The sequence below is a fragment of the Vulpes lagopus genome, chromosome 10, assembly GCF_018345385.1.
Source record: "Vulpes lagopus strain Blue_001 chromosome 10, ASM1834538v1, whole genome shotgun sequence".
Classification (NCBI taxonomy): Eukaryota; Metazoa; Chordata; class Mammalia; order Carnivora; family Canidae; genus Vulpes; species Vulpes lagopus.
In genome coordinates this window covers 97,444,653-97,719,107 of record NC_054833.1, presented here as the reverse complement: position 1 = coordinate 97,719,107, position 274,455 = coordinate 97,444,653, and the positions used below count along the sequence as shown (strand labels likewise).

Sequence of the window (274,455 nt, the reverse complement as noted above, 5' to 3'; positions counted from 1 at the left end):
CATTTGGTTGCCATGTCTCTTATTTTTAGCTGTTTTTAGATCCCTTGTTCTCCATTTTCCACCTCTAGGTGTTATCGAATTTGTATTTCTTCTCCACTGAATCCCTAGTGCCACCTGCCACCCACCCTGAACCCCTCCCGATTGGACCCAGATGCAGCCTGTAAGCAGAGAAAGTTCAGGCAAAGAGCAAGTCTCAATAACAGTCTTTCCCTTCCTTCCATGCCATGACATAGAGACCAGACATACCATCATGGACCCCGCCTCATCCTTCAGCCCAGTGGGATGTGGGTACCATAACTCACTCACCCACAGACAGCTTCGGCATCTGCTGGCAGGTCCAAACATACACAAGGCCTTGTTAGAATCCAGATGGCAAGCAAATGGCATTACTGAGGGAGAGGACGACAGAAATGACGTAGTTGACCCCTTGATTTTACAGGTAAGGATTATACCTGAAACATGGGTCAGGTGTCTTTCAGGAATTGGGTATGTGGGTTCCTATCAGAGTGGTCATGCCTATAGAATTGGTGCTTATAATCTTGTCAGAGGGCTTATGCTCTTGTGAGACCTGCTCCACACCTCCCCCCAAAAAATTGTAAAAATTAATTCATTGTTATAAAATGTACCAGAGGCAACATTTGATTCTAATACCTAAATCTGTCAGCTCCCCATAGCTTCCCAGCCCACCCAGAGCTCATCAGCAGATGCATGGCTGAGTGGCAAAGCCACTTCCTTCCTCATGGCCCAGCCAGAAATTTCAAGCCCCATTTGAGATGTAGCAGTTGGAAATCTCTGGCAGGTGCAGATGACACCATTGCAAGTGCCAGGGCTCTGTGTGGGCTCTTCCTGGGAGGAAGACCCTTCCATCCTATTGGGCAGGAACTCTGACTGCACTTCTGCATCTAGAGGACACTATAACCCTTCATTAGAGACAGAGACTGTAGCAACAAAAAGTAAAACTTGCCAACACCAATTGCAATTGGGGAGGATATAATCTTGGGGAATGTGTACCACCCCTGCCTTCCAGCACACAAACATTCACATTCCCCCTTGGATTCGTAATAACATAGTTAATTAGCCCTATTTAAAAGATGCCTGAATCCATAGACTAAAGATCCACATCCATACAAAACTATTGCCAAAGCTTTCGTTTCCTATGAGAAGTACAAGCCTGGACTCACTGGTGCCACCCTTTAGTCCAACTTGCTATAAATTCTACTTGAACAATGGGAGAGCTATTTGCAGACTCTCTGGAGGAACATATCCCAGCCATAAATATTAATGATAATGAACCTGGAAAGGCTAGCTTAATAAAATAGCTGAAAATGCATTTACACATCATTAGCATTACAAGCTCCCAAATCTTCATCACTGAAGAGCTGGACCATCCTGGTAGAGAATGGTGGGAGCCTGTCCAAAGCTCCAGCAGGTACTGCTTCAAAGTCCCTTTTACTGGGTACGTTCTGGCTTTTGAGCTCGATTGCCTATCATCTTCAAAAGCAAAAATTACCATGGACTAAGTAAGACTTGGATTCCCCACCCTCTTCCTTAGTCTTTAACAAATTATAATTAACCAACTAATATGTCTTTGACACAGGGCAAAAGATTCTTTTCTGACCTTAGAAAAAAATGTACTACCCTTAAATAGGAAATTATAGCATGTTTAGGTGAAATAGACATAGATATTTATTCAAGCAACCAATATGTGGTCTTATATTCCATTTCTTTAAAAAAAAATTAAAAAAAAAAAGTAGATCATGTTTGGGGCCATCACAGAACTTTCAGAGTGGTGCTAACATCTCTCACCAGGAGCCTTACAAATGATAAAATAGTATCTGAAATCCTGGGAATCATGGGGCTAAGAGAACTCCCATAATAGGAAATAATCTCTAGTAATGGAAACTCAGGAATCCACATGGCAGTTTGGAATATTCTTAGTATCTTGAATATTTATGCTTAGTAACACTTTTCTGTTTGAAAATTTGGCGTAGAAGCTTGAGTTAGCCATGTACTCAGACATTCCTTGAACACAGAGAAAAGAAGACTGAACGTCTTCCTTCCTCCTGGGTTCTTTGGGAAACCTCCACGTCTTGATTGCCTTCAACAGACATGACTTCAGGACTCGCTCTCTGAACCCCACCAACCTTAAACATTCCTGTGGCATGCAGAAATGATTTTCAGATTTTCATACTTTCGTCAATTTCACAACATGAGGTGCAATACAGCACAGTTGGAAGATCATGAGACCTAGAGTCTGACTCTACTACTTATTGGTTAGCAGGGTCCACACTTCTCTGGACCTCAGTTTACTGGCCCACAAATGGGCCCACTTGCAGTGGCCTAGCACTCCAAACTCTACAATACATCATAGATGCCAATTATTATTAATAATAATAGCAATCTCAGCAAAATAAACCAAATTTGCCATAATTGAGCCATTTAATACATCTCACTATGGCCTCTTCTATTATTTAACCACATGCATAAATAGATGTAGAGTTATAATGCTGTTCAGTACATAATTTTGTCTAATTCTTTTGTCATTTAATAAGGATTTCCACATTCCTACCTAGAGGTTTTTCTTAATACCTATATGCAGTTCTGTCAAGTTCACACCTGCCAGAGAACGCCAAAGAGAGATGCTTCCTTGGTACGTAGATTTGGAAGAGAGTTAGAGAAAAGTCCTCCTGTGCCTAGGCTGATGCACAGGTAATGCCCCTACTTCCACGGGGGAGTAGCAGAAAGAGCCAGTTCTCAGGAGGAAGGAATGCAGCTGCCATGCTTTGTAACACAGCAAGAGCAGAGCGTTCATCTCACACGTTCCCTGCAAATGTTCCAGGTCCTCAATTACATTTTCACCTTTGAGCTTATGAAGCACCCCCGAAGCCTGCTAGTAAGTTTTCCTCTTTTGTGTACACTAGAGTGGGTTTCATCTATTTCCTGAAACCAGAAAGTCCTTATCTTGCCATGAACCTATATTTGGGCCACCCCTAACTGCTTTAATCAGACCCAGTCCAGGAGCCCAGTGGCTCCCTGGGAAGTGTATATTAATCAGAGGCCCTGAACAGATGGATTGTGGTCACCCACTCCCTTGCTTCCCTCGTCAGTGCCTCTTTCTAGCTTTGGCTAGGCAAGAGGAGAAACCAATGATGAACTTTTCAGGAGTCAGAGCTGTGGGGGGAAAGATGTACTGACACATCCCTCTCACTGAGGTGCAGCAGCTCTACTTCATTTCCTCCTTGTGAGTGGCCTCTGCCTCTGACATTGGCTGGAAAGAGAACTGGCCACCTGGACTTTGGGCAGGTGCATTCTCAAAGCAGCACTAGAGGTGGCTCCAGGCATCTGGAGTGGAGGAGAGCCATATGAGAGACAACAGGGGTACAGAAGTACAGCACAGACCCACCTGACAACCAACTCTCCCCTCGTGCCAGAATTCAGTGTGGAGTCGAGGAAAGGACCCTGCTTTGTAGCCAGACAAGTCTGTCTTTGACTCCTGCCCCTGCCATCAACAATAATAATATTAATAATAATAATGTATTATATTATGATTTTTGGAAGAAGAGGAAGAAAAAGGAGAATGAAAGGGAGGAGGAGGGGAAGAAAAGACAGAAGCGAAAGGACAAGAACAGCAGCGGCTAACTTTTGCTGGTCACTTACTCTGTAACAGGCACATTGGATTTGCACAACAGTCTCATTTTACAGACAAGAACAGCAAGGCTGAGAGAGGTCTCACAACTTGCCTGAGGTTAATCAAGCTTTTAAGTGTCAGAGGATGCATTGCAACCCCAAAGCTTGACTCAGGCACACACTCTTAACCACTCCCTTCCATCGCTGACTCACCAGACTACTGACAAGGAAATTAAAATCGCTGAGCCTTGGAATCCTTACTTGTATAGTACAGACTATAAAGAAAAAAAATATAAGGCACCTGACACTTAGCAAATGTACAACAAAGGGTCATGGCAATTATCACCATCACCCTCATCAGTACTACATCATCATCACCCTCATCAATACTACATCATCATCACCCTCATCAGTACTACCTGGAGAAGCAGTAAGTGCTGGGAGATGACCACTATAGCTGTTATGTTATCATTATAAATATGATCAATGTCACAATGTGGATATTTGACAATATTCCATGGAGGTCATCAGATAGAAATCAGTCATCCATCTGGGTCTACAGGATGTCAGACCACCATCTCCTGCATTGAATGTCATCATATCTGGAATGGCTCAGAGGAGTAATCTCCCCATCAATAGTACATTTACTGTTATGTGTGTTCACCAAGTCTATGCTTTATCACCCCCCCAATCTGTCTACACTTGTAACCAGTTTGAACCATTCCTTCCTTCCCCCTCCCCATGCTGCCTATACATATAATCAGCTTTTCTATTTAGCCTGGATTGATAAGTCAATTTAATTCATAAGACTGATTTTCTGGTCCATACTCACTGGCTACATTAACTCAACAATCCACTCAAGAGAAGCTGTGCATTTGGAAGCCTATAGGGCTTAAGAACACAAACTCTGTCTTATTCTTACACTCCACTCGCTCAACCTCAGTGCCTAGCAGAAAATCTGACCCAGGGTCTATGGGGTGAATAGTCAATATCTCTATCCCTACCCAGCCCTATCTTAGAAACACTATTCCCTAGATCATGGGGTTGATTCAAAGGGGTTCACCAAATCAATGAGCACCTTTAAAGTAGACATAATTAGCTATATCCCCCAAGAATAGTCAAGATGGGATTCTGACCAATTATAATCTTTAGAACTTCTCAGCTCAGATCGCAAAATGAATTAAGGCAGGTCATTGACTCTCAAGGGCCTCCTTCTGCATCTGCTCCTGCACAACCTCCTGCTTCCTGAATAGCCCCAAGGAGCTATCTGGAGACTCCCATCAATGCCAGGGGAGTGGATGTCCTGGCTCCTCAGAATATGTTCCAGCGCTTACAGCTGCACCCTCTGTAGGGCAGGGATGGGAGGCTTGTATGGGCAAGTCCCACACCTCTGGGGAATGGGCTGGCGCCAGCATCATCATATTACAATGGCCCAAATGGTGCTGTCAGCCAGATCCTTTATCCAACATGACCTTTAAGTTGTTCACAAACTCTGAACCTTTCAGTGGGTATTTGATCATATCTCAGGGAAGTGGGGGGAAAGTGAATGTGAATGTCTCCAAGGGGGAGAAAAAAAAAAGCACAACACTATCCGTGATGTCAGGAGCTCAGGAAAGAGGATATTATCTGAACATGTTTACCTGCTCTTGCCCAGCCCAGCAGTTTCCGGGAGATGCAAGCAGGGATTAATAACCATTTATGAAATCTCAAATTAATAAAAAAAAAACAGGCTCCATTTGAGAATTTAAAGGAAAGAAGGTGTGCTTCTTAATCAGGGAAACCTTAACCAGGCAGTGCCCATTCTGCAAGCATTTAACCAGGAATTACTTTATGCTAGGCACACTCTGTGCCCAGGAGCAGATGTGGGTGATGTCATCCCTTGCTCCCCCAAAGCTCCTGGCATATCATGGAGATATGTGCAGAATCCATTTTCAGTGCAGTGAGATAATAGGAATCAGTGTAGCCTGTGTGAGGGACGGTGATCATACAGCAGATAAGGGGCTGATAAAGGCGTCGTGTTTCTGGACGGCTGCATTCAGGCAGACATACCTGGGCTGGATGTCAGAGGCAGACTAGGAGTTTGCAATGTTAAGAAGAGGGCAGGAATGATCTGGGCAGAAGGAACTGCAGAGTGAGGTTTATTCTAGGCCAGTGGTTTTTGAACCTTGCTTTAGGAATGGCAACCTTCATTCCCATACAACCTTGATCAGAGGTGAGCAAAGCTGTTCCCTCTCCATAAAGCATGTTGGGTTCCTCTTCCATTCTGTTCTCTTCTCCTGTCCTCCACCACCCCCACACATCCACACAATGCTCCTTAGGGGGCTCAGTGCAGCCCAGACCTGCTGAATACAGATCTCCATTTAGGAAGACTCTCAGCAGACTTCTGTTCTCATTAAAGTTTGAGAAGTGCCTGCTCCAAGGCGCAGAAATCTGTTTTCACCAACAAGTGCCCCGGGGAAAGGGGTTATGACTGGGCAGGCTTAGCTATACTCCCGCTCTAATTTTTCTCTTCTTGATGTCTTCCTCCATTGCTAAACCCAAGCCACTCAAAGCTACCGCTAAGAACAACTAGGGAAAGAAGTAAAAGGGTGTCACCGCATTCCCAACTAAAAGAAAGAGACAGAAGGTGCTCTGTAAAATCCAACCAAAGCTGATTCCCCATCTAGGTTTCCCACTCCAAGCACTTGGGGATCCCTGGATACCTTGGGCTTCCAATAAGTCAGTCCAACTAGTTTGCACATGGCAGCTCCATAACCTTCACCTCCACCTGCTCCAACCACTTTCCCTTGGCACTGCCATGTCCACAGAATGATGGTGCTTCTACCGGAACTATGTGTCTTGAACATGACAGATACCTCCGGGAACTACCACACTGGTGGGCACTACCCCCTCACATGCTACCACCATCCCCTCCCATGCCAGGCACAGCTGCAGCACCCACGAGCTCTACTCAGAATAACAGAAGGAAATGCCTCCCTCCCCTTTCTGGAGTCCTTCTGCTTGGACTCCAAGTGAAGTCACCCTTTCATTTTTTACGACAAGGACCTTACCTGGGTATAGATCCCATTCAATAATCAGATGGTTCTTCCACACAGAGAAGTGAGTCCCCCCCCCCCCCCGCCGGCATATTTTATTATCCCCATTTTCCTGAAAAAAAAAAAAAAACCGAGGCTCACATGAAGGCAGTATCTTGCCCAGAGTGAAACTACTCAACTCAAAGCCCCAGGAGGTCAGAACCCAAGGGTTACTCATCACCACAAGCCCCATGCATGATTCAGAGTTAGCATTTAGTCTATACACGGCATAGAAAGCCTGGACGAAGAATACATGGATTGTGTGTGCTACAATCCACGCTGCCAGTTTGGAGAGGCAAAGGGGCCTGCTCTCTAAATAAGGGCAGATTTATCACTGGACCCTCCACCTCCCAGATGCATGGAACATCTAAAGTCTCTATCAGACCTCTTCCTTCCCAGCACTTGCCAGAATATAAATTCCCGATTTGGGGATGCAGTTATTACTTCTGTTGCTATCAGTAAGGAAAACAGGCTGTTCTACTCTCAAGATAAGGATAATGGACTCCAACACAGCCAGAAATTCTGTCTCATGTGTTTGTGTATGTGTGTACACATGCGTGTTAAGATCCTGAGGAATACACACCAAGCATTAACAACAGTGATTTCTCAGTGAGCGGGATTATGCTTTATTTTTTCTCCCTTTTGCCTTTCTTTATCTTCTGTTTCTTTTACTCTTTTCTGCAACTTCAATTTTTACTAAAGTATGATATGCATTTAAAACCACACATATTGGGGTGCTTGGGCAGCTCGGTCGGTGAAGCATCTGCCTTCGGCTCAGGTCATGATCCTGGGTCCTGGGATGGAGCCCTGCGTCAGGCTCCCTGCTTCTCCCTCTCTGCCTGCTGCTCTGCCTACTTGTGCTCTCTCTCTGTGTGTCATATAAATAAATAAATCAAATCTTTTTTAAAAAGCACACATAAGTATCTAGTTCACAATGAATTTTCACTAACTGAACACATCTGTGTAGCCAGCACCCAAATAGAACAAAAAACTAAATGCAACCATTCCCTCAAAGTACCCTTTGGGCTTCCTTCAGGTCTCTAACTGACCCCAAGGAGCACTAAGCACCGGGCTTTTGTCACCAGAGGTTAGTTTTTTCTTTGTGTACTTTGTGTACACAGAATCTGACTCTTTCATGTCCAGCTTCTCCCGACCATCCATGGTGAGATTCATCCTTGCTGCGTAGGAGTGGTAAATCACTCATCCTTATCGCTGCTTGTTGCTTTTTTCAAGCATAGAAAATATTACTTAATTTTTTTTTCCCCTTTGGTAGCAGGAGGGAGTCAGAAGGATGGAGCAAGTTCTCTCCTCCTTGCAGGAAGTAGGTCTGTGAAACCAGGTCTGTATCTCAGGGAGATGGTAAAAAGAAGCAAGGAAAGTCAATGTTTTCAGCCAACAGGTCCATCATCACCACACAGCAGAAAGAACATATGCTTTGAAAGCCTCAGTTCAAATCCTGACCTGGCCGCTAGCCTCTCTAGGAAGCAATGGTTCACTCTTTGAGCCTTGGTTTCATCATCTGTAAAATGGGAAATCTTAATTGTTCCCTGTAGCAGACACTGCTGACTTCCACCCAGATCTCCTTGAAGACTTTATTATCATTTCTGTGTCCTCTTCTGCTGGCCTGTGAGGCAGGGTTTGCTTCCACCCGCCCTGGGGTTACAGAAGCCACTTTGTAGGCACACAGGAGAGAACACTTAGTACCTGGGCATTTGCTCACGCTGACCATTAGGGCCCTTGGGCAGTGAGTGCTGGATGCAGGGGCATGGAAGTCCAGCTCCTGTGCACCCAGGGGAGGTGCACCTCACCCTCCAGAGGCCCCTGCAGCAGACTGCAGGCCCCCCAAATGGTCTTGGCCTGAAATCCCACCTTTGCCGGGCAACCTCCCCTTCCCCTCCCCCCAGCTCCCTCTCTCCCTGCTGGTTCCCCATGAGCTCCTCCTGAATTAATCACATGCACAGGAATCCTCGTAGGGGGCCCAAGTCTAGGAAACCTGCCTTCAGACACCTGAAGGAACATTGTGAGGTATACATGAATAATTGCATATAAACCACCTGCACCTGAGAGGTACTGGCACCTGTTAAATCTCTCCCTCGGGTCAGCCGCCAGCTGGCCTTGCTGTGTGGCCACACACCTTGAATCCTAAAATTCCTGGGTTAGAAGGAACCATAAATGTCCAGGACTCCTAGAGTCCTGAATTACCTCAAATCGCTGCCATCTCTCCCTGAAGAGTATTACAGTGGCCTCTAAATGCAATAACCAGAGACAGCAGAACCGCCCCCATCCAGAAGCCCAGCTTTATTGTGCTACAATCAGCATGGCCATCTTGAATGGAGATAAAGCTGTGCAGAGCGGATATTAAAGCCCCCGGCGGCACTGAGCTTCCCCAGATCGGAGGCCAGATTCCCCACCAACTGCTCCACAGCATCTGCACCCCCTTGACCCCATGCTGGCCGGTAGGGAAGGCGGCTGTGTCCTTGGGCAGTGGTGGGCAGCCCTGTGCGTTAGCAGTCACTCCTCCTGAGAAGCTGGGGGCGGGTGTCTTCCTGTACCATAAACCAAGAAGTGCAAAAGGATATTTAAAAAGAGAGAGAGGGAAAAAAACAAACAAACAAAAAAACATGGCATGCATAGAATTATCCTCTCTTTGGAAAAAAAAAATTCATTGTTTCTGAATAAATCCAGGGCGTTGATCTGTATTCTGAAAATACTTTAGATTCACTCCCCTCAACAGGATGGGATCGTGGGAGCCAGATATTGACAAGGGGTAGGTGTTTTTTGTTTTGTTTTGTTTTAAGGGGTAGGTGTTTAATGTTAACAGTGGCTGTTTATGCCAGACACTACTTTAAATATTTAACAGTCTTTGAAGATGTATGTTCACCTTTGATTTACAGATGAGGAAACAGAGACCCCCCAAAAATAAGCAGCCTGTCCTGACCCCCACAGCTGGCAGTGATAGGGCTGAGGAGTCTCCAAGGCTGGGTTCTCAAGCAGAGCTATTGCCAGGGACTTAGGTACAAAGGATGTTTTAGTTTCCTAGGGCTGTTGTAACAAAGTACCACAAACCGGGTGGCTTAAGACAACAGAAATTATTCTCTTGCAGCTCTGGAGGCTAAAACCCTTCTTTGTCTCCTCCTGGTTGCTGGTGGTGGCTGGCAATCTTTGGGGTTCCTGGGTTTGTAGCTGTGTCACTCCAATCTCTGCTCCTGCCATCATGTGGCTTTTCTTCCCTGCATGTGACTCTGTCTCTGCCTTCTTCTCTTCGTAAAAGGACATCTGTCATACTAGATGAAGGGCACACCCTGCTCCAGTATGCTGCCATCCTAAATAGCTGCAGCTGCAATGACCCTTTGATCAAATAAAGTCATATTCTGAGGTATTAGGGGTTAGTACTTCAATGTATCCTTTTGGGGGACAGAATTCAACTCCCAGCAGAGGACTAGCAGACAGAAACTCCGTTTCTAAACAAGGAGATTCTGACAGAGTAGGGGGAGGCTTAGCCTTCTCCCGCACTCAGGGACCCGGGGATGGACACTTAGTGTCTCTGATCCTGAGGCAACATCTCCATTTGGTCCACCTGCTACTAAGGAGATGGCCCTGGAGGAAAAGACCAGCTCACGGCTGCACTGCAGCAGGAATGAGTAAGAATATGGGGAAGGGAGGGTGGATCTCTAAAATGCGGCGCTCTCGCTCAGGAGAAAGCTCTACAAACATGCTCTGGTTAAGACTCTACTCTTATGAAAAAATTTGCATTAAATCGAGACAAGCCTTCTCAATTGCAAGCACAGAAACAAACTCTGGATGGACTTGAGCTTTTAAAAGGGAATCTATTTTAATGATAGGGTCTAACTCACACGATACCTGGGAAGGCTGGTGGACCCAGCGGAAATAACAGGAATAAGGGAGTCTGAGAGGAAGACAGGACTGCATTCAGAATCAGAGCCAGCCCAGTGAGGACACTGGTGCCACTGCCAGGCTGCCCACAGGCCTGGGACATCATTGCTGAGGCCACCACAGCTACCAGCAAAGATCTTCCACTGTCCCTGTTTTTTGAGGGCTGCTAGTTCCAGATTTAAGTCATTGGTTGAGCTAACACACACATTGAAGGCTTGGCTGCAAAGGACTCTGGGAAAGCATGTTTCTAGTTGTTTGGGGTTTTTTTCTTAGCTTTAAAAGAGAGAGATGGCCTCTGCCTCCTATAATAAGCCATATACCAAGGAATCCCACATATATGAGAAGGAGGTTCAAATGGTGAGCAAACAGTGGGAAGTAACTCTTAGGTAAGATAAAAAACTGCTTCTTGAGGAGCAAAGGTAGGATGGGGATGGCAGAGCCAAAGCTAGAAATGGAGCTCATGGCTCACAGACTTGAGATATTGGTGTCAGAAGCTTCTGAGAGGCCACAGACATAGAAAGTAGCATAGAGATTGCCAGGGGCTGCAGATGAGAGGTGGGAGTGGCTGCTCATGGGCACAGGGTTTCTTTTTAAGGTGAGGAAAATATTTTGGAATTAGTGATGATCATCATACCACCAAAGCGTATACTTTTAATAGGTGTATTTTATGTTATGTGAATTATATCTCAATTTAAAAAAGAAGTCTCAGAGAGAGATCCAGGCCACTCAAATTTGCAGGAGGAAGAGGTGTCCTGGTTATAGAAAAATAGTGGGATGGGCATTGGGGCATGTGTATATGGAAAGAGGTGCATTCTCTCAATTTTTCCCATGACGGTAACACAATGTGATAGACGTCGATCTGGGGAAATGGAGCGGAGTGGGCCAAATATGTCAGTGGTCCCAAACATCCCATTTTCCTCTTGGAAAATACTCCACCTCTCTGCTCATGATGGATCACCATGAAGACACACATTCCCGCTATTTCTGCTCAGGATAACACAAATATAAAGCCCAGTGGTGGTGATGGTTTTCCACTTGAGATGGAAACTTTTTTTCTAACGAACTCATTTGGGGGCAGTAGGGGGTGAGTAATATAGAATTAGAATATGGATTATATCCTAAATGCCCTAGACCATAAATGCCATGTTCCACCCCCACTGAATCCTCTCCCCAATTATGCAGGGGTGGTGGTGGTGGTTATTACCTCCCTCTTCCAAGTGCAAAAAAAAAAAAAAAAGAGCCACAGACAAACTAGATGATTGGTATCTAGGTTTAAAGCCCTGCTTCCTTCACCAGCACGGCTTTCTTGAGTATATTTAAGCAGGAATATAACCTTCTGTGAGGGTAATTGAGGTTGCAGGCAGGCAAGGCACCCAGGAAAGGCAGCAGAGGAGTAGCTACTGGAGACAACAAATGACTTTTAAGAACAGGGGTGTTTAATTTTCAATGTTTAATGTTGTGGGCTGTGCCTCCTCAAACCCTTAGCCAAGTCCACTGTACAAAGGCCCTGGGTGAGCAAGGACTTTTTTTTTTTTTTTTTTTTGGCAAGGACCAGTTGATTGGTTGATAAAAGAAGTTTTCCATTTGGATCCATGCTGGCAGAAATAAAGCAACAGAGATAAGATTTAGAGATCGGGACTTTCTAACAGAAGGCAGAAATCTGATCGAAATTTGAACCTGAGGTTGTAAAAATGCCTTGGAATTAACAGGCATTGCAGCTAATTATAACTAGATCTTAGGGGACAGGAAACCCCCTTTGCTATTAAGATTTCACACTTATTAACCCTCAGACTCTGAGCACTTTCAAATTAGGATAAAAATTTGAACTGATCTTTGTAGTGCTGCTGTCTAACGCATGGTAGGGACTCAATAAAAGTTTGCTGAATAAATATGCTCAGGGATAAGGCCCCACATGAATAGGTCATTGCATAAGTCAGGAACCATATTTGCCTACAAGCAAAAGAAGTTGATTTCAGTGTTTAATTGGGTAAGAAGTCTGAAGGTGAGCAGATGCAGTCTAAAGTCACAGTGCCACACACATGGTTCTACTGTTCTGTTCTTGCATCTTTATCATACACCCTCATGGACGCAAGATGGCTGCTGTGCCTCCGGACATCACGCCCTCATCTAGAGAAAGAAGAAGGGAATGACAAGTGGTTTTCCTCTGAGCCAGGCTTTAGTTGAGAAGGAACTAAAGTTCCTTTTCCAGGAACTTCTGTCTGCATTTCACTTGCCAGAACTGCCTACAAGAAGTGCTTGGAATTCAACTAGAAGAGAAGAGAGTTAAATAAATAGATGATTAGAGCCAGATACTGTTTCAGCGGGGAATGGGGGGAGGTGTCTCCCTTCTCATTCTTTTCAACCAAACTGGGAATCTACTTGAAATTTGAGCATTGTTCACATCACTCAGAGAGTGATAATTGCTATGAAAGAGAATGGCAGAGGCCTGCACACAAGGAAACTGTGGCCTGGACAGATGAAGTTGCCCAAAGGTGCACAGCTGTGGCTCAAAACCAACTCCAGGGGTCTTCGAAGCTCAGTGTCTTTCTGTCCCCTTCCTGGGCCGGGCTCATGGGATTCTCAGGGCCTGGAAGGAAGACATAAGCAGGCCCTCATTCCCTTGTTGGCTTGTCCTCCAGGCTCTGTCCTATGAGATGGTGCGTGCGCTTTCTCAGGGGCCAGGCCAAGCCAGGCCTTGCTGGCATCGTGCACCGTCTGGCGGAGAAGTCTTACATCAAACAAATCAAAGCCTCTCAGCTCTGCAGCCCGCTCGTGCCTCGCAGCCAGGGATGGAGGGATGCTGCTGGGGCCACTGGGACTCTGAGTCATCAGCAGGGGCTGGCAGCACTGAATCCCACCGCAGATTCAGTGGGGGAGCCCGTGCTCTCAGAGAGCAGGGTCTGGACCGGGTGGGAGCCCGAGTTAGGGAGGACTCTCGTGGCCTCCCCCTCACCCCCTGCCATGGTGGCTCGGTCACGGACCTGGTCCCTCTGCCAGCCTTTCCCCAAGTCACAATACTGCTGTATGAGAGCGTAAGGCGCTCAGAGGGTGGGGGGACTGCCTCTCTCGTGACTCATTCCAGACCCAGCGTCAGCAGGAGAGGGGGTGGAGGGTGAACGCAAGAGCAGCCTTTCCAACCCTGTCTGTGCTGCGTGTGACCAGCCACAAGAAATACAGAGGCCATCACAGCCTGGAACACCCACCCATGGATGTGCACACAAAATGGAAACAAATCTGCACCAAGCATCCTTACCTTGGCTACAAGCAATACCCTGTGCTATGTTTTATTCTGTCCTGTTTTCTTTCTTTTTTCCCCCCCTTTTTTCCAAATGTTGGTTCTGACCCACAGAAATGATGTCAAGGATCCATGCGAGGGAAACCTGCAGTTAGAATTTCGGTGGCTTAGTACACGAGCTTCGCAAGACAATTGAACTGGGTTTGAACTTGCTGGCATGTGAATCTAGCCAAGTGACTTAGCCTCTGGCATCCGGCCACTTTTCTTAACCACTAACACCAGGATCCAAGTTCCCGGCCTGCCTTCTGGACCACAGCATGGCCTCCTGATGGGTCTCCCTAAAATGCACCCTGAAACCCCCTCCTCACACATTCCATGTGTAGCCTGCGGCACATTTATAAGGGTGGGCATGCCAGCCCTTGCTCAATGCCTTCATGCTTTCCCTTTGATCTCCCAGTAAAGACAAACCTTCTACCTTGGCTGACAAGCCAACAAAGCCTGAGTGGTTTGGCTCCTGCCCATCTGTCCCATCTCCCACCTCTCCTACCCCTCCCCACCTTAACCCCACCCCTACCCTACCCTCCCTCCCCCTCCTCACATCCCCTTCCTACCCATTCTCTGTCTCCGGCTCACACTGATTCCTCCTGAGGCCCTTGTCAATGTCCTCACTATGCTGCCTCTTGCCACAGGACCTTTGCATGTGCTCCCCTCCCCCGCCCTTTCCCTCGTTCACTCCTACCTATTTGTCCTTCAGATCTCAACTCAAAATCACTTCCTCTGAGAAGCCTTCCTGGACTTCCTAAGCTAAGTCAAACCCCCCAGATAACCCTTCTGGATTCCACTCCCCACCCCCATAGAAGTTATCAGGGTTGCAGTTTTACACTATTTAGAGAGTCATTGGGTTAAACCATTAGACCCCACACCAGGACTTCTCAGTCCCACTGGTCATTGGAATCAACTAGAGCCATTTCAAACAGCACAGAAGCCTGACTCCCCCAACTCTCTCATCACATCAACTCCCACCCCATTCCAACTAAGTTGCTCTGGGGCATGACTGACTCAACATCAGCACTTTCTGCCAGGAAGGAGAACCGCTGGGCTTGACTTTCAGCTGCATGATGGGAGGCATGAGGTCAGCTCTCTACCCCACTGTATGCCCCAGTGCCTAGCTCTGCTTCTGTGTTTGTGGAAGGCAAGAAGGGAGAGGAGAAAAGAGAGGGGAAGGAAGGCTGGAAGGATGAAGGAAGAGAAGAAAGGGGAGAGACTTCTTAAGGAGCCTCAGACCTGGCTCGTCTCAGGACCAGCTCCTGGGAGGTTCTAAGGGTCTGCCAAGGAACTGAGCAGGGTGACACCCTGAAGACTTGTGCTCTTGTCCCAGCTCACTGGCCCTGCAACCTCCCCGAAAGCAGAGAGGGTGTCCCCTACAGGTGGTATGACAGTGCAGGTCAGGCATGAGGGGTGGGTGGGTAGGTGGGTGCAGAGCTTGGAGCAGCTGGAGGAGAGGAGGGATTTTGCCTCCACCCCCCTCTGACCTCATGTGATGGGCACAGCAGCACTGACCCTGTGTCAGATCCTTCCCCAAGCCTGTGGGGCTGGCAGGGCAGCAGAACTGCCGGCTAGGGACAGAGCCAGCCCCTCCACTAGGGGTGCTAGGGCTAGAGCAGGACAGTCCTCATCCTCCTGAGGCTTGCGGTGTGGTGGGGAAGGAACATGCCCAAACTATGGGAACCAATGAATTAACGTATTAGAGCTGTGCAAATGCTGCCGAGGGAAGAGTAAGGAGCATGGGCTGTGGCGCCCCTGGGACCTAGGCCTGAAGCACACCTTCCAGCTATGGGATCCCCCTTCCCAGTCTCAGATTCCTAACTGTAAGATGGAGATAGTACATCCGCATCAAGCTATTTGTGGGGCCGAAATGGGATAACATATCTAAAGCGCTTAGCACTCTCCTGGCCTGGAGTGAGTGCCCCATTACAGTGAGGCGTCATCTCTATTCCCAAGGGAGATGTGGAAAGGCCTAGAAACAGGGCGGGGTGGGTACTGAGGAGGCATGGTCAGCTCTGTGGTTTGGGAGCATGGTTCCTGGGCTGGTTCCTCCTCTGCTACATCTTTTAAAAAGTCCATTACCTTCTGCATCTCTTGAAACTTTGTTCATTGTGGGCGGGGGGTGGGGGGGTCTCATCACAACCCGTGGTTAAACTCTGTCTGTAGGCTGGTGACTCTCACGTTTATAGCACCACCCCTGGCCTCCACCTTCAGGGCTGGGCTCATTCATCCTACTGACTACTTGATATTTCCACTCGACTGTCTAGTGAGCATCTCAATACAGACTCAGCCAAGAGAACCCCCTGGTCGGCCCCCACCCCAAGGCTACTGCCTTCCCATCTCAGGAGAGGACCCTCCTTGATTCCTTGCTTTCTTCACAGCCCACAGCCCCTCCATCAACGAGCCCTATCAGTTCTGCCTCAGAAAGAGCCCCTAGTCTGCTCACTTCTCCTCACCCCACTGGCACCACCCCAGCATCCCTCATGGCTCGCTTCCTGTGGTCAGCAGGGTGGCCCCAGAGATGCCCACGTCCCAATCCCTGGAGCCTATGGATGTGCTACCTGACATGGCCAAAGGGACTCTGCAGATATGATGCAGTTAGGGATCCTGGGATGGGGAGATAGAGACCTGGGTTGTCTGGGTGGGTCCCACGTCATCAGGAGAGTCCTCACAAGAGAGAGGCACAAGGGTCAGAGTCAGAGAAGGAAATGTCAGGGGAGGGATTTGAAGATGCTACAGTGCCAGCTTTTAAGATGCCAAAGGGGCCCTGAGCCAACAAATGCAGGTGGCTTCCAGAAACCGGGAAAGAAAGGCAAGGGACAGGGTCTCCTTAAAAGTCTCCAGAGGAACCAGCCCTGCCTTCACCCTCATTTCACTGAGTAAGACACATATGGGACCTCTGACCTCCAAACAGTGGGATAATAAATTTGTGGTGTTTGTTACAGCAGCAAGAGGACCCTAATGCACCTCCTCACTGTTAACCCCTGGCTGACAGGGATCCCAGGATCCCTCTGCTCCCCTTAGTCCACCCTCTAGGTGGCAGCCAGCCGGGGCTTCCACCGGCACATATCAGATCATACCATCTGTATGTCCTACCCCCAATGGCGTCCGTTGTACTGAGAATAGAATTTCACCTCTTTATCGTAGGCCAAGAAGCCCTTCAATTCGTGGCCCCTGCCGGTCTCTCTGGCCACCTCCTCCTTCCTGGGGCCCTCACATCTCCAGGCTTTACTTCACTCCGACACCTTTCTGTTCCTTGCGTAATTCAAATTCATTGCCACCTCAAGGCATTTGCTCTGCCGTTTCTTCTCCAAGCAAACTTTTGTCATTTTGTCATTAAGGGCTTGTCCCATAGGTCTTCTCTGATGACACCCTCATATTGAAGATATTCTCACCTTAGCAAATCTCAGTCATATTCCATTTTATTTTCCTCCCAGCATTTATTGGTAACTCAAATTATCTTGTTCATTCAATTTTTTTTTTTTTTGCCTACAACTGTGTTGTTGTAGGAGGCGACTTGTTTTTTTTGTCTCCCCTCTACATCCCCCAAAATGTCATCTCTGTGGGAGTTACTAATCGTCTAATTGTTTCTCACTGCTCTGGCACTGTAAGGATGGCTGGGGTAGAGCAGTACTCAACATCTGTCTGTTCTAGTGTCTGAATGAATGAATGAATGGACGAGGAAATGAACGAATGAACGGCGCAGGGGTTGGCAGAGTCGGTGCTCAATAAAGGTTTATTTAATATTATCCTTATGATGATCACCAGCAAGAAAGCTTGTTGCTAATAAGGGAGCCCCGCACACATGTGTGGCATCCTCATTAACTTCATTAGCCCCCTCTAGGGGGATAGCTAGCTGTGATAGCTTTGAGGTTCAGCAACCCCCAAGAGTCAGGTTGGAAGCCCCAGGGGCTTGTGATGGGGTGCACAAAGTCTAGGCTGGCAGAGACCCAGTCTGGTGGCCAGATGTGAGGGCAGAAACTTCCTTGGGGGAGATACTAGTGTTTTCACAAGTGTTAAGTCAGAGAGGCAACAAATGTCCACTCTCAGCATGTGGGGACAACGCGTGTGCACACACACACACACACACACACAGAGCAGCCCCACCAGGGCCCTGCCAGGCAGACCCAGCAAATGAGGAACCTCTGGGGGTGGATTTGCAGACACCTCCCCCGGGGGGCCGTCTGGAGCGACCCTCCTATCATTAATACCCCATGCAGCTGAGCACATGCTTTTTATTGGGAGGGGCATAAATAAACAGCAACAGGAGCCTTGAAAGAAATGACCCCCAGAGGAAACCTGATCCTCAGGCAATTAGAGCCCTTCTGTTCTGATAATTGCCAGCTGAAACAGTGAGGCTGGTGCCAATCCTCAAAAGGCGCCGGCGCAGGCCACCCCAGGCCCAGCGCGCCCCGCCCGCGCTCGCGGGGAGGTGAGCGGCGATGGGGTCCCCGCCTGGGTCCGCTGGGCGGGCAGCGGGCGCAGGCGGCTCCGGGCTCGAAGGGCACCTGTGCCACCTGCAGCGAGTCGGGATGAGTACGCCTTGGCAGGGGCTCTCACCTGGAGGGGGGCACATTTCACCCCCCCAGGAAAGTTTGCAAAGTCTGGAGACCTCTTTGGTAGTTCCAACCCGGGTTTAGGAGAGGCCGACGACGCTAACCACCCCGCGATGCGCAGGCCGGCCCCGCCGCACACTGCTGCCCGGCGGACTCCGGGCTGGGGCAGAGGTTCTGATACGCCCCGGCCCTCTGCGGGCGCCAAACGCTCTGTCAAACACACACCTCAATCACCGAACTCTAAAAACATCATTATGAGGTTTAATTACCGTCCTCATGTTGCAGATAGGAAAACTGAAACTTAAAGTGGCTTTTACAAACTTCAAGCAACTTGATCAAGATTTCCTTGCTGGTCAGCACAGACCCAGACTCCAAAGCTGAATTGGTACCACAAAGCCTGAGCTTTCGCCTCCAAGCTGGACCATCATCACCGCCAAACAACCCCCACCCTGCGCCAGTCACTCTCACATAAGCATCCTCCGGGCCCCACAGAAAGTGTGACGCGGGGAGCAAAGCAGGACCTTTGGCTTCCTATACACCTGCTCTGCCATTTCACCTACTATGCAACCTTGGCCCTGTTAGTTAATCTTTCTTGGCCTCAGTTTCCTCGTCTGTAAAACGGGCTGATGATGTGGCTCAACAGAGGGTTTTTACAATATTGTATGGAAACATCTTTAAACAGTGCCTAGTTCAGCTAGGACCTCAACAAAACAGTAGCTATGATTACGGCTGCCACTATTAGCTTTGGAATTCAGAGCCACAGACGTGCCGTTTTTCATTAGAGAAGGGGGAGTGGTGAGGGGTGAGCAGAGTAAGCCGAGGGTGGAGGGTAGGAAGGAAGAAGATTAGGGGGTAGAGGGAGCCGTTGCTATGACTCCCAGGACTCTTATCCCTAACTCTCCTTTGTACTCCTTCCTTTGGGGGAAAGTGTTGTATTTTGTTTACTGGTGAAGGTATGATTGATTCTGACTCACCAGATACCCAAACCTATAAAAATAGTTCTAAAAATATAAATAGGATTAACCAGGTCTAGAGAGGCAGGCTGAAGTGAAGGTGGGGGAGCTTCTATGCAGCTTGCAGGGCCAACCAGCTCTGACCCCCACCCACCCCAGCCTTCTCTCCAGTGGAGGGCAAGAGAACTAACACTTCTTCACAACCTGCTCTGTGCAAGTGCTTTGGCACAGCTCCTCCAATTTTTCCAGAAGTCCCTGTGAAGTTGTCAGAAGCACAGCACACCCATTTCACAACTGGGGAGACTGAGGGCTGGGGAGGTTTATTAATTTGCCGATAGTTGCACAGTTGGGAAATGGAAATGTGAGCCCTGACTCTAATGTTGGTGACTTTAGTCACTTCACTTTAAGCCCAGTGTGCTTGTAAGAGATGCCAAGTAGACTGATGGGCCCCCTAGAAGCTTCTCACTGGCGCTTCTCTCTGTCCCACTGGTATGTTGGCCACAATGAGCATATTTCCCAAGACCCAGATCAGCCTCCTGGCCTGCAAAGATTAGTGTACTCAGAGAGGACTGAAAATCAGGACCTTCTAGAACAGCACCAATAAAACCTTCTGCAGTGATACTAATGTTCCATATCTACACCATCCAATATGGTAGCCACAGGTGATGGTACATTTGAAATGTGGCTAGGACAACCATGGAACTGAGTTATCCATTTTATTTGATTTTACATAATTGAATTTTCACATTTAAATAGTCACAGTGACAGTGGCTTCCATACTGGACTGTGCAGAGAAAATGTAGGACTCTTAGACTCTGGGCTTTTTTGCTAACCATGTGCTTTTCAGAGTTCCTTTCTATAGAAGTTTCAGGTTTAAGATCCATAGCCCTCGACTTCCATGGGTGCAGAGGTAAGAAAGCCTCTTGGATGAGCTGAGTTCATAGAGGATTGCCCCATTGTTTCCAGTCAGTCATAGGTCATTCAGTCAATTCGCATACACAGGCTGAGACCCTACTGTGTTCCAGGTCTGAACTGGCCCTATCCTCAAGGAGCCCAAGGTGAACAGGAGGAATTATAGAACAATAATAACTGTGATAGAATGATAGTGGTGATGATGACATGACAAAGGTGATGGTGGTGTTGATGATGGTGAGGATGACAAAGGTGATGATGGTGGTGATGATGGTGATGGTGATGACAATGGTATGATGGTGGTGGTGATTATGGTAATGATGGTGATGATCATGATCATGGTGGTAGTGATGATAATGGTTATGACAGTGATGATGACGGTGATGGTGGTGATGTTGATGTTGATGGTTATGATGGTGGTGATTATGGTGATGGTAATGGTGATGATGACGGTGGTGATCATGGTGATCGTGATTATGACTGTGATGGTGCTGGTGATGGCAATGATGGTGATGATGATGACAAAGGTGATAATGATGGTGATGATGCCAAAAGCAATATAGATAAGGGGAGAATATGGACTTGTAGTCATTCTCTGGATTCAAACCAACGTTCTACCATTTATGAGACCATGGGCAAGTGATTTCTCTCCTTCTACTTTCAGCTCTCTTTTGATAAATAAAGTCAATAAAAGCATGTCTCCCTAAAGTGGCTGAGAGCATTAAATAAAATACTTAATATGCATAGCATCACCTGACAATATATGAAGGACAGAATAAATGTTAACAATTATTATTCACTACCATTTATTCGGGGTCCACCATTTTCCAAGTTAGTATCTTACACAATCGCAGTCTTCTGCTCTCATCCCCATTTGACAGATAAGAAAACTGAGACCCAGATCTAAGTTTAGAGGATTTGCCCAGATTCTTAGAGCAAGTGGCAGTGCTGTGATTTGAGCCCCAGTTTACATGAAATTTTTAAGTTGCTTAATTGCCCACCCAGTATGCTACAAATTAGAGATAATAGCAGGTCTCAACATGGCATGAGGAAAGAGGAATAATTTTGGTGCTTAGCATGTACCAGCTGCACAACTTGGACAAGTCATTTCTCATATCCTCAGGTGCTTCTCCTGTGAAACAGGGCAATATCAGTCCCTGGATCTTGTACAGATTATATGGAATCACATGGGTAAGAAAGACAGTCCATGTAACAAGCGTGGCATGGAACTGGCACACATGTAACACTCAATATCAGCTCACATTATCAATTAGCATTAAATCATTTAACACAAGGCTGGCATATAACACTGCATGGAGGCTCCCCCTGGGAACTTTTCTTCATGCCCCCGGCCTCTTTAATGACAAACAGCACTAACCTCCAAACTCCTTCATCTGAGTGGGACCAACGAAAGTGTTACTTCCCCATATGACTTCTGACTGCCTGGCATGGCCATGATGAGGAGGAAAGCAGCTCCTGGAAGCTATGCCCTGTCTGGTCATACCATGCCTCTGCCGCAGAGCCTCTCTGAGTTTGGGGGTGACCCACCACCCTTGATTATCACCCCAGGGAATCCAAGTGCAGAGGCTCCATGAGAAACCCTGAAATTACTGACAATCATCTGGGGTCAGAACTGCCAGGGAAGGGAGAGGGTATTTATAAACCTAGTGCCGTCTGAGCCCTTGGGAACCTGAGAGGGGAGCAGCTTCCCCGCCCCACGGGAAACCAAAGAGGAAAAACACCAACACGCTCTGAGCTTGGGCTCCAGTCAAAAGCCGCAGAGGGCACATCCAAGTCCCCTTCTAAATTTAGAACATTCAGCCAAACCAGTTCTCCGGCTCACCCAGCATCTCTCCCTTTGGTTGGACCAGGACGTTCTTCTGAGAGCCAGGGACACAGATGGGAGCCCAGATCCCAATCCACGTTGTCTCCATTTTAGTTCCCATCACGCTGAGCACCAGGACCTCTGGGGCCTTTCTCACACCTGAGACAGCACTGGAGCAGGAAGGGATTTGAAGGCAGAGACCAGAGTTCAGATGTTGGCACTCACTGGTGACTGTAGGCAGCCTAAAATCTTCCAAGCCTCTGAGGCCTCCTCATCTCCATCACTGCCTCCCTTGTGTGAGCAGATCCTTGGGCAAGCGAGTTCACCTGGGCTAGCCTTCATGTCACCATCTCTACCAGGGGCACAATGGAACTCCCTGGGGATCTCCCAGTCCCTGAGCATCAGATTCTCTACATTTCACAGGGAGAAACCATCCCTCTGAAGAATTCTGCAAGGATTAAGTCCATGGGAAGAAGAGAGTACTTAAAATGGGGTGACTCAATCCATGCGGCTGAGCCAAGATGGAAAAGTAGCACCTGAAAGTCCCTTTGACTGAGTTCAAGGACACATTTATTCAAATATGTGTGTTTCAGGCTCTATTTTTAGTCTGGGCATAAAAACAGGGGTAATGGTGATTGTAACCAAAAGGTATTTCCCTATCCTGGACCCTGTCTACCACTGAGTAGCATCTAGTCTATTTTTAAATGCCTCCTGCCATTGTAGTACCACTATCTCCATTAATAATCATCATCATCATAATAGCTAACAGCTATTGAGTTCTTACTGTGTATAGACATGGGTTGAGAGCTTTACATAAATTATATAATTTAATTCAATTGTTAACAGCATAAATATATATCAGAACCAAGATTCCTTTGACACAACAATAAAAAATACAAAACAGCAATACTAGTAGCAGAGCTCTCATTCTCTCATGCAATTCTCTCATCAGCCCTACGATTTGCTACTCACCTCCCTGGCTGGGCCCGCAGCGGGCACTGTGATGAATTCAAGAACTTGTCCTGCTGGGATACTCCATGGAGTCGGCCTTATACCCTTTCTGGCCAGCTCTAGCTTCATGTCTCTATGGGAGGGTCCCTGCTGGGCCCCCAATCCCACTGCCCTGCAGTATGCCCTCTAGTGCGATGTCATTCTATGCCTTCAACAGCCACCCCAACTGGGAAAGTACCTGTCCCCATTCATCTACATCCTGTTTCCCTGGTTACAAAATACTGCAGCCGTGGACTCTCAATGCCTCACCAAGTTGTGACGTGTAGCAACTCTAATTCTGTGCTCAGGTTTTATTGTAGCTGCCTTACCTTTGGGAGTTCAGCAGGTATATGCATTCCTTACACACTGACCTCTTCTCAGACCAAGTATCTTGGGTCTAGATTCAGTTTTCCCTCAAAATGGCTCTTTCTCAGAAGCCTCAAGCAAATAACCCCATCAGGCCACCCCTTCATCTTCTAGACTTGCCCAGACATTTGACTATCAAATAAAACAGTTGTGTTAAACACAACAGTTTGTCCTGCCAGACTGGGACTTCCACTTAGAAGATAGAGCTACTAGCTGACCACACAGAAGCTCAGATCTTTTGGTTACCTTCTGAGTACCTGGTTGGTTTTATAATGACTCATCCACAGTTTCTCTCTGCTATTGTCAGAAACTGTGCATTGTTGAGGCAACTGGATAGCATTAGGAATGCTTCTATGCTCACGATGATTGTTTGGTAAGTGCTTGATGATTTAGACTGCACTTCCTTCGTGCACTCATGGATCCATCAGGAAGGTAAAGGGTTCATAAGAGGTAAGATGTATGCTTTCACCTCTTTGGTTGCATATTCCAATCCCCATGGTGGAAGGAAGGTGAAGTTCCAAAGCAAGATGTGCTTGGGTTCTGCACATGTTTGGAATGAAGAAATGTCCCCTGGTGTGGGCCAATCATCAAAACCTGTGAAAAGAGCCCGACCTCTGAGACCAGTCAACACAGCAGTACCAAGATGGCAACTGGCTGATGCAATGTTATTTCAGAAAACAACTCAGGCCACTTGGCTCCCAGCCTGTGAATCAGCAGCCCTGGCTACTGCTTGTTACTCACCACGAAATTGCACGTGTCTTAAAATTTGGTGACATCTGGAGTTTCAGTCTTAATCAGGCTGCTTTTGGCATTTCCTTTCCTGGCATCAAGCTGTTTCTGGGTATTTTTCAAACTTGTATATAGGGAATTCCATAGTAAAACCCCTAAACTGAATCCCACTAAAGCCACAGCTTAAAATTCCATTACTTGCACATTTGTTTCATGGTTCGATGCCCAGGTCTTGTTGCAGCTGCCAAAGACTGACCAGAGACTGTAAAGGTATGGTGCCAAGCTATACCTCGGCAGAGCAATCTCCTTCCACCCTCCTGCCTTCAGACCCAAATCTGAAGAATTCTGCAAGGATTAAGTCCATGGGAAGGAGAGAGTACTTAACATGGGGTGACTCAATCCATGGACCAGGTGTGAACTTTGCAAATCACTTCTCTGGGTTTTTCTCACTTCATCTAAACAAATGGGGGAAATGGTATGAGAAGTAAAGCATATAGAAATTTAATTAAATGATTAACTATATGTTTCTAAAATATATAAGGATATTTTTAAAAAGCATAACCATAGTGTCATCATCCCACCAAAATATTACCGATAATTCCATGACAGACATATCACACACACACACACACAGACATGTACACACATGCACACTGCTTTTTGTTCAAGTAAGGATCTGAAGTAGTCCATATATAGTGATTAGTAGATGATTTCCTCCTCTCACTGATATATTTTTCTTTGAAATTCATTTTGTAAAGGAACCAAATGCTACAACCCTTTGTTGTATGGTTTTCCACATTCTAGAGTTGACTACTGGCACTGACGGAGTTTTGCTCACCACATTTCTTTCTCCTGTATTTCTTGAACATTGAAAGTTCAGTTTACAGTCAGGTGATGGTACATTCTGTCATGAGGAAGGAAATAATGTCTAGTTGTCTCCCTTTTGATGAAGTTACCAGGAATGCTGATCATTATCCAAATCTAGTAACTCCCTGGGCAGCCCCAGTGGCTCAGCAGTTTAGCGCCACTTTCAGTCCAGGGCTTGATCCTGGAGACCCGGGATCGAGTCCTGCGTCGGACTCCCTGCATGGAGCCTGCTTCTCCCTCTGCCTGTGTCTCTGCCTCTCTCTCTCTCTCTCTCTTTCTCTCTCTCGCTCTCTGCATGTCTCATGAATAAATAAATAAAATCTTTAAAAAAAATATTTAAATCTAGTAACTCCTTAAGGCTTGCACTCAATCCCTAGTGAGAACATAAAAGGGGCCTGAAACCAACAAAGTATGAGGACCACCATTATGAGTAAAGTTCCACAGAGTTAAAATGAGACCATCCCATGCTCTAAACTCCACATGATATTTACTAGCTGGGACTTAGTTGTAGACTTGGAAAACTTACTTGAACACTTTGAGCCTCAATTCCTTGTCTGTATACAGAGGAGCATGATATTACTCAACCAACTAGGCTGGGTGATAAATGAAAACCAGTGTATGGCATCCGTGCATGGAAGGTAATCATGATCTCCTCCTCCTCCCCACTTGACAACAATCTAATCTAGAAGCGGATAGGGAAAAGCATTCCGGGTGAGGCCCAAGGGAAAGGATGCATGGTAGACAGGAGAGAGAGACGAAGAACTGCCCTCTCTCACCTCCTTCCACAACCCCCCACCTCCCACCATGCTGTGACCTCTGGAACTAGTGTGGGCTTTGACTCAACTAGAGCAAACTTCAATATATGATTCTGCATCTCCCGGCTGTGTGACCTCTGAGAGCCTCAAGTTGCTTGGGATAATAACACATAACTCTTGGGTTCATTGTGAGGACTAATAATATAGCATAGACAGTATGCTGACTATGGCACCTGACACACTACAGATAGTCAACAATGGTAGTGGTTGTTTGCATACTATGAATAATAACTGTATGAGGAATAATAATTGTTGCTGCTGCTGGTGGTGGTGTGGATATTACTGAGGATTTGGGGAAGCCTAACATGTCTCAGTTTCCCTACTGAGAAACACAAAAGGTAAAAAATGGATGTCAGGATTGATTAATGGTATATGACTCCCCAGGTTGAATTTCCTGATAAAACATGACTAGAAGCCACCACAAGAAACCCTTCTACCTGCCACCCCAAGTAAACCTACTCCTTTTCCCCTCAAAGAATGGCAGTGCTCTGCCCAAGGGGGCACACTTAACTCTGGAACATGCATATTTTGTCTCTGGGATCCAGTCTTTCCTTGGATAACAAGGCCCAGTAGATGTTGGGCTCTTGCTGATCTGGAGAGCACCCTCCTCGCCCATGGAGACATTTGAACAAGGGGTAGAAGACAGCGGGCACTGTTGCCACAGCACCTGGGAGCCACTGGAGGGATTTCCTATATTACAGGCAGAAGTAGGAATATGGAAAGGAGGACAGAGGGCTTCCCCTACAGTAAAACAAATCTAAAACTGCCTTCTGTGGCTAAAATCCCCCAAAGTGACACCATCAAATGCTGGCAAGCATGTGGAGCAACAGGAACTCTCATTCATAGCTGTGGGAATACAAAATGATACCACCACCTTGGGAGACCATTTGACAGTTTTTATGACAGCAAACATAGTCCTACTATACTATTCAGCAACTGAACTCCTACCTTTACTCAAGTGAGATGAAAACTTATATCTACACAAAAACCTGTGCATGAATGTTTATAGTAGCTTTATTCATAATTGCTAAAATTTGGAGGCAACCCAGATGTCCTTCAGTAGGTGAACAGATAAACAAACTGTGGTACATCCAGACTAGGGAATATTATTCAGCCATAAAAAGATATTAGTTACCCAGTCAAAAGAAAACATAAAGGAAACAAATGCATGTTGAGTGAAACAAGGCTATTTGAAAAGGCTACAGACTATAGGATTCCAACTTCATAATGCTCTTGAAAAGGCACAGGTATTGCTGTGTAAAAAATTATCACAAACTCTGTGACACAAATTTATCATGTTACTATTTCCATGGGTCAGGAGTTTGGGCCCAGCATAGCTGTGCTCTTGGCTCAAGGTCTCACAAGGCTGAAATCAAGGTGTCCAATGGGGCTTGAGTCCTCTTCCATTCTCACTTAGGCTGTTGGCAAAACTCAATGTCTTGTGCTGGTAAGACCAACATCCCTGTTTTCCTGCCAAGAGACATTGACTAGTGGCTGTTCTCAGCTCCTAGAGACCTTCTGCCGCTTATTGACATGGGACTCCCTCCATTTGATCCTTCTAGGCTAACAGGAAAAAATGTGCTTCAGGTCTGAATCTCTCACTTTTCATCTCTGACCTCTAGTCCCATAAAGGTTCGCCTGATTGTGGCAGGCCCACCCACATTGAAGGGCAGGGCATGATAATCAGGGAGTGGGAACTTTGAGGTCATCTCAAACCTCGGCCTACCACCCCCACAAATCATTAAGCAGCCTTCTTAAACTAAACAGTCTTGGTCTCCATCTGCCCAAAATACCAAGAACAACCGAAAATGAGAATATTATTTATTTTTACATACCCAGGATCAAAGCAGAAATGCCTTTATTTCAAAAAGAGAAAGAACTGCAAAAAGAAAATTTTTAAGATAAAACAGCCATTTTTTCTTCCTCCTATAAGTAAGAAATCCACCAGGAGGAGTTAGTTTTATTTACTCAAATTTAATTGAGCACCTACTGTTTGCAGAAGATAAAGTAATAAAAATAAGGTATATTTTCCTGCCCTCAAGGAGGAAATCGAACTGAGAATCTCATTCATTTATGTCTGTTATTTTATTCATTTATTCATTCAGTGAACATCCTCTAGGCTTCTTCTCTGTGTGAGGCACAAAGGCACCAGAAATTCAAAATTGGTGTTTGCCCTCAAGTAAACTCACAGTGTAAAAGCAACATTTTGAGTCGTAGCAGCATTTAATATTATTTCCCAATGCTTTAACAACAGTATCAATTCAGACAGTTTGAGTACAGTACACAGACATCAGAATGTGTATAGTGTGGTACAAGAGAAAGGACAGAAGCCTTGAAATCTAAACCCAAACGATCAAGGTAATGTGACCAGTGAGGGAACAAGTGGACATGATGTGCCTCTGGATATGATGCACTGGGAAAGATATGACATCGCTTCTGTGATTTCTCTTGCCAAAAAATGCATAACTTGAATTTAATTAACAGGGAAAGATGAGACAAACCCAAATCTAGGGGCACTCTACAAAATATAACAAGCCTATTATGCTCTCTTCAAATTGTCAAGGTCAAGGAAAATCTCAGAAAGGAGGAATGGTTCCAGATTAAAAGGAGACCAAGGGAAATATGTGGATTCTGGACCAGAATAAAGGACATTCATGGGACAATAGGTAAAATTTAAATCATTGGTTCATAATATTGTTATTAATATTAATATCCTGATTTTTATCGTTTTGTCATGCTTATATAAGATGTTATCCTTTGCGGGATCTAGGTGAAGAGTGGGTGAGATATTGGAGGGTATCATTTTTGTAGCCTTTTTGTAAGTCTGGAATTATTTCAGAATAAAAAGACAAACATATAAGTAAGTTAGAATTGCTATTCACTTGCTTACCACCATGTGTCCCTGGGCAAGTCACTTTGCCTTGCTGAGCCCCAGTTTTCTCTCCTATTATATAAAGGCATTCAAAGAGATTGGACATGAAAGTACTTTATAAATAAGGAACTAACCTAACCTAAGCGCACATTAGTCAACAGCAGGTCTGCATGCTATTTCTGAATCTTTAACAAAACACAACAAAACAAAAATCTAGAAGTATCTGAAGCCAAGAGGAGCTGTGTCATCACCTGGTGTCACATGATGACGGAGGTAGAATTTGAATCTAGTTCTATTTGATTCCAAATGGCATGCTCTTCCTGCTGCCCTGAGGCTGTTTTAGGATGAACAATGCACAATGTATGGCTCTGGGAGGAGGAGGATGGGGAGAGAGACTCTGCCATCAAACAGGAAATGTGGCCAAGGGTATACATCATCTTAAAGACACAACCGCAGGATTTCTTAAAGAAAAAAATAATCATCAAGCACAGATCTATTCCTCCAGGAAATGGCCCACAATGTCTGAATTTTTTCCTCTTTATCAGTAACTGCTTGTTATTATCCAAGTGGCTATGAGAGCAGCTCACATGCCTCTATTTGGAAGTGTGAACAAGTGTGTCTAAACAGGTGGCATCTTGAGACACCGAGTGTGCCATGAGGCTGGGACCCATCAGGTCCCCTGCCACCTCGAGACAGCTCATTTGCCATCTGTCTTGGCAAAGCCTAGGGCTCTGTGTTCAACAATAGGTAGAAAATCTCAAGGACCAGCCTTCCCCACCCTCACCCAGCTGGCATGTCCCCAAGTGCTCAAGTAGCGCTTGTGTGTGTGATCCTCCGCACAGGGGGGCTGAACCTGTGGACCCTGACAATCCTACAGCCACACATCATTTCTAAGGCCCTTAATCCAGGAGGTTATTAAGTTACAACCCCAAGTCACCATCTGGCTGGGGTATTTCCCAAGTGAGTGGGGTCTCCTGGCACTTCTCAAATTACACAGCTTGGATGTCAGTCTCTGATGAGTCCTAAGGAACATCTCTGCCTCCCAGTTGGCCCTATACCCCCCTCCCCTATTCTTAACCAGGTTTCCATTGCTTTTATGAGAAAGGGGAAAAGGTGAAGATCGGTCAGGGAATCAACATTTAGGGGACACACCTGCTCCCCTTTTCCAGGCACCTTCTGCCTTTAGCTCACATAAGCCTCAGGATACCTGTGATAGGAATTACTGTGTCCACTGTACAGATTAGAAAATCAAGACTAGTCATTAATTGAAACCAAATGAGACATCTCAATCTCAAGGTTGTCTGACTTCAAATCATGCTCTCTCCACAGGTGAAGACTCTCTAACATTATTCCCTTTGATCTCTGCAATTGCTTCTCAGCAAAATCTCCCCACGTTTTCTTACAAATTGACAGTCCTGGAGGAATTGTTGATTCATGCACACACTGGTGCTTCTCACCCACCTGGTGCCCGGGGTGGTCTCCTCCCCATCCTTGGGCAAGATAGCAGTTGTCCCATGAAAGTGCACAGAGTTCCCCACCCTGCCTCCCTCCTGAACCTCCCACAGTGACTGGTATCCCTGTTGCCCATTCTGTCACTGGGTGTTGGCTCTAGGCCAACCACTCCGGCTTGGTGCCCTGCAATCAGGCCTGTCCTCTCCTGGATGCTGACTTCTCCACTTGGCTCAGTGTCCCAAGGGCTCTCATTCTCACCCCAGCTTAGGAAGGCTCGCAGTCCATCTCTGGTCCAGTGCCACCCCATCTGCATTTCCAGGAAGGAATCTGCAGTATGAGAAGTACAGACCTCCCTGGAAACCTCAGAATCCAAGAGTTTCCGATGGGGTCACTCAATGGAAGCCTTGCGGGAAGGTGCACCAGATCTCACACGAGCTAGCATTTAACCCTCACCACCCTGAGAGAGGCAGCGTGAGCCACACACACAGACAAGGACATGGGGGCCAGTAAGGAGGAGGACGTGTCAGGTGTCACAGCCAGGGAGTTTCTCCATGGCTACCAGCAGAGACAAGTTCTCATCTGAGACACCAGAGGGACTTGACCCATCCTGTCAACTTTCTCCTGGGCCCAGGCCTGCGTATGCTCGCACCAGAACACATCTGCACTGAGTTCCCTGACTAGTGCCCCCCAGCCTCTTGGCATGGCAGTTGACAAAAAATGTATTAATATGGCTACTACTGACTCAGCAGCAATGCTGTGCCAGTAGTGGTCCCGGAAATATGTGTGTGTGTGTGTGCGAGGGGGTGTGTATGTGGGTATCTATTCAGCTGATGTCATGTTTCAAACAATCTAACACATAAATAATCTCATACATATATGTAAAGCTCATTTCATCACACAGAGTGACTATGTACCAACAACTTTTCAGAACGTTTTATATTTAGATAAAATCTCATTTATGTATGTACATAATTTCATTTATATTTTTCATATATTTGTATGGCTTTTACATATATAAAATATCACACATATATATAAGTCACATTAAATCATTTGTAAATCATTAAATCATCTGTCAATAACTGTCCTAAAAATTATATATATTTCATTTATATAAATCATATATATAAAATCTTGCCTATATATAAGAATCTCATTTAATCATTAATTAGTGACTATATATTAGCAAGTGTTTTAAATACTACATTTATATGATTTTTTTAAATTTTTATTTATTTATTTATTTATTTATGATAGTCATAGAGAGAGAGAGAGAGGCAGAGACACAGGCGGAGGGAGAAGCAGGCTCCATGCACCCGGAGCCCGACGTGGGACTCGATCCCGGGTCTCCAGGATCGCGCCCCGGGCCAAAGACAGGCGCCAAACCGCTGCGCCACCCAGGGATCCCCATTTATATGATTTTTATATATAAATCTCATTATGCAAATCTCATGTAATCATTAAAAAGGATATGTGCCATATCCTTTAAATATTATATATACAACCTAATTTTATTTATTAATGTCATTTATATATTTAAATAAATCTCATATAGAATACAGTCAAATATATATGTGTGAATGTGTGTATAAATGTCATTTAATCCTTTAAAAAAAACCCTATGAGACAGGCACAACTGTAATCCTCAAAGGCTGAGCAAGGTCAAACACCTGTGCACATGACACCAGGTCTCAGCAGAGCTCCTGGGATCCCCACTCAGACCTGTTCTCCCAAAGCCCAGAGCTCTACCTGCCTCAGTCAGGGGCATACCAGCTCTCAGCTGTTCATGCCCCCCGATCTCATGCTTGCCCTTGACTCTGATATCTTTCTCTGACTCCACAACCAACCACCAACAAATCTTGGTCTGCCTTAAAAAGCAGCTCAGGACATCACTCCTTCACTCCTTCACCACCTCAACTGCTCCGCCCCTGATTCAAGCCTTCCTTAAGGGCAGATGGACAATTGCAAGTCTCCAACTGGCCTCCTTGCCCTCACCTTACTTTTGCCTGTTGTCATAGAGCAAATCTGTTAATGCAAAAGTCAGTCCAGGTCACTTCTTTCCAGATCTCTGGCAGCTCCCATCTCACTTACTGGGAAAGTTGGAGTCACTATCACAACTCGTAAGGTCCTATGGCATATGCTTCCCATACAAAGGCTCACCAACATGTTGAGATCACCACTTACAAGAGCCTGAATAGTTTACAGGTATAATGCATCTAACATTTACTAGGAAGGGTCTGTAAGAGTTTCTTTGAAATTCTATCCACCGTGACATGCATATGCTGGGAAATTAAATGAGGAGGACTCCCCTTTTATCTGAAATCAATGGGGCTTCAGTCAGAGATTTACATGCACCCCCTAAAACTTAGGGGACACGGTGGATTGGCATCTGACTCAGGCCTGAAAAATTCTGTAGACAAGAGACCTATGTTGACCAGCTACTCCACCAGTGAGGCAGTCACCGATGTTCAGGAATTCTTGTGTACCCCCCTATACCTGCTTGGGTAGAAGAGCCACTTGTGGTCAAGGAAGGGCAAAGAGCTGGCTTGGGGACTGTCTTGCTCTAAGGGGGCCAAGATATTTCATCTGGAGGAATTGACAATGGAACCAGACTCCTAGGGGCTGAAGAGGGACCAATGGTATGATTTGGCATTTATAAGAAACTGGCCACCATCAACTGAAGGAGGCTGTCAAGAAACCCATAGGAGTCCCCTGTGAGAGACAGTCAGCTGTAAATATCTGTGAGGCCCAGAGAATGAGAACCCCCCATCAGCACCATTTGGTCCTTGTATGATCTTTCCTGCTTTCCCCCAATACAACCAGAAAAGGCAGTGAGGCTCAGCAAGAATAAGTGGAGCCTTCACCTTGAAGGAAGTCAAAAACATTGATTCTTAACTGGAACATGGCCATTTTTTAAATTCAAGTATAGTTTATGTATATTTTATTAGTTTCAGGTGTATAACATAATGATTCCACAGTTATGTACATTACGCAATGCTCACCATAAGCCTAGTCACCATCTGTCACTGCAGTTATCACAATGCCATTTGACTACATTCCCTGTGCTATACTTTTCAGCCCCATGATTTATTTTTTAAATTTTTTTTTTGAGAGAGAGCACATGAGAGTCAGGGAGGGGCCAAGGGAGGGGCCAAGGGAGATGGAGATAGAGAATCCTAAGCAGGCTCCACACCCAGCTTCGAGCCTGATGTGGGGCTTGATCTCATGACCCTGAAATCACGACCTGAGCCAAAAATCAAGAGTTGGAGGCTTAATCAACTGAGCCACCCGGGTGCCCCGATTTATTTTATATTTGTAAGTTTTTACCGCTTAATCTCTTTCCCCTATTTTGCCCATCTCCCCATCCTCATAATTACTGAATTGAGACTATGTGAGTGACTTTCAGAAACTATTACTTACCAGAAAGTTCCTCCAGCCTACTTGTGTTTTCGTCTAGGATTAGAACTACCCATCAACCAAACTTAAAGGGACAGTGAGAAAATAAAGATCCTTTTGGGATTACTGTTCCTGCTTATTCGCTACACTGGTGAATCATTAAATTGCCCCTATTGATGTCTGACCAGATGTGAGTCCCAGCCCAGTCTCTGTTCTTTATTTCCTCTCACTGTTGGTGAAGCGGCTCTTGAGCAGAATGTCACATCAAAGTTAGCCTGTGAGAGACAGCCAAAGGAACAAGGTTTGTCTCATAGATGTCATGCTTGGAACATCCAACAGGCCTCGTCCAGGTTACTGAAGGGCCAGAGGCAGACGTAAAGGTCTTTCCAGCTGTGACCTTGACCACTTAGGCTGGAGTCCGGACCTTTCAGAAAGGGCAAAGAGGCACACAGAACAAGGGTGATGATGCTGACACCAGAAACAAAGAGAAAGAAAAAGGGTGGGAAGGCCAGCAGAGGGAAGGTCCTGGGCTCCACGGGATCCAGGATGGAGAGGTGACCCGGGGGAAAATGAACAATCACCAGTGCACCAGGTCCTTGACCCTGAGGGTCTTGACAATCGGGCTGGAAGGCATTCTGTCCGGGACTGCGCTGTGGACAGCTTGAGAATCACGGCAGGATCACCCACCTTTCCCACATTCCTAGATCCCAAGCCCCTTTGTGACAGAGACTGTCTGAGGAATCTCTGCCATCTAGTCTCTGTGCAGGACCTGACACAGGAGTCTCAATACTGCTGCTGGATGGACGGACAGTTAGACGTTGACCTTGTGCAAATTCCTTTCACAGGGCCGTTGCCATGAACCGCCCCCCCCCCCAAAAAACCTCTTTCTACCCCATGATGTCACCAGAGCCAGGCTTTGGAGGCCAGCTGCCACCCCTCCCCCCAGCATACCCCTCCTAAGAGCCAGGTTGAGATGACTGAAACAACAAGACTGTGTGTGTGGGGAAGGATTTTACACCATTTTGCAGTGAAAAACATTGGGGTTAGTCAGCTGGGGTTGCGCAAGATCAAGGTCTGAGGGGGTTCATGTTTGGTGAGGAGGCAACCTTGTGTAAGTAACCTTCCACACATACCAGGGAAGGGATGAATGCTCATATCCACCCCCCTGAAAAATCATCTGTGGGTCCCCCCCGCCCCATTCTACGGTCCTCTGATGTCAAACTGTTGCTGCCCAGTGGCTACCAGCCTGAACCACTGAAGCCTCAAGCCAGGAACCCTGATATGGCTACAAGCATCAGTGTTTCAACCCCCTGGGGGCCCAGAAACTTCTCTGTTCAGAAACCACAGGTTTGCGAGTTTCGTGGACACAAGCAAATGCAGACGAAGTTTCAACCTTTTTATTCAAAGCAGCTTCTCACAATGTATAAATACTGCATATTAGCACACATGAAAAATACAACTTCTAAGGCACCCAGAAATGTGTTCATACACGTTACAGGACCATTCACAAAGAGAGTGTACAATTTGCTCTAGACAGTCAGCATTTGATAAGTCAGAAGATTATTATCCCTCAGTACTGCACCCAGTCTCGGGAAATATTTACAACGCGGTGAGAAAGGGTCAGCTGTACCTGCTTTATAATTCTATGAAGTACTCATACTTACAAATATTCAGAACTAGTTAAAGACTCTCCCATGATAACCTGGCAAAATAAAACAAGTAGCCTAATTTGCAAAGGTCTCCTTGGATTTTGGTGTGTGTGTGCAACACCCACGATCAAATCCAAACACTCCTAGGGTGGGCTGGATAAATTTTTGGTAGCCTGCTTCATTATCAGAAGTTTGGTAATAAGCCTTACCACTAGAATACCACTTCTTCAGCATCAATCAATTCTCAACCAGTTAATGGATTGGTGACTTCATCATGAATGAAAAATGGAGCATCCCTTGGTGTGAGAATTGCCGGAAATTCTTCTCATGCCAAACAGGAATTGGAATGGGTCAATGAAAAACAAAAGCAGGTGGAAATTTAGCAACTGCAGGATGCTGCTCAGTGTAGACACATTTAAAAAAAAAAATCACACTGGGGTCCCTACTCAGATGGAACAGTCTACACTGGTCAGATCACCTGGAAGAATGCCAGACCTCCATCTTTTATGATATGGATAAAGGCTGGGACTGCACAGCAGAAACACCCACCTGAGATAGCGAGTTTCAATCTGAGAAACTCATCTTCAGAGCCTTCTCAAGGTGAAAACAAATCCCTCTGCACAGCCAGCCAGGTTGGTGGAAGTGAGCAGCTTTTCTGTGCCATAAAGCATGCACACCTCTGTCTGGATGTGCCCAGTCTATGAAACACGTGCTTTGTTGGAATAATGGAATTCTTTGGTCCTTGGTTTTATGAAAGGCAATATTTTCACAATCCTGTCAACGTGGACATCAGCAAATGACTTCCAGCTGGGACTAATGGCACAGGGACAAATTTAGTACCAGATGGATCACTCTACACCCCCAGACTTCCTGAAGTCCCCTAAATGAGCCAGCTCCAGCATCAGGTCAGGTGCTGGGCCAGTGAGGCATGGTCAATCCAGATAGACACCTGAGCTGAGGCTTCGGGTCAGATGTCAGTTCTTTGGACTGCCTCACAAACTGCAAACATTGGAGGCAAATCTCCACCCTGTTGGTAGAACACTTACTAGAGATGCACTCGATAACTTGACGTTGGCCAGATGATAGCCCTCATCTCCAGGCATCTTTATAGCCTTAGTAAGGAGAATCAGTTGGCAGCTAGGGAAGTGTGGCCAACTGGAAAGAATCACAATTTTTTAAAATTTAAGTCCAAATTCTAGGTAGTTTTATTAAATCCCAGACACAGTGGATGCACCACCAATGAGCTCCATGACTTATACTCCACTAAAACAGCCCTGGGTGAACGGACTCAGCTAATGTGATGTTCTTCATCTAGTTTGCCTTTGCCCTGCTAAACTCAGGTTTAAGTATGGCTTAACACATATAGTTCATTGATAAGACACTCAGGACACATGGGAATGCTGATTACGTAACTGAAATTGACTTCAGATTGTCTACACAGTAAGACTCACATGTAAACTTTGTTAACACCTCTCAAGGAGTGCTGACCTCAGCCAGGCTGGATGGTTCCAGGTCATCCAAAAGGGACCTGGGGTCAACCACCAAGGTCAGGAACAGGAAATGCCATTTATACAGAACAAATGATGGACCAGCAGCCCTCCCTGTGACCATGTCTAAACCATGTGAATAGTACAAAGGTGGCTCCGGAAAAACTGTCCTTGGTCCATTCGTATGGCCAAAGACAATCACCAAGCTGCCTCTCTGGCCCCTGCCGCCATCAGCTCAACCAAACTCTTCAGATTAGCCATGATTTACAGACTGCATTGAGTCTATCAATATGGCTTACATTGCTTGGAAGAAACAACAACCCGTATTACCCTTTTTTTCTTTTTTTTTCTTTTTTTTTTTTTTTTTTGCAACAAGCTTAAGGCTCTGTTCACAGACTCCATCAACTGCCACACAGTGAGACTTTATGGGGAGGTCCTAAACTACATATGTAGTTGCAAAGGTTGGAAAATTTACTGATCCTAATGGTAAGGCTTATCCACAAATTCAATACATTTTCAAATTATACTTCAAACTCAATTACTCTGAGAAAAAGAAAATTAACCTGCTCTCCAACAATATAAGAGCAGTAGATTCTAATGAAAAAATAAAATAAAACCATTGGCACCAAACCAGTATGCTATTTTTTGAAAGAACAAGTGATGTTAATGGAAAAGATTGCCTAAAACGCATATCCTAACTTACCACAGAAATATAAAAGTTTATATTCTGAAAATATATACTGTATTAAAGTCTGTAAGCATTTCAACCAAAATTTGCAGAAATAACTGAGCAACACTTATCTACAACAAAAATATACATGCAAGACAACCCCCAAATGGTTTCCCTTAAATATCTACAAAGGCAAAGTGTAGATTTTTAAAGATTATACAAAACCATTTACAGAGAATAAAATAAAATACTTAAGAAATCTCATTTAGAGTCTTAAATACTGTGTATATTAGTGAGAGTGTCTAAACTAATATGTACAACAGATCTAAGTGTCTGAATACAGAAACACAGAAGAGAAGCAATTCTGCATTTTAAATATTCACTTAGGAAGATTTGAAGATGTTTCTGTTTCTCTTAAAAAAATTTCCACAGAAACTAGATTGGAAAATTGCATGAATGTGACTCAGTTTCAAATTAAAAAAAGTTTACAAAATCTTTTAAACCAACAATTAATGGGAAATGCAGTTCAGTGTTCAGTCAAGGCTTTTTTTTTTTTTGTGGATATTTGGAGCTACAGTTGTATTGATCAGTCCATTTTGATCATTATTTTTCATCCTCAATACTAAACTTCATACGGAAGAAACATATTGTTATGCTTCAGAGAGAACATTTCCTAGTTTAATCTATACTGAACAAGTCTAACATTTTAAATCAATTCTCTACCACCTTCTTTCTCAGTTACCCAATTCCATTCTTAGAGGGTAAGCTTGATGGTTTCTGCCTACAGAAATTATTATTTAAAAGCAGGAAGGGACACATGGGTACATCAGCGTTAATGTGTGGTTTCCGAATGGTGAGGAGCTCTGACCACCTTGGCAAAGTCTGCACAAAGCCCTCTTGGAACAGGACTGCTAACTCCAGTGGCTCCACTTAAAAGATGCTGTGTGCTAATCGTCTGGGGCTGGAGCGGAGGAGGAAGGGGAATTCTAAAGCATGGGTCACAGCATGGCAAAGGGTGGGTAACCTACAAGTTTCCTTGACTGAAGTAGTACCCTCACTTCCCACCCACAGTGGTTCTTCCAATCCCAAGGTTAAGTCTGGGTGTGGACTGTCAGGATCGGGCAGTTGCTCAAAGACCTGCTTAGGCTCTGGGACAGACATAGGGTGGGCTTGAGGGAAAGCAGGGTAAAGAGAGCGGAGAAAGGATCCAACGGGTAGAGAGAAGGTGTTATGACCAAAGATAAAAGTGAAAACCTGAGCCCCCTGTCTTAAGAAAGCTTGGAGGATAAACCCTGATACATCCATAGTTCTGGCATGTTCCATCTCAGGTCACTTTGCTAGAAGTTCCCTGGACTTCATCACCATATTGTCAAAACAACTATCCAGAAAGTGGAGAACTCAGCAGTGCAGTCTACCCTGCAGCAAGCAGATTTAACTGACTTCGTCCCATTTGTGGAACATCCTCCTTGAGTGGACTGGATAGAAACAACCAAAACACGACCATCTTTTAAAACACTTCCTGTTATACCCAGAACCTACAAATTAACAGCAGGAATTCCACCCTAGTAATGGTTTCACGTTCTTACCCTATCATCAGAGATCCTTCCAACATTTAGAAGTTTGGACCTGTGATCCAAAGCTAAAACATTTTAGGCCCTTTCAGCAGAGAACAGAGAGATAGACATTGAACTTCCAAACATCCTTTGCCCTCCCCAATGGCTTCTATAGATAAGTAGATGGGAAACCTGTCTGCCCCAGAAAGTACACAGAAGGCACGGGGCTCTATCTTTAGAGGACTTAGCAGTGGTGAAGAGATTATCTGCTACCACACACAAGAATACGGTCTGTCCAGGGCTCCGGGAAAGCCTATATCTACTTTCTCAAAGGAAGAGACAAAACTCAAGTGGAAATGGGACTGCAGGCATCTGGGCAAAAGCCGAGTGTTTCCCTACAGTAATCCCCAACGACCTAGAGCTTCAGTTCCCGCAGGATCCCACATGGACTGAGCAGAGGACCCTGGACTTGAATTCTATCTTTCTCTGGCTGGATTCAACCAAGGTGGCTGTCCCCTGCCAGCTCCAGGGCCAAGATGACATAGACTCAAGAAGAAGGGAGAAGGTGAGATCCCTCCTAAGATCATGGGAAAACTCGTAAGGAGGGAGCCAAGGCCATCTTAGGGATGGTGTCCAGATGAACTTCACAGGAAGATATCTCTGGCCACAGTGTAGACACTCAACCTGTTCTTAAGACACAAGGGAGACAGAAAACTATAGCAACAGGCCTCCATGTTCTCAGCCTGCCTCTCCTCCCTGCACCGTGCACAGAGCTCACTGCTCCACTCACTATCTCCAGCAAGGGCCAAGGCAGGCTGCTGACCACAGACAAAAAGAAAAGATGAGGGAGGCAAGGGGACTCTGAGAATACTCAGGGGGCGTGATGGACATGGAAACTCCCCCACTCTGAGAATCTGACTGACCCACAGAGCAGTCAAGTCTTGTGTAGAACACGTCATTTCTCTGCTCCAAACTTGAGATCTACCTCTCTCACCAACCCAAACCCAAACCCAAACCAACCCCTGCCCCTTCTCTGCAGCTAGCTGATCCACGGACTTTGGGATGATGGTCGAAATTCAGATGTTGGGGTCCCCATCCTGGGACAGGAGACCTCATCCCTGGTTATTTCTCCCTGATGTAAGTAAACAACTAGAAAAAAGATAGATCATTTGGGCTTCTAGACACAAAATGATTCAGACCTACCGACAGCTCAACAGAGCGGGAGCTCTTCCCCCACTTCCCCTGGAAGGCCAAAACCAGTTAGTTAATGCTGTCCACACGGAAGAAATGGGACTCTGAAATCCAAGTTCAGTCATTTGCCCTAGAGAAAAAAGGCTCACTGTAGACAACATGCAATGGCTAGGCAGGGCCTATTAGCTCTTCCTGACATCACAAATTAGGGGCTGGGTATGTCTCAGTATCATTCAGGCTAGAAGCCCTTTTATCTCCTTCAAGGCAGCAGAGTGAAGAGAAAACACTCCCATAATTTCTCCTAAGAACAGGTATTCAATTATTAGAGCTGAAAACTGTTTTACCGAAGAGGATCTGGTGCAGAGCTATTCCTTTTATCCATGGGGATCCTTCCATTTACATCTCTCTGACTTTTATTTCTGCGTGGTTCATTGCTAGAATGCACCAAACGGCATGAACCTTGTATGGGATTTGGTCCAGGGCAGTATGAAAATAATATCTGCGACAACGACAGATATCATAATATATAAACAAAAATAAATAAATTAAATAAGTTTGATTAAAGAAAAAATTTCCTAGTAGTTCATGTTTTTGTAAAACTAGCTTTACATATAATACACATAAATTATCAGAATTTCCACTTACATTGTTTTAAAAATATATATTTAACAAAACATTCCTAAACGTACAATATCTGGGTTTGCAAATCACTCAATTGGGTTTTAAGACCAAGCCCTAAAAGTCACACAGATTTGCATCAGAGAGAAGACTGAGGCTGGCTCTACACAACCATTTTGCTCATCGGTCTGGAAATTGCCTAAGATTGACCGTCCCCTGTCACCAGATCCGCACCTAACCAAAGAGAGCCATACAGCCAAGTCTCCAAAGCAGAGGCACTGTGTAGACACAGCCTGAGTCAGAAGGATGGGGAGAATTAGTCTTCCCCTTCCTGGACCGGGATGGTGCATTTCAGCAAGTGGGGAGAAAATGATGGTACCTGGCAGAGGCCTGGGAAGATATAGCCCTCAATAGCTCTCTGGCCAGTGGAGGGGCAGGGGTGAGGGGTAGCGGGGAGACCGAGTATGCTGCGTTTCCCATCTGTTATACAAAATCAAACCAATGCAGAGCAACCAAAGGACAGGAGGAAATGGACACAAGAGAGACACCTTGACAAAACTCCTTAGCCGGCGCACACCGTGCTCTGATGTGTGAAGCACAGGGCAAAGCTGGAAGTCAGGTGCCCTCAAACTCTGGAGCAGGTGGGCTGGGGCTCTTCAGACTTCGTAAATTTTGTCCTGCAGGTAGCTGAACAGGGAATCCAGGCCCTTGGAGGAGCTCCAGAGCTGCTTGAGCATGAGGCATTCTTTCTCGTTCACATCTTCAAGCACAGACTTTAGGAAGCTCCGAACAAGGCATTTCGACTCCTCCAACACCTGAAGGGAAACGCATAAGCTTCATTAGCTGGCACCAGGGTATCTGCTCCAGAGGAACATACTCGGCCTATGAGGCATCAGTTAACCTTCTAATGTCCAAAGCCAGAGAAGACTGCCTCCTTCGGCCAGAACTTCCCAGGCCTGTGTCCCTAGCAGCGCCAGGAATGGGTTCCAGGCGTGCCAAGGTGTTGCGCCCTTTGTACGGGTGTCACGAAAAAGTTTGGGCAACTGCTTTCACCTCCCATGCTTCACCGTGATTAGCTGCACAACAGTGACAATGATGCCTAACTGAAGGATAGTTGGCATTACAGAGTAAGATAAGGAACTGACGGCTGTCCAAATAGCCACAGGACTCACCCCGCCAGCAGTACCTCTAGCTTAGGCTTAGTAGCAAGAGCAGCAGCAAGAATACGAGCGATTGTTGTAGTAATGAGTAATGATAATTGCAATAATGGTAGTGATGTGCAATAACAGTGATGACAATAGTAATAATGCTACAGTATCATCATAGCAATAACAGTGGAATGTTAGTAATGGCCTAGTGAGGATGGTGGCGGCGGTCATGATACTGTAGTACTACGGCAGTAACACGGCACCAATGGCAGTAAAAATCATCACAGTAATGAGTAATAGCGATCGTACTAATCGCAGTAATAACAGCAATGCTATTAGAAATATATATGAGAAGTACTTTCCCCGAGTTCTTTCATTTCATTCTCATGTTAACTCCATAAATAGGTAGTATTTTTATCTCCACATTAGGATGAAGGACGTGAGCTCAGTGGAGTAAAGGTGCCTGGGTTGCCTGGCGCATGTGGCCTGCAGACGTCTGGCCAACTGGGGACAGGCCACACGGCTGCCTTGCTCTGGCACAGGCACTGTGGGGCAGTGAGGCACCTGAGCACCCTTCCTTGTGCCTCCCTCTAATCTGCTGATGTCAAAGTTTCACTTCACATTTTCCCCAAGTGCTTTAAAAGAAAAAGCAGGACCAAGGCTCCCTAGCTGAAGCAGGCTGGAATGAGGATGGGATCTTCCTACTTGGCCCGGATTGGAGGCTAAGGGGAGTGAGAACAGCTGGTGGACCAAGGCCACCTCTTGCCTCACAGGAATTCCCCTGAAGAACCCCATCTCCCAGGTTGCAGAGCAGAGTCTTTTCTCAAGCCTCACCCCAAAGCTCTTGAATTCACAACTGCTGACAGGAGAGATTTCCTTGTAGTATTTCTTCAACAGCTCATCCACCTGAGTACCTCCGTTGCCCAAAGACCAGACTCTTCCATGTAGCTTTGAGGCCTCTCTCCTACCTTTCTTCTCAACTTTCATGTCTCTCGAGTAGCCTGTGAACCTGCTTCCACCACCATGAGTCTCTGTCTAAACTCCGCAGGGGTTTTCGGACTCCTGTGTCCTCACTCACACTGCTTCCTCTGCTTAGAATGTCTACATGCTTGTCAGTGCTGCTGATCCTAGAGTCATCAAACATCCCTGTTTGCTCAAGACCAAAGGGATTCCTGAGATGTGGGATTTTCAGTGCTAAAACCAGGAGAGTCCCAAGCAAAGTGGGATGAGTGGGTCACAACAGTTATCAGGAAGATTAAAAGAGAATCACATAAAGGGATTAGCAGAGTGCATGGCTCATAACAGGAGTTCACCAATGATGCAGGACCATCGCCACTCTGTCACCATCACTGGCACTGTCAGGCTTCTGGGGAGGTGAGCTTACACACAGTAGGTCTGCAATCAAGGCTGATGAGGCAAATGGAAAGAGGCATGGCAGCCGGGGGTGGGGGTGGCAAGGGGGAGAGGCATGCGGCCTGGGGTGGGGGGTCAGTGGGGAGAGGCACGGCGGCCTGGGGGTGAGGGTGGAGGGGGCAGGGAGGAGAGGCATGGCGGCTGGGGGTGGGGGCGGGGGTGAGGGTTCAGCGCAGAAGAGAGAAGGAAGGGACACTCAAGGGTCTGACCCCGTGAGTCCGGCACAGCACCTCCTTGACCCCAAAGCAGACAGAGCCGCAGCACCCAGGGCCCTATTCTCCCAAACCACCTTCCTCATTTCCTAGACTGGCCCTGTGGCTCCAGGAGTGGCCTCTGCTCCACTTCTCAACAGGATATTTCCATACCTCACTCAGAGTGATTTTTCTGAGATAAATCGACACTTAATTAAAATCCGGCGGCTCTGCAGAGGTGTTATTTATTTATCTATTTTTCAATGTGTCTTCAGAGTCCAACGGCGATGTTCAAGTGTGCCACACACTCAGTGGGTAGAAGAAATGAAATACAAGGATGGCGTGTACTGGTTTCTCTCATCTCTAGAACAGTTTAACACCCTTTGTCCTTATGTGCCTTTGTTTCTCATATTCTTTGAAAACTACAGATGTTTTGTGCTTCTGTGTGTGTCTGGAACTTTCTTTTAAGGCAATGCGCTCTACCCCCAGAGTATTAGTCTCTTCTGTGAAGTTTCCAGACGGGACATAACGGGGAATATCTAAGCATGCCAACTGTCCGTCTCAGGGTCTATGCTCTGCACACGGAGAGGAGGCATTTATGGTTTTACACACACACCCTCCATGACCTTTGGCAAGTCAGCTAGTCCCTTTCAGCCTCATTACCGTCATCTGTAAAATGGGTCTGTCCCAAGGACGAGCACACAAAGACACAGGAACTCACCACCGCGCTGCAGGAGGCCATCTCCTTGACCCGCAACATGACCTCCTGGCTGAACGTGGTTGGCCAGAAGACCTGGGACACAAGTCCCCTGCTGCACGCCTCCTGGGCAGTGAGCTTCCGCCCACAGAAGAGCATCTCGTTGGCCTGAAAAAAGCAAAGGCAGGGGAAGGCTGAGAGCCCAGGGTGCCTTTCACATCGTTTAGCGGGGCCTGGACTTGACGTGAACCATGGGTCTGGCTCTCTAAGGCACAGTTATCGACTGGCGGTCAGATAAGCTTTGGGAACTACTGCAAACACCTGTTCTGTGTGCATCTCTCTGAGCAGAGCATCCACAGCTTTCCTTCAATTCCCAAAGAAGCTGTGTTCCTACTGTGGGTCCATCTGCCCCCACCCCTCTTTACATGTGGCAGCAGATCCACAGGAGTGGGCATGCGCCTTAGGCTGGGTACAGTTCAGTGCTGAAAGCACAGCCGTGATGACTGGTCCAGGGAGGCACAGATATATGCCCTAGATAATAAAGCTCTCCGTGAGGTTTCTAAGCTAGAAGTGATGGGGAAGATCTTTCTCCCTCCTTGGTTGCATGCTAAAGTCATGGAGCCCATGGCAACCACTGCTGTGTCCCCACTCTTTGGAGAGGGGGGTTCACAAAGAAAGGAGGGATGGAGAATGAGAGTCCTAAGCTAAGATTCCTGGATCCCAGCATCCCCAAAGAAGGCTCTGCTCCCAGGTATGCAAGTTAGGGCAATCAGTGCATTCTTTTCTTCCCGCTTTAAGCCAGTTAAAGTGTCTCCAGCACTGGCAGCCAGAAAGGTTCTAAATAATACCCTAATACTAATGCAGAGAGGCACAGCTCTCCTGGTGGCCTGGGGCTGCGCATACCTCTGCCCAGTTGTGAAGGGCAAAAAGCACCCTCCCTACCTGGCCCTCCCCTCCCTGTCTTCTGTGGTTTCCTCCAAACCCTACTCCCCCAAGAATTTCCTTTTGCTTTGTAGTTCAGAGCTGTCATGCTCCTTCTGGGAGGAGCCTGATGGATAAGGTCCTAGGCACAGATAGCACGGTGCAGTCACCACTAAAACTTACCAAGTGACTCTCCTGCTGATAATTAGGGTATGATGGTTACCACCATGTGACGGGGTACCTACCTCCTTCAGGATAAATCCCCACCTCCTTCACGCAGCAGACAATCCCTGCCCTGACATGCCATCCATCTGCCTGCCCCTATATGCTGAGCCTCTCTTGGATCGATGTTGAAATGCCAGGCTCTCCAGGCTGCTGGATCTATGCATGCGTTTTCCCCTTTGTTCTGGTTGTCACTGATGGGTCATGATGACCCAAAGGACAATCTTTCACGCCAGAGTAGAGAAATTTATCAGGTTGATAATGAGCCTACAGCATGCATTTGGTTGGATGTTTGAAGACAAATCTATGTCATTATACTTATTCAGAAACACCTCTGTCTCCAGAAGGAGAAATGAAAGGAAGGAACACAACGGAAGGAGCCAAAGAGGACACAGTCGGCAAGAACACATCCCCGTCAGCAACATTCTTGGAGTTTCAGAAATGGTTGAAATAAAGAGAGAAAGAAAGAGATAACACTGTACAATGTTCACATTTCTGCAACCACAAAGGACAGGGAGGAACAGGAGTGGCACCGAGTCTGGGCAGAGCGCAGTGGCCGAGATCAAAAGGGAAAGTGTTTGCTTCCTGGGCTCCCTGCCTGCCTCATTTTTCTGCCACTGGACTGTGAGCAGCCTCTAGCAGCTCCAGGACCAAGTTTCTGAATCTGAAAGGCCTCACTGATCCCACCTGATGGCCCTGCTGCACAGACTAGGTGGTGCCAGTGGGCGTGGGGCTGCTAGGGGTCCCTGCTAATCTCGTACTTGCCCTTCCTGTTTTGTGCTACCATCAAAGAGTGACAAGCCCACACGGAAGGGGCAGAACAGGGCTTGCAATCCTTCGAGACTCACTTGGGAGGTGGCCCTGCCCAGGAGCTTTCTTTCTCTAAGCACCCGTGAACCTTATCACAGTCCAGCAGTAATGGCCACTTGCGGGGTTCCCACCCCACTCCCCAGGTAAGAAGGCCACAGTTTACAGGACCAGAGCAGTGGAAAGCACAGGCTGCAGGATCAGACACCCCTGCTCTGCCTTCTGCTTTGCCCTGTGACCCTATGCAAATCTCTTTGCCTCTCTGTTTATTCATTTCTAAAGTGGGTACCAATTACCACCTGTGAGGATCCAATGAGGTAACAAAAGAGCAGGGAAACACCACACCAGTCACGCATTAGCACCCACAGGTGGGATTACCAAGGGTGCAGCCTCCATGTTATTCATCTTTGTACTTCTAAGCAGATAAGGCAATGCCAGGTGTCTACTGGAAGCTCACTTAAGTTTGTGGGCTGCAACAGTGTCGTTTGTGTGACAACAAAACAGTTTCATAATTACACTTCGACTCTCTATAAACTCTATAAAATGTAAGGCAACAGGACCTACCTTTGCAGGTGCTCAGAAGAGTAAATGAGACCATCATGTGGAAAGTGACCAGTAACGTGGCCGGCACACAGGGATGATCAGTGCAAGCTTAGAGAATCTTCCTGGGACAACCCACTCAGTCCTTCGTTATCAGAGTGCCCACGTAGTTTTGGTGTGTAATGCAACACAGTGGACACATTTTTCAGAATGGAAATATCAAAGAGATAGCAGGGAGCATCAAAATGATTGGGCAACCCTGTGCAGAATCTCAGTACCAGCAACACTTTAGGGAGGATCCACTAAGTCCCAGCTGCAGCTGGCCTCCTGAGAGTTTCACCCTAGGCCCTCAGCCAGGGGTGGGGAGAGATTGGATCTCAGGAATCCTAAGGATGGAAGAGGCACTGGACTCAGTCTGCTGGGTGAGGAAAGCAGGTGATAAGTGTGCTGAGCCCACAGGCCTGTGGAGTCACTTGGGAGTTACCTTGTGGAGTTGTGAGATGTGAATGTCAAGGCCAGAGACCAAACAGGAAAAGGAACAAGGTCTGGGTCATTAAAATGCTCTGAGCTTTGCCTAAGAGCTCCAACTCGAACCAGAAGACCCATCAAAGGCTTTGTGAGAGACTAGCAGATAAATTCCTGGAGGGCCAAGGAGAAGTCACGAATGGAGAGGATGGAGGCAAGAGTTTCCAGGAGCATCTGTCACAGCAGTGAGCAAACAACATCAGAGCTGACCACAGACCCACTGGGTTCAACAAAAAGGAGGTCACTGGTGTCCCTTGCAATGGAATATGGCAGAATTTTTCTTCAATATTAGACAGAGGACCTACACATGTGGGTGCGGGGACTTTCTAGAACCGGTCTAGAGGAGGCACCGGATCTGCTTATTGCCCTTCTTAGAGAGACAAGCTATTACAGGAGATGCAAGCTGAGTTCAGACAATACTGTCTTGCAGACATCCCCCCAATTTCAGATTTACTCTTTGGATGTGGGTCCTACTTATGACAAACCAGTTAAGAGCACAGACTCTGAGACCAGATAGTCTGTGTTCACATCCCATGACTACCACTCCCACTGTGTGACTCTGGACAACTCACCCTCTCCGAGCTTCAGTCTCCAATCTGTCACGTGGGGATGACAACTGTTATACCTTAGGGGGCTATAGGAGGATGCACTGAGTCAACGGCTCTCAAGTGCTGGCCTCGCTGCGTGCTTTCCAAGTGTTATTATAACTGGCCCCTGACCACACTCACTTCTGGTAGCTGGCACAGAATCTGACTGCAGCCATTCACTCTAACACCACTCTGACCACTTACTTACTGACATACAACATGGAAAGTTCCTTAACTTCTCCAATCTGGCTTGCCATCTATGCAATGGAAACCATAACATGTGGGTACTCCAGGTGGGAACTGCCTGTGAACACCAAAATCCCTTCCTGCTTTTAGGACACACAGCAAGACTACATTTCCCAGCCTCCCTGTAGGTGGGTGTGGCCACACCTTGGAATCCGGGTCTGTGAAATGTGAGCAGAGGTGAGATGCCTCTTTGCAGACCTGGCCCATAAAAACCTCCAAGCTCTCTCTCTTTGCATCCACTGGTCTGAAGCAAAAGTGGGTCTACCAGATGGAAGACACCTGGGCCCCCGGTCAGTGTGGATGGCTACTACATCTGCATTGGACTGCGGCAAGAACCAGAAAGAAATGCTTGTTGTTTGTACCCTAGGATTGTGCGACTGTTAACAGCATAGTCCATTCTAATACATGGTCTTCTCAGGTTGTTGTGAAGAATAAATGAGCTAGGGTAGGCAAAATGCTTAGATAAGCAAACTGAACTTAGCTTAAAATTCTATGTGCTTTAACTAGTTAAGTGCCTAGGTAAATGAACTAACTGAATTAAGTTAGGTGAAAAAAGTATATGTTTGATAAGTGAACGTCTTCATTGTCCCCTCAGCCCTTGGCTACACCTGCTGCTGGCATCTGGCACCAGTACTCAAAGGCTCTGAGATCAGCCTGACCTCGTCCCAGCAACTCTGGGGAAGCAGAGGAAGCAGAGGCACTCAGCACATTACACAGGGCAGGTGCACTTCTGGATTTCTTATTCACATGAAGGGCCATAGCCTAAATCCAGGACAGAGAAGGGGTCTTGTTGGGACCCAAAGCCACTTATCACAGAGAGAGATCCTGCCCGAGGAACAAGGGAGCTTACCAGTGCGACGCCCAGGATCTGGGGGAAGGTGTACGAGGAGCAGCCAGCGGGCGTGAGGCGGATGGTGGCATAGGGGGTCTGAAACCAGGCCTTCTCGCTGGCCCACACGATGTCGCAGAGGGGCAAGATGGAGGCACCCAGGCCCAGGGCAGGCCCATTGATCGCAACCACGATAGGCTTCTTAAACTGGATAAAGGCCTTCACAAAGTCCCTGGGAGAAAAGAGAAGACCTTCTTTAACAGATGGCCAGGCTGCCGAGACCTACTTGACATCCTTTAACCTACCAAGGCTGAAATAAGCTTCCCTGGTGGGGTAAAGCACCCTCAGGTCGTCAGAGGGAAGTGGGTGCCGGGCAAGGGTCTCACTCTCCTGAACACCAAGCCCCTAAGCTGCAGTCACAGGCATGGCACATTTGGTGGTTGGTGGCACATTTTCAGAAATAAATTCGTGGGCTGACCACATGCCCCACTTTGTCTAGATGGTCCCAGGTCATGCCCACTGTCCCACTACTGCACCCAGCTTACCACTCCCTGGATACTGACAAAGTGTAACTATCCTAAAGAAGACAGCCTGAACATCAAGGTTCAGAACCAGAAGGAGAGCCAACAGGAGGCCGTCACCAGGAGGCATATTTGAATGAGACAAAGAATGTTCAATAGCACTGGCAGAAGGTGGAATGGCCAGCACTGGGAGGTATGAACCCCTTGTCATTGGAGGTATTCCAATTTGGGCTGGATGACCACTTTGGGTGATGCTGTAGAGGGAATTCAAGCTTCAGGGGGCGGGCACAGGTGAGGATGGATGATATGTAACATTTCTTTCACTCCTAGGATTGTCTGATTCTGAATCACCCAGAGATGGCAGACTCATCGAGGGTGGTTCTAGAATGCTGACAAGGATCCATATGTTGGGGTGGCTTTAACCAAAACTGGGGGAGGACACTGACCTTTCCCATAGGTACGAGGCATCTGGGATCATGGCTCTGGGATTAGGAGACATTTTCCCCCCTCCCCTTCCTCACAGAGCAAGTGCCAGCGTACATCTGGACCAATTAAGCAGAGCCAACCCTACTTTCTTTGACCTAGAATGCTTTTCACCTTTCCCATAGCTGCTCTATAAGATTTATAAAATGTTCATAGTCATCTGGACATGGAGGAGAGATCCAAGATGTCTAGTAAAACCTGAATCCTTCATTGTTCTCAGGTGGAAGCTACCAAGAACTCACAAGAATAAAATCCATACTCCTGCCCATGGCCTCAGTCTGCTTCCGCTCACCCCTCCAGGTGCATCTGTTGTCTCCCTCATGCCTGTGCACAGTGCATGAGCTACACAGGCCTTCTGAGGGTTCTTGGAAAACACCGGCATCACAATTTGCAATTATCCTACTTATTTGCTGGCTTACTTATTTTTGGATTTTCCTCCCTCTTCAGCTCCTTACAGAAACCCTCAGGTCTGCCTCGTGTATGGCTTGGTGCCCATCTGTACTAGAGTTCACCCTCAGTAAATAGCTTCCAGATAGATAAAGGAGGCTCTCAGAAAGAGAGTGGAGACTGTGATGTGCAGCAGGGATGCACTCACTGCTTGCCGGACCTGCTTTCCCACCCCTCCTCTTTCTGAATCTGCTGCTGGAGCACATTTCCCCATCTCCCTCACAGATGGCTGTGACCAAGTAATCCAATGCCAGGCAATGGAATGAGTGGAAACCTATGCACAATTCCAGGCCAGGACAAGGAAATCTCCCATCATGTTGCCCACAAATCCTTTCACCTTGATGGGCATGGCCATCTTGGAGGGCATGTGCTGAGCCACAAGATGGAAGGAGTGTGGGCCCTTGAGTCACACTTAGAGGACAGCCACAGGCTGGTCAGTAATATCCGCTTTAGGTTCCCAAATAGAAGTAAATTTTTATCATAACTGAGCCCAAATACATGTATTTGTACGTTACAGCAGCTAGTACTTCACTGATAGAAAAATCCATCTGATTTCTCCCTTCTCAGCTGCTAACACCCCCCTGCAATCCTCACCAAAACATGTGGGCATCAGGGTGAAATGGTGGGATTGAATTCCACTGTGAGAAGCCTGAGTGGAGGGCGTCTCACAACCTATATGTTGTCACCTGAGTATGCACCCTTGCCCTAAGCTTGAGGCAGTCCATCTCCTGACTCTTGTGTGGGGATTTGTGAGTATAAGGTAGAGCTCTCTCAGCCACTGCCAGTCCCATTCCCTGGCCTGACTTCCTAACTTCATGGCCTCAGTCACTGGCCTTAATATATGCTTTTTACCAAATGCAATTTGGAGTCCACACGGTATGTGGGGCTTCTTGGCAGGGTCCTTGGAGCCACAGGGTCTGAGTGATCTGGGGCCAACATTCCACATCTAAACCCCTTCATACAATTCCAGGACCTTGAATCTCAGAAGTTGTAAAGGACTTCAGGAGTTGTCAAGCCAAATCTGCTCAGTGCAGGATTCCCTCCCAAGCCTCATGAGGATCCACCATTCTCCAGCAGCTGCAGAACACACTCAGTAAAGAGGGTCCTTCCCTATCAAGATGACTACCTGCTGTGGACTTCATGAGGGCTTCTCTAACTTTCTCACTCTACCCCAATCTCCACACGGCAGCCCCTCAGGAATTCATCTCGGCCCTCACAACCTTAAGGGAACATACTGTTCCAGAGCCCAGAACCTTCCCTCTGTGGTCTCCAACCTGAGCTCTGTGCAGAGGGATCTCACATCCTGAGGAGGGGTAAGGGGAGCTGGTGTGCCCAGCTCCACTCCTGCACCCTCACGCCATCCTGTTTTGGTCCAGACTGCCTCATGGGCTCATGTCCTGGATATGAAAATGCAATGCACGGACCACTCTCCCCATCCTCTTCCTCTCACTCAAGCAGATCTCTATCACAAAGGCCCAGTGGACACAGAAGCCTGACGGCAAACAGGATATTGCATTACAGATGCTGCCGCTCAGATATCTGATCCTGACTCGGGTGGCGGGACTGTGCGGGCAAGATGACTTGCCATCTTCCTTAGCATCAAAGTCCATCAGTGCTGCTGACTCTGGCTACAAAGCTTCCTCCACTCAGCCTGAGTCCAGTGGCCTCTGCCTGTCTGAGCATTAGGCTGCTCTGATGTGGCCTAAGGAGCAAGAATTTTAGGGTCAAATCTCCACTCTGCCCCTAAACAGTAGTGAGATCTTGGACAACTTACTCTCTGGAATCTCATTTCCCTCCCTGTCAAATGGGAAAGCCAATGGTTTGTTCCCATAGGGCCTCTGGGATTTAAAGGAGACCGTGCCTGGCATGCAGGACCCCTTGGTCAATACTGCTTATATTATTATAGTCAGTGCACCTGCTGGGTAGGGCAGATGCTGCTCTTGCTCCACTCTCAGTGGTCAGTAATCCACCCTCTAGGCCAAAAGGAGATGCTGAAGCAATATTCTACATACAGGGATGTCTGGATTCCACCTGGAGCAATTGGCATTCCTTGTGGGGCTACCTATTCCCTCTAACCAGAGCCACAGGGTGCAGCTCTCCCACTGCCAAAGTTCAGAGCCAAGCCAGCCAGTATGAGACCTGTGAGCACCAGCTACACACAGCGATAGCCATCCTGGGGCCCAAGGAGGGGTGCTCTTGAAACACACTCTCCAGTGAGACCAGACTTAGCTAGCACTCATGGCTGGACATAATAGTATTAGCAATGAAAATAACTCCTTACACCTGTTCTAAGTATGAACTATGTGCTGGGTCAGTCCAAGTTTCTCACGCGGGTTATTTGATTAATCTTCATCCTAGCAACCCATCAGCAGACTATCACATCATCTGTGAGGAGTTCAGGTGAGGGCAGTCTCTCTTTCAGGATAGGGCTGACAGCTTTGTTTGGGTCCTGGACAGAAGCCTGTGCTGAATGAATCATCTGAGCTCTTCTCACATCTGTTAGTTCATTCAACAAACATCTGCAGAGTGAACACGGCGTCCTGGGTCATGTGTGTGTGTAATTTTTCTAGGAAACAATGAGGATGGGGTGGGAGTGGTGCTGGAGGTGCTGTGGCTGCAACATGCCCAGATCCTGGAGGTCAGCCCAGCCAAGAGCATGCATGTCCCCAGAGAATTGCAAGGGCTGTCAGTAGGTTTTAAGTTTCTGTGGCCAAAATATGTTTCAGCCATCCTAGACTTTGAACAAAGTTCCTTCACAAGAGACTTCTCAGACTAAAAATATGTTAATATGCCTGGAAAATCTGCAGGAACAAGGACAGAATTTGCAGCATGGCCCAAAGTAATTTATGGACAGTGCCATTCACTCACGATGCTTCTCTGGAAAGCTGCACAAAATTCTCTGGGAAATGCTTCTCTGCCACCTTGTGTCCCAAACTCCGAAGCATGGCTGCCAGGGGAAGCACTCCAAAGTTTGTGGAGCTGGAACCTCCCCTAGGTGCTTGATGATGATGGGCATGGCACATTTTCTGACCTCATGGGCACTCTTCTCTATGGGGCCATACTGTATGCACTCCCATCTATCCCCTTTAAGCTCCTCACCCACTCTTGTTCCTTCTAACACAGTGGAACTACCAAGGGAACTTTAAAACCAAAGATGTGCTGGCCCCACCCCATGCTCACTGATTTGGAATCTTCTGGAGTTGTCAAGCAGCTGGGTTTTAGAGAAGCTCCCTGTGGATTCACTATGCTATTGGGTCTGAGAACTGCTGGTCTAGGACACATCCCCCATTCTCTCTCCTGGTGTCTCTACAGGCTCATAAATTAGGAACCTCTACTCCCTCTGAACACTGGGAAGAATTCCCTTTGCCACTTCCCTCTCTACTCTGCCTAAGAGAAACTCACTTTTCTGATGAGATAGCAAATGTCTTAAATCCTACTGCCTGCATTTCTCAAGAAGTCAGCTAATGCATTCAGAATCTCCTCAAATTTGGGACTTCCGGAAATCCAGCTAATGCCTCCACTGAAATCCGTAAGCCACATGATGGCTATGGCCAAGGCTTTCCTCAGGCCAGAGAGATGGGCACCCTATCTGATGGTCCCACAAATGAACGAAGCTTACTGGGGACCCTGTTGCTCCCCTTGCCAAGTGATTAGGCAGCTGTTAAAAGGCACAGCTGAGTCCAAGCAGGGAATAAACAGCTGTGGATGTGGCCAGGGCTGTCTATAGCCAGGAAGCTTGGGACGCATGCAACCAGGACGCCTTTTTTAATAACAGCGTTCAGACATTTTGTCTCTTTGGGTAAGAATTCTGCAACAGGAAGCACACATGTGTTTTGGAGCATATTCATTGGATGCTTCACCCTGAAAAGGGGATGTAGAACTCCACCTGTGGCAGCATCCCCATGTGATCTCTTGGAGACTCCGTCGTATCTCCTGGAAGGCTCCCACAGCCGCATGAGAATCAGCCTCCATGTAATGCTGCCAAGTGCAGTGAGCCTGGAAGCCCCAGAAAATCCCTCGTTGTGAGGCCTGAGGCACCAAGACACACAGATAAGTGTTCCTTTCCGAGAGACCAGGTGGCATTACCACACTGTGACTCCTGTTTGAGCCTGGGACAAGGTGCAGCAGCAAGCATGAGCCCTTCCCAGGGTGGAGGCTGAGTGATGGCTCTTGTTGAAAATAACACTCAATTGCTTCTGATAAATCCATAAATAATACGGAAATATCTATCCTTCAGGGTCCCAAAAGAGATACTGATTGTTGGGATCAGATGTCAGCCCCAGGATCCCAACAGAAGTTGGGAACAAAGGCAACAAGAGAGGCAGAAGCACTCCCCCATCCCCCATGGGGTCTGCAAATGCAGAGCTGCCCAGGGTATCCTCCATCCTCTCTCCAGTGCTGAGCCATGTCAGCTTCAGGACACAGGACACCCAGAAAATCAAAGATTTCACCATCAGACAGACAGTGGGAGTAGCATGGATAACACATGGGCATTACCAGATGCTGTGCTTAATATAAAGAAATAAAATCTCTTTTTGATCAAAAGAATAAAGTGGGATCTAACCTAGAGAGCAAAGGCACCTTAATTTTGGCAGAAAAATACAGGATGCTCAATTAAATCCCAATTTCAGATAAAAAACAAATAATATTTTAGTATCAGTATGTCCCAAACATTGCACAAGATATACCTATGATAAAAAAATTCTTTGCCGTTTGAAATTAAAAAATCTAACTGAGCAGCCTATATTTTTATGTGCTACAATTGCCAAGAGGAGGCAGGTCCCAAAGTGTCCAAACATGAGCAGAGCTCACCTGATGGCTTCTGCAATCCGGGTACTCTCCTTTCTCCGGTCACTGGACAACCGGCCAATTAGGTAGGAGTAATCTAGGCCACTGCAGAATACGCTGCCCACTGCACTGAGAAGCAGCAGTTTGCTGTCGTCCGTGGCCGCGTTGCACAGCGCTCGCCGGACCTCCTTCATAATCTGTGGGCAGAGATGGATTTGCGGCGATGTTAAGTGTCTGCCTAAAAGCCAGGGGGCTTTCAGATGTCAAGCCCGCCAGAGGCCTTACCCCTGAGGAAAGAGGAGAGTGCATCTTCTCCTCCTATGCAGGAAGACTCCTGCATACAAGCCACATCCAGACTAAGCAAAGAAACATCAAAACCAGAGCTCCCCTACAGCTTCCCCAAAGCAGGCAGAGTGCTGTGAAGGTGGCAGTGGGGTCACTGGCTACAGACTTGGAAGCCTGGCTTGGAGCCGGCTGATCCCTGGTAAATCTCTACAAATCTTTTTCCAGCATTTGTGTGTTTAGCCCTTCTCAAAGTGTGGGGGAAATTCCTGTGCACATTCCCAAGGGAGGTATGTTAGCCTTATCTAGAAGGCCAGATTTAATCATACTCTTGCTCATCCTTAATTCAACTAAGTCTTTTGCATGGCTCAGAGGTACCACATGAGAAGTGGGCTATGGCATCAGAACTCACAAAATTGTCAAGAAGCCAAGAAGACAACCATCAGACACAGATTCCATATCCAGCAAAACTATCATTCAAAAGCAAGGGTAAAAAAAAGTAGGCATTTTCAGCAAAAGAATGTTTACCACTCTTAGACCCTCACTGAGAGAATTTAAAAAGGATACACTCAGAAAGAAAAACTATACTCGGAAAGAAAAAAAACAGACATGCAAGTGGTAACAGCCAACAAAGAAACATGGTGAATGTGCTGATAAATCAATATAAGAATGACTATAAAATCATCATACTGATTTTGACCAAGGAGGCTGAGGGTTTGCACAAGGGTAGAACTGGAGTCCAGGCGGTAACAGCATGTCAGATGGAGAAAGAATGATGACCACATGCCAAGGTTCTAGGTCTGGGCTTGTTGGAGAGGTGAGGATGACGTGGAGGCTTCATTATGTGTACAGAACTTAAGGATAATTTCTTAAAAGTACATGGATTACAATGAATGGGGAGGGGGCTAAAATAAAGAAAGCTCAATCACTCAATCCAACATAAGTGAGAGAAGGAGGAAAAGTAAGTGAATAGGTGCAGAAAAGACATGGTAAGAGAAAACAAGGCATGCACTTGCCTGGGTGGAGCTGAGAGTCCAACTGGGGAGACAATAAGTGAACAGGCTTTTAAGGGATTGTTAATTTTTCAATAGGCATAATCATAGGGTACAATGGGAAAATATTATGGGAGCCATGTTTTAAAAACTATACTTTTTAAAGAAAAAAAAAACATTTATTAAGTGCTTGGAGGTGCCAGAGATTGCAAGAGGTAATTTCCACATATTTTACTCCAAATGAAAATCCCACATAGTAAGGAATGGTTTTCCCATCTTGTGGGTAATGCAAGGGAGACTCAGAGAACTGGTGTGAAGCCGCCTGAGGTCAGTAGCAAGAGCCAGAACCATGGTAATCCCCCCAAATCCCTTCTCTTTCTACCACTCCAAACTTGTTGGATGACTTAAATAAATGGGTGAATTTTAGTGGAAAAAAAGATAGGGCTGGATGTCAGTTTGAATGGAGAATCTCCCAGCTTGTGCTCTGTAAGGATGGGAGAGGCACTTTCCATTCTAACAGGGTATAAGCCACAGATTCATTTTGAACATCAAAAACGCGAAGAGGCCACTATCTTGTGGGTCCTTTAATCCATCTGCCTCCAGAAATAGACACACTCTGAATGATCCATGAACTCTATTTCTCTGAGAGGCAAATAAAAGAAAACCCCACTGTAAAGACGTGCGCTGCCATTCCACACAGGACTCAGAGTGGCCTCCCTCTCTGAGGTCACAATTACTTGTCAATTAGTAAAGACAAAATCAAACAAAACAGCCACCCCCTTTATAAATTAAATGGAAAGTAAATTTGTGTTTCATTCATGTGAGAAAAGTACAAACTATTTTTTTAAATTTAAAGACTGTTACATCTAGTTATTACAGCTCTCCTTTGCCTTTCTCATATAGATAATCCAATTTGGACTGATGCTTCTGCCTCCTTGAAGGACCCCAAATTGTAAAATATAACTGGTTTGTTTAAAGTAAAACATTCTAAAAACGACTGCTTCTTTGCTTCCGTGGGTCCTCGGCGGCACCCATGCAACTACCTCTTGCTGGCCACTTACTAGGCTGTAAGAGACCAGTGCCCTCAGAGGCCCCTGGGGAATGCCTCTGTAACAAATGCTCCAGGACTGCTACATATTAAGAAGCCCTCAATACTTTCTTGTTAGACACTTGCTACTGCCACTTGCTCCAGATGTCAGCATCTGCTAGAGAAAACACACTCCCCCTGCCACCTTCTGCACTTTCTGCACACTCCCCCTTCTACCTTCTGATCTCCATGGGTTGGAGCCAGATAACCAAATTCACTAGGAGTGGGTTGAAAGGGGGAGTAGACCAGAGTCCCTTTATCTGCTTCCTCTTTCCTTGCTGAAATCAGCCACCCAGGGCCCATCTCACTGGTAAGCACCTTCATGAACGTGTGCCCAGTTATCCCTGACTAAACGCAAACTTTTCCTTCTCCCAAAACCCCAAATGTCCCTGCTATGATACTTGTGACAAGCCCCCTTGTCAAATGTGAGCATCTTTGCCTCACCTTACCTCCTGCTTGATTTAAATCCCTGATAGGCAGCCTCTAAGATGGCCTTCAATGATCCCTTCCATGGTAGTCACATGCTTGTGAGTGCAGACAGACCTCATGACTCACATCTCACCTCAAGGTACAGCAAGAGCGGCAGGATGTCCCGTTCAAGAGAGGACTGGCATACAAAAGGACATGGCTGTCCTCCTTTGCTCTGTCTCCCCCTCAGAGCTCCCAGTCTGGGGAAGCAAGCTACCATGTCCAGAAGAGCACATACAGAACAGCCACATGGCAGGGGACTGATATCTCTGGCCAGTGAGGACCTGCCAGCAGCTGCCTGGGTGAGCATGGAAGTGGATCCTCTTCCACTGAGCCTTCAGTAGAGACTATAGCTGCAGACAACCATGCCTTGACTACAGGCTTTGAGAGACCCTGAGCCAGAAGCATCTAACTGAGCCATACCAGGATTCTTGACCCACAGAAACTGTGAGATAACGTTCATTGTTTTAAGATGCTAAGCTTAGCACAATTTGTTATACAATAATAGATAACTAATACAATTCCTTAAAAGCTAAAATAGTCTTCTACTCATCTGTATAGCCCTTGTAACACCTAGTCCAGAATCTCACACATAAAAATATTTAATGTATGTTTATTGAATTGAAGGAGTTGCACAGTATTTACCTCCTCAAGAAGTTTACAGTGTAATGGAGGGAACCAGACATTTAACAAATTATCACAAAAATACATGTACATTAACAACCATAACAAGTTCCAGAAGGGAGGGGTGCATAATGCTGGGAAAGCTCCTGAGAGGAGAGGCAGATGTAACCTGGGAGGGGGCTGGGGGATGGGCAGTGAGGAGGGTATCCCATGGATGTAGTGATTGAGCTGAGACCTGAATGGAGTACAAGGCCACTAGACAAGGAGGAAGGGAAGGTTGTTTCAGTCAGAAGTACAGGTATACGTAAAGGCCCTGGGGCAGGTGTGAGCATGTAAGAAAGCTAGGCTGGTTGGAGTGCAGGAGAGAAGGGGGAGGGGATCCTTGGGTGGCTCAGCAGTTTAGCTCCTGCCTTTGGCCCAGGGTGTGATCCTGGAGTCCCGGGATCGAGTCCCACATCAGGCTCCTGGCATGGAGCCTGCTTCTCTCCTCCTGTGTCTCTGCGCCTCTCTCTCTCTCTCTCTCTCTCTCTGTCTATCATAAATAAATAAATAAATCTTAAAAAAAAAAAAGGAGAGAAGGGGGATGTGTAGTATGAAGCAGGGAGGTTTACAGCAGTGGGCAGCTCAGAACACAACAGCCTCATTTGCCTCATGAACAGTTTTGATTCTTAAAGCAAATGGGAATCACTGTTGTATCTGAAGTATGTGCGCATGTGTGTGTGTGTGTGTGTGTGCATGTGTGTAGAAGGGGTGACTTGATCAGATTTGCATTCCTGGCAAATTACTCTGCCCACCTTGAGGAGAATGGATTACAGGATAGGAAACATGAAAGAGCATGCTTGTTAGTAGGTTATTACAACAGTCCAGACAGTATATAATGGTCATGATGGAAACAGAGAGAAGAAAGCCTATTAGTGGGCCATTCAAGGATTAAAGTTAATAGGCCTTGGGGTTTGGGTGTGTATGGTGGGTGTGATCAAGAGGGTATGAGGTATGACTCTCCCATGTCTGCTGTGCTCCTGTGGACAGTGGTGGTATAGCCTGGTTAGACTGGGAGCACTGCAATAAACTGGGAGTTGAGAGGGCTTGGGGTCTTTTCCTAATGGGGGAGTAGATGGGCTTTTAATCACCAACATTTTGGGCAATCTATTTTGCTGGTTCTTTCCTAAAGGGGCATTTTCATTATTTTCCTGGTTCTTTGCTATATTCCAGACAGGAGCTATATTACAACACACCCGCTAGCCTCAGAATCTAGTTAACACACCCAGAAATGTATGAATTTCTGCCCATGAGGCCAATCCAGCCAATGTCCCATATACAACTAGAAAAGGAAATCCAATTATGCTATGCAGGGTGGCCTCGTCCCAGGTGCTCCATGAATAAGTAAGGCTGGGTCTGCTGGAGGCCATTAAATCACCTCTGCTTCATCTTAACAATGACGGGAACATTTACAGAATGCTTTCTATGTACCAGGCATTTTGTGAGCCTCTTTGCAGACATCATCTCTAATCCCACAAGCAAGGTATCCTATAACTTCTATAAATGAAGAAGCTCAAAGAGATAAGGTGACTTCCCAAGGCAAGCTAGTAGAGGCCTGGAGAGTGGAATATAGTCTACTAGACGACAAAATCTATATTCCTCTGGTACCACCATCTTTTCACTTCTCTGGAGTCTTTCTTTCAGGGCTACTTTACCCAGTTGGCCAGCTTATCTAGATAGTCAATCTGCTTTGGTTGTTGAGATAGCTAAAAACACCAGATCAGTGTTTTTTTCCATTTTCCTCCCATTCTGTTACCAACAGGCACCAATTAGGAATGGAACCCCTAATTAACCAAGTCTACATCTCAGGAGCTGAGAACCTGTGCACCTGATGACATCAGCTGGAGGCACACATCTTCCGTGGTGAGTAGGCAATGGTTAACACATAAAGCTGCTCCAAAGAGACAAGATGAACTCCATATTCATTCGATTTATTGAAGGAAAATGCTGTGCCTTTTAAAAACATGCTTTTAAAAAGTAGTGAAGTAGGAAAAATCTAAGAATCATTACTTCATGAGGATGTTTCATGACGAGCTTAAACTAACAAGGCTTCCAGGTGTATAAAAATGTGAAGGGCAACCTTTATGGTAAACCAGGGGGCAGAAGATGATCACAAACTGCAAAGGCTTTAGCTACATCTCTTCCCTTATGGTGATCATTCCTGACTGCCACACCCACAGTCCCTTGAGGGAACTACAGTTTATGTAAGTCACAATGATAAGACATGTGATTACAAGTCCCAGGACACAGTACCTCCTGCCCCACCCCACTTGCTGGGCCTCCCGGAGCATACTGGATACACTGGGCCATGTCAGACCACCCTACCAAGCCCAGTCAGGGTGAATGGCCACTCCTTAATTGTGTCACTGTGGTTAACCCACTCCTGTGGTTAAGCCTCTGTGTCTTCATTACTACTATGAAATCAGATATCACAGGACAAGATATCACAGGACAGGGAAGGGGAAGTGTGGACTTTGCTGTCTTCAATGGGCCAGGTGCTGGGCTGACTGTGAGAAACAATATGGCAGGCACAAGTGGCAAGGGTCCTGCACCCTGAAGCTTACAAGACTCTAGGCCTAAATTCTCTAAATCTGTGTTATCTTGTTCATAAGAGGTGGACCATAAGAATTCTACATCAGAAAGGTCCTGGGAGAAGAAATGGGAAAAACAACAAATACAAAGCACAAAGAGCTGCTGGTAGCTGGTGCTGTCATGGTTTTCGCCATTTACCCCCTCCTGTGGCAGGGTGGTCTAGTTGGAGAGGGCTTCTTGGATGAGTCTTTTCCCACATTTGCACCATCGAGAATCTCTTAAAAAATATTAATCGGTTCTTCACTGTTCCCCCTCAGTACCCCAGATCTTAAATGGTGCTATGTAACGGCAGTGAGTATTCACTGTCTCCCCATTCTGTTCACCTAAAATATAAGCATGATTAGCATTAAAAAGGTAAGGTAGAAAAAACATGTAAAACAGACTTCATCAAAATTTTAAACGTCATACATCCAAGGACACTATCAAGAAAGTAGCAAGCCACAGAATGAGAGCATATTTTCTTTCTTTTCTGTGTGTGTGTATTTTTTTATGGGAGTTCAATTTGCCAACATATAGCATAACACCCAGTGCTCATCCCGTCAAGTGCCCTCCTCAGTGCCCGTCACCCAGTCACCCCATCTCCCCCCACCTCCCCTTTCACTACCTCTTGTTCCTTTCCCAGAGTTAGGAGTCTCTCATGCTGTCACCCTCAGACATTTCCCACTCATTTGAGAGCATATTTTCAAATCATATATCTGATATAGAAGTCTTAAAACTCAACAATTAAAAACAATTTTAAGATTAGGCAAAAGATGTGAATAGACAATTCTCCAAAGAAGACAGACAGATAGCCAATAAGCTCACGAAAAGATGCCCAACATCATTAGTCATCAGGAAAATGCACATTAAAATGACGGTGAAATACCACCTCACACCTGCTCCACCAGCTACGATAAGAACAGACAATAACAAGTGTCGACAAGGATGCAGAAAGACTAAAGCCCCTGTACACAGCCAGTGGAAATGGAAAACAGCATGTGAAACACAGTCTGGCAGTTCCTCAGAAAGTGAAATAATTTCAGAGTTACCATACAACCCAGCAGTTCTGCAAGGAGGAATATATCTGAGAGCACTGAAAGCACATTCACATGGAAACTTGTACACAAATATTAGTCCTAACACAGTAGTCAAAAATGGAGCCAATATAAATGCCCATCACTGAACAACTGATGGACAGAATATGGCACATCCACACAAAGGAAACGAAGGGAGCAATGACGTGTGCTACCCAGGGATAAACCTCGAAAACATCATGTTCAGTGGAAGAAGCCAGTCACAGAAGACCACATACTATACACTTCCATTAATATGAAACGTCTGGAATAGGCAAATCTGTAGAGAAAGAAAGTAGATCCATTGTTGCCAGGGACTTGGCAAGGGAGGATGGGGAGGCGATGCTAATGGGCATGGGGTTTCCTTTGGGGGTGATGGAAATGTGCTAGAACTAGATCATGGTGATGGTTCTGTGCCCTTGTGAATATACTAAAAAAAGTACATGTTAAAAGGGTGAAATGTATGGTATGTGAATTATATCTCAATTGAAAAAAAAAAAAAGTAACTGAGCTGAGTGAGTATGATTTCATCCAAAGCAAAGAAATTTGACATGCTTAGACAAGCCCAAGATATGGTGTTTGGATTCCAGGGCTGCCCTCTGACTAATTCTGGGACACTGATCGGTTTTCTGAATCTCTCCATTTACCAAGGTCTTCATCTGTAAAATGGGATAGTATCATTACCTGGTCACAAAGATCAAATAGATAATGTATATAAAGTGATTAGCACACTGTGTCCTACAGTCAAGTCTGCATGTGCATTGCTGGCTTTTGTCATCGGCTCCCCGATGGAACAAAGAGGAAGCTGGTGCCCCACTCTGCATGAGAAGCCCTCTCCAGCCTGACCCTCCCCTCCGGTCCCTGTGTCTCACCTCGGGGGTCAGCGCGTTGTTGTCCGAGGTCTGGCTGGACAGCAGGATGTGTGTGAACCCCTCTTCCTTCCGCACGACAATGTCCCGAAACCTACAGTTGCTTTCATTCTGGCGGACGCTGTACCTGAGCCTCTTGTCAAAGACATAGTCCTTCTCTGCTTCCAGCTTCCTCTTCACGGGGCTGTGCAGGTTTAATCCCCCGTTGGTCAGAGCAGAGCCTTCCAAAATCAGATAACCAAAGTGAGAAACTGACATAGGGACAATCCCACAAGAGGGTGATCACAGGACGTTCAGATTGGATATGGCTGGGACCCTCACACACCTTCTGTTCTTGGGTGAAGGGCCCAGGGACAAACTGCTTCATCTCCAAACCTGAACTAGGACAGAGAGAGTTCTCTGTGCAGGGCCCCAGATGATCCTTGATCCCCCGCCCACACATCTACCCATGAACCTCCGCCTCTGTTCATACGACTTTAGCAGCAAGGAAACCACTACTTTGAAAACTGATGGCCACAAGACGAAACAAACCAAAACACTGCAGCTGTATTCATAATCACCAAAAACTGGAAGCAACCAAAATGTCTTTTAAGAGGCAACTGAATAAACAAACTGGTACATTTGTACAATGGAATATTATTCAGCAATAAAAAGAAATTAGTTATCAAGCCACAAAAGTATGCAAATGAATCTTAGATGCATATTGCTAAGTGAAAGAGGCCTGTGTGAAAGACTATGCACTGCACAATTCCAATTACATGACATTCTAGAAAAGACAAGAGCTTAGAATCAATCAAAAGATCAGTGGTTGCCAGGTATCAGGTGGAATTAGAGGAGGTGGAGTAGGTGAAACACAGGGGATTTCTGAGGGCAGTGAAACTACTCTATGGGATACCACGATGGTGAAGGTGGGACATGAAGCATTGGTCAAAACCCAAAGAACTATGCAGCACAGACAATGAAGCTTAAAGTATGCAATTTAAAATTAAATAAACTTAGGAGACTGGGGGGATCCAAAGATGGCACACAGAATGTGATCAAAGAGTCAAACTGTATGACAAATGCATGCAAAGACCTCACGGAAGGGGGTGGGAGGACCTCACAACCTCAGAAACTCTAGGAATGACTAGAATCTGTAAAACTAAAGACGAAATAGCTCATAGAGAAACAGCGTGCTCCAGTTGGCAAAGCCGATTCCCATGGAGTTGGGTGAGAGTTCAGAATTCTGACACCATTACTCATGGTATCAACCATGGGTGCCACAGCTGAATGGGTAAGTAAACAGACAGGAGGATGACAGGAGCAATGCTTCTCGCCACTGGAGTGGGAGTTTACAGATGAGCATGGGTGGGAGGCTAGAATGATCTGGGTAGCAGTAGATTCAGTGTGGAAGGCATCAGTATGAACTCATGTTTAGCTGAATGCAGATACAGTTACATTCAGACATAATTACAGTTACATATGTGGATGCAGGACAGTATACACACATGTATTTCCTCACTCTGTTAGCTGAGAGGGCCCAGAACCATTGACACCCCAATAGGAGCAAGCACACCGAGGGCCCAGATGTTGGTGTCTGATACCATTCTCAGTTAAAGGAACCAGGATTCCCTGAAGAAATGGCGGATTCCAGGCTTGGGGCAGGAAACACACAGGATAAGCTTGTAGTGGTGGAAAGGAAGGAAGTAGTAAAAAAATTAAAAATAAAAAAATAACCTCCTCAGTGAAGAGACATGTCAAAAGGACAGAGGAGCCAACTGAAAGCACTCTCAATGGCCAAAGGTTGAAAAATTTGGGGAACTGAGAATTGCATTATAACTGAAAGCAAAAATCAATACCTGTGAGTCCATACTGATGTCAGTAAATGATCAAATTAATAAATGAAGGGGGAGAAGAGACAAATCTCCCATGCAGGATTCCAAACAGTTTATGTAGATTCTCTGCCCACAGGGAGGTGAAGCGTAAGTGTCCCCACTTGTTAAATGTGGGCTGTGCCCGGTGACTTCCTTCCCCATGGCACAGCATGTAGAGGGTCGGGGGACAGGGGTGTAACTGGACAGTGGAGAAACCTGGCTGGGGTAGACGGAGAAGCCAAAGCTCCTGCAGCCAGGTGACGGAGACCAGCATCAACAGCGATGAGTCACAGTGATGGTGTGTGCCCCCAACACCATGTGTGGTCTTCCTCCCAAAAACCTACAACCCCAGTGTAGGCATGAGAAAAAGACTGAACAAACCCAAATCAAGGAGCACTCTACAAAATAATTCATCAGTGCACTTCAAAACTATCAAGGTCATCAAAAACCAGGATGATCTGTCACAGCCCAGAGGAGCCTAAGGAGACACGACCACGCATTGCAATGTGAGATCCTGGGTAGGATCCCAGAACAGACATTAAGGCAAAATCTAAGGAAACTTCAATAAAGTAAGGACTTTGTTAATGACAACGTATCATTACTGGTTCATCAACCATAGCAAATGCACCATACTAATATAAGATGTTAATAAGAGGAGGGAGCTGAGTGTGGCATATAGAGAAACTCTCTATATTGTCTTCCCAATATATCTGTTAAGTCTAAAACTATTTTAAAAAGTGAGGTTTATTTTATTTTATTTTAAAGTTGAGTTAATAATAATAATTTTCTGGGACGCCTGGGTGGCTCAGTGGTTGAACAACTGCCTTCAGCACAGGGCGTGATCTCGGGTCCTGGGATCAATTCCCACATCAGGTTCCCTGCCGGGAGCCTGCTTCTCCCTCTGCCTCTGTCTCTGCCTCTCTCTGTGTGTCTCTCATGATAAATAAATAAAATCTTTAAAAAATGATAATAATTTTCTAAAACCCCACAAAACAGTTCTCAGGTAATTCTGACATGCAGGCAGCTTTGAGAGCCTGGACCCATGCTTCTTTCACTTGGGTGTGCATCAGAATCACCTGGAGAACCATTAAAAGTCCACCTGCTGGGCCATACCGCAAACTGCTATCCCTGCTTCAGCAACCAGGCTCTGCAAACCAGGGTCCAGACAAACGAGGGAGGGGACCATCCATCACCAAGTACCCCCCCTGATGCCCAGGTGAGCCCTCTGCTTGAATGAACACTGGTGGGGGTCTGAAGATCTTGTTGAGCATCCTCTACCTGCTGGGTGTGGTGGGTGACTGGCCCATGCAGGATGGAGCTGTGGGGATGTAGGAGGAGGTACAAGGAAACAGAGGGATGTGTTGGAGCCTCTCATTTAGTTTTTGGCAGGGATGCTGGAACCCAATCAAAGCTGGCCCCTTGAAGTACAACCTGCACCCTGCTTAGGAAAATTATTACATGGACAGAGTGAACAGGCCCTGTTGGCTGATCCTCTGAGAGCAGGTTATGAGTACGAAGAAAGGGAACATATTTAAAGGACCTAGGACACAGTAAAGCAATGAATGAATGGTGGCTCTTACTTCCATGATCACTATTGCCTGGCTCAGTACACAAGTATTCCGGCAGTATTTTCTGCATGAACCCTGTCTCTCCAACAATACAGTAGGCATCTTAAGGGCAGGACCACTGTCACACACAACACAGCCCAACATAATACTTGTGTACCAAGGCATTCACAGGAATTATTCCTTGGCCCCTGGAGCCTTGGGTCACCCTGGGGGTGGATTCAGATCCTTACTAAGCATCGTGGGTCTCAGAATCTCAAGAACCAAGTCAAAGGCAGGGAGCAGGAAATGACACCCCCCCCCGGGGCCCCCTGGGAGGTCCCAGCATGCTGGGTCCCAGCCAGGTGAGCGCCCAGCCACAAAGTGGCACAGAAGCTGCAGAGCCTGTGCCTTCAGACAGCGTCCTTGAAGCCTCCTCATCTTGTACTTTCCCATTACTCCAGGCAACTGGGCTTTGTCTAGCCCTATGATGCGGGTAAAATGATTCAATGAACTCCGGAAAGTAAACGCGAGCATTTAATTAAAAGGCTGGTGTAGAGGGAGCTGTTTCTTCAGGGTTAACCTCAAAACCTTCAACTCCTCAGAAGAGCTTCCTAATTGGAGCTGGCCAGGGTTTCTGTAGCATTCCAGGCAGATCCATGCCATGGCCCAGCTGGCAGAGCTAAGCGCATCATAGAAGCCGCCCTCGGAGGACACCGACTCCTGCCCGTGGGAAGTCAGAACCTCAGCGTGGTTCTGCAGGCCCGTGCGCACCAGCGCCTTCCATACCAAAATCCTCCTGCCCCCACCTCAACCAAGTCAAGGCGCTAATTAACAATTATATGAGAGAGGAGGACGTGAGGCTTATCTTTTGTGAGCAGTTCTATATGTTGTCTACAGATCTCTCAACAGCCCTATGAAACTGCCTGTTTTTGTCTACTTTGCAGGTAAAGAAAAGTGAGTAACTTGCTGGAAGCCACAAAGATTTTAAATGGTACAGCCAGAAATGGAGTCAGCTCTCCCTCATTTTATTTATTCATTTGAAATCTAATTATTAAAAAAAAGAAATCTAATTATTTATTACCTTCTATGTATGGGCCAGCCAGATGCTAGATGATGAGATCCAATAAAAATCAGAGAAATAAGGTCCCTGCTTTCACAGAGTTTGCTTCGTGTGGGGGAGATGAAAAGTCAACAAATAAACTATTACCTAAAATCGTGACAGATGAGAAAATAGAGAGTGACATGACAGAGAATAATGAGGGTGGTGATCTCTGTAAATCCAAAGCCTGTGATCTTTCTGCAAAGGCACAGGATAAAGTAGCCCCCAAAGGACCACCTGACCAAATAAATCATATAACTATCTGAGGAAAACAGAGCTGTTTGTTCTCCATCAGGACACTGGGCTCACATCTCTAATGGTGACTTGGTAGATGTATCATCTCTGGGCCAAATAAAAGAGCAGAACCTTCTTGGGGGCCTGAATTCACATCTGAAACTAAGTGGCTAACACGGGCCCAACATTTTAGGAGGTGCAGAGGAGAGCCTCATCCCAGAGCCCCTCAGATGCTGCTGTCACATGGGGCTGCCCACAAGGCCTCTCCCCTCTGTGACATCATGCTTCCTGAGACTGTGGCAGGCTGACCAGGAAAACACCATGGGACACAGTACATGCTAGAAGCATGGAAGTCTAGGGCTTTGCAGCCAGGCAGCATGGAAATTCCAGCCCTACGTTTGCTAACTGGGAGAAACAAGGAAGCCACATGGGCTCTTGAGCATCAGTCTACTTGATTAGAAGATGGGGCCAACAGGACCTGGTTTTCAGGGTTGTTTTGAGTTCAGTTAAAGAGCCAATATGGGATTAGCAAGTGCCCAGCTCATCCTAGGCACTTCACAAATGTTAGGCAGCAGACCCCAAGTCATTCCAAAAAAGAGAAATAAACTGGTGAGTCTTCATAGCCATGCCCTCCTCCTCCCAAGACCCGGGATATGGAGTTCTCGGTAGAGCAGACTGCCTGCCCTGTGAGTCCATAAACCAGGGTGAAACCCAACAAGGGGTCAGCGTGCAGACCCCCACACTCCGTATCATGAGCTGCAAGGCTGGGTGGCTCACTCACCCACTCTGTGCCTCTATCACCAAGTGTGGATTGGGAAAAAAACATTCCTGCTTCACAGGATTGTTGCCAAGTAAAGGAAGTGATGGCTGCTGCATTCCTGGGATGCAGGACAATTTCCTTCCTTCTTTTCCCTTCAAACCTTCCCACATTCCTTCCTTCAGAGTAAGTACAAAGGAGCATTTGACGTTAAGAAGTTTCCATAAAATTACGCTCTGACACAGCCTCTGTGCTCCAAACACGCGGAAGTGGCAGATAAATACCGGGCTCACAAACAAGATAATCATCTCTGTGTGTGAGGTAGAATGTCGACACAAAGCACTACGGGGGACTGGGAGTGCCAGGCAGGAAGTACATCTAAGGGCGGCTAAAACCAGTGTCCCACACAAGATGGGATAGGAGACCTGGGTCCAGTGCTTGACTCCAGGGGATAGCACGAGGCCTCCTCCACGAAGGCAGAACAAAAACAAAGCTACGAGCTGCCCCTGGCCAAGCTGTACTGGGAGCTCCAGGCCAGGTGGAGGCAGACACAAACTATCAGGGAGGAAGCAAGGAGAAAGAAGGCTAAGAAAATCAAAACAAGAATTTCCCTCTTAAAATGAGTCAGACACCTAAATTCTAAAACCTGAAGACCTCTAATGCTTAGAAACCTAGCCAACAAAATCAACATTTGTGACATAAATTACTCCAAAGAAGATAAATGAGTATCATGGAACAATCTGAAAAGGACTGTAAAACAGGAATGTTTCAAATGCTCAAAGTGACAGATGCAAAGAAAAAAAAAAACGCATTCATTGAAAATAAACAGAAATTTTCAAACAAAAGGTAAAGAACAAATGAAAAGAAAAATGGCAAATGGCAAATGGGGGAAAAATATTCACATGTCACGGATAAAAGACTAAGATCTGTAAATTGTAAGAAGTTTTAAAGACTTCTTGGAGACAGAAGGCCCCAAACTCCTCCTTTAACAAAGAGTGGACAGAAGATATGGGCCAGCATCCACAAATCTTACATGAAAATGGCTCTTAAACAAAAGACCTCAACTTTCTTTGATCATGTAAATTAAAACCCAAAATAATGGAGTAAGAATCAAAACTATACTGAGATACCATTTCTCACCCATCCACTTGGCAAAAGTTCAAAATCCTGATACTGTGCTCTGCCAGAGAGGATGTGGGGAGTCAGGCATTCTCTTAATTGTGGGTGGGAGGCAAAATGGCATAACGGCAATGGAAGGGACCTTGGCAACACGTGACAAAACTGTTCATGCGCTTACTCTCAAGCTCACAATCCAATTCTAAAAATATGACATCAACATAAACCTCTAACAGTACAAAAATATATGTGCCTAAGATGACTCCCTGCAGGGCTCTTTGCAATTGCAAAATATTGGAAACTATCTAAATATCCAAGTATGGGTTGGGGAAATAAAGTTTGTTGGGGAAATAAAGTTGGGTGCATCCACACAATGGAATACTATGCAGCTGTTAAAAAGAATGAGCACTGTCTCTGTGAACTAATAGGGAGTGATTTCCAAAATATATCTTCGAATAGAGACAAGGTGCAAAAGTACTTTACTTTTAGTGTAAGAAAAAAGGAGAAAAGGATAAATCTGACTATTTTTTGTAAAAAGAAAACACAGTAGGAATAAACCAGAAGGTAATGAAACTGGTTATGCAAATACAAGGGGACACAAGTGTCTGGCAGGGAAAATACAGGAGAAGGGGTGAGTAAGGGTTGACACCTCCCTGAGTGCATCTTTCTGTTTTAAGTCCTGGAAGTATATTAAAGCATGTCAAGAAAATAAAACCAATGAAGGAAAATAAACTGAATGCAAACAGAAAGTCAGGAATCTAACCCTATTTCAAATGAGTAACAAAAGCATGCTGGGGGAGCATAGAGAACCAATATGAGTAACTTTTGAATGCAATATTATGATTTACACACCCTCGAACAAACCTTGAACTCTCCCTAGTGGGTATGTTTTCATAATGGTTAGGTTGGGACAACTCCAGAATTATTTTATAGGCAGTATAGTATTGAGTAAATAAGTAAATGTGTGATATTGTGGAGAGACAGCATTCTCTGAATGGAAGAAGGGTCAAACAAAGATGGAATGGGGTAGGGAAGGAAGAAATCAGTGGGATTGGAATGAAGAAATTTGGACTGTAAAAGGAAAAAATTGGAATATGGACCACAGATTAAGTTATTGTATCCACGTTAAATTTCTGAAGTTTATAACTGTACTGTGTTGGCTTAAGAGAGTATCCTTTTTCTTACAAAGCACTCATGTTGTATATTAAGGGGTAAAGAGGCATGATATATGCAATCCATACTCAAGTGGCTCAGAAAAAATAATAATCTATATATAATTTGTATAATTACTTACACATAATATGAGTGTGAATGTATGTGAGTTTATACCTAAACATATACACATACATGTACATATAGATGTGGAGAAAGGGCAAACATGGAAGGAAAAATGTTTAAAACACCTGATGAGGGATGTCTGAGTAGCTCAAGTGGTTGAGCATCTGTCTTTAGCTCAGGGTGTGATCCCAGGGTCCTGGGATCGAGTCTCACACTAATCTCCCTGCATGGAGCCTGCTTCTCCCTCTGCCTACGTCTCTGCCTCTCTCTCTGTGCTTCTCGTGAATGAATAATAAATAAAATCTTAAAACAAAAACAACCCACCTGATGAATGTGAAAAGACCTTTATGATGTTTTCTGTAAGTTTTAATAACTTTACAACAAAAAGTCAAATATACTTTAAAAAAAATATCCTGCAAATAAGAATCAAGCTAAAAATCTCATCCATGAAATAACTCTACAAAAAGAATATTTGAAGAAGTAATAGCTTAGTATTTTCTAGAACTCAAAAAAAAAAAAAGGAAGTTCTCAGTTTGAAAAAAACACTGGTTACTAAGCAAGATGAAAAGGCAAATGATAATGAAACTGTAGCTTGTCAAGGATAAATAAAAGATCTTAAAATGTAGCCTGAAGAAAAAAAAACCCTACATATCACAAAACTTTGACAGATTGAAAGCAAGAGTGATACCACTGGCCTGGGAAGAAAAAGGAACTTCTGCCATCAGAATGCTGAGAAAATAGGTGTCAACCAAATCTTTTATACCTAGCTAAAACAGCATTTAAAGGCCTGAGTAAATGGGCATTTTCAGACACCCCAACATCAATAGCATTTATCTCCCAGAGTCTGAAGGAATTACAAAGAGAAACTTCACCATATAAAACAGTTAACTCAGAGGAAGACTTAGGACCGTGAAACAAAGCTGGTCTTAAAAATTTACAGCAAATGAAATTTTTTTCATAAATGTAATCACTGGCTATACAAATAATAAACATAATCTTTGCTGTTTAACATTGGGTGTACAAAATAAAACCAAGCTGTCCAATGAGAATTTAAAGCCAAGTAGTGGGATCCCTGGGTGGCGCAGTGGTTTGGCGCCTGCCTTTGGCCCAGGGCGCGATCCTGGAGACCCGGGATCGAATCCCACGTCAGGCTCCCGGTTCATGGAGCCTGCTTCTCCCTCTGCCTGTGTCTCTGCCTCTCTCTCTCTCTCTCTGTGACTATCATAAATAAATAAAAATTTAAAAAAATAAAAATAAAAAAAATAAAATAAAATAAAGCCAAGTAGTGTCCTCCTTGCTATATTCAATAGGAGGACATGATATGTGTTTGAAAAAACCTAGAGTTGAGTATATATGCTAAAATTTAAGAATACAAATACAATATGTGGCCGGCTTCCACGTCAGCCCAGGGTGAGGGAACCTATAAAATATACAGTTCATTAAAAAAAAAAAAAAAAAAAAAAAGCTTGAAAACGTCAGGGAATGAGGAGGAGAGAAGAATCAGAGAAACAGAATGTAAAATAACAGAAAAAATCCAAATATATTAATTATCACATTACTCTGAAGGAATATTAGATTAATATTAAAAGATAGAGATGATCAGATTGAACAAAAGATGAAAAAATCTGGGTGTGTGAAGGATTCCCTAAGGAGAGCTCCTTTTTTCTTTTTTCAAGATTTAATTTATTTATCTACAAGAGACACACAGAGAGAGACAAAGACATAGGCAGAGGGAGAAGCAAGCTCCCCACAGGGAGCCTGAAGGGGACTTGATCCCTGGATCCTGGATCATGACCTGAGCCAAAGGCAGATGCTCAACCACTGAGCCACCCAGGTGTCCCCCTAAAGAGAGATCCTTAAAGACAGAAAAAGTCATCTCAGCTCAGCTATAGGGAGGAAGAAAATGGGCCAATCAACCAAGAAATGAAGGAGAGATTCCAAAAGTATCAAGAAATGGTACACAGTCATCAATGTGCAGGAAGGAAAGGTGTCTTGGGAAATACACTGCAGTTTGTCAGATATGCAAAGAGAAATAGGTAAATAAGGGAAGCTGCAGGGGTAAAGGGCTAGAAGGAGCCACAGAGGTCTGCACAGACCAGGGGAAGACCACAGGAGACTTCTACCACACAGTATCAGCTCCCAAGAAACATGCCCAGTCCAGGCAGGGATTAGGGTCTGTGCCCATTTTCCCCATCAAGACCATGTCGAACCTTAAGCACAGAAGGACACAGAGAGGAAGGACAGGAAAGTTCAGGCAGATCACCAGAGGATGCTATCCCTAACTAAGGGACACACTATCCAAGCTACTTCCACATGCACATGGTCCTTCTCAGGAACTCAGGCAACTCTTTGATTATAACAGGCAGTGGGGCTAGGAGAGATCTACAATTGCCCAAAACAATCCAAAATGCAGATTTTGGGGTCAGTACAGCATCATCCTCAAAGTCCTTTCTCTCAGTGGCTCACCATATGCAATATCTATATTTAGTTGGGTACTTACTATGTGATTCTTGTAGCTTATCCAATTCTAACAAAAGATACAATTTTATCCCCATTTTACAAAAGAGTAAACAGAAAGCCAAGGTCATCATGCCATCAGAAAGTGCCAGGATGGGGTTTAACCTCCAGCATCTTGATTTCAAACTTGACACTTAATTCAAGCACCAAGGCTCAAATCTAACACTAGTCTTGGGCTCTCCCACTGGTGTTGGCTCTGCTTTTCTTCCTGAGAGTCCAGTCTTCGCTAAACAGTGCAGAGAGGAAAATTCGAACACTAAACTTGGATGGGTATCATGTGATGCCAAGCTCATTCTGCTATGTTATCATCTGTACACCTGCTGGATGCGCCCACTGAACTCTCTGGGGACAAGCCTGAGAGTTACTCACCCCTGCATCAGTAGGACAGAGCACAGTGCCTGGTAAACAGTGACTGCTCTACAAAGTGCTCATCAGGGAAATGAATGAGTGAGAAACAAGTGGAGCAACCCCACTGTACCACAAGCCAACCTCGTAATGAACACTCCTGATGCTGGGGTGCATTCCATATTCATTTCTCCTTGTGTTGGTGGCCTTCCCACACCTTTGTGTTAGTCCCGTGCAAGGAAACATTTGTTTACTGAAATCAGGTTGATCTCACACCTAGATGACTCATATCACACCTGGCCTTCTGCCTCATGGCAGCCGAGCGAGATCTCACCTCTCAGAGACACCCAGGGAGACAATGCAGTGAGAGTGCTGTGAATTTTCCTTCCCTTGCACAGAACATAGTGACACCATTTATGGTCTGAGCCGTCACAACACAGAAGGAAGAGGTTGAGAGACCAGAGCCCGTCTCTGCCCTGGAATGCCCATGTGCTAAATGTCTCATCCCTCTCAATGCAGCTCTGTGGTTACCTGCTTGGGAAGTCTTCCAGAGCAGCTCATCCCTCTTCTTGGGGCTGTGTGTACATCGTTCTTCTTTCACACCCTTTACTCTACCTTCTACCATCCATTCAGCACATAATTAGTGAGTGCCCATGACACGCCTGGCACCTGAGACACACTGATGGGCAGACACAGACAGGGATCCTGCTTTTCAACAGAACATCCTGCCATGATGGAAATGTTCTAGACCTGCACTGCCCAACACAGTAGCCAATAGTTGCATGTGGCTATTGAAATTTTAAGATTTTTGTTTCATTTTAATAAACTGAAATCTCACACACATACATGACTGGTAGCCACCATCTTGGACAGTGCAGGCAATCCTCCTGCAGGATAATTATCTTGCATATCTTGTAAATCCTGATGTACCTTTTCTCAACTGTCTGACTCCCTCCTCACCCTCAGATAGATTCATAAAGACAAGGGCAATGTTGGTCATTCTCAAATCTCCAGGACAGTGCAGCCCAGCATACAGAAATGGCTCAGGCACTGCTGGACCCAACCAATGAGTGAATAAAGCAACAGTACTAGACATATAATAGAGGACCTACAGAAGTTTCCAACTCCTAACCAAAGAAGAGGAAGTGAGAACAAGAGGCCAGAGAACAGGCTAGGGCACCGCTACTGGGCCAACAGAAAGATGCAAGACCAGGCATCGCCCATCCTGCCCATTCTCCCTACTGTTCCAGGAGCTATCAGCGCCTTGGGAAACAGATAGAATTCACAGAGAGAAGTCAGGCCTGGGACCACTGTAAGGGCAGGTCACACCGGAGCACCTTCAGCTACAAACTGTGGCAGAGGGGTGGGTGGTAGGAAGGCTTAAAATAAACAAAAGAGAAGATTCATCAGTTCCACGGTTGAGCAAAACCATCACTTTGTTGACTGCAGGGTTAGGGTTTTCCAGCTGCAGTTCTTAGAAGAGAAAGTGATAGTTCTTGTGCATGAGAGCCATTTCCTGGTCTGTGGTTGACTCACCAAAGATCCCTAAAGCATTGTGGATGGTTCTGAGAGCACGGCAAGGGAGGAATGCGGGGGATGGGGAGGGTGCAAGCTTTACATGTCCAGCACATCGGCAGGGAATCAGAATCAGCAGCTGGGGACAGCAGAATCTTTCAACAAAAGCATGGCTGGACCAGGTCAGGATCTTCGTGGGGGTGGTGGTGGCTGAAGTTGAAAAGATCCCCCTAGTCACTGTACCCACTGGTGTCATGAGAGTTCAAAGTACCCAACTTGCATCTGAACTCAATACGTGTATGGTTATTTCATGGCTGAACCAGCCCGTAACTGACTCCAAGTATAAAATCCCTGAATTCAAGAGCAAAGTCCAAATTGACAAATGTTTTAAAGTCACACTTAGCCATGTTAACCATCATCCAGCATGTTATAATTATGCCTCCTGACATGCCTTGGATTTAAGGAAAGTTGGGGTTCCAGCATTACTTAGAATTGCTGGGAGGGATGGATCGTACACCTCATGCTTATTGTCAGATGACTAAATGTTTTAACCAGGAGAGCAAAGCATGAATCCAACATGTAAAATAACTTCATTAAAATGAACTTTTTCCAACAGATCAAATCACATCTAGATTCTTCCCAGGGCCACACCGACCCTCAAAGCACTATTAGGCCAGAATCCTAGACCACAGAGAGGCTCCCTAGTAACCTCAAAGTACAAAGTGACTTGGCTTAAATCCATTTTCTCATCTTTTCTTGCTGTGGCTCTGCTCCCAAACTCTGCCGGTGGGCCTGATCTGTCTTCCAACCTGAACTCTCCTGCCCCTAAAACATCCTCCTCCCAGGACACCCTGAAGTTCTCTGAAGTCCCCCGAAATTTCCTACCTCTGGGCCATTGCTTCAGCTGTATCCTGGGCCCCAAATGCTATTTCTCTCAACCTTCACACCAGATCCTCAGGGCCACCTGAAAGACTTCTCTTCCAGGCAGCTGCTCCTTCCTCCCCAGGCTCCTGGGCGCAGACAACAGCCCACCACAGGGCCCCCATGGCTATCTGAATGGGCCCTGAGTTCTCAGCAAGCTCAGCTTTGCAGCTGGTCATTTGGGACCTTCTGATCTCTTCACTGGCTTCACTAGCTTCAAGTTCTCTGGAAGACAAGGCCAGTTCCCAGCATGTGGTGGGCACACAGTTTAACTCTTTAACTGAATTGTAGAAAAAAAATAATGATCTCAAGAAGCTAAACCAAAAAAAAAAAAAAAAAAAGAAGAAGAAGAAGGAAAGAAAGAAAGCATTTTCTTTTTTTTTTTAATGTATTATGCTTTTATTTTTGTTTAAGATTTTATTTATTTATTCATGAGAGACACACACACACACAGAGAGAGAGAGAGAGAGAGAGAGAGAGAGAGAGAGAAGGCACAGACACAGGCAGAGAGAGAAGCAGGCTCCATGCAGGGAGCCCGACATGGGACTCGATCCCGGGTCTCCAGGATCAGGCCCCGGACCCAAGGAGGCACTAAGCCACTAAGCCACCGGGCTGCCCCAGGAAAGCATTTTCAAACATGATGTAGCTCTCCTCTGAGCTCCCAGATAACCCTATCCCTCAGGAGGCAAAACTGCAGCAATCAAGAATATGCATATGGAGCCCGACCCACTGGATCTGAATCCTGAGACAGCCGCCTACCAACTGATAGACCATAGGCAAGTTCTCTCACCTCAATATGCCCTAATTTCCTTCTCTGTAAAACGGAGAGAGAAATAGGTCCTACCTCTTGGATTAACTGAGTTACTCCATATATGGTGCTTAGAACAGGACACAGCTCATAACATGGGCTCCATAAATAAATGCTGCCTGTTTTGGTATGGTATGGAAATTGCTGATTTGTCTTTTCCCCATTTATTTGTCTTCTTCCCTAAACCGTGAGCATCTTGTGTTATTCATCATTACATTCCCAAGACAAGATACACAGTGACCCACTTCTAGGTATACACAGGGTCTGGCTTATAGCAATAACTAAATGTTTGAGGAAGAGGCCAGTGTAGTTTACTGATGATGCTCGAAGTGGGTATTATATATTTTCTACAAATTGTAATTAAGATACAGTGTCTACTGTGAAGAACATTCTTCCTTCTCGTCTTTGCCTGACCACACTCCACTCATCCTTCAGGTCTCAGATTAGATGCTGCTTCCACCTAGAAGTCCTGTCTCTAACCTCCTCATTCTGGTGGGCCTCTCCCTCATACAGGACGCTCCCATACCACGGTGCATTGCAACGTCTGGCTACTTCCTTGGGCTTTCCCACAAGATGCTGAGCTGGGACCACACCATCTCTCACACCCTGCTGGAAACCCAGCATCCTACACCCTGTCTGGCACACACAGGTGCTCAGTTGTTTCCCTTTCCCACCAAGGGAATTTGAGGAGTTGCAGGTGGGAAGCCAGGCCACTGAGGGGACATCTTGCTTAAACTCCAGGAACACAGCACAGATTCACTCTCCACCAGTATGGAGAAATGGGAGGAAATCGAGAAAGAGGAAGGTGAAAAAAAAACCCAAAAGATCTCTATAGTAAGAAGAAAAAAACACACCTAGAGTTAAGAAGTCTCCAACCCAGTATCACTGTCACCAAGATGGTGGGGAGAAGGCTCAAAACCCCGATTTCCATCAAGAATGGGAGTGACCCGGTTGGTCACCCTCCTACCCAGAAGTGGAGCCTCCCAAACTCTCCTTCCTGGTTTACACAAAGAGAATGAAAATAAATATCCTATCGTCCAGGAAAAAATAGCAGGGCATCCGCAGTAGGGTTAAAAGCATGCCTTTGAGTAAAGCTAGAGGCCCTATCAGCACCAGGTCTAATAGTGGGAAGAAAAGTCATCTTTTACTGAGCACTCACTATGAGCCAGGCCCCCTCCATCTAAGCCCCTGCGGTAGGTACCATTATTTCCTGAGCACAGAGGTGAGAAAAATCAAGGCTCCCAAGCTGGGAAGACTTGCCTAGGGTCACTGGCTCCATGAGAGGTGAGGTTAGTACTTGACTCACAGACCCTCTGACTCCAAGCCCATCCTCTCCCTTTCCAGTTTCTTCCTTGTCATGCTGCCTCCAGAGTTTGAAGCAGGTTTAATTGAGAGATCTAATCCTTTCTGCAATGGGGATTTCTATTAAGAAGTCCACTGCATGTTCTCTGCAGAAAACAGAGAAATGCAGCCCAAATGAAATGCGCCCTGAGAAATGGATCTGCAGTAGCCCTGATGGGGGGCGGTGCTGGGGGTGGGGCTGGGGCAGTGGAGTGGGGAGCCCAGGCACTTGATGAAGAGCCTGTGAGACAGTGTGAATATTAAGGGGGAGAAGAAGTGCAGCAAGGAGGGCCCTCACGGCAGATGGTGAAAACAACTGTCAGACAGACAAGGGAAAGGGGATCCTTCCATTGCTGCTGCGAAGAACCTGACAAAACATTAGCTCTCCACGTCATGTCTCCAGGAGCAGGGAGTGCAGTGTGAGAACACAGGACAGCCCAGGGTGGGGGGTGACGCTGACATAAATGAATGGGGGGGGGGGCCTGGCACAGGACCCTCCTCTTACTGCAGTGAGGGATTCTTGCTTTCTCTCTTTCATCCGTTCATTCATCCACTCCCTCATTTGGCAGGTGTTTCCTAAGCACCTACTATGTGCCCGGCCATCTGAGACACAGCTGTGAGCAGAATAGAGACCACCCCTGCCCTCACAGAGCTCAGGACCTCAAGGAGTGAGGGACGCGGAGGGAGATCACCCACACAATCAGGTCGTGACCGTTACCCCGAGGTACGTGCTGTTGGTATAGAAATACTGCTCTCCATGTGCAAACAAACTGCAAGATGACTCACATGGGGTATCGCTGTTTGGGAGAGCCACGGAGGAGGAGGAGAGGCTGACCACCCACACAAGGACTGGCAGGAGGGGAACACACATGCAGAACACGAAGAGACAGGTGTGGACAGGGCCCAGGGCCGGCCGGACTGGGCAGGCTTCTCGGGCCTGCAGCATGTGGGCCATGTGAAGGGCTTCCTCAGCCTCTTCCAGAATCTCAAACACTCTCCTACTGCAGGCTCCACCTGTCTGGTTCTCTGGCCAACTCTGACGACATAGAGGATTCCCTGGAGCTTCAGCCTCCCCTGTGGGGTGGTCTACAATCGCTGGACTGCCACATTCTGTGTGATAGGGCTCCAAACACGTACACATGGAGCCTTGGCTCTATGGCCCTGTGCCTGCCGTTGGCATCCCCACCATCCCTGCCTTTCTCCTGGCTCATTCTGGCTCATTCTATCATATTCAACTTGTGCATCACCTCCTCCAAGAAGCCCTCTCTAACTCCCTGACCAAGCTGGCATAGGCATCCCTGCCTGGAGCTGCCTCAATATCATCTGCTTCTATCTCTGTGGTGCAAGGCACTGCAATGACTTGTCTAAACAGTTCCTGCTATAGGGCAGTCACTCCATGAGTACTGGCTGAGTTAACATACATAAGAAAGGATTAATATGCACAATAAAGGAAAGTGCTCTAAAATGCAAGTCGGAAAATACAAAAATCTGGTTAGAACACTGGGAGAGATTTGAAATTAGAGTAGCTAATATTTATCAGACGTCTACTCTATGGCAGGTAATATTCTTAGGACTTTCTATGAAGGAATTCACTTATTCTGTACCCCAATCCCACGAGATGACTATATCTGTAGTTTATGAATGAAGAATTTGGCCCAATGAGGCTGAGCCATTTGCCAGAGGCGACGCAGACAAATGCCTGTGTCCACCCGCCACACTGAGTGTTGGTAGTGAGACTATGTTTGGGCCACTCCCAGGGAAAGAAATACCCCCTGGCAGGAACACAAGAAGATGCTCACCCTTATTTGTGAACTAAAATCACAATGACAGAGCTTAGAAAAGCAGGGCAAACACTGGGAATAGCCAGGGTTGGCAAGAGGGTGTCTTTGGAGGCAGCATAAGTGTTCATTAGAGAGAGAGAGACAGTTTGTCTGGACACTAGAGAACTCTGAGTGGCTAAACGGGGAAGCAGACCCACATGCCTGACACAAATGGATTTTTAAGTTAAAACAAGATGTTCTCACCATTTCCAGTCTTCACTTGGATATCACTGTTCTCGTGAAGCCTTGGATTCTTGTTGTGTGTGTGGTGTGTGTTCCTTTTAATCTGAGGCCCAGAGGGAAATCACTCAGTACTAGTCATTCGGCTTCCCTGGAAGGCCAAGTCAGCATCTTTGGAACCACTAAGGATGGCTCAAAGGCAGGCCCCCTAGGGGTGCTGGCCAGAATCGTGCCCCAGGACATCGAAATATGTGCTGGTTTGAACTTTAATCACTGTGGTGCCTTTTGTCCTTCTTAAAACTGTTCACACACCTCTGAGAGCTTTAGCATCACCGGGCATGGCACCATGCCCCAAGTCCTCCCCTTGGCTCTCTGTGTCATGACCTCCTTGACTGAGACTCAGTTTCCTCATCTAGAGGTAAGGCTAATTATGGCAAACTTTGTTGTGCTGCTATGTTGTGAAGCTGCTAACTCAGAGAAACGCTGAGGGGATTGAATGATATCCAGTGTGCCAGACACAAAGAAGGAGCTCAGCGCCACCACTATCATAGTCATCAGAGAAGACTGGCCTTTTGTCTGAGTATTGGGGTGTGGGGGTAAGCCATGGCCCCGGGGGTCCACCCTGATGGGGAGGAGTGACTTTTCACCAAAGTTGGCAAGCCAGTTTTCATTACTGTTTTGAGACCTCCTGCAGACAATGCACCCCACCCCACTGCCTGTACCCTTCGGAGGGTGGAGGGACAAGCTGGGGGGCAAAGGGGGCACTTCCACTGCTCACCTACTTGCTTGGGTTCACCACTGATGAATGTCATCTTGGAAACAGTTCCTAACACTTGTTTTGAGGTAGTTGAGAGGAAAAGAATATCTGAGCTGACAAGGAAAGCGATTAGGCGATTTCCGAATCTTGACATGAGCTTCTGTGGATGCCAAAAATCAAATCCAGGAGCAGGGATCCAACTATAATGCTGATTTCCCCCTTGGACTCGCCATTGGTCAGGTGACAGTCAGATTTTCCATCACAGTCTGGCACATTCGCTCAGAGGCAGTGGCCAAGTTGGAAGTTCTTCACGTTACCCCATAAGAGCATCTTACGTTCATTCATTAGCACCAGTCACTGACTAGCTACGCTTTGAAAGACAAACGGGACAAACTCCCTAGGCTGCTGTTGTTATTACTGGTTTGGATGATGACCCACTTTTGAAAAACAAAAAAAGGTTGGTCAGAGTCTGTGGGCCTGGGAGTGGGTGTCTGAAGTGTGTCAGGAGGGCAGCTGTGCCGGGGAAAACAGACACCTGCATTAACAAGAGGCCGCCGATGTGATTCACCCCGTGACCATGACGCTCTGGGCCAGCTTCCCCTCGGCCTCTTCTGGAGGCAGGCTGGGCACCTCAAGAAGCAGTGGTGATTCTAAAGGTCATGAACCGGAGTCATGTTCGGGGCACAGAGTGAGTAGTTTCTGGAGGTCACAATTTTGAGGAAGTATCCAGGACTTTTATCACTATATCATTAAGTAGAATGATCTATGATTTTCCTCGCTCTTCCCATCCTTGCCTGGTTTGGAAATCCAGGTAGTATAACCTCATCAAAGGAGTTAAAGTGTCTCCCTTTTTTCTGTTCTCTGCAATCATTTGGATAAGGAGGGATTATCTGTTCTAGAGTATTTGGTAGGCTCACCTGTAAAACCAGTTGGGCCTCATGTGCCTTCTTCCTGCTTTTTTGATGAGCACTTTAGTAATGACAGAGTTAATAATTTATTTAATAATTATGGATCTATTCAGGTTTTCTGGCCATCCTTGAATTCATTTCAGTAAGTTGTATTTTTTTTTTTTTTTAGGGAATTTTTTAGGGAATCCAGGGTTTCAAACTGAATGGCACAGAGTTAGTCATAGTATCTCAGGCTTAGAAGGATTCTATCCTTCCAGTAATAAGCAACAAACCAAGTCCATGAAGTGGCCCCTGCCCCCCTAAATCAGGGCATGTGTTTGTCAGGGATCACGGTTTTAGGAACTTCCTTATACTGCCTGCCAGAGGGGCAGTGGTGAAGAGCCCAGCTCCAGAGTTGAATTGCCTGGATTTCTCTTCTAGTTCTGACTTGGGCACATGTAGCCTTAGTCTCCTCCTCTGTAAAATGGGTAGAACGGCCATAGCTAGCTCTCAGGACCATGTGAGGATCACACAAAGTACTTCATAAAGCCCAAGGCCTCAACATAGGGGAGTTCTCTAAAACTTTGAACTTAACTTCTAATTTCACAAGGTTTTAACTTAAGATTCTCATGAATGCCAACTGAAGGTCCAAAGCAAGATCACTCCTACTTTGTCCAGTACCACCAACTGATATTCACAATCACTGTGTGTCCTTTTCATCTCAACCCTCTTGGTGCTCATTAGTCTAGAGCAGTGGATCTGTGAGTGGGGTCCCTGGATCAGTGGCAGCATCTGGGAACATTCTAGAAATGCAGATTCCTGAGCTCCACTGCACATCTACTGTATCAGACACTCTGGGGTTGGCATGACAGCCTTGTGTTGGGACACACCCTTCAGGGGATTCTGATACTGGCTCCATGTGTGACTGCCCTAAGTTCTTAAGAGCCACGGGGCACTACCCACATTCCTGCTGAGTCCCGAGGTGCTTTTAGAGCATGCTTACTCCCCTACGATCAATGAAGGGCAAAACGATAATCACGCTGGGAGAAGAGTGGGAAGAGATAAACAAACATTACAGAAGTGAAAGCTGAGATCATTTTAAAAGATCAATGGAGAGAAATGGCAAATGTTGCCTGTTTGCATGGGGTGACTCATTCAATGATAGGAACCATTCTGAAAACACTGAATCAAGCAGCGTGTGAGCTGCAGTGCTGCGCAACAGGCAACAGCCGTCGGGATGCAAGGGAAAGGGTTCTCAAAATTCAAAGAAAAGCAAACATCGGGATATAGGCTCAGCATTGACACTGGAACCTCACTGGCTTCAGGACATTCGGAAAATGCTGGGCACCTGAGGGCTGTGCTTTGGCTCAGAGCGGAAAGCAGGCTCGCAGGGAGGGATGCTTCCACAGGTTAGAGGCTTAGAGGCTCGACTGAATCTGTAAAGTACTGATGCTTTGGCCCATTCAGACAGAAGACTGCTAACCAGTTCTCCTGAACCAGGCCACGAGAGAAGCCAGCTAACTCAATAGTTTTTCCATCCAGATGAAACTTACCTATTTTAGAGAAAAAGAGAGGGGAGAGAGAGAGAGAGAGAGAGAGAGAGAGAGAGAGAGAGAGATGCCTGGTGGAAAGTGCATCAATAAGAAGTGATGTCAAAGTTTTAAACCTTTGGAGGACAAATCACATCCCCACTTACAGGCTTAACATCTAAGGTGTAACTTTGGCTCCTACTGGCAAATGGATCCATGAGCCACTGCTGAGAAACTAAATACTTCCTCTGCAACGACTGTATAGTTAAAATTCAGCATTTAAAATGCATAACCCACACCCTGCCCCTGAGATCCGGATTCATTCGATTGGGGTGGAGCCCATTTTTAACAAGCTCCCCAAGGGATACCGAGGCAGATGGTTCTGGACCACAGAGCCATTTGTCATTACCAGAGGAGTCAGAATCGAGAGCAGTACTCAGTCGCTGCACACATTTCACAAACATTGCCGGGGAAAATTCAGGCTGAAACCAAAACACCACCCGCCCGAGCCCCAATTTAGCATTTGTTCCCGCGGCATAGATCAGGGAAGTCAGCAGTAAATGAGTAACGTGTTACATAAGTTGCTTTTCTGTATGCAGAACCTCAATTCACCAACGAGAAGTTAAAATCATATAAAAAGCAACAGCCCACCCCCAAAACAAATGCTGGGAAAGCAAAGCCAGGATCTCCCCAGCCCCTTCTGCCAGGCAAAGACAATCCCTCCTCGGTGCTGCAAGCCCCACTGGCTCACCTGGTGCCCCAAGGACCCGGATCCTCTGGTGGAGGTGGGGGAAAGGTGGAGTTAGGAAGTGAGCAGGAACATGACATTTAGGTTTCCACGGGAGCATGGACACTGGCTTCATTGAGATTTTTCTCCAGTTGAGAACGTATGTGAAGCCATGTTTTACATGACTACACCTCTGACCCCTTGCTGGCAAGTTCTGGAGGACAAAACCCTCTGGAGTCCTATCTAAGAACCCCAAACCACTTTCTGTCTTTGGCAAGGATTCCCAGTCTTTTCGTTTCCCTGGTCACCCTAACACCTAGATAGTAAACTAATTCTAACTAGAAGGTTAAAGGCTGGGCAGCCTGGGTGGCTCAGTGGTTTAGCACCACCTTCAGCCCAGGGCCTGATCCTGGAGACCCGGGATCGAGTCCCACGTCGGGCTCCCTGCATGGAGGCTGCTTCTCCCTCTGCCTGTGTCTCTGCCTCTCTCTCTCTCTCTCTGTGTCTCTCATGAATGAATAAATAAATACAATCTTTAAAAATAATAATAATTCTAGAAGGTTAAAGGCAGACAGTGTTTGGACAATTTATCAGCCCAGTGACCACAGAGGATGTAAAAGTGGGTGTGGCAAAGCTTTACCATATATTTAACATACATGTTACCTCTTCCAATGAGCTGGCCTCAGGAACCTCTCAATACTGACCTGGAGACATCCATTCTCACTTTACTGGAGTGTAGATTATAAGTTTCAGAGGGAGAATCCTTACCTATCTTTTTATTGCTCCAAGCACCTAGCATGGTGACTGCCTTTAAGGCAGTACTTAAAAAAAAAAAAAAAAAGAAAAAAGAAAAGAAAAGAAAAAAGGCATTGATTTGACTTAAATTGACATCTGATGTGAGCCTTAATTGCCACCCCCATTTTGCCACACAGCACAGAGCTTCAAAATGCATTAGAGTCACCTGGGGTGCTTGTTAAAAACTCATCTTCTGGGCTCCACCCCAGACTTAGTAAGTCAGACTCTATGGGACTGTCACTTTTAACAAGGTGCCAGGTAATCTTAAGACACATAAAGTTTGAGAGGGGCAGCTTGCGCCCTACAGGGGAATCTCAAAGACACCAGCACTTTGGAATGTCATTAAGCAGAAGAATCCTTTAAGAAGGCCCAAAACAGAACAAAGTAGAGGCAGATAGCTCCCTCCTATCTATCTAGGTATGTGCCCAAGTAGAGAACATTCAACATTGGAAAAAAATGAGGCCAAGAAGAGACCAGAGATGAGAAAGGTCCAGAGAAGCATATTCTGGAATTAAGCCTAGGAGTTAACTTCTGATCCCAGCAGGTTCATCCTCACCTTTCCCCGCTGGTCACGAGGTACTATGCCCCATGGGCAGGTCATGGACCAGGGGGCATCAACAAGGCCCAAAGATGGAGAGCAATGGCTAGGAGCTCTGTCCCACTTTGGAAAGTCTGGCTTCTTTGCTTCACCCTACAGGCTGGTGGCTGAAGTCAGCAAACCGTCCCCCCTCAGGCTGCTCCTCCTGCCCTTGGGCAGCCACATTTTGAGCAGGGCAGACAACTGCTACCAGCCAGGGTGCAGGAAATCACACCCAGGTTCCTAGCGTATACACCCAAAGAGCCTAAGAAGTTCCCCTCACCAGCCATCCTCCCCAAGATAGGGAATCCCTCTCCCGCGGGCAGCTGTCACAGGAACGTCAACCATGGATGTTTATGCCAGGCCTCATTTACACAAGCCCACTCCTCCACGAGAGACGAATTTTTAAAACAAACAGCTTTTACATATGTTAGCAGGCAGAGTCATGTCAGCATCAGGGATCCCCAGACGGAAACGTGAGTCAATCTGGGGCAGACACTGCTAAATAAATCCTGTTTGGGTGAAATTCCTCTCTCTGGAGAAAGAGGAACCTCAGAGCAGATCGCTTAGATTCCCCGGCAAGATTCCCCAGACGCCCCCATTCTCTGCAGCAGGGCATGCCCTGAGCACTCTGAAATCAGCAACGCTCTCCTGTGCATTTGCCTCTGTCACCCCCGTCCTGGGAGCTGTCTGTCCCACCTGCGTCCCACACCCCTACTCCCACACACACTGTGCTTCCAACCAGGGCATCAGATGTCCCTTTGCAGCTGAGCATGAGCTGTCCATGCTCATCCCAAAGCTTAGGGTTCTGGCAGCTAAAGGGAAAAATGCCACCACCGAGACACACAGGTAAATGTACCCGTATGCACAAAATGGGCACAGATGGCTAACCTGGAAGATCTGGGCCACAAAGCCTTTGTCAAGAAGTAATTTCACTATTAAGGAAATGTCAGGTTTGGGAGCTTTAATTACTTGGGTCATTGCCTCCTCTTTCCTTAACTTTGCTTATGGGGTCTTGGTAAAGGGGAGGAATTCTATAACCTTTGCTGTGTTACTTCCAGGATGGAACAAGAAGTGCAAACCGGGAAAATTAGCATAAGATGTGGTCAGGGCAGCATTCAGGACCTCTACAGACATGGGGCCAGGTCATCCAGGCCAGCAACAGATGAGCCTCAAGAGGCTCCAGCTAAGATTGGGTTTAGAGAATTTCATGTCCAAACTGGGTCTGAAAAGAGGAGCAGATCCCACTTTTCTGGACTACACCATGAGGGGCTCAATGAGATGAAAAGCATGCTCTTCTCTGAGAAGTGCATGGTACCTTAGAGAGGCACTGGCCCTCAGGGGACATGAATCTTGGGTCCTGGCGGGTGAGGACTTTGATCAGCCCTCAGAACCAAGGCTCAAGAGTGGTCATCATGGCCCCGGGTGTGTTCAAGTAGTCAGGAATATTCAGCCCATCACAGGTCTTGGCTGGAGCATCAGTGGTTTGGCCTCCCCACATGCATAAGTTTCTGTACCCAGTGTGGGCCTATGACCAAGGCCACATGGCCCTGGGTGAGAGAGGTGGAAAGAGAATGACTACCCTAGCTAGGAGTCAGGGTTGTTGGGTGAGGGTTGGGGGGGAATGTCATATGTAGTTCCCTAGGCTTCAGGAAGAGCTCCCAGCCACCATGGCAAGAAACAAACACAGAGGAGAAAGACAAGCCACATACCGAGCCCGTTCTCTGCCAGCGCTCCATGGTTAACACCACATTCGGCCAGGTCTTGCTCTCCTACATCATTCAAATCCAAGCCAGGCTGGTGGGACCCATTTCCAAAGTGCCTCTCATCCTTCTCAGAGCCGGCGTCCCCATTCTCCATACCATTCTGAGCCTTTTTCAGCGGCATGATCTGCAAACCACTGGGGGTAGTCCTGTAAGACACCGTCTTGGTGGCCCTGTCACCTCCTGCAGGGGGCTTGCCTGAATATCCTTTTTTTGGCTTGGACAGGGAAGGGTTGATTCGCTTCCGTTTATGGGAAGTCCCTTTGCTCTTTCCAGACTCTGAAGGTCTGTGAGAGAGTTTCTCAACTGATGGGCCTCGGCCGTCACGTAGGAGCTTGGAGGCGCTGGTCTGCTTCCCTGACTTGATTCTTTTGTCCTTGGACACGTGCAACCCGTTGAATTCATCGATAAATTCTTCACAGTGCAACAGATGGTGTTCTGGCTCCCACGTGTCCTCCGTGCTTCCGTAGCCTTTCCATCGGATAAGATACTCCCATTTCCCTTTCTTGTTCTTCCTCTTGTCTACAATCCTTTCGACCTGGGACACAAGATGAGAGAGTCAGAAAAGAGGGGAAAAAAAGGGAGAGAGGAAAGGAATCAGTCCCAGGCAACAACAGCACAAATATCAGCACAAATATCAGCACAAAGCCCTCAGGATAGAAGCACACACCAGGCCATGGGGTAAGCCATTCAACAGGGGAAGCTGACACTTCCAGGAGTGTTCAAGAAGCCTGGTTTATTTTAGGACACCATTGAATGGAACCAAAGGCACTCGGCTGTTTCCCTTGACAACTGTGATGCCATGCCTGGCTGGTGGCATCTGCCTGTCCATCCAAGGCTTACTTTTGCTTGGAATCACAATACGAGCTTTTGCTAAAGATCTTTATTTTTTCCATTGTACCCAAGAAAAATCAGATATTTAAAGACCAATTTGGTATGGCTTTTTCACCCTTACTTATGCCAAGTAACATATACTGAGCATTTACATGGTAGGCACTAGGCTAATGTATCCTTATTTATAATAATAACAAATGCTTAGTCAAACTTATTGGTCAGATACTAAATGCCTGGCATGGATGGTCCCATTTCATTTTCCCCATATGACAACAACCCAGTACAGTAAGTATTCTTTCTATCCCCAGTCTACACTGAGGAAATGAGGCTTCCGGGAGATTAGGTCACTCAACCAAGTTCCACGCTGGTAAGGGCAGGGCTGGGATTTGAACACTTTTATCCCAAACTCGCTTTCTTAATCACTAGGCCAGACAACTCTCTCAATTACAAAAATCTTCCACACTGACCAAAATGACTAGAATAGACAAAGCCCTATATCCCTCCCTGCCCCCACCCACAGTAAGCTCCCCCAGTCTACAATGCAGAGCTAATAGGTGAGACCTGAACCTCTCTATGTCTGGTTCTAAAGACATGTGCTACTATCTATGTGCCTTCAAAGGTATGAAAATCTCTTCTGTCTGCAAGTATTCTCATGGAAGAATGCAGTTAGAAAAAAGCCAGTCCTGATGCTAATAACTGGTCAATCAAAAGAAAGAATATGTGAGGGTTCATTTATTATCTTTTCAACTTTGCCCTAGGTGTGAAATTCTTCAACAAAACTAAAAGACAACCTACAGAATGGGAGAAGATATTTGCAAATGACATATCAAATAAAGGGCTAGTTTCCAAAATCTATAAAGAACTTATTAAACTCAACACCAAAGAAACAAACAATCCAATCATGAAATGGGCAAAAGACATGAAGAGAAATCTCACAGAGGAAGACATGGACATGGCCAACATGCACATGAGAAAATGCTCCGCATCACTTGCCATCAGGGAAATACAAATCAAAACCACAATGAGATACCACCTCACACCAGTGAGAATGGGGAAAATTAACAAGGCAGGAAACAACAAATATTGGAGAGGATGCGGAGAAAAGGGAACCCTCTTACACTGTTGGTGGGAATATGAACTGGTGCAGCCACTCTGGAAAACTGTGTGGAGGTTCCTCAAAGAGTTAAAAATAGACCTGCCCTACGACCCAGCAATTGCACTGTTGGGGATTTACCCCAAAGATTCAGATGCAACGAAACGCCGGGACACCTGCACCCCGATGTTTCTAGCAGCAATGTCCACAATAGCCAAACTGTGGAAGGAGCCTCAGTGTCCATCAAAAGATGAATGGATAAAGAAGATGTGGTCATGTATACAATGGAATATTACTCAGCCATTAGAAACGACAAATACCCACCATTTGCTTCAACGTGGATGGAACTGGAGGGTATTATGCTGAGTGCAGTAAGTCAATCGGAGAAGGACAAACATTATATGTTCTCATTCATTTGGGGAATATAAATAATAGTGAAAGGGAATATAAGGGAAGGGAAAAGAAATGTGTGGGAAATATCAGAAAGGGAGACAGAACAAAAGACTCCTAACTCTGGGAAATGAACTAGGGGTGGTAGAAGGGGAGGAGGGCGGGGGGTGGGGGTGAATGGGTGACGGGCACTGAGGGGGACACTTGATGGGATGAGCACTGGGTGTTATTCTGTATGTTGGTAAACTGAACACCAATAAAAATTAATTTATTAAAAAATATATAATAAATAGATTAATTAATTAAAAAAAACTCCCAATGCTTTACCCCCTAAAAAAGCTAAATGTCAACGGAAAAGTAAAACAGTCTCATTCAAAAGTTCATTACATTTCAATGTCAACATAATGGAATTCTGACCCAATGAAATTAATGAGTGAGGAATATGCCCTTGAAATTCACAAAGAGAAAAACAAGGTAAGAAGGGAGTAGTGAATACAGGTATAGCTGATCATTTTTCAAGATGGGTAGCAAGTGAATGGGAGCCTGTTATATGACTGTTTATGTTTACATGTTTGAATTTTTATGTTCAAAATTTTCCACAAGTAAAAAAAAAAAAAAAAGTTGAAAAGTGAGATTGTGTCCCAATGGTTGATGTATAACAGAAGCTATGCAAAATAATTAAATGATTTTCACTGCTTTGCACTTAATAAATATGCAAATGTCTAGGCCATACTGCTTCTTCAGAGACAATTTAAATGGTTTCCTTAATTGATTTATCTACAATTAAATTGGCCTATTTCTATTAAAATTTCTTTCCTTACAAAATGCTCTCTGAACATCTGTTTTAGATTTATTACATAATTTTTAAATGTATCACACAAACTCTATAACAGTTTTAAAAAGTAAAACCATGCCAAACTAATCCAACTTCCCAATCTTTGGATCAAGAAATGGGGCTAGTTGAGTATTCATTTGTGATAATGCTTCAGAAAGTGAAGAGTGTTTCTGGAAGAGCCTGCAACTTTGCACATTTGGAGATCTTTGAAGGGGAAAACCCTCTGCAGGTTTACAGAGGAAGGAAAGTGAACAAGCACCCTGGCACTGCCTGAGATAGCATTCTCAAGAACACCAACCTAGGAGTATCAGGAGGAAGCCCAAATATATTTTAGGAGCTAAGGGATTTGTGTTGGCATGGAGGTCTCCAGCATCAGAAAGCATATGGAGAAACTTTTTCCCCAGGAGAAACTTCTTCCCCAGGAGAAACTTCTTCCCCAGGATGAAACAGAAAACCATGTTAGACAAACAGCCAATACAATGAATAAGTGAACAGGTGGATGAATAAATGGCTGCATTTGGGGATGGATAGATGGATGGATGGATGGATAGATGGAGAAATGGATGGTTGATGATGGGGAGACACATGGGTGGAGACTGGGATAGGTGGGTGAATGGAAGGATGGATAAATGGACAGATGATTGGATTCATAGGTAAAAGGGAGGGTAAAGAGGTAAGTTCAGAAATGGATAGGTAGATGGATGGATGGATGGATGAATGAATGGCACTCACTCACCAACAAAATGAACTTAGTATAAGTCTATGGAAAAAGACTATCTTGTTTATATCTCCTGGTAAGCCTTTTATTGTGTGTTCTTGAGCAAGTTAAATCTCTGTGGGCCTCATATGACTCATCAACCATGGGGGAACTAACAGCACCTACCTCACAGGGTAGTTGTGTAGAATATACAAATAAGTAGTTTTGCATTCCATAGTAAAGGTCACTTGCATATCCTCCTGTGAATACAAACCTTGGTAGGAACTAAAGACAGAATGTTTCTCCACCCTGAGGAATATAACCCCCTAAGGATAATCAACTCCTCCCTGGGAAGAAGGGAGAGTCAACCTACTTACATAAGTCCTTCCAAGTATGGGAGACAGCCTTACTCAAGAAGCCTGGAGAGTCAGCAAGGGTGCAACATCTACACAGCTACTGAGAGCCACACTATGGGTGGGGGGTTTGGTGTCTTCTACTTACTGGAGGATTGAGTCAGAATCACAAGTGGAAACAGAAAGGCTATGGCCACCATCTCTGGTCCCATGCCCACCGGGTCCCTTAAGCCACCGGGTGGCTCAACAGCCATGTCTACTTAAATTAACCCAATACCAACAACAAATAGTATTTTTTAAATTATTTCATTTATTTATTTAGAGTGCAAAAGCATGAATGGGGGGAGAGGCAGAGGGAGAAGGAGAGAAAGACTCTCAAGCAGACTCCACACTGAGCACAGAGCCCAACTCAGGGCTGGATCTCACCACCCTGAGATCATGACCTGAGCTGAAACCAAGTGTTGGATGCCAAACCAACTGAGCTACCCAGGCGCTCCCAACAACAAATGGTATTAACAGGATCATCCCTAATAGCCTGATGTGTGTGGGGGAAATTGTTGCCTCTGCCAGTTTCTATTCACATGACCTTGAGCAAGCTGTCTAATTTCTCTGGGCCTCAGTCTCCCCATCCGTAAAATGTGTTCACAAAGCCTATTTCTTTCAGGTTCACAAAATGAACTGTGTTTTCTGAAAGACCAAAATGCTCACAAGGAGCTCAGAGGACACCTGGCTCAGAATTCCCCATCATACTTGGAATCTGCAATCTCCTAGGACCTAATTTTCTTCTTTACATCCCTTATAGGTTTTACATCCCACTTTTCCTCCTCAGGAGACTCTAAACAGCACCAGAATCCTAATTTGTGCTGGTGATGATAAAAGCCCTACATTATTTAGTCTGCCATGCCCTAACACTCCACACCTGCTGAAAACACAGACCTGGGCCTCCAGGTTCGGGCAGCACTGCTCCTGTGCACCACTCCCACCTTGCCTGCATAAGACCTGCACTGTCAAAGTTCAGTCCCTCCAATGGAGACAGTCTTCGATTCTCTCCCCTTGTAATTACTGACAAACACAATCATTCAATATTAAAAACTCATGTGCTCATACCCACCCACCAGCTTTCTTTAAAGATAAGCAATCTGAGACCTTGAACTGTTTCTCAGAGTTCAACCAAATCATTAATTAACATTTACTCCCTGTGATCCCAGTCAGTATGAGACACTCTTCTACTGCAGGCAAGGGCAAGGAGCTTCCAGTGCAATTATTACCATTGCCACGATGACAAGCGGACGGCTGCCTCATTAGGAATAGTAATGATGATAATCACCCTTATTGGTACATGCTGTTCCAGGAACTGCGCTGAGCACTCAGGAGGTTTTAGACTTCACCTTCATACCCAAGCTGGCGGTGGGCATGACTCTCACCATTGAACAGGTGAGAAAGCTGAGGCTCAGAGAAGGTAGGTAACATTCTCTGGATCACAGAGTCAGTAGATGGCTAGCCAAGATTGGATACCTGGCTCATCAGACTCCTCAGCAAGAGTCCTCAGCTTCCCAGCCACACCTCACCAGTGAGAAGCCATAAGGCTGGTGGGGGACACAGCCCTTAAATGAGCCAGCATGAAGTAGCATGTGGTGATAAATGATAGTGAAGAGGATGTAAGGCAGGAAATGGTGACAGAGGGAACAGGGCCACTCCAGATCCGAAGGTGGGAAAGCCTCCTCTGAGAAAGGTCAAGTTAAGCTAGCACCAAATGGGGGAGAGAGATCACTCCCCACTATCCTCTTCAGCCTTCCACTACCAGGCCAGTCAAATAACATCACTACCAACTCACGCACATCCAGCATTGACGAAGTGCCAGCCACTGCTGTATGTGATCCCTACAGATGAACTATATAGTATATATATGAACTCATTTAATCTTCAAAATAACCCAGCAAGGCAGGTCATTTTATTCTTTTTTAAACAGAGGATAAAGCTGAGGCACCCAGAGGTTAAAGCCCTTGGCCAAGGCCCCTCCTCCAACAATCAGTGGAGAGCTAAGACTTGGCCCAAAGCATCTTGACTCCAGACCCCATACCACGCACTCTTGTCTAGTGAGCCCAACCTGGTTGAGGCTGACAGCATATCCACAGCTTCAGGCACTTGCCCTCAGCTCTGTCAAGATCACAGAAGACCTAAAGCACCTTTACGTGGCTTAGGAGTAGCCTTCTGGGCTGGACTCTCCTAAGGAGCCATGGGGGCCTCCCTCCCCTTCTGCTCCAATTCTCCATTGGTTCAAATGGAAACAGACTAATTATCACTCATATTTCTATCTCAGCTTTCCACCAAACAAAAACAGTACATGAAATTACAGTAGCTCAGAAACCCAGGGTTACCAAAGGTTTTCCAGACTCTTAAAGGAATGCCTCCCACACCAGGTGGGACTGAATTGACGAACTTTGTGTTATAAAACATGATTGCCCTCCTAATGCCAAGAGCAAGAGCAAGAAAGAATAAAGGAAGAGGTCCATGCCTGCTGTGTGGCTATATACACACCAAACCAGCCATCCCTAGACATCTCCAGATTCTGGACCTCAAGTCCCACACCTGCAAGGACCTCTCTCTCTGCATCCTTTCCACATCCTGGGACAACTTCCTTGGGAGTAGAAAGGCACAGGGAATCCCGTCATTACAACTTGTGGTATGAGGACCTCAGCAAGAATAAAGATAGGACAAGTCCTGGAAGCAACCAGATAGGTCTGTTTCAGGTTCGGAAGACTGATCATTTGAGATAATTTACTCAGAGAAGGCAATATCTCCCACTAAGCCCAGCAAAACTACACTAGAGAAATAGCTGCTGGACCAAGAAATTTGGCTCAGAGCCATGTAATTTAAGCCATCCTCCAGGTGGAAGTCTGATTGGAGAACTCAGTAGCATCCAAGTGATGAGGGACCAAGAGTAATTCCCACACCACTCTCCTGGAAAACACTGAACCACAGTACATGATCTCTTTGATCAAGAACACCTGGACAAAACCTGGCAACAATAACATCATCGCAGACACATTCATAAAAACTTCTAACGATTCAGAATATGATTATCCCTAAAAGTTCTCTAAAATCATAACTAAGAAAAGCACTACTACACGTTTTTACATAGTATTTGTGTCTTGTTTTCAAAGATGACAGAAAATACAACCTCTGTTTTTAGAAGAGATAGAAGGAAATGTAAATGATGAAACGAAACCAATAGGTTGAGCAGGAGACTGAAATGAAAGACTCATTTACATAAGAAAGGATGTAAGGAAACCAAAGGAAAAACACAAGCAAAGAAATAAAATTCCCACTGGAACCAAGACAGGACAAAATCAACACACAGAAAATCAAATCTGTGAGGGAGAAAACATACTTGAAAAGCTTCCCAAGGACACAGGAGTTTTTAAAGAAAACCTTAAGGAACATGAGAAACAGACCTCCAGAAGGGTCAACAGAGATCCAACCAAGGTAAGTCTGATAGGGAGAAAAAAACAAAATGGGACAAGAACACAAACAAGGTGTATCAGAAGAAGTCTCTGTATCTTGAGTCTGTGGGTCAAAGAAAGATCTCAGTGATAGAGAAGGCAGAGGTTGAAAATAAATTAACTTTATTTCTTTACTTCTTACAAAATTTCTTTTAAAAATTTATTTATTTATTTATTTATTTGTGAGGGCGGGGGGGGGGGGGGGAACACAAATAGAAAGGAGGGGCAGAAGGAGAAGCAGACTCTCCGTTGAGCAAGGAGCCCAATGTGGAGCTTTATCCCAGAACCCTGGAACCATGCCTGGAGCAGAAGTCATATGGTTAAACAAATGAACCACCCAGGGACCCCACAAAACTCACTAATTTCAAAAAATTAAACCTTCCATTTTCACACCCCAACACTCCTCTATCCAAAATGGTAGGAAAAAAATAAGGCAGACTTCAGAGAACATTAAAATACCAGAATACGGGCAGCCCGGGTGGCTCAGCGTTTTAGCACCACCTTCAGCCCAGGGCCTGATCCTGGAGACCCGGGACCAAGTTCCACTTTGGGCTCCCTGCATGGAGTCTGCTTCTCTCTCTGCCTGTGTCTCTGCCTCTCTCTCTCTCTCTCTCTCTCTCTCTCTCCCTCCCTCTCTCTCTCTCTGTCTCTCATGAATAAATAAATAAAATCTTAAAAAAAAATAAAAATATAAAAAATAAAATACCAGAATAAAAAATTGAAAAAAATAATTATTGTAAACTTAAGAATTCCAAAACCAATGAAGTGGGCCTTCAGATGAAAAGGAAGGTGGAAGGCATCTCATGTGTTAAAGAACAAAATATATATAACTATCCATTTAAAAAAATGACCCTGAGGATACTGCAGTGCCAGAAAATAAGAAAGTATTTAAAAATTAAATAAATAAGCCCCAAATGGTAGGAGAATGCCAAAAGGAACCAACTGAAAGAGTTCCCAGTCACCAAAACTAGAATAATTTGAATAAGAAAATAAATAATGATAGTACTACATTTATAACCCAAAAAGTAAAATAAATATCCATGAGTTCATCTGATATAAATAAATGAATTACTTATCAGAAGTTGCTTGCAGGCCAAATCTGGCCCAATGCCTGTTTTAAAAAGAAAGATTTATCAAAACATACCCATGCCCATTCATTTATGTATTATCTATGGGAGTTCCAAACCACAAAAGTAGGGAGAACTGTGTAACAGAGACTGCATGGCCCATAAAGTCTAAAATGTTTGCTATCTGGCTTATTACAGAAAAAGTTTGCTGACTCTGGAATAAATAAACAAATGGTGGAGAAAAGACCAATATTCCCTACAGAAGAATTCCAAATAATAAATGCAAAAGACTAAGGCAAACAGAAAACTCACTACTGGAATGCCACAGAAATAATTGCTATAGTCAACATCCAGAGATAAATGCTAAAATTAGTGGGTAAAACTTTAAAGATTAATCAGATATTTGTATAGCACCAAAGTATCCCACCAACAAACATATCAACTACCATGGTAGTTTTAACAGATGCCCATCAATTGATACCCCTCCTTTAGGGGGTGGAACTTAGTTTAGTTCCTCTCCTTTTGAGTGACCGTACTCAATAATTTCTTTCTAATGAATAGAGTATGTGCAGGGAGACAGTAACTACACAATGGAGAGCCCTGGCAAACACCAGTGATCAAGGCTATATCACCCATGATAAATCATGTCGATGCCACATATACTCTGACATAATTCATTTAGAAGGGTACTTCCCTCTGTGGTGTAACTCCTCAAACCCATTACTTCTTGAGAAAATATCAGACAAACTCAGACTGAGAAACAATCTACAGAACTCCTGACCGGTATTTTTGAAAAGTGTCAAGGTCACGTAATGCAAAGAAAATATGGCGATACTGTCTGGGATTAAAGGGGTATTGAGAAAGTAATGACCAGATGCAATGTGGTATCTATCCTGGAAAGGATATTCCTGAAATACTGGTGAAACCCTGATGAAGTCCACAGTTTAGTTCATAATGTAGCACAATGTTAATTTCTTAGTTTTGATAAATGATCATGTTGTAAAATGTAAATAACTGTGAAAACTGCTTAAGAGGTATATAGGAACTCTTCATAATTCTTCTAAACAATCTTTATAATTCTTCTAAAAATCTATAATTATTCCAAATGATCTCTTTTAGATTTTATTTATTTTAAAGAGAGAGAGAGAGAGCACCCACAAGCCTGGGAGAGTGGCAGAAGGAGAGGAAGAAGCAGACTCCCTGCCACGGATCTTAACCCCAGGACCCTGAGATCACAACCTGAGCCAAAAGCAGATGATTAATCAACTGAGCCACCCAGGCATCCCTCCAAATTTTTTTTTTTTTTTTAAGTACAAGCGTAACGTTTAGTACATACAATTATATACTAAAAAAAATAAAGTATCTGAATATTAACAACAATTATAAAACCTAACAATTTTAAGTACTCATATATTTATTTTCTTAGTGACAGAAATTAAAAGAATAAGCAAAGACAGGGCCACCTGGGTGACTCAGTCAGGTGGGCAACGAACTCTTGATTTAAGCTCAGCTCATGATATTGGGTTCATGGGATTGAGCTCTACAAAAGGCTCTGTGAAGCTAGAGGTCAGCTTGGGCTTCTCTCTCTTCCTCTCTCACTGCCCTACCCCACCCCCATGCATGCATGCTCTCTCTCTTCTAAAAAGAATAGATGAAAAAAACAAAAAAAAAGAATCAGCAAAGATGTATCAGGCAGTACCACATTTTGTAAGAGTATCAAAATAAAATTGAGGAGCAAATTGCATTAAATAGAAAAGGACGATTTTCTTCATTGAAAATAGTCACTAATATATAATAGGAATGAATTTTTCTGCAGCAAATAATAGATCAAAATTATTAAAATATTCAACAGAAAATGATAGAAGCAAGTTGGGCTGAAGATTTAAATTCAATACTTTCAGACATGGAGAGATCAAGCAAATGGAAAACAGACATATAAGATATATGAACAATATAAAAATGATGGTCATTCTAGTAAATATCACAGGTATTTGTATAAACAGAAACTTTCAATTTCATAATCTGTAAGGAAAAAAATCTACAAAATTTAAAGAAAACTACTTTTGGTACACTTATAAAAATTACTAAAATATCAGAGAAAAACTAATAAATGCTAAAAAGAAAATACTGTGTGGACTGTGTTCTCTAAATGCAATGCTATAATACTAGATGAAAGAACAATTTAAAAATAAATCTCAACCACTATTACAAATGAAAAAAATAATCCTCAGGACAATCAGATAAAGAGCTAAGAAAATTTATAATAATGATTTTTTGAAAAGTAAAAACTAAGTACACACATATTATCAAAGTAGTAGGATGCAGAAGGAAGGGAGGGAAGGAAGAAGGGAGAGATGGAGAGAGGGAGAGAGGAAGGGAAGGAGAGGGGGAGGGAGGGAGAGAGGGAGGGAGGGAGAGAGGAAGAAAGGAAGAGAAGAAGGGAGGTTGGGAGGAAAGAATTCTAAATCGACCCTGACTAATCAGTAAAAGAAAAATCACCCTTGGGAAGTAAGATGAATGAATAAATATCAAAGTAGAAATTAATAAACTAGAAAACATACAAAAGCTGAACCTACTGACATTCAAAAACTAAATAGAAAGCAAAATGGCAGAGTAGGCAGCTCCAAAAGCCTGTCCCCCGCCCCTAACAGAAACATTGAAAAAAAATTTTTTTTATTCAGAACCAACTCTTTTAGTCTTCTGGAAAATAAAGTTTATAGCAACCACACAAACACTAAATCAAGAAAAAACACAAACATAGTAGGAAAGTTTTGCATTACTTTTGCTTGCCCTTGACCCTCCCACTCCCTAGCTCATCAGTAGCGTTGAATAAGGCAACCCCACATTCCCAGTGTAGGACCATGGTCCTTGATTCTGGAGAAAGCAGAGAAGACCTTATCCTCAAAGAACTGTGTTTGTTCTAACTGGTCTGTGGGCTACCTGAAAGATGGGCACAAGCATTTCCTTTTGTTTTGCTATTCCTGAAACTTACTCAGGTTGGAAAAAATGGCTATGGAGAGTCATTCTTTCAAAACAATGTGAGGCAAATGAACAATCTGCTGCCAAGTAGGGTAAAAGAGTGCTGTTGAGAAAAACAATAGATGCATAGAAAGCCTGGGAGGAAAAGCTAGAGAGTTTCTTCAGAAAATTAAAGCATTAAAAAAATGCCCATGTATACTGGAAATTTAGAAAGCTAAGCACTTGCCCTGGGCAGAATGCATGTTTGGAAAAGACCTGAGACAGCTCTACACTTTCCACTTCTGATGGATCTCTAAGCTTAGATCAAGGACAAGTGACAACTAAGGCAGTTGTAAATGGCCTGGCTAAGCACTGAAGGAATGTCCCAACAGAATTAATGTAGGAGAATCAGTCTTTCTCTCCTTCATTCTTTCTTTCTCTTTCTCTCTTTCTGTTCTTTATTTCTATTTTTATTTCTCCTGGAATACAAGGAAATCTGTCACAACTAGCTTAACACAAGCTAAAGGAACAGAGACTTCAGCGACCACACATGACAAAGAATACAGACTTTACAAAAAGAGCTCAGAGAAGTCTCTAAACAAACAGCAAGAGCCCAAAACAAGAAACAAAAACAACCCTGAGAAGGGGGAGTAGTCTGATTTCCAAAGTTACCACATACATTCTAACTGCCCAGTTTTCAACAAAAAAGCTATGAAACATTAAAATAAACAGTAAAGGGGTGTGCCTGGGTGGCTCAGTCAGTTAAGTGGCTGGCTTTGGCTCAGGTCATTGATCCCAGGGTCCTGGGATTTAGCCCAATGTTCAGCTCCCTGTGCAGCAGGGAGTCTGATTCTCCCTCTCCCTCTGCCCGTCCTCCCCTGCTTGTGTGCTCTCTTGTGTAGCCTCTGCTGTCTCAAATAAAATCTTTAAAAAATATAAAAAAAAATAAAATAAACAGGAAATATGGCCCATCAACAGAAGAAATTAACAGAAACTACCCGAGGAAGGACAGACATTGGACTTGGCAGACTTCAATCAACTGTCTTAAATATGCTCAAGGAGGTAGATGAAACCATGGACAAAGAGGTGAAGCCAAGGTAACAATGTCTCAACAAATAGAAAACATCAACAGAGATTTTAAAAATCATAAAAAAGAACCATAGGGAAATTTGAGAAGTGAAAAGTACAATAACTTAAATGAAAATTTTACCACAGAGTTCAGTAGAAGATTTATAAAGGCAGAAGGAAAAAAACAGCAAACTTGAAGACAGATAAATTGAAATTATCCAGTCTGAGCAGAAAGAAAAAAAATGAAAAAAAAAAAATAAATAAACACAGATCTATAAGACTCCATCAAAGGTAATAGCATAAACACAATGGGTGTTCGAGAGAGGAGGAAAAGAATGGGGCAGAAACAATATGTGAAGAAATAAGAGCCAAAAATTTCCAAATTTTATGAAATATGTAAGTCTATACATTCAAGAAGCTCACCAAATTCCCTTAGGATAATCTCAAAGAGATCTACAAGAGACACATTAGAATCAGCCAACAACAAATTCAAAGAGAGTCTTAAAAGCAGCAAGACAGTAATGACACCTCATGTACAAAAGATCCTCAATAAGATTAAGTCAATTTCTCATCAGGAGTGATGGAGGCCAGAGGCAGAAGAATCACATATTAAAGTGCTGAAAGAAAAAATGTCAATCAAGAATTTTACATCTGGCAAAGCTACCCTTCAAAAATGAAGGAAGAATTATGATATTCCCAGATAAACAAAAACTGAGGTAATAATATCACTAGTAGACTTGTCCTAAAAGATATGATAATTAGAATCCTTTAGAATAAAATTAAAGGATAGCAGATATCAAATTGAAGCAATATGAAGATATACCAAACTCTAGAAAAGATAACCAATAAGCAAATATAAAAGCCAGCATTATTGTATTTTTCATTTGCAACTTTTTGTTTCCTTTATGATATAAGATAAACATATTAAGCAATAATCATATATGTATGTTAATGGGTACATTATATAAGGATATAGTTAGTGACAATAACAAAAAAAGAGGGAATCAGCTGCATATAGGCAGTTTTTCTATGATATTGAAGCTAACTAATACCAAAACTTACGATGTTAATGGTAAAACCCATAGTACACTAAAAAAGTATCCAAATAATCTGCAGTAAATGACAAGGGAATCAAAACATTATATTACAAAAACTGATCCTTGAAACAAGAGAATAGATGAATGACTGATTAATCCCATTGAAGAAGAAATAGAGCAAATACAAATAAAATCAATCAGAAATGAAATGAGAATATAACAGATGTAAATTAAATGCGTGCAATACCATGTACTCTAACATGATGAGAAGTTTGGAATACTGAATAAAATGCATATTATAAAATATACACATTAGCAAAAATGACTCAGAAGAAACTGAAATTGGAAAGAAATACAGATACAGTTACTAAAATTAAATATCTGAACAGAATGATAACTATAGGAAAAAATGAGTAGTTACTAAAGAATTTCCTAAGAAAAAGTCTACCCAAGAATCGTTCAGATATTTAAGATACAGGTAGTTCTAATAGTATAGATATTATTTTAGTGCATAGAGAAAAAAATGGAAAGCTTCCAAATCCACTAAACAAATTTAGCATTGCCTCTGTGAAAAATCTTGAAGAGGGCATGACAATAAAATCTATGTAACAATTCCACTGATCAATCTGATATAAATGTCTTAAATGGAACTAGAAAACAGAAAGAAATAATGTATTTAAAGAGTAAAATATCTTGAAGTTACAGACAGTTAAATTTTGAAAGTACTAATGTAAATTTCACAATAATTGGTAAAAGAAGGTAAACTGACATGCTCTTAGTAGACACATTAACAGTCAATTACCCAAATTTTAAATTCATTCCAGACCATATCCCCCTGCAAAAGACCAATAATATATATGACAAGGAAAAGCTATATTAAATTAACAGTTTGAATTAATGTTAATAGTAAAATATAATAGGCACTCCCACTGAAGTCAAGATAAAAACAAAGATATATACAATGATTTCATTATTAAACTATTTGGGGTAAAAGAACAGCACAAGAAAATATTAAGTAGGAAAAGAAAAGAGTCAAAATTATCATTATTTGTAGACAATATGATTACTTAGCTTCTATGTCTAGAAAATGTGATAGAAAAAATTTGACTTGACCAGAACTTACAAAGTATAGCAAATAATTTAGTATAAAATAAACATGAATAATTCATTATCAACTTTGTTTTAGAATGAAACTACACATTCTCTTCAAATATCCATTAAGTATCTATAAAAACAAGTATATATTATATTGCAAGGAAAATCTCAATACACTAGAAAAACGGAACAGAAATCACACAGTCCATAATTTTTAATTCATTCTAATAAAATCCTGAATCAACAACAAAAAAACAACAGAGAAGAAAAACCTATGGACTAGTCTTCCAGTTTCTGGATTGGTATACTCAACATAGCTAAGGGGAAAAAAATCAGAAAATTTGAAGGTAGATCAATAGAAATTAGCCAATCTGAAACTCAAATTTAAAAAGTAGAGGGGGAAGAAGGTATCTAAGATCTATTGAATGAAACCAAGTACTCTGACATACATATCACTGGAATCCCAAAGGGAGAAGAAAGGGAGAATGGGCAGAAGAACTATTTGAAATATGAATATCCAGAAATGTTAAAATTAATGATAGTACTAAACCACTAATCCTGAGTTCAGAAAACACAGAGAAGGATAAATGCTCCCTCCATTAAAAGAACATGATATAATACAATATACCAAGTCATGATACTGAAACTGCAGAAAACAAAATAGAGAATATCTTGCCATCAAAGAAAAAGGACACATTTCATAGCAAGGAACAAAAATAAGAATTGCATCAGACTTCTTATAAAAAATCATGCATGACAAAACAGAGAAACAGTATCTACAAAGTGATAAAAAGATTGTTAATTAACAACTTGGTATCCAGCAAAAATATCTTTCACAAACGAAAAAGAAAGATTTCTCAGACAAAAACTAATGGACTTCATCACCAGCACACCTACTCTATACAGAATGTCGAAGGAAATACTTAAGATGAAGAAATATGACACCAGACAGAAACTTGGATCTATGCAAATAAAGAACACTGAGAATGGAATAAATGAAGGTAAAAATAAAAATTTTTCATTACCTTAAATTGCTCTAAAGTTAAATGAGTGTCTTAAGTGAAAAGAGCAACAACGTACTGTATGTTTATGGCATATGTAAAAGTAACACATAAGATGACAATAAGACAGAAGAGAAATGGGAGAAAAATGGGAATATATCACAAGATCATCAAACTACATATGAAACAGTGTATGTTATATGTAGGTAAACTGTGTAAAGATATATCACAAAGCTTTAGGGCAATTACTTTAAAAAATAAACTGGAGGTATAAATAATTGTGAAGATTAAAAAGCATCATAAGACATGCTAAGCTTTAAAAAAATTTAACTCACAGGAGTGCAGAAAAAGCAGAAAAAAATGAAACAAAGAACTGATAGGGCAAATAAAAAAAAGCTGGCAAGATGCAAAATTGTAATACAATTACATAAATAAATACATCCATGTAAATGGCATAAACATCAAATTTAAAGGACTCATAAGGTCAAACTTGATGAAAAAGCAAGACTCCACTATATGTTGCTTTAAGTAATCTACTTTCAATATAAAGCCATAGCCAATAATGAAAAGAAAGCTTGACAAAGTAGAGTTCAAACCAAAGACTACTACTAAAGAAAAACAGGAACATAACAATACAAGAGGCAGTTCTCTAAGAATATATAACAGTCCAAAATGTTTATGCACTTAACTAAATTACAAATATATGACGTAAAAACTGCATGACCTGGAGGGAGTATTAGAAAAAATACACAACTATGGTGGAGACGTCAACATTACTCTCAGTAATGAACAGAAGAAGAAAATGTAAAATCAATAAGGATACAAAATACCTTAAAAACACTACGAATCAATTTACCTAATGGACATTTCAAGAATACCTTACACAGAAAAAGCAGCATGTATGTTCCTTGCAAGGGCACATGGAACACTTATCACAGTCGGGGTCATAAAACACACCATGGAAAGTTCAGAATAGACATCATCAAAACTGTGTTCTCTGATTGTAACAACATTAAACTACAAATTAACAAAAATATATCTGGAAATCTCATCCTTAATATTTGGAAATTAAACTACACACTTCTAAATTAACCCGTGGGTCAAAGAAGTCTCCAGGAAAATTTAAAAATTTGTAAACCAAATGATAGTGAAATGAATGCATCATATCAAAGCTTGCAGGAGGCAGGTAAAACAGTGTACAGAGGGAAATTTATAGCACTCTATGCTTATCGAAGAAATGAAGGGAGGTCTAAGCTTCCACCTTAAATAAACAACAAAGAAGAGCAAATTAAACTCAAAGCTAGCAGAAAGAAGAAAATTAAAAAGGAATAGAAATAAATGAAATTAAAAACAGTAAAATTATAGAGAATATCAATGAAATCAAAAGTGGTCCTTTGAAAGCATTACAAAATTAAACTCCTAGCCAGACTTAGCATAAATTAAAAAAAAAAAAAGAAAATACAAATTACCTATAATGGGAATGAAAGAGTGAACGGACACCCACAGAGACCCAAAGATATACATGTATGTCCTATGACCCAATGTTCCCATGGGACTGGGGAGACAGAGATGAATAGGTGGAACATAGAGGATGTTTAGGGTAGTGAAACTGCTCTGTATTATAATGATGGATACATGTCATTATACAACTGTCCATGCCCATAGTACTACAACAAACACCAAGAGCAGCCCTAATGTAAACGAAAGACTTTGAATAACAATGAGCTCATCAATTAAAAAAAAGACAAATGACAGATCAATGAAATATTGACATTTATAACAAAGTGTTGTCTAGACTGTTAAAAAAACCTTTCAAATCAATAAAATGGAATAAAACCCAATAAAAATGGCAAAAAAAAAAACCCAGATAAAAATTCGAAGATTTAAAAATGGTCACAACTCATTAAAAGGCAAGGTCAATCTCATCCTTCATCAGGAAAAGTGAAAACCATAAAATGAGGAAGACAGGCAGAAATAAGGTTGATCGTATACTTTGGCAAGGGTGTGGGGAAAAGGACAGCCACAGTGCCCTTGGTCAAAGTATAAACAGGTATCCTCTTTAAGGAGGGTAATTTAATCAACACCTACAAAAATTTTAAATGCACATTTAACAGACATCTTAAAAATTTGAAATGCCCCCTGCCACACACCTGGTATATAATCACATCACACTAGTTCAGGCCAAGGGATCCTGAGCAGAAGAAATGTGTGTCCTCTCTGAACAGAAACACTTCACTCCCATGGACGCCTGGGTGGCTCAGTGGTTGACTGCCTTTGGCTCAGGGTGTGATCCTGGGGTCCTGGGATCCCTGCAGTGAGCCTGCTTCTCCCTCTCCCTGTGTCTCTGCCTCTCTCTCTGTGTCTCTCATGAATAAATAAATAAAATCTCAAAAAAAAAAAAAAAAAGAAAGAAAGAAACATTTCACTTCCTGCTCTCTCTCTTCCACACTAGTAACCAAGTAAGCTATGAGCTGCTTTTGGTGGCAGCTATGGGACAATTGAGCCTCCAAGATAGACCCGGGCTCCTGAGGGACTGGGTAGAGCTGAATGCCCCACCAACCTTCCCTGCCCCACCGGCCTTCCCTGCTGGTACCCTGCCGGTACAGCAGGGGTGAGAAATAAATCTTTGTTGGACACCTGCACCCCGATGTTTATAGCAGCAATGTCCACAATAGCCAAACTGTGGAAGGAGCCTCGATGTCCATCAAAAGCTGAATGGATAAAGAAGATGTGGTCTATGTATACAATGGAATATTCCTCAGCCATTAGAAATGACAAATACTCATCATTCGCTTCGACATGGATGGACCTGGAGGGTATTATGCTGAGTGAAATAAATCAATCAGAAAAGGACAAACATTATATGGTCTCATTCATTTGGGAATATAAAAATTAGTGGAAGGGAATAAAGGGAAAGGAGAAAAAATGAGTGAAATATCAGTGAGGGTGACAAAACATGAAAGACACCTAACTCTAGGAAATGAACAAGGGGTAGTGGAAGGGGAGGTTGGGGTGACCAGGTGATGGGCAATGAGGGGGGCACTTGGCGGAATGAGCACTGGGTGTTATGCTATGTTGGCAAATTGAACTTCAATAAAAACAATAATAATAATAAAAAATTTAAAAAAAAATCTTTGTTGTATTTAGTCATTGGCAATAAAAACCTGCACAAACCCTTGAAGCAGCAATTTGGATTCTGGGCCTCCAATTCTGGGAAAAGAAAGAGATATAAGCTATAGGTAACCATCTATCAGAGGAGAATGGTTAAAAAAATGAAAATAGAGTCATATGCTTTGACATAATGGTAGGATCCCACTTATGTTAAAATATGCGTATGCAAATGGTAAAGGTCTAGAATAATCCACTGTTAATTGTCTGTAACTACTGCCTAATTATTAACAATGGCTGGCTCTCAGGCAAGGAGGGGGGATGGGGGAAGAGGCACTAAGGAGGTCTTTCATTTTTATTCAATATTCTTATGTATTGTTTAACTTTTCTCAATTACAAGCTTCTTATATAGCATGGGTGACATTCAAATAAATAAAAATATTTTTTTGTAAAAATTTTTTTTATTCATGACAGAGAGAGAGAGAGAGAGAAGGAGAGGCAGAGACAGAGGGAGAAGCAGGCTCCATGCAGGGAACCCGACCTAGGACTCGATCCTGAGGGAGACCCAGGATCATACCCCGGGCTGAAGGCAGCGCCAAACCACTGGGCCATCGGGGCTGCCCAATAAAAATATTTTTTAATTAATGCATTTCCCATACAACTTAAATGACCAGTGAGAAGACATAATGGGAGGCATGAACATATTCCAAAAAAGGCAACCAAAAAGATTAAAATAGTGAAGCTTAACTTGAACAAGAAATATTGAGAAACTAGAAGAAAAGCCACAAAATCTGGCAGAGATATTTTAAAAGACTCAAATGAATGGAGCAGTATGTACAGCATGTTTGGAGAGAAAGTCCCCATATATTAAAGGTGTCAGATTGCAACAAAATGATCGATAAATATAATGCAGTTACAATCAAAATCCCAATGGGTCCCATTTTCAGAACTACACAAAATGATTCTCAAGTACCTCTGGGAGAATTAAACAAAAATAGTGGAGAAGTTTTGAAAAAGAAGGATAATGAGGAGGCACTGACACAATTACATAATAAAACACAATATAAAGCCACAACCATTGTCAGCACAGTATTGGGGCAGAGGGAAGAGAATCAGGTGAGCAACAGAAAAGACCCAGAAATATCCCTTAGTAAATAGAATCTGTTTTTTTTTCTTTTAAAAGTAGCATCAAAAATCAGTGCCAAGTGGAAGAATTCTTGGATAAGTGGCACTGGAACAATTAAATAGGGACAGTGGGGAAAACACATCTTCACTTCACAATAGAGGGATCAGAGTGTGGGGTTTGTTTAAAAATTAATTCCAGGTGGTTTCAAGAGTCGGCAAGTTGAAATGCACACACACACACACACACACACACACACACACACACATACCCCACCACACACAAAACCAAGAAATCTGAAGAGGGGGGAGAAAATAGGTAAATAGCCATCTGACTTTTAGTTGAAAAATAACCTACGTCACTCAGAAAAAAAAATTGTATATAAAAACAAACAAAATCAAATGGCACATAGTAAAATGGAAAAAAGGCAAATGTCAGACAAAGCCTAATTAATCAACGTATAAGGATCTCAGGAATATCATTAAGAGAAGTACATAAATGAGCAGACAGGAAAAAACTATTCACAGAATACAAAAATGGCTACGAAATATGTAAAAAAAAATGTTTTATCTCACATAAAGAACAAAGAAATATAAACAAAAACAAGAATGAGGTTCTGGTGTTTAATCCATCCAATTAAAAATGATTTCTTTGAAAATCAACAATGCATAATGCTGAAAAGGGAAAGGTGAGAGTGGCACTCGATACACCGCTGTGAAGTGGCACAACTTTCAGAAGGGAATTTCATGGTATGTATTAAGAGCCTTTAACAGTCCCCTATGCTTTGACCTAGCAAGGTCTCCTCAAGGACTCCAAAAACTTGGCCAAGCATCATGCATGGTTAGTGCAGCATTACACGGAAATGCACTAAAACTTAACTTTCTAACAAACAAGTTAAAAGAAAGCATGCACACTTTAAGAATTCTCTCTACAAATAGGTCTTAACAATGTGAGAAAGTCTTGAAACATGAAACTAAAAACAATGATTTCTCATAATTACAGGGAATTCTCCAGAGCTCTAGTAGTAGCGCTCAATGAATCCATCCTTCTGCATCCGTGCCCCTCTGCCATGTGACTTTGCCTCTCTTCCTATCAGGGGTGAAGCCCATTTTCCAGCCCTTGAATCTGGACTAGCCTTGTAACTTGCTTTCACCAACACAATGTGGTAGAAGCGACTCCATTCAACTCCAGATGCTAAATAAGCCTTAACACATACTGTGGCTTCTACTTTCACCTCTGTGGCTCACTGCTCTGAGACCACCACGTGAAAAAGCTGGCCTAGCCTCCTGAAGAATGAGAGGCCATGAGGTACCCAGGCACCTGCCAGCCCTGCAATGGCAGAGGGGTGGGTGTTGCCCCCTTGGACCTTCCATTCCAGCTACATGAGTGGGCCCAGATGACACCAACATAGGCACCATCCAGCCCACCCACCGAATCATGAGAAATTATAAACTTATTTTCAGCCCCTAAGTCTACAATTTAGACCGTTTTATTAAAGAGTTAGCTCAATCATGTAGCATATAACACATGTAACCCTTGACAAAAAGAAGAAAATGTTAACAGGAATATAAAATCTTATTTATAGAATTATCTCCAACACAGAGAATACACATATACACACATACCTAGGCAAAAGGGAGGAAGTTAATTACCTCCTTTATACTCTTTTCTTTTACATTTACCAAGGGTCCTGTTATTCATAGAAAAATGTATGTATGTAGCATTATGCTTTAAAAATTAACTTATCTCCCCAACTACATTGTGAATTCCTTATTGGTTAAAGGCTGTCTTTCAACCCTAAGGCTCGTCACACTGTCGGTAGCCAATATATGTTTGATAAATGAAAGAACATGGGCAGCCTTAGGCTTGTTACCTTCCCAGATTCAGGACTGGGCTGCAGTTGCTGGAGGCCTCACCATTCCCTGGATTACCCGTAACATTCACTGGTGCACACCAGCACCATCAGGTCAATGGCCATCCATCCAAGCTGCCCTACAGCAGGCCATCTGCTCAGGCTGTGCTGGCTCAGGCCACAGGGTTTCCTGTGGGGTCCTCTATGGCCCATTCTGATTACCCTGTATCATCCTCTGGCTCAAGGAGAGAGACAGTGACCAGCCCTTCTTCCAGAACTGGAACCCGGGAGCCAGAGTCTGCTCCATGCCTAGCTCCTCGGTACAGGCTCCCCTGAGTCCTACACCTCCCTGATGGGGATTTCCCTATTCCCTCTAAGACCTCTGTTTCCAAAACCACACCTAGCCTTGTCCACTCTTGGATAACAGCCTCACCCTGTGGAACCAACGTGATGGAATCAAACTTTGCATCCAGGTAAGTGTAAGGGCCCCAATGCCCCTTTCCTAGCTGCACAGCACTTTGTACTCAACCTCAAAGCTCACATGGGCTACCCTTTGAGCTGCACAAAGCAGCAGATGTGTGCATGTGGTCAGGGGGGAACAGACAGTGAAGGTGACTGCTAAAAACTCAAATACTCGAGGTGAGCAAAATGTTTGTCCTACCAATCAGTCAGATACATCAGGCAGGGTTCTCTGGATACCAACTAAATCCCTCCTTTCCTTTCTTACCTTCCCTTCACCCACACCAGACATTGCTAATCAATCACAGTCCCCACCAATCACCCACGCTGACCCAAGATGTTCAGTACAGAACGTAGTATACAAAAGCACTTGGTAAATTATTTTTTCAGTACAAAGTCTGACAGCATGGCTACTCTCTCTAGTTCTGTGATTTTAAAAGTCCTGAGTAGGGAGTCAGCCTCAAATAGCTCAGAACCCAAAGTCTCCTCAGGTTGGCTTACCTGAACTCCCACCATTGCAGTGGCATCATTCTGACACCCAGTCCCAACAATGAAGTCATAATCCTTTCCTAATTTTTAAAAGAATCCATGTTTGTACAAAAAAAATATCCTGATCTATAACAGTAGGACCAAGTCCAGCACTCCACAGAAGCAGCCCCATAAAGTTAGGGGAATGCAGTTTATGTGAACCCTGGTATGGGTTAACTTATTGGTACTTTTTTTTTTAATTTTTTATTTATTTATGATAGTCACAGAGAGAGAGAGAGAGGCAGAGACACAGGCGGAGGGAGAAGCAGGCTCCATGCACCGGGAGCCCGACGTGGGATTCGATCCCGGGTCTCCAGGATCACGCCCTGGGCCAAAGGCAGGCACCAAACCGCTGCGCCACCCAGGGATCCCAACTTATTGGTACTTGAAGGGGGTTATTAAATAAGGTATATTGTTTCCTTGCCTTTCAATTAGAAATTGTTTATGTCCCTTGGACCATAAGGGTTTTCTCTACAGTTAGGTGTCAGTATACTGAGGGAGACTACATCACCTAACAGTTACCCAGAAAGCAAGATAGATGGTGCCTCTTCAGGCAGAAGGGCTCAGAGAACTAAGTTCCTCAATGCTGGGGCAAAGACAGTGAGTGCCCTTCCCTCCTCTGTGTCCACTGGGATGGCTGACGAGGCTGTTAGGTCAATGAAAAAAAACAGAATGGGATGGACAAGTAAAAGGAAACTCTCATTCACCTGAGAACTGAGGAAGTCACATCCTTATCAGGGGACCGTCTCACCACTCCTCTGAGGGTGACAACGACATCTCGAGGATGAGGCTCAGAAAGGATTTCCATCCAGGAGAAAACTCAACCTGTCCCTTGACTATAAGGGGCATCACTGTACCCAAGAGGCAATCAATAAATATTAGCTTATAATCAGACTACCTTTTACAAATGAATAAATTGGGGTGCCTAGGTGGCTTAGTCGGTTGGGCGCTTGCCTTTCACCCAGGTCATGATCTTGGAATCCTGGGATCCAGCCCCACATTGGGCTCCTTGCTCAGTGGGAAGCCTGCTTCTCCCTCTCCCTCTGCCATTCTCCCTGCTTATGTTCTCTTAGTCTAACAAATAAATAAATAAGGTCTTAAATTAATAAATATGAATCAAAAAAATAAAAGGAATGTTTTTTTAAAAAACTTATAAATGGAAAGTACTAGAAGCTCATTTTGTAGTCCAAATTGTTCTCAGTTCCAAAGTATGAAGACAGAGCAGGCAGGCATCGGGTAATGATGGAATCTTTATTTATAAAGTAAAATGATGCAATCTTTATTTATTATAAAGCAAAATGAGGCAATTACCTACCTACATTCTTAGTTTTAAATACAAAGATACAGATGCTCTTCTAGCAACACAGCTCCTGTTTGCAAATTGAATAGAAGTATAAGTCGCCAATAAGAGGAAAACAAATAGAAAAGGTACAGCGAGTTCTGCTATAACTTGTTTTGAAAACACAAATTTGCTCCAACGCAATTCATATGAGGGGACAATTTGAGCATGATGTGAATTCTTCATTTGCTTGTACAGATTTTCATCCCCAAGAAACAGTGGAGCGATGCTGGAAACCCACAGCCAGCTGAGTAGAGCCCCCAAGGAGACTCCAAACACAATACACACACCCAGTTCTCCATGTGTCCACAGGTGGGACAACCCTCCTCACCCCTCCGCATGGTTGCTCATGAGCTGCTGGCCTTCTCACACCCACTTCCACAGTCAACACGTGCAAAACTATGCCCCCTTCTATTTTTTTTACTGTGTCACAGATACAGGATTTGAGTTATGTGTCCTAACCCACTTTCCCCATAAGCCCGGTGGGCTTTTCAACCACATGGTTCTGGAGAGCACAGTGATTTTTAGGAACACCTAAATCACATGACAGCACAATTTACTGTACATGGGAGAGTGTGCTTCCATGCTTGATTTAATTTTTAAAGGAAATACACAGCATTATAAATTGGTAGAACTCTTCCAGCAGTCATCTGGCAATATTTACCAAGTTACGTCCATGTCTTTTGACCAAGGAATCCCATATCTTTTGACCATGTAAAATAGAATTCAGGAAGATTACAGACACAATTCAGTAATTTAACAGGAAAAAGGAAATGAGGTGTGTGCATTAAGATGTTCATTGTGACACTGGTGTGTGTGTGTGCATGAGCACATAAAGCCACCAAACACTCGTATTACAAAGGCAATGTAACCAAATAGTAAATGATGATAATATATTGTTTGTTAGGCGAAGAAAGGGGGAAGCATGTAAACTGATTAACAGTATGAAAACAAAGACTGGGAAGACGATGATTTTGCTCACATACGCACATACACACACGCACACAGAGTTGTGTTTTAAATTTTTAGAAAGCTAAGTCACCAAGAAGGGTTTTGAATATGCTAATTTTCAGTTTTGCTAAAAATCAGAAATAGTTCTTCGCCACATATCACATACCCAACGCACTATTTATTTCAAGATGTGAAGGAAGTGATTTGAAATTTTAGTTTCGTGAATACATATTTTTATAACAGTACAAATCTGAATCCTGAACTACAGCTGGTTATCTTCAGTATGTCACTAATTTGCAGGCCTGCTGCTTGCTGTAAATATGGAAACAATAGTCCCTTTGCAACATGCAAACACACAAGGCAAAACATACCAACAGAAAGTAAAGGTTTTGTTGAACGCCTGGTTAGATTGCACAATGCATGCATGTTGACTGTGTTAATGGGAGAAAAACGGTGGGAGGGTTTAATGCAAGCAGGGCTATTACTAGGAAGACAACTTTCTGGACAAAACAGCCAACAGGAAGTGGGGCATTTTCATGTTTGGCAAAGGAGGAATCACCCAATGGAAAAATATGAAGTTCGTATCTAGAACCATTGGGGTCAAATCTCTCTTAATTAGCCCAATGTTTCATCCAGGGAACCTGACATTGACAGTGCGTGTGGGGGCTGGGTGTGGGCAGCCAGGCCTCCATGCACACCCAGGAGGGGGCAAAGATGGAATTACTTTGAATATTTAACAGAAAGTCCTGTTTTTATTAACATTTCATGAGTCAGCCTTCCCATACCAAAAAGCTTTCCTTCCTCTGAACACCTGGGATACATTGTAGAACAGAGCCCTCCAGCTTTGGATCCTAACAGTACGGGATTTAATGTAAGAAACATGCTGTGTGCCCTAGGCTAATTACTTTACCTCTCTTAACTTCCCTTTCCTCCTCAGAAATGCAGGTGTAACAGTATCACTCACATGGTTGTTCGGTGGAACAGATATTTTTAGAAGCAACACACCTGGCCCTAAGAGGGGCTTAATAAATACTCATTCAATCTGAAACTTAGTTTTTTAAGAGACACTCCTACTGTCTCTATTCCCAAACTTTACCCCATGCCTGATGTCCCCGGAAGGAACACAATGCCCTGGGAGATCACACTTGATATGACACTGAGGGACAGAGGCTCCAGAAGGATCCTGAATTATCCATTATCTAACCAACACTGGATTAGGCCAACCAGCTTCACCCATATGTGTGGGAGATGGTGAGACTGAGAGGCAAAAGGGAGAGTGTTAAAAAATGTTCTTCTCACTTGAAAAGAAAAGAGAAAAATCTAACCGCTGCTCATTGTGATTCAACTGAATGCAATTAAGTTTGTGTCTGTTTTAAAGTCATGTCTAAAAAGTCTCTCAAAAATAACCACTTGGTCACCTGGAGTCTGTGCATGAAATTGTTGGTGCAAATTACTGCTGCCTGGTGTCCTTCATTTGCCCTTGGACTTCTCTCTGATTCATTCGTCAGCGTCTCAAAGATGTTGGTTGCTGGCTCCTCTACACATCAGCTAGTCCCTCATGCCTCCCCTGCTGCCTCACCACAGCAGTAAGAAACTGAATACTTGCAGACAGGACCCCACCCTGGGCAGCAGCACAGGGGCAGTGGCACCTCCCTCCATGTGGGAGAAAGTAAGTGGCCAGAAGGAGGCAGAAAAGAGGACTCAATAGGTCTGAGTAGGGTGCTTGGGAAGGAAAATCTTAATGCACATGGTAGAGCAGCCCTGAGCTACAGTGTACAGCTCCAATGAAAAGACAGTGACTAAAAAATAATGCAATTGTCACCAGACGCATCCATTCCCCTTCACCTGATTTTAGGAAGGATGCACAGCTGGCTCATCAATTTGATAGTCACTGGGTGTTGCCAGCTCAATAGTGTCCTGCACAAAAGGGCCCTGACCTCCTTGGTAGCAAAGGTAGACTTTCTGCTATTACCTAACAGAGGGACAAGAGGAGGAGGCCACCCAGATATTGGAAGACAATGACACCCAAGTTCAGATGTGGCTTCATTAATAATAAAGCATTTAGCTGCACACAAGAGCCTCTCCATGGCCCCCAACAGCCTCACCTACTTGAACAAGAATCTCTAAGGCAGTGTGGGTATGGTTTGAAGGACATGGCCTATGATCTACTGAGCTACGTCTTCTCTTCTTTCTCCTCCTGTGCATAATGTCCCATGGGATGTCTGGTACAAGTAAGCACATACTAAGTGCTAGGTGGATGTGTGCAAGGTAGGGTGGACGTATGGATGAACACATGGATGGATAAATAGCTGGACAAAGTTTTGAGACAAGCTGAGAAGGGCTGTGCATACAGTGTACTGTGGAAGAAAGTCTGAAATAATTCAGGTGACTCAATCAGATTTTCATCTGCCATTTGTAGACAACCATTCAGAAGACTAGCAATCATTTTAAAATTAAATCAAATGGCCACTTAGATGCCCAAGAGCAGCAGCCATGGGTTATTGTTCAAGATACTCCATTTGGATATTGAGGCTTAGCCCAGAGCTCAAAATATCCCTCTCAACCTTTGATTAGCTTCAGTCAAGAGTCATCTAGAGATGACCAAGACCTTGACATGGGCTCCACTACCCTGCCTCTATCAAAAGACTCTGTGCAAGTGACCCTGTGGGACTTCTGTGGCTAGATCATAAAGTGCCATCCCTTTCCACCATGCTGTCTTGGGACACTCATTCTTAAGCAGCCATGACATGAGGAAGCCCAAGCAAGTCCACATGGAGAGACCACATGTAGGTACTCCAGCTAACAGAATCCAGGAGCATTAAAATAAAAATGGTTTACAATTAATCGATGGGATGGTTTGTTTCACAGCAGTGTTAACTGCAACACTGGACCTGCCCAAACCCAGACCACTTAGCTTGAGCCTTGATATTGAGCCTCTATCCTGTTAATTCCTAAAGCGTAGGAGTTGCCCTCTCCTCCTATAGCCTTAGATATTTGTTAGGGTCTAACTACCTAACACCAATAAAATTGATAGATCAAGAGGCTGCTGCCCACCTGGTCCATCGGCCACCATTTATACATCTGTTTTATGTCTTGTGCACTAGCTTAGACTTGGCCACAAGTTCTGGTCACTTCAATAAAATCATTTACCCTATCCTTGACACCAGCTCTCTGCTTCCCAGAAGTTCTGGTCCCTAAAATCCCAACAAACCTCGACAGATGCTAACCTGGGGATCCTGAGAAAAAAATACCCTCTATGTTCTTCATACTCAATCCAACTTACTCTTAAGACACACTTGAGGCTGCTCAGTGAATGGTAAGCTAGTCCAAAAATAGGCTACTGTCACATTTGATCAAAAGCTCCACTTTTAGAAATCAAATGAAAGAGGAGCATTTATAAAGCTCCTTCAGTGGACAGGCAGATTCCAAAGAGCAGCAACAACATGGTGTCCCAATCCATCCCACCATGTGGGAGGTAGTCAGAGCCTCAGAGCACACTCAAAGCCCCAAAGGCACGCAGGAGCAGACATAATTCCCAATTAGAAACATCCATAGGCCCTTGAGGGGGTGGTCAAGCTCTTGCATATGAGTGTACACATCTTACTCACCCAAAGGAGCAACCCAGAAACCCAAGAAAACATAATGGAAACTTAATACACAGACATAACGGGGCCCCTGGTCCAAGCCATGAAGCTAACTATGGCTGCCAAGGACCAGAGTAGCCAAGAGAGGAAGAAATGCTGTGTCTGGCTCAGGCCCCGAAAGAGAAGTACCTTGAAAGCACCCACCACATTTTTATATCTCGGCATTGGTGGATGATTCAGGAATCCTTGTGGGTCCCAAGTCATAACCCCCTCACATCCCAACAGTGACCTATGGCTTTGGAAGACCATAAGCACCACCAATACAGCAACTAAGTCAGCCATCCAAGGAAACTAATTATCTTGACAACCAGGGGGTTTTTATCCTTACCTGTCATGTCGAAGACTTGCTAGTTTATCTCCTAAATTTCCCTCCAAGACATTTTTGGTTCTCCACTGGCATCATGCAAGGGCAGGCCACAGCTTCTCAGAGTAGCCTCCAAACAAAAATCCCTATTCCAACTCAGCCGCCTTCCCCACATTCTCCACACTGCCTCCAGAGAGATTATTTTTCATAATAAAAATCTAATCATGTCACTCACCCCGCATTCTGAAAACTTCAGTGGCTTCCCAGTGATCAAAGGAAAAAGTGCAAAATCCTTCATATGTTCTACAAGTCATTGCACAGTTTGGGATCTACATCTACCTACACCTCCACTCCTTCACCCTCTCACCTCCTCCTCACTCCCTATGCTCCAGCTACTTTCCAGGATCATCTATGCCCCTCCCAACCCCCTCCCCCTCAGGGCCTGGTCCTGATGCCCCAGAGTGCTTTTATCTCTTATACCTCTTTCCCTAATTAACTCCTACCCACTCCTTAGATCTAAAGAGAAGTGGATTCTCAGTTAGATATCCCAGGTTCAAAGTCCAGTCCAGCCACTGACTTGTAACTACAAGTTATAATTATCCCTGGGGGCATAAATATCTCTGTGACTCAGTTGCTCCAGGGGATCATCATTGCTACCTCACTTGGTCATTATGAGGATAAAAGAGTTAACATATGTAAATTAGGTGAAAACAACTGCCTCTGGGCCTAGCACATAAAAAGCACTCAGTAACTATTAGCTCCTTATTCTTAGCTCAAATATCCCTTCCAAGGAGAGAAGCCTCCTTAAGATTCCTTCCTAAATGTTCTTTGTTCAAGCACTTACTGCTTCATAATTATACATCCTTTACTGGGACTGATTATAGTATGTCCCACCCACTGATCACAAAGGTGGGGAATCTGTATGTTTTTGCTCATCTAATATGCCAGTACTTAGCATGGCTCCTGATATACAGTAGATACTCAAAATCCTATGAAAGATGGACAGATGGATGGATGGATGGACAGAGATAGAAGAGTAAATGAATGGATGATCAGATAGGTGGATGGACAAATAGATGGATGCACAGATGAGAAGATGGATAGGTAGAAGACAGACGGATGTGTAACTGGATGGATAGAAGGATGATTGGATGGATGGGATGGATGGTGATGGTCCACATAACACAGAGTATGGAGGCTAGCCATTCTTACTACCCAACCTTACACCCAACAGCTTCACCTTCATGAGTTACCCAGAGTCCTGGACTACTTTGTGCATCTTCTGTGATGATCCTGAACATGATCAGTTCTCTTTCCCACCTCAGTATTTTTGGTGGACTCCATCTTACAATCCAGGGGGGACTGGATTTCCTGGTGGCATTATACTAAGATACCCTAATGACAAAACACTGAACACAGCCACTGCTTCAAAAGAAGGTCAATGAAGACAGTGGTAGCCTGAGTTGAGGCGGTCGAGAGCCCCCAGCCCTCTCTGCAAGATTCTACAAGGATGGCATCTAAAGAGGATGTTTGTCCCCTTTGGACATGAAGAGAAAAACCCCATGGCAAATCAGAGATTGACCCAGATCCCTTCTCAGGTCTCCTCCACTATCAGGAGGCAATAAGTATTCATGAGACCTGCTGGGGACATGGAGCCGGTAAGTGGACAGATGAGACCCCTATACCTGGAGGTTAGCAAGGATAAGTAGAGACAGATGGGAAATTGATAATTAAGATAAATTGTTAATTAATTGCAAAAGTGCAAAGAACATGGCATGCAAGTGAATGTGGGTGGGTCAGGGGGAGGGGGATTTCAATCATATACCAGGAATTCCCTGGCATGCAAAACATGACATGGATCTTAGACTAGTTCTCCCATGTAGTTTGTGGAGGCAAAAGAGGGAAGCACTGAGGAGGTCTTTTTCTATTAAGTTTCTCACTGGAAAGGCTAAGCAATGCTATGAGGTACTCTAGAGAGGTGCAAAAGGTGCCCAGCCCTCCCTACACATGCAATGTGCCTCTGCTGTGCAGGTTAGGTGCTTTCCCAAGCACTGTCACCAAATCACCCTGACAAATCCAGAAAAAGCATTATCCCCTCTTTACATATGTAGGACCTGAGGCTCAGATGGGATTAAGTGAATTGGTCACAAGGCTGAGTCAATAATGAAACCCAAGACTGTCCCCCCAAGCCCAAGTTCTTACTACTATACCAATGCAAAGGGAGTGACAGACACATGAGTGTTTTCTTCTGTCTCTGCAAAATTGAGGGACCTAATTCAAGATAAAACATTAATGTACAATAATTGTCAAAATAATCTGCAAATAAAATTCACAACTTGTTTAAAGATGGATGGGAAACTGTCACATAATAGATAAAACAGTGGTAATTTCATGGCTGCCATGACACTAAGCACCTGACATGCACAATTCCATTTACTCCTCATATCATTTCACTGATGAAGAGGTGACGATCATCATACCTGAGTTACAGATACAGAAATGGAGGCTTTGAGAGTTAAAGTCCTTGCTTATGGACCAGAAGTTGAATCCACGCTTACCCACCCCAGTGCCTAAGACGTATATCACCTGACCATCGTGAACAGAGCTGACTTATACTCTGAGGCAAGGCAGATTGCAGTAGAATTGGCCAGGCTCAGGAGCAGAACTGGCCACTAAGAGGCAAAGATGCAGCTGAGAGATCTGGAAGTCTAGTCTGGTCAGTGTAACCTGACACCCAAGGTTTTAGCAGCAGATGGTAGATGGTGGGTTGTGGGATAGAGAACCCAGAACAGTAAGCCAGCAGGTGGCATGGGGAAACCTGGCAAGGTCAGAGGGTCCCAGCAGCCAGGCCTTTGTGGAGACAGAATACTAGTCCCGAAGAAAGATACTGACCTGAGCAAGGCAGGGCCTGGGATCTGGAGACATGGGGAGGGTCCAAAGGAGGCAAGACAAGGAAGGGATCCAGGAGCAGAATGAGGGAGCCAGGTGGAATTGTTCTCGGCAGCAAAACCAAAGTTCTGAGCTTGACAACTTAAATGTTCCTAGAGAACTGGGCAAGAGCTCCTGAGATTCCCAAGGAACTCCTTGGAAGAGAAGAACACTCTAAATTCTTTGGCAAGTAGTGACTGAGCACCTGTTGCATACTCAGCCCTGGCTCAGCCCTGGAGATAGAGCCTTAAATAAGACAGGCACAGTCCTTGCAATGCTGTGAGCTTCAAGTTCAGGGCAATATCTCCCCAGCCAGAGTCTGGGGATCCACTGGTGGGGGAGGGTGACTGTAAAGATGCAGATTCCCAGGCCCTGTCCCAGACCTGCTGTAGGAGGTTAGGAGTGGGAGCCTGTGTGGCCTTGAACAAGTCATCTAACTTCTTAGTGCCTCAGTTCCTCCATCTGTAAACGGGACCAGGAATAGGACTGGCTCATGGGTTGCTGTATGAAATTATTATACTCAGCACATGACAGGTATTCAACACAAGCCAAGATCATCAGGATCATCATTTTAATTTTATGCATCATCATCTAAGAATAGGGTCTATGAGTCTTCATTCTAGCAAGACCACTCACTAGTCACTGCCATACAGTAAATTTCGAGAATCACTGCATTGTTTTTCACTCTGTGGGCAGTTCCTGCTTTTCCAAAACGGGGATCAGCCAGCAGCCCAACACTGAGCCAAACAAGTATCTGTACCCCAAGCTGCCTGGAGGAAAACGAAGTCACCTCGGATCCAAATTCTGTACCTCTACAAGCAGCTGTCTCTCCTAGGAGGCTAGACAGAGTGACAGGAAACAAGGAGGACGTCCCCAACGAACTTCACACTGTGCAGTCATGGAGGACAGGAAGCACCTTGCCCACAGCTTGTGTCTGTCTGTGCAGAGATTATGACAACAGAATCAGACCAAGGGGAAACCGAGGTCTGCCTTGCTTGCTTGCTTGCCGTCTTTCCCACCCCAGGCCTCCTCTGGCATTTTGGCATCTAAAGTCCCATTCATTCAGAAGAGCTTCAAAAGCATCATCAGTATTCCCTGTGCTGGATCATTTCCCCACAGTGTCCCTCCTCCCAGCCCAAAACATTTCGGCAGAAACACGTGGGTCAGGAAGGAGAGCAGGAAGAGGCAATTCAGGCCTCGCAGGGCCCTGGGACTATACCATGTGTGTAGTATGGTTTGGGATGCACACCTCCACTTCCCCTTACCACTTCCCTCCCTGTGGACACCTGATCCATGCTGGATCCCTGAAACCAGTCACCAGAACCCTAAGTGCCAGGAAACCAATGATATAAGGAGACAAAACAAAAAACAAAAAACAAACAGGGACTAGGTTTGCCTATGCAGATTTGATGCTGATTCCTGCCATGTTGATGAAAAGTCATCACTCAGTGCCCAATGACCAGGCAGTGCAAAAACAACCCACACACAGAAATGCCTCCAACAAACCTTGTTGTCATTTTCATTTGATCCCAACAGGAAATACTCCAGCGATGAGTGTGCACTCTTCTAAAGAGCAAGGAACACGGTGCTCTGCTGACAGTCTTTCAATGTCGAGGGCACTTTGCCAGGAACTATCTACTCGTGCCCTCAGCGTGGCTTCTGAAAGAGCTGCTGCAGCCCAGAACGCATGTCTCTAGCATTTCAACCAGGGACCCAGGATGCATTTTCCTCCTGGACCAAAATACAAATGAGGGTCGGCTGCAGCTACACACACATCAGTGAGTGACCATATCGGTGGGCTTAAAATACTTGCAATACTGTTTCTGGTTTAAAATTAAACCCTGAGAACCCAACCACTTCAGAAATTGAGCATGTGTGGTTGCTTAAAGGCTCTCTTTATAGTCACCACTGGGGTAACTTATCTTAAATAAAAGAATAGACTAAAATAACCAGAGAGAACCCACATCATATCATCATAAGGAAGTGGCTACAGAGAGAAGATGATGTGCTCATACTGAAGACACTCTAAACACAGTAAACATGTTTCCGCTGAGACCCCAGAAAAATGTCACCTGCTCCCAGGCACTCAGAGGCATCCTCCTCAGTGTCCCCAGTGCCCAGCCAAAGTAAGGAGTACAATAAATCACGATGAGAACATGCCCACAAGGCCAAGAGCCCTTAAGAAAGCAATCACTGCTGTTCGCTGGCCATCCTCATATGTAGGAACTCAGACTCATCACAGCAATCGTCTGGGTTAACCGCTGCTCTTGCTCCCACATGACAAATGAGCAAACTGAGGCTCAGAAAAATTAAGAGGTCTGCCTAAAGTCATGCCCTGGAGTCTAGATTCAAACCCATAACTGACTCTGAAGGCTGAGCTCTTTCCCAAGGCACAAGTGAGCCTGAGCAGAGAAATGCTGCCCCACAGGGAAATCCTTCCATTGGGACTACTGGGGGAAGTGGCCTGTCTGCCCTCCCACCACTATAGAACCTGAGTCCAGGAGCCTCCCCCTACCCCCTGCTCACTGCACACTTGGGGTCCAGGCACCAGGAAAGGCAAGGGAGAGATCCTGGCTCTGCTCAATTCTGCTATCTGCCAGCTGTGCCAATGTCCCTACAGAGACCCTCTTTGATGCTCAGGTGGTTAGGGAACCCTTCAGGAGCTGAGGGAACTTCTAAAAGAGCTCTATAAACAAATTAAAACAAAAGTGCCTAGTGATAAGAAAGCACTGAGTCCTCATATGATTGACAGCAGCATTCTTTATAGTGCAGAGGTTCTTGGCTGCACACTGGCATCACCTGGGGAGTTTTTCAAACTATCAATAAAATATAAACAAATAAGGAAAGACATGAATGAATAAATGGATGAATGAGTGAAAACCAATGCCCAAACCCCAAATCACTGATGTAACTGGTTTGGGATATAGTCTGGGCTTCGAGATGTGAAAGCTCCCCAAGTGACTCTAATGTTTCGAAGTACATGGAATAACAGAGCATCTTATAATCGATGGTGTCTCAGAGTCAATGAAAGTAAAAGCAGGGCTGGATGCTCAGAGTTTACCAGAGGAACTCAGTCTGATCCCCCAAACACTCCAGCTCCTTTTGCTGCAGAACTCTATCAGGCCAGCAATAGAAAGTGTAGGCAGGCTTCATATCTATTTTATCTGTCATCCTCAGAACATACCTAATACTGGTTTTATTGGGCCCATTTTGCATATAAGGAAACTGAACTTCAAAGAAGTCCAACTACTCACTCAAGGTTATAGAGGAAGTTACTGGTTGATCAGTGACCCTGGTCTACCCCCCAAACCTATGCCCTTTCAAAACAATATACTGGCTAATATATCGTGTTCCTTCTACACATAGGGCTAGGAGACAGAATATAAGGATAGGTAGGCCACAGAACATGAACCCCAAGAGTTTATAATCCACTCCAGAAAGCAGCCTGGCATCCAAGTCATCATCATCCCAGCCACCCTGGGCTTTCCAGAACACTAAGAGCTGAGGAAGTCCACAGAGGAAAATTTATTCTTGGCCAGAAGAGTCAGTTTCCACAAAGAAGAGCACTCTGGACTTGGCCCTTGGAAGGTCAAGGGGGTTTCTACAGGCACAGCAGAGGGAGAGGACAAAGGTACGGAGGGGCCCAGGTGCCATAACCCCATCCTGTTGCAGGGCAAAGGCCTCACCTGTCAAGGTCAATAGGAGTACTGTACACCTACCCTCTACAGCCTCCTGTGTCATGGTACCCATTTCCAGCACCTGCTCAGGCTTACCATTTGGGTACATTTAGGTGCACAGTGCAGGTCTGGGAATTCCTGGAGAGGAGAGAAGCAGTCCCAAGAGCCATCTCAAGCCACCTCCTCTGAGGAGCTGCTCCTCCCGACACAAAGGCTACATTCCTGGTGCCTTGTCCCAATGGTAGGGAGTTTTGCCCAGAAAGGTTGTATTAATTAATCCTTGGCCCAGTATCAAGCCCAGCTTTGGCCTCACAGCCCTCAGGAACTGAGCCCTCAGGAACTGAGCCAAACACTCAATTTACAGTTTGTATCCCGTCTGTGGCTGAATCTGAGGCTGAGAGATGGGATGTCTCTAAGTAAGGACTTAAATATAACTGCTCCTGAACCCCAGACTCACCAAATGCTAACCTCAAATGCTAGAATGCACCCTAGCTGCACTGGACCTCCCTTGGGAAGAACCACCACATTCTAGAAGCTATGATCCCCTTGGGGGACCAGGGGAGACAAACAGCTCTCTTTCCTGGACACCCTGATTTTATCTACACATGTCCTCTTCTTTTCTTGTTGAACCTACATGTTATTATTCCCCTCTGTTCCTCAAGGCAGGGGTCAGCAAACTACAGCCTGAAAATCTGACCCACTTCTTGTTTTTGTAATTAAAGTTTTATTAATAATGCAGTCATACTAATACTTTGCCATCACAAAGGCAGAACCAAGCAGTGGACAAAGAATGAATGGCCTGTAAAGTTAAAAATATTTACTCTCTGGCCTTTTATGTTACAAGTGAAACAAAGAAGACCCTCATCAGAAACAAAGAAGAAAAGGATGAGGGGACCTAAGAGAAATTCCTTATATCTGGTGTTCCTGTCACAGGGCTCTTTTATCCATGCTACTAGGGTTCCTTCCCTCAAAGAGCATACCTGCCTTCAAACTCTGAAGACATCCCCCTTTATTTAGGATGAAGACCCTGATTCATTAGTATGGCTCATAAGATCCCATAAGACCTTCTGTCCACCTCAAACACATGACACACACGACATGAAATGTATGTGTGTCTTGCCTCTAGTAAAGGATGATGTTTTATGAAGCTTTTGTTTCACACACATAGACATACATACACACTTTTGTACTGAGCTCATGATGCAAATTTCTTTTGGTAGGTCATAGTCAAAAAGTGTGAAAGCCACTACACTAAAAAAAAAACAAAAACAAAAACAAAAACCTCTATGAATTAGATCTTAAATAGACCCACTTCTCTGCATCACCAAGTCACAAAACCTCTCACCTTGATCTTTGCTACAGCCTCCCACATGGTCTTCCTTTTTTTAATGTTAGGGAGTATCCTCCTTTTTTAAAAAAAAAGATTCTATTTATTTATTCATGAGAGATACAGAGAGAGAAAGAGAGAGGCAGAGACATAGGCAGAGGGAGAAGCAGGCTCCATGCAGGGAGCCTGATGTGGGACTCGATCCCAGGACTCCAGGATCATGCCCTGAGCCACCCAGGCATCCCCTGCATGGTCTTCCTGCTTCCATTCCAGCCTTGACCAATGCATTTGGCATACCATGGCCAACTCTAAAAATCCCTGTCCTAAAACTCTTTTGGGTGGTCTCTCACTGCCTTAGGAATTAAACCCATGTTTCTTATCACAGCCCATAGCATTAGTCATGGCCTGGAGCCCACCTGCCTGCCCCACCTTGGTACCACACTCCAGCTGTGCTGCCTTCTATCAGTTCCTTGGTCATGTTCAGCTCTTGGCCACTGTAGAGCCTCTGTGAGTGGGTATTATCCCTTTCAATACTAGGGTTGAATCAGACTTAATTGAGTTAGGTAAATACATTAACTTAATATGGTGGGATATTGGGGGCTTGACTATTCCCAATTCCTATACACACACACAGCATCACCAACTCCTATTCACCCTTTTGTTCCTATTTTAATGTCATTTCCTCAGAATATTTTCTCTGACACCTTAAGTCAGGGACATTGTATTTTTAGCACTCTTTTCTACCCCTTACAACACCCAGCACAATTGTTACTGGTGATCTATGATTTGTGGTAATTGCCCCCTCTCAGTCCTGGATGGCAAGCCCCGTGTAACAGGGTCTAAGTGTGTCCTACTCACCACTGTGTCCCCAACATAACCCCAGCCCACAACTGATGTCCAAGAAACACTCATCAAATGACTAAGTCCGTAAGTCTCATCCTGCTCTCTACAAATCTTAGCATGACACAAATGTCAAATTCTCATTTCTGTGTTTAGGAACTCTACTTAGTCACTGTACCCTAAACTACATTTGAAGTTCTAGGAATGGGTATGTTTAACCAACCTGAGAAACCTGAACCTAGGCAGAATTGGAAAATACTTGGCATATTCTTCTGAAAGCTTGCCAGCCCCATGTGAGTGGGATGCTTTTGTGACAAGCACATACCCTGCTATCCGAGAGGAGTGAGGATCAGAGTTCCTTGGCCCAGATAAGTGAAACCCCATTTTTTCAAGTTCTCACTTGCCCCACACATTCTTAATATCATTCCATCCAGAAGCTTCTAATGTGCTGGGACATCAGTCTTTTGGATGACAATTAGTCACTGATTGGCTCTTAAAAAGGCCAACTGTGACATGTTCCGTAGCCTATGTTTAAGCTTCTTCCATTATATGTGTCTGAGTCATACACAAAAAAAAGCAGTGACATCTATTTCAAGTTTGAAAATGATTCACTAATCCAGAATAAAAAAAGGTCAAGTTCAGATGAACTAAGATTGGCCATGAGTTCAAATTGCAGAGGCTGGCTAATAAATTCTTAGAAGTTCAGTATAATACTTTATTTTTATATATACTTGACATTTTCCACGTGAACATTGAGAAATGATTTAATGAGCATTTAGTGACTCTAATCAATATTCATCCATATGTTTGCTCCCAATAATTTTTTTTAAAAAATGGCAATGAAGGAGTTTGTAAAATAAAGAGATTGATTTTAGTACAACAAACAATAATTGTACAATCTTATCTCTAATTTAATTATAACCTGTTACTAAAATAACATTGAATTATGAATGAATTTCTAATTACTCTAGGTAAAAAAGTAAAATTCTATTTAGAGCAAGTTTTAAATAACTAAAAACACAACTCCAAGTACAGAACTTGGCACTCAATACATATTTGTTGAATAAAAGACTAGCTCAGGCATCTAAAAAATGTGAAACTATGTTTAGCTTAAGCAAAATGAAAAAAAAAACAGATTAATAGTGCCTAGGGTTCGGGATCTGGGTTCTGATATCATTCTCTAATGAAAGGAACAAGGACTCCTTGGAGAAATGGCTGACTTTAGGGTTGAGGCAGGGATTATACAAAATGAACCTGGAGCATTTTATAGTGCCACAAATAAGGGGCAAGATGAAGGCATATCAAAAAGACATAGAAGCCAACCTTAAAGAGCATGTGGTAGCCAAAACTAGAACAATTTGAGCAAACAAAGCAAATAATGTAGTGGTGGCTTATAACCCAAATCATAAAATATCCATTACGTCTAGTCAGATAAATTAGTGATTAATTAATTAGATAAATCAGGGAGAAGAGACAAATATCCCATAAGAAAAGAATTCCAAATACTTTATGTAGATATTCACCCTCAAGAAGTGGGTACTTAGTTCCCTACCCTTGAGTGTGGGCTGATCTTCATATGAGAAGAGAACCATCACAGCAGAAAAACCAGACAGACACAATCTCAGCCAAGTAATCAAGGTCAACACTAATACTGGTGAGTCATGTTGACAGCATGATCACCCTTGATATGATGTGATGAGAAGGGCACTTTACCTCTGGGGTCTTCCTGATAAAAACTCATAACACACTATCATCATGAGGAAAACATCAGACAAACTCAAGTTGAGAGACATTCTGCAAAATACCTGCCTGGTATTCCCCAAAAATATCAAGGACATCAGAAACGAGGAGAGTCTGAGAAACTTATAGATCAAAGGAGGCCAAGAAGACATGACAACTAAATGTAATGTGTTATCCTGGATGAGATCCTACGTTCTATAAATGAGCCAGAGATGGCCTCTGTTGATTTACCTCTAGGTTGTTTACTTCTTCATAGCAGGTTGTGAAGCTTGCTCAGGCAACACTAAAAATTTTACACATCGAACTGTTTTAAATATAGCCCAAATGACCAGGTTTTAGCCATTTACGGCCTGCTTGTTTTGCATATTCTACAAACTATGCCCATAATTTGCTAGTGATAGGTAAAATAAATTGTAACTGTAAACACTTCAGGCTCCTGTTGCCCTTTGGAGCTCCCTAACTCAGAGATTTTCTGTTGGGTTGGAAGCAACACCACCGTGACACAGGGCACCCTCGCCTGCTCCTTCTCCCCTGTGAATTCTCTGCCTTCTCTGTGCTGAATAATCACCCCTCCACATACAAAACTGTCAAAGCATCACCCAAATAAATAAAGCCTGTGTATGCTACTGCCACCTCACTGTAATATCTGTTTCCTTGACCAGCTCCCAAATCCTTTGATAAGGAAGGAAGGAAGGAAGGAAGGAAGGAAGGAAGGAAGGAAGGAAGGAGAAGAAAGAAAGAAAGAAAGAAAGAAAGAAAGAAAGAAAGAAAGAAAGAAAGAAAGAAGAAGAAGGAAGAAGAAGAAGAAGAAGAAGAAGAAGAGAAGAAGAAAGAAGTAGTAGTAGAAGTAGTAGAAGTAGTAGTAGTAGAAGAAGAAGTAGTAGAAGTAGTATAAGTAGCAGTAGTTGTTGTTGTTAAGGAAAATCCAATGAAGTCCAAATGAAATGCAGAGTTTAATTAATAGTGATCCACAAATCTACCAATACCATATCCTCAATTGTGACAAATAAGACCAGGAGAGCTATCATCCTTTCTCCAGTGTCCATGCATAAATCTTAAATGTCATTCCAGGAGGTGTGATTTTTTTGTCTCCACACCCGGCCTTGGTGCAGCGGTACAGAGTTTCTGTCCAACTGGAGATGGGCCAACAGGACAGGCCCGGGGAAACTGACATTATTTTGAACACAGCATGGAGAAGATCATGCCTAAGATCATTGCTGACAACAAAAGAGACTTTCATGACAAGCAATTAAGAGATGACCAGTAGTTCCATGAAACTAGTAACACACAAGATAGCAGGAAGTCATAAGTATAAGAGAGTGAAACAGAGAAAGGGACAATCAAGAAGGGACCTTCTGGGATTATACTCATCACTAGAACTCCAGAAACTTGGGCACATGCATTAGGCTATATCCATTCAAAAGCAATCAGAGCTGGTTGTGGAGCAAATTTGAAAGCATTCTCCCACATTGACCTATTAGCAAGGGGCAGAAGCCTTAGTGACTCAAGGAATTTAAGTATAACCTCTGATCAAACACTAACTTATAAACTACAATATCCTCAGGAAGCTTGGTTTGAAGCCACATTCATCCCTGGTGGTCTGGAAGACTGTGTATATGCCCAAGCTGCACCCTTTCAGGAGTGACCACAGAGGGAACATCCCAAATACCAGTCCCCAGCATAGAGAAAAAATCATAAACCCTCTAAATGGTGTAAGTGGTTTCTAAGTGACATACAAATCCATACAAAGAGTGGTTGAAAGGGATAAGCACCACTTTTGGCCAGTAAGTATCTCATGTTGACCTAAGAGGAATCCTTAAGAAACCAGGCTAAAATATAAGATTTTATTTATTTATTCATGAGAGACATAGAGAGAGAGGCAGAGACATAGACAGAGGGAGAAGCAGGCTCCCTATGGGGAGTGCAATGTGCAACTTGATCCCAGGACCCCAGGATCACGACCTGAGCTGAAGGTAGATGCTCAACCACTAAACCAACCAGGTGTCCTCAGGCTAAAATATAAAAAATAAGAGTAAAAAGTTGAGCAGAGACCTCAGAAGCTGCACAATGCAGGGAAAATAGACTTTTCAGCATTGGTTCAGCCTAGCTATTAAACACATAAATCAATGACCAAACATAAACAACAAGCCCTGGTAGGGAGTGGAGAGGAGAATCAGTATCTAGATTTGTTTCAATATATTACCTAAAATGCCCAGTTTTCAACTAAAACTTATGAGATAGGCAAAAAAACCCATGAAGGTGTGATGCTTACGGAGGGTGCGGGGCGCAGGCAACAGAAACTGTCTTTGAGGGAGCCCAGATGTTAGATACACCAGATAAAGACTTCAAAACAGCTGTTATAAATACAAAGAACTAAAGGAAACGATGTTTAAAGAATTAAAGGAAAGTATGATGACTATGACACACCAAATATAAAATATCAATAAAGAGAAATTATGCTTTTAAAGAGAGGACCAAACGAAAATCTTGGAGTTGAAAAGTACAATAACCAAAATGAATATATCATCAGCAAGGTTCATAAACAGATTTGAGTTAGTAGAGGAAAGAATCAGCAAACTTGAAGATAAATCAATAGATATTATTCAATCTGAAGAACAGAAAGAAAAAAGATGGAGAAAAATGAACTTTAAAGAAATGTGGAACACCATTAAGCACTCCAATATATACATAATAGCAATACTAGAAGGAAAGAAGAGAAAGGAAAAGAGAAAATATTAAGAGAAAGAATGGCTGAATCCATCTCAAATTTGATGAGAAATAATAATAACAAGCCCAAGAAGCTCAACAAACCCTAAGTAGAATAAACACAATATTACACTCAGATACATCATAATTAAATATGGAAAGCCAAAAATAAAAAGAAAATCTTTAAACGAGTAGAGAAAAGTGACTCATCACAAATAAGGGAACTACAAGAAGATTAATAACTGACGTCTGATCAGAAACAAAGAAACCAGAGGGCGGTAGAGCAACAATTCAAAGTATCAAAAAAAAAACCTGTCAACCAAGAATCCAATATCTAGCAAAGATACCTTTCAAAAATGAAAGCAGAATAAAGACATCTCAAGATAAAGTATTTTTGTAAAACAACCATTTAAATAACAAAACAAAAATATACAGCCAATACTACAACAAAGGAGATTTAAAATTTTTTGTTATCCAGTTATTACACAGGAAGGTTGAAAAGTTGGGGAAAGGAAAATTTACAGATAGAACAAATAGAAAACAAATATTAGAATGACAGAATTAAGCCTAGACATATCAATAACAATATTATATTTAAATGGCCTAAAAACCCCAATTAAAAGAGATTGCCAAACTGGATTTAAAAAATCAAATGCCAATACGCTGGTGACATGAAACCTACTTTAATTATAGAGACACAAATTGGTCAAATATAAAAGGATGGGAAAAGATATGTCATGCTAACATTCAAAATAAACCTGGACTGGCCATTTTAACGTCAAAGTAGATTACAGAGCAAGGAAAGTTATTTCCTAATGTTGAAAGAATCAATTCATCAAGAGGACATAAACTTAACATTTTGCACCTAATAACAGAACTTCAAAATACAAAAAGCAAAAATGGATAAAAATGGAAGGAGGTCCACAATCATTGTCAAAGGCTTAAATATACCTCTTTCCAAAAAATCAATAAAACAAGTACACAGTTACCCCCGCCCCCTACCCACCTGCCCTTCCACCCCCCCCCCCCCAGTTCGTTTCCCAGAGTTAGGAGTCTCTCATGGGTGACAAGCACTGAGGGGGGCACTTGATGGGATGAGCACTGGGTGTTATTCTATATGTTGGCAAATTGAACACCAATAAAAAATAAATTTATATATTAAAAAAAACAAGTACACAAAAAATCAACACAAATATAAAAGCACAATCCAGAAAAATCTGAACACTACTATCAACCAACTTGATCTAGTTGTTAATCCAACACTATTAGTTAACTCCTAAATAGACTAGAACACTATACCCAATAATAGAAGTATAAACATTCTTTTCAAATGCTTACAGAATATCTACCAATATAGCCCACAGACTGAGCTATAAAACAAGTCTCAATAAAGTTAAGAGAACTGAAGTCATACAAAGTATGTTCTCTGACCAGAGTGGAATTAAATTAGAAATTAATAATAGGAGGATCTCTGGGAAATCTCTAACTATTTTGAAATTAAGGAAAATACTTCTAAACAATTCATAGGTCAGAGTAGAAATCAAAAGGGAATTAGAAGGTATTTTAACACATTTCAATTTTGTGGTATGCCACAAGAACCTATATTTGTAAAGAAGTAAGGCCGCTAATCAGTTAATTCATATTCTACATTTAGAAACTTGAAATAAAAGAGAAACAAATTAAACCCAAAGAAGTAAAAAAAAAAATGAAATAATATCAGAAGAGAAATAACAAAATGGAAAGCAGAAAAGTGAGAGAAAAATCAATAAAACCAAAAACTAATTTGATCAGAAAAATCAATAAAATTGATAAACCTCTACCAAGACTAATCTGGAAGGGCAGAAGATACAGATTAATAATATCAGAAGAGGGGGATATAAAATCACTACAGATTTTACAAATATTGAAAAAATCATCAGGAAATATATTTTGAACTTTATTCCAATAAATCTGACAACTTATATGACATGAACAAATTTCTGGAGGGACACAAAGATAAGGTTCTTGAATTCAAGAGGAAATAGATAACCTGAAAAGCTGAATATGTATTAAATAAAATAAACTTGTAGCTTAAAATCTTTTCACAACAAAACTCCATTTTTACCAAACATTTACTGCTATTACTATTACTGCTAATAATAATAATAATAATAATAATAATAATATCAATTCAACACAAACTCTTCCAGTTAATCAAAGAGAAGGGAATACCCCCCAACTCATTCTATCATGGCAACATTATCCACACAAAGATATTAAAACCACACGAAAATATTACAAGAAAAGAAAACTAACTACAAACCAATATCTATCATGCACAGAAATTCAAAACTTCTATAATTTTAGCAAATAGAATCCAACAATACATAAAAAAGATTACATAATATAATCAAGTGGAATTTTATCCCCAGAACGCAAGACTGGTTTAACACTTAAAAAATGCAAGTAATTAATCTGTTTATTACAGGACAATAAAAAGATGTGAAAAACTTACAGACTTGTCATGAAATAGTTTAAAAGACCTAAATAAATAAATAAGAATATAATGTTCATAGGTCAAAAACTCAATATGCTCTGATGTCAATTCTCCAAAATGGTCTATAGAATCAACACAATTCCAATAAAAATTCCAGTAGGCTTTTTTGTAAAAATGAAGAGCTGATTTTAAAATTCATATGGAAAAGAACCTAAAGCACCAAAACAACTTTGAAAAAGAACAAAGTTGAAGTGCTAACACTATCTAATTTTCAGACTTATTACAAAGGTACAATATTTAAAACAGTGTGATACTGGTGTAAAGATACAGATTAGTGGGATAGAATAGGAGCCCTAAAGTCAACCTAAACACATATATAAGCAATTGATAGTTGACAAAGGAGCAGAAGCAACTAAGCAGAAAAAAATAGCCTTTTCAACAAATGGTGCTAGAACAATTAAATATCCATATGCAAAAAAGAACTTTAATCACATCACACACAGAAATTAATTCAAAATGGATCACAGATCTAAATGTAAAACTTAAAAATGTAAACCTCAAAAAGAAAACATAGGAGATAATCTTTGTGACCTTGAGTTAAACAAAGATTTCTTAGATGTGATGTTAAGAGCACAACCCATAAAAGAAAATGATTAGAAAATTGTACTTCAAAAAAGTTAAGTTTTGCTCTTTGAAAGAAACCACTAAGAGAATGAAAAGACAAACTATGACTGAAAAAAATATTTCAAACATGTATCTGGTTTTTAAAAAAGATTTTATTTATTCATGAGAGACAGAGCGTAAGGCAGAGACACAGGCAGAGAGAGGAGCAGGCTCTATGCAGGGAACCTGATGTGGGACTCAATCCTGGAACTCCAGGATCATGCCCTGAGCTGAAGGCAGATGCTCAACTGCTGAGCCACCCAGGCGTTCCTCAAACATGTATTTGATAAAAGATTTGTACTCAGAATAAAGGATTCATAAAACTCAACAATAAAAAAAGACATTTTTCTTAAGTGAGCAAAATATTTGAGCAGAGCACTTCACCAAAGAAGGTATAAAGATGGCAAATAAGCCATGGAAAGATTCTCGACATCATTAGTCATTAAAGAAATGCAAAATTAAAATCACAATAAGATCCCACTGTATATCTACAAGAATGGTTAATAATACTGGCCATACCAAATGTGGAGAAACTAGAACTTGCCTATACTGGTAGGAATGTAAAATGATATAACCACTTTGGAAAATATTTTGGCAGTTTCTTAAAAATTTAAAACACATCTACTGAATGATTCCTACATTCCACCCCTATGTATTTATTTGACTTTATTTTCAATTTTTTATTAAGTTCTAGTTCGTTAACATTTAGTGTAATATTGGTTTCACGTGTAGAATTTAGTGACTCATCACTTACGTATAACACCCAGTGCTCATGAAAAGTACCCTCCTTAATATCTGTTACTCATTTAGCCCATCCTCCACCAACCTTCTGTCCATAGTTTGTTCACTATTGTTAAGAGTTTCTTATGGTTTGCCCTCCTCTTTTTTTTCCCTTCTCCTATTATCATCTGTTTTGTTTCTTAAATTTCACATATAAGTGAAGTCATGTGGTACTTGTCTTTCTCTGACTGACTTATTTCACTTAGCTCCATCCATGTCATTACAAATGGCAAGATTTCATTCTTTCTTTTTTTTTTTTTTGATTTCATTCTTTCTGATGGCTAATATTCCTGAGTGTGTGTGTGTGTGTGTGTGTGTGACAATTTCTTTATCTATTCATAATCCAAAGGACGTTAGGGCTCTTTCCATAATTTGGCTATTGTTGATAATGCTGCTATAAACATCTGAGTGCATGTATCCTTCTGATTTTGTATTTTTATGTCTTTTGGAAAAATAGTAGTACAACTGCTATGTCATAGAGTAGTTCTATTTTTAACTTTTTGAGGAACCTCCATAGTGTTTTCTGCAGTGGCTGCAGCAGCTTGCATTCCCATCAACAGTGTAAGAGCGTTCCCCTTTCCCTGCATCCTTGCCAAATCTGTTATTTTGTGTTGTTAATTTTAGACATTCTGACAGGTGTGAGGTGATATCGTTTTGTTTTGGGTTTTTTTTTAAGATTTTTATTTATTCATAAGAGACACAGAGAGAGAGAGAGAGAGCAGAGACACAGGCAGAGGAAGAAGCAGGCTTCATGCATGGAGCCTGACGTGAGACTCGATCCTGGGTCTCCAGGATCATGCCCTGGGACGAAGGCAGGTGCTTAACCGCTGGGCCACCCTAGCTGCCCTATCTCGTAGTTTTGATTTGTATTTCCATGATGTTTAGCATCTTTTTATGTATCTGTTGGCCATCTGTATGTCTTCTTTGGAAAAATGTCTACTCTTTTCTTCTGCTCATTTCTTAATTAGATTATTTGTTCTTTGGGTGTTGAGGTTGGTAAGTTCTTTATAGATTTTGGATACTAGCCCTTTATCTTATATGTCATTTGCAAATATCTTCTTCCATTCCAAAGGTTGTCTTTTTGTTAACTGTTTCCTTCACTGTGCAGAGGCTTTTTATCTTGTTCATGTCCCAATAATTAATTTTGCCTTTGTTTTCCTTGCCTCTGGAGACATGTCTATAAAGAAGCTGCTATGGCCAATGTCCAAGAGGTTGTTGCTTGTATTCTCCTCTAAGATTTTGATGGTTTCCTGTCTCACATTTAGATCTTTCATCAAGTTTGAATTTATTTTGGTGTATGGTCTAAGAAAGTGCCAGTTTCATTCTTCTGCATTTTTCTGTCCAGTTTTCCCAACACTTGTTGAAGAGACTGTCTTTCTTCCATTGGATATTCTTTCCTGCTTTGTTGAAGGTTAGTTGTGGGTCCATTTCTCAGTTTTCCATTCTGTTCCATTGATTTAAGTGTCTGTCTTTGTGCAAGTACCATACTGTCTTCAAGCTATATTACAAAGCTGTAGTCATCAAGAATTGTGATGCCTTCAGCTCTGCTTTTTCTTTTTTAAGACTGCTTTGGCTACTCAGGGTCTTTGCTTTGGCTATTCAAGGTCTTTTGTGGTTCCATACAAATTTTAGGATTGTTTATTCTAGCTCTGTCAAAAATGTGGGTGGTATTTTGATAGGGATTGCATTGAATGTGTAGATTGCTTTGGATGTATAGACACTTTAAGAATATTTATTCTTCTAATCAATGAATGTGGAATGTTTTTCTATTTTTTAATGTAATCTTCCATTTTTTCATAAGTGTCCTATAATTTTCAGAGTACAGATCTTTTTACCTCTTTAGTTAGGTTTATTCTTAAAGTATCTTATGGTTTTTGGAGCAATTGTATATTGGATCGATTCCTTGATTTCACCTTCTGCTTTCATTATTGATGTATAGAAATTCAACAGATTTCTGTATATTGATTTTGTATCCTGCAATTCTACTTAATCCATGTATCAGTTCTAGCAATTTTGTGGTGGAGTCTTTCCAATTTTCTATATATAAGTATCAGCTTATCTGCAAATAGTTAAAATTTTACTTCTTCCTTGCCTATTTGGATGCCTTTTGCTTCTTTTTGTTGTCTGATTGCAGAAGCTAGGACTTCCAGTAGTATGTTACATAACAATGGTGAGAGTGGACATCCCTGTCTTGTTCCTGACCATAGAGGAAAAGATCTAAGTTTTCCCCCACTGAGGATGATATTAGCTGTTGAGTGTTTTGTTTATGGCAAAAGTATACAGGGTTATTTTTTTTAAGATTTTATTTATTCATGAGAGACACAGAGAAAGAGGCAGAGACAGAAGCAGGCTCCCTGTGGGGAGCCCAATGTAGAACTTGATCCCAGGACCCCAGGATCACACTCTGAGCTGAAGGCAGATGCTCACCCACTGAGCCACCCAGGTGTCCCAAAAGCATATGTTCGTATAAAGATCTGTGCATGAATGTTCACAGTTTTATTTATAATAGTCAAAATCTGAAATTGAACCCCATACCCAATAATACATGAGTAGATAAATAAATTGCAGTGTATCTATGCAATAGGATATCATTTAGAAACAAAAAATGAGGGGCACCTGGGTGGTTCAGTCAGTTAAGTATCTACCTCAGACCAGGTCATGATCCCAGGGTCCTGGGATCCAGCCGCTAACGGGCTCCCTGCTCAGCAAGGGGTCTGCTTCTCCCTCTCCCACTGGCCCTCCCCTCACTTGTACTCTCTTGTATGCTCGCTCTCCCAGATAAATAAATATAATCTTTTTTTTAAAAAAGGAAATAAAAAATCAACTATTGATACACACAAGAACATGGATAACGCTCAAAATACTTATATTGAGTGAGAGAATCCAGATGAAAGGGAGCACACACTATATGATTCTATTTATATAAAACTATGGAAATGCAAACTAGAAAATAGATTAGTAGTTGACTGGGGTTGGGGGAAGCAGTGCAAGGGGTAGGAGGGACTATAGCGAGGCAAGTGGAAACATCTGGAAGTAATGAATATATTCATTAGATTGAGGTGATGTTTTAATAGGTATGCATATGTCAAAACATTAAATTTTATACTTTAAATATGTGTGATTGATTATATTTCACTTGTATCTCTGTAAACCTGTTAGATAAATACCCTCTAAGAAATATGGAAAGATAAAATAACTCATATACAAAATAAGAACAGAATTATATTAAAATGTAATATTCAAAAACTCAAAATATAAAGTTCTTGAAAATTAAAAACATGAGGACAGAAACATACTAGTTGGAAGATGAATATGAGGAGACACAGAATATAAAACAGTAACACAAACAGAAGGAACACAGGAAAGTTAACACAAAAAACTTAGAGAGTCGGGAAACCCAACATCTGAATAACAGGAGTTCCATGAGGTGAAAACAGAGAAACTAAAAGGGAAGAAACTGATAAAAAAAAAAAATCTGGACAATCCCACGACAAATAATATGAGCTTCCAGATTCACAGGGCCCACCAAGTATCTCATACAATGACCAAAAATGGACTAACCAAAAACACATCCCTACTAAAATTTAGGCCTGGATTTCAAAGTTAAGATTCTAAAATCTGTTAGAAAGGTAAAATAAAGTCTTACATCCAAAGAATCCAGAATCAGAATGGCTGTTGCTTTCTCAAAGAGCAACACTGAACATTAGAAGCAGGAGAGCAGTACCTTCAAAATCGTAAAGAATTTAGGAATTTAGAATTCTATACTTAGCTAAATCAGCAACCAAGTGGAGGAGCCGAAGAAAGTCATTTTTAGAAATGTATAATCTCAAAAAAAAATTACCTTCCTATCAACCTTTCTCTATAAACTACTTGAGATTGGGCTCCACCATCAGGATGTATGTAAGCCAAGAAAAAGACTACTTTAGAGATGCAGCACAGTTGAAAAGGCAGGGACTCCCCACACTGATAGTGAAGGGACTCCAGGGGAGTGCACTAGACCTTAGGGGAAAGCAGTCCAGACTAGAGGACTAGAACAGGTTGTGACTGTTTGTTTTTGTTTTGTTTTTGTTTGTTTTTGTTTTTGTTTTGCCTATGATAGTGTGAGGTTCTGTGTTCAGAGCCACTTTCTCTCCAGAATAAATGGACATAATGTAAGTCACTAGAATCATCACTTCTGTTGATGACCTCCATAATGATGACAGGATATGGATGGGACTAGATAACAAGGAGATAAACCACTATAATCACTGAAGCTGAAGCCATTTTTTTTCACATTTCAATATCTCCAAAATCAGGGTGTATATTAAAACTATGAGAATATCATGGTTTAGTTGGCTGCCTACTGTGTCCTGTCTTAATGGCATATTTTACCATTGACAGCATTTTAGACTCCGTGAAATAGGGTATAGTTCCTACATGAGTAGACACTCAAGTGTGGAGGTCTTTCTAATCAAGATCCTGGTATCAGCTGCAACACAGAGCAAAACACCAATCTGCCCAATCAAGTTTCTTCTCTAAACATTTTAAATATGCACAGAATTCCTTACACAAAGCTCATAACTCATTCTACTCTTTCCTGTGAGATGTTTGAGGAAAACTGCTTTCTTTCCCTATTCACCATTTTGCTCCTTTTGAAGTTTGTATCATGAGTCTGCTTTATCAATCATAAAAATGAATCAGATTTTTAAATAAGTAAGTAAATGCATACATACAAAGTATTTAGAAGAAGTCTAAGAATCCGGGCAATCAGCTGTGATGAAGATGACTTTGAATTGCCAGACAGTAGTGTAAGGACTTCCTTTTGTTCCATTTGTTCTCAAAAAAGTAAACTAATCTCTCTTTAGGTTCTTTGGATTTGTGACAACCCTCCTTAAACAAGAATCAAATTGGGAACACCAAGGAATGGAGAAAATACATACACACGCACTTTTTCATTCTGTTGCCTGCCTTAAGTTGACATAATCTATCCAGCCTATCAGAAGACATGAAAAGGCCATTGACCAAAACAGATCCAAAGACACCCAGAGAAAAGAGTAAAGGTTGTAGCAAGGAGCTGACATATCTCATGTCTTTAGGTGATGTTCTTCCCACAACTACTTCTACCAACCCTCATACCCTGGTATGCCTGAACCAACATATTTTACCAAGAAGAGTGAAGTCAGGAGAAAACTGAGGAAATGGATTTGAAAAATCAGCTGTCAGAAAAAAAACAAAACAAAACAAAAATAACAAAACTCCCAACATTACTCCAGAATCTTGGCTATACCTATTTTAAGACACCCTAAAACCCTCAGGAGGCCATACTGCAGGCTTGATGGGTGAGTGGCCAGGGATTAAACCAGTTTCTGTACCTTCTACAAGCATCTGGAATAGTTTCACAAAGCCACTTCAGCTACATGATGGCCTAGCCTATTCCAATGTTCCAGAAATTTTGAAAATTCTGGACACTTTCCAAGGCTCCCTGGACAGGTTTATGGACACTTCCTAGAAGGCATCCATGGCCTCTCTTGATATCCAGTAGGACATGGAAGTTTCTAAACCCCTGTCCCCCTGGGGATATCGTCACTACACCAAGGTGGAGAAATGCCCGTCTGAGCATGAGGAAGTGGAGTATCTTGGATAGGCTTCTTCCCCAGTGCTATTTTGGTAAACTTAAGCAAAGCAATTGTTGCCACAAAGGAACTGGATGCTCTGAGGATAAGTAATGCAGCACTGAGATTGTCACAGGTTTGAGATGCTCTCCCAGCAGGTCACATAGACAATGATTATTGTCTTCGGCTCCTAACTGCTCTTCTGCCTTCCATCTCCTTCTTCCAATCTTGTCTCTGCTTAGAAGCCAGGCTGAGCTTTCTAAAATATAGATCTTAGTGCCTTATCCCCCTCTTTAAACTCTGTAATAGCTCACCAACAGGATTAAGTACTTTCTTGGTGGGCAAGACATACTTGGTTTCCCAGAATTATTCCAAATGAGAAACTGGTTTTGCTAACTACTTATTGCCAGAAACAGAGGTTAACTAGATAAACTAGTATGTATAAAAACAGTTGTATTCAATGGATCTAATGATACCAAGCTGCCATACTTCATTTTGTTACCCAGGTAGACATTTCACAGTGGTTACCTTCTCATAGACTATATTAAAACGCCACCACCCAAAGTTTGGTATTTCAATAGTGTTATTTTGAGACTTTATTTGGCCAATTTATAAGTCTTATTGAATCTCCTAAAGCTTTCAAGTTACAACCATGGTAGCCAAGCTATGGGGAGTAGAATGTCAGATTCATGACCACCTATGTATCAGTATTACCGGGTTTCTGAGGGGCATTTTACCTGGGCCATGGGGGCAAGGGGCCATGGGTAATGGGGACAAGAGAGTGCTCAGGGTGCACAAGAGTGAAGGCAGAGCTGGAAACCAGACACACTGTGGACCTGGAGCAGCTGAGCAGAGAAGACGTCTGGGTAAAAAGCATGGGACAAAAACTCAGCAAAAGGAAGTGGTTTTAAGAACGGAGATAAGAAGAAGCTCTTCTCATAGGAGGTCAATCTATCCGGCAATTAGCGGCAAGGGGTTTGGACTCATTCGTTCAACAAGGCTTATTGCATTTTCACCTACTATGTCAAAGACATTGTGTTGAGTCTTGGAGAAACAGACATACTCCCTTAGGCTTAAGGATGTATTCCAGGAAAGGGAAGCATTGGATGATTCTCTGCACACGCACATTTCCACAAGAAATGGCCCTCAATTTTGTAAGTTGTCACTACCGCTTCTTCAATGTAACATACAGGAGGTCATGACAGTACATTCCAATTCCCAATAATCATTGGACACCCCAGGCTATAGTGATATTGTTGAAGCCACTCCAGTCAAAGGCTTCCCAGAGATCGCTAAGCACTGAGCTTTATCCTGTCTCCCTCACCCATCCCACAAGCATGCACCTGCCTCAAGTCATCACCAACTGCATTGATCACCCAGCTCAATTCTTTTTTTTTTTTTTTCAATTCTTTTTCTTGGTACTTCATTGGTTCTTCTAGCCACGCCACTTGCTTACCTTTTCTCCACCATCAAGGATAAGAACTCTTCAAAAGAACATGAAATTACAGAAAAAGCCAAGCCCCAGTGAAGTAAATGGACTATGTTGGAACTCAAAAGCAAGGGACATGCTAGAATCCAACAGCCAAGAAGACAAATGGTGCCCAAGCTACTGAACTTGCCAGTAAGCTATGAAGAAAATTTACATTAGTTGTACTTTCCTGTATCATAATGGGTCTGTACATAGATCATAAACATATCTGAGAAAAAATGGTGCTGCAGAAAGCAGTACCAAATGAAATGCATTCCAACATATCTGTACAAATTTTAGCTAGTTTCCCTCCACTTTATGCCTCAGTTTCTTCATCTGTAAAATGGGAAGAGTAATGGCCATCTCATTGTCAGAAATAAATGACATAATTCCTGTAAGCACCTTGTTTTTCGGCTGGTACAATATCGGCCTTCACTGAAGAGGACTGATCCCCATCATCACCATGTCTTATGTTATGAGGCTCCAGTGGCCCAGCTGGGCATGGGAAGGGAATTCTCAGAGGCAGCATGGACACCTCCCCCCACAGAAGACTGCTCCAGATTCCAACTACAGCTCCAGGGGTTTGGTTTAGAAGAGCACCCTGGAAGTTTTGCTCGTAGACATTTTTTTTTCTCATGGGACCTCACAGAAATAATAGCTGGACTCCCTAGAGAGTGCTCTGCAAGCCACAGCACTGCTTTCAGGCCACACCTTCCATTATCACAGTGTCTTCAAAAAAACCTAAGTCAGTCAGGGAGCTTCAATCAGCTCATACTTTTGGATAAGATATCTGTCCCTCTGTCCCTCATCAGTCTCCAACAAAGGTTATAAAGAACAGTAAAAGAGCTGGGACTTTGGAAGCACCCAGGCCCCGGGGCTGCACTTACTAGCTCGGGGGCCTAGAGCAGCTCAACAACCACTCCCAACCTTGGTCAGCTCTGGCCTCTAGACCAAGGGTTACCTGCCCAGCTTGCCCTCAGTAACGAGCCCTTCACAGTGTAGGCCAGTGACCTTGAGACTGTGGAACACCCAGCTGTCACATTGGCCACAGGCCCAGGGCAACATGTAGAAACCCTTTCACAGGCATCTATCTGCTCCTAAATCTAATTACAAACAGTCACACATCCCCACCATCGATACATTTATGATTCACATTGTTTCAGAGCTTTTAATGAACATTTTCTCATCTGTCTGTTCTCATTTCTAATGGCAAAGCATGACACATGCCCACCATGCACAGCATACTAATGTGAATGACCCCTTGGCTGTGTTTAGTTTATAAAATGGTCCAACAAAGCAGCATTCAACAAACAAAGCACTTATCTTTCATTTCCTAATTTTTAATTTACTGGGCACTTGCTGTGTGCCCCAAAAGCAGTGGGCAACAGAAGTACAAAGCTGAATCCCTGCCCTGTGACCTAAGGAGGTAGGAAGACACAGCCAGTAAACATGAGTAAAGGGAAGGAAGGACAGTAGTGTGGGTGAAGCCTGGGCCCTTAAAAAGGAATCAAGTACTAATACATGCTACAACTGTACCTTGACAACACTGTGCCAGGTAGTAGAAGCCAGTCACAAAAGGCCACACAGTGTATGGTATCATCTATAGGAAAGGTCCAGAACAGGCAAGCCTATAGAGACAGAAAGTAGGCTTGCGGTTGCCAGGGGCTGGGGAAGAGTGGTGGTGGGGTGTGGGGGGACTGCCAATGGGTATGGGTTACTTTTTGAGGTGATAAAAACGTTCCAAAATTGACGTGGTCATGGTTGCATACATCTGTGAACACACTAAAAACTACTGATCTGTTACACTTTAAAATGGGTGAATTTTATCTCAATAATGCTGCTTCTAAAATAAAGTTATCTCTGGGCAAATTATTAACTTCTCAAAGCCTCAGTTTCTTCATCTATAAAATGAAGATGAGGATCTTCATTGGAAATGATCATGGCAGGGGTGCCTGGGTGGCTCAGTTAATTGTCCAACTCTTGAATTCTGGCTCAGGTCCTGATCTCAGGGTCATGGTACAGAGCCCTGCATGAGATTTTCTCTCTCGCTCTCCCTCTGCCCCTCCCCCACTCTGCACTCACGCACATGCTCTCTTTCTCTCACCTTCTCTAAAAAAAAAAGAAAGAAAGAAAGAAAGAAATGAAGTAAACTGTGGAAAATCAGAGGGATAACTTTGTAAAAAGTACTCGATGCTTTGCCTACTATTATTATCAGGTGTAAAAGAGGGGGGTCATTCACAATAGGCAGGAGGTGGAGGAACTCAAGTGCCCTTCAAGGGAAGGATGGAAAAACAAAATGGAATATTATTCAGGTCTAAAAAGGAAGGAAATCCTGTCATAGGTTGCAACATGGATGAACCTGGAGGACATTATGCTGAGTGAAGTAGGCCCGTCACACAAAACCAAATACTGTAGGAATCTACTTATCAGAAGTGCTTCAAAGCAGTCAAATCCAGAAAGAAATAAAGTAGAACGTGGCTGCCAGGGGCAGGGGGTCAGGACAATCAGTGTTTAATGAGAACACAACTCAGTTTTGCAAGAAGAACTCTGGAGATGGATGGTGGTAATGGTCATACAACCATGTGAATGTACTTCATGCTGTAGAACTGCACATTGCAAATGGTTAAGATGCCAAATTTTATGTTATGTGTATTTTAGCATAATAAAAAATTACTTAAAATATTAGATATAAGATATTTATAATATAAGAGCTGGAGAAAGGAATGCTGTGGGAAGGAGGGAGAAATGTGGGGGAGGCCTCACAAGACAAAAGGCCTGGAGCTAAAACCACCACTGCAGACAGATGGAGCATCTCAGTGCCAGCAGTCCCAGGACAGACCCAGGCACTGCCTTCCAGAAGTGCTCTGGCTTCCTCCCGCTGCCATCCACTCTGCCATCCAGCACCGGCCCACGGAACATGATGTGCCAACTCAGAGCTTGGGGGTGTGGGATCAAGGCTGAGTCATGGGAGCTCTGCTTTCAGACAGACAGACTCATTCCCTGCCAGTTGAGGGAACTCCCAGACAGAAGCCTCACACCTGGGATCTCCCATCCACGCAAGGCCTTACAGTCCAAATCTCCAGAAATGTTGAGCTGGACCATCCCAGTGGAAGAGCCCAGGTTGTCCGAGAGTGAAGCTGAATCACACTGATGTGCAGGAATATTAGACTTTGGGGTGATCCCACAGTTCCTCTTTTTTTGTTAGGTTTTCCCCCATGTGGCTGTGTAGGGGGTTAGTGCAGGAGGTGGGAGAGGGGGATAAAGAGAAATTACAGAAGACAGGAGAGCTGCTTATAGGTCTCTCAGAAATCATGCAGGGTTAATATCCACAGGATATTTGCCCCTTTAGTATCCCTCATTAACACTGATGAAGCATGTAGAAGAAGCGTCTCCTGGAAGATGCAGCAAAAACCAGGATACCCGAAATCTGCTGCTTATTGCCTACTGCAGCTCCCATCATTTAAAAGCCTAAGATCCTACAGATATATTCTCATTCTTTGTTTCACTTCTAAAGCAACAGAGGTTGGGGGACAGATGGAGGAAGTACAGAAACAATCAGATAGAAGCATAGACATACAAATCTGGGAAATACCTGGAGACCTAATCCAGAGGAACAAGTATGACACCTATCCTTTCAAGTTCTATAATGCATAAACTTCCACCATTAAAAAAAAAAAAGCACCTAATGTCCAAAACCATTATTTTAAATATTGTTTTAGAACTTCTGGCCAATGCAATAAGGCAGGAAACAAAAATATGGAGGTAATCTATGGGAAGGAATCTAAAGAATAATTGTGTAAATCATCTACATCTAAATAAATAAATAAATAAATAAATAGCTCAAGAGAAGTAATTAAAAGAATTTAAAATGACTAAGAATATTCAGAAAGATGTCTGGTTTTAAAATAAAGATCTAATCAACATTCAGAAGCAACTGGTTAAAAAGTACAATAGGAGAATAGTCCTATTTACAGAAGCAACAAAAATATAAAATGCTTACAAATAAATTTAATCAAAAATATGTGCAGGATTAAATGAAGAAATCCACAAAATAACTGTGATACATTTTTTTAATCTTATTTATTTATTTATTTATTTATTTATTTATTTATTTATTTATTTATTTATGATAGTCACACACAGAGAGAGAGAAAGAGAGAGAGAGAGGCAGAGACACAGGCAGAGGGAGAAGCAGGCTCCATGCACCGGGAGCCCGACGTGGGATTCGATCCCGAGTCTCCAGGATCGTGCCCTGGGCCAAAGGTAGGCGCCAAACCGCTGCACCACCCAGGGATCCCATAACTGTGATACATTAAAAAAATAACTTTATTAAATGGAAACACTTCTATTACTATAAACATGTTAATTTTCTCAAAATTTAAAGCAATTTCTCAAAATCTCATCTGGATTTTTACAAATTGACAAATTTATTTTAAGTAAATAAAAAGCAGGAATATCCAAGAAGTTTTTTAAACAAAGAGAAAAATAAATTCAGGACTTGTACTATCATTTATTCAAACATAAAGTAACAGTAAAATAGTAACTGGTATAAACACAAAGATGAAACTGTAGAAAGAGCCCAGAAACAGATCTACATATACATTATATGTTTGTGTGTGTGTGTGTATAATTTTGTATATAATAAAAATGGCATGTTAGACACTGATTCAGTAAAGAAAGTGGGTTTGAATAACTGGTTATATAAAGGGAAAATTGTGCCTACATCATATCAAAAATCAAGGTGAATACAGCTTAATTCAAGAATTCAATGTAAAATAAAGTAACACATATATGTGATTTAGGCTTAGAGTTCTTTCCAAGCTTAAGGAAAGTTTTAAAAGCTTCTATTACATAAATATTTTTAAATTCTATATATCAAAGACTGTCATAATCCAAATTTGAAAAAAAAACATTATGGGGGAAAGACTCATAACATAAATGGTAGAAAAAGATTTTTAATATTGGAATGAATCTTATGATTCAGTAAGAAACAGAAGAACACATCAATGGAAAAGTTCAGGAAAAAGGAGTATAGAAGGAAAAAAAGAAACAAGAAATGACAGGGGAATGTCTGGGTGACTCAGTGGTTGAGCATCTGCCTTTGGCTCAGGTCATGATCCTGGGGTCCTGGGATCTAGTCCCACAACAGGGTGCCCACAGGGAGCCTGTGACTCCCTCTGCCTATGTCTCTGCCTCTCTATGTTTCTCATCAATCAATAAATAAAATCTTAAAAAAAAAAAAAAGAAATGACAGTGAAACAAATAAAAAGATATTTAAATCACCAGTAATAAAATTTTGAAAAATAAAACAATGAATGGGCATTTTTTGCAAAATTGGCAAAAGTTAAAATAATTGACCATTGTTGGCAGATGTTCAGGTAAATATACTGCTGGGGAGTTGTAAATGCTGGACTAATTTACAACATTCCTGAAGGGCAATTTGGCAATGCCCATGAAAAACCTTTTGAAATAGTCACATCTTTTGATCAGTAGTTCCACTTTTAGAAAATAGCCTAAGGAAATAACCAGAACTATGTGCAAAGTTTCAACATCATCATCACATGTTATGGGCACCATGTGCACTTACTTATTAGATACAATTCTATGCTTTCAACTCATTGTGTAATTTAATCCTCAAAAAAATAATACCTAGATCTTGATATGATCTCCATTTTTACAGATGAGGAAACTAATGTACAGAGAAATCAAGAAAATCCTCCAAGGCTCCACCACTAACATGTGATAGAGCCAGAATTCATAGTTCAGTGCGGGGGGAGGGGGGGCGTACTGCCTAGGCCCAGATTCTTAATGCTAAGATGCCAACAGGGAAGCTTCAATACTAACAGCAAAGTTTTAACACTACCTGAAGTCCAACATAAGGGATTGATTAAATATATCCTGGCATATATATATATATTTATATATATAATAGAATTAATGACTGGCTGCCTGAATGGACAGATGGATCAATGGATGGGGTAGATGGATGCGTGGATAGGTAAACAGATGATGGATAAATGGGTGGATAGATGGATGGGTTGGAGGATGGATGGGATGAAGGATGGACGGACAGAGGGATGGATAGAGGGATGGATAGATGGATGGAAATGTGTATGGGTGAATAGATAATGGATGGATGGATGGATGGATGGATGAATGGATGGATGGATGGATTGGAGGGTGGATGGGGGAATGGGTGGGGGGACTGATGGCTCAATTCACAAAACATTCATTCCAGAATCTGTCCTCATATTTCTTTCCATTCATGTGCATTAAACATTAACTTCATGGCAAGCAAATTTTCACATATCATTTAGCCTTTACCAAAACATGTGGGAAAAAATTAAACAGCAAAACCCAAGGCTTCTGCTCCCAGGAAGAAATGGTGAGCACAGACATTATGGGGTAGCCCTCAAACCAGAAGGTGTTCTCTTCCCAAAGTTCTTCAAACCTCTTTGTTTCATTAAATAGAGTTCAAAAGAAGTCACAAAGTATGGGGTGCCTGGGTGGCTCAGTGGTTGAGCATCTGTCTTTGACTTAGGGTGTGATCCCAGGGTCCTGGGATGGAGTCCCACGTCAGGCTCCTCACAGGGAGCCTACTTCTCCCTCTGCCTATGTTTCTGCCTCTCTGTCTCTCATGAATAAATAAATAAAATCTTTAAAAAAAAAAGTCACAAAGTGTGAAAACTTTAAAGTCTAGGTCTCAAAGAACAACAGACAACAAGCTTGATAACTATCTGCATTGATACAGTAGTTAGGTAGAAGGAGACAGCGTGCCAGTATGGACTGGAGTGCAAGGAATACAGAAGATCACCAAGGATGGGGTAAAAATGGAGACAAGATAAGAGGATTCAGAACAAGCCAGGAGAGATGCTCCCTATATCCTGGTATAGGAAATGGATCTCACCTACTTCCTAGGTGAGGAGGGACAGGCATTAACCCCCAAAACCATATGATGTTGGGAGCTCTCTGCTCAGTTATCTTAATCCAAGTAAGATTGTTTTCTGTGATAAACATTATATCATTTTAATAATATAATTATAAATATTATTTTAATTTTTATATTTTAATTTTTATATTTATTTTTTAAAACAATTTAAATCCTTTAAATACGATTAGGGATGAAGACATCTAACAACTAAAGGCAACATCCTGGTGACCAGAAGAAACCAAAAGAAAAATAAAGTACCTGAACACAAAAGTGGTACCTAATAAGTGATAGATACTCTTTGGCTGTGTCGTATGGAAACTTCATACCCACTGACACATTTATTCACTCATTTAATACTTGCAAACCCCTGGGAGTTAGGAAGCATCATTCCTATTTAAAAAATAAAGAAACCAAGGCACAGAAGAGGTAAAGCAACTCATCAAAGCCACATACTTAAAGCAGCAACAGATTCAAACCAAATCAAATCAATGCGATTCTAGATCTAGAGATGCAGAAAAGGCAGGTGTCCCTAGGAACTCACTTTGGGAAGGGGCTAGCACACGTAGCAGATGCTACCCAGTTGCCAAGCTTTTGGTTTCCGATCTTGATTTTCCCCACATCCTCAATCCCAGAGCAACTCTAGAAGCCACAGGAGAGCTCTGGAAAGCTGTTGGGGATTGGAATCTTCCCCTTCACAGACTAAATCCTTTAACACCCACTTCACAGCAAACATCATAAAAATCTCCTTTCTGCAAGAAGCCCAACTCTGTAGTCCTGACCTCAGAAGGCAAGAATGTGATGACCAGAAAGGAAAATGAGGGACGCCTGGGTGGCTCAGCGGTTGAGCACCTGCCTTCAGCCCAGGGCATGATCCTGGAGTCCTGGGATTGAGTCCTGCATCGGGCTCCTGCAGTGAGCCTGCTTCTCTCTCTACCTATTTCTCTCTCTCTCTCTCTCAAATAAATAAATAAATAAATAAATAAATAAAATAGTTTTTAAAAAGAAAGGAAAATGAAAATGACATGTGGGAGCACCCTATATTAATAGGTGCTTATTAGGTGCATATTAGGTGATTCCCATCCATCATTTTATTTATCCTTTCAATAACCTTCCTAGAAAATGTCATTGTTCCCAACTTACAGGTGAAGAAGCTGAGTCCCTGGAAGGTTAAGCTACTTCCCCAAGCAACAGTTGTCACACCAGCTCACTGAGACCCACAGTGAAGGGCCACATAGGGGCCTTACCCAGATGAAGATTTTTACCGCATGTGTCTACACAGCAAAAGGACTTTAGTTTAGTGAGTTCTGGCAGGCTCTCCTCCTGGCTGACAAGGCAGCAAGGCAGTAGTAACCCTGAGGCAGCACACGGACTCATGATCAGAAAGGTGACAATCCTGGGCCACCACCCTCCTACTGTGATTTATACAAGCCCAGTAAAAGGAACCTGAAGCCCTGAGCCACCTGTTTCCTCCCCTTTTCAGGAAAGGTCTGCCAACAGGCACCTGGGGGCCCTTCTGGTGTCAAAAACACGCGAAATCCATGACCTGGGGGTGAGTGACACACATGCACCATTGCTAGCGGCTCTCTCCAGCCAATGAAGTGCTTCTACACTTATTTCCCTCACCTGCACAAGCACTACCAACAGTCAGGTACTGTTAGCATCCTGCCCATTGAACAAAACAATCAAGGTAAGCCATGTCAGCAACCTGTCTAAGGGTCCTGTCAGTAGAATGCAGGGGTGTGGGATTGTTTAAGACTTTTAATTTTTCATTTAGAGAGAGTGTGTGTGTGTATGAGCAAGGGGAGAGGGGCAGCAGAGGGAGAAGCAGAGAATTTCAGGCAGACTCTGCACTAAGCATGGAGCCCAATGCTGGGCCTGATCTCATGACCCTGAGATCATGACCTGAGCTGAAACCAAGAGTCAGACGCTTAACCAACTAAGTCACCCAGGAGCCCCAGGGGTGTGGGATTTTTAATGAACTCTCTGATTCCAAACCTCTTTTCCATGAACTGAGCATCTGGAAAGCCAGATGTCTTCTCCCTTTGCCATCACTGACCCTGAAACCAGGGGTCCAAAGAAACCTTGTTGACAAATACTCAAAAACTCCAACACAGAAGGCAGTCAGCAGAGTGGAATCAAGATCACCTGGAGTGCATAATCCCAGTCCAAACACTTATTAGCTGTGTGGCTTCAGGAAAGCCACCTGACCTCTCTGTGCTTTAAGCTTCTCATCCATGAAAGATAAGTGCACCCACCTATCAGGGCGGGTATGATATGAAGATTAAGTGAGCTAATACCTGCAAAACACTTCAGACGATGACCTCTGTTTCTGTAAGCACCCATCATGTTCACAAACATTACTAGTATGATTGTGGCTACAAAGAAGGTCGGTGCACAAGTTATCAGCCTGTAACAGGAGGTGATTTGCTGCTTTGGGCAGCAAAATGACACACCTGAGACATCACTCCCTGATGCCTGCAGGGAATGTGAAATCGACTCCCCGTGCCCAGGGCTTCCAAATCAAACACCAAGGTGTCCTTCACTTGGAAAGGCTTCTACACTCACCTTCCCTTCATGCTGCCTCTCACGCCCCAGAGGACCGGTGACACTGCTGATTCACCCAGAATAGGTGGCACATTGCCACCCCCTGAGGAAATAGCTCTGTAGCTGGTAGGACGCCACTTCCTGCTGTCCATCAGCAAGCCTGCCACTGGGCCAACTCAGCATGATCCACACCCAATTCCTCAGAATTTGAAGAGTAGAATGGAAAAGGGAAGGGAACAGGACTACTCCTGTTCTCAAGACTTTCCTTTGCCCTTTGGCTCTGGGATGAGGTGCCTCTCCACCAGGTCCCATGCCAGGGTGAAAGTAAGGGCGATTATCCTCCCAACCCCATTAAGATCTGCACATGGTGGGAAGCTGAGCAGAAGCAGGGCTGAGTGTATAATAAACTGACACAAAATTATCCCACCCTGCTGGCCAGGGAAGATGTAACTCCCTAATCCCCAGCGCTGTGAATTCAGAAGTGAATTGTGCCATGGGAAAGAAAAGGGCTTCTTTAAATGTGCTCGAAATGTTCCATTTGGCACTGACCCCAGTAGTCACCTCTTATTTTCTTGTGGCAGCCAGATTTTTAAAGTGCAGATTCTGAGCAATTTTCCTTGTATCCTCTCAAGTGTTCTGGAATCTTCTGCCCATTCTGAATTGGGTGTTGAAGACAAGAAAAGTAACCCCAAGAATGTAAGGCACAGGAAGTCAAGTGCCCAAGCCAGTCCGAGAACAATCCCTGGCTCATACAGTCCAAGTAGGATCTTCATTCAGTCACTGGCCACGGAAAGAACTCTACCGTGTAGGCCAGCAAGGCCCCTTCCCAGGGTGTGAGGAAGCCCATGAGCTCGCAGGAGGGTCTCGGGCAGGACGGCACAGCATAGAGACCACTCACTAGGAGACTGTGCTCTCCTCCCACCCCTATTATTGTTGGCTCAGGGTTATTCAAAAACTGAGCTGGCTTTTAAAAACTGGTAGACTTCACTTAAAATCCATATTTCCAGCTTCTCTTAACAAAAAAAAGATTAAGACAAGGGAAGAACTGACAGCCCTACATCTCTATTCCAACCAGTGGCTGGATTTTAAAAACCGATTACCCCTCTTGGATTTGCCACAATCCCTACTTCTGCTCACTGTGTCCCCAAAGCTCAGGGCCAGTTGCCATTCACCACCAGATGTATACCATCGATTTTCCTATGGCATGGAAATATTTCTTTGTACTTAAAAACAATTTTAAAAAAGTAAAGCAAAAGGTAGACAAAAAGGCCACATGTTTCCAGAAGAATGTGTAAAGGTCCAGCACATACCAGTTTCCTCATCTACATGACCAGCCTGGACCCCATGGCGAAGAGCGCAGCATCTGGTGTCAGAGGTATCTACATTCCAATCCTGGCTTGGCAACTTCTTAGCTGTGAGATTATAGGTACATCCTTAACCTCTCTGAGCCTCAGCCTCCTCATTATTAAAGGAATAGGTCTTACAAAGCTCAGGAAAGGACTTAAAAGGATACTGTATACAAAGCAAAGGCCTGGGCACAGGGCCTGGGCCCAGTAAGTGTTCAATCAATGCTGCAGCCACTCTTATCAATGTCAGAAGGGGCAGTAGTGGTAGCCGTGGCAATGGTCGCTGGTAGGAACAAGATAGGAGCCTGCCCTCCAGAGTACCTTCTGGAATCAAGAATGTGCTTTGTTTCCCTCCCCAACTTGTAAGGCCAGAGAAGTACAGAGCACTCAAAAGAGGCACGGCCAAACCGAAAAGCTGTCCATATGGACTGGACTCCTCTAGAACCACTGAACATGCACCCTAGTTTCTTTGCCTTGCAGCCTCATACCCTCCTGCCACATCTCCTCTCTGTGTCCTGCATGCATGCCTATCTGTCTGGCTTCTGCCCTTCCCTCTAAACGGAGCACCTTTCCCACCTCTATCTCTCTAGCAGGTCCTGACTCGTATCTGAAAATTCTGATCAGACACTGACACCAAGAAGCCTTTCCTGAACTCTTGGGTGGGATTCCTGAATCCTGAATCCTGTTCTACATCCCACTAGAGTAGGAGACTTTCAAAAACAGAGCACATAAGACTAATCATGGAGCCGAGTCCCCCCAGTAGGTGATTCTGGGATGACAGTGGGGTATATAAAGGAAAGAGCACAGGTTTGTATCCTGCTCTGCCATTTAAAACTCAGGTGGGAAATCCTCAGAGCCTGGGTTTGCACAAATGGAAGACTGAGTAAACAAAACACACCACTCAGGATCTTTGTAAAGAATAAATAATATTAGCAAAAGAACAGTGAATTATCATCAGCACCTCCTATCCATCATCAGACCCAACCCCACAGTACCATCCAAAATGACTCCCCCTTCCCCATCCCTAACTTAATTTGGGAGCCCTAAACTTGAACTGTGTCCTGTCTCTCACTCTCCTGACTTCCAGCTCTGTGCTGAGAGCTCTAAGGGATCCTGTGTGGCCACATGCTCCAAATCATCCCATCCTACACAAATCCATCAGATGGAATGTCAAAGAAGGAAGCTAATTGGAAAGAAGCTAATTCCAAAGAAGACATACAGATGGCCAACAGAGACACAAAAAGATGTTCAACATCACTAACCATCAGAGAAATGCAAACCAAAACCATAATGAGATATACACATACACCTGTCAGAATGACTAGAATCAAAAAGACATGGGTGCCTGAGTGGCTCAGTCAGATAAACATCTGACTCTTAATCTCAGCTCAGGTCTTGATCTCAGGGTCGTGAGTTCAAGCCCTGTGCTGGGCTTCACATTGCGCATGGAGCCTACTTAAAAAATAAACAAAGACAAGAGAGTAGGTACAAGAGAAAAAAAAAGACAGGAAATAACAACAATATCCTTGTTGGCAAGGATGTGGAGAAAAAGGATTCCTCTATCCACTGTTGGTGGGAAATGCAAATTGGCAAAACCACTATGGAAAACAGTATGGAGATTCCTTAAAAATGTAAAAATAGAATTATGGTATGATCCAGTAATTCCACTACGGGTATTTACCTAAAGAAAATGAAAACCATAATTCAAAAAGATAAATACACCTCTATGTTCATTGTAGCATTATTTATAATACCATTCATCAGCAAATGAATGGATAAAGATTTGATGTGTATACACACACACACACACACACACACACACACAGTGGGATATTACTCAGCCATAAAAAAAGAATGAAATCTTGCCATTTGCAATAATATGCAACCTAGAGGTCACAATGCTAAGTGTAATAAGTCAGATAGAGAAAAACAAATACCATATGCTCTCACTTGTATGTAGAATCCAAAAAATAAACAGAGGCACCTGGGTGGCTTAGTTGGTTGTTTTTAGCTCAGGTTGTGATTTCAAGGTTGTGGGATCGAGCCCTCCATTGGACTCTGCACTGGGCTTGGAGCTGCTTAAGATTCTCTCTCTTTCCCTCTCCCCCTGCCCTTCCCCACCCTGCCCTCTCACACTCTCTCTCTCTCTTGCTCTCTCTCTCCTTCTCAAAATTAACTAAATAAATTAAATAAATAGAAACAAACAAAAAACCAGACTCTTAAACACAGAGAACAAGCTGGTGGTTGCCAGAGGGGAGTGGAAGGAGAATGGTGGAAATAAAAGGGATTAAGAGTACACTCCTCATTGTTGAATCACTATATGCCTGAAACTAATATAACACTGTATATTAACTAACTGGAATTAAAATAAAAACTTAAATCAAAACAAAAAAACTATTCTTCTCCAGTAAGAGATATTTGGGCCTAAACCACCATATTTATATATATGTAATCATTTTATATATATATATATATATATATATATCCCCAAAGATTAAAATTCTGTTGATCATGGTATAAAAAAAGGAATACACTTATCATGATGAACACTGAGTAATGTATACAATTGTTGAATCATGCTGTGTACCTGAATCTAATATAACACTATATTAAAATCAAATGAAACTGGGATGCCTGGGTGGCTCAGTGGTTAAGCATCTGCGTTCGGCTCAGGCATGATCCCAGGATCTGGGATCGAGTCCCACACCAGGCTCCCTGTGGGGAGCCTGCTTCTACCTCTGCCTGTGTCTCTCCCTTTCTCTCTGTGTGTCTCATGAATAAATAAATAAATCTTTTTAAAAAATGAAACAAATTGTATCTTTCAATAATGTTTGAATATAGCCATAAAGGACAAACATTATATGGTCTCATTCATTTGGGGAATATAAAAAATAGTGAAAGGGAATAAAGGGGAAAGGAGAAAAAATGATTGGGAAATATCAGAACAGGAGACAGAACATGAAAGACTCCTAATTCTGGGAAACGAACCAGGGGTGGTGGAAAGACAGGTGGGCAGGGGGTGGGAGTGACTGGGTGATGGGCACTGAGGTAGGCATTTGACGGGATGAGCACTGGGTGTTATTCTATATGTTGGCAAATTGAACACCAATAAAAAATAAATTTATAAAAAAAGAACATTTAAAATATAAAAATATAGTCAAGATATAAGAGTAAGGCTTAAAATATAAGGTGAATACAAAACTATATGTACAATGTGTTTCTATTTTGTGTCTAAATAAAATATATATAGCAAAATAGAGTCAAAGAAATGACCAAAATGTTAAGATCATGGGTCACTCATGTTTATTACTTATACTTCATTTTCCAAATTTTTTCCAGTAATCACATTTTATTTTACAATTTAAAAAATTAAAACTCTATTGAGTGCCTAGCAGTGTCATATTTAGTGTAAGTAATCAATTAAATAATTGCTTGAAAGTAAATAAATTATTGAAAATATATAAAACAGCTGGCAGTTCGCCTATAGTAGTCTTAGGTTTTTCACAATAATAAATGCAAAACACAGACTTTTAAAATGTCCCTGGAACATTTACAAAAAAATTGAGTTCAAGTACTCATCCACCAGAAATACTTAATAAATATCAAAACCCAGAAACTGACCAGCTATTTTTCTGTCTACAAAACCATAAAAAGCAGAATCAATAGCTAAAAACTATAAAACTGATCCAATCAAGAGTTAAGTCTTGGCTAAGGTAGGTAATCCAAATAAATTATGGGATACATATAAAATAATGATAACAGCTCCAACACAATACCAAATGTATAGGATTCAGCCAAAGCTGAGCTCAGCATAAAAAAAAAAAATAACCTCATATGAAACTTTTAAAATAAAATAAGAAAATAAAAATATGTTAAGTCTTCATTACAAAAAGCTGAAAACAAATCAACAATATGATCCTAATCAAAGCAAGAGAAAGGGATTCATTTTTAAGCACAAAATAATTAAGAAAAATAAAAAGTAAAAAGGGCATACAGGGTCATAAAAACCTAATAATTGGTTCTTTATGAAAAGATTGATAATAAAAAAAAGAAAACCTTGAGCAAACCGAACCAGAGTGAGAGAGAAAGAGCAAGCACACAAAACCTGAAACATATGAGAAAAAGGCTATAAACAGAGAGAGATCTTAAACTATTATATTTCCTCTGCAACCAATAAATTGGAAAACACAGAAGAAATTAATGATTGTATTAAATCAATCCCCAAAAAATCAATTATCAGACCTGACAAAATTAACCAGGAAAGAAATTAGGAAAAGCTGCCAGTGAACAAGCAGAGAAGGGAGGATGTGCCATGCCCAAATGGTTTCATTAATAAGTTCCTCCAAACTTTCAAAGAATAATGTAAAAGCCAATCAATAGATTTTAGATTACAGAAAAATAGGAGAATCTCCCAGGCTATTTTATAGCTGGCATAAACCTAGTTCCAAAACCAACACAGAAAATGCAGGAAAAACAAAAACAAGAAACTTTAGACTTCTATTCTAGTCAAGACTGAGCAACTTTTAGGAAACCTATATTCCTGCCAAGAACAACTAGGAAAACTGCTAAGATACATTACCTGGTCTGAGACATTCAAGAACTGCCAAGGTAGCCAGGATCTGAAGCACCAAAATCTCAGAGAAAGAATTCATGGAGGTGTGCCTGACATTCTGCATGCTGGTCTTCCCCTCAGGTTATTCACCAGCTTTTAAATGGCGTGGGGTTAGATGCTCAAATGGTTGGCAGAAATACAAACAGAAAGTAGTGATGCACATGGAAGCTAAGGAGAGCTTTATACAATCTTTCAGGGCTGGGAAGACTAATACTGGGGCTAGCACCTAGCAAGGGTCCAAAAGCCAGGAGACAAAACAGGCAGAGAGAGGTATACTTGCACTCTGTACATGATTTTGCTTCCAAGAATTTGATGATTCTTATCACAAAAGGGTGAAAGACTAAAGTGCTGAGCAGATAGAGACTATCTGAGCTTAGCTTTCAGGACATTCATGGTTTTGGGGAAGTGATTTTTTTTGAAGTCAGGACTAAGGCAAACATAAACACATAAGGCTCTCAGAAGTAACGAAGCCTTACAAAGTCTGCAAATAAGCCTCGGTGTCTGACCACACTAAGATGATATACCTCTTCTCTGCCTGATGGAACACAAGATAAATCCTCTAAGGAGATAGGTTGGATCTTCTTTGCAAGAAGAAAGCATCATCCATTACATAAATAAATGTCCAGCATTCAATCAAGAATTACTAGGCATACCAAGAAGCAGGACCAAGAGTCAAATTTAACATTAGACCCCTGGGCAATAGAAATACTGGAGTTATCAAATACAGCCTTCAAAATAACTGAGACAAAGATAACCATATGGAGAATCTAACCAAGCAGAATTCATCTAAAATTGAAAAGCAGAATAGCTGAAATCAAGAATTTAATACATGAGTTTAATAGCATAAAAAACACAGATAGAATCAGCAAAGTGAAAGACAGATTAGAAGATAACACCCAGGTAGAAATGAAGAGCAAAAACAGAAAGAAATTTTTTTTAAAAAAAGTAGACCTGGGGAATATGGAGGCAAAGTCTAAATAGGTGTGACAGGAATCCAAGAAGAGGAAAGAGACAGAATAGTGTAGAAGCATTACATGAAAAGATAATTACCAAGAATCTTCTAAAAATAAAGATAACATCAAGTCACAAAGATCCCAAGAAGAATGTATAAAAAGAAAAAGATACCTAGAAACACCATAGTTAAACTTCAGAAAACCAGAGGCACCTGGCTGGTTCAGCAGGTGGAGCACGCAACTCTTGATATTGGTTTTAGCTCCATGCTGGCTACAGAGATTACTTAAAAAAATAAAATCTTATGGATGCCTGGGTGGCTCAGTTGGTTGAGCATCAGACTCTTGATTTCAGCTCAGGTCATGATCTCGGGGTGGTGGGATCAAACATACACCTAGCACAAGTCTGCCTGGGATTCCCCCTGCCCCTCCCCCTGCTCTCTCTAAATAAATAAAAAAAAATCTTTAAAAATAAAGTTAGGGGTACCTGGATGGCTCAGTCAGTTAAGTGTCTACCTTTGACTCAGGTCATGATCCCACAGTCCTGGAATCAAGCCCCATGTGAGGCTCCCTGCTCAGCTGGGAGTCTGCTTCTCCCTCTCCCTCTGCCCCTCCCCCTACTCATGCGCACGTTCTCTCTCTCTCAAATAAATAAGATCTTTAAAAAAAATAACAATAATAAATAGGGGCACCTGGGTGGCTCAGCAGTTGAGCATCTGCCTTTGGCTCAGGTTGTGATCAGGTCGTGATCCTGGGGTCCTGGGATCAAGTCTCATAGCAGGCTCCCCAGGGGAGCCTCCCTGTGCCTATGTCTCTGCCTCTCCCTCTGCATCTCTCATGAATAAATAAAATATTTTAAAATAATAATATGTAGACAGAAATAAGAATAAATTTAAAAAATAAAATCTTAAAAAAACAAACTTCAGAAAACCAAAAACAAATTCTCAAAAACAGTCAGATGAGAAAAAAAATTATCCTTTTTTTTAAAAAAAAAAAAAAGGGCAACAATAAAACCAACAGCTGAGTTCTCAATAAAAACAACAGAGGAGCTGAGAGAAAATAAGTGCCACTTAGAATGTTTTATTCTATGGAAATATCCTTCTAAAGTAAATAAATGCAATTTGAGAGGCACAACAACTGAGGGAATTTGCCACCAATCAGTGATGTGCTAGTAAATATTTAACAACTGGCTTAAAAAAAAAAAAAGCACTGATTTGTAGTTGCCAATTTCTGCAATGTAACTATTGCCTCCACAGCTGAGTTTAAGCTACCAATGTGATATTATTGAATGGGGAGTTAGAAAGAGATGTACCAAATAAGTTCCTCAGGAGTAAACTGTCACTAAACAGAAGGGAAAAAAAGGACTCCTTAGGAAGAAGAAAAATGCTCCCATACTAAAATTTGGAAATGGAAGAAACAGTAGAAATCAACAGAAAAAATAAATAGGTGAGTAAATATAAATGAATATTCATGGCAGAAAATAATAGTAGCATGTGGTATCAAAAACAGATAAATATTTAAAATGAGAGAAGATTAACAAAGTAAGAAGTGGTATAAATTGAGTCAATGTTTTCTAAGACCTCATTTACATTAGTCAGAATCTGAGAGCTGTCAAATCTACCATGATCCATAAAGTGTGGCCTCATGTAGCCAGGAGTAATACTGTGGAGAAGGACAGTCCAGTGTCAGGCCACAAGTCTCCACAGCCTGTCCGTGGCGTGACTCTAGACAAGTCACTTAGCCATTCTAAGTCTTCCTTCCCTTATCTGTACAATGGAGGTGATAACAGCCCTCCATCAAGGAGGATTCCACAGGGGAATCCATGGGGAGACCCAGCATACAGCATTAGCTCAATATACTATAATATATAATAATAATACATTATAAATCATATATAATACATTATAATTAATATAACTAATAATATATAATAATATATATGTTAAGATTTTTCCCTTGGGAGCATGATGGAATTTGGCTCTCTTTCCTCCCATGTATTAAAGCCCAGGGAAGCAATGAGCTACCAGGGGATCCTTGTGCAGGAGAGAAAAGCACAGTCTCAGATGGGAAGGAGGACGGACACTGTTTGTTGGGTGAGAAGCCCATGTGACTTCCCAGAAGTATCCTCAGAACTTATATTCCTGAACTTGTCAATGGCCCACCTACATGACCCACACTTTCAGTGAGTGCAAGGAGCAGAGGCCAGTGAAGGGCTCCAACCCTCACTGGCTTCTGACTTCAGGCATCAGCTGCCCCTTCCCCTCTCTGGAGTCTTAGTTTCCTCACCCACATTCTATTTAATGCATAGAGGTATTTTAAGATGGCAAAACATGTAAAATGCTGTACACTTCCTGGTTGCTCAGCAAGTGTCACCATACTTCCATGTGTCAGCAGGGATGCTGTGAAGCTGTTCACATTTGCAAAATAGAGGAAACTATGAATTCTTACCCCTTACTCTATCAAGGAGCCTGGGCATCTTGGTGTACATCAGGATGCATAGGAAGGGCTTTCTGACCTCTCACCCCAGAGTCCTTGCTTGGAAAAGGAGAAAACAGTAGGGATCCAGAGGCCACATTCAGCACTTCACTGTCTACAGAGACCTGGCAGCTGTGGACAATGACTTAATACCTACAACCAAGAAGCAATACAGCTATCCTCAATGGTTGAGAGGGCCAAAAAAGAATCTGGCTGTACCTATCAAAAACCTAAAAATACTCTTATTTCTAACCTGCTGATCCTGCTTCTGGTAATCTATCCTAAAAGAATCATTTGAGATATAAGAAACACAAAATATTCATTATGAGGTTGTAAAATAAAAAATTACAAACATATAAATACAACCCTCAGCCATTTAGGGAAGAATCTCCTAAATGATTATTGGGTCAACAGGGAAAGAAATGAAATCACAAATTCATCAGAAAATAGTCATAATGACCAGACCATATAGAATACTCCAGAAGAGAGATATGGCCAAAGCTGTTAATCATAAGGGAATTATTACATGGTTTTATTATTGAATATGAAAGTATAATGTGCCAGCAATCCAATGCAAGAAGATAGAGAACAACAAAAGAAAAACCTTAAAAAAAAAAACAGAATCAAGGTATTAATAAGGTTAAAAGCAGGAATGAAGTCATTAAAAATCAGCAGAATTCAAGAGCTCGTTCTCTAAAAACCACAACTAGAAACAAAAACTACAACCAACAGACAAATCTCTACCCACTCTTAACTAGAGAAAATGAGAAAACACAGACACAATGGAAAGTGAAAAGGGATGTTTAGCAAAAAATATGGCAGTGACTCAAAAATAAGGGGAAATTATTTAAAGCTTAATGAATTTGAAAATTCTCAATGGGAGAATTTTCTGAATAAATACAAATGAGCACAATTGATTTAATAAGAATTAAAAACATCAAAATAAGCAAAAGCAATAGATGACTATGAAATGGTTGCTGGAAAAAATGATCTCTGAAGCTTTATAAAATGTTCAAGATGCAGAAAAAAAAAAGGAACAGTTCCTCTCTCATTTTATGACCTTTAGTGACCTTGAAAGAAAAAGCACACATGCACGCGCGCACACACACACACACACTACAGCCTGGTGTTATTTAGAAATACATAAAAAACAATTCTAAATAAAGTATTTTTGAAATCCACCAAAACAATAAAATACAACTCTAAATTAATAACAGAATCATCACATTAATTAGTGAAAAAAATCACATAATCTCAATAACTTTTAAAAGGTATCTGATAAGTCATTCCCTATTTTTAAAAAATAGAAAAGTAGAACCAGAACATTCTTTGTCTTAAACCACCAGCCAACATCAAACTTCAAGTGATAAGATACAGGCATTCCCATTAAAATCCTGGGTAAGGCAGCCATCACAACTAGTAATTCATCCTGGTATGAATAGGTAAAAGTACCCAATACTGGTAAACAAAACAAAATTAGAGCTTTCTTCAACAGAAAGGATAGATAAATTGACCATGATTTGCTTAAGATAAACCTGATAAGAAAAAAAGTACAAAACAGGGTGCCTGGGTGGTTCAGCCAGTTAAGTGTCTGCCTTCGGCTCCGATCATGATCCCAGGGTCCTGACATCAAGTCCTGCATGGGGCTCCCTGGTCAGTGGGGAGCCTGCTACTCCCTGCTTGTGTTCTCTCTCTGTGTGTGTCAAGTAAATAAATAAAATATTTTTGTAAAAAGGACAAAAAATAAGCAGAAGGCCATAATAACTAATAAAAGAGTTAAAACAGGGCATGTTATAAAGTAAATACTCAAGAACCATAATTTACCCTATAAATTATGTAACCTGGGGTAACTGAATGATCTTAACTATTGATTAGGGCTGTGAACCATATGCCAATTGAATACTATGTCATTTTAAAGCAACATGCTGCAAGGAGTACTTTTGTGCCGATGTCAACGAGCACAGCAATCAAACCATTCTTTTTGGCTGGGGATAGTATTCGCTGCATAAAGGTAGCAAAACAGATCATGCTCAGGAGCACATGGTACCTGGAACCAAACACATAGCTACAAAGATGCAGTTGTATTGAAGGAACCACACTGAGAAATAAAAACACACAAACTTACAATAGTAACCAATTCAGGGATTGCACAAACCACTTCAAGTGTAACCACACTTGCAAAAGTTTCCCTAAGACCAGGAAACTATCAGGGGAATTCTAAGATTCCCTGAAATATGTGGAAAAATCTTGAAGTGTATTTTTTTTTCTTTGAGGTCCTGTCCTAAATTCTATGAGAATTGACTCAGACTATTTTGAAATTACTAGAGTTACTGGAATTCCTAGAATTACTGTCTTTGGGTAAATTAACTGCAGAAACACAAAGACTCTGTTCGGAGATCAGGGCTCCAACCTGCAAGGCATACTTCACTTTAAAGAAAAGGTAAAAACCCAGATTTTTAAATTGGGTGTCACTCTGCACTTGACAAGGATGGTTTGCTATAGGACTCCTTTAAAAACATGTTGCCCTCACACGATCACAATATTACCCAACATGGGAATGCATCCATCTACTGCCCACGCAAGGCAAGAACTTAATGTTGACAGAAATCACCCCTAAGAAAGCATCCTGCTATATACCTGAGAACGTACATTGCCTCTGATATGCTTAAAAAAAAAAAAGTGCCAAAACAGTTGTATTCCTTGCAAGCATCATCTTATCTAGACTTTAATTATTGGTGGTGGGTCAAAAATCCTGAAAGCTGAGTAGATCACTAACTACAACACTGGGGAGTTCAGCTAGAATGAACTAGCAGGTATGAAATGAGAGCAGGAAGATTCAGAAGTGACCAGTTATCCAGGCTGTACAAAATTATACAAACTTAGGGTTGGGGGCAGCCCCAGTGGTGCAGAGGTTTAGCGCCGCCTGCAGCCCGGGGTGTGATCCTAGAGACCCTGGATCACGTCCTGTTTCGGGCTCCCTGCATGGAGCCTGCTTCTCCCTGCCTCTCTCTCTCTCTCTCTCTCTCTCTCTCTCTCTGTGTGTGTGTGTGTGTCTATGAATAAATAAATATATGTTGGCAAATTGAACACCAATAAAAAAATAAATTTATAAAAATAAAAAAAGGATAAATAAACAAAATCTTTTAAAAAAAAAAGAAAAGAAAAGAAACTTAGGGTTGGACTCACCCTGATAACAAGTTCTCTTTCAAAAAGTTAAGAATCACGGAGGACAAGTGCTTCTGTGGATTTAATGCACAAAGGTGACAAAGTGAATTAACTAGGCCAGTAAAAGTGACAGGAACCAAACCATATTGACTTCAGACCTGTGGACTGCGCCATGTCAACGTGAGAATGGAGATGCCTGTTAATGAAATGCTACAAACTCACTCCAGCAAAAGGAAAGAAGGAGACTATTAGAAATGCAAATTCTCGGGCCTCACTCCAGACCTATGGAAGCAGACACCCCCAGGGAAGGGCCAGTAATCTGCGTTAACAAGCCCTCCCGGGGTTCTGGCTGGAGGAAGCTCAGGTTGACTCACTGGTGGTGGAGGAGCCATCTGGGTTCCAGTCCTTTGCCTAGAAGCTAAGTAACTTTGGAAAAGATGCTAATAACCCACTGTGAACGTCTGTATTGTCCTCGGCAAACTTGGTTCCAGGTACCTATGGCAAACGGTTATGAGACTGAAACACACAAAGAGCTTAATAAAGAGCCTGACACCTACTGCAGGGATCATCAATGCTGGTGGTCGTGGCTTTGATGGTTTCTTACTATGGTCATCTTCATCACAGCTCTACAGAGAACTCCTCTCAGGCTTCACCCCAGAATCACCCATGGGATTTTTCAACAAGTCTACAGAGAGGCCACGCCCTTTGCCACTGTTGACTCAGGAGGTCTGGGGCGAGGCCAGGACAACAGAAGTTGAGGAAGTTGATAAACGCCCGCAGGTGGTTTAGACATGCACCCCCATTTGAGAACCCTAACTTAGAAAAGCCAACTCAAAACATTTTGCAATTCAAAGGCTATGTCTATTTCTCAGGGATGCTAAGAAAAAGATGGTTCAAATGAACTCCAAAGGTTTCCCCCAGAGCAAATTCTGACCGTGCAGATGGGGACAATCCCAGGAAAGAGAGAAAAAGCAAGTATCTGAGAGAATGTGAAGTGAGCTTGGCTCCAAAGGGACACGAACCAATGGTGGGCGGGGGCGGGCGGGGGAAGGAGCAGAATAGAACTTTGGCCAAATACCATACACATGAGACCCTGGGGGATCTCATGGCTGCTGAGCTGTCAGAATCGAGTCATTTCAGACAGAAAAGCCATGCGAGGAAGGCTGCTCCACCACTGGAAAAAGATGCTATAGTCATACCAGATGCAACTACATTCGATCCTCATTACTCACAGATTCCCCATTTGTGAATTTACCTACTTACTAAAATTTATGTCCAACCCCCAACAGCAGGACCCAGGGGAATTTAGTGGTCATTCCAGGACATGGACAGAGTGGGGGAAATGGGAGTCATCCTACTAGCATGGTCCCAGCTGAAGTGGGACAAGGTGACGCTCTTTTTGTTTCAGCTCAGACTGAAACAAAGGTGTCCTTTGTGGGATCTATTTGTATCACATTTTGCATTTTTGTGCTTTTTGCTGATTGTACTATTTAAAAGAGCCCCCCAAAACAGTGCCAAAGTGCCATCCAGTGTCCCTAAGCATGAGAAGGCTGAGATGGGCCCTATGGAGAAGACATGTGCATTAGATGAGCTTCCTTCAGGTGTGAGTTATAGCACTGCTGGTCGTGAGTTCATGTTCCTAACGAATCAACAGTATGTGTTAAACAGGGGTCTTTGGATAGAAACACACCTAAAACGAGGATATATACTGATGGGCTGACAGAAATGTGACCAGAGGCTGGAACGAACAAAACCCTGTCTTTCTCCTAAGGGGATGATTCAGTGGTGGCTGATTCCACATTCAGGGCGCCTTCATCAGGAACATCATGTCTGGGACTAGCAAGCGCTGGTCCCAGAAACATTGAGAACCAACTGTAGCTACTCAAAGCCTTGTCTGCTTCTACCACATCCAACAGAGAACAGGACCTTCTGATTAGAAAGGGTAAAACGAAGGGTAAGAGTCAAGGGAACGGGATCCCTGGGTGGCGCAGTGGTTTGGCGCCTGCCTTTGGCCCAGGGCGCGATCCTGGAGACCCGGGATCGAATCCCACATCGGGCTCCCGGTGCATGGAGCCTGCTTCTCCCTCTGCCTGTGTCTCTGCCTCTCTCTCTCTCTCTCTCTCTCTCTGTCTCTATCATAAATAAATGAAAATTAAAAAAAAAAAAGAGTCAAGGGAACACACACTACTTTAAAAGCTCCAGACCTCTGAGTTCAGATGATACATAATCTGGAGTTCCAAAATAATGCAGAGTTATGCATTTAACAGGTATTTACCAGGTGGCATGTCATAAGGGATACAGTGGTAAAGATGAGCCCAACCCTCAAAGAGCTTACGCTCCCTGGGAGACCATCAATAAGCCGTTTTCTTAGTGGAAATATATAGTACATCAAAGAGTGCTCGGGGGGATGCCTGGTTGGCTCAGCAGTTGAACATCTGCCTCTGGATTCCCAGGATCGAGTCCCCCATCCGGCTCCCTACATGGAGCCTGCCTATGTCTCTGCCTCTCTGTGTGTGTGTGTGTGTGTGTGTGTGTGTGTGTGTATGTGTCTCATGAATAAATAAATAAATAAAATCTTTAAAAAATGAGTGTTCAGAATGAGGGAAAAGACAAAATAGGGAAGGGGCTATAAGGTGAGAGAGAGGGGTATTGAAAAGAGACTAGGATATCCAAGAAAAGCAGTGGAGAAATGAGGACTATAAAAGAAATGAGAGTTACAAATACTGAAAAGGACCAGTCCAAAAAAAAGACTTTAACATGGTATGATTTAATATGTTTTGAAGAATAATGTGGGGGAGCCTGGGTGGCTCAGTCAGTTGAACATCTGATTTTGGTGGCTCAGGTCATAACCTAAGGTAATGATATCAAGTCCTGCGTCAGGCTCTGTGCTCACCATGGAGTCAGCTTGAGATTCTCTCTCCCTCTCCCCCTGCCCCCTCCATCCCCTCACATGCTTTCTCTCTAAATAAATAAATAAAATCTTATAAAAAAGAAAAGAATAATGTGAAATATAGGCATTTGATAAAAATAAGCATTTAGTAAAGTGGGCAGGTATAAGATGAGTGAATAAAAATTACTTACTGCCCTACATTCCAGCAACAGCTATTATAAAACATGATTTTAAACATTCTTTACATGGCAGCCTCAAAAGCTATATGATACCTAAGAATGGCCTTAAGAAATACACCTGACCTATATAAAGACAACTGCAAAACTGTTCTGAGAGATATAAAAAGAGATTTGGAACAATGGAGCTAGGTGTGTTATTCCAGAGAGGAAGACCAAAGAGAATAATGTATCAAAATCTCCCCAAATTAATTTTTTTAAGACTGGCTCAATTCCCCTCCCTATCCCAGGGAGAGAACAGGAAATAAAATAAAACCTTTTACTGTGAGTAATTAAGAGACAAGCAGTATCAATCCTAAAATATTTATAATGAGCAAAAGGGTGTGTTGCTGGGACAAACACAAATCTACAGAAGAGAAGAGAGAGATTACAAACTCAGTGGTGTACATTTATGTGTTGTAGTAAGACACCAGCTTATATGGCCTTTGATACACACTAGGGGAGGCATCTCCCTCAGTGGAGAAAGACACATGGCAAATAAATGGAGCTGTGTCCACTGGTTAGGAACACAGAATGGGATGAATTGCGCTCCTCATGGAATATGCCTGAATTAATTCCATACTCATTATATGCCAAGAAAAGCTAAATTAATATTGCATATATAAGTTCTTAAAGTTCCCCTGGTTTTTATCTCACTGTAGAGGATGAGCAAAAAGGTAGTGTCAGACGGACAACAGAGAAGAGTACACGAACTCTTGTTATCATGGTTTTCCTTTAGAAATACAAGAATTAAAATTAAAAAAAAAAAGCATACCGTCTACTTTTAGGGTCTGACAGGACATTTTCGTTTAAATGTGCAATAAGGCAGAGTTAATTGTATGTCCAGGAGATTATTGTGATCCTCCTAAGTAAAATAAAGTAGTAAGACCAACATCATACATAGATCTTGACTGTCTAAATGAGGTTTTGAGAAGTGAGGTGACAAGGAGCCTTTTCTTCAGAGAAAAAAAGGCTGGGCAGATGCCAGCTGCTTTCTGGTAGAAAGACACATGGACGTGGGGACAGCAGGTGGTAGGGTGAGGACTCTTAAAAAAATAGAGGCCCTGCCAAGAACTGAGGTGATCTTAGAACCCACTTTGTTATTTCAGGGATGCCCTGGGAACCCACTTAATTCTGGTGACTTCTCCCATGAAACAAAACAAGCAGCTGGAAAGTGTCCCCTCAAAAAGTTAAACATAGACATACCATATGACCCACTAATACTCAAGGGAAATGGAAATCTACCTCCACATAAAAACTTGCACATGGATGGCAGGCAGAAAGGGGAAACCATCCAGATGTTTATCAGTGGGTGAATCCAGACCAACTGTGGTATCCACGTACAGCAACAAAAAGGAATGAAGTACTAATAACTCTGCAAAATGGATAAACCTTGAAAACACTGCTAAGGGAAAAAAGCCAGACACAAGGACCACAGAGCATATGATTCCATTTATAGGAAATATTCAGAATAGGCAAATCCATTGTGGTTGGTATAACCACTGCTTAAGTTTAGTATAGAGAGTGATAACTAACAGGTGCACAGGTTTTTTGGAGGGGTGATGGTTGCACAACTCTGTAAATATGTCAAAAACCACTGAACTATGTGCTTTAAAGGAGTACATTGTACATTATGTATAATCTCCTAATACAACTGTTACTGGCAAAAGACAAAGACATTTAATTCACAGAGGAGGACCCGCAAATGGCCAATAAAACACAGAAGGGGAAAGGATAGTCTCTACTATCAAAAGAGAATAAACTTAAAGTGAAAATCTATTTTTCAACTATAAATTTACCGATGGCTTTTTAATAGGAATAGTGTTGGCCAGTGTTTAATGAAAACAGCCTTCTCCAATTGGTAATGAAAGTTAAAACCAATATAAGTTTTCCAGAAAGAAAAAAAGGATAGTAATAAGTAGCAAAGCTTTAAAAAATAATCCAATCTTAACACAACCCAGCAAGGTAGGTACTACTATTTAACCTCTTTTACATACAGGAAAATTGGTGTTTGCAGAGGTGTAGAAATTGTTCAAGATGACACAACTAGTAACTTATGGAGCTGACTCCATGTATATCACATATCTGACTACAGATTCTGAGCTCCAGAACAGGAGGCAAAACTGCCTCTCCAAACAGAGGTATAAAAACAACACCACAAAACAGAGAGCAACGTTTAAAACCTTAGTGCGGAAAAAAGGAAGAAGTAACAGCCACACAATCTCTGCAGGTGTAAATCACAGTAAAACATTTACTAAGTGCTTAATATACACAAGGCACTTTTTTTTTTTTTACATACACGAGCTCACTTAACACCTCACAGCCACCCTAAGAAGCCTATTATTAAATCTCCTACTTTGCAGATGAGTAAACTAAGGCATAAAGTGGTTTAGAAAATTTTCTAATGGTCACATTGTTACTTAGTGGTAGGGCTGTGTTCTGAATCTACCCATGTGGCCCAAAGAACCTATATATCCCCCGCCCCCGACATACCACACTATCTCTTGTGCCTTCCCAAAAGGCGGAGATATAGAAGACAATTAGCATTAAACTTGATAGAACTTTTACTCAACTATATAACAAATACATAAATGGATCTTTTCTTTTGTTCCTCAACTGCCAAAATATATCAAGAAATACTCCACGTACTTTTTTGCATAGCACTTTTCAAAGAACTCTCTGAGCATATTCTACTTTGGAGAGACAAAATATACTATGCTGCATTTCTCAGGGAAGGAGAACTTCATTTTGTTACTTTTAACAGGTGCTTAACGCGGTGGGGGGAAATCTGCAGTGTGGGGTTTCCACCATGCTCAGATTCCACTATTCAACTGCATTTATAGAAACAAACCATCTAAATGAAAAATCATCAGGTGGTCATTAGATATGAACATCTCATGGAAAATAATTTGGTTTCTAATCACTTCTTTGTTGCCCAAGACATCCCCAAAGACTTTTCAAATAATAAACATGGTAAATGAGGCATGAGCAGTGCAAGTGGCCAATGCTACCCTCATGGACTCTGTAAAGGCTCATATCTAGGCAGTCACAGGATGTTAGAAAGAGATGCTCGCTGGTGCCATCTCGAGCTTTCTTAAAATGTAGGAAAGGAATGACAGTTAAAGTTGTCACCAAATGGTACCATGTTCCCTGTGAAGCATCACTGGTCGGCCGTCTCCTCCCTGCTCTTGTTACTAATCCCACTATCAATGCCTCAAGCATCTCTCACCTGCACTAACTGGTGTCCACACTTCAGGACCACTGCTTGAGAGGCAGAACAGCCTGGGTTCAAACCCTGCCTCCTTCATCTACTAGCTTTATAATTTAGTTTTATGGTCTCTTATCGCCACAGTTTCCATGTCTATAAAAAAAAAAATGTGCTTGAGGATTAAAAGATATGATGCAGACAGAGCACATCAGATGAGCAAATGACATAAAAATATTCAAACAGACTAGCCACTGTTACTAATGTGATTCTATTACTTACAAAGCCTGTACCACCAAAAGCATAGTGCTAGCCACCAGCCCCCTGCTTCAAAACCCTCAATGGCCCCCTAACACCTATGAATAAAGTCCAAACTTCTCAGCATGACATCTGAAAGCATATAGGAAGCAGACACCAAATACCCACTCATCTCCCACAACTCCAAGCCATCTGCTTCAGCCATGCCCAGAGCCAATGGCTCCACATTTCATGAGTAAATGGAAGAAATGGAAGTGTTTCGGGTGATAAAGGTCATGTATATTCACATATATGGTCACATTCTAATCATTTGTAATATATTAAGTCATCATGTGACTGAGATGATGGGCCAAAAAGTTGTAGAACTGGAAAAACATTAGCCCAAGCATAAGCTAAGGGAGGTGATGGTGAAGGCCAGCATTTATTAAACATTCACTAGGTGCAAGTAATTGTACTAAAGTTTAACAAGCATCCTCTCAACTAATTCTTTTACTCTAAAAGGTAGATGCCATTATTAACACTTAGTCTTGGCATGATAAGGAAAAGAACAGTCACTCTTGTGGCCAGCAGCTAATGAGAAAAGTCTTCTGAGTTAGAGAAGAGACCTTGTGCCTGCTGATATAAGGCTGTCATCATGAACATATGAAGGAATCCTTCAGCAGAGACTGGAAGCTTTTGGTCACATAAACACTCTGGCTACCAGTCCTTCTGCAGGAAGTATAAACTTCTGGCTCCCTTCATTGCAGCCTGAAAATTCTGAACAGAAATCACTACTTTTACTGGTAGAATTTCAGCTAAACTCCTAACATGGGACAAATAAACATAGATAAGGACACCAAAAAGAAAATTCAGACATATTTGCATAGATGAAATTAGGAAGACAACTGAGGAATCAGGTTGCACATTTCCTAATCTGACAGTAATGAGAAAATTCTTAAGACTCTAGAAAATTCTTAAGAAAACTTATTATACATTGTGCATTCTCAATGATACCAAAAATACAATATCCATGACAAGGAAAGAAGGGTTGGAAAATAACTAAGTAACTAAGAAGTATTAAATAAAGTGGATGTTTCTGTATTGTTTGTATTATAAAGTACCAGGTTTATGAAAATAACTGAACTATTTTACAAAACAAATGGAGCCAGTTAGCAATGGTCACTGCAAAAAAATTGAATGAACTAAAAGACCAGCTAAAAAATTCTCTGAGAATTAAAGAGGGGAAAAAATGATGAGCAAAATGATTTAAAAAGATACTGAGGGTATATAAAAGAAAACTACATTAATCGATGTAGTATGATTTAAGGAAGAAAGTTATTCCCAATGACATAATTCTGAAGGATTTCACTACAGATCAACAGACTAGGTAATAACCTATAGTAATGAAAACTGCACACTAGATATATACTTCTGAAATTTATTAATTTAAAAAACAAAAGAACAAGTCTTTCAAGAACCAGAAAGAAAGGTTATTAGTTTTTTAATCATTTTAGCATCAGACTTCTCCTCCACATCATGGTTTTCAAAGAAACAAATGTGCAACAAAATCATCACAACTAGCCAAGCTAAACATTGTTCATATGGAAGGACAAAACAAACACATTTTCTATTTTCAGATCTACAAGCACAGAGAAAGTATACTATGCATACACATTTAACTTCTGAGGAAAAAAAAAAAAAAATATATATATATATATATATATATATATATATATATATTTACTGACCAAAAAGTGAATCAAACCAAGCTACAAAATGAGACTGAGATGCCATCAAATAATTCATGATAGACACAAAGAAAAAAAATGCCTAATGATATCTAATTCTTATCAATGATCAATAAAAGCTAACTGTTCCTTAAATAAGATACAGTATTTAAAAATCTGTAAAAACAAGTATAAAGCCCTTGGTTCTTCCAATAAAAATTGGTTAAAAGTTTACATACAAGATAACCATTAAAAATTCTGTTTCATGGGCCACCTGGATGGCTCAGTCAGTTAAGCACCCAACTCTTGATTTCAGCTCAGGTCATGATCTCAGGGTCATGAGATCAAGTCCTATATTGGGCTCCAAGTCCAGCATGGAGCCTGCTTAAGATTCTCTCTCCCCTTCTCCCTCTGCCCCTCCCCTTCTTCATGCTCTCTCTAAATAAAATAAAATAAATAAAATCTTTAAAAAAATTTTTAACTGTTTCATTCTTGACAAAATAATGAGGCAAAATGATTTAAACTACTTTCCCTATTTGTGATTTTGCTCCTTTTGAATTTTGTACCAAGAGCATGTTTTACCTAAACAAAAATGAATACAATTTTCAAATAACTAAATAAATGAATGCATAAAAAATATTTTGAAGGAAGTCTAAGAATCTGGATGTCTCCAACATTTCATCTGAAGTTATTTCCTGAGGAACACTCTTTATTATTTCCTTTAGGGAGAAGCTGATAATAACAAATTATCCTTGTTTTTGTTTGTCTGAAAAATCTTTATTTCACACTGATTCCTGCAGTTTTTTTTCTATTGTGTGGGGAATTCTCAGGTTGCAGGGATTTCTTTCAGCAGATTAAAGATGTCATTCCACTGTCTTCTCACTGGCATAGAGCTTATTGGGATACTTGAATTTATGGAGTTGATATTTTTCATCAATTTAGGGGAATGCCCACCTTTCGATCTCACTCCCTCCTCTTCCTCTTCCTTATGGCATTCTATTTGAATTCATGTTAAATGTCTTCACTGTATCTCTTAATACACTGTATCTCTTAATACGTCTTCACTTGCTCTCTTAATAATTTTTTGTTTCATTTTTGTTATATTCCAAATATCACCTTCCAATCCACTAATTATTTAATCATCTGTGTCTAATTTGTCTTAAAATTCTTCCACTGAGGGGCACCTGGATGGCTTAGTTGGTTAAGCATCTACTTTTGGCTCAGGTCATGATCCTGGGGTCCTGGGATAGAGCCCTGCATCGGGCTCCCTGCTCAGTCAGGAGCCTGCTTCTCCCTCTCTCCCCTGTTTGTCTCTCTCTCCCTCAAATAAAATCTTAAAAAACAATTCTTCCACTGAAGCCTTAATTTGGGGTACTGCATCTTTTAGTCCTAGAAAGCTTCTGTTTTTCAGTTTCCATTTCTTTGTTGAATTTTTCAGTCTTGTCTTTTTGTTCCCTGAACATACTAAGCATAGTTATTTTAGAGTCTTTATCTGACATTTCAACATCTCGAGTCCCTGTAATTCTGCTTGTACTGCCCAGTGTTTCTGCCAATTCTCACTACTGTCGTCTTCTCTCCTCTGTGTATGTTTATCTTTGATTGTGTTCTTGGAATTGTTTTGGAAAAAAATGTTTGTAGAACTAAACTTAGGCCTGGAATGATTTTACTTTCTCTAAATTAGAGATGGAAGACAGGCATCAGCTATGATAAAGATGACTCTGAATTGCCAGATAGTGGTAGAAGGACTTCCTTTCGTTCCATTTGTTTTCAAAAGAACTAAACTAATCTCTCTTAAGGCCCACAAGCTCTTTTTGGATTGGTGACAGACCTCCCTAAACAAGTCAGGTTGGGAACACAACAGCATCTAAGACATAAGAGCACATATTGGAACAAGAGATTTCTTCTTTTTTAAGATTTTATTTATTTATTCACAAGAGACACACAGAGAGAGAGAGAGGCAGAGACATAGGCAGAGGGAGCCTGATGTGGGACTTGATTCCCAGGGCCCCAAGATCATAACCTGAGCCAAAAGCAGACGCTCAACCACTGAGCCACCTAGGTGCCCTGGAACATAAAGATTTCTAAGATCTCTGCACTGTCTGAGGAAAGTGTAACAATGCCAATTAACATTACAATTTAAGTCAAATGTGTATGTTGCAATCTCTAACGTAACTACTTTTTTAAAAGAAAAAATAATAATGGGATAATAAAGTTTTCTTAATAAACACACAAGAAGGAAAATAAAAAGGAATGTAGAATAACCAGGACAAAGAGCAAGCCCAGTAAATGGTAGTTTTTAAACCCAAATATATCCATAATTAATTAAATATAAATGATTTTAAAAAAAATTTTTAATATAAATGATTTAAATATTCCCATCAAACTTTATCTGATTGGGTTTTTTAAATCCTAACTACATTCCATACACAAAGACACATCTAAAACATTTGAATACAGGAAAGCTAAAAGTAAAATGATGGAAAAAGAAATGCCATGCCAACATTATTGAAAGAATATGCTATGTTTCTGCCAATATCAGACAAGGCATTCTTTAAAATAAAAAGCCCTGCTAGAGTTAAGAGGACCAGCTTCCTAAGAATATATATAAATTATAAATCTATATGCACCTAATATTATAAACTCAAATACATAAGTAAAAATTGACAAATCAATATCAAAATATCATACTCTTCTCAATAATTTATAGAATAAGCAGAACAAAAATTCAACTAAATATTTGGCTAAATATTTGAATATACATTTACTAATCCTGACACAAAGGACATACATAGAATGCTGTACCCCAAAACTGCAGAATACGACTGCTTTAACACACATGAAACAGAAAGACTAGCTGCATACTAGGTGAATAAGGCAAGTGTCAACATTAAAACATGACGATATCATTCTAATTGAAAGAATCAACAAAACTAAAAGACAACCTACTGAATGGGAAAAGATATTTGCAAATGACATATCTGATAAAGGATTAGTAGCCAAACCCCAAAACACAAATAGTCTAATTAAAAATGGGCAGAAGAAGAGATATTTCTCCCAAAAAGCCATACAAATTGCCAACAGGCACGTGAAAGATGCTCATCACCACCCATCATCAGGGAAATGCAAATCAAGATAACAGTGAGATATCACCTTATACCTGTTAGAATGGCTAAAATCAAAAACATAAGAAACAAACAAGTGTTGATGGCAAAGTAGAGAAAGAGGAACCCTTATGCACTGTTGGTGGGAATGCAAACTGATGCAGCCACTTTGGAAAACAATATAGAGGGGATCCCTGGGTGGCGCAGCGGTTTGGCGCCTGCCTTTGGCCCAGGGCGCGGTCCTGGAGACTCGGGATCGAATCCCACGTCAGGGTCCCGGTGCATGGAGCCTGCTTCTCCCTCTGCCTATGTCTCTGCCTCTCTCTCTCTCTCTCACTGTGTGCCTATCATAAATATATAAAATAAAAGAAAACAATATAGAGGTTCCTCAAGAAGTTAAAAATAGAACCACCCTGGGCAGCCCGGGTGGAGCAGCGGTTTAGCGCCGCCTGCAGCCCGGGGTGTGATCCTGGAGACCCGGGATCGAGTCCCACGTCATGCTTTCTTCTTGGAAGCCTGCTTCTTCCTCTCCCTGTGTCTCTGCCTCTCTCTCTCTGAATAAATTAATAAATAAATCTTTAAAAAAAATAGAACCACCTTATAATCCAGTAATCACACTACTGGGTATTTACCCAAAGAATACAGAAAGACTAATTCAAAGAGATACATGCACCTTGATGTTTATAGCAGTATTATCTATGATAGCCAAATTATGGAAACAATTTGAGTGTCCATCAACTGATGAATGGATAAATAAGATGTGGTGTATATATCTATATACATATATACACAAACATACATATGTATCTATATACATACATATATATGCATGTATATATGTATATAGATACAATAGAACATTGCTCGCCCATGAAAAAGAATGAAATCTTGCCATTTGCAACAATATGGATGAAACTAAAAAGTGTTATGCTAAGGGAAATAAATCAGAGAAAGACAAATACAATATGATTTCACTCATTGTGGAATTTAAGAAATAAAACAAATGAACATAGTAAAAAGAGAGAGGCAAACCAAGAAACATACTCTTAACTATAGAGAATAAACTGATGGTTACCAGAGAGGTGGTGGGTAGTGGGATGGATGTGATAGGTAATGGGGATTAAGGAGGGTACTTGTTGTGATGAGCGCCAATCAAGTGATGTATGGGAGTGTTAAATCATTGTATTGTATACCTGAAACTTATACTGCATGTTACCTATACTGAAATTAAAATAAAAAACTTAACAAGAAAAAAATAAAAAGTTAAGTGTCAATATCAGAATATGTTCTCTAACAATACAATTAATCTGAAGCTCAATAAAATAAAGATAACTGGAAAATCATCATGTTTGGAAATTAAGAAATATACCTCTAAATCAAAAGGGAAATTACCAAATGTTTTGAACTCACCAATGAAAATATTACAGATTAAATCATGTGGGATATGGCTAAAGTAGTCCTTAAAAATGTTCAATTTTAATTGATTTACTTAGGGGTAAAGGCAGGATAAAATTTGTTAAGAATTTTTTTAACAAAAAAAAATTAACCAAAAAAAGAATTTTTTAACAAAAAAAAAGAAAAAAATAGAAAATGTAGGAGGGAGAAAATAATAAAGAAAAAAGCAAAAATAAGTGAAATAGAAAACATACAATAGAAAAATCCACAAAGCAAGAGTTAGCCAAAATGTTTTTAAAAGTTTAAACCACTGACAAGAATATCAGGAAAAAAAGAAGAAAAGGGATAAATTTAAGCAATCTTAGGAATGAAGAAGGGAAAATCACTATACAGCTTTAAAAAATAAAAAAATAGTAAGAATGAACTTTTTGTACATGGGACTTCTAGAAGTTGGCAGCATTCTATAAGATGAAGAGCTGATGATAACGAGACAGTATTCACTTTATAATACACTAGGGTGCATGTTTACAATTTTGGCTGTTAATAAATAGATATTTAAATAAATGGATAAAATAGACAAAAAAATAAAACAAAAAGAAATCAAAAGAGACCAAGACAAAGCAGAATTCATTCAACAGATACTTGCTGCACGTTCCTATGTATCACTCACTAGACTAGAGGACAAGATTATACAACAGTGAGACAAAGTTCTTTCTCTCATGAACTTTAGAGGAGATAGACATGAACCAATAGTCATGCAAATAAATTCCAAACCACATCAAGTCCTATGAAAAAAATAAAGAGAAGATATTAGAACATAAAAAAGGAAACACAATCTGATCTTAGATATTAAGAAAGAACTCTTATAGAAAGACACATCTGAAATAAGAGTCAAAAAATTAATATAAATTAACATGTGTAGTAGGAGAACATTCCAGGCAAAGATTGAAGAGTATTTTGAACAAGTTCATAAGATGAAACATGATACTCCCCAGGATGCAAGGGTGGTTCAACATTCGTAAAACAATCAACATGATTGATCACATCAATAAGAGAAAAAACAAGAACTATATGATCCTCTCAACAGATGCAGAGAAAACATTTGACAAAATACAGCATCTATTCCTGATTAAAACTCTTCCAAGTGTAGGGATAGAGGGAACATTCCTCAAAATCCTAAAAGCCATTTATGAAAAGCCCACAGCAAATATCATTCTCAATGGGGAAACACTGAGAGCCTTTCCCCTAAGATCAGGAACACGACAGAATGTCCACTCTCATCACTGCTATTCAACATAGTACTAGAAGTCCTCACCTCAGCAATCAGACAACAAAAAGAAATAAAAGGCATTCTAATTGGCAAAGAGGAAGTCAAACTTTCCCTCTTTGCAGATGACATTATACTGTACATAGAAAACCCAAAGGACTCCACCCCAAGATTGCTAGAACTCATACAGCAATTCAGCAATGTGGCAGGATACAAAATCAATGCCCAGAAGTCAGTGGCATTTCTATACACTAACAATGAGACTGAAGAAAGAGAAATTAAGGAGTCATCCCATTTACAATTGCACCCAAAAGCATGAGATACCTAGGAATACACCTAACCAAAGACGTTAAAGGATCTATACCGTAAAAACTACAGAACGCTTCTGAAAGAAACTGAGGAAGACACAGAGATGGAAAAACATCCCATGCTCATGGATTGGAGGAATAAATATTGTGAAAATGTTTATGCTACCCAGGGCAATTTACACGTTCAATGCAATCCCTGTCAAAAAAAAACCAGGGGCTTTCTTCAGAGTTGAAACAAATAATCTTAAGATTTGTATGGAATCCGAAAAGATCCCAAATAGCCAGAGGAATATTTAAAAAGAAAATCAATGCTAGAGGCATCACAATTCCTGATTTCAAGCTGTATTACAAAGCTGTGATCATCAAGACAGTGTGGTACTGGCACAAAGATAGACAGATCAATGGAACAGAATAGAGAACCCAGAAATGGACCCTCAACTCTATGGTCAACTCATCTTCGACAAAGCAGGAAAGAATATCCACTGGGAAAAGGACATTTTCTTCAATAAGTGGTACTGGGAAAATTGGACAGCCACATGCAGAAGAATGAAACTGGACCATTCTCTTACACCATTCAGAAAGATAAACTCGAAATGGTTGAAAGATCTGAATGTGAGACAAAAATCCATCAAAATCCTAGAGAACAACACAGGCAACAATGCTTTTTAAACTTGGCCACAGCAACTTCTTGCTAGACATATCTACGAAGGCAAGGGAAACAAAAGCAAAAATGAAATACTGGGGCTTCAACAGGATAAAAGCTTCTTGGGATGCCCAGGTGGCTCAGAGGTTGAGCATCTGCCTTCGGCTCAGGGTGTGATCCTGGAGTCTGGGGATTGACTCCTGCATCGGGCTCCCTGCATGAAGCCTGTTTCTCCTTCTTCTGCCTATGTCTCTGCCTCTCTCTGTGTCTCTCATGAATAAGTAAATAAAATCTTTTTTTAAAATTATATTTATTCATTCATGAGAGACACACACACACACACACACACACACAGAGGCACAGACACAGGCAAAGGGAGAAGCAGGCTCCATTCCATGCAGGGAGCCCGACACGGGACTGGATCCCGGGTCTCCAGGACCACACCCGGGACTAAAACTGGCGCTAAGCCACTGAGCCACCCGGGCTACCCAATAAAATCTTTTTTAAAAAAAAGATAAAAGGCTTCTACACAGTGAAGGAAACAATCAACAAAGTAAAAGACAACCTACAGAATGGGAGTAGATATTTGCAAATGACATATCAGATAAAGGGCTAGTATCCAAAATCTATAAAGAACTTCTCAAACTCAGGCAGCCCCAGTGGCTCAGCGGTTTAGTGCCGCCTTTGGCTCAGGGCTGGATCCCAGAGACCTGGGATCGAGTCCCAAGTCGGGCTCCCTGCATGGAGCTTGCTTCTCCCTCTGCCTGTGTCTCTGCCCTTCTCTCTTTCTATGTCTCTCATGAATAAATAAATAAAATCTTTAAAAAAAAAAAAAGAACTTATCAAACTCAACACCCAAGAAACAAACAATCCAATCATGAAATCAGAAATTTCTCCAAAGACAACATACACATGGCCAACAAGTACACGAGAAAATGCTCCATATCACTTGCCATCAGGGAAATACAAATCAAAACCACAATGAGATACCACCTCACAGCAGTGAGAATAGGGAAAATTAACAAGACAGGAAACAAATGTTGGAGAGGATGTGGATAAAGGGGATCCCTCTTGCACTGTTAGTGGGAATGCAAACTGGTACAGCCACTCTGGAAAACAGTGTGGAGGTTACTTACGAAGTTATAAATAGAGCTACCCTATGACCCAGCAATTGCACTACTGGGTATTTACCCCAAAGATCCTGAGGTAGTGAAATACCGGGACACCTGCACCCTAATGTTCATAGCAGCAATGTCCACAATAGGCAAACTGTGGAAGGAGCCACAATGTCCTTCAACAGATGAATGGATAAAGAAGATGTGGCTTATATATACAATGGAATATTATTCAGCCATCAGAAAAGAGGAATACCCACCATTTGCTTCAACATGGATGGAACTGGAGGGTATTATGCTGAGTGAAGTTAGTCAGTCAGAGAAGGACAATCATATGGTTTCACTCATGTGTGGAATATAAGAAATAGCCAAAGGGACTATAACGGAGAGAAGGGGAACTGAGTGGGAAAAAAATTAGAGATGGAGACAAACCATGAGAAACTCCTAACTCTGGGAAACAAACAAAAAGTTGTGGAAGGGGAGGTGGGTGGAAGGAGGAGGTAACTGGGTGACGGGCACTGAGAAGGGCACTTGATGGGATGAGCCCTGGGTGTTATACTATACGTTGGCAAACTGAATTTAAATTTAAAAAAAACTTTTAAATATTAAAATTTTTTAAAAGATGAAACAAGATACTACCAGGGTCAATAGGAAGGTGCAAAGGACAAAGAACAAAAAATAAATGTAAAATTAATAAGATACAGGCAGAGGCCTCAATTGGAAGGATAAGAAACACAACAACTGGCTGAATTTATCAGAATAGTAGACAAATAAACAAACAAAAAACATCACCACTAAGTAGAACTTATTCTAAAATACAGAGGGTTAGCATTAAGAAATTTGTTATAAATTATATCAAGTGATCAAAACAGGAATACTTAGCTAATAAACAGAAAGAAAACTTTTCTGAATTAGAAAATTATGACATGTTCAAGGATTCAGAAGACTTTTCCATGCATTCTTCCCATCTGAAAGAGCTACCTGAGAAAATACTCCAACATCATGAAACACAAATCCAAGGAAATCATTATGAAATCTATAAATGTGTAATAAGTGAGGAAATAAATAAATTTATATTTAAATCTAAATAGTTGATCATTACTATTATACTTAAGGAAACGTGAAAGATGCAATGCTAAAAAAAAAGTAGGTACAGTATAATAGCAAAATAGTAACAAATATCTGTACATAAAATTAAAATAATTAAATCAAAAGACAGGAAAGGGGTCGAGTAAAGAGAAAACAAAGAGTGGCTAAGTCCCTTACAACACTCAAGATGTAGACTATAAGTGTTTATTCCTAGACACTACTAGAAAAAGTAGTTTCAAAGATGTTTGTTAAGTATTTAAAGACAACCACTACAAAAGTAAGAAGCATATATATTACTACCAGGACACTAAAAGAAAAAAAGATGGAGCACCCAGGTGGGGTTAAGCAACCAGCTCTTGATTTTGGCTCAAATCATGACCTCAGGGTCCTGAGACCAAGCCCTGGAAGAGCTCTGCCCTCAACATGGGAGTTTGCTTGAGGTCCTCTCCCTCTGCCCCTCCCCTCACTTGTGCTTGTGCTCTCTCTCTCTAAAATAAATAAAAAATAAATCTTAAAAAAAAGAAATGTCACTAAATAATCCCCAGGAAAGGAAAACAAAAAAGCATAATAAACAGAAAATATAAAATATGATGTCATAAGTATTTTCAAACATACCAATATTCACAATAAATACTACCCGTATGTATTGACATGGAAACCTATCCAACACATCTGCAAGGGGACCTTGAGAGTTCAAGCTGCATCTCATGACAAAATCAATAAGGATCTAAGCAATTTACCTGCTATGATTAATCAGCTTTATTTACTACATCTATATCTTAATTATCAATACATACTTATTTGTATAATATAGATAGCAAATTTTGTGCTCTCCAAAAACTACATTTTTCCAATCAATAAAATATTGATCACATATTAAGTCACAAAAAATTCAGTAACACTGCATAAAGAAGTGAAATATACATCTTAACCTCCAACCATAATGCATAAAATCTTGAAGTTAAAAACAACAAAAAAAGAATAAAAAAGATAATATTAATCTGATCATATGGAACTTATAACTCCCCTAAACAACTCTTGGGTAAAAGGGCAAACAGCAACTGAAAATACACTGTATTTAGAAAAAAAATATATCAATTAAAAGACATAATAAGACTTCTGTAGTTAAGACCGGACTATTAGAAAAAATTCATAGCTATAAATGCTTTCATTTCTTATTTTCAAATATCAAATGTGAAAATAAGTTAAATATTCAACTCAAGTATCTAGAAAATTAGGAACAAATGAAGCCTAAGGAAAACAGGCTTAAATATTTTGGAAATAATTTGGTATAACCTAGTAAAGCTGAATATTTGAGTATATCAGGACTTAGGAACTCTGCATCAAAGCATTTGCCATAGGTAACCTCTGGTGTGGATGTACCAGAATACAACTACCAAAAATATTCACAGCAACACTGTTTTAATAGCAAAGCATGAAAATAAAATAAGAAATTCAAATTAAGTCCAAATGTCCATCCATAATAGACTAAATAAGTGATTTCCATTGTTTTGCATATCTTATATTTGTATATTAAATCTTATTATTGTATTTAATACATGTGTTTATATATTTAAATATATATACTCATAAATTCTTACAGAGAAATACTATACTCTAGTAAAAAATGAAATACATTAACATGGATAAATCTGAAAAGCATAATAGCGAGCAAAAAGCAAGATGACAAGAGTTCAAACAATTGAATTCCAATTCTATAAACTTCAAAACCAGGGAAATTCAAGCAACAACAATTTTAGGAACACAAAATTGTTGTAAAACTGTAGAGAAAATAAAGGAAATAATCACAAATTCAGAAGAATAGTTGCCTCTTAGAGAGAATGATAGACATACACTGAGAAAAGAGCACCAAGATGGCTGAAAATAGACTCTATTTTTAAAAGTATGTGTTTAGTACACTCATAATTATTACTATTAATAAATTATACATATGTACCATATATTTTTGTTTGCATATTATAGTTGATAAATAGAAGAAGAAAAGGTAAACAGATGAAGGAATGAATAATGATTAATCAGAAACTAATTAATGTAAAGCAGAAAATAGTGAAATGGGAAAATAAAGCTTAATTAAGGGTTGATTTTATGGAAAAAAATTCAGTGTAAGAGACAAACTGCTGGCAACCTCAAAAACATGAAAAAGTGGAAAAGCATGAATCTATAACCTTAGGAAGAAAAGAGCATCACCAAGTATATGAAAGAGATATTTTGAAAATATAAAACTATTTACACCTCTTCAAATAAAATGGGGAAAATAATGAATGGTATTCCTACTAAATATAAATTATCAAAAATTACTCAAGGAAAAAAATCAAAAGTGAAGTGGAAAATGCTATCAAAAAGTGTCTCCAAAAAATAGTCCAGACACAGAAAATGTCATAACCAACTTGTTTCTTTCAAAAACCATTCAAGAGAAAGCTTAATTGCCATGTTTTATAAACTATTCCTGAAAACAGAGGAAAAAATAAAAGGCCAATCAATTACTTGCATGAAACCAGCATTATTCTGATATTAAAATTTGACTAAATTGGCACACACACAAAAAGAAATCAAGGACCAATCACATTGCTGAACATCAATACTAAAATTCTAAACACACATAGTAGCTGGCCAAATTTCACAAAATACTAAAATTTAAAAATGCTTTGGCATCGAGTGTGTTTCTTTCAAAAGATGGAAAGTTAGCCTTAGTAAATTATAGTTATTAAATTACAGCAAGTTTATGATAAGGAGAAAGATTATATCATCACCTCAGTAAGCATGAAAAAAGTACCTAATAAAGCATAACACTTATTCCTTGTTAAAAAGAAAACAGTAAACGAGGTATAGAAACTTTAATTAACAGCAAACATACTATCTACCTTCTATCGACAGGCACTGCCTTAATTAATGGTGAAATGAAGGGCAGTTCTATTAAATCAGAAGCAAGAAACAAGACACAAATCCTAACTATCGCACCTTTATATAGTGCTTCCAGATAATTCTGGCTAACAAAGTAAAAAAATACATAAAGTGTCCGACTAATAGCAAGAACAGGTAAGAGGAGCACCTGGGTGGCTCAGCAGGATAAGCCTCTGCCTTCATTTAGCTCAGGTCATGATCTTGGGGTCCTGGAATTGAGCCCAGCACCTGGCTCTCTGCTCAGCAGTGAGTCCGCTTCTCTCTCTCTCTCTCTCTCTCTCTGCTCCTCCCATCCCCCCTCCCTGCCACCGCTAGTGACTGCTCTCTCTAACAAATGAATAAAATCTGAAAAAGAAAAAGAACAGGTAAGATAATTTGCAGATGATGTGACCAGAATTCCAGAAAGAACTGAACAAAATATATTAGATCGACAATTCAGAGGTGAATAGTTAAAAACAAATATCCTAAAAAATTACTCTTCTCATATATAAACATTAATAAATTTTATATAAAACCCTATTCACAAAATTATAATTTAAACTACCTAATAATAAACTTGGGATCTGTATCAAGAAAACTGGAACGTTTTGCTTAAAAAAGAGGTTTAGGGAGCCCGGGTGGCTCAGCAGTTTAGTGCTGCCTTCAGCCCAGGGCATGATCCTGGAGACCCAGGATTGAGTCCCACGTCAGGCTCCCTGCATGGAGCTTGCTTCACCCTCTGCCTGTCTTTCTGCCTCTCTCTCTCTCTCTCTCTCTCTCTCTGTCTGTCTCTCATGAATAAATAAATATTTTTTTTAAAAAGAGGTTTAATAAATGAAGAGAAATAGGTTCTTGAATGAGAAGACTCAAACTCACAAAGATGTCAACTCTCTCCCAAATGATCTGTAAATCTAGAGCAATTAAAAGAAGAATCTCATCTGGATTTTATTTGGGAACTTTATCAACTCAAGTCATCAAAAATATTTTGAAGAAAGAATTATGAAAGTGGACTCAAATTACCAAACAAGAAAATACTTTCTAAAAGCACAATAACTAAAACTGTATGAAGAGAATGCCCATAAATCAATTCATTTTACTTACTATCCATAATAATTTCATCAAAGATAAACCTGGCATTTCAAATCAGAGGGGAACAATAAATTGTTTGATAGTGTCGAAACAACAGTGTAGCCATGGCAATGACTGTATCCCTACTTCACACCACAAAGAAAAATAATGTACAGTTATATTAAGTATACAAAAACTATGCCATAAAAGAAACTGAAAAGACTACAGATCAATGGCTATACACCTCAGCACAAGAAAGACCTTCTCCCTACTTCAAGAAAGGAAAGGAAGAAGTAAAGAAGGAGGGAAGTCAGAAGTATAGACAAGAAGGAATCTTAAATACATACATATTTAACCTAGTATGAACGTTTAAGTTACTCTTCTTATAAGAAAAAAATCACAACATGCAAAACAACTAACCAGAATGCAAAAAAAAATATTTTTGTTAATGTATGTTATAGACAATGATTAAATTAATAGTTTTAAAAAATCTTCATCAATAAGAAATTAAAAACACCTCTCAAATTGCATTTTTTCAAACAATTAACACCAGTAATGCTAAGAGCGCAGTAAAATAACATGCCAGTTACTGCTAGAAACATCTTTCCTGGATGGCAAGCATGTCCCTTCTGGAGAGCAACTGGCAGTATTAGCAGAAGTCTTATAAAAGGCCTACTCGCTGAACTTCCCTATCTAGAAATTTATCATAAGGAAGTATCGGCAACATATCCAAAGATTTTTGTCTTAAAATACTGAAAATTTAAAAACAAGCTATGTATAGAATCTAATAGACTACAAGGTGATCACTAACATTGTATAGCATATTGACTTATGCCATAGGATACTACTTAATAAAAGAAATTCTTATATTGTTTAAAAGTGTTCATAATGGTTTGTATAGTATGGCCATAATTTTGTATTGGTTATCATATATGCTGAATATATGATAAGGAACTTGGATATTCCTTATGTAAGTAGAAAAAGATCAAAAGGATATATATATCTATGTTAACAGTAGATTACTAAAAAAAGAATTATGAACTATTTTTTCTTTTCTGCTTTTTCTATTTTTAAAACTTTTTGATGGTATGTATTTGCTTTATTATCTTATTTTTTTAATGGATTAAGAAAACATAAAATTTGGAGAAGGAACTGAGTTAAGATAGCTGAGAAGACATATGAGCACCTACTACTATAGCTGATTTTAAACTTCCAGATCCAAACTTATTATAATCTGAAGACCTGAAAATCTCCTAAGGAAGGCTGCTGAAGTATGAAATGACAATTTTTTTATTTTTTTTATTTTATTTTTTTTAATTTTTATTTGTTTATGATAGTCACAGAGAGAGAGAGGCAGAGACACAGGCGGAGGGAGAAGCAGGCTCCATGCACCGGGAGCCTGATGTGGGATTCGATCCCGGGTCTCCAGGATCGTGCCCTGGGCCAAAGGCAGGCGCCAAACCGCTGCGCCACCCAGGGATCCCAATGACAATTTTTTTAATCCTGAAAAATAAGAATTGCACGCAGAAAAGAAACACAGAGTTTCTTGTTTTACAAACCTCTAACTAAAGAACATCCCATGAATTCTTGATAAAAAGAAAAAATCCCAAAGTGGGTTTTTTCAAGGTCAGTTGATCGGTCTACATTTGAGTATGGCATGAATTACCCACACCAACATGGAACCCCTACAAGTGGAAATATTTTCTCATTCCTTTCATTGTTCTCAACACAACCCTCACCTACCCATGTCTGGGATTCTGTGCAAAGCATGGGTTACCTGACAGTGCTAGGGCGGCAGTACCCCCTACTAACAAAAGGAGAGAATTTGGAAGGGAAAACATGGGCATTTTATAATTTAACAAGAGATAAGTAGTAGTCCCCCAGATGACCCCATTTAAATGTTCATTCTATCATCTGGTAGCTGTGAGTCTCAGTTTCCGAATTGTTAATTGGGATAATAAAACTAGTACCCATCCCTTAAGAAGTACTAATGGGAAGAATTTAGACAGAGTCTGACATATAGTTAACACTCTTTGAATGCTATTATTACTGTTTTTACTATTAAGATTCTTTTATATGAGCATCATAGGAAGGTACACTTCAATGACCTTTTCATGCATCAGCCAGGATCCAAGATTAGTTTTCTTCTAAGGAGGACATACCAATTTTTTTATGGTATTTGCACCAGCTTTCTGGAAACACCATAATACCACAGACATGGCCACACAAGAGTGGGAGGGTCGGGGGTAATAATGCCTCATGGTATCAAAGACTTTCCCATCTCTTCCATGTGTGATAACCAAGGTTAAGAGAACAATCTATGTAACTTTCTATGTAGTACCAAAATACATTTCAATTCAGAGAGAAAATTAGCTCTATCATTTGAAGAGGGTCCATATGTGTTTGCATCCCAAAGGCAGCCACTGAGTAGTTCCCTTCCTCTTCCTATTAACTACAAGACCCTTACCAAAGTCTGTTTCACAGGTTTCCCTATGTACCATATTCTTCAAAGTGAATGTGGTTTTAGGCAGCAACACAGACAAATACAGCCATGTAAACATTAAGACATTCAAATCTTACCCATTCACCTTTTAACCAGTAAAAGTTTACATATAAATTTGGGTTTCCAGGAAAAATTTAGACATCAAGCATTTCCCATAATGTCAAGGCCTTTGGTATCAGCTCATGAGGCAGGTCCTGACCCCATTCTTCATGAACATGAGAATTAAATGAGACTTCAAGGCTGTGTGAAGCCTTGCTGGCCTCCTTTACTAATCATTGCATAAGAAAGCAATTATGACGTCGAGATTTTCAAGGCAACTCTTCAGAAGAATCTGGCAAGATACTGTCTGTCTCATGTATGATACACTCAGATTTTAGTGAAGGCAAATAGCCAGTTTTAGCATTTCAAGCATTTGTCTCCTTCAACAGAGTAAAAGAGGCCCTTGCTTTTGATCCCTTCTCGGAGATGTTGGTGAAAGAGTAAGCAGATGACTTTAAAACCTCCACCCAATCCCAAGACGCAGCAATCCCTTGACTACACGACTGCATTAGCTTTACTGATAATGCAACACCCAACGCCTTCCATGAGTATTGCTTATAAGAAACCAGTGTCCAGGGGTGCTCAGTCAATTGGGCATCTGCCTTTGGCTTAGGTCACGATCTCAGAATCCTAGGATTGAGCCCTTCATCAGGCTCAACAGGGAGTCTGCTTCTCCCTCCCTCTCTCCCTTTACCCCTCCCCTGATGTTCTCTCTCTCTCTCTCTCAAATAAAATTAAAAAAAAAAAAAAGAAAGAAACCAATGTCCACTGATCAACTGATCAATAAAAGACATAGAAAACAGACTTGAGTTATATGCCCTTAGGAAAACTGGAAGACTGACAGTCCTTCAAACTTCATACAAAACAGACTGTCAAGATCCATGTCAACTTTCATGTAAATGAAAGATCTGAATATATTCATTCCTCATTACACAGATTGCTTTTTGCATCCTGCCGGGGGCTGGGTACTAAAGTTGAAACATGATAGAGAGAATCCCTGCCCCACCCCCAACACTTCCAACCTGGTCAGAGACTTAGAAAATAAGATGATAAATTACAACATATTGAAGTGAGTCCTATAATGAGGATTCAACAGGAGACCAAGGACAACCCCTGATGAGCGAGGGAAGGTTTGCCAAGAGCAACGTCTAAATTGAGATATAAAAGATGAGTAGGATTTAAGCAAGCACAAAGGTGGCAGGGTTGGTAACAGAGAGCATCCCAATCATTTGGAAAGGCACAAATAAAGGAGAGCATATGGAACATTCCAGGAAATGAGAGTACATCTTCAGACAGAATACAACTGTAAGCAGAGAACCAGCAGGAGGTAAGACGGGGGTCACATCACAAGGAGCTTATACATCACTTATCGAATGGTATATCATCAGGAGAGAGAAAGGACAAGACTGGTATTTTAGAAAGATCCTCAAGAGTACAGTATGGAGAAAAACTGTACTACCTATACTAAAAAAGGTATTAGCTAAGAGGTTCTGGAGTGACCCAAGTTGTGGGAGTTGGCTCCTACATTCAAGTAGGGAGAGAGAATACGAATGGAAAAGGTCAGATTTGGGAAATACGCAGGATTCTGGTCCAATGGAACCTACATAGTGTCTGGGCAGAACGGGGCGAGGGGCATTTTTCTAGCTGAGGGACTGTTGGATAGAGGTATTACTGAGGCTAGGAACCCAGAGTTGAGGCTCAATTCTGGATATTTTGAGTGTAAAGAGTCCACGTGGAGTAGGATGGAAAGCTCTAGACTTGAGAGGGAAAACCCAGGCAAATGTCAGAGACTTGGAAATCATCCATACAGTCCCTGCAACATGATGAAAGAGCAAAAAAAAAAAAAAAAAAAAAAAAACCTTGGGTCAAAACTGTTAGGAATCTCCAAAGTTTAAGAAAGAGGCAGCAGAAGATGAGGGCACAGAGGTAACTCAGGAGTGGGAGAATCAGTCATGAAAAATGTTTCAAGAATAAGAGATTGGAGACCCAACAGAAATGATGGCATCTGAAATACTTCCAAGCACGCAATCTGTGCTGCATGCCAAATGGAAAAACAAGAGAATCACAAGCACGATCCTAACACATGGCCAGTCTATCAGCACTCAAGACCCAGGCTGCCCCAAGAAGCTGGCAAGTGATAAATGAGGTCTTCCAGTGAGGCACCAAAAACCTAAAATGCAAGCAAGGTGACAGAGGTGTATTCTGGAGGACACAGAGTAGGACTCACCAATCAGTGAATGATAAGAACTGATAGTGTAAAAAAAAAAAAAAAAAAAAAAAGAATTGATGGCGTAGTGGATAACATGCACTGGCCCAGATCCTCTCTTCCGGGTCTATGTCCCTATCCCCTCAGGTTCTAGGTATATCTCTGTCACAGAAGGTTCACAGACATGTCCCCCAAAGGGAACTGCCCTCTGCCACAGGGAACTACCCTGCCCAAAAATACACTCCCTGCCCCTCCCCACCCACCATGGGACAGCCAACCAGCAGTGACTGGATGATGCAGGAATATGAGGGCCCAGTTTAGGACATTTCTAAAGGGCTATCCCAGATCCAGAGCCTTCCATGAGTTGTGACCTCACTGCAGTCAGCTTCTCCATCTAAGGATTAGAATCCTGCCTTCCTCACTTCCTTACATTGCCTGAGAATCTTCTTTAGTAAACCCTCTAGATAGAATTCTCCAATTCTGAGTCTAGTCCCAGGAAGCTCAACCTAAAATGGATGGTGTATATCAAACCAGGCCAAGGCAAGAGCAGAGCCAGGAAGCAGAGCAGCAAGTGGCAGAGGCCAGCTGTGAACCACAGGTTTGCGTGTGCTGATGTGGAAGGGGCTCTATCACATGCCAGATTCAGAGAATGGCCACTCTCAATCCAGTCATCACTCATCATGAAGGGACGATGCCTTGAATGTTTCAATTTGCTTTAAGGGACTTTCGTTACCTAATAAATCCATACAAGATTTGGTGGAAGGCAAAATGGAATCTTGAATGTCACGGACGATCTGAAGGAATCATCTTAGAGTAAAACTCTACAGGAAGTAGTCACGGAAACTCACTCAAGAGAAAGTCAAGGTGGCCTAAGAGCAAGGGTTTCAAACATTTTCAATCATTCATTCAACACATATTTATTGAAAAGCTACCATGTACCCAGTGAAGTGCCAGGAGTTGGGAATGCCACTATGACTAATACAGGCATAGTCCTGCCCTCGTAGAGTTTAGAGCCTTGCCGAAAATGCTGGAGCTCACTATTGAACCCTCTTCCCAATCAAAATGGTTCCAGGAAACGTAACACATAAAATCAGACATATGCAATAATTTCTTAATGTAGGTGGCATTGGTACGTTCAACTTCTGCTACTTCCGTATCACTGAGCTAACTCATGAGAGTAATAATGCCTGTTCTGATTAATAACAAAATTTTTCAGTGAGGTCCAAGGCTGTTAGCTGTCTTCCTTTACAGCCTCCATGATTAATTTTTGCATTTGGTTTACTTGCAAATAGGAGAACAATCTTTGATTTGCTAAGAAAAGCGGTAGTAAGTGGTATCAGGTTTGGTTTGCTTTGTTTTTATGATCTTGTCTTGTAATCTCAGGGTGTTCTGCTTCCTAACGGATTCTGAAGTCTGAAAGAAGAAACAAAGGAAATGTTTGTTTTGTGGCTGACCCTCTAACACATAACAACTACTCACATCCCTTCCCTCAAATTAAAAAGTCAAGGCAGAATGACCTAGAACTCTCAATAAACCCCAACGCTCTTTTTACACAATATAAGGAGGCAAAGCGTTAGATGGTCAGTTTTTATCACACAATGATTACTATACCATGTCTAGAACATTCACCAACTACCACCATTTAAACCTTGAGTGGTATTTAATTGAGTAGGGTGCCCTGTGCTGTAAAGCATATTTGCCTGTATAATTGTGAGGAGATATAAACAGGCCCAAAATTTTTTTAAGAACACTGCAGATTTACAGCATTGCTAAAACAGTGCATTTACCAGAAGCTCAAATATATGTCCAGAGATGGCAGGAAAAGCTATATTCTGAGGTCTATTCACAAAAAGTAGTTGACCTGGCTGTTCCTTTTAATGTACTGAACACTCGAATGTGTTAAAAGTGTGGTATATAACCAACCATATGTGGGTGTTAGGCCTTTAACTATCACATTCTTAACAGTGGTTTAAAAGACATTTGTGGCTGCAGCTCCAGTACCTGGCATGGTCCTAGGCACACAGTTGACATATAATAAATATTTGATAGGTGGATGATTAAACAAAAGACTATTTTTAAATAAAATTCAAATCCAAAATTTGTAGAAGCTCCATGGCTTATTGGCAAGGCCCGCTGAAACACAATTTTTAAAACACTAGACCAGAAGACAAGGAAATGAAAATCAGACAAGAAAATTCCCTGATCAAGAAACTGAGAATAGGGTTGTGGCCCCTTGGTAGGGGAATTCCTGGTATGGTACTGTGTGCCATGCTCAGGAATAGCCCCAGTGTGCCAGAAACCAAGGCCTGGCAGGGTTCCCAAAGCTCTTCACACATGCAAACAACCAAGATAATGACACTCCCTAATAAGTAAGGTTTCTTTAAAGAAGTAACAGTCACAATCAGAAGGAGAGATTTCAAAGAAAAGAGATCTCCCTATATAGTAGAGGCTATCAAGGTTCAAAAAACCTAAAGGACACATCTAGGAGGAGCATGCCGTTCGCAAGTGGCAGAGTGTGGACCGGAAACCTAACTTTATCAATCAGGATTCAGTCAAGAAAGCAGAACCACTAAGATACATTATGAGATACACTGCAAGGAACTGGCTTATGTGGTGGTGGGGGGGTGGGAGTGGGGGGGTGGCTAGGCAAGTCCAAAGTCCACATGGCAGGCCAAGAGGGAGGGCAAGCTGGAACTCTTCCCAACTCTGCTATCCACAGGTAGAATTTTTTTCTTCTTCAGGTAAGCCTCAGTTCTGTTGAATCAGGCCCACCAAGATTCTTTAAAATAATCTCCCGTAAATTCAACTGATTAGGAACTTTAATCACATCTACAAAATAGCCTCACAGCAAGACCTACATGAGTGTTTGACAGACTAACTAGGGACTAAAGCCAGCTAAGCTGACATAAAAAACACTATCGTAAAAAAAAAAAAAAAAAAAAAAAAAACACTATTGTGTCCATTTACCTATAGTACCACAGTGATGTGTCCATCATCTCTCTCCTCTCAGAAGAATGCTGATATGACAAAGCCTTAATGAAGAACTATCCCTCCTTGAAGACCTTAAGTTAGCAAGACCTTTTCCTTGACCAAGATCTTTAGAAAGGTTCTGTATCACTACATTATATATGTCCTACTTTTTTTCTCCAGCTAAAACTACTGAAGTTGTCAGACCCAACTACCAGCAGGGGAGGAATTTATAGGGTTTATGGAAAAATCCCATCTTCTATGAATCCAAGTCCCATAACCCACTGTCTACATGACAATTGTTATCCAAGTCATCCAAAGCAGCAGAGCCATATGCAGAACCAGGGAAATGGAGATGGCTGATCCATTCTCCCACGTCGCCCCTGGATATCACATTCACTCTCTCTACACAATCACACCCAAGATTCTTAAAAGTGTTGCCCAGAGAAGATATCTCTATACCCACATTCCCCCACAGCCCCTTGCTCATCATCACACTGTTATGAGGCCCTCCTTTACCCACCAACACACTCTGTGGAACAGATGCTCCCTAAGGTTACCAATGACTGCCTGGTTATTAAATCCAAAGGACATTGTAGACCATACTTTCTTTCTTGAAATACAGTTTCCCACTACCTTCCATAACAGCAAAGCCTCTTGTTTTTCCTTCTACCTCTCTTGCCATTCCTTGTAAATCTTCTTTCTCTTTTTCCATCCTTTAAATGTCCATTTTCTCCAGTATTCCAACACTGGACCCTCCTCACATTTACACGCTGTCCTCTAGCTTTAACTAATGATTCCCAATCTCCCATGCCAGGTGCTCCTTCTGAGCTTCCGACTCGCATGACTACTGCTATGGGTATCTATACCTCGATATTCCACAAACACGCTGAACTCACTGCCATCTCCACCAACCCACTGCTTTCAATTAATGCTTCTTCCTGCCCTCCCTATCTCCATGACTGGCTCCACTACCCACCTAATAGATCAATACAAAAAACAAACCAAAATCCCTCAACTCCTGCCTTTCTTTCAATTTGAGGGGATGAAGGGTGGCTACAGCTCATTTCCTTACTCTCCTCAGTGGCTACCACTTCTCCTAAGAAGCCTTCTACTCCCCCAGAGCTTGACCTCTTCGTGTTCCCAGAGAACCCCACCTTCCCCCGTATTAACACTTTTTACCCATTGCACTGTAAACTGCGTTATTTTCTTAACTACATCTCCACTAGACCACGGATTTACGGAAAACATGATCTCATCATTCCCTAGTGCCTGGCATATATCTGGTGTTCTAGTAATATACAATGAACAAATCAAAGATGGTGCTATGAATTCAGCCACACCTAAACCTCTCTTCACCACCCAAGAGACACAGAAAGGCCTGTAACTTTGAAACCTAAATGTGTATGTCTCTAATACTTAAGATCTTTGGTAATTACCATGCCTGAACCATTCCTTAGCAATTGGTCAGGCTGCAAGGAGCTATACAAACTCCTTTCAAGGACAGTGTAAGTCCCTCAAGACATGATCTTATGCAACGAAGAATGACTTGACATAAAAGTCTACCTGAAAATAAGCTGATATCTACCCACAGGGGATAATTTAAAATAACTTTCAAAAGATGGGAGAATCATAGTTCCATTCAATATTCACCAGGTGCCTACTATGTTCCAAAGAAATCAATTTGACTCAACCAATATATCCTCTTTGAAGATACCTGTTTCTTCAAACACTGGTACAGAGACGAAGTTATATCACTAACCATCTATTCAGCTACTACGCATTTGACAGGAATTATCTCAGGTATGACTGGTAAATAGGGAAATGATATCAGTGTGACAAGTAGGTTGTGTTGATTCTTACATTATTTTTCCTAGATTGTTAATATTCTGAAGCAATCATAGCAAAGCACCCTCACAAAGAAAGATTTAGTGACGCATGAAGACCTTGGAACAAAGCTGAAAATGCACTCCAGTGCCTTCCTTTAACACGAGTGGTGGCAGACCATGGCTTCAAGAACCACTATGCTTCCCACTATGTTAACCTGCCTGGTGAGGCTGCAAGTTACAGACAAAGACACTCTGAAAACATTTCTCCCAATAAAGATGAATGAAGAGGCCTATGCCCTGAGCCAGACTGAACTTCGATGAAAACAGTACCTATTAGAAACAAATGCCCCCTGCAATCTACAGAGAGGAGGCAGGAGCCCAATCTGAAGGCCATCAAGGACTGAGCAGTTAAGGGCAAACACCAGCCAGATGCTTATTTCTGGTTACAAAATTCTGTAAGTTTTGAACAGTCTGCCTCAGTCCCGCTCTTCCCATAAACCCACAGTTTCCCATATTCTTAGCATGTGATTTTGCAGAATACAAGGGCAGAAATGCCTGTGTTCATTACTGTAGCAGAGTCGATTTTCAACGAAAGTAAATTGCTTTCAACAAAACTAAAATTATCCTATTATTATTGTCATTTATCTTCCTGGGAATGAAATGAAGGCAATATTTTCATGCACACACACACACACAAACATACAATTACACACACATTTACATTAGATATGGATGGACACATGCATGCTTTTCCATCCCCCGCCCCCCCCCCCAAAGAAGACATATGGCACATTTCATCCTTTTATGAAAAGAACTCTGGGATGTATAAATAAACTGTTGACCTGTTGACAAACACACAGAGACTGTCCAAGTCCATCTTGGCTACTACTGACTTTGTCTACAGATATAGAGCATTTTCCTTGAACAATTTCACCAGGGAAGTAGAGAGAGACCTCCTCCACAATTGTCAGCTATCACAAGGGAGGGGGGTGTAAAATACCACCCAACAGCCACATGGAAGGCCACATGGTTAAAACTTAGTTGCATTCAATCCTTCTAATGAATAATAGTCTGGCTCTCTGGAAAGGGACTCGGCCACACTTCCTTCCAGAGGGAACTGACAGCCACCCATACACATGGTGTTACCACCACCGAGAGATCACAAGCTGGGGAGGAAAAGAGAACAGAAGGTAACACTCAATACAAGGATAATAAAGGTCAGCCAAGGTTCTTTTTATACACTTAATTTAGTCTTCTGTTCACTGATTCTGTCAACAAGTATCTGAATGTGCAAGGAGCTAGGGACAGGAGAGAGGCAAAGTAAGAGAACTGGGCTCCTTATTCTCTGATTATGTCTTCCTGATACCCAAACATCTTAATGAATGATCCACTATATTCTTGGGGTTACAAATTCTAATGCTTGCTGGAGCCATATAAGTAAATGTAAGAATGGGTATACGGTAATAGGGAGCCCTGGGACAAGGACAAACTAGAGATCACCTGTACCATCTAAAGGTACTCAAATCCATTTTTCTTCTCTACCATGGAGGCAAAGCAAAATACATAGATAGCCCAGACCCACTCACAGCCACTTTATGACTCTTATGTTTAACAGAATGTAGACCAGAGCATCTGGATAAGAATTTCATTTTGTATCCAGATACCTGGCTCTAAGAGGATCAGCCAATATTTAAGATCACCTTTCCCTAGGTGATGACTGTTAATACACCAGAAGATGACGAAAACAACTCTTCTATAGGGGAGACAAAGCAGAACCACCTGTCAAGATCCAAAACTTTGGAAAGGGAGCTTGATTCTGTATTTCCCCATTATGATTGAAGAGTGCCATTGCATAGAGCTTTTATTTTCTGGCATTTTTTAAAGCAGTACCTATTCCTTTAAAAAAAAAAATGCTGAGGAAAGTTTACTCTTTACAATTTAATTATCTGAAGCACTGGAGAGAATATGAAGAATCTCTATAATCCAAATCATATCTTCACTATAAAGGGTCAAGGATAATGTCAGTAGACACAGAGGTAAAGTATATCAATTACAGATATAATCGTTCTTAGCCCACTCAAGGCACAGTTTATTGGTTGGAGGTGATAAGAAGCCATCTTCTACATACTTGAATATAATATTTAATTAATGTAATACCATAATTGAGAATAAGATGAGTTTTCTTCTTTTTTTTTTCTTTCAAGGTCAATGTACTAGATATTCCAAGATCTGTCCTTAAATCAATACCCTATGATTTTATACAAACAACTTCACAGTTAGAAATATATATGCTGATGTACAGTTCTCAACACTTAGTGGTTTTTAAAGCTAGATTCGTACAACAAATTAAATTCTTCAGTATGTTATATAATGTAGACACAGTCCATAAAAATGTTAACATTGGTTATATTCACATAATGCAATTTAGCCCTTTTACTAATGATGATGCAAATAATCAGCAACGGGAAAAGTAGCTTACACCTCCTACAATTGCCTACTATGACAGAAGTAATTATTCTTATTGTCCTGTTATCAAACTCCAGTAAGAACTCTTGAGGCACTAAGACAGTTCCAAGGCCAGTGTGAAAATTCCCCTAAACAGATTATGATTACCAATGGTAAGGCGGGTAGTTTCAGGTAAACATTAAACAAGAAATGATCCCCAGAAGGTTCATAAGTTCCGAACTTTAAATGGAGAAATACTGACGGCTCCTGATACGGCCTCTTAATGCCTTCACAATGCACCCGGGCAATGTGAGCAGCTCTGGGTTGACTCAGTAATCAATGGGCAGAAAAATCCACACTTCTCAGGAGATGAGCTTTGCCGCTGAACAGTATCTACTCTTGACCAACGTCCTAATAGTGCTAGTTATACTTGGAAAAGCTCAATCAGACTTCCCATTTTACTGAGCTTCAACTTTTGGTTTCAGACATTGCTCTCCCATCTTGAAACAGACCAAAGAGCTTGCGTGGCACACTGGCCATGATCTGCCAAAGTTCTTCACCAGATTTCCGCCCAACTTCACCTTCCTTATTGGCATAAGGATGAGGAAGGCGGTGGGGTTGAGAAGAGGTCAACTTGCCGCATTCTTTCAAGGGGTGCTATGATCACCCGTCGGTCCCACCTGAGCCCGCTGGATAGCAGAGGCCCATGATCAGGCCTCCTCAAGTCCAGCATCATCCGAGAGGCTCCAGTGACACAGGAAGCCAAGGTAACTTGCCTGTTCTCCATTCTTCTTCTCTCACTACAGCCTGCAAATCTACCACCTGAAAAGATTCTCAGCCGCCCAGAGGGCCCACAGGAAAAACCTTATGTAGGTGAATCACCCCTGCAGTCTCTTCCCCGTTCGGTTAACTCCACCCTTTTGGGGTGCTCATGTCCGCGTAGTCAGGGGCCTTGACAAGCAGGGCCGGGGTCACGGACTTATTTGCTGGAGGAGCGCAGGTCCAGGCTGGGCGCTCCTGTCGGCTTCCTGGAGGATCCGCGGGGCCTTCTGGGGTCTTGGCTTCCCGACTCCGACTCCCATCCTAGGGCCAACACCGCCCCGGGGGCGCTCTCCCCGGGGCGCGGGGCTTGCTTCTCCTTGTGCCCACTTGCCAGGAACCCTGGACGCCGGAGCGGCTGTGCCCGGAGCCAGCTAGACCCCAGCTCCTGGAGGCCGCGGCTATTGCTCCCTCCATTGTCTCACGGATGCCAGACTAATGACTTCCTTGACCACTTTGGAGACGCCTTCAAAGTCTCCGGGGCTGGCCACCACCTGGGCGGGGCGGGGTGGGCCCGGAGGCAGGTGGCCACGGAGGGTGATGCCGCGTGTCGGAAGCGGGGCTCCCATGCCAGGTCCTCCAGCAACACGTTACCGCCCACCTCCGACTTGCATGTCCTCCTCCCTCGCACACGGGGCCCTCGGCAGCGCCCCCTCTCGCCCCCGGCGAGCACGGCACCCGCAAGGACCGCCCCCACGCCGGGCCGGGAGGGCTTCCGAGCCGGCGGAGGGGGCAGCAGGTGGGGGGCGGGGGGCGGCGGCCCCGGGGGGCGGTCAGGCGCGTGTCCCGAGCCCCGGCCAGGCGCCCCCCTCGCCGTCTCCCCGCGCCGCGCCGCGCCGGGGCTGGGCTGCGCTCCCACGCCCGCCCCCCTCCCCTCCCCTCCCCTCCCCTGCCCTGCCCTGCCCTCCCCTCCGCTCCCTCCCCTCCCGCGCCCCCGGCCCAGCCCGGGCCGCGCACCCCCGCCCCGCACCCCGCCGGCCGCCGCGCGGCCCCCGCGCTCCCGGCACGTCCGGCGCCGACTTTTACCTGTACTTTCTGCACTCGAGGCGGCTCGTCGGGCGAGAAACACCTCCCCGGGACCGCTACCTCCCCCGCCCGGCTCCGCCCGGCTTCCTCCTTCCCCTCCAAGGCCGCAAAGTAGATGGAGTAAGAGAGTGTGTGTGCGAGAGAAAGAGAAAGAGGGAGCGGGCGCGGGCGCCGCGGGAGGGCGGGCGGCGGGCGGCGGGCGGCGGGCGGGAGGCGGGAGGCGCGCCCGGCCCCCGCCGCCCTCCGGCCGCCGCCGCCGCCGCCGCCGCCGCCGCCGCCGCCGCCGCGGGCTCGGCAACTCCGGCTCGCGCCCGGCCCCGGCCCCGGCCCCGGCCCCGGCCCCGGCCCGGTCCCCGCCGCCGCCGCCGCCGCCGCCGCCGCCGCCCGCCGCCCGCGGGCCGGGCCGGCCGCGCCCCCGCGTCCCCGTACCTCGTAAAGGTCCCCAGAAGCCATGCCAGGCTGCGGAACTTGGCTCGCCGGGTGTGCGCGTCTGCTCGCTCGCGCCCTCCGTGCGGGTGCGCGCGGGGGCCAGTGCGCGTGTGTGCGCGCGTGTGTGAGTGTGTGGTGTGTTGAGTAAACTGTGTTTTTGCAGAATGACAGGCTTGGGGGCTGCCTATGCGCAGAATCAGAGCGGGCGGCGGCGGGGCTGGCGTAACCGGCGGCGGCGGCGGCGGCGGCGGCACGAGCGCGGGCAGCAGCGACGGCCGCGCAGCGCGCCCGGGAGGCACCGACGCGGCCCGAGCGCCGCGGCCCCCGCGACCCGGCGACCCGGCGACCCGGCGGCGGTGGCTGCAGCGGGCAACGGCTCGCCCCGGCGCCGCCTGCAGGAAGCCGCCCCGCGCCCGCCGCCGGCCCGGACGCTGCTGCCACTGGGCGAGTCCCCGCCCCCCGGGAGCCCGGCCCGGCCCCCGGGGAGGGGGGGCGGGGGCGCCCGCCCGGCCGCGCCCCGGGGGACCGGTCCCGGAGTCGCGGAGCGCCCGGGCCCGCCCCGCCGCCGCGGGCCGGCTCCGGAGGCGGCGGCGGGGCCCCGCGGGGGCGGCGGGCCAGGTGCCCTCCGGGCGCACCCGACCGGCCCCGGGCTGCGAAGGGGCGGCCGGGGAGGCAGGTAGAGAGCTGCGGCGTCAGGTCGCAGGGGCCGGGGACCTCGCCTCGTCCGCCCCCTCCCCCCACCCCTGCGCACCCAGGGAGGGAGTGGGCGATGATGTGCTAGGAGACCGGGCCCCTCGGGGCTGCGCAGCCCCTCCCTCTCCCTCCAGTCTGGTTGGTGTAGACGTGGAGGCCCCAGGGAGGAGGAATGACCTGGCCCACACGGAGGCCCCAACAGGGCACCCCATGAACCCCGGGAAGTCTTTAGGGCCAGGCGTGGCCTCCCATCAACAGCGGCCCCCGTGTCCCCGCTCCCCTTCCCCCCCCCCCCCCGTGCCCCCATTGATTCACTCGTCCACTACTCAAACATCTTCCAACACTACACAGTGTCCCAACACAGGCACGACTGGGACTCTGAATCCAAGAGGAGAGACTAGCCACAGGCTCGTGAGCAGGATTCAGCAAAAAGGAGTTCCTACTATGTGCCAAACTCCATAGCTCAAAGAACTGGAGAAGTTGTCTCAAGTACAAACGCTTCCTACCAAGATCCTGGATAAATGGTCACCCTTCCGATTAAAGGTTTCTCTCTGTAAGTGATAGGATTAATTCATAACCTGGGAAGACAGGCTTCTGAACTGGGGAGGAAGCCCTTCCCCATCCCAACCCCCAAATGCCCAATTGGTCACTTTCTCCAGATGAGAAGTGGACATTACTCACATCCTTCATTTCCTATTTGTGAGACTTTGGACAAGTCACTTTACTCATCTCTAAATTGGAGGTGGTGATAAACACCTAAAATGATGTAAGAATTTAATAGAGATCTATGTATATATGAAGTGGCCTATAGCAGTGGAACCCAATAAAGGTTACTTGTGTCTGAATCTAGACCCTGAACTGCCCTTGTGGAGAGAAAGATGGTGGAGGAGAGTGTATGACAAAGAGAACGGGTTTAATCTAGAGGCTGTCAAACTTTTAAAAAGTCACCAAATTTTTTAATTTAAAAAAAAAATGCTTAGAATCTGAACCACAGAGTTTTCATATCTGGCTCATTCTAGGACACATGAGTTTGCATATGCTGTTCCCTCTGCCTAGAATGTCCTTCCACATGGAATCCATCTGGACAACTCTTCCTCTTCCTGCAGGGGCTTGTTTATCTTTGTATCACAAGCATCTATCACTATTCCTGGCAGAGAGTGAGTACACAATGAATGTTTGTCAGGCTATGCCAATACAACAGATTTTATACCAATTTCTAGTTAAAATCTCATATTAAAACAATGGGGGGGGGAGGGTGAATGTGTAGAAATAACAAAGTATATTTGAATTAAAAACCGTAGGAAAAAAAAACTGTAGGAATTGTTATGGCAATCCTCTCCCCTTTTCATAACTATTTTACCAATAGTTATGGTTTTAAATAATATTAATAATAAACAGTTCTCAATCTGTAGGTCACAAATTTTAATGATCCTTAATTTGTACTTGAGAACAAATCCACCATCATAGCATAAGAATGTAATTTGGAAGTAGAAGACAAGAAAGAACCTGGGTTTGGAAATAATCTGCTCAGACAAATTTGAATATATAATCAGTAGTTTTATAAAAACACCAAAAACTTGACTTGTACTGGCCAAATACTCCTGAGGAATGTGAGCACGCTTTGAAAAAAACCTTGTCCAGACAACTGTTACAGAGTTCACAGAAGAGGATATTCACTGTGGATTAGCATGCTCAGGGAATATTTTATGAAGGAGGCATAATCGAAAGCATCTTGAAGACTCATGGGAAAGAGGGACAGTATTTTAATTTGGGAAAGGGGTAAGAGTAGGTGTTAGGTGGTACTACAATGAGAGGGGTGCTAGAAGATTAGAAGATTGATCCATGGAGGTCATAAGACATTGGATAGCAAATGTAGGTCAGTTCATAGAGAGTCTTGAATGGTTTGCAATTTAGCAAGTCAGAAATGAAAAACTGGAGAAGACTTAAATCCATCAAAAGCATGTACCAATCGAAATGTGCTTTAGAAAACTAATTCTAGAAGAAATAGGAGAAATGGACTTCAGGGGTTGAGGTTAGAGTCAGGGAGAATAATTGCAGTGGTCCACAGAGGTGGCAATGGAAATGAAGAAGAAAAACTGGATTTGCAATGAAGAACCCCACCAGCCACCAACTTTCCTATGGTCACTCCACTTACTTCCATAGAGCATTTGATCCAAATCAACAGCACTTGATGACTAACAGGATATGTGAGTGCCTGTGTGCACGCACGTGTGAGCGTGCATGTGTATGTGTGTGTATATTGAGAGTTGGGGGAGAGGTGAGCAACTAAGGAAAGAAAGGATACAGAGATGACTAAGGTTTTAAACTGAGTGAGCTACCCATCCGTCATAACATTGTTCTATTCTGAGCTTGCCTCCAACCATCACTAGCTTCCAGAAAAGCCAGATGCTTCCTGAAGGATGAAGGGAAGGTTCTTCATCCTCTGTGAGAAGATTGACCCAACCAATGGACAGTTCTGCCCCAGACTCTTTGGGTCACATAGAAACATTGTTGCTTATGGAGAATGGGAGATACCTACCATAGTCCAAAAACTGGGATAGATAGACTCTTCATACTAGCCATAACTTAAGGACAAGTGATAAAACTCAACTCAGGCTGATTTAAAACAAAGAATGTATTGACTCACATAGATTAGAAAAGGATGGAATTGCTCTCAGGGTTGGCTGGATTCAAGGTCTCAAATGACATGATATGATATGATATGATTTGATACATGATTCGATTCCCAGGGAAAGACTCTGCTTGGCTGATTGTAGATCATATGCTCTTATTCTGGCTCTATTATTGTACTCAGTCACTGATAGTACTCTATGATTGGCCAACTTAAGTCACACACCCACCTATAGGGCAAGAAGAGTACAGTAATTCGCAGCTTTACCAAAATTACATGAGTGGAAGTGGGAATGAGCATAAACCCAAAGGAATGGGAGAAGGCATACTGGGAAGATAGATACCCACCATATGGTGGAACAAACCTGGGGTAGAATGAGGACTTAGAAGCAAGAGCAGTGGCTGCCTAGAACATGACCTTGCGATGGAGCAAAACCCGCCAGTTTAATAGGCAAAGACAGATTGTATTTACTACCCTGACAGTGGATTAGAAAGTGGCAACTACTTGAGACATGATCTTGACCTCCTGTATAGTATGGTAGTTGAGCATGTAGAGTCAGAATGCCTAGGTTCCAATTCTTGCATCATCACTACTAACTATATGCTGTGAGGTTTTTGACTTAACTACCCTGTCCTTCCATTTTCAAATGTATTTGTTATTTCTTGCCACACAATTATCCCCAAAATTTGGTGGCTTAAAACAAAAGGTATTTCTTATCTCATAATATCTGTGTGTTAGAGATTCAGGAGCAGCTTAGCTGGCTGGTTCTGACTTCTAGTCTCTTACAGGGTTACAGTTAAAATTTTGGCTAGGACTGCAGTTGTTTGAAGGTTTGACTGAGTCTGGAGGTTCAACCTCCAAGATCATGCACACATAGCTGATTGGCAGGGGGCTTCAGCTCCTAGCCATGAAGATCACTTCATAGACTTGCCTGAGTGACTTCATGCCATTCTATTCTAGTCCCTCAAATCCAACAAAATAGAGCAAAACTGTCAAAGCTTCAGCTCTTTCTAGCACAAAGTCCCTAATTAATCTGATGTGTTGGTCCATGCTAAAGTTATTTGATGCAGAGGCATTTTATAGCACATTCAGACTGTGTGACTGGGGAAGTCAGGTCCATGCCCCCCATGTTAAAGATGAGAAAACTAAGACCTAGATTGGATGATCCAAGAGAAAGAACAAGGAGGAAGTCACAATGGCTTTGACCATCTAATCTTAGAAACCAAGCACTGTCACTTCCACTGCATTTTATTCTTTAGAACTAAACCACCAAGCCTAATCCCCACTCAAGAGGAGGCAAATTAGCTCCCACTTTTTAAAGGGAGAGCTATCAAAGAATTTGTGGACATATTTTTAAACTACTACACCACATCTGTAAATCAAAGTGATAAATACCCCCATAGAGTTGTTTTAAGAATTAGATGAGATAATCCATACAAAGCACCTGTCACTGTAATAAGGGCTGAATAATGGTATTTGTTATAATTACTATTAAAACTACCAACACTAGCTTCAAACTCAATATGTATCACTTATGTCCTTGAATGTTCAAGATTCCTATAGAAAGCTATTAAATAAAACCTTCAAAATTAATATTTTTCTCAAGGCATACAGAAACTGTTGTTACTAATTAAACTTTATTTTTAGCATTAATTTAAAAATACTTTACTTCAGTAATAATAATTGAAGTAACATCATACTTATTCAGTACAACATGCTAGGTATTATTCTTACTGAACATAACAAATAATGCCTTGCCCTCACAATGTTTACAGTATGGTGGAGGAGAGGGACAAGGAAAACAAAATGAATATATAGTATCATTTCAGGTATTGATAAGAAGTATAAAGAAAACTGAAGCTAGGTAAGAAGATAGAGAGGAACTGAGATGAGTGTATACAAGCGCCAGGAGGGGGGAATTGGTTTAGATCACATGGTTAGGCAAGACCTGGTTAAGGTGATGACATTTGAGCTAAAACCTGAACAAAGTGAGAACACCAATCAAATCAGAGGGCAGAGAATGTCAGAGGGAGAAAACAGCAAAGGCAAAGTCCTGAGGCTGAAGAACTTGGTATGTTCAAGGTTCCGCAATTAAGCCAATATAGGTAAAGCTGAGGGAGCATAGGAAGAGGGAAGTCAGGGAGCTAACCTAGGTCCAGGTATGTGTTGGGACTTGTAGGCAAAGAATTTGGATTCCACTTTAAGTGATATGAGAGGTCAGTGGGGAAGCTTTGAAGAAGACAGTGACATAATTGGATTGGCTCCTGGGTGGAGAATGGAATGGACAGAGATGAAAGGGATGCTGGATGCCATTACAGAAGTCCAGGTGTAAGACCCTAGTGATGTGGCCTAAGAAGGATGGCATCAACATGAAGGGGAGTGATTGGACTGGGGGAACACAGGGAGATATGTGTAGAAGCAGAACCCCAAGTTTTTGGTCTGAGGGTCTGGAAGAATGGAGGTTACATTTACTGAGGTGAGGGAAATGAGGAGTGGTGCATTCTGGAGGTGGCATAAATGCTGGGTAGGGGTAAATCGATGGCTCAGTTCTCAGATGTGCTAATCTTGAGATGTGTATTAGATGTGCAAGTAAAGATGAAAGGGTATTGAATATGTGAGTCCGGAACTCAGACTGGACATGTGGCAGGAGTGATCAGCATACCAATGGCAAGTAAAGGGACTAGTGATGGTCACTGGTGAAGTGGGCAAAGAGAAAGAGAAGAGGGCCTAGAGCCATTTGGCATTTAGAGGCCAGGAAGAAGAAGATGAGGAGCCAGTAAAGGAGTCTGAGAATGGGGGGATTAAAATAGGAGGGAACCGAGAGAATATTGTGTCCCCAGTCCAAATGAGAGATAGCACTGCTCATTAAATGTCGATGGGAGGTTGGGTGAGAAGAGGACTGACCATGGGACCTGGCAGCATGGAAATCTCTGGTGACCCTGACAGGACTAGTTGTAGTGGAGTGGTAACGTTGAAACTTAGACCAAAGTGAATTAAAGAGAATTTAGGCAGAGAGGAAGTGCAGATGGTAAGCAGAGGTGACTCATTCAAGGCCTTTTGCTATAAAGAGCAGAGAAGTGGGTCAGTAGATGGAGGGGAGCCCTGCATGTGGGAAGGGTTTTTAATATAGACAATATGACAGCATGTCTGTGCCATGATAGGAATGATACACTAAAGAGGAGCAAACGGTCAGGCAGCAGAGAGAAGAGAGAACTGCTGGAACAGTCTTTGAAAGGCCAATGGGGAGGGGATGCAGACAGCTGAAGTGGAGGGGTTAGACTTGGAAGTCCATCTGTGCTGGGTTGAATAGTGTCCCCCTAAAATTCATGTCCACCTGGAGCCCTCAAATGTGCCTTTCTTGGAGATGTAGTTAGTTAAGGATGAGATCACACAGGATAAAGCTTGTCCCTAATCCAATAACTGGTGTCCTTATAAGAGAAAATCAGGGATATATCAGGAGAATGCCTCAAAGTGACAATGAGAACAGAGTTTGGAGCAATGTGTTTATAGCCAATAAATGCCAAGGATTTCCAGCAACCATCAAAAAGTGGGAAGAATTGAGCTCTTGGAGGAAGTGTGGCCTCCCAACACCTTGATTTTAGGCTTCTAGCTTTCAGAACTGTGAAAGAATACATTTTGGTTGTTTTTAGCCATCAAGTTTACAGTACGTTATCATGGTAGCCACAGGAAACTAATTCACCATCCACTGGAAGAGCAAGGAAGGAAGGCCAAGCACACAATTACAGATGGAAGTTGTTGTCAGGTTTGGAATTCACTTCTATTATTTCTGTATTCTCCATGAGATAGGCCATGAAATTACCAGATGAAAGTGAGGAGAAAGGAAAAATATCAGATGGGAGAATGTGATTTACCTGGAACAACACTGGTTTAGCCTGTTGTCTCCCAAATCTATTAATAGCACCCTCTTTCACTCCCAAGGGTACCCAGATTTAGAGGATAAATGTATGGCTTTTCTAGTGTTTGATGTTTGAGGACAGATTTTAAAATATGTGAAGTCAAGTCAGAGAGAAGAGTGGAGTGACTAGGAAAATAGAGTGGTGGTACTGAAAGTCTATTGGATATTTGTATTCATAAGTTAATCAGACCAGTAAGCATGGCAATGATTTATCCAGTCACATTCAGTTGCTCAGGGGCAAGCTGGGTGTTGGGTTTAACCCAGGTTGGGATTAATGGGATGAGCTATGTGTGTTCAATGGAAGGAGAGAGGGGAAACGGAGTTAAAAAGTATATGTATGGAAGTGATCATGATGACAGAATGATCGGTGTGGTAACAGGAAGGTTGGGTTGGAGGTGATAGAAACAGAGGTGTTGTTCAATGGATGGAAACAAAAATTGATGGAGTAAGGATTCTCTGATGGGGCAGTCAGTAAGGAAGGCTAACCACTCATGAGCAACTACTTTGGGCTACATGACCATCCTGTTTCCTTCACCTCTTTCTTGCTTCCTCTACACACTGTAAGGACCGCTGTTGTCCCAGCATAATGGTAACAGGACATTAAGAATAGGGGGTGAATCTGGGATAAGGACTGAGGGGTGAAAAAGACCACAGATATTGGGGTTGGGAAAGGGGCTGAGAAATGAAGGAAGGAGAGAAAAAACAAAGGACCTTCCAGAAAACCAAGATATTCTTTGAAAGACCTTAAGGAAGGGAAAAGTAAAGTGTTGAGCCATTCATGATCTCCAGTGATTTCAGGTAATGGAGTGAGCGGTCATTTTTTTCTAGTCAATGTAGGCAGAACTCAGTTATTATAGGCACGTTGTATCATTTCATCATTTCAACAAGGTAAGAACCATTGTCCCCTATTTTATAGATGCAAGAAGAAAGGGCCATGGCCTGGGGACATGCTCTGGAAAGGGCAGGTAAACTTCTGTGGCCAAAAAGTAGCCCAGACTCCCTGTGGATTATGTGTTTGGGGAAAAGTTACTTTTTGCAGAAACTATCAGGGGAGGAAAAAAATCCAAGTATTTGGCCTTGAGCTTTAATAAAGAATTAGTCCTATGACTTTGAAATCTTAGGGTAGGAGGTGAGTGGATTCTGGGAAGCAAATAATATCAATGTTTTAGGGGGTGTGTGTATGTGTGTGTGTTGTATAAGAAGAAGGAATTTGGACTTGTTAAGTTGGAAAAATTTTAAAACACAGGAATTCAACCACATAAAAATAACACACAAGCTCACACTCTGTTAGCTGCCAGAGCAATCAAGTTATCTAGAATCATATAACTTCTAGAAAAGTCTCCAGTACCCTGAGAGATTGAGTGAAAAAGGCAAATATATCTTAGTATTATTATAAAAATAATTTGACTGTATGGATTCCTGAAATGGTTTCAGGGGCCCCAGGATTGCCTGGACCACTCTTTGAGAATTGTAGTTCTATGGAATCATGTAAAAGCCTATCTTTGTATAGGTAAAGTTGCATCTTTGAAGATTATATGGACATTTTTTTTAACTAAATAGACTTAGGCTGCATTGTTCTTATATTTTGAGAGATGAGTGTGCATGTTCTTATTCACAAAGTTCCCCCACAGAAGACTAGAATAGAGGCCCAGGACCTGAGTGCACCCTTCTTCACCACAAGCTTATGAAGGAACCCTAAGGAAGCACAACTAAATGTACTGGTGAAGCCCTACAGGAAGATTTCTCCTCCCCTTCCTCTTCCTTTTTCTCTTCTTTTTTACCCTTTTATAACATGAAAATTCCAAACATATGCAAAAGACAGAAAATAATGATGTGAGCCCACATGTACTCTTTAACCAGGTACAAAAACAACAGTCCAAAGGGCATCTGGGTGGATCAGTCAATTGAACAACTAACTTGGTTTTGGCTCAGGTCATGATCATGGGGTCATGATCTCAAGGTCATGAGATTAAGCCTCCCATCAGGCTCTGCACTCAGTGGGGATTCTGCTTGAGATTCGTTCCCTCCTCCTCCTTCTGCTCCTTCCCCCATGCTCTCTCTCTTCCTCAAATAAATAAATCTTTATTTTTCTATCTAAATTCAGTTTGCCAACATATAACACCCAGTGCTCATCCCATCAAATGCCCTCCTTCGTGCCTGTCACCCAGTCATCCCACCCCCTCATCCTCCTCCCCTTCTGAAACCCTTTATAAACAAATCTTTAAACAAAAAAAAAGTCCAAGGTCATTCTTATTGTATCTCTATCGCCCCATTTTCTCACCCCACATGCTAGATTATTTGAAACAACCATATCATTTCTTCTGAAAATGTGTCAATACATATCTCTAAAAGATACGGGCTGTTCTCATAAATGTAACCACAATACGGCCAGCACATCTAAATTAACACTAATTCCTTGATATCAAATATTCAGTTGATGCCCAAATTTCTCCAGCTGTCTCATAAATACTTTTTGACAACTGGTTTGTGTAAATCAGGATCCAAACATCCATATGTGTATTTGTTTGCTATGACTCTTAAATTTTGTTGACCTTTAGGCATCTCCTTCTTTTTATTATTTTATTTTATTTTTTATTTTATTTTATTTGCCTTTTTGTTGTTAAGGGACACTAGATTATCTGTCAGCAGTGTCACTTAGCATGTGCTTCTCTCCCCAGTATTTCCTACATGTGGGTATCTAGATCTAGTTTGGGTTTGTTTTGGGGGCAAGATTGCTTATTGGCTGGTATTATGCACTCCCACCATAAAACACATAATATCTATCTTTCCTTTCATGATTTCAGCAGCCACTGATAATCCTTGCCTAGATCCATTTCATTGGTGTTGCAAAATGGTGATTATCTATCATTTCTTCCTTATATACAAAATCTTTCCTGATCGAATCTTTGGTTGTCCTAAGATGCAGTTGTACAGGACAGGCTGGATAAATGTTTAAATCTTTCCTTTTATTTATTAGTCTTTTAAATCATGATTCTCTAACATCTCCAAAGGATCATGATGTATTTAAGTGTCATTATAAATGCATGAAATTAAGCATTTAATATGTTTCACCCCATTGCTATTGTTCCTCTTCTTATTAATCTGATTGCTCCTTTTTGGTCAGGAGGAGCAACTTCCAGTTGGTTCTTGAGACTTCAAACATATCCTTGCTTTCTGGTTTGATAAGATGCTCAGGCATCTTAACCACTTCCTACACCAGACCTGGAATCTACCATTTCACCAATGATTCCTGGTTCTTCTTACTGAGAAATGGCATTAAGATACCATGAAGTGAACATCAGCTTGTAGCTATAGTTGGTCATTGTTTTTAGGTCTTTTCAGTGGACAGAGCTAGAATTTTTTTGTAGGTCTTTTAGCCCTTAGGATATATGCCACAAGGGATGTCCAGTCACTGATATTTATATGGTTCCAAAGTTAAATCTACAAACAAAGTATATTTAGGGAAGTCTAGCTTCTACCGTTTTTTTCTCCACTCTGTTCCCTCTTTCCCCTTGTAGATAACCATTTTATTTCATGGTTTATTACTGAAATTTTAATATAAACAAATATGCACATACATTCATATATCCTCATTTCCTAGACAAATGTTAGTATACTATGCACATTTTTCTCTTCTTTGCTTTTCTAACTAAGCATTATATCTTGAATATCATTCTTTAGCATTATTTGAAATTTTTCTTTTTATAGTTGCATAATGCTCCATTATGTGTCAGTATCATAGTTGTACATCCTGTTGATGGAAAGCTTCTTGCAATTATAAATTGTACTGCAATGATTAGCTTTATGCCTGTATCTTTTTAATTTTCTGCTAGCCTACAGGGAGATTTTAATTTTATACTTAATAACCTGACTTCAAAAAGGTACTAATCATTATAATATGTTGGGAGAAAGGGTATCCAAAACAAGCCCACCATTGTGGGCAGAACACTAGGTTTATTTCTATTTCTAAAAGAAGTGGCTGCTGCAATTGTCAATCATCATGGTAAGGAACTAGCCTAGAGATGACAAATGAGTACTTTCAGTGAGGAGAGAACTTTAGGCTCCATGAAAGAGAAATGCCTTACAGGAAGTCATTGAGAATGGAGGCAAATGAGGTGAACCACTACCAGAATTACCCATTCTAGGAAGTGGCCCTGGTAGTGCCAGGTGGGAACTCAGATGAAGGAACTTGGATATCTGGTCTCAGGGAATAATCCAGTAATTGACTTTAACTTTCTCTTTGTTCAATTTATTTTATTTCATTACAAGGTCTTTACTCAGGCTTTGTGAAATGTTACAGCAGTATCTTAATTGTGCTATTGAAAACTCAGAGACAAGCCTGTATACATGATTGGAATGTAGTGATAAAGCAGAAAGTAGCCATCCCTCCTATCCCTTGCCCCAAGGCTAAGAGAGGAGCAGCAGCAGCAGCAGCAGTACAAGGGAACACAGTGGCTCACAATTCCAGGAAGTAGGGTGAGGACTAATCCTGTAGAAATCCTGTGGCATGGAGAATAGTGCCATGGAAATAGGAGATGGTCCAGATTTGGGTCCATATCAACCTGTGGAATGGAGGCAGACTTTTTGATGAAGACTGCAGAAAAGACATATAGATGCATGGACACTCTTTCCCAAGAGGTCTTTCCTTTTAAGTAGAAAGGACTTTGTGTGTTGGTTGAGGAAATATTAATGATAGAACACAAAGCAATAATCAGGCTACAATAAAGGAGTCAATGCACCATTTTTCTAATTAGCCATATATAAAATGTAAAATATTGATTTCTAGTGGTAAATAGACACATCAAGATGAAAATAACAGCAATGAAATCAGAGCAAATGATGAGATCATGGGTAATTTTTTGTATTTTTCTTTGTTTTTAAAGTTTTCTACATTGAATATATATTTGCATTGAAATATAATATTATTTTGAAACAATGAAAAAAATAAGTCAAAAAAATAAGCAAGGGTATTAATAGGCAATAAAGAAACCAACAAATATAATGAGCAACTAACTTAGGAAAAAACTATCCAAACATGCTTGTAGTAAAAAGAAATTCAAGGTAAAAAAAAAAAATCCCAGCTAGATGCCATTTTAATTAACTGATGATTTTTTAAAAGATTTATTTGAAAGAGAGAGAGAGAGAGTACAAGCAGGGGGAACAGAAGAGGGAGAAGCAGGCTCCCCACTGAACAGGGAGCCCGATATGGGGCTTGATTCCAGGACCCTGGGATCATTACCTGAACCAAAGGCAGATGCTTAACCAACTGAGCCATCCAGATGCGTCAATTGATGATTTTAAAAAATTATTCCAATACCTAGTATTGCTAATGATATAGAGAAAATGGCTCATAAACAATGATATCAGCTAAATTGCTGCTATCTTTTCTGGAAGAAAACTTTTCATTGTTTATCATTCTCCTTAAAATGGTCATACCCTAAGGGCCCAGTAATTTAACGTCCATAAAATATTCTAAATAAGAATCAGGTATGTGCATCATGACTCATCTTTAGGGGTATTTATTACCATTATTTAAACAGCAAAAACTATTAAAATATAAATGTCCAAAGGTTAATATTCTACAGGTAATTAAAATCATGACCTTAAGAAGAGTTATGAAAAAAAAAAAAAGAAGAAGAGCTATGACATGGTGGAAAAGTTGAGTGAAAAAGGCAGATCACAAAATAGTATATCTGATGTGATTACAGTTTTGTTCATAAAATTGTATGTGAGAGGAGTAAAATGTTAACAGTGATTGAATATAGGAGAGTTGGACGTTCTTCCATAGACATTGTTGAATTTTCTCAATGTTCTACAATGAGTATGTATTATACACACACATAAACAGGCATATTTATAGTATCAGGACTTTTTAAAATAAAATGTTATTTTAAAAGTAAAGCAAGGTTCTGGAGTGGGAGTTTACAGAGCAACAATGGGAAGAGGCTAGAATGATTTGTATAGTAATGAGCTAAAGTTGGAGACATCAGTATGGACTCATGTTTAACTTGATATAAATACAAGTAGTTACACAGAGAGATATTTATAGATGTAGGTTTATGCACAGGTTAGTATACACATAAATCTCCTTGCTTTGTCATCTGAGAGGGTCTAGAAGTAATGATACCTCAGTAGCGTCGAGCACACCAAATGCCCAGATCTTGGTTTCTAATACCATTCCTCAATAAAATAATAGGACTTTTTAGAGGAATGGCTGATTCTGGGACTAAGACCGGAAATACACAAAATTAGCCTGGAATAATCTTATAGTATCAATAAATAAGGAAGTGCTAAAAATTAATAAATAAGCTCATAATAATGAGAGTGTCAAGGAAGCCAACAGAAAAAAGCTCCCAATGGCTGAAGCTGGAATGGTCTGAGCAATGAAAAAAAATGAAGTAGTATCGGATTATATCCAAAGTATAAAATAAATATTCATGAGTCAGTACTGGTATAAACAAATTATTGAATAAATAAATGGGTAAAAAGAGACAAATTTCTTTTGCAGAGGTATTCTAAATAATGTATGTAGATACACCCCGCTCATGGAGGTAAAGCATGACTCCCACTCCTTAGCTATAGGCTACATATAGTCAGTTCCTTCCAGAAGTGCACAGTGTGGAAAGCAGGAGGGGAGAGTAATTTTACAGTGGAGAAACCTGACAAACACAACCTCAGCCAGGTAATAAAGACCAAGATAAAGAATGGTAAGTCATCCTGACAGTATGCACCCTTGATATGATGTGATGAAAATGGTATGTTAGCCCTGTGAATTTCTCAAAATCCCATGATGCCAGTCTAATCAAGAGAATAGCATCAGACAAATCCCACCCAAGGGACATTCTACAAAATATCCCACAACTACTCCTCAAAAACTCATCAAAAACAACAAAAGTCTGAAAAAATGTCACAGCCAAGAGAGGAGTCTAAGACTTGATGACTAAATGTAATGTGGTACCCTGGATGGTATCTTGGAATGGGAGAAATAACATTAGGTACAAATTAAGGTAATGTAAATAAATTATGGCCTTTTAGTTAATAATTATGTATCAGTGTTGATCACTAATTGTGATAAATGCACCATACTAATGTAAAGTGTTAATAATAGGGGATATTGAGTGATAAGTATATGGAAACTCTCTGTACCATCTTTATAATTTTTCTGTAAAAGTATCCTAAGAAATAAAGCAAGGTTATTTTTTAAAGCAAGGTTCTGTAATAAAATACAATAAAAGCATTTTTAGAAATTATCTCTGCAGGATAGATAGGAGGAAAGCCAAGTTTTTTCTGTAGAAAAATATTGTATTAATTTCAATTACCACATAGCTAAAAATATATACTAAGTGGAGGAATATTTTTCTCTTAAGGGAAAAGTGAAATATTACATTTTTCTGAATAGATGTCCATAAGACAGTGATTTCACTCTTATTTATCACCAAGTAAGAGAGAAAGCAGTGAATTTATCTGAGGGAAAGGCATACCTAAACAAACATTTTAAGAGGAATCTAGGGAAGAATCTGCCTCTGAAGATAAGCTACTCCAAAATCCAGAAGAAAAATTTAAGAACCTGGTTAGGATTCTCAAAAAAGGACAAAAAATAATAGGTTCTATAAATAATGATCAGCATGTCATAAGAAATGATCAAGATGAATAGGCAAAGGAAGATGAGTGATTTAAGGAAACTCAAAATGTAGTAGAATGAGAATCAGCATTACAGACAATAAAGTACACTATGTGGTCGATAGCAAACTTAGGAATACCTCTCAGAATCTAAAATAAAGGGACAAAGGATTAAAATGAAAAGAGAAAATGTGATAACCATGGGAAAATGGAGAACAAAGATGATGTTTAAAAAGTACCACTGGAAAAAAAATAATTTAAAATAAATAAAAAAATAAAAATAAATAAAAAGTACAACTGAAGAACTGGAAAACTAGAACAGAAGGAAAACTGGAGATATAATAGAAGAAAACAGTGGTGAGCTTAAGACTTGCCACTTTATAAACATCTAACATGTTAACCATTTTATACAAAGAAAATAGTCATTTACAAGTAAAGGTAACACAATAATACTCTCATATAAACAAGAACCCAGAAAATATACTTTTGTTGAAAAAATACTTAATTACATACTAATTAAGTATTAATATTAAGTATATAATATTACTATTATATACTATATACTACTGTAATTAAAATAAAAGCCTCAGGAACGGAGCAACCATAAAGAACCCAGCAATAAACACTGAAATCATTCAACATAGTTAAGTCCAAATAGCTGTTTTAAATATAGTTTTAAAACTGAAAGTGAATGTAAAAGTCACAATGTAATAATATCTGGTACTAAAACCTGTGAAGAAAGGGGAAGTAAACTATGCTAAATACTTTGTCTCAAATGGGAGCTGGAAGGTTGGGAAGCCCAAAGATATTCCTTTGCTCCTGACCCTGCAATTAGAAAAAAACAACCAGAGAATAAATTTGAAACACTGAAGATAACCACAATCTATTAGCTGGAATTCACACAATCTATTAGCTTCTAAAACACAGACAAATATAACAGTAAAGTCAATATAATCCACACAACATAAGATAGAAAATAAAGGAGATATTAGGGAAGTGCATAAGATAAAACACATGAGTTAAGGTTACAGTAATCATATTTACTATAATGACCAAAGTGAATGTGGATTCATGCCTTAAACTCTTAAATCAGGCCCCCAAAACATGTTAAGCCAAAACCCACATTTTTCATGAAATGTATATACATGTGATACAACATATATATGTGATATAACGTTTTAAAAATAAGAGAATACAAGAAGGCATGGTAAAAATATAAAATGAATACTAGAGGGGAAATAAATCTAGGCAAGAGAATTAAATGAAAAAAAGGTGGGGGAGACACTTTATCATACAAATGGACATCATTCCAAATGAAGAAGATACAGTGCAATAGTCAGCAAGTACTTATCAATTCCCACAGCTTTTCAGGGATAAAAAAAATTCACATGAAACATTGCTCAATACTACTACAATTCAAAATAATACATATCACTTTTTTGAGTTGCTCTGTTCCTTACAATATTCCATTTAGATATATAAAGAAAAAACTGTTAGAAATACAAAGAAAACTAGCACAAATACTGTGATTTTGTGAAACGTCAACATACCATTATTATTAATAGAAGATAAATCAGACAAAAAATAAAGATACAATCTAAATTATAAAATTAATAAGTTTAATTTTTTAAATGGGATAATGAGAGAGCACATTTTCCTGACAATAGAAAACTGATATAGAACACATAAAAATGAAAAATTCAATACAATTACATGTTAATAACAGACAATACCTGAGAATAATTGATCCTGAGAATAATCCTTTTAAAGTAAATCCTTTTAGGGATGCCTGGGTGGCTCAGCGGTTGAGAACCTGCAATCTGCCCAGGGCATGATCCTGGAGGCCCAGGATCAAGGCCCAGGATCAAGTCCCAATATCGAGTCCCAGGATCGAGTCCCACACTGTGCTCCCTGCATGGAGCCTGCTTCTCTCTCTGCCTATGTGTGTGCCTCTCTCTCTCTGTCTCTCATGAATAAATTTAAAAATCTTAAAAAAAAAAAGAAAAAAGTAAATCCCTTTAAAAGGAAGTTCGAAATTTCACAAGCATTGAATAAAAACTCAAGTGAAACTTCATCTTGAAAAATGAAACCAAAAAATGTCAAGGTAAGTTTATTTTATTGCCCATTTAATGAAATTAAAGAACAAAAATATTGATTTTGGCATATTTGTTCTGAGAAAATTTGGGATCTCATATAACATCCTTCATGTTTGAACAATAAAAAGATTGGTTTTATGAAAGGAAAGACCAAAGCTTTATCAGTCTTCCAAAGATCCATCCCATGTTTTTCTATTTAGATATTTCTCCTCTGAAGCTGTCATGTCATCACCTTGTAGCTTCCTCTTTATTCTCTTGCATTGCACCCCATCCTTAGTTGTTGAAGAAATCTGAGTGATTCCAATAGTTCTCCAATATCACCCTCAAGCTTACAAAATTCTACAGGCTCTGTTTTTAATCAAAGATAAAAGATTGCTTTGTTTTGTCAGGAAAACATCCTACAATCAAACCAGCTAGAGGTGACTGGACAAAGAGATCTGACCAGTTAGACAGGTAAAGACCCTAGTCTTACTAGTGAAGAGACCTTTAGGATGAAACCAATTTCATAAGTGATTAATTCATCTGTGAACATTTCATGTTATGACAGTTTTCCTCCCCTATACAACTTCATAACTAGGGAGTTAGATACTGATGTCTCCCCTTCATGGAATGTAAAATTCTGTCCTACATAATTAGGTGTAAGAAGATATCAAATTGCAATGGCAGGTTATCTAGAAGTTAATCACAACAAAAACAGGTGATATCAAAACTACTAGGATACAGTCAAGGTGTTACCAGTGGGGGAATTTATGCAGTTAAAAGCCTTCGTTATTAAATGACATTGAAAATAAACTAAGCATTTAATTTTGTATGAAACTGTGAAAAGATATGAAATTTAAAAACAAGGAATTAAAGATATAAATGGAAATCAAAGAATAAATCTAAGCTTTGATTCTTTTAAAAGATCATAACATTCCAAGACTAGGCAAGAGAAAGAAGGGAGGGAGGGAAAAAGGAGGAGGGAGGGGGAACGAAAGAAATGAGGGAAGGAGGGAGGGAAGGGAATGCACAAAGCACAATTATATAATGCTACGCATGGTGAAAAGGTCTTCAGTTGTAAAGTGATCAGGTTTGGGAAGACTCAAAGTCCATTTGTTCTTAAATCGAAATTAACAATATATAGTGACTGTTATCGCCATCTGTTGGTGGCAGTCAAGAGTTGACACTTTTGCTCTGGCTTTGTTCACATCTAAGAATCTTGTAAACTGAAATTTCAAAATGGTTTTAAATGTATAACTTCTGAATATTTAAATGGTACAAGATACCTTAGAGGCTATGTCAATTTTAGAATCTTGATGGAATTGAAAATGTGCTGGAAATTATAGTTAAAATTGACTTAAGAAGAGGTAGAAAAGTCAGAAACACAAATGACAATGTAAGTCAAAATAATTTTTCCCCAACATTTGTTAGAACTAGACAGGTGAGTACTTATAAGAGAGGAATTTAATTCCTATACTCTTGAAACTGTCCCAAAATATATAAAAAGAGGAAGACCTTCTAATTAATTTCATAAAATCAGTAATTCTGATACTATAAAACGTCTGACAAAAATAGCCCCCCAAAAAAGGAAATTTGCAGATAAATTATAATTATCAAATATGGAAGCAAAAGTCATTCAAAAAATTATAGCAAGTTAAATAAAATCACATACTCAAAGACTAATATATGGTCTCCAGTGAGCACTATATCTAGATGTGCAAGGATAGTTAATATTATGAAATCATCAATCTGATTCACCATGGTAATAGAACCAAACAGAAAAGCTCTATGAAGATCTTGAAGGGTAAAAAGAAAACACTTTAATAATATGCAATGCATGCCTGGTTAAACAATGCTACTGCAGTAGGGTGAGAATAATAGTTCATAAACATCAATAACATTTCCTCTCCTAAAATCAGGAGTAAGAAAACAATGCCTGGAATAACCATTGCTATCCAATATTATCTTGTAATTTTTGGTCACTGCAATAAGTCAGAAAAAGAAATAAAATGCAAATTATAGTAGTATATATAACTATTTGTTTTGAAAAACTAAAACAATCAACTAAAAACAAATAAGTAAAGAAGCAAAGGGGGATCCCTGGGTGGTGCAGCGGTTTGGCGCCTGCCTTTGGCCCAGGGCCCGATCCTGGAGACCCGGGATCAAATCCCACGTCGGGCTCCCAGTGCATGGAGCCTGCTTCTCCCTCTGCCTGTGTCTCTGCCTCTCTCTCTCTCTCTCTGTGACTATCATAAATAAATTAAGAAGAAGCAAAGGGAAAAACAGAGAGAGAGACAAATCAAGAAACAGACTCTTAACTATGGAGAACAAACAGATGGTTTCCAGAGGGGAGGTGGGAGGGAGTCTGAGTGAAATGGGTGAGGGGGATTAGGGAGTGCACTTGTCTCAATGAGCACTGAATAATGTATAGAATTGTTGAATCACTATAGTGTACACCTGAAACTAATATATAACTGTATTAACTACTGGAATTAAATTTAAAAACAATAATTTTTAAAAATGAGTTCAGAGTTCTAATTTTATTTTAAAAATATTTATGAAACAAGACAATAGCCTTCCTACATACTAGTTATAATTATTTATATAATATCATGGGAGAAAATTATTTCACAAATGTATCAAAAACTATGAAATTTCATGAAATAAATTTTAAGTTTAAGACATGCTTTTAAATCCACAAAACTGGGATCCCTGGGTGGCGCAGCGGTTTGGCGCCTGCCTTTGGCCCAGGGCGCGATCCTGGAGACCCAGGATCGAATCCCACGTCGGGCTACCGGTGCATGGAGCCTGCTTCTCCCTCTGCCTATGTCTCTGCCTCTCTATCTCTCTCTCTATGACTATCATAAGTAAATAAAAAAAAAATTAAAAAAAAAAATCCACAAAACTCTGGGTAGTCCAGGTGGCTCAGCAGCTTAGCACCGCCTTCAGCCCAGGGTGTGATCCTGGAGACCTGGGGAGTCCCATGTCGGGCTCCCTGCATGGAGCCTGCTTCTCCCTCTGCCTGTGTCTCTGCTTCTGTGTGTGTGTGTGTGTGTGTGTGTGTGTGTGTGTGTGTGTGTGTCTCATGAGTAAATAAATAAAATCTTTTAAAAATAAATAAATCCACAAAACTCTAAAATAATCAAAATGGACTGGACATATAAAGTAAAATACTATGTCCATGAATGAGAAGACTTCATATGGCTAACAATCAGTTCTCTCAACTAATCCAAACATATACTATAATCCAACCAATATCTCAGTAGGACTTCTTTTTGAAAATAAATACAGGTTTTCAAAAATACAACTAGACTAATCAATACAGAGAATATTTAAGACTTTTTCTTAGGAAAGGAAATAAGTGGGCCTTTTCTGAAATTATTTTAAAATTACTACTAGTCTTGGTACAGGACTAGAAAAATAAATCAATAGAACCCAACCCAATGTCCAGGAACTAAAAGAAGGATCTACAAGAAAGTGGTGTGTGATGAAAGTGGCAGGTCACAGAGCTGTGTGGAAAATAAGATTATCAATAAATTGTATTGAAACAATTGACTAGGCACTTGGAAAAATATAAAGTTAAACCCTACTCCAAATATACATATGATTGTACTTAGGTCTTAAATTGTCTACTGCCCTTCCTATGAAACTATACTTCCATGCCTCATTGACATAGACTTAGCCATGTGACTTGATTTGGCCAATTAAACGTGAACAGAAGAGACATGGCACATCCTAGTACAAGTTCATCATGCCATTCATTAACTGTTTCCACCATCACCCTTTGTCCCTTGGGCAGGAGAAACGGATATAGGCTGCTTCTTTAGGGTGGGTCCCATTAAAAAAGGCACACCTGGAAGAGCACCAAAGCTTGTCTGCAGCCAATATATAAAGTGAGTGAGAAATAAATATGTACTATTACAAGTCATTGAAATTCGGGAACTATTTGTTACCATGAACAACGTCAAGAAAAGTTAAGTGGTAGAGAAATAGAAAGAGGAGGGGTGCTCAGTCCAAATATCTATAATGAACAAGACTGGAGGTTGTTCAAGTTAGTGTTTTATTGCTTTGACAAAGCATGTGTTGAGAATGAATAATTCCAAGGTCTGTCATGAGGACTGCATCATTTGTCCTCCATCATTAGAAACATTATAGAAGGAAGTATATATATACAGGATCTCTGATCAGACTGCCTGAAGGAATGCATGACAGCCAAGAGAAATGGAGAAACATGTTCTGCTCTGGTCTGGTCTGATCTTATCATCTCCAAGTTTGAGCCTCCACATGTGCCACGCTGGGATTTCTATCTACTTCTTTATCCAGGCTGAGTGAGGCTCCAGCTATCTCACCAAGAATTTTGTCCTATATTAATGTTCACTTCACCTGTTCTGTTCTCTTACCATCTTATTCTCTAATACTGGGGTGAAGGAGGGTTTGTGTCCCCCTATCTGAAAGGCACTGATGGCTGAGGTCCACACTAAAGAACCGTTTATCTCCTTTTATGCCAGAGCTAAAGCAGCGTTAGCCCCAAGGATCATTATCTAGCCAGTTCACATTGTATAATGCAGGACTCTGAAAATATGCATATTTCCCTTGTAGACAAAGCATTCCAAAGGCTCCTGAGATCCTGAGATCACCCACCCAACCAGAACAACAGCTGCCACCTGAAATCTTCTAAGTGTGACACAAACTCTTGAAAAATAAAAGCAGAAAAATTAAGCAAATGAAGTTATAATGCCCAGCAGCCTGCACAAGTAAAAGTAAGTCAAATAAATAGGTCCATAATGGTTTAGCTCTGTAGCAGGTATTAGCAGAGATATAGGCTAAGGATTTAGGAGGACAATCTCAAAACATGAGAGATATGAGGAACAAGATAAAATGTTTATCCAAATATTTAAAGTGAAATGTTGCAGATATGAGAAGCTTACTATTTTAACCAAAAGCCTTAAAACAAAAACATAGAAATCTTTCAAAAGAAGCTAAAACATTTCCCTGCCTTCGGCAGAAAATATGGAGCATAGATTAACCATTTCTATGTGTCTCTGGATAATTAGGAATGTCAACTTTCACACTGTGCTGTGATATACGGATCCTCTTGGGAATTTTCAAGTGTAGAGGGTGCCTGTAGCTACACTAAATGACTTAGAGCTACTATAACGCTCACTTCATATTTTTGCTTTTTATAGGTTTTTAAAGTCTCTTCCTATGTTGTCATAACTCCCATGATTTGAGCATACTTCCAATCATTTAGCCAAGTTTGGATGAAAACTATCTATGGTAAAAGTACATACGTTAGGAGTATGAACTGCTTAGGTTCCAGCTACTTCTAGCTAGAACTTGTAGAGTATGAAGTTTTTTGCATCTTATTTTCTGCATAATTGTCACTAATTGGCTTTTTTCTCCTGGATTTTCAGCTATGTTGAAGAAAGGTAGGTTTGGTTGGTAGGTGACAGTTGGCCAAATAAGATGCTATTGAATAAAATTAAATGTGTAATGAAGGTATGCACAAAACAAAGAAACAGGGTTCCTGGGAAATAACACAGGAAAAGCAAAGTGTAAACTAAATCAGAAAAAAGGAAAGAAGGGAAAGTCCTTGGCATTTATTGACTCTCACTATTGCCAAGTACTGCAATGAATACATATATTTTCACATTTAGAATTCACAGTTAGGATTGCATTTGTCTATAATAGAAAACAAAAGTTTACTTAACAAAAAGTCTAGAAGTTCGTGATTACTGCCTTTGGTTCAATTTCTCAGTGATACTGTCAGAAGCTGGGCTCTTTCTCTTACTGCTCTGCCATCATTCACAAACTGCCTATACCTTGTGGTTATAATATGGCTGCTGCAGCCCCAGACAACACATCAAACATTCAAAGCAGAATGAAAGGGCAAAGACTATATTCCTGTGAGACTTTGTCTTTTTATTTGGAAGATTGACCTTCTTTGGCAAACTTTCTCTTTCTTCTCCTTATCCAGATCTAGGACATAGGCTGCCAGGCTGAGATTCTATTATCCTTGAATAAATTGGGATGCTGTTAGGGAAAAAAAAAAAAAAGTATGGATGGGGGTAAAAGACACTAATAACAATTTTTTTACTCCAATAGGGAAACTGAGGCTCATGCATGTGACTTATTCAAATGCACACAAGGCTAAATTTGAATTTGACCCTATTGCTCTTCTCTCCATGACCATGCAATGGTAGTAAAAATATACTCCCAGAGTATATACCAGAGTAGCAGGAGACAGAAAGTAGACCAGCCCCACTCACATTTAGAAAATATATTCTTGCATCCCAGCACAGCTACTTCCTAAATATACAAAAAATCTTTCAAGAAGCAAATTCTTTACCTTTGCCCTGATTTGTAAAGGCAGAGTGGCCACTGCCACAGAGCTGGGAGGGGAGAGTGGGGTCCCAAGAGGTGAAAGCCCTACTCAATGCACTGTCCCTACTCCCATGGCTCAGGGCTAGCAAGGCTCTTCCTGCCTCTCGCCAGAGCTGCTCACTCATGGCCACCAAATTCATTAAACACATGCCTTGCCCCAGGTATTGAAATTTCAGTACCAGCCTCATCTCTGGCCCCAGAATTCACAAAATTCAATACTCCCACCCCCATTTTTTCCTCCCCTCTCCATCTAATTCTAGAGAATCGAGACAAGACAGTATTTACTCTTGGGTGTTTTTCCTCTTTGTAGCAGTACCATCATTTTCAAGCATGCTGCAGAAATAAAAATCATTGTTCCTTTTTGTTTTATTAAAAATCCTGCCTTGGGACACATGATAAGCAACCTTATTAATTTTCTTTTGTATTTAAATGTTTCCAGAAGAAAAATAATGCAGTATTTTGCCAAAGTGTGAAAAGGGAAGTGATTGCACTAATTCTCAGTATTTAAAATCTCTGAGTTCCTATTCATCTCTATGTGGCTTCCATGATTACCGTTCTGAAATTCAGACCCAATCGGCTTAATGATGCCCCATTATCTAGAGGAAGAGTGCTTACCCTTGGGCCCCATGGATGAGCTTCAGAACATCCATTAAATTGAAAGCAAAAATTATACGCGTGTATGCATACATGCATGTCTTTTTCTGAAGAGAGGATCCATAGATTTCATCAAATTCTCTAAGAGATTGGATTAGTTTCCTAAAGCAGCCATAACAAATTACTTAAAACTTGGTGACTTAAAACAATAAAATTCATTCCCACACAGTTCTGAAGGCCAGAAGTCTGATATCAAGAGGTTCACAGGACCACATTCTCTCCACAGGCTCTAGGGGAGGATCCCTCCTTGTCTCTTCCAGCACCTAGTGGGGCTCCTGGTGCTCCTTTGCTGGTGGTCACATCATTCACACCTCTGTCTTCAAAAAACCTTCTTCCCTGTGTCTCTGTGTCCTTTTCTGTCTCTTAAAGTGACACTCACTGGATTTAGGGCCCACTCTAACCCAGCATGGTCTCATCTTGATCCTGACCTTAATTATATCCACAAAAAAACTTTCCATGCAAAGTTGCAGAGGTTTAGAATGAACATTAATGGGGGGGGGGGGTTACTATTCAATCCATTAGGGATCCATGACCCTAAATAATTAAGAACAAATGATATACCAAGCTCCTGTGATGACACCACTGGACATCCTGGATGACATTCCAGGACCTTGAGACTCTGTCACCATCCCATATATCTGACCTCATCTTCTGCAGTCACACTCCAGCTACCCAGGCTGCTCCCAGCTCCTCATACCACTGCACTTGTCTGCTTTCTAGCCTCTCCAGATGCCTTCTCTCCAAGTCTCTTCCATCTTGTTGTGGACACAATACACAATTCAATCTTTGACCCTTCACATCCTTGCTCCATACTTGTCCTACTAGAGAACTCAGCCAAACCCAGAACTGACTTTATTTCCCTGAAAGAACTTGCAAACTGAAACCTACAGTTCTGACTCAACCTGCTGTGTTCATAAGAGTTCACATTCACAAAGACTTCCTTAATTCTCTGAGTATGTGGGCCCACATGGTTACCACCTATGAGATAAGTGCAATCATTACTTCCATTTTACAGTTGAGAGAAATGAGGGTTAAACAGAGTAGAGAATTTGTTCAATACCACAAAGCTAGCAACAAACAGAGCTGTGGTCAAACCCCAGATTCAGCCAAGTCCAGAGCCTGTGCTCTTGACCATCAAGAATTTTCCTGTTCAGGGCTTCCTGGCTGGCTGAGTTGGTTAAGAGTCTGCCTTAGGCTCGGGTTGTGATTCTGGGGTCCTGGGATGGAGTCCCACATTGGGCTCCCTGTTCAGCAAGGAGCCTGCTTCTCCTTCTTCCTCTGCCCCCTACTTATGCTTGCTCTCTTTCTCTCATATGAATAAATACAATCTATAAAAAAAAAATGTTCCTGTTCAAATAACAGGAATAACAGTGCAATTGGAACAAGGCAGAGTGGCAGGAGACAGAAAAGTAGACCAGCCCCTAATTAAATAGGCCTTCGAATGCTTTAAAGATAAACAGTAATTCTGAATGTGGTGGGAAACCAACAAGAACACTGAAAAGCATGATCTAAGAAAAGACCATAAGTTACTCATTATATGGAATAGTTTCACATATTCATTCATTTGTTCATTTATAAAATGGATATTTATTGAGAACCTATGACATGCAGGGCACAGTGGGAGATAGTGGGGGATACAAGAAAGAACATGTTAGATGAGATCCTGGTCTTCACTTATTTTTTTTTATCCGGTAGAAGTAAGAAAACAATAACCAAAAAGGGATTAAACAAGCTAATGCAGATGGTGATAAGTATTATTCTTAAAACAACTACAGAATGGCAGGGAGATGGGAGAGCAATAATCTACACCAACAAGTCAGGGAAGGTATCTCCAAAGAGGTAACACTTGAATGAAGATGTAAGTAATAAGGAGGAACCAACTGAGTGAGGATCTAGGGGCAAGGTCCAGTGGAAAGTCAAGAGAGAAAGAAGGAGGGAGAGAGAGAGGGAAGATGAAGGTGTTAGAATTAATTAAGGGAGCAAAAACCCAGGAGAAAGAGAAGTTTATGGGACCTAGAGCACAGCAAATATGCACAAACATCATGATTTCTACAGCTACATTTAAACAGCCTTGGTAGGATTGAGGAAAGGTGAATTATTGTCATTTGGACACTCTGTGACGGTTCATTAGCACTCCTAACTAATGGAAGATGACAAAGATTGGGCACGAAAAGTGACTGCAGCAAATGCCTTGGCATCTCCAACTCTTCATCTTTGGCAAACAGCCTCTTCAACAGTTCCTTGGCAGCTGGGCACTCCCAGAACTGCAAGGAAACATGGAAGATATGATCCTTGCAATGCAGCAAAACCAAGAGATCTCCAGGAGATAGGCTCTGGAAGATCAACATGGGATTTATCCATCTTCTGAAGAAAGCGAAACCAGCAGATAGCCTGGGCTCCAAACCATGCAACCCTGGGCCACCCCATCTCAGAACCATATTCTATCATATCTCCCTTCCTCACATAGCCAGACTAGGCAAGAAAGGATTACACTCCGGCTCCTGGGAAAAGCTTCAAGCTGCACATGTCACCAAAAGACCTTGAGAAAGCTATGGGAAAGTTTCTAGATATCTATGTAGGAAACAGTTGCCAAACGAGACTCATGGAAAGGCAGGACTCACTATGTCATGACTGCTTGACAATTGTCACTGATATAGCTCTGTAAACCAGATGTTCCCAGTACTCTGGCTTGCTGAGGGCTCATCTTTTATTACCCAAATAACATGGCTAAAGCCACCATCTTATAACAGAAGTCCTAGGACTCTTCTCGTATCTGAGAGAGAGGGAATGGGGAGGAGAAGTAATGGAGTAAGTTTTATATTTCTCCTGGTCATCTAGCTTCCTCTGACACCACTCTTCCTTCCTCTTTCTTCCTTCCTCTTCCCTCCAAACAACACTATCCAAGGCAATAGTGTATGGTTAACTTTTATTGGGGCTTTTAGGGATAACAGAGGTGGTTTCTTCAAAACCACTTCTTCACAATAGCACCTAAGCTAAAACTGCACAATTTTTGCGTAGTTCCCCAATATTCCTCCTCCACAGGCAATTTCTCACTGCCACCATTTTACCTAAGGTGCTGCCTCCCATCATATTACTGGGACATGCTCCTCACATGCTGGGCCTCATAAGCCCCTTTTCTTGGGTAACCCACCAATCCTAAAATCCTTACTTTCTTAGTGGGAAGATTTAAGTTCCTTCAACTCACTCTCACAAGTCTAGGCTTTGCATGGAAGTTGGCAAAAGAGCAAGACAGAGGTTCATCTTTCTGAACCACACATCCCATCAAAGTATTTTACTCCATCAGAGAGCCATCCACCTCTGATATTCATACTGTCCTTCCCCCCAAAGGCAGAAACTTGATATGTATAATTTTTTGATAAATTTTTTTTCTTTCTGCCATACTGCATCATAATCCCATCAAGATATATCAAGACAAACACCATCAATGAATTCACTGTCTTCTATAGTCCATTGAATTGATGCTTTAAGGAAGAAGAAAAAAACACCCAGAAATTAAATGAGGTCATTCAAATGCTTTGAATTCGTGAAACTGTGCAATGTCAACATATGGTGATGATGCCCTAGACTCAGTTCTATGACTATTTAACGACCGTGGTGGCTCATGCCTTGTGCAAATCCTTCCAGACCACTAGGCTAGTTAGCAGCCTCCCAGTGGTCAACCACATTCTTGGAGCATAGTTCCAAGATGAATGATGAATGTGTTTCAGTCCCATGCCTAGAAATCAGGCAAGCCCACTCCCTACACTACACAAGTTCAAGGAACCTTAGGCATTGCAAAATAGCTTATTGCAGTGGTCTTGCCATCTCTTATGCTGCTCCTAATTTTTGATCCTCACTTCCAATACTTCAGAACCTACCTGTGTTCTGACTTTCTGGCTTTGTTTCTTACTCTAAGCCTCATACTCATTCCTTTTCATCGCTGACAGATTTTTGCTTCCTAGTTTAGACTTCTTTACTGCAGGGCTTCTCAACCTCAGCACTACTGACAATGGATCTAGATAATTGTTTGTTATGAGGGGCTGTCCTATGCACGTTAGGAGGTTTAGGGGGCACCCCTGGCCTCTTCCCACTAGATGCCAGTAGTACCTCTCCCTAGTTATAACACCTAAAACTGTCTTTTAACATTGCAAATATCCCCTGAGGCAAAATGGCACTCACTTAGCCACTACCGGTCTACTGAAAATGATTTTTTTTTATTTTATTTTTTTTAAGATTTTATTTATTCATTCATGAGAGACAAAGAGAGAGAGAGAGAGAGGCAGAGACACAAGGCAGAGGGAAAAGCAGGCTCCATGCAGGGGGCCCAACGTGGGACTCGATCCTGGGTCTCCAGGATCACACCCTGGGCTGAAGGCAGCGCTAAACCACTGAGCCACCCGGGCTGCCCTGATCATCATTTTCACTTGTCATTTGGTCCTATTAGCTCCTGAGTGCTGTGAAACACCACCTCACAACAGCTTCAGATCTCTAAAAGGAACCAGGAGAGATGGGCTGTTGGCTTCATCTTTGGCCTCTTGTGATGGAGTTGGGTGAAGACTGGCCTGCCCATGAGGTACTTCCTCAGGACTCCAAGAAGAAGATTCCTAAACAGTTCAAATACAGAAACTGATTTTGTCTGGTGGGCCAAAGCCAAAACATCCACTTGAACATTAATTTAGCCAACTTTAGTATGCTAGCAAGTCCCCATGATTGGATGAATTTTTCACTTTTACTCATATTTGGGGGCTTGCACTGAGCCCATTCACTGGCAAGCCAGTATTACTAAGAGGACACAGTTGAAGAGAGGCAGAATTAGGAGAAATTAGGCTGTTTACCATCTATATTGAGTAGCTTTACAGGTCATAAAACTCCACGACCTTCTCTATAGATGAGTCTAATGGGGCTTCACAAGCTAGGTTTTTATACCCAGGTCTCCTTAAAATTTGATATCCCATTACAATGACATTACTCCTGAATCTTGACCACATCAATAAGTTGATTCCATCTTCTATAAAAATAAGCTTGGCTAGAAAGGAAAATAGAAAGACTATGGCAGTCCAATAGAATAAGAGGACATATCCTTTATGCTGGGCAGTGGGGGGTGGGGGGCAAAGAAAACATTGGCCTCCTTCCATTCCTGGCCAAGAGAAGCCCTGTTTCTCTTTATTCCATTGCCTGGGCTCCTCCTCCTAATTTGCCACACTCATTAATTCATCCATTCAAAATGTTGGGCAAGGACTGCTTTGCGCTACAATCTCTATCAGTGACTGGAGATACAAGCATGAAAAAGTCTTGACAAAGCAGAACATCATGGTGATCTCAGGTCATAGCATCGGATATATCTGATATATATTTCAGATATGTCCTGGCTCTTCCACTTACAGATGTACACAAGTCATTTACCCTTCCTGGATCTCAATTTACTTTTCTGCAAAAGTATTATAAAATTTAAATTAGATAATAATACACTTATCACAGACCTTGGCACATAGTCAATGATCTATACATATTAGAGATAATGATGGTGATAATAATGACATTTCTTATCACTCTTCTCAGGGAACTCCAAATCAACTAGGTATGTGTCAGGGGAGGGAAGCTCAGGAAAACAGACAGCTGCAGCCAAGGGTGGTGGGTGCTAGTGCAGAAATCTCATGGAGTACAGCAATGCCACATGAAAGAGAATGGTTAACCATATTATGAGACAGGAAGTAGTAGGAGGCTTCCTAGATAAAGCAACCTGCATTGCCAGGGTTACTATATAATCAATCACTCCTTTCCTCAGGGATTTTGCCTCTGCACCAAGATCTCAAGTAATTCTACTTGAAGACACAAAAGGATGACCATTGGAAGCATCTCCAACACTCTTTCAGGGGCTCTTCTCCATCAGGAAGAGGGGTTAAATGGCCCATCAGCTGTGTCAAAGGAAATCAGTCAAAGGAAGGTCAAGAAGAGTGGCAACAGGGGAATGTGGTCCCGCCCAAAGTTAACTGCTACACTATGATTGTTTCCATTTCACATCTGCTTTAAAGTGGCCAAATCTACCAATACTCTCAACCTAACAGTGAGAAGACAAGGAAAAGAAGACAATGAGCTATTCTGTTTCCAACAACTAATAGGTTGCATTTACATAGCTTTCAGTCTTTCAGAAGCCCTAAGATTCAGGAAAGGAGACAGTGTGTAATAGAGGAATTACAAGGGTTTTGTAGAGGAAACCTATAGTTGGTGTTATAAACGTTCCTTCATTTCCACAAATTAGAAAAATCAAAGATATCATGTCCATTTTTTCTTATAATTTAGATGCACATTTCATTCTCAAGGTGGAGAATTTATAAAGAATATATAGAGGGCAGCCCGGGTGGCTCAGCGGTTTAATGCCGCCTTTGGCCCAGGGCCTGATACTGGAGACCTGGGATCGAGTCCCACGTCAGGCTCCCTGCATGGATCCTGCTTCTCCCTCTACCTGTGTCTCTGCCTCTCTCCGTCTCTCTCTCATGAATAAATAAATAAAATCTTTAAAAAAAATAAAATAAAGAATATATAGAGTTTTATTTAAGGACTGACACTCAGGGCATATTTACCCAAGACCAAGATGAAAAAAATTGCACCCAAGTCATCATTAAAGCTTTCAGAACAAGGGGAAAGGTCAACAAAGAGATTGCCCACTTATTTCTAGAGAACAAACGTTGCCTTGAGAAGAAATATTTTGTGTTTTCTTTTAAATTGTATCTGCTTTGAAGACTTTCCTGTTTTGAAATCCTATCAGTTCTATAAATCAAGATATTTCCTTCAGTTTATTTACTCAAGAATAAGTTTCCTTATTGATATTTATTTCACAAAGGCATTGAGAGTCCTGGGATAAGACATTACTCACAGCTGCCTATCTTGGCATATGCTTTGCTATTTGCCTTTTTATTTCAAGTCCTTGAAAATGAACTTTATACTTTTTTCTGATTGCTAGGAGATACATTTACGCTGTCGATGGAAATGTAAAAAAAATTGCTTATATTTTTGAAGATCCTTAATATTTCTTGTGTAATTAATGGTTATTATTTGAGATTAAGTAAAATTGAGGTTTGTTTTTTCTTTCCACAGTGCTCTTCCTTCCCTGTGTATCCCACTTAAATTAGCACATGCTAGTCCCAATATATCATAAAATTTCATGAAGAAATTGGCTAACAGAGAGGTTTAAGAGCTTGTCCTCATTTTGAAGGGGAATACTTACCTTAAAGATTTATAAGACATTGACCCTCAATCCTCTTTGATAAGGAAAAGAAAATGCATCATGAGATAAGTTTTTAAAACAAGCAACAGATTCGTCAACTGTTTTCTTCTTTAGCCTTACTTGGCTGGTTATTTATGAGTCTGTATTTTTTCCCAAAGAGCACTGTAAATGAGTTGTAAAATCTGGTGACATTTTTGGGGTCAAATGCATAAATGTGAATGAAATATGCTCTTGTCTCTGGGGGACAATCTCTCCTTCCTTGAAGGAATAAAACCTATTTGATGCACACCTGTGATACTGGGCTCTAAATGTTTTGTTGATTTAGTCTTCCATTCAGCTAATATTTATTGATATCCTGTTATGTATTAGGTACTAAGAATACACTAGTGAGCAAAATCAGAATTTTCTGAGATGATGGAAATGCTCCATACCTGCTCCCATGCAGTTGTCACTAGCCACAGGTAGCTACAGCTACAAATGTGGCTGTACTGGACAGCACAGGATAAGAGTCCTCCATTATCTTTCCTGAACAAACCACACCTCTATGCCTCCTTTCTGATTTTCATTCTGGGTTTCTTTAAAATGGAGTGAAAATTTTAAGACAATGTGACACATTCTGAGAATGGAATCCTTTTAAATTTTAATATTTAAAAAAAGTATTGGTCTTTTACCCACACCCAATCTGATAGTTATTTTCTGCAGCAATTTGTATCTTTTAGGTCTTTTGATGCATCCAACACCCATCTCCCCTTTCCACTCCCATCGGGTTCCTCTCTTGAGATGGTAAGCTTCTTGCATGTACGACTGGGGGTAGGGAGAATGGGATATCTGTAGAATGGGATATTCTGAGCAGAGCAAAAGCCATGAGTCCAACATCTGAGAAACTTGAGGCAGGGACTGCAAATGACAGATCCCAGAAAGAGTATGGTCCATGGGGATACAATGACTCCTAAGGTGAGAGACAGCATCAGTCCTATATGATTATATCTGGTATCCATGGCCCCTGAAAGGCCATAGGGATATTGAACAGGTGGGCTTAATCCTCTGCAACTTTGAAGCTAGAAGAGTACAAACACCTTGACACTTAGATGCTCCTTCCCACACCCTCAGCAAGGGACTACTGCCCATCTTCTGACATACACAGCATCCCTACACTGCAGGAGAAATCCCTTTCTATTCTACCAGTCAGAGATCAGCCTCTGCTTGGAGAGCTGTAACAAGCAGATCTATGACTGTTTTTAAAATAATGCATTAAAGGAAACTCAGCAACTAGAGACAGAAAGACCAATCTAAGCAAACAAAACATTTGTCCAGTGAAATGATGCTTCTAGAAACAACAGAGAGCAACCTGGACAAGCAAATAACAAGGGCAGGTAAGGAGAGGAGGTTCAAATATAGCACACAAAATGTGTAGACCTCAGGAAAAAAATGATTTTTCCATTGAATAGGGTTTCAGATTTGACATACACAAGAAAAACTTAAGGAGGCTCCATTAAATCAGAATTTCACATAAACAATAAATAATTTTAGCATATTCTTCCCATGCTATATTAAAAAAATTAATTCTGAAATCAAATTTAACTAGTTGTTCTGTATTTTATCTGGCAGCCCTACCACTGAACAGCTCAGTGGATGGATTGAAGAGAGGCTAGTCATTGAAGCAATATTAACTGGTGACTGGCAATCACGTGGAAAAATCTCTCACTGCACAGAGCAAGCAAAGAGGTGGGCAAATGAAAGAAAAGGTAAGACCTGGAGCTAGGTCTAGAAGACATACTATATAATATGAATACCAAGAACAAAAGGCAATAATTTTAAAGTGTGTAATAAAAGATATACATGCCCTATGTTTACTGCAGCATTATTTACAATAGCCAAGATAAAGAAGCGGTTCAAGTGTCCACCAGTAGATGAATGAATAAAGAAGATGTGATATATATATATATAATATATATATATATTATATATATAATGGAATATATAATATTATATACAATGGAATATATAATATTATATACAATGGAATATTATATATAATATAATGGAATATATATGTGTGATAAATATATATTATATATATTATATATAATGGAATATATAATATATATAATGGAATATATATAATGGAATGGATAAAGAAGATGTGAGATTTATATATATATAAATATATATATATAATGGAATATTATCCATCATCAAAAAGAATGAAATCTTGCCATATGCAATGATATGAATGGAGCTAGAGTATTATTAAGTGAAATAAGTCAGTCAAAGATAAATATGATATGATTTCATTCTATGTGAAACTTAAGAAACAACAAAACAAATGAGCAAAGGGAAAAAAATGTGTGAGAGAGGCAAACCAAGAAACAGACTTTTAACTCATGAGTGCAAACTGATATTACCAAGGGAGAGGTGGGGGGATGGGTAAAATAGGAGAGGGGGTTTAAGGAGGGCACTTGTGATGAGCACCAGGTGATGTATGGAAGTGCTGAGTCACTATATTATTGTACACCTGAAACTAATATAACACTGTATGTTAACTATGCTGGAATTAAAATAAAATAGTAAAAAAGGAAAATTTTAAAAAGATAGAAACAAACAAACAAACAAATCCCAGACTCTTAAATATTGAGAACAAATTGGTGGTTACCAGAGGGGAGTGGGTGGGGGGATGGATGAAATAGGTGAAGGGGATTTAGAGTAGTCATCATGATGAACACTTAGTAATGTATAGAATGAGTAATGTATAGAATGAGCAATGTACAGAATGGTTGAATCATTACATTGTAGACCTGAAACTAAAATAACACTGAAGGCACTCCTAGAGTTCTACACCTGACTGTTAAAGAAAAACATTCATGCGGGTATGTCTTGGTAAACTTCCTGAATGAAATTAAAGAACAAAAACCTGAAAAGCTCCCAGATAGAACAAATGACCTGCAAATGGGAAAGCATAGGGTTTCTATTTGACTTATTACTGGAAGCTAGAAGGCGATGCAATAACATTTGCCAGTGACCAAGCTGAAATCCTCCACCCAGTCAAGATGGCATTCCCCAGCCAAGGTGAAAGGAGACTTGTGGACATGTAAGAATTTGGATATTTTACCACTCACAACTTCTACCTGAGGAAAACAACCAAAGGCTTTAAAAGAAAAGAATTTGAGGGGTGCCTGGGTGGCTCAGTCTGTTAAGTGTCTGCCTTCAGTTCAGGTCATGATCCTGGGGTCCTGGAATTGAGCCCCGCATTGAACTCCCTGCCCAGGCAGGAGTCTGCTTGTCCCTCTCCTCCCACCCCTGTCCATCACTCTCTCACTATCTCTATCTCTCAAATAAATAAAAAAAAATTTTTTTAAAGGAAAGAATTTGATTAGAGACATTAAGACACAGGAAAATGGAAAAGACAGAAAACAGTGATGAACAGTGAACACAACATAGGTAAGGTAAGTGGATATTAATGGACTATTGGGCACTGTCAATGTAAATGCTTCTTAAGTCCTTTGGAAATGGAAGTGACATATGACAAAGGGGATACTCATAATAACCCAGAACTAAAGTCCTAGAGAAAAAAAGTCCTAGAGTATCCCAGGAAAACGTAGCAGTTAGAAATGAAGAGGGAGAAAGGAAGTGAAATGTCCCAAAGATCTCATCTTAGGGAGTGGAAGGAGGTGACGAGGAGGAGAAAGGGAAAGGGAACATTCTAGAGGTTTCATCTCCCTCAGGATTAGGATTTGCAGGGAGCAGAAAAATATCATGTTGGGGAAAGAGTGTGTCTTTCTTGAGACAATAGGAACCTTGTTTGCAAATGACAACACAGATGTCTTATGAACTCAAGAAAAGGAAACAGAATTAAAGAGAAATTTTCAGAATTAAAGAGAAAATTTCAATAGAGCACCCAAATTCATAAGGAGGAGAAAACATAATGAAAAATAGAATGAATAACAATCTGATGGAATCAGAAAAAAAAGGAAAAAATTTAAAGGAATTAATGATTAAAATAAATAATTTTGAAATAATTACCATTCCCAGAACATGTCATAATGTTACTCCTCCATACTTGTGTTGTCCTCTGGGTTTACCCTGCATGCCTTTCTCTGCCCCTAAGGAAGATCTGTGTGGATTACATCAATGGGTTCTTCCACCATCTGGCTTCTTTTTAGGTGCAGCCAGTGATAAGGACCAATGGAGATCAGAGGGAAGGAGAATGGGTTAAGGAGGTTAGTTCCTGGGCTCCTTCCATGCCAGGTTGCTGCTGTTGTGATGCTCCTCTACAGAAGGCAGCCCTGAGTACACACCTACCCAACTGTGTTCTCATAATGGCTTGCCTTGTCCCTTCAGGCCTGGGATGGTAATGCTTCAGGTTGTCACTGTCTCCAGTTTGATTACCTTAAACTCCACCCATCCCCTAAGTAGTCACTATATTGATCTTTCTTCAAATGATCCATATGGCACATGTCATCTGTCTCTTGCCAGGACACTGACCATGTGCTTCTCTCCACTCAAATGCCCCTCTCGGGCCATCTCTGCCTCATGGGCCCCTGCTGGCACTTCATGGAGGAGAGTATCACCTTCTCTGCAAAGTAGCTAAGAAACAGTACTGACTGGAGTCCTACAGACTGGGTACCAAGTCCTGGCTCTGCTCTATAACCAATGACAAGTTATATCCATCTCTGAAAATGGGGATGATGGTGCTCATCTCCCAGACTGTCGTGAGGATTATGCACCCTATAAATGCTGGTTCCCATCCCCATGACATTGGCAGCAATCCATGCATTTTCTTTGTTCCTATACTGTTTTCTTTTTATTTATTTATATTTATTTATTTATTTATTTATTTATTTATTTATTTATGAGAGAGTGAGCATGGGGGTAGGGCAAGAGGGGAAGAAAGAGGGAGAGAGAGAGAGAATCTGAAGCAGGCTTCCTCCCTGCTGAGCATGAAGCACAACTCAGAGCTCAATCTCAGACCCTGAGATCATGACCTGAGCCAACACCAAGAGTTAGACACATAACCAACTGAGCCACCCAGGTGCCCCTGCTCCTATACCATTTTCTAACAGCTTTATTGTGACATCACTCATATACCATATAATTCACCCACTTAAGGAGCATAACTTAATGGCTTTTAGCATACTGAGAGTTGTGCATCCAACACCACAGTCAATATAAGAACATTTTTTTACTCCAAAAAGAAACCTGCTACTCTTATCCATCATTCCTCCATCCTTCCCCACCCCAGCATGCGGCAACCACTAATTTGCTTTCTTTCTCTATAAATTTGCCTATTCTGAACATTTCACATAAATGGAGTCATACAATATGTGGCCCTTTGTATCTGACTTCTCTTACTTAGCATAATGTTTTCAAGGTTCATCCCTATTGTAGCATGTATTAGTACTTAATTGTTTTTCATTGCCAAATAATCTCCATTTTGTTCCAGTCATCAGTTGATGGACATTTGGGTTGTTTCCACTTTTTGTGTATCATGAATAATGCTACTGTGAGCATTTGTATATCTCATGGCATTTTATGAAAACCTAGGAGACAGCCATAATCATTTGTTGGCATGTCTGTTTCTTGCCCCATTCCCCACTCACCCACCAGGCAGTAAAATTCCCATGGGCTGTGTGCAGGTGGGGGTCACTCTTGACATGCACAGGAACTTGCACATAATAGGCATTCTGTAATGTCTGCAAAATAATGAATCCAGTCATTCCACCATCTTTGACAGCAGCAAAAATAGCCATAGCCATGTCTGTATTTGGCAGTTAAACAAGCGAAGAGGGGGAAATTCTCTCATGTGATATTTCCTTCCACCTTCTTTGATCTAGGGCCTCAATAATCTCACAATCGGGTTTGAAACTATTGGTCTCACACTTCTTCCTCTTCCTAAAACACAACTTTACTTTTCTACAAAGATCTTTAATCTTGCCTAGATTGTTTGGATATTTGAGAAACTCTATTAAACTTTTGCTATGCACCAGTAACAGCTAGGACACACTACACAAAAAACCCACTGTCAACCTCAGGTATAGGAGAGAGTATCAACAACACCCATATTCCCTATGGATTGAGAGGATTGGGAATGATACTAATTGCTCTCCAGTGCTAGATATTGATATGTTACCTTACTATACATTCAAAGAATAGATGGAAAACAGAAATCAATGTAGATTCTGATCGGTTATAGGATTAAGATTGAGAAGCAGTACATTAGGGATCCCTGGGTGGTGCAGCGGCTCGGCGCCTGCCTTTGGCCCAGGGCGCGATCCTGGAGACCCGGGATCGAATCCCACATCAGGCTCCCGGTGCATGGAGCTGCTTCTCCCTCTGCCTGTGTCTCTGCCTCTCTCTCTCTCTCTCTATAACTATCATAAATAAATAATAATTAAAAAAATTAAAAAAAAAAAGAGAAGCAGTACATTAAATATGAAGGCATTTTTGTCTGATTAAATATCAAATCTGGAGAGTATTCATGGTATGAGGTTCTGTACCTGGTGATAAATGTATGGGATTCCTTAGAATATACTGTTGTAATAAATGAAAGAGAATTGCTGTATCATATTTAAACAAAAATCTCAGTTAAAAAAAAAAACTCATGCTTACAAGAAACATTGAGCTGCGCACCTGATGAAGAATGTAAATGTAAATGACAGAGGTGGGGAGAAGTTTGATATGGTTGGAGAGGCATGTTTGCAGCTGACTGATAACAAACTCCTTTCAGGATGATTAAAACAGATATATTGAGCCTATGTGTTTGAGGGCACCTTAGTATGGTATCATCCTGCTGTCCTCCATCTTTGTGGTTGCAACACAGGAAGCATGAAAACAGCTACTTTGACTCACCTCTCTTGCTATGCTGTGTGGGGGGGAAAAGGTAATAAGATGATTAAATTACTTGTCTGACAATTTCTGAATGTTGACTGGTGATGCCAGCTATTGTGGTGCAATCAATTGCTCTTCTTGTCCCTTGCCACACCAAAAATAGCACAGTCCACCTGGAGATGATAGAAGTCAAGATGGATCATAAAATGTTCTGAAGCTCAAGAGAAAGGAGTAAAGTTCAAGAAAGGTTCAAAGAAGGTTTTTCTGTAAAACAGTTTTACAAAGAAAGATCATTTGGCCAGAATGTCCATGGTTTGAACTGTTACAGAATAAAGTGATATTTCCAGATTTAGATATCTTAGCTTCAAATAAGCACAATGATTTTTTTAAGCACAATGATTTTTTAAAGGCATTTTAGAATATTATGTGGGACCTATGGCATAGAAAAATAAATTAGTTTTAAAAGAGATATGTAACTTGGAAGTTTTATCCAATAAAAATGTTTCATGCCAAGTAACTGAAGAACATATTAGACACAAGTCACCATTTTGCATGTATGAGAAATATCTGGATTAAGTTCTGCACCACGGAGATGGAAAAGGTAACATAGACCTAAATATCTAACAATGGAAACACAGCAAATACATTTTAATAATCAATTCTCATACACAGAAAGAATTTGCTTTGCCCTCATATCCTTAAAAAAAATGACACATACATAAAAATGATAAATTCCTGTTTTTAATGAAGTTTTTATTTTCCAGGAAATCCTTGTTGATTTGAAGAGAGGGATGTGTAAGGGTCCCTTATCAGCAGGATTTGATAAGCTGCACATAAGCTGAAGCACATAAGCACAGCAGCACATAAGCTGAAGAATGGAATGGTGGTACAGCATTGAGGAAAAGATCCATCATCTGCTTTGCCTTCCCCTGCTTTTCTTTTTTCAGGTTTCTCTTTAAGCCTCTACATGGGAGCCATCTCTGGCTCAGTAACAAATGACATTGGTCCCATGAAATTTATGAGCTTTTCACAGTATAAAATAGCATCAGATAAAGGTATTCTTCATCCATCCAATACTACTCTTACTATCACAGACACAGCTCAGTAGAGCTGACCATCATCAAGAAATCATTCCTTAGTTATTATAATCAATGATTTTTTAAATCAGACAATGGTTTTTCTTTTAAAAATATAAGGATTTATCAAACATATAATAAGTCTATCATATACTCTGATGTTTGGACTCCTGAATAAATGATGCTATAACTAAACTTCATGAAATAATAGTTCAAAGAACATCCACCTCTTATTTCAGTAAGATACAAAGCATACATTTTCTATGAAATAAGAACCATCTGACCTAAACCAACAACCAATATAAAAGTCTGTGATTAAAAAATCAGTTGTACAAAAAATGAAAAAAAAAAAGATTTACTGCTGTCAAAACTTGATGAAATCATGCAGAAGATAAATTTGAGAAACATGGCATTTTTAAAAAACCAATTATTAGAACAATATTGAATGAAAATGAAAACGTTGGCAGATAAACTGGATAGATTACAAAGATTCAACTAATGAGTGGCTGTCTGGGCAGAGAAAGAGCAAGTAGATTGGAGCAATATTCAAAACCATGGTAAGAGAAAATTTATACAAACTAAGCATTTTTAACTTTTGAGAATGAGACAACCAATGGTATTTCAGGCAAAACTGACAAACATCCTTACCAAGACACATAATGGTCAAGTTTTCAAAGAAAAATAAAGAACTGGAATGTGACCTTTGGATTACACAACCCAGAAGTCAGGGTAATAGTCAAGGTTCCTGAAAGAGCAGTCTATTCTCATGACTTTCTTTTCTTTACCTTCAACATAGTCCTCAACCAACTTATTGTGACTTCCATCTATTCCACTTCTATCACCAAGAAACTGCTCTCACCAAGAAAAATTGATGCTTTCTTGTAACTAAATCCAAAGGACACGTCTCAGCGTTCATCTTGTTTGACTTGTCTGCAACATTGGATACCACCCATTCTTTTAGAAAAACATCCTTTTCCTTGATTTGAAAGATGGCAAACTTCCCTAGTTTCCTTCCCCACCATTTTGAAGTATTTTTATTCTTCTCCCTTTCTGGTTCCACCTGTCATCCATCTTTAAAGTTGGGTAGTCTTCAAGTCTCAGTCTTTCTTCTTGATGCCATCTACACAGCTTCTGTGTGCAACTTCATCTCCTCCCTGAGCTTCCATTACCATGGATATACCAACAACTCCCAAATCATGTCTCCACATCTCCTTTTCCAGATCCACATATTTTATCTCCTGGATATGGCCCAGCCTGAATTACAATTTTTCTCCCTTTCACTCTCAGTCATGTTCCTGTGCCATTCTTCCCTAGTGCAGTAAAAAGCACCATAATCTATTCGGCTTCTCATGCTAGAAATCTCAAAGCTATTTGTTACTCTTCTCTCTCTCTTACATCCACTCAAAGACCTAGTCCTATTGATTCAACATGTTGAGCATTTTTCTTGTCTGTATATCTCTCTCCACCTCCACCACTCCCACCCTTCTTGAAGACACAATTATCTTTTAGCAAGACTCCTATAATAGCTTCAAATCTGGCTTCCTAGCAATCAATCTTTGTGTCCCACACCTAAATCCATTCATTATTCTGTAACCAGAGAGATATTTCATGTTACCTATCTACCCACCACTTATAGCTATTTAAAACTTTTCATTTTGGTTCTTGTTTTAGGAAAATATCTCAAATCTCAAATAATCTTAGAGAACTCTAGATCCTGTATACTTTAAGCATTGTTCTCCTCTTTACTTGATTATTCTCCAGTCTTCTTCAAATGTGGTACCTGTTTCTTAACTCCTTGTATTGGAGTTATTTTCTTTTGTCTATGTATTTCTCTTTCCTTCTAGCTTTTTATCTCTTGACCTATCCTACTGTGACTCACTATTTAAGTTTCTTCTTTGGCTTATGGCTTTCTTGGGGAAGCTTCTCTTTCCTCCATAGCTAGGTTGAATTCTAGCCAGAAAATAAACAATCCAATCTAAAAATAGGCCAAAATGCTTAAGAGACACCTCACCAAAGAACATTTACAGATGGCAAATAAGCACATAAGCTCATATGTCTCCAGGAAAATGCAAACTAAAACAGCATTGAAATACCACTACATACCTATTAGAACAGCCAAAATCTGAAGCACTGACAATGTCCAATGCTGGCAAGGATGTAGAGCAATAGGAATTCTCATTCATTGTTGATGGGAATGAAAGATAGAACAGCCACTTTGGAAGATAGTTTGGCAATTTCTTACAAAACTAAACATATTCTTACTATATGATTCAGCAATCTTGTTCCTTGGTATTTTATATGGAAAACATATCCACATAAAAACTTGCACATAGATGCTTATAAAAGATTTATTCATAATTGCCATATACTGTAATCAGCCTATCCTTCAGTAGATAAATGGATAAGTAAATGATACATCCAAAAAGTGGAACATTATTTAGCTCTAAAAATGAACTATGAAGCCATGAAAAGGTAAGGCATAATATTAATGCCATTACTAAAGGAAAGAAACCAATTTGAAAAGACTATATACTATATGATTCCAACTGTATGACATTCAGGAAAATGCAAAACTATAGAGACAATAAAAAGATCAGTGGTTGTCAGGGGTTGGAAGATGGGAGGAATGAGTAGGTAGAGCACAGAGAATTTTTAGGGCACAGAAAATACTTTGTGTGATACTATAATGATGGATATGTGTCATTACATATTTGTACTAACCCATAGATTGTAGAAGAAAGATTAAGTGAACTTGAAGATAGATCAGTAGAAATTATCCAATCTGAAAAATAGAGAAAAAATATTGAAGAAAAAGAAATAGAGCCTGAGAAATACATGGGAAAACATCAAGCATACCAAAATACATAAAATGGAAGACAGAGGGAGGCAGAAGATTTTTTCCAAGAAATAATGATTAAACATTTACATTTTTATAAAAATACTAATCCACACTCCTAAGAAGCTGAACAAACTAAGTATGTTGAAAACAAAAAGATCTACATCTAGAAACATCACAGTCCAATTGTCCAATTCTTGTAACTAAATCCAAATTTAGTTCAATAAATTCAAAAAAACAAAAAACGATCTACATCTAGAAACATCACAGTCCAATTGTCCAATTCTTGTAACTAAATCCAAATTTAGTTCAATAAATTCAAAAAAAAACAGAGAGACAATCTTGAAAGTCATAAGAGAAAAATGACATATCAGGGGAGACTAGGACAAGGCCAGGTGTCCAGCCAACCAGAGATGTGTCACTGGCCTGGTGATCCACAGACACTTTAGTCCTGGTTGCAGTCATGTGGTTGCAGCTTACCATGCACAGGCCACTTTTATATTATTTCCTCCAAGCTCCAGCCACCACCAGCCTAGGATCATATTCTGAGGCTTGAAGCAAAATTCCAGGAGGCTGGCAGTGAAGATAGAATCACCCTGGCCATAGCATTACGCTACTGCAAAAGCAGCTGCCCTCATAACAGCATAGATTGACAATAAACTTCTCATTGGAAATAATGGAAGCCAGGAGGTAGTGGACAGAAGAACTGTCAACCAATAATTTTCTATTCAGCAAAACTATCCTTCAAAAAATAAATATGAAAGAATGACATTCCCAGATAAAGATTGAGAGATTTTGTTGCTAGCATACCTATATTACAAGTAACAATAAAGGAAGTTTTTCAGGCTAAAAGGAAATGACGTCAGTTATTTGAATACACAGATAAAATGAAAATCACTGGAAATGATAAATATGTAAATCAACATAAAAGAATAATGTGTTATATATGTTAATTATATATAAATATATTGTATCTTGTTTCAAAAATTTTACATTGCATAAAGCAATGATTATATTGTTCCATTTTAACATATATTGGTTAACGTATGTATATATATACATATATATAATGTATATGACCAGTACTATAAAGAAGGGATAGCAATATAGCCAAATTGCAGCAGTTCCCATTTTTTATTAAAATTAAAAGTGTGTTAATCTGAAGGAGATTGTGATAAATTGAGATGCATATAATCTGTATAGTAACCACTAAGAAAACAACATTTTGCAAAAAAAAATCAATAGTGGAATTAAAATATAAACTTGAAATGTTTATGTAACACACTAGAAGGCAGTAAATCGGGCACTGAGGAACAAAAATGGGCAGGGAACACAGGAACCAAGGAGGAAAATGACATATGTAAATCCAACCATACAAATAAATTACACTGACATGAATAGTTAAATGCCCCAATCAAAATGCAGAGATATTTTCAAAAAGCAAAAGCCAACTGCATGCTGTCTATGGAAAACACACCTTAAATCCAGACACAAACAGGTAGAATCGATGGGAAAAGATTTACAATGCTAAGTAACAAGGGAGCTAGAGTGGCTATATTAATCCATGACAAAATAAACTTTGAACAAGAAATACTACTAGAGACAAAGAGGAATATCTCAAAATGATAAAAGTGTCAATATATATCATAAAGATATAACAATTGTAAGTTTAAATGCAACTAATTAAAAAGCTTCAAAATATATGAATCAAAAAATGATGGAACTGGGAGAAATAATGCAATAATTAGAAATTTCAATAACTCTCAATAATTGACAGAACAATACAGAATATCAATAATGATGTAAAAGACTTGAACAATACTATCAACCAACTTAACATAATTAGAACACATCAGTCCAATTACTAGGGAATGCACATTCCTTTCAAGCAAACATGGAACATTCTCCAAGATGGCCCTATATGTTAGGCTTAAAACAAGGTTCAATAAATTCAAATGGATTAAAATTATACAAAATGTATTCTCTAACCATAATGGAACTAAATTAGAAATCAACCATAGAAAGAAATCTGGGAAGACCCAATTATTTGGAATTTAAATAATATAGTTACATAAAATTAATAGCTCAAAGAAATAGTCACAAGGGTATTCATAAAATATTTGGGCTTGAATGAAAACAAAGGCACAGTATATTTAAGTTTATGATATGCAGTTAGAGCCAGCATTAAATGCCTAAGATAGAAAAGAAAAAATTCTCAAATTAATAATTGACATCTACATTAAGAAACTAGGAAAAGAAGGGAGCATCTGGGTGGCTCAGTGGTTGAGCATCTGCCTTTAGCTCAGGCATGATCCCAGGGTCCTGGAATTGAGTCCCAGGCTCCCCTCAGAGAAACTGCTTCTCCCTCTCTGTATCTCTGACTCTCTCTGTCTCTCATGAATAAATAAATAAAAAGAAACTAGGAAGAGAAGAGTCAGATAAATGACAGGAAACAGAAAAACAATGAAACCAAAAGTTGGTTCTTTGAAAAGATCAACAAAATTGACAACCTCTAATAACCAATCAAGAAAAGAACAGAGAAAAAGGAAACAAACAAAATCAAGACTGAAAAATGGAACATATTACTAACTCTACAAAAAATAAGAGAATTATAATATTATGAGCAAATTAGGGCCAAAAAAGTAGATAACCTGGATGAAATTAACAGATTCCTAGAAATATATTCTAAAAACTCAACCAGAAAGTAAAAAATCTGAATAGACCTATAACAAGTAAAGAAATTGATTTAATAATTAAAATCTTCACCCAAGAAAACACAAGACCAAGTTGGCTCACTGGAGAATATTATCAAATATTTAAAGAAGAAATACTATCAATTCTTCACAAATTTTCTCAAGGTATAGAGAAGGAAGCATTCCCCAACTCATTCCTTGAAGCCAGAATTACCCTTATAACAGAGGTAAAGATGAAAGGAAACCACAGACCAACATCTATCACAAATATAAATACAAAAATATTAAACATCATATTATCAAATTGAATTTGCCAATATATAAATAAATTGTATATTTCACCAAGTGTGTTCTTATGTTGTGGTTTACCCAGGGATGCAATAAAGAGCATATATGAAAAAAATATACAGCTCACATCATACTGAAGGGTGAAAGACTGATTCTCCCCTAAGATCAGGAACTAGGTATGAATGTCTTTCAATAAATCTATTCAACATCATTCTGTATAGTCTGGACATTAAAATAAAGCCCCCGAAGAAAAAAGAATAAGAGAAAAGAAAGGCATTCAAATTGGAAAGAAAGAAATATAACTGTTTTTATTGACAAATGACATGAAAACGTATGTAGAAAATACTAAGGAATAAAAAAAAAAAGTTTAACAGTGTAATACAATATAAGATCTAACAAGTTTACCAAGGTCACAGGATCTAAGATCAGCATACAAATATCAGTTGTATTCCTATGTACTAGTCATGAAGAATCCACAAATGAAATTAAGAAAACAATTCCATTCACAATACTATCAAAAAGAATAAAATAGTGGAACAGAATATAGTCCACACATAGACCTGCATGGGTATGGCATGCTGATTTTCAACAAAGATGCAAAAGTAATTAAATGCAAAAAGGATACCCTTTTTATTTAAATTTAATTGATTAACATATAATGTGTTATTGATTTCAGAGATAGAGCCCAGTGATTCATCAGTTGCATATAACACACAGTGCTCATTACATCACATGCCCTCAATGTCCATCACCCAGTTACCCCATCCTCCCACTCCCTTCCCCTCCAGCAACCCTCAGTTTGTTTCCTATGATAGTCTCTTATGGTTAGTCTCCCTCTCTGATACTCTTAAGTGAATAGTATTGTAACAAATGGAACTCATAGCAAAAATAATGATAATAATAATAAATCACACTTATAAATAATTAACTTATAAATAATAAAAAAATAATTAACTCCATGGGATCATAGCTCTAAACATAAAACATAGAGAGTTCAAGAAATCTGGGGGCTAATTAATGAAAAAGACATGACCAAGAGAGGCAGTAACACACTTTATAGGATGCTAGTTGGATATGTTTGCATACAAGGGGAACTCTCTCACAGTGTGAAACAGAGGTGTACAGTGAGGAGACCATCAATCAGATGGAAGGAGGGCAAAGGGACCCCTGGGGAAAGGGAGAATCAGAGAGGAGGCTTGCATGCCTATGCACTGTCCCTCAGCCACACAACAGAGTCTCTTGGTCAGAGAGCTCCTTTAGGTTTTATAACCTTACGAATGTTCAGCAGATGCCGAGTGAGGTTTCACAGGGTATGCACATCCAACAGGCTCTACATATGCTTGTTTAGAGCTATTTTTTAAAATATTAGGGTGTGTAAAAACTTGCACCAATGGGTTTGGCATCAGTAGGCTTTGGAGCTAGTAAGTCTCAGCCTGCAGTGAAGAAATAAACTACCTAGGGAGCCAATAAACAGAAGCCATCTTTTGGTCATTCATATAACAAATGTTAAACTATAAATTTTTTAGAAGAAAATATTGGAGAAAATCTTTGTGACTAAGATTTATGCAGAGTTCTTAGACATGATACCAAAAGCACGACTCACTAAAAATAATTTGGTAAGTTGAACATTAAAAACTTTTGTTCTGGGGTGCTTGGATGGCTCAGTGGTTGAGTGTATGCCTTTGGCTCAGATCATGATCCCAGGGTCCTGGGATCGAATCTCACATCAGGCTCCCTGCAGGGAGCCTGCTTCTCCCTCTGCCTATGTGTCTGTCTCTCTGTGTGTTTCTCACGAATAAATAAAATCTTTTAAAAAAAAATCCATTGTCCTATGAAAGACCCTGTGAATTGAATGAAAATATAAACCATAGACTGGGTGGGAGAAAATATTGGCAAATCACACATCCTAGAAAGTACATGTATCTATATATAATATATAGAAAATTCTCTAAACTCAATAAGAAAACAAAAAATCAAAATAGAAAATGGGCAGAAATTTGAATAAACAGCAAGTAAGCATGTGCTCAACTCCACTAGCCATTGGGCAAATATAAACTAAAGCCAGAATGAGATACCACTGTACCCCTATTAGTATGGTTAAAACTAATGCTGACAGTCCTAAGTGCTAACAGAAATGTGGAGCAATTGGACCTCTTATATGTTGCTGTCTAGAACACAAAATAGGAGAGCCACTCTGGAAAAAAAAAAAAGTATGGCAGTTTCTTAGAAAGTTAAACATATATTTTCCATACAATTGAGAAATCAAACTCCTGGGTGTTTATCCCAGAAAACTAAAAACAGGTCAGCCCTGGTGGCTTAGCAGTTTAGCGCCGCCTTCAGCCCAGGGTGTGATTCTGGAGACCCAAGATAGAGTCCCACATCAGGCTCCCTGCCCGGAGCCTGCTTCTCCCTCTCCCTGTGTCTCTGCCCCCTCCCCACCTCTCTCTCTCTCTCTCTCTAATAAATAAATAAAATCTTAAAAAAAAAAAAGAAAACTAAAAACATGTTCACACAAGAATCTGGACATGAATGTCATAGCAGCTTTACTTGTAATAGCCCAAAACTGAAACAATTTACTGTTCTTCAGTGGACAAATGGAAAAATGAACTATGTACAACCATACAGTGAAATATTACTCAGTAATAAAAGTAACAACCTAACGATCCACACAACAGCATGGATGGATCTCAAAAGCGTTATATTAAGTAAAAAAGATAGACACAAGGATGACTTGTTGTGAAATGCCAGAAAATGTAATTTATAGAGACAGAAAGCAATTATTGCCTAGAGCTAAAGTTGTAATGGGGATAACTGCAAATGAGTATGAGGGACCTTTGAGAAGTGGCAGAAATGAATTATGGTAATAATTGCATCACTCTATAAACTTACTGAGAACCATTCAGTTGTATGTTTCTAATGGGTAAATTATACCTAAGTAAAGTGGTTTTACAAAAAGCATAATTGGCTGTATAAAATATGACAATGTAGAATAGGGTTTATAATATATGTAAAAACAAAATGTATCTCACAGTAGCACAAGGGTAGAGAAAAGAGAAATGGAAATATACTATTGTAAAGTTTTTATATGTAAAATGCTATTCTTGAAAGTAGACTGTGGTAAGTTGAAGATCTATATTATAAACCCTAAATTTGAAATAACAAAACAAAGAGTTATGTATAATATGCTAACAAGGGAGACAAAATGGAGCGCACACACACACCAACAAAACCCCTCAATCCAAAAGAAAGCAGAAGAAAAAAGAGAACAAAAAAACATATGAGACAAAGAGAAAATAAATAGCAAAATTATTGGTTTAAATTTAATTATATTAATAATCACATTAAATGTAAATTGCCTACGTACACCAATTAAAAAGCACAGACTATCAAAACTAATGTATTTGCAGCCTATAAGAAAAGCACTTCAAATATTAAGATATAAATAGGTAAAAGTAAAAGGATGCTACCACTAATGAAAAGAAATCTAGGGTAGATACATTAAAATCAGACAATGTATATTTTAGAACAAAGGATATTACTAAGGGCAAATAAAATCATTTCATAATGATAAAAGTGTCAATTCATGAAGAGCACATGACAATCCTAAGCAGTATGTGCCTAATACTAATATTCAAAACTCATGAAGCAAAAATTAATCAAGCTACAGAGAAACAGACAAATCCACAGTTAGAATTGATTTCAAAGCCCATTTAAATAATTCATAGAACAAAGAGAAAATTAGCAAATACATAGAAGATTGAACACCAAATCAATTCAATGTAACTGACATTCTCAGAGCACTCTAGCAAAACAGCAAGATTTTATATTCTTTTTAAGTCACATGGAACACTTAACCAAAATAGGTCATATTCTAAGCAATGAAATGAGATTCAATAAATTCAACATATCTGTGTCATAACAAAATACATTCTGACCATAATAGAATTAAGTTAGAAATGAATTTTCTAATTTTGTTTGAAAATTACCATGATAAATATATTTTTAAATGAAAAAATAGAGAAAGAAATCAGTAACAGAAAGATATCTGGAAAATCCTCCAAATATGTGAGAACAAAATAAAATAATTCTGAAATAATACATGGCTCAAAGAAGAAATCGGGGATGCCTGGGTGGCTCAGCGGTTGGGCATGATCCTGGAGTGCTGGGATCGAGTCCCACATCGGGCTCCCCACAAGGGAGCCTGCTTCTCCCTCTGCCTCTTTCTGTGTCTCTCATAAATAAATAAATAAATAAGTAAATAAGTAAAAAGAAGAAACCAGGGAAATTATAAAATTATAAATTATAATGTGTTTTGAGCTAAATGGAAATGAAAATGTAACATATCAAAATTTGTTGGAAGTAGGAAAAGGAACTTTAATGCTTACTTACCTCACCACAAGTACAAAAATTAGGTCATAGACCTAAATATAAAATCTAAGCTGTAAAACTTCTGGAATAAATCATAAGAGAAAATCTTTGTGATCATGGGAAAGATTTCTTACACAGGAAACAAAAAGTACAGACGATGAAAGGACATAAAAAGATAGACTTCATCAAGATTAAAAACATCTGCTTCTAAAAGACAGTTAAGGAAAAGAAAAGATGAGCCACAAACTGGGAGAAAATATTTGCAAAACATATGTCTGATAAAGGACTCATTCAGAATATTTAAATAACTCTCAAAATACGATAATTTTAAAAGTCTATTTTCAAAAATTTAGCAAAATATTTGAACAAACATTTCACCAAAGAAGATATACAGATGACTAATAGACACATCAGAAGATGCTCAATATAATTGGTCATTAGGGAAATGCAAATTAAAACTACAGTGAGATACCACCACATTATTAGAATGGACCATTTTTTTTTAGCTGTCAATATTAAGTGCTGGTGAGGATATGGAACAAATATATCTCTACACATAGGTGATGGTGGGAATAGAAAATGCCATGGCCATTTTGGGAAACAGTCTAACAGTTTCTTATAATATTACACACACAATTACCATATGAGACCTAGCAATTTTAGTCCCGGATATTTACCCAAGAGAAATGAAACATATGTTCCTTTTAAGGCCTGTTCACAAATGTTTATAGCAGCCTTACTCATAACTGCACAAACCAGGAAACAACTGAAATGTCCATCAACTGGTGAATACATAAACAAATGGTGATACAGCCCTCTAATGATATACTACACAGGAATAAGAAGGAAGCAAATATTACATGCAACAATATCAATAAACCTCAAGTGCATTATGCTGAGAAAAAAAAAAAAGCCAGACACAAAGTGTCTCCACTTATATGATGATCTGGAAAAGGTGAAACTGTAGACATTAGTTAAATGAATGGTTGTCAGGGAATGGGATGGAAATAGGACATCAACTATAAAGGAGACAAGAGAACTTCTTGGGACAATGGAAATAGTCTGCTATAGATCGTAGTGGTGATTACATGACTATGGATGTCAATATTCACCAAACATTCTGTCTAAATAAGGTGAATTTTACTGCACATAATTTATTTCTGACTTTAAAGAAAGAATATAGGAAAGAGTATAATATTAAAGAAATGTTGGCTAAGAATTTTCTGTACTTTGAAAAAAATCATAAAGCTTTATTTTGGAAATTTGTTCTGAGTTGGGAATAAGATAAATAAAAATAAATCCAAAATTAAAAGTATTGTAATGAAACTGTGGGAGTGAAAAGGCAATAAGAAAATCTTTAAAAAGCTATGGGAGGTAATTAAACTCCGATTAAAAAAATATGTAAAAAATTTAAAAAATAAAAAATAATGAAAAAAAAAAGCTATGGAAGAAGCAGGGGTATGGGTATTCGGCAAAGGAGGGTCAATAAAATTACCTGTAGATAAAGAATAATTAGATTGATGCGACTTTTTGGGTGCCTGGGTGGCTCAATTGGGTAAGCCTCTGCCTTCGGCTCAGGTCATGATCCTGGGGTCCTGGGACAGAGTCCCGCCTCAGTATCCCTGCTCAGCTGTAGTCTGCTTCTCCCTCTCCCTCTGCCACTCCTCCTGCTTGTGTTCACTCTCTCTCTCTGTTAAATAAAATCTTAAAAAAAAAAAAAGATTGATAGGACTTTTTGACAATGGAAGTCAGGTATGATATCCTCAAAGTTTTGTGAAAAAATAACTTTGAATGTAGAAAAACCTATCCAACTAACCACCATTCAGAGTTAGGGGAATAAAGAATAATTTTGAATAAACAAAGATGAAAAGAATTTAGCACTAACAAATCCCCACTGAAAAACTTACTAAAGATGTAGTACTTTTACAAAGCAGGAATTTGAACTCAGAAGGAAGTAGAGGGATGCAAGAAATAATGGTAAGTAGAGAAACTGGTATAATAACCACAAATGTAAGGGGAATAGAAACAAAATAGTGGTACACTACTTAGCAATAAAGAAGAATGAACTATTGATACATTCAACAACATGGATAGATCTTAAGGACATTATGCTATGTAAAAAGAGCCAATTTCAGAAGGACACGTGCTGTAAGATCCCACTTATACAACATTCTAAAAATGATAATAGCTGTTGAGATGGAAAATAGATTAGTGGTTGCTAGGGGCTACTGGAAGAAGAGGGGTGAGAGTTAAGACTAGAAGGAATATCACAAGGGAGATATTTATGATGGTGGGTCGGTTCTATATTTTGATTGTGATGGTGGTCACACAAATCTACACATGTGATAAAATGACCCAGAACTGTAAACAGACATTGTACCAGTGTCAACTTCCTGGTTTTGATACTGTACTATAGTTATATAAATATGACTTTTACAGAGAATGCAGGGGAAGATACAGGGACCTCTGTACTATCTTTGCAACTTCCCGTGAATCTATAGTTATTTCAAAAGAAAACATTAAAAAATACTAAGATGGAGTCACTAAATAATAAAAAAAAAAAATGGAAGATTGCAGGGGGAGAACAGAGTTAAACCATTTTAAGGTCTTCATCATATGTTTGGGACGAGGCCAAAGACATTCATTAACTTTAAACCTAGGTCAAATATGTCATTATAAATTAAAGGAAGATGCTAAGAAAAGAAAAAGAAAGTATAATATCCAAACCAGACAAATAATGGGGAATGATAATAAGAAAAATAGTTGGGGATCCCTGGGTGGCGCAGCGGTTTGGCGCAGCGGTTTGGCGCCTGCCTTTGGCCCAGAGCGCGATCCTGGAGACCGTGGATCGAATCCCACGTCGGGCTCCGGGTGCATGGAGCCTGCTTCTCCCTCTGCCTGTGTCTCTGCCTCTCTATCTCTCTGTGACTATCATAAATAAATAAAAATTAAAAAAAAAATAAGAAAAATAGTTAATTCAGTAGAAGTTATGAAAGGAAAAGAAAAAGAGGGATGTGCCTTGCTAAAACATATTCAAAAAGATAACTTTAGGGATCCCTGGGTGGCGCAGCGGTTTGGTGCCTGCCTTTGGCCCAGGGCGCGATCCTGGAGACCCGGGATCGAATCCCACATCAGGCTCCCGGTGCATGGAGCCTGCTTCTCCCTCCGCCTGTGTCTCTGCCTCTCTCTCTCTCTCTCTGTGACTATCATAAATAAATAAAAAATTAAAAAAAAAAGATAACTTTAACACTAGTAATAATGAATTAGAAAACACTTTTTAAAGTAATCCAGTTCATAGTGAAAACAAAAGAATTACAATGTCTATAAAGCATCTACATGAAAACTATGTGTGGCATATGAAGAAAACTACAAATATTTATTGGGTAAGTTCTGTTAATAGTTATCTAGCCTTGAAAGATAAGGAAAGAAGAGCAAGTTCCAAATTTGTTCATGAACAGCATGTGCTTGATAAGGAAGTAACCAACTTATGCTGGTCTGCAAGCTTTTCAGAATGCTGTAGTTTCTAATGTGTCAAACTTTGACAGAGTAGAATCAAGGATAGGAGTCAGTAAGTGCTCCTAGAAAGTGGTGCCAGGAGTTAACAATCTGTACAAGTTAATCACTGCATCCGTTGTCATATGCCTGGGAGTACTGATGAGTGAAAGCTCCTACCTCTCACTGGAGCAGGTACACAGCTCTATTATGGTCAGGGGTTGTTATAACTCCATTAACCCTCACCAGAGCCTTCTGAAGATACCTCTATTATTTGCAAGTGAGGATGTTGAAGGACTAGCCCTAACGTCTATCTCAGGGTATAGTAAAGAGTGTGATATTATATGAAAATAGACAAAAGGAATTTGTAGGACAGACTAATAATTGAGAAATGGGATCTACTGGGTATATCAATTTAATTAAAGGTGTATCTAAAATCTCTAAAATCGGAGATACTTATTTTAATAAATTGCTTTAGCCAACAACTGCAAGGGGTGTGTAAAGATTCACCTTAAGAATTTCTCTTGCCACACACAAACAGAAATCCCAACTGGAATAAAGAGTTAAAGGAAACGAAATTGTATCATTAAAAAAATAGGACAAGTATTATTAAACATTTATCAACCTCTTGAGGTAAGAGGAATGCCCATGTAATAAATCACAAAGAGAACCAGCCACTGACTCGATAACATGAAAGTGTAAATGTTCTATCAACTGAATAGAAATTTTCTTTCTGTCTCAGAGAGAAAATTCGGACACAAAGGCAAACAAAAAAATTACAACAAACATAATTCATACAATTTAACCATACCATTTTGTCAAGGTGCTTTAAATTCGAGAGATTAGTTGATATCTTTAAAAAAGGATTTTCCAAAATCAAAGAGAAAAATATTCAAACCCCAGAAGAAAAATTAACATAGGCAGGAAATTGACAGAAGAGACACGTAAGGTCAAGAAAGCTATTTTTAATTCAATAAAAGATGCAAATGAAAACAACAAGTCATTTTACATTTCCCCTTGTTGACAAAGATCTCTTTTAATAATGGTAGTAAGATTGTAATATAGATATAAACTCAGGCAAGCGTTCTGTAATGAAATTTAGCAAGACAGTATAGTTGAACATTGTGTGTGATTTTGAATTAGGTAAGTTAAAATAGTAGGATATAAACATCTTAAGAAAATTGTACTTTATGTGCAAAATTTGAAATAATGTGAAGCCCAGCATTTTTAGTTCATGAAAAACACAGCAAAATTACACAGCTTTCCAACCAAGTGAATTGTAAACTGTGAAGAGACAGCATAGCATGGTACTTAGGAGTGTGGACTCCCGAGCCAGGCTGTGTTTCAATCCTGTCATTTATAAGCTGCACCATTTACAAACTATGTAACCTAAACAAGTGGCTTTATATATTTGTGTCTTGGTTTCTTCATCTATGAAATGGGAATAATAATAATCACCATCTTATATGATGCTATGAGAATTAAATGAGTTAATATATTTAAAGTACTTAGAAGGGGCACCTGGGTGGCACAGTCACTTAAACATCAGACTCTTGATTTCTGCTCAGGTCATGATCTCAGAGTCATGGGGTGGAGCCATATGTTGGGCTCCATGCTTAGCAGGGAGTCTGCTTGAGAGTCTCTTCCTCTCCCTCTTCCTCTGCCCCTCCCCTACTCACATGTTTTCTCTCTCTCTCTCTCTCTCAAATAAATAAATAAATAAATAAATCTTTTTTAAAAAAATATTTAGAACACAACCTTGTGTATGTATTGCAAAGTGTTTCTTGTGACAATGATGATGGTGATGTTGATGATTTATGTTGCCACATGATGGCACCATGTAAGCAGAAAACAAATATACCCATTATCTTTAGTCAGTATCATGAGACATGTTGCTATTAAATGCTAGAACTTCTACAGATGATTTTGGTGGGTACTTATTATTTTACTATAGTATACAGTAAAAAAGTATGTAATTGTTAAACTTGAGTGTTAAAACTATTTGAATATAAGAATATTTGTTAAATAACAATACGATTGCTATTGCTTAATGGTAACTCCAAAAGCTTAAGTAGAAGTTAGATATGATACAATTTTATAAGAAAGATTTTTAAAAGTCATTAGGATAAACAACATCTTTTGAAAAACATAGAAGAAAATTGAAAAACAAGGACTAATTAAAGCGAAAATATACTGTAGTACTTGAAGATTTATGCACACCAAGAATACCCTCTCCCACACATTCTACATTTATTCCAATCGAAATCAGTTGTGGATTTGCAAAGTCTTCAAAAACACTTCCCTCACACAAAATGTAACCACCTGGTAAAGGTAGAACCAATATACACACAATGCTCAAGACCCTTTATGTACTGGCATCAAAATACATAAAGCAATTGCTGCTATAAAAATTTCAAGGAAGAACTGATAAAAAAGTAAACTGACACACTTTGTGTGTTAAATAAACTAGGTATACCTAGAAAAATATCCATTTTCTATTTGTCTACAAAGAAAGTCTCAGAAAATGTTCAAAAATAGAATTTGTACAGGCCATGTGTTTTTGCCATTCTATCACAAAAAAATTTTTTAAACTCTTTCCAAAGTAGCTCTTGGGTCAGGTTGGAAGTAAAATTTATACATTGAGACAATTTAGAAAATTGCTCCAACCACAATAAATGGCATACTTCACAGAATGCAGTCAAAGCTGTATTCAAATAAATATTCATAGCCTTAAATGCTTTTATTATTAAACAAGAAATAATAAAAAAAACATTCAAGACAGGAAGTCCTAAGCCTATAGAAAAGTAATTAATAATTACAATATAGGAGAAATTAATACACTAGAAAATATAGTAGAACTCATATATCTGAGAACTAGTTCTTTGAAATAGCCAATTAAACAGAAGATAAAATTTAACAAATTTAATAAGAAAAAGAGAAATGAAAGAGAAAAAAATACAGATAGGAAACTTGAAGAACAAAAAAATAAAATTCTTCTCTCAGAAGTCTCACTTCTAAGTATAGCCATAAAAATCCAAATAACATTTAAACAACCCTAACAAAGTAGCATATTAAGAGATTTATAGCTACAACAAAATGAAGTTTAAGAATGCAAAAATAGTTTGACATGAATAAACAAAATCTTTAAAAAAATAGTTTGATATTACTAGGACTAAATAATAAAAATTTTGTCTAATTCAATAAAGGCAGAAAGGTGTTTTATAAAATAGGATACACATCCCTGTATAATAAGAAAAAAATATCCCAACAAAATAAGGATTGAAATATACTTCTATAATTTAGTAAAGAATATCCATAGCAAATGGCAAGCCACCAAGTAACAGCATACCTATCATTGTTTTTAAATGCTAAAAGCAATCCCCTTAAAATAGACAAGACAAAGATGCCCATAATACTTCTGCTATTTAGGATTATGGGGGAAGTTCCATCTACCATTGCAATAATGCAAGAAAAGTGAATGAGGCACCTACTACAAAGGAGACAGCCTTATCCATCTTGGCATACAACACAAGTATATATCTCGAAAACAAACAAACAAAATCAATTGCAAGACAGTTAAAACTAATAGAGTTTTCTAAAATGTATGATCACACTGGTTACTCAAAAGACAATGGCTTAATGCAGAATTTCATTTTGGCCTTATGAGAAAGTTATGATGATGGATAGTGGGGGTAGTTGGACAACAATATGAATGTACTAATTCCTCTAAATTATACACTTAAAAATGCTTCAAATGGTCAATTTTACATTATACTTATTTCACCATAATAAAAAAATTAAATGCCTTGGATTACTTGGAATAAAACTGACACTATACAAGTATTTGATAATTATTTTTTAAATAAGTAACCAGTTTTAAGAAGATACTGAGGAAAAGAAATCCATTCACAATTGAAATAAGAGAGAGAGAGGAGGAAGGGAGAGTGGGAGGGAAGTGGGGAGGAAGCAGATGAGAAGGAGGGAGGAAGGGAGGTAGCAACAGGGAGGACATGGGACTCATAGGAAGCTGAAAATGTTTATTAAGAGGCAGAAAGGCAATGGAGTAAGGGGGGGGAGAAGCATATTATGCTCCCAGATGAAAACATTCAATATTTCAAAGACCTGAAAATTCCCCAAATTAATCCTTGAATGTAACTCTCTTCTAGTCAAAATATCAGCAGGATTTCCCTTTCAGAATTTGGCATGATAATTGTAAGGTTTATCAGGAATAATAAAGGGGTGAGAATAGCCGAGAAGATTTTGAAAATTAGTAATGAAGAAGGAGGAGCAGTTCCAGAAATACATAATGTGTTCTACAATGTCTTTTACTTCCTAGTCTTCTTCCAAAGACCAGAAGTTCAAGATTCTTTCAGCTCACTCACAACTGTCCAGAGAAAGAAGAGGACATTGTTGTGAGCTGCTAAAAGTTCCTTTAACTTGGTAAACAGGCACCTTCAGGAAAACGTACATTTAATATATTCTGTATTTTTAATTTTAAAATAGAACACTACGATTGGAAATAAAATGACTAACTGTGCTATATACATTAACTGCAGTGTGTTAACAGAATGCAGTATTATGATATTCTGTGATTTTGGCTCTGAGCCTTAAGCGTATTCAAGTACTATCTTCTTGTACCATCTATGAAAGTAAGATCCTTCTAGCGAAATGAGTAAATTTATTATTGGCCATTGGAAAAAGATAATCAAAGACAATTTCTAAAGGGTGATGGTAATGGGATCAGATAGACCAACAGATTCACAAACAGAATAAGAAGTACAGAAAGAGCACCAAGTACCTATGTGATTTTAGTATACAGTAAGTGTAGTGTTCTAAGTCAATAGGAAAAGGATAAATTATTTGACATTTGCCATTGAAGTTACAGACTGATCATTGGTGGGGGAAATAAGACTAGTTCTCTAAATCATGGTATACACTAAAATAAAATCTAAATGGAAGAAAGTTTAACTGCTCCACACATCTAACAAATGCTTACTGGGCACAAATTTATGAGCTAGGCTGCTGTGAGGACACAAGGACAGAGCAGCAAGTGAGACCCCCAGGGTCTCCACGCTCATGGGATCTACAACCTAGATCTGGCCTGGTGGTGTGTGTTGACCACTTCAAGGGAACTGGGAAAATATTCTTCAGTTAGGTATCAGGGGTTTGGTCACAGCAACAACCCCAGGATTAGGTAACGTTTCACTATCCCACCACCCATATTGTGTTTCTTTCACCTGGAAAACACAGCCACCAGGTGATAACCCTTTGGCTTTTTACCTTTCCCTTGATGATGATAAACCTCAGGTTGTTTCCTGCACACCTTTTAGAAATAATGGGTGGGAGGTAATCAAGCAGTAGGATGTTTAAAGCCCAGCTTCTTCAACATTTCAGGGCAGATGCTGAAGACAGAGCCAAAAGTTCACAAGAAGGTTGGAGGGATGAGATCTTCTAGAACTGGGGGCAGAGGTAGCAATAACAGGTAATATATCCTGTCCCCCTTGAGAACGTCTTCTCCATCGGGGTCAGAATCAATGAGAGCAGAGAAATGCAACTTAAAAGTATGTACATGAGTCCCTCTCCCTCTCTCTTTCTCTCTCCCCCTCAGTATCTGGACTGCGATGTTACCAGACAGGTATGGCATGAGGTGTGGCATATGGCCAATAACTCTGCTCTGATTCTGCCTTCCAATTGTTTCTACCCTCATTGACATGGAAACCGTGATGGAGACATCAAAGGCTGAATTACACAACCGGTTATTTAATTACCTTTGTGATGATGCCAGAGAAATTGAGGGTCAGGGGGTTCACAGAACTGGGACTCTGACCTAATCTCAGGGGTCAGGTGAGGTTTCCCTGAGAACATTCAAGAACTCTGAGCTAGAAACAGGAATGGAACAGGCAGGGTGCCTCGGATGGAGGGTGAGCCTGTGCAGAGACTGTACTAAAGCAGATGGCCCTCCCCACTGTGTGCGGGCACCCCGGATCCCTTAAGGGCCTGACTAGAACAAAAATGTGGAAGAAGGTTGAATTCACTCTCTGCCTGACTGCTTGAGCTGAAACATCAACCTTTTCCTGCCTCAGTGCTCCTGGTTCTCAGGCCTTCACATCTGGACTGGAACATCCACTCTTGGCTCTCTGATCCTCATTTAGACTGCATGACCAGCTTTCCCAGGTCTCCAGCTTGCAGATGGCAGATTGTGGGACTCAGCTGTCTCCATAACACGTGAGCTGGTATCTTATGATAAAGCTCTTTCTTAGCTTTTTTATTATAAGCTAATACCTTATGATAAATCTCTATGTATCTAGAAAGATATATATAAAAATCCAATTGGTTCTGTTTCTCTGGAGAATGCTGATTAATACAGATTTCTATCTCAGTCAGAATACCATAGGCTGGATGGCTTAAACAATAAAAATTTATTTCACACAGTTTTGGAGGCTGGTTAGTCCAAGATGGAGGTGCAAGCACATCCACTATCTGGTGAGGGCAGTCCTCCTTCCCTGCACACAAGTTTCTCCTGAATCCTCTAATGGTGGAGAGCAGAGAGTGATAATCTCTCTTATATCTCTTCTTAAAAGGGCACTTATACTATCTGAGAATGTCCACCCCCCTGACCTAATTACCTACCAAATGTCCCACCTCCAAATACCATCACCCTGGGGGTTTAGGCTTCAGCATATGAATCTGGAAGAGGGGAGGGCAATACAAACATTCAGGTCATCACACACACCTAGTTACTTTTATTATGTCTAGTTTCATGTTTCACCATTTAACACCATGCTGTTTCTCTCACACACTTCAATCTGCACCTGTAAAATTTCAAATAGTGTTTTAAACCTTCAAAAAATAATATTATGCTTTATCAAATTATGAATAGTAATGTGACCAGAATAAAATACAGGCTTGGACACCATGGAGAATTCTACAGAAATCTGTTTTTCTTGACCATGACCTCTTTCCAATTCAAATATTTGTATCTGTGGGAAAAAAAAGTGATTTGTTAACCTCTTTTCAAAACTCTATTTCAATTATGCTCAAAATGTCCTATTCTCATCAATTCAGAAGGAAAAATGCAAATGACTAATAAATATGAAAAAATGCTCAGCACTCAACTAATCAAAGAAATGTAAATTGAAACAACTAGGTAATATTTTTCACCTACCAAATTTGCAAATGTTTTTTAAATCCCAATACTGGATATTGACAAAGGTAAGATACAACTCATATAATACTGCCCATAGTAGCACAAACTGAAAATTTTTTGGCAAAATAGAGCAACAGCCTTCAAATTAGTTGCATCCATTGGCCTCATAAATTCTCTGCTAGAAATCTATTGCAGAAAATAATGTGATCAAAGATTTATGTACAAAAAAAATTCAAAGCAGTGACAATAACAAAAGACTGTCAAGATGCTACAATTGATAGTCTGGTCATATTTTTCAAGCTGTGATCAGTAGAGACCTAGAGTTAAATACAGGGATAACCACTGGGGTCAGAAAGTAGTCAAGTTGTTAGGACTCTGAGTTAAATATTTTTGAGTCAAATAGTTCTGCTTTTATCTGTTTTAAATACTGAGTTTCAGTTAAGATTCACTTTGGGGGGTGGACAGGGATAGTAATTGTCAGGCTATACCAACTAGAACATAAGATCTATGAAGAATTTATCTGCAAGTGATATACAACCAGGTTCCCAAAACTAAGCACAGCTATTGACTCATAGTAGGTATTAAACAAATAGATGATGTTCATTGTAGGTTTTTGTGTTTTTTTTTCTGATTAAAAAACAAGTTTTAAAAGTATTATAATTAGTAAACTAAATAAATACCAGAGGTTGGCAAACTATGGACTGAGGGCCAAGACTGGCCTACCACTCGTTTTTATAGTTTTATTGGGAGACAGCCACACACACTCATTCGTTAACATGTTGTCTAGAGCTGCAATGGCAGAGCTAAGTAGTTGCAAAAGACTATGTGGTCTACAAAGTTGAAAATATTTACTCTCTGGCCCTTTACAGAAAAAGTTTGCTGATCCCTGTTCTATACAATAAACTGCATGTGGCCATTAAAAATAATGAAACACATAACATTAATAACGCATGGAAATGCTCACAGTGTAATGTTGTGTTTAAAAGAGTATAAAACACAAGGACAATGCCAAGTGTTGGTGAGAATGTAAGGTAATAGGAAGTATCCTACACCACTAATGGGAGTGTAAATGGTCATGAGGACTGAGAAAAGCAGCTTGGCATTACCTCCTGAACCTGTAGGTATGCAACCTACAACTGATGTTTGCAAGTTGATGTCTGAACAGATATATCAAAAGAATGTTCATAACAGCATTATTCAAAATAGGCCCAAACTGAAAACAACCCAAACATCCATCAAAAGTAGGGTAGACAAAGAGATTATGGTAGATTCATATAATGGGAAAAAAATCTTTAGTGCAAATGCGTAAATTCTACATACACCAACAGAGATGAATCTCACAAACATAATGTTAAGAAAGAGAAACAAGAATATATTCCATATGCTTCTAAGTAGAAGCTTAATAATCTCAAAATTAATTTATGATAGATGATAGGATAGCCTTTAACTTTGGGGAAAAGAGAGAGGATACAAATTTGTAGGGGGCTTGAGGAAAGGGTTCAGAGAGACTAGTATCATCCCACTACCTCATCTGGGTGGTGGTTATGTAGGTATTTTCATGTAGCAATAATTTATTGATTTGTGCACTTTTCAGCATATATGTCATACTTCGATTAAAGAAAGCTTTAAACATGAATGTATACTATGGCCCTGATTTGGTTAAAGAAAGAAAATGTGAGATTGTATATCTGAGTGCATCAAAAAAAAAAGCAATCAATAGAACTACATCAACATCTCGAGAAACTGGATTATGACTGCTTTTCATTTTCTTCCTCTATACAATGTTCAAAATCCTCTGCAATGTTTAAAATATGATACATATTTTAAAGAATGATGGATGCAAAGCAGATCTCCAAAATTCCATCCCTAAAGTTGAAACAAATAAGCAAAAAGAAGTAAAATTAGCAAAGAATGGGTAGCAAGCATTATAAATTTAGCTGAGACTCCCAACTTGGAGGATAGACACTGGAAGTGAGGGCAAGCCAGGAGGAGCCAGGGATACCCCATCTGGAGACTCTTCCCCCACATGGACGAACAATAGCGTTAAGTCCCAACTTAGCACCCAAGTACATAGCAACCTAAGTATTTAAACCACAGAAAGAGGTAAATGCTACAAATGAGGACATGATTCATTGTTTTGTTAATCATCTAGGCTTAAGAAAGTAATGGAGAGGGGCGTCTGGGTGGCTCAGTCGGTTAAGCTTCCAAGTCTTGATCTCAGCTCAGGGCTTGCTCTCAGGGTTGTGAGTTGAAACCCCACACTGGGCTCCAATGAAAAACAAGAAAGTGATGGAGAACATGCAAATAATAATGCAAATTAACTGTATGTCGTGTCTGTAATCATAAGTCCATTAAAAATTCAGGAAAAATTCTTCCAGTATTCAATGCTATTAGTTGATTCAGCAAAGGAGTCACTCATATCATGGACAAATATCCCTACATCTGTCTTCGGTTGTGTCACTTTCATCTTACTAGTAAACATAAAGGAAAGTATGAACCAACCACCAACCAATTTTGGATTTATGTCAAAACTACACTCACTGGTCAGTAGCAACCGTAGGTCGGCTCTGGATACAAGAATTCGACACAAGTAAACAAAAGCATCCTGTGAAAACCAATCAGCTGTGTGGACTCCACGACTGAAGAGTATTGTGTAGTTTATCATCATTTGTAAATTGTGTGCTATGCATCCTTTAAATTGGTCATATTGATAATAAACTTCCATATATGTCTGGTGGTTAAGCACTATCAGCACACCACTGCCTAAAAACGTGGTTTTCTCAGTAAAAGGAGGTTTCAAAGATAAACACGATTTGCAAATATAGCCACAGCTGAAGAAGTCGAAGAGCTCATGGGGGGTGGGGGGAGTACTAAAGCAGAAATGTAAAGGTAAAGTGAAAATGTACCTCTTTCTAGCTGGCACTAAGGGGAGCCCACAATGGAGGTTTTGTGCCCTAGCAGAGGGAAACCGTGAGGTTAATTCATCTTTCAGGTTCTACCACGTGTAGAGAAAGAAAGTAAGAAATTTGAGAGCATGAAGGTAAAAAGGCCTTCTCTATAATTAGCTTAACAGGTAAATTAAGGTGCATGGGTTCCCCAGGGCTAAGACAGAAAGCAGTGGGGTCCTCCAGCACCCCCCTAATTCTCTGCAGCCCCTGCTATTCATCCAATATATTAGGCTCTTTCTTGCCTAATTACATTGCGATTTAATGTGCTAAACCTGATTTCCTTTGCATTTAAACAGTACTTTATAATTTTCAAATACAATTATATTAATTATCTCACTTGATTCTCATCACAGGTTTAGGAAGCAGGAACGGCTAAGTTTTAAAGAAAAACATTCCCAGGGAAAACTTAGTATTTTTGTGTGCTTAATTTAACCATGGTTTTAAAACCAGGCTCCAGAAAAAAAAAACCCTCCTTTCAAATCACCTTTGAGTGCACTCCTATCTGCTTCCTTAAAGATCTCAGCTTAGTTTGGTTTCTAAAGCATTTGCCCTTTATCATTCTTCCCAGGAAGGAAGACAAAACCACCTGATTACAATTAACTAAAGGGCAACCATTAATTTTTTAAGGCCTGTCCTCTACCTTTATCAGGAAAACTTCCGTGAAGTAGACAGATGATCTCTTTTTTAGTCCTTGATCTTAATTTTGCTCCTTAGTGAAGAAACTTATACACTGTACATGCTTCAGTAAATTAAGCAAGAATGGTTTTCCCAGTCTGATTTGTTTGAGTTACAAGACATATTGGAGCCATATTGGAGGAAGACAGATCAAGAGTTGCCCAGTGCTATAAAATTCCTAAGCAGCCTCATGAGGAAAGGTGATTCAGAGTCAGTTCCTTCTCAGAGGGAAGGGTGGGGAGAGAGAGAGAGAATAGAAGGGAGGAGGGAAAGAAAGAAATGGATATTTATTGAATCCCTACTACATATTCCAACTTTGACTGACTTGATATAACCTGACCAGGTTGTCATGAGCCCCATTTTATACATGAAAAAAACTTAGATCCAGAGAGGTTAATTGCTTGGTAAATAACAAATTGGTTAATATGTATCTGTGATTTCAAAAACCTTTCTTTACCTCTTTACCTCTAGACCAGTGGTTCTCAAAGTGTAGGTCCCAACCAGCAGCAGAAGGGTCACCTGGGAACTTGTTAGAGATGCAGATTCTCAGGACCCACCTCAGACCTTCTGAATCAGAAACTATAAGGGTGGAACCCAACAGTCTGTGGTTTAACAAGCTCTCCAGGTTATGCAGATACACACTGAAATTTGAGAATACCTGTTTCAGAGCAAAAGTCAACTAATGTAAACAGTCACATAGAAAATATTTTAGGCTCTGTAGGCCAGTCTGTGTCATAACTACTCAGCACTGCTGTATTAATGCAAAAACACCCACAGACAACACATAAGCAAACGAGCATGGTTGTGTTCCAATAAAAATTAAATTATGGACAATGAAATCTGAATTGTATATCATTTTCATATGTCATGAAATGTTATTCTTTTGATTTTTTCTTAACCATTAAAGAATATAAAAATCATTCTTATCCTAAGCGCTGTACAAAAATAGGTGGCGGGCTGAATTTGCCCTTTGGGCCTTAGCTTGGCACCCTCTGCTCCAGAGCTGGACTATGCTACCTAGGTGAGAACTCCTCTCTAGTTTAGGACCATGACACAAAGATAGGCAACTCTCATATAAAGTAAAATGTTGCAAAGGCGAATTATAAAACTCTCTGTGGCCCAATAGAGGCAGACAGCACATCTGTCTGTGGTGCGATTAGGAACGCTTCCATGTGGTGCGATTAGGAAGGCTTCCATGAAGAGGTGATAATCTATGTGGGCTTTGTATGATAAGTAGGAGTTCAACAGGTAGAGACAGTGAAGATGGACTGTACAGAGGGAGTGGCTTGGACAAAAGGGTGAAGACTGGCATATGAAAGCCTCTCCTTCCAGACAAAATATCCCAATCTCTTGAAATAAAAATGCTTTCCAGAAATTGTAATATGTAAAAAAGTGCTTCAATGCTCTTGGGAGTGCCAATAAACTATAACATCAAGAAAGGGACCAATTGCAGCAGCTGACATAACAGTTTTACATGTGAAAACCTTTATATTCTTTTCTCCCTCCAAGCCACGTGTTGAGGGGAGGTTGTCTTATTTCCCACAACAGATTATTTCTGGGTGCAAATATGTATGAAATTGTTGACTGTATGAAAATGTTGATTGTATGAAATATGGTCCCAAGTATCACGGAAAGCAAGAAATAATTTTCTTGAGATAGTTTCTAGTTATACAAATTAGTTCCCTTGAGATTTGTTTTGTTTCCTAATTCTTTACACACCATCCAATTGAGTTGTTGGTTATTTTCAAACACGAGAGTTCCCTTTATGATCATAAATTAGTACAATTTCAGAAAGTGTTTTTTTTTTTCAGGTTACACATTTTCATTAGATTTGCTTCAGTACCAGCTATTAAAAGGAAATACTATCCAGTCTGGTAATAAGAAAGAAGGCAAATTGTCAAGTCGGTAAGGAATAGTACCTTCCTCACTGATAGATCTCCAACTTCAGATAGCAGAGCGGTTAAGAGACCAGGTTCCGAAGTCAGACTCTCTGGGCCAGAATCCCTGTTTTACCACATAATGACCTGTCTGACCTTAACAGATTAATCATCTCTCGGAGCCTCAGTTCCCTTAACAGTAAAAATGGGGGAAAGTAATTGTAGCTGCTTCTGATTGTGAATGTGTTTGCAGAGCACATAAAATGATGAGCTCAGTTAAGTTTTAGTGATTATTACATTTCTCAGTGATCCTATTCCTCCAAAACTAAACAAATCTGCCTCTTTTTTCTTTTTTGATGCTGAAATGATATTCTCTTCATGCAACTTTATGATATGGCAGCAAGTTCAAGACACAACCTAACAAGTAAGACCTTTCGTGACCCCTTCACCATCTACCCTCCACCATTTGGACCCTGGAGGTATCAGAAACTACTTACCAAGCTGGGTGAGGCAAAAGGCAGAGAAATGGGGGTGAAGCTGATGGCATGGCCTCTCCCACTACCAGCTTGCTGCCAGCAGCACACTCAGCTGGAGGAGAGCATGCCAGAAGCCTCACTGTTAGGGAGGCCTAGAGTTTGGACACTTACATTGGAACATACCCATTACTGTAATGAGAACCCATTGTGACATAAAGCAAACAGAGTATTTTATATTATCTGAGGGTGCCTGGAAAAGCTATAGGGCTCATTTCAGCTTCCACCAGGGGTAAGACAAGAACTTGTCCCATCTTGTGTGTAGGAGTGGGCAGAGGGGAGAAGGAGAGGGAATTGATTTTGATCACACTGCAAGAGGCACATTACAACTGTAAGTGGAAAGTCTGTCTGTCTTCCATGGGTGTGGAGGGACAGTGGAAATGACTCAGGCCTTTGAGACACCAGAGACCGGAGGCTTCGCCACCTGTTAATCTCTGTGGAGGTACAGTTTTCTCAACTAAACACTGGGGACAAGGATGAGTGGGGATGAAATGAGATGAGGGATGCAGGGTTCTTCCCACAGTGGCTGCCATCCTGCAGACTAAATAAGCGACAGCTGTTCTTGTCATGATCATTAGTACCATGTTCTCACTCCCATTCGGTGATCACTTGTGAAGCTGCGTTAATATTCACTAACAGCCATACCAATTTGTAGTCAGTGCTTTTATCTGTCAGATTACAATCCAGCAGAGCCTGCTGGGGTGGGGTTCTCCCCACCTCCCAAGTAACATTGACATTGACATTCCTTCTCTCATTACCATTCTCTCAACGGATTCATTGGCTGGGAACAAGTTCCCCAGCTCGTGTGAGTAAAGATAGGGCTTGGGGAGAGGCAGGGAGAACTTGCCAGCCCTCACTGCCACTGGCATTACCCTCCCTCATACACAACAGGTACCTGCTCCACCACACCTGAAACCTCTCCTTAGCATGAATCACTCTTTGTGGGAATTATCTCTTGAATTAAACACTTTTACCACTCTCTGTGAACTCCTTCAGAACATGGGCTGGATTGTTCACCCTTGGATCCTTACTGTCTAGCTCCTGGATTTCTTAAATTATTTAATAACATTATTTATTAAGATAGAGTATACTCACCTTATTTTAAAAGCATTCCAGCACATACTCTGTATGAATCTACATCTGTACTTAAAGCTTTCCCCAGTGGCTACCCCTCTAACCGGATGGCTCCTCACTGTCCAGCAGGACTCACAAAAACCCTTTCTATCCCCAAAATATAATGCAGCTGCTAACATTCCATTATGTAAAACACCTATAGGTGCTCTGTAAAATGTCCTAGTGTCCCCGGAAAGGGGCACCACCACACCCCACCTGCCTCCTCTTGAAGAGACCTCGCTGAGATGAGGAATTAGTGCCATTCTTCAGGGAGCAGAAAACAAAGATCCAAGAGTATGTCTACACAGCCAGTTGGCTTTCTGTTCCAGATTTGCCTCCAAATAAAGGTTTTATACCTTTCATGAATGGGATCTCCCCCCACATGGCTCATGTGTATTCACAGACTAAAGAAAAGAAACCAACACCTGAGAAGCTCCACATCCTTGAGGGAATCACAAACCACACGGAGTCATGTCATAGCGTGCCATGTCCCCTTGTCCCCACGTGTGCCAGGACAAGGATACTGTTTCCAAAGCAACGGTGACATTGTGCTTTACTAACGCTGCAAGCAGAGAGCCCAGGGTTGGGGGGCACATGCAAACATACACAGTCACACACTGGTACAGACACATGTCAGCAGGCACACCTAAAGACACATAGGCACAAACCCAGACCCGGATCCCCTATATTGTGGGAACATACGAATCTTTTAAAAAGAAACAAACGTCATCTTATTTCTTAATCTGGTCAGAGAAGTGAGCTTTCCAAAAATATATTCAGTGGGTTTCATATCTATCATCTAATATTTCTTTCAGGTAACTTGGGGGAAATAAAAAACCCAGTGTTCTATGTCTATTTGTAAATGTCTGTTGATCCCACAGGTCCAGCTTACCTCCTAAGTTAGCTGGGAAGAACTGACGGGCAGAGATCATACTCAGCCTGAGATGCGTGGCCTCTTTCTCCTAAGGCTTCATTGAGTGACCTCAAATGGGCAGCCCATGCTATTTCTTCCTCCGTCTTCTTCTTTTTCTTTTCTTCCCTCTTCCCTAATGCTCAGCATTTGTGAGCATTCCCCTCCCTGAAAGTCAGAACCAGAATCCACCTCCTGATATTAGCTTCCAGCAGTTGAGTGTGAGTCTGCAGTAGAGCAAAGAGAACCATGGTGGCCCTACAAAGTCTCAAGTCTACATGCGGCAGGCCTGGAGACAAAAATGGGCACTGGGGTGCTGAGGGCACCCAAGGGCAGACAAGACACAGTGTTGCATCCAAGAGGGAGAGGCAGTTGTGCAGTGCTGGTATGTCAGGGAGCATGCCAGGGCTAGCTATGGCAACTTCGCAGAGCTGAAAAAACCTCCCACTTTGGGTTGGATGTGAGCAGCTGTGCTGGATTTCTGCTCCCATCCACGCCCTGAGGGTGGCCCTGAGGTAGAAGGCCTGATTGTAGAAGCTGTGAGAATGGGTTGGTCTACAGCCTCGCCCTCTGGTCAAGGTGACTGTGAAGTGCCAGTTCACACACACTTACTTCCCTCCTTCTCTTCTCATGCTCAGATTCCCCAGACCACACCATAACCTGAAGAATCAACCCAGGGACCTGTAAGGGAGCTCAGTTCTGCACAGGAAAAAACAAAGAGGGGGTAGTGCTCTTGAGAGCCAGCAGGGGCAGGAGCCCAGGCTCACCCCTGCCTGGTGATTGACCATGAGACAGAAGTCAAGTCACTGGGCCTGGCTGGATTCTCCTCATGTCTACACTGGAGTCAATGGTTCCCATTCCCCAGTGTGGTTCTAGGGTGAGATAAGGTCATACATATCAAGCACGTAGCCCTGAACTTACAGCAAACGCTCAATAAACGTCATCTACTTTCAGTCACCTGAAATAACTACAAATTTAATCAAATTTTCCAAAGTTACTGGCTGATTTGGTTTCACATCTATAAAATAATAAGTGCTCTTTCCCTGTCTGCCTACCCTCAACACATATTTTTAAGGCACTCATCCTCTGGGAAGTTTCTGGACACTTTGGCCAGGTGTCCAGAAACTGGAGCTTAGGGATGAGGCTGACCTTGAGAGGTTCAACTGGAGCTTTACTACAGGGTGATAGGCATGTCTATTAGGACACCAAACAAGTCTCAACTCTTCAGAGTCAAATGTCTTGACTCTACCAAATACAAATTCTACAAGTGAAAAACCACAATACCATTTTTAGAGACTGCCAAGAAAGAGCTTTTGAACCAAGAAATGGAAAAACCACCAACCAATGTCTTTCCCTATTTCCTTATGTCTGGTGCTATTATGGCATTTGCCTATATGACAGACATATGACTCGGCTTAAGGCTGTAGTTAATCCCAATACACACCCACCCTCCCTGCCTAATGTCAACATTTTGTAGGCCCCATGCATATGGCACTTCTTCCTGAAACTTTCCCTGAACTTCCAAGTCTGGATTAGGTGTTCTCATCTTTTCCTATTATGTCAGTTGATCAAATTGTTTACTTATTTATATCTCCCACTAGACACCAAGCTCCAGGATGCTGGGACCATTGTTGTTTTCAGCATTGTGCCTTTATGACCCAGCATAGTCGGTGACACACCGTGGGTTTCAATACTCTTACAAATGAATAAATGATGGATATAAAAGGGATGCATCTGAGTCTTTAAGGGGATTTTGGATGAGTGTGCACACGGAGTGGTGTGTATAACAGGGGATTCTTGGCCCTGCTCCTAGCTGGATCTGGGCAACCAGACAAGTAATCACTTCTGTTCAAAGACAAGGAAAAGAGGACTCTGGAATTTCGTAAAGTTGTGTGTTGGGGGTGACAGCGGAACATATGTTAATAGATCAAACAAACCCAGTGTGTGAAAGAGAAATTAATTTACAGACAACATTTCCAGAATACATATCCACGAAACTCAGAATGCATGTAGTAACATACATCCCAGCTGTTCAAGTATGATTTGGACCAAGAATGTCTGCACATGCACCTTGGCCAGAACAGAGGGAGAAGTTAGAACAGGAAGACCAGGCTGGACCCACTGCAGGAAGGAGGGAGGCCAGTGTGGATTTAAGCCCGGTGCCAACATTCATGGCTGCAACTGGCTGCCATCCAGCTGCGGGCCTGCATCTGATAGGATGAGGGTCCGAGCAGGGCTGTGGGGTGCAGGAAGGGCTGGCCTGCAAAGGCTGCTGGGAAGCACAAGTGCCCAGTGGTGATGGGAGGGGGAGGGGAGGCCAGTAAATAGGAGGAAGTTTAGACAGCATCGTTCCCTGGGGCCCTGGCTGCTTTTAGGTCACAAGCAAGAACTGCTAGCAGAACAGAAACTTGGCTGGGGAAAAAAAAATGTTTTTGAAGCTGCTGAGTGAACCTTGCCTCTTTTAGTGCAGCCAATTCCCTTACCGTGATCTCAAAGTGGCAATGGGCAATTTCTGTACTATCTTTGAACAACATTGCTGAGGCCAGGCCACTGGACAGAACTGGAAGGTGGGTCATTCGGGGACTTCTCATGGGGGAGCCTTTTGGAGACAATGGGCCAATCGACACATGTTGCGGAGCACCTCCCCATGAAGTGGGACACAATGATCTGGAAGGAGGCTTCAGAACCAACCAGTCCATGAGTTTAGACTTGAGGCAGACAACGGGCTTTTGAAACCCACCTGCCAGCTGGGGGTCCTTAGGGTACATATCAGACCACACCTTGGATGCTTTCACTTTGCTGAAAATATCAACACTCAGACCCTTCCTCGATTTCCTCCCAAAAACAAAACCAAACAAACTGCGCTAAGAAGTCTGTGTGCTTAGGAGACAAGCAAAAGCGGAGGTGGGGTGGAGCAAAGCAGAGAGTTTAAAATTAAACCTTGTACATCTTGTGCTCAGTCTTTCTCAGCATCTGCCTCAGCAGGGACTCTTCACCCATCACCCTGCTCCACGTGGGACCCTCCAGGCTGTGGCAGATCTCTGGCCCTCCTTTCCTCTTGCTGTCTCCCTCCTTCCAGACTTCGCGCTCACCACTTACCTCCTGACAGCCCTTGGGAACTTCAAATTCTCTTCCTTCTCTATTGCAAAATGATGACCTCTGCCCAGTTTCCACCCCCCAACACAGTTCCAGGCCCACCTTTGAAAACTGGGCTCAACTGAACCTGGCATTTGCTGTCATTCTTAGGATGCAGGAGTGGCTGGTTAATGATATCAGTTCTCAGGGCGCCTGGGTGCCTCCGTCGGTTAAGCATCCAACTCTTGATTTCAGCTCAGGTCGTGATCTCAGGGTCCTGAGATCAAGCTGGTGGAAGGTTCTGTGCTCAGCAGGGAGTCTGCTTGAGATTCTCTCTCCCTCTCCCTTGTCCCCTGAGTGCTGGCCCACCCACATGCGCTCTCTCTCTCTCTCTCTCTCCTCTCAAATAAAGAGATCTTTAAAAAATAATAAAAATAACATTCTCTCTCTCACACCAGGATCAATTATTATCTCTTCCCTGGTCCCCTTGAGTCTGTCCAGACTGTTCCCTTCAGTCCTAAACCAGCCCTCCTAAGACATATCTTCTCCAGCTGACTTCATAGCTGTTGAAAGCCAAAGCTCATCATTTCTCCCAAAAGTTGCTCTTCCTTCCACGTTGTCAACCTCTCAACTATCCATCCAGATGCCCAAGCCAGAAAAGCAGTGTCACCTACCACTCTCTCTCCTCAGCTGGCTGCCAAAACTGTTCGATTCTCCTTCTGAAATATTTCTTGGTCACGAATAATGGTGCAGGGGGGTGCACCAGACAAGTGGTTCAGTGGAGAAAGGCAGCTAAATCGCCGTGACTGACTTATTATTAGAAACACAAGGAAGGGGAGAAAGGAATTCTCCCAAAAGGATGAGGGCAACCAAGGCACACAAGAGCATCTCAGGAAGAGGTCTGGAGCCATGATGGTCACAGGTATTGAGAGCTAGCTTCTGAAAAGTGTACACAGACAACCAAACCACAATCATGGGTGGAGTTCAGACACCAGTCCTTGGGAGGGGGGTTGGAAAGATTGACCTGGGCAGAGGTGGAGGACGATGAATCCCCAGACCTCAAGGGATTGAGACAGACATCTATTAACACAACTGACGGGATGAGCACTGGGTGTTATGCTATATGTTGGCAAATTGAACTCCAATAAAAACACACACACACACACACATACACACACACACACACACACAAACAACTAGAGCTGTATTGCTTTGCTGGAGGGGCCACTGCTAAGAACCACATGCTGGGGGGCCTGAGGACAGAAATTCATTTGCTCAGAGTTCTGAAAGCTGGAAGTCTGAGTTCAAGGTGGTTAGCAGCGTTGGTTCTTCTGAGGCTTCTGCCCATGGTTTGTACACAACTGTCCTCTCTCTCTGTCTTCACTTAATCTTTCCTCTGCATGTGTCTGTGTCCTGATCGCCTCTTGCTATAAGGACACCATTCAGTGTGGGTTAGGCACCAGACCAATGGCCCTCGTTTTAACTTAAATTACCTCTTTAAAGGCCTTCTCTCCAAATACACTCACATTCTGAGGTGCTGGGGGTTAAAATGCCAATGTGAATTTGAGGGACACAGTCAGAGAACCAAAGTGTGGGCAGCAGGTCGACATAATGATGAATCTCCTGAGAGGCAGAGCCACTCAGGAACCTTCTTGTGGCCTCCAGCCAACTATGCTCCTGAGGCCCTGCTCTTACATGGCACTTTTATTTTTTTAGTGACCAACTTCTGAGACAGATTTGGTTAGGGGCTTTGAAGCATCATCAATCATTACAGCAGAGTTAACTCAGACCCCTCCAAACTGTATTCCATTCTCATTTAAAGACTGCAAAGCCTTCTCAGGTCACCTAGAAAGCAAAAGGTCAGCTTGCTTTTGCCACTGCAGTGAGTCACCTGGAACTGTAAGCTCATTTTTTATGCCAAAACATTCCAACCTTGGGCAATATATTCCTTCATACAACACAGGAAAGTACAACTGAAGAATTTAGATGACTTCTTCAGGCCCTTCATGGTTCTGGAACACTGATCTTCAAGACCTCACATTCACAGGACCATGCTCTCACAGAAAACTCTAGAAAAGAACACAGTTCTATACCTCTAGTTTGTTTGCAACTTGGCATTTATATGTGGATTACATTCTGCTGGGCATGGGATCATTTTATTATGATGGATGTGATGTAAGAAGGTGCTTCATGGGGCGCCTGAGTGGCTCAATAGGTTAAGCGTCTGCCTTCGGCTCAGGTCATGATCCCAGGGTCCTGGGATTGAGCCCCACATCGGGCTTCCTGCTCAGTGGGGAGCCTGCTTCTCTCTCTTCCCATGCTTGTGTGCTCTCCCTCTCACTCAAATAAATAAATAAAATTTAAAAAGAAGAAGGAGGAGGAGGAGCTTCGCAAAGTAAGAGTGCCCAGGGCCTATGAAGATCTTGAAATAACCATGCTTTGTGGCTTGGGGTGTCCACATCAGAGAGAATTGTAACCACAACTCCCTCCCTCGTAGAGCCTTTGTATTCTGTGGAGATCAAGGTCGCTATGAAACCATGCCTTTGTGAGCCACCTGTAGACTCAGGCAAGGGCACTGACCAAGACTAGTGAGCAGGGAGTCCTACTTCACCCTGCCCTCAGAGGTCTTTCACATTGATTTCCTGTGAAAATGAGTCCCATGGGAGCACACCCAAAATGGACCTGCCTGCCTGGCTGGCAGCCAGCAGCCCCATGGGTGCAAGGGAGCCAGGCAGTAACTAGGGTAAATGCCTCTGCTGGAAGCAGCCTATGCCACTTCAAGTCCCAGCTCTCACCCAGCCTCCTGCAGGGGGAGAAGAGGAGGCTGTGATGCTGGATTCCCCTGTCAGTCACAGGGAAGCAATTCTTTAGGTCATCCAGTCAAAAAGCCTCCCTGGCAATGAGAAATGAGTCTGAACACCAGGCCATTTAAAAAGATATTTATTGTGAAATGTGGATGCAGCAGCGCCTTCCCAGAATCAAGACAGATGCTCAGCATGAATGACACCGGTTAAGTCTAGAGAAGCAGACGGCAGGTACCTGCTATAAATGAGATACGACCTGGAAACCAGTGCTACAAACCACCACCTGGGAGGAAAAAGCTCACACGTGGAGGGTGGGGACACCAGTCCTCATGGCTGTGGGGAGGGACAATTGAGAGCTCACAGCTCTGGGGAAGACAGCTGACTCCTGGGGCTCCTCGCGGGATCCTCAGCCCTGGGTGAAGAAGAAAGGGGCTAAATCCACCACAGCACAAACTGGAGATGCCAGCTTTCATGACTCGCTGGAATGTGCTTCAAAGTGCTCCAGGAAACCAACACTGGGAGACATGAGAAAGAGAGATTGGTGACATGTTGATAATTGCTGAAGCTAGCTGATGGATATTTGGGGGTTCATTACATTATTTTTTTCCAATTCTGTGTAGATTTGAGAATTCTAACATTGAGAACAATTTTTGAAGAAAATAGGTCTTTATCCTGCATTGATGGATCTTATCTCTCTACAGATATATACTTTGAAGCATATGCCATTTCCTAGGCTCTAATTATGTTTTGCAGATATACAGACACACACACATACATGTTTATATCATATATATTGTATGTGTGGACATCCATATTCACCAATATTATAATTGCTATATCTATACTCTATGGCATGCCAGGTACAAAGCATACAATTCTTTGTGCATGTTATGAAATGAAAATCACACGAGCCAAGGGATTAAGTAAGTCATCCAAAGTCAAAGAGCTACCAAATGCCAACTCCAGGTTTCAAGCCCATCTAAGTTTGACTCTAGAGCCTGGAAATAGAGTGAGCCTGGAACTTCACCCACCCCAACCTACTAACCCACACTCACCGGGGCTTCAAAAAGCCTCAAGCACAAGGCCAACAGAAATGAGTGTCTTTCTGTCAATGAGGCAAGGTCAGAGGAAGCCCAGCCTGCCTGACTGCTTCTACTCTCCGTTCCTGTGTCTCTCCATTACACCACCACCCACTTCCCACGTCTCTTTGGGCAAATCTGTGTGCAACTGAGCCCGCCCAAAAAGAGCCATGCAGTGGCTGCTTCTGCATGAGCAGGTGCTTGGCGTTATGTGGCCACCCACTCTCACATGTCTGCATTTGGTTACACAGCAGGACCCCAGAATCAAGTTTAAGAGCCAGAAATGGGGGAGGCAGAGTTTCAAGGTGGCCAAACACCATTACCTTTTAAATAAGATTGTGTTTGATATTCTATTCATAAAGACAACTGGGTTCTTCTGGAAGCAGACCTTGGGTTAAGAACCCAAGTGCAAGTAGTTTGAGGAGAGCATCCATAGGAAAGTGGGGGCATGAGTCAGGGAAAGAAGCTGTGTGTGACTGGGCAGGCAGCCACCATAGGCAACGCAGGGCTCAGTCCCACTGGGAAAGTCTGGGAGTCTGCACAGAATATACATCAGAGTTTTCCCACCTGAGACGTGAAGAAGCCAGGAGAGTTACCCTGCAAGTCCCACCCACCACTGGCTGAACACTGCTCCTGGCATGGGTAACTCTTCAGCGCTTCTAGCTTGTTCCCCTGTGCATGGGCCAGAGCAGGCCCTCAGGTGGAGAGGCATGGATATTTCAATAGGATACTACTGTGCATACTTGAACAGTCAGGCCAAGGGATTTGGACAGGGCAATGATAGCATTTGCTTCACATGAGGGAGAAATTTTAACCCACCTTCACCTACCACTCTCCAGATTAACCAATGCCCTCTATCCTTTCTGTATATCATTCTGATGATTAAACCCTTAGGGTTAATATAGCACTTCCTGGTGTGCCCACACATTTCTACCTCCATCAGATGACTCATCTTGGCTTGCCCAGAGTGAGCTGCACTGGTTCTCCACATTAAGTGACCTTTCAAACTAATTAACTTCGGTTCAATACTGTCATATATTGGGGCTTCTACTACTGCTACTACTACTACTACTAACATACACACACTTGTGTTTGTCTATGTCAAGGTCAATACAGTGTCATT

General features: G+C 41.6%; 1 protein-coding gene across 2 annotated transcripts; it reads right to left on the bottom strand.

The window, feature by feature from the left end:
* Window positions 1–34,991: 34,991 nt before the first annotated feature.
* CDYL2 (chromodomain Y like 2) lies at window positions 34,992–269,425 on the bottom strand. 2 transcript variants are annotated; one of them, XM_041771776.1, is made up of 7 exons: window positions 269,315–269,425; window positions 87,462–88,050; window positions 63,150–63,367; window positions 55,166–55,338; window positions 48,924–49,134; window positions 44,250–44,393; window positions 34,992–41,591 (listed from the first exon to the last, which is right to left on the bottom strand). In XM_041771776.1, the coding sequence occupies exons 1-7, from the start codon at window positions 269,372–269,374 to the stop codon at window positions 41,433–41,435; spliced, it is 1,554 nt and encodes a 517-aa protein (XP_041627710.1). In that variant the 5' UTR covers window positions 269,375–269,425; the 3' UTR covers window positions 34,992–41,432. The 2 variants fall into 2 exon arrangements, with proteins under 2 accessions (XP_041627710.1, XP_041627711.1); XM_041771777.1 differs by lacking the exon at window positions 269,315–269,425 and adding an exon at window positions 198,395–198,778.
* Between the last annotated feature and the right edge of the window lie 5,030 nt (window positions 269,426–274,455).

Excerpts from the sequence above, each read along its gene's own strand:
- CDYL2 (XM_041771776.1), bottom strand. The coding sequence starts at position 269,374 with ATGGGTGAAGAGTCCCTGCTGAGGCAGATGCTGAGAAAGACTGAGCAC. Across the intron at positions 88,051-269,314 it reads CTGAGCACAAGATGTACAAG|GTCGAAAGGATTGTAGACAA; the intron begins GTTTAATTTTAA and ends CTTGTGTCCCAG. Across the intron at positions 41,592-44,249 it reads TGGCCTCCTGCAGCGCGGTG|GTGTTGGAGGAGTCGAAATG; the intron begins GTGAGTTCCTGT and ends GTTTCCCTTCAG.